Raw genomic sequence first — 237,970 nt, 5'->3', positions numbered from 1 at the left:
TGAATTGATTTCTCTCTCTCCTCTTTCCTCTCGGAAACCGGCTGGTGCATCCGAGCCAAGCGGCTGCAGCCTCGGTACGCAGCTGCCATTCCATCGGGCTCCTTCCCTGCCTGCCCTGCTCCCCCTTTCCCCCCCGCTTTCCTTCCTTTCCTCCAAACCTTCAGGGAAGGATCCGACCCCCCGAGAGTGAATCACCAGCTCTTTGGAGAGAACCACTGAGTCACCAAGCAGCAGCAAATGGAACGGGCTGAGCCCAGCAGCCCTGGTGCCCGGGAAGCACTGGGTATCCCCGCAGCGCATGTCCCCTGTGCCACCGCTGTCCCCAAGGGGACTTGGGCAGAAACAATCGCTCCCAGCAGGAGAAGGGATGGACGACGCTGTTGCTTTGCAGGGTGCCAAGCAGAGACGGTGAAAGCACTCCCCATGAAGGGCGTGGGTCCCTCTGGGGGGCCAAAGGCTTTGGGGGTGTTGAAGCACTTGGGCATGGCCTGGGTGGAGGTTCATCCTGGAGTGGACGGGCTCCCGACTCCAGAGTGAGGCACCCAAAACCGCAGGCAGCACCCAGGGAGGCACTGGCGAGATGCTTTCCCCGGGGCATGAGTCCCGTGGGACCCCAGGGGACACCCGTGGCCACCCCACGCCTGCCACTTGATGCCCCTCGGGGGGGGTGTTGCCTGCAGGGGGGTTAAAATGACAAGGAACCGTGCAGGGCAGATCGGGGGGATCCTTGGGATTGTGACCCTTGGGGACAGGGATCTGTTGGGGCAGGGTTCTTCAGTGACAGGGATCCTCAGTGACCTGAATCCACAGGGATGGGGATCCTTGGGGACAGGGATCCTTGGAGGTGGGGATCATTTTGGGCAGGGATCCTCAGTGATGGGGATTCTCAGGGATGGGGATCCTTAAGAATGGGGATCCTTGAGGACAGGGATCATTTCAGACAGGATCCTTAGGGATGAGGATCCATTGGGACAGAGATCCTTTGGGACAGGGATCCTTGGGGAGTGAGACCCTTGGGGATGGAGACCTTAAGGGTGGGGACCTTGGGGACAGGGATCCTCGGGGAAGGTGATCCTCAGGGACAGGGATCCTGGGGGACGAGAACCCTCGGAGATGGGGATAGTTTGGGAGGCAGACCCTTGGGGACGGGGATCCTGGGGCAGGGGGGTGCTTTGAGACAGAGCCCTCAGGGACAGGGGTCCGTGGGGACGGGGGTCCATGGGGACGGGTACGATGGGGACGGGGATGCCGGGGATGGGGACGATGGGGACGGGGACCCCGGGGACGGGGACGATGGGGACAGGGACCGCGGGCAGCGCGGCCGGAGCGGCTTCGCCCGCCGCGCTCTGCTGTCCCTCGCGGCGGCCCGTCGGGCCGGGTCACGTGGCTCACCTGGCCCAGGTGAGGCGGGGCCGGACGCCGTTCCCTGGCTCGCAGGTAACGCCGGGGCGGGGGGAGCCCGGCCCCAGCCTCAGCCTCAGCTTCAGCCTCAGCCTCGGCCCCGGCCCCGGCCCCGGCCCCGGCCCCGGCCCCGGCCCGCCGGCAGCGCCCGCCGCCGCTCGGCGCTTCCCCCGGCGGGGCCGCCCGTCCCGGGCCTGGGGGCAGCAGCAGGCCGCGACCGGGAGGGAGGGGCGGGCGGGCGGGCGCTGCCCCCCCTACACCGGGGTGCCCCGGGTGCCGTCCCCCCGCCGAGACCGGCTTCTCCCTCTCCGTGCGCCCCGGGCCTCCCCCGAGACAGGCGTCCCCAGGCCGTGCGCCCCGGGGTCCCCGCCGCCCGCTGTCCCCGGGCTGCCGTTGCCCCCCGACTCTGTCCCCTCCCGCTGCTCTGCGGCCTTCCCTGCCCTCGCCCTGGGGGCCGGTGTCGGTAGGAGCTCTCCGGGGGGGCCGGCTTGGCTGCCCGGGGCTGAAAAACCAAGGGGGGAGCACGGTGGGGAGCCTGTGCGGGCAGGGGCAGGGGCAGGCCCTGCCGGGGCGGTCGGTGACTTCGCTGGAAACCGGCTGTTCCCTGCCGCCAGCTTCTCTCCTCCCGAAAATCCCCCCTCTCCAGGGCGTCCGGGGCCCAGGAGGGCAGAGGGGCCCCTGCTCGTGCCCGGGTGGGTCTCCCCGCCTCGCAGCGCTTCGTTTGTCAGGAGAAAGGGGCAAATTCTGCTTACCTGCACCGTGGCGGAGTCATAGAATCAGAATCGTCTAGGTTGGAAAAGACCTTCAAGTCCTGGTTGTCCGCTGGAACGGGGGTGTTTTGGGCCGGGGTACAGGGAAGCGTTTGGAGAGAGGCGGTTCCTTGGCTGGGTTGTTTGTATCCCAGGTAGGTGAGAGAGGACACAGGAGCACGGAGAAGAGGCCGGGTCCATGTTACTCGGGGCCAGGGTCTCTGTCGCTGCCCGGAGTCCGGGACCTTTACGGGGCAGCTTTCAGCTCCTGGCACAGCTGCTTAGAAAACTTAACAGCTGTTGACACTGCCATATATTTAAGAGAAGTTGTATCTATGTGTAAATCTTGTCTCCTGAATTTAGGTCCTATGGCCCCTTTTTAAGATAATGCTTTGACTTCCCTAGCTCCTAACAACAGTGGCAATACAGTTGTTGGCAAACTGACATGACTTCGTTAAGTAGATTAGATCCACAACTTAATTTAGCTTTTTTAAAACTTTCAAAGGAAATCCTGTCCTCTGAACAATGAAGATCTTAGACCCCGGCTAACTCTTAGATGTGCAAGCTGTTTGTGAATCCCTCCTCGCTCTTCTGAAGCAGATGCTGAAGTTCTTTAGAAGGATCTCCTCTATCCACACACGGTGCCTGCGTGAGAACAGAGAAAGCTCCCAACAATCTTGTGAGTATCAGCTCGGCTGTGGATTTAGTCCGAGCTTTTGTTTATGTCTGTGTTAAGCAACCGGCTGCGGGTTTCGCTCCAGTCCGTTGCTTGTGCCAGAGGAGCCGCTGGGTCGAGGAGCTGTGTCTTGTACGTGCTCCCGGGGAACTCTTCCGACGTGTGATCCGGTGGTCGCAGACACGCGAGCCGTGATGGGAAGGGGGTGAGCGCAGTGTGCAGGGCCGCAGGTGTCTCTGACGCCTGATGCAGCTGGGGGTTTGTGCAATGTCAGGCAAGTGGTTTAACCTCTGAGCCTGCGAGTCTTTTTCTGTAGAGCTGAGATAACGCTCTTCCCTATGTCAAAAATGCTCTGAAATTTCAGAATATTATATATTGTTATATAAATGATTGTTATTGTGCAATGCATATGTTAGATCTCTTGATGAGGCCTCAGTTATTAAGAGAAACATCCCAGTTCTGTGCTTAGATCAGCTCAAATGGTTTTGGTTTGTTTTTATATTTTAAACTGCATTACAAAAATGATGAAGCTGAGGAAAAAAAACCTGTTGTTCTGAAGTGAAAGCAATCAAAACTCTCCACTGATGCTGAGTCTAGGGAGCTCTGCCTGCTCAGCACTGAAATTGCAGCATCTGGGGCTTTGACATTTAACATATTGTCCAGGAATGTGCAAAGGGAGCTCCTGGGACATGCACTACTTACGAATTTTTATAAGCTAATGGAGCCAAAATATTCCTGGAAAGCAGTGGTGTGCTGGAACTGCCTCGTTTTCAGTCTGCGCCTGTTTCTTTGTGGGGGCAACATTCCTATTTGTTTCAAAAAAAAAAGGGAAAAAGAGGCAATGCTCTAACAAGGTAGAACAGATTTTATTCATGCTTGAGGTGCCCTATAGAAAGCATATAGTAGGGCAGCAGGGGCAGTCCAAAAACGCTTAAGCTATGGCTGGCCTCTCACTGCTTATTAATTAGCCTAATTAGTGTTTAAAAGGATCTCTTGGGGGTGAAGGCAGTGTTAGCCAAGAAGCTTAGAAACCGTGGACAATTTAGGGGCCCACCATAGTCTGGGATAAAAGCGGCAGCAATAGGAACGGAGAGTGGCAGCCTTGACCTGACTTTCCTGCCGTTGCCCAGTGCCAAGCTTTCTTCATAATAGGGAGATGTAATGTGCCAAACTCTGTCACACTTTAGCTCCACAGACCCAACGCACATAGTACCCTGTAAAAGCAGTTTACTCCTGTAGAGGAGTAAAGGTTTTGTTCCTGCGAGGCATGATTTGAGACCAACTTGTTAACAAGATCTTTTCTTTAATCCAAATGAAGACATCGGTTTTCATAGGAAAGTCTTTAGCATAACATGGCCTTAGCATGAGTAGCAAAAACCATCAGTGTTAGTAATGCCGTCATCGCTAAATCCTCTAAATTTAAATAGCATCGAATAATCTGAAGTCTGAATTGGCAGCTTGCATAATGATTGATTGCTTGTCATCTCCTCCTGGGCACGGTGTGTTTTGAAACGGATAAGGGCTGTCAGGGCCCAGCTTAATCCTAAGGAATGTGAGAGAAAGGGGAAGTTGTTTAAAAGAAGATACTTTCCCTTTGGAGCCTGTCAGCTGGCTCCACCTACGGCTGTGCTGCTCACTTATTGCTCAGGAGCAACGGCTCCGGAGCCTGACTCGCCTTCTGGCTGCGCTGAGGAAACCTCTTCTGAAGGTTACAGGGATTTTGATGGCTTAACAACAGTCCTTTTAAAACATACCTCTTCTGATTCAAGCATCTGCCAGAAGGAAGCAGCAAAGCTAGACTAGTTGGAGAACCCTGAAACGCAGGCTGGATTCCCTCTCTATGCGACAAGTGAGAACAGCGTGAGTCCTAATGCAAAATATTTCTGTAAATAATTGAAATGTTGCATTTGAGAATCACTGAATTTGAATGTTGGGTTATTCTCTGTTGATCAACAGCTCGCTAAGGTAAGACTGGTGATAGATGCTTGACTTGAGACCTTGTTCTCCAGGTGCCTGAGCGGTGAGCCATGCTGGGCCGGAAAACAGGACTCCCCCACGATCTGAACAGCCACCGCCCGCTGAACCAGTCCTACCAGGAGGCTGTGCCCCTGCGGACCAGACCGTCCAAGGAGACAGATGTCAGTTTGGAGGTGTTCAGCGGCTCTATGCCTGAAATCAAACAGAGCTGCACCAGAGCCCAGCAGATGCGGGATAGCAAAGGTCGCAAAGCTGACCTCAAAGACTCTAATGGGAGAGAGGCAGAAACAATTACCTTTATTTCTGGCACAGCAGAGGCTCCCCCGAACCAGAGCTTCTGCTGTTCCTCTCTGTCTCAGGCCTGGAAGACATACAAGGCTGTTTTCTGTTGTATAGTGACCTGTGGGGGCTGCTTTCAGGACTGCAGTGTCTGTATCCCGTATGCGGGGCCCACCGAGACCTCCACTGATGACGGAAAGAATGGAGATTATAATGGGCGACTGCCGAACAGCCCCGCCAACGTCTCTCCCACTGAGAAGAACGGGAACCAGATCAAAAAGTCCAGCATGGGTAGCAGTTTCAGTTACCCAGACGTGAAACTGAAGGGCATTCCTGTCTATCAAAACAGGAGCCCCAGCCACCACCTGGAATCGGATTCATGCTGCAAAGAGCTGCTGCCAGAGAAGCCCTTCAGGAACAGCATAGAAAAGCCACCGCTCCCCAGCAGCCACCGGAGTTCGGAGGAGTATTATTCCTTCCACGAGTCCGACCTGGACATCAGCGAGCTGAATGGCTCCATGTCCAGCAGGCAGATCGATGTCCTGATCTTCAAGAAGCTGACAGAGCTCTTCAGCGTCCACCAGATCGATGAGCTGGCCAAGTGCACGTCAGACACTGTCTTCCTGGAGAAGACCAACAAGATCTCGGACCTCATCAATAGCATAACTCAGGACTACAACCTGGATGAGCAGGATGCTGAATGCAGGCTGGTCCGAGGCATCATACGCATCAGCACCCGGAAAAGCAGAGTCCGGCCCCATATTTCTGTTCCAGCCAGCCAGAGCCACGAGGAGAAGTCCAGCAGAGGCAACGCACCAGACAGCGGTAATGAAACGATGCTGGAGTCCATGGTCGTCAGCCAAGATGGTACGTGCGGGTTCCTTGGTATTACCCCTTCAGCACGAGAGGGTTATTTTATCAAAGCCACAGAGACGTGGCAATGCAGCAGGGTTGAAAGCTGATGTCTGTTTTCAGGCTGGGCTTATTTTCCTGGGATGTGTGAATGGAGGGCCTTGCGTATTACTGGAGACCTCTGCTTCTCACCAGTCACTGTGTTGTGGCTTTCTTGATAGTATCTTTCACTGCCAGTGAAGTTTGCACTGAGCGATGTAAGGGCTTATTCTGCTGCTACTGCAATGATTCTGGCTTTCCTCCGCACCTCTAAGCTAGGCAGAAAGACCGTGAGTCAAACTTAACTGGTATGACCAGACGAGCTGGCTTGTGCTAGAGGATGTCCAGTTACCAAGCTGGCGCTCTCTCCCTCACGTTCTGCCCATGCTCTTTGCTAATGCCACCCCTAGACTACCGTGACAGAGTGCCTCCTTGCAGCTGAGGCTTCCTCTGCACAGGGGGGTGAGGAGCAGCCAGTAAATATCCCAGCCAAGAGGAGGGAAGGGCTGCTGCCACCGCGTAAGTGCCTCACGCCTCTTTCAGGGATGCTCGCCTCCGTGTCTGGAGCAGCCCGAAGTGACTGACCTCCAGAACAGGTTCTAAGAGAGATTGTTGTAGAAAGCCTTGAAAAGCTGAGCATGGGGGGCAAGGAGACATCCAGAAGTAAGGAAGGAAACAGTGGCTGTTGTGCTTCTCAGCTTAGCAGTAAGGCTGCTCTTGCTTCCTGGTATTTAAGGAGTATGAAGCTCAGATTACCAAGACAATGGAATCAGACTCTACCTCCTATGACCTGAGGGTGGTGCCTGCTGAAGGAGAGCCCTGTGCATTCCCTGACAGGGATCTTGACTCCTGAGTCACAGCTGCCCATCCTTTCCTCTCTCAGGCCCTCTCGGTTTTCATTCCAGATTTGACCGTGCAAATATCGGAAGAAACACCAGCAGATGTGATAGCCAGGAATATGAGGCGGCATAGCAGCGCAGGTAATGTACCTGGCCAGGGGTCTTAGCTGCGGCGGCATCACAGGAGTGAGGGGAATGCCCTGAACTTCCCCTATTATGTACGCCTCCAGCTTTCAGCATCTGCGAAGGCTGAGCTGACACCCGCCTCTTAGGTTACCGTGAGGGGTGCAGTTCTCTTGAGCTTCGGGAGCGAAGGGAGCTCAGAAGCCTGTCTGGGTTGGTGGGTCCTTCTGAAAAAGAATGAAACCCAAGTATGGAGCGCTCTCTGGCCATGCACGAACTTGGCCCAAGAGCTTTCAGTCTCTGGGTGTCTTGACAAAGTTTGGGGCTGTATTTGGGGTGTGACCAGCTGAGGTCACAGCTGGGTAATACTGGGAACAAAAGGAACTGGGCAAAAGGGAAGGAGGGGAGAGTGACGGGCTGTCCCCTCGGCTCTGATCCTACGGCATGCGTGCTCCACTCCAAAGAGCAGCCCAGGGCTAAACGGCAAGTTTTCTCCTGCATAATAACAGATCTCCCAGAAGATGGCTACAATACCGGCAGGGTTGTTCCCTGCCTGGGGGCTTTGTGTGGCTTTCTCCTCCCTCATGATACACAAAGCCTTTTGTGGCAGTTGCTTGCCTAACTGCCAGGCAGGGCTGCGACAGTTCACGTTGTCTAATGTCACCATCTCTTCTCTTTCCTCTCCAAGGCTCTCCAACAAGCAGAGATTCCTCTTTCCAAGACACAGAGACGGACTCATCTGGGGCACCTCTGCTCCAGGTGTATTGTTAAGGAAAAGGACTCAAGCAGCAGGCAGGCATTCCAAGGCTTTGCTGCAATCAGATTTCTCCTCTCTCAATATGGAGTGTGCTATGCCACTGGTTTTTTTTCTGCGGTCTACCCTGATCCTTTGTTGAAGCCAAATTTCTCCTGCTGTCTGAATTTCACTGGATTTTTTTTTTTTTTTGGACAATATAGAACACCAAGGAAGTGAACTGTGGAGCTACTGAACTTGGGAGGTGGAATGTGTGCCCAGGGAGGAGAAGATGGACAAGAAAATTTCAGATAATTTGTGCCTCTGATTTCCATACTTGACGTTTAGCTTCAGCAGCCTCCATGGCCCAGCCCTTTCCCTGCTTTGAGGATCTGTTGTACGGTTCTTGCTTTCTGGCATTGCATAAGTTAACGTGGGTAGGGAACAACTGGATGGTGTCTCTGTGTTTGTGCCGATGCTGAGGTGAAGGCCAAGCACCTGCTCTCTGGGGACCCAAATCTCTATTTAAAGTGGCTGGTTGGTCCCAAAAGCATAAAGCCTCTCTCCATGGTGTTTGCGGTAGCCAGATGGGCCTCCTTCCTGCTGCCCCTTGGTGGTGTCCTCTCCTGCTGCCTTGGGAGGAGAAGGTTCAGGTAACGTGGTTCGTTTAATCTTTGGCCTCTTGGCCTGTCTCCCGAGACAGTGCCACCTGCAGAGGGGTGGGATGCCTGGAGAGCTGCCCCACTCGTCCCCGAGCAGACCGTGGGGATCGGCTTTGCAGTCGCTGCCAGTCCGATGTGAACTGCAGGCGTGCGGTGTTGCCAGTTGCACGCGGTGACCTGTGACTTCCATGCCAGTCAGCGCTTTCTCACTCATCTACCAAGCCCTCTGCGTTTCCCCGTCACGCTTGGTGTCAGGCTGGCTGCGGGGCAAGCCTTGCACTCGGGTTATGGCAGGTGAGTGAAATAGTCGGTTCATTTTTCAGTTTTTGTAATTAAGAATTGGGCTGTTTGACTGTTCTGCTAGAAACTCGTTAAAAGTGGCTTGCTTCGAAAGGAAAGCCTCCCCCACGAGCGTCTCCGGAGGGTCTGTGAGGAACTGCTCGGTCCTGCCTTTCCCCTGCGGGTGCTCAGCGCCTTCTCCTTCCCTTTGCCCCTCTCCGGCGCAGGAGATGCGGTATCGCCGCCCTGAGGGCACGGCGCCAGGCGACCTTGAGGGCTGCAGCACTGCGGCGGGAGGAAGCTGTGTATCGCTGCTGTCGCCACTTGATTGTTTATCGTAAAGTAAACACGTGAGGCCAGGGGACTTGTTTGTACGTTCGGGTGCCCTTGGATGTGAATAGAAAACGCTCAGTTGAATTGACCAGCCATAGAATAAACACACCCACTGGTTTTTGGGGAGAGGGAAACCAGAACAGGCCCCGTGCTTTGGTGTGGACCATGTTTTTGTGCCTGAATTGAACTGAAATGTGCCTTTATTTCATAGCCTGTGATGACTCTTCAAAACGTTGGGCGGGGGGAAAGGATTTCATTCCTCACATGAGCAGTCAGGCTTATTTAGCCGCCAAAGCCCTTTGAAACGTACGGTTCAAGTCCCTGTTAGAGCCTGGTTTTGTGAACTGCTCGCGTTTCAGAGCATGCTTTCATCAATCACGGACATTACTGAGACCACACCTTGAGACGCTGACAGAGAGAGATTTTGAAAATAAAGGGGAGAGACTGAGGCTCGGATTTGGCTTCCCCTCCCTGCTTTGTTTTTAAAGCTGTCAGTTTGTGAAAAACCCTGTTTGTGCAAGGAAGAGACTTGAAGCCAGGCCAGCCCAGGACTCCCAGAGGAGCTGCATTTGGTCACCTCCTTCCGAATGCCCCATGCACTGATGGACCCGTTCGGCTTCCTGCTTCCGCGTGGATTTGTACATACGTATTGGGACGAGTTTACTTAAACCTGTGCACTGAGGCGTCGGCATGGGTCACGCTGACACGTAGCTCTGCGGTCTGTGCGCTGGAGCTTCGGAGACGAGGGGCGAGGATGGACTTGCAAAGAGCTGTGATCGCTATTACAGATGCAATAGCATGTTTTTCATGTTTAGTCTGTGTATGAAGATTCAATGTGTGTGGATTAAGCTTGCAAACAAAAACGCCCCAAACCCAAAAAAGCCCCAAAAACTCACTAGGAGGAAGACTGTCGCCTCGGTGGTCCCTGAAGCTGGTGCACCTGTGGTGTCTTACGGGATTCTTTTGCACTCCTTGGCCTTAAACATCTGATTTGGTCTTTTTTTATAAAGCAAAAGATGTGCTCTTTACCTGTGCTGTCTCTCTTACGTTCCTGCTTGCATCAGTCTGGGGAGAGCATCCCTCGGCGGAGGGAGCCTGGGCGGGGGGTGCGCAGGCATTGCTGATCCCTGCTTTCCCAGCAGCATGTGGACAAAGATATTTTCGTCCATTTGGCAGCGCTGGCCGCGCCCGGGGGATCATCGAGGGCTGAGCGCTGGGCTGGCGCGTGGGACGCGGGGAAGCTGGGTGCAAATAAAGGAGCCTCTGGGGAAGCGCCTGTTCGGAGGGAGGGAAACCCCGACCTTCCCTGAGGGGCGATGCCGGAACTGAGCTCTGGAAAAACTGAGCCTGGGGGGGGAATTTCCAGCTCGTTCCCTGTGGTGCAGACAGCTGTTGGCAGAAAATGCAAGAATTGCTCTGGAGCGGCTGCTGTTCCTGGTGGCGGGAGGGAGGCTGGCTCGCTCTGACCCATGACTCGAAGGACCAGTTTCGCACTTTCTAATTTCACTACAAAACCTCCGCCGACGACCTGCAGAGCTCCGTTCCCTGCCACCGACCTTCCTCGCCCTCCCTGGGCGGGGGACCGAGGTAAGAGGCTGGATGGTGTGAAGGATTGGCACTAACCCCTCCTTTTTTTTCCCCTTAAGCTCGGTCTGTTAAGGACCCCTGATTCTTGTCTCGTCTGTGCAGACGGGCAGAAGACTGAACCCAAACCTGAGCCCTTCTGTGTGTGGTCCCAATTTTGTTAAACGAAGACCGAGTTCAGCCTGGCCGGCCACGCTTCGGCAGCAGGCAGTCCACACAGTCGTGAGAGGGACGTGTTTCCTGGGAGGATTTTAAAGCTGTGAACAGGTAAATGCTGCCTTCTCTTGGCTGGGAAGGGTCTCCAGAGGAGATGGTTTTGTGTCTGGAGCCCTCGACCCAGCTGGTTGGGCCCCAGGGAAGTGGAGCAAAGGCTGCCGGCAGCAGCTTGCTGCCAACCCCTGGCGCCCCATGCGGGGACGTGGCCGTGTCACTGCCATCTCTGCTGTCCCCCCCTGCTCCTAAGCTGCCCTGCTGCTTCCCCCTGCAAGTCTGGGCCACATTTTTCTGCCCCCTGCCTACCCTTCCTCTCTAAATTTCTCCAGTACTTTTCCTGGAAGAGGTGAGTCCTCCCTCGGCACTCATTCAAGCGCCTGGAGCGACTGAGGGGCTGTAAGACGCAGTATTGCTGCTTGGGCACGTTGAATCCCCGGGGAAAGACCGTTTCTGGAGGCTTCGGGTCCGATGGCTGCTCAGTGCGGCTCTGCTGGGTGCGCAGCCCGGGAGCTCATCCCCTGCCCCAAAGCGCTGCTTCTGAACTAGCTGGCTGCTCCAGAGCTGCTGCTGCGAGGTCACTGCAATTTCTGGAGAGATTTGAAAACTTTGCATTTAAAACTGCGATGCTGTAGTCGGTCTGTCTTTGCTGTCAGTCCCGTGTTCAGCAACTCTCCTGCTTTTGAGTTTGCTGCGTGGATCGTGGGTTTCCTTGCTCACAATGAATCCACAGGTTTTTTTGTCTGCTGAAGGTCGTGTTTGCTGTCGATCAAGTTGTCTTGGCTGTTGCTGTAGTGGTTTTTGCTCTGAGCATTAGCGTTGAGTGTTCTGCTGAGTGATCTGGCAGAAAGGGTTGGTTGCCCAAGTGGAGATCTTACAAACAGGAGAGCCCTTTACCCAGCCGCACGCATGCAAACATGCTCTTTTCACGCAGGTATTTCCCTTTGGGAACCTGACTCAGCACCTTTCTCTTCCTGAAGACATTGTTTGATTTTATTGGGCTTGGTTTTGCCAGGCGGCTCTCCAGAGACTCGTGCCGCGCGTGGGTCCTCGCCGTGCCGCCCGTGCTGCGCCTCGGCACAGCGAGTCGGTAGGGTCCAGCACAGCCCAGCGCCCGCTGGCGCTTCCCTGGGCCGGGCTAAGGAAGCTCAGTGACTGCCGGGAACAGATGCACGAGGCTTTGAGTGTTGAGGGAATTCATCTTCCCCATCCGTGCCCTGAGCTACGGAGTGATTGGTTTCAGCGTGGCTTAGAAGTCAGAAAGCGGATGGATTGACCCTCATTCCTTACCGCCTGGTCCTTAGCAGCAACAGAGGAGCTGCGGCTTCTCCGCAAGGGAAGCGGTCATGTTAAATGCCCAGTGCCTCCGGTTCCCTCTTTGGGGTTTTGCTGTTTCATTGCTCTTTCCAAAGCAGCCCTGCAGCCTGGACCGCTGCCCACATGGGCTGAGCTGCAATAGGCATTAATAAAAGCGAAGCCAAGAGCTGCTGTTAGTTAAAAAAAAAAAAAAAAAAAGATGGGGAAACTTTTCCCATATGGCCAGCCCTCTGCCGAGCCTGTACGCCCTCCAGGTTTTGCTTTGAAAGGAGGGGAGAAGGGGCCCAGCGGCAAGGGAGCCCCAGGCGGGTGGAGGAGCTCCGGGCTGTGCTGGCAGCCACGGCTCCGGCGGGTGGCAGCACCAAAACGGCTTCTCCGGTGGCTTGGCACAGGCGTGGGAAGGCAAAGGGACCTCCATCGCCTGCCGCCGTCCAGCACGGCCCTCCCCGACCTGCTGGGAGTCAAAGCAAGGATGTGTCCGTTGGGTTTGGGCCCGACGCCCCTCACAGTGCCCAGCACTGCCCTGGGCACAAGGACGAGGCCACGGCCCGTGGTCTCCAGTAACTCAGCCTGGGAGGGGATTTGCGTTCTTTAAGCCACTTCTGCAGCGGGTCAGACCAGAGCCATCCTGCCCTGGCATGATTTATTCCAGGGGAAACTGCCTTTTGGAAGCAAAAGGGTGCTTCTGATTCAGCTCGGCCCAGAGAAAGTCGGTGGCAGCCGGGTGTCTGCAGGGGACAAGGCCGTCAGGAGAAACACCTTCTGTTCCGCTGGCCAGAAGGGTTGAAGTCCAGGGGTAGCGCCGGGATCAACCGCCGTTCACAAACACAGCCCCGGGCATTCACCTGCAGTAGGGTTCAGCGCTGCGGTTACGGCCCGTTCTCCCAGGACTGTTTGCCTTTTCCCTTCACCTGCCTGAAAGGCAAAATGAGGCTCCTTCACCCCAAAAAATCTTCCCCAGCTTCCCCGGAGCTCCTGCCGCTGCCTTTTCTTTGTCTGCCCTCTGCCCACTCGCAGCCACCGCCCAGCCTGCCTCCTGCAGCGCCACCGACCAGGCCCAAGGCCAGCGCCAGCCCGAGCTGGAAAACTCAGGGGTTCACAGTCACGACCACCCCGACGGCCGCCCCGCCTCACGCGAGCCACGACGCTGCAGGGCCGGGGACAGCAACAGCCGCCGAGGCTTTGGTAACAGGCGAGGGAGCTCTGCACTTGGAGCAGGCGGCGCAACGCCAACCCACGGATCGGGTCGGGCTTGGGCTTTCTGGCGTTGGTCACAGAGCTGAGGCGGTAACGGGGAAATAGCAAAGCTCCAGGGGGGGTTTGGGTGGTGCCGGGAGCCACACAGCCCCCATTTGCTGCCCCGGCGCCTGCCGGCGCTTGCTCCCTAGGAGGGGCCGCCTGCGGATCCCGCTGCAGGTGTGGGGCCCAGCCGTCTCCCCACGATCTCCTGCAACTCCAGGGAGCGGCAGCAGCGCTCAGACACGCAGCTGAGGCTGGGGTGAAGCTCGTCACACCTCGAGCAGCTTGGCCCTCCCAGCTCACCTGCACCACGGCCAAGCACATTCAGGCAGGTACGCTTGCCCGGGGGCTAAGTGCCTTTGAAGCCGGCACGCTCTGGCTTTTTTTTTACGGTAACGGGAGACCCTGTGGGCTTATCAGTGCCCAAGCACAGACAGGCAGTCGTGTGCGGTGAACTGTTAAGATGAACAGGCGGGAGGATCTGGTAGTCCAGAGGTGGCTGCCCTGACCTGGGTCCTTGCTTGCCCACAAGGTCACTGCTCAACTGGGTGGGTGCTGGTTTTTGACCCCAAGAGCCTATAAAACTGGGAGACTAAAGGCAAACAATGTCCTACTGCTCAAAAATAAAACCAAGCATGCCAGGTGCCATGCCAGGCTGGACTTTGCCCAAGCAGGTTTTTCAGCCGTTCGTGCCCACTCCCTCTGGCAGGAGGTGGAAACGTTTTGGGGCGGCAGAGGCGAGAACCATGGCAGCAGGGATCTGGGGTAGCCCGTAAAGGACTGACGCTTTTGTGACACTTTTCTCCTCAGCTCGTCACAAAGCAGACCCAGGGCAAGGGTGGCCGCCTCTGTGCAGTCACGCGCTGCTACGTGGAGCGGAGCGGGGACAGCCCCGAGGGTTTCAGCTGGGCATGAAGCTCATCAGCACCCCTGCGCGAGCTGCGCAGCTCCAACTGCCTCCCCTCAGCTGGGGAGCCAAGGTCAGCCCGGGGTGGGGAGCCCGGGGGATTCACAGGCGGCTGCAGAGCACGGCCCCTGCCAGGCAGCCCCCAGCTCCCCCTTCCCAGGCGCTGCCCCCTCCCAGCCTGCGCAGGCAGCCTGGATCCCTTCTGCGCGAGACATCACACGCTCTACCTGGAAATATGCCACTGTTTTTTCTTTATGTTGCACTGCAGTTTTAACAAAGATAGGAACATGCAGAGTAATGCCGGTTGTCGGCGGGGAGCTCAGAAGAGAAGGCAGCGATGCCTGGCAGCAGGCAGCAGGGAGAGAGGCTCTGGGGAAAGGGGCAGGAGATGCTCCCAGCAAGGACTGCACCCCCAAGGGCCCCCCACGACCTCTCCCTTGCCCACAACCAGACACCCCAGCCTTCCCTTGCCGCAGGACAGCCGGTCAGCAGCCGCTCCAGCTGAGATGGGGGCTCTGCCTCGAGCCCTGTGGGGCTCAGCCTGTTCCACTGCTGGCAAGAACAGGAGCAGCAGCAAGGAGGAGCAGAGTCTGTCTCTACTGCAATAGCTGGTTTTTTACACTGGTGTTTTCCCTTCCCAAGGAGGCAGAAGGAGAATTGTTTTACAAAATAAACTGGCCCTTGTTTTCACAGGAGGACAGGAAAGTCGAGGGGAAGGGGTTAAAAACTTGGGAGTACCTGCTGCCAAACTGAAATGGCAGAGTGGATTAGCAGCTCTGAAGAGCCAGGAAATGAAGCTTCGCGATACATTAAGGATACATCCCAAAACCTCGCAAGTCTGGCTCTTGTAGCCCTAACAGCCTTTTTGCTCTAACCCCTCCTTCTCTCCTAACTGCCGTTTGGGAAGTGGCGCAGATGGCTCCGACCAGAGCTGCTGCAGGCCGCGGCTGCGGCCTTGCCTTCTGCTCGACGCAGGACAACTGAGGATGACTTCGTGAAGCTGCCTCCACAGCAAGCTCGGGTGGGGATGCTGGAAGTGGTTACTTGCCCAAGGTAAGGGATATCCGGCCAATACATATCTGCCCCATTCGACAGGCTGACTGAAAGGGGGGGAGAAGGGGAGGGCTCAGTTGAATTTAGCCTTTGAAAAGTCCATTTCTGGATGCTGTTCCATGAACCTGCAAGGAAAACAAAGACAAGAGCTTGGGTATGAGTCAGCAGGAGCCACAGGGCAGCTCTGTTTGGGGGGGCTAAGGCATCCCTACTTCCTGCACTATCACGTTTGCTTCCTCCCCACGCCCTCCACAGCAGGGAGTTTTGCTGAGCTCCTTGGGACACGCTCCCCCTACTACAAACACTTTTTCCTCGGGTCAGTGGTATCAGCGATCCTCCCAGCCATGAAGGTCAGCAAGTCCAGATACAGGGGAGTTATTAATTATCAGGCACACGCCCTTTAACTGTTGCCTCTCGGACAGACACGTAGCAGCTATGACACCGATTGTGGGGCAGAGGGGAGATTACGATTTAAGCGCCAGCGTGTTACCTTAAGCTTTACTGGGGATGTGGGGAATATCTCCAGCGCTGCGACAGTGAAAACTCATGAAGGACGTGACCAGGGAAATCTGGTTTCAGACTAGGTGCAACCTGATTTCGAATGTGCTGCAATCCCAGCAGATAGGACTATTTGGACTCAGGTTGCCACATCAGAAAGTTCTGATCGCTGTGCCTAGGAGCAATCGGGAGCGATCGGTACGCGCAGAAGCTCCCGGCTCCCTCCTCTGCCCTGCAGTTCACCGAGGGACACACCATGTAACCGTGTGGAGGACTCGCGCACAAAGTGCAAGTAAGGGCAGGCCTCTGTCCTCCTCCGTGCTCCCATCCCATGGTTTCCCTGAAACGCCACCACAGCGTTTCCACTTCCCATTTCCACGGAAATACGTGCTGCGAGAATAGTGTCCTTGTTTAGCAGCCAGGAGGGCTTCACTGGCGGAGATTAGGACCCACCTGGCTGTCACCAACCCTACTTTGGTCTGAACAAAGTCTAAACTTATCCGTCCTTTACCAGCCAAGCTGCGCACAAGCCAAACTTCCAGAGCACTGAGCGAGCAACCTTGCCAACGAGGTATCCTGCATGTGGGCTTCCCGGGAGGAGCGGGCTACCTCCCGTCCTACCACCTCAACAGACAGGCGCTAAGGAAGCCTGGTCTCTGCTCTAGAACAGATGCACCCTATGCTGTACTTGACGCGCTGATCAGAGCGAAGCTTCTGCCACTACAGATAAGCCAAGGAAGAGAAGGAGTCAGGCCTTCAACACAAAATCCTCCTTCCAATCCTGAGATAAGATGTGGGTTTGCACTTGCTGAAGAAGCTGCACAACCAGAATTGCCTCCACGCCTTCCCAAATGGCCTTGGGAGCCCCATGAGTAACTTCCCTGCCAAGGTGCGTTTATGCCAAACAGGGCAATAAAGCCATAAAAGTGCTATTGGCTTGGAGACAGCTGTCTGGTGGCAGGTGTGTAAAGAGGGGCAGTTATCGGGGCCACTGAGGAGAGGGAGATTAGAAAACAATCAAGACCATGTTAAAGTTCAGTAGAGACGGTACCTCCAGTTCCAAGCATGCTTTCTGGACTTGAAATCAGCAGATTAAGACAATGCCAGAGCTAGGCTATTCCCAGAACTTCCCGTTATGCTTCCTACCCCCACAGGCTTTTATAGACACTGGTGGTTGGCCAACGATTCAACGACTACATAACTGCAGATGGGAACACAGGCAGGACTGAAGGCCAACCTGTTTTCTGCTCACATATTTGTTTTGGAGAGGAAGAGGGGCTTGGGAAAGAAAATACCCACAAACTAATGAGGTCTACGCACTTTTTCAAAATGTCTTGTTTCTTCTGTTCATCAGACGTGGGGAGGCCCATGGATTTCTGTCGTTGATCGTACATCATTTTCTCCACCATACTGCGAGTTTCGCTGTCCAGGTCTGACAACTAAAAGCAAGGACTTCTGTCAAAATTGGGATAACTTGTCCCAACCCATGCATACACCCTGCTTGCAGAGAACACGGATACATTGAGGTCACGCTATGCTGTGCTGCAGAAACACTTATACAGACACTAATCAACAGACTCAGCTTCATTCATTTGAAGTTTTGGGGGCACTTATGTTACACAATGGCATCATATGTAGCAGTACTCCCAGTATTGGTTTTATACTGGTAAAAAAAAAGACATAGAAGTTGAATGTGAGCCGAGCGTGAGCACATTTATGAGAAGGCTCCATTCAGTAAAACGGGGGGAGTTCTTACCTTTGAGTTCTCTGGATTAATTTTCTTGGTGTTGATTTCCGGGTCTGTGGAGACTAGTTTGTTCCACCATTCCATCTTGTTGATCTGAAGGATGAAGAAGCAACAATATTTTATTTTTCCTGGACTTACTCTAGGAATTTTATGTCTCATCACAGGAAAAAGCTGCTGGAATGAAATTCCATTAAGGAACAACTTCAGAATGACCGGTTTCCTTCCAGCTTTTCCTGAACTGCTGAGCAATCAATTGGATATCCTGGATTAGCATGAAGTTAGGCTGAAGACGGGGAACTTGCACTGCCCCGCTTCCAACAGCATCACTGACATTGTCCCAAGGATAAGCACGGTTCTTCTGTTTCAGCTGACGAAGCCCAGGGCTTTCATAGGTTTTGTCAGACTCTTATTTCACCAGGGAAGAGGCAGACAAGCCTGAATCCTCCCCGATTCATTCTGCTTTACCTTCTCCAGGTGCACGGTGACTGTTTTACCATCTTCAATCAGCCAGGAGCTCTCCTCCACCTTCACTTCATTGAAAAGCTCTCCGTCAATGACAGGCGAATGGCCCTTCAGGCCAACTTTGAGGCGCCGTCTCTGGATATCCACCACCACGTCCTTCCCCTTCAACCTGAAGTTCACCTTGAAAGGGATGGCCAGCTGGACCAGACAAAGATCATATTTGAGGAGCCGAGCAGCGAAGCCTCTCCTTACCCTCTTGTGCTGCTATTCTTTGCCTTGGTTTCACCAGAATAGGACAGAGCACACAATATTTTCCTTGAGGTACCAAGCAAGCGGGAGGTGAAAGGATACAAGAATAAGTTTGGCAACAGGATGGCCAATACCTCAAAGGGACCATAAAAAGGGAAGCAGATTTTAATGCCTTGTTTAAACAAGACCAAGGTTAGGCCAAGTTAACTACAGCTTCTGGGCATTTTATTTAGTGGCCAAGCTCTCTCCCAGCTATGGAAATGCTGCCGTTAAGTACAACTAACCGCTTTCCACAGGCAACTGAGGTACAGGGCAGCGGCTCCACCATTCTTACCAGCACCTGCTCTTATTTCCTATCTCAGACTCCTCAGATCCTGGCAATAAGGCAATACTTACATCCAGTTCTGAAAGAGTCTGTGTCCATCTATAATTTGGAAGGTCAGCTCCATTGCCAGAGTTGGGTCTAAGTTTTCCTTTATCCTTCTCATCTTCCTCTTCGTCATCTGTTTCCTAAGCAACCAATTTAAAGGGTAAAGAAAGAAACTTTTCAAGTTTCCATTTATCTTTTGCTTGTAACAAGAGTTCTTGGGTTTTATATGAATTTCAGGTCAGGTGCACGTATTTGATATTCACATAAATTTAGCCCGAAACGTATAGGTGTTTCTGTTAAAACATAGTTACAAAAAAAGAAAGGAAAGGAAAGGAAAACACCCCCCCCTTGAAATCTTTGGGAATTAAGTGTGTCTTCTCAACGCAGTCCCTCACATTTACAGGAGTTCTCATGGTTGTCCAGAAACCCATTTCTCTGACTAAAATAAAGTCCCTAGATGAGCTTTACCTGTTTGTTAGAATCCAAAGATTCACCTTCATCCTCTGAGGGTTTCACTGGGACACTGTTAATCTGTCCTTGTGCCTCCTTTTTCTGTTTAAAAAGAGAATGAACATGCTCAGACAAGCGTTGTCACTTTGTGTTACTTGCTGATCTGACACTAGGTGGCCTCAGCCTCCGCAGCTGAAACTAAAGAGCGGGATCAGAACTGCACCCAAAGACTGGCGGGGAATTTTCAGCCCTTAAAAGCGTTACAGGAAAGCGGTACTGCCACGGGGAAGACTCCCTTGCTCCTCACGCCTTGATGACTGTAGCAGAGGGTGTTGCTACAAACAGAGAGCTTGCTGAAGGCAGAAAGGCCAAGTGAGTTATGGGAGAATCCACATGAAAATGCAGTGGTTTGGCCTAGCCTGATTTAGATTCGAAGCACACCAGTCTGGTGGTCCAGACACTGCAAAGGAACAAGCCTTGAGCCATTTTAACCACTCACTGCTCCCAGAGCTACATGCAGGCCAATGGAGGAGACGACCTAGGTGGTGCCTGCAGGCCCCAGACACTGCTCTCACCTGGTCGATTTCCAGCTGCAGCCTTTCTGCTTCCTCGTCCGTAAGTTCCTTAATCCTTGGCTCGTTTGCTTCTTGCTTTTCTTTAGCAAGTTTCGCAGCTCGCTCTGCCTTTTCGTGCCGCTCTGCCTCTTGACGAGCCTTCTTCTCCTTCTGCTCCTTCTGAGCTAGTTTGTTGTGATGGTTGAAGGTATCTGTGATCAGCTGAAAGACAGGAGCACATACCAAAGACTTTTAAAAAAAATCACTTCTTCGACCCAAACAAAGCCAAGTCACTGCCTACTGAGGAGCACGACAACATTTGTTAGTCATACAGATGTTGTGACTTTTCCCTTCATTTTCACTCTAGTCTTTTGACTGAAAATCTAGAGTAGGGGAAAACTCCAAATATTTAAATGTATCCCTTCCTAGTTCTTCCAGGCATGAACTAAGTTCTAAGTTCTTCCCATCCAGCAGGACGAGCAGATGCCTAACCCAGCCATTTGACAACCGCTCCGTATGTCTAGGACAGCTGGAAGAATGGAGACACTGGATCCAAGTTTTTTTACCTACTTCTTTCCCACAGCTGGGCTTTCCCCCGGGCACTAGATGGAGATTCAGTGTCATGATTTAGCGGAGAGGTGTTTGAAAAGCTCAGTGTTTTACACTTAGGGGCAAGTTCCTACATAAATCTTTGCTTCAAACCTCACTCCAAATTCTTGCATTGTTGTGACTACGAAAAGCAAAATCTCAAGGTCTCTGATGCAAAGGCCTGCGCTGCTCAGAGGGAAAGCTGAGTACACAGGCAGGATGCCAGAGCAATTGCCCCGTGGTCGATAACACCAGCAGCGCTGTGCAAAGTGGCACGTATGAGAACTGAGGTCTGCTCCAGAAAACAATATAGACAGAATCTGAGAAAAGGAATCCGAGTGGAGGGGGTTTCAGGTACCGGTTTATAAATATCCCAGAAACTTCGGGGGGGACTCAGCACCTTCCCAGAGCAACTCAAAGTGCCCACGCCTTGTAGTTTTGTAACCAGCCACCAAGTATTTCTGCTTTGTTTTAAAGGGGAAAGCAGGATTTATTTACACAACACGAGTCCAGTGTCTCCTAGGATACAGAATTCAAGACGTGCATCTCCCAGCCTCTGCTTCTGGCTGCACAATGATCCACGGTGAGCAAACTATTTACATTGCCCATGCTTGTCAGTGTGCACACTCCGCGCTTCTCTTCACGTACCACCACGCCCCCCTCACCCCACACAAGGGCTTCTCAAATGCCACCCCATAAAAGACGATGACTTTCCCACCCTCTCCTCTGATGCCAAAGGGCGAGCAGGACCAGGGAAGCAGCTTCTTCAGTTCTGGCTGTGGTTACTATGGTGTCAGAGACTCTGTATTGAGCACCTTTTCAGGCGGCCATAAAGCATTTTAACAGATACCACCCAAGAACACGAACACGTTTCTTTTACAGACATGGATTTGCTGTGGAATTGCCAACAACAGCAGCCAGGACCTCCAAAAGCAGCAACCAGTGCTCATCTCCGAAATGCTACTCAGGGTTTCACTCCCTGGCAGCACAGAGCCCCCAGGAATTTGGGGAGATTTGCTCTCTAGTCTAAGAAAAACAGCAGTAGGCTTCGCCTTTCTTACTTTGAAACCATCCTCTTTCCCATCCCTTACCTGCCTTAGTTTTGCCACTTTAGAGACTAGACAGAGTACGTTACACACTGCGTTAGCAATTAACATCTGCCCTAACGCAATCATCGTGGCAGCAGCGCCTGCTTTGCTGGTGGAGTTCCAGCAGTCCAGGAAGGGGAACAGCTGCTATACTGGTAAGTACAAACAAGAAACTTTCAGTTCATGTTTGAATGCTCTAGTTCTTATTTCCCTACAGTGAAACAATTCAGTTCTTCAGCTCTCGAGCTGGGGGAGGAACACCTGCCAGAGAGGAGATGCTCAGGCTGCCAGTGAGGCCGCCCGCCCCCCCAGCCTTGCTCCCCAGCAAATACTCCGCACAGGTACCGCAGCCCTGAGACAAAGGTGCAGCCGCATGTGCAGAGATGTGGACTTTGGGCTTTTTCTGCGATGAACAAACAAGGTAACCCGGGGTTATCAACACCGCGGTGTCCGTCACCGTTAAGTCAGTCTGGCAGATTTGCTTTCCAAACAAGCCTTTGGCCACAGCGTGGCAAAAAAACCTGCCCCATCAGTGCCATTCGAACAAGCAATCATGTGTGCCTCACATCAGATAGGGCCAGCTCGTTATTACCTTGTTTCAGGGATGTGTTTCATCAGCATCACGGGCTGCTAGTCCCCAAGTGCACCGCAATGCTTTGAGCTGTTCAGGCAGGGAAGTCTTAGCATGGCACAGACATGGGTGGCACATAAGTTAGAAGACATAAAAGCTTGAGGATTTTGGTTTTTTACCTTCTCTGCTACTCCGTCTTCTCCACCGGTGAAGAAATCTGTTTTACGCCTCAGGAAACTAAAGAACGTGTTCACAAGCTGGTAGAGGAAACAGGGAGGGGGGTGGAGAGAAAAAAAGAGCAATGAGACCAGATCACTCCAAACCACTTCGTATCTCTTGAGCAGCCTTTATTCTTTGTACTCCCTATCTGTGCCTGTGCCAGGATCATGCTGGAATCAGCCCCATGACCGTTTCCCAGAGAAAATGCCCTGTGTTTTTTGTGGAGATCCAGCTCCTGGATTCCCAGTTTTCAGAAGGGCCATTTGTGTGGTTTACACCAAGAAAGGGCAAGCAGTTTATTCTCAGATCACCTTGGAGGCACGCCCACTCTGATCTCCCAAGCTGTTATCTGAGGCGGGAATTTGGGTGGGTATATATGTATACATGCATGCATACACGTATGTATACAGCTATACACACATCCCATATTTTGCTTCTTTGCATGCCTAAACCCTCCAAGTGTGCAAATTCACCCTCCTCCATATCCTGTTTATTTTTACAAAATAACTACTAGCTGCCAGCCAGATATTGCTGATGAATTAGCAGTTATGAGCTGGCATCCCCAAAACACCCCTATGGAAATCCATGCTCTCAGTGGACTTGGATTGTCTTTATTTCCCAGGAATTCTGTCCCGTCAGGATTCCAACCAGAGGTTTCACTGCAGCACGAGAAGCTGTTATCAGCACCATTTTCCCAAACTGTGTGTGTTGATGTTGCCACACTCTCCAGCCCTCCTGCAGGCCAGCACTGGGACCCTCAGAGCCCCCAGCAGGAGTCAGCATGGTGGGAAGTACGAGGTGTGTCAGCAGAGCCCTGACCACGAGGAGGGGAACCATGTTCATAGAGTCATGGGTGCATTTAGGTTGGAAGAGATCTTTAAGATCATCGAGTCCCGTCCCTGACCCAGGCCGCCCCTCGCCCGTGTCCCCACGCACCGCATCCACCGGCTTTTAAACACCCCCGCGGGGCTCAGCCCCCGCCCTGGGCAGCCCGGGCCGGCGCCTGGCAGCCCTTCGGGTGAAGGAGCTCTTCCCAGCATCCAACCCAACCCTGCCCTGGCGCAGCTGGAGGCCGTTCCCTCTCGTCCCAGCGCTTGTTACTGGGGAGAGGGGACCGACCCCCCCCCGGCTCCAGCCTCCTTTCAGGCAGTCACAGAGAGCGATGAGGGCTCCCCTCAGCCTCCTCTTCTCCAGGCTGAGCCCCCCCAGCCTTGTGCTCCAGCCCCTGCCCCAGCCTCGCTGCCCTGCTCTGGCCACGCTCCAGCCCTTCCATGGCCTTCTTGGGGTGAGGGGCCCAGCGCTGAGCACAGCATTCGAGGGGCGGCCTCACCGGTGCCCAGCACAGGGGGATGATCCCTGCCCTGGTCCTGCTGGCCACACTAGTCCTGATACAAGCCAGGATGCCATTGGCCCTCTTGGCCACCTGGGCACACTGCTGGCTCACATCCAGCTGGCTGTCAACCAACAAATTCGAGTTCCTGTCAGGTCTCAGGGGCCGCTACCAGGTGGTTGGGCTGGGAAAGCGGGACAGAGGGACTCAATCCCCCCGCGGTGCCTCGCTTCGTTGTGCCCCGGCCCAGGCGCTGCCTGCGCCCACCCAAACCCCCGGCGGGGCAGCGGCGTCGGCCGGACCGAGCACAGGGCCCCGCACAGGGCAGGGCCGGCGGTGGCAGGAGCCGGGGTGCAGGGCCGCGGTGCGGGCGCAGGCCGGAGCTCCTCGGCCCCTCGTTAGCGTAGCACTGATTAATTAGCGCGTCCGCCGCGCTCCCCGGGGCTGGCGCAGGCCTGGGCCGCTCTCGCCGCTCCCGGAGCGAGGGGGCAGGACAGGTACCTCCCGTGCACCGCCCGGGGAGGGCCGGGCCCCGGGGAGGGCCGGGCCGCCCCCACCTCCGCTCGCTCCTCCCGAGCCCACCTAGCCCCCACCCCGGGAACACGGAAAAGCTTCCGCCGCCCCATCCCGCGCCTGGGCCCGGCGGCGCTACCTCGCGCACGCCGCCCTGGTGCTGCTGGGCCATGGCGAGGAGCATGCCGTCGAAGCGGTCCTCCTGCTCCGCCGCCTCCTCCGCGCTCAGCCCCATCCTGCCCACCGCCGCGCCGCCCGCCTCAACCCCTCACGCCGGCACCCGGAACCGGAAGCGGCGCTAACGGAAGCACGCGCACGCCTTCTCACCCACCAATCCCAGCGCCCCGTCCTCGTCGCTCTCCTCGAGGATTGGTTGTGTCCTCGTCCAATCCGTCGGGGGGAGGCGGGACGCGAGGCGCGGGGTTCGGTTGCTATAGCGACGGCCTGTCCGCGCCTTTCCAGAAAGCTCGGCGGCGGCCGGTGACCCCGGGGGTCAGAGGTCAAAGGGCAGAGGGCGGCAGCGCGGGCAGCGGGACCAGGGCAGCGATCGTCCCCTGCGCTCGGCACTGGTGAGGCCGCCCCTCGAATGCTGTGCTCAGCGCTGGGCCCCTCACCCCAAGGCGGCCATGGAGGGGCTGGAGCGTGGCCAGAGCAGGGCAGCGAGGCTGGGGCAGGGGCTGGAGCACAAGGCTGGGGGAGCTGGGGGGGCTCAGCCTGGAGAAGAGGAGGCTGAGGGGAGCCCTCATCGCTCTCTGTGACTGCCTGAAAGGAGGCTGGAGCCGGGGGGGGTCGGTCCCCTCTCCCCAGTAACAAGCGCTGGGACGAGAGGGAACGGCCTCCAGCTGCGCCAGGGCAGGGTTGGGTTGGATGCTGGGAAGAGCTCCTTCACCCGAAGGGCTGCCAGGCGCCGGCCCGGGCTGCCCAGGGCAGGGGCTGAGCCCCGCGGGGGTGTTTAAAAGCCGGTGGATGCGGTGTGTGGGGACACGGGCGAGGGGCGGCCCTGGCAGCGCCAGGTCAGTGGCGGGACACCATCACCCTAACAGCCTTTTCCACCCCGAGCGCTTCCACGATTCTAATTCCTGTCTCAATTTCTGCCGGTCAACAGATAAAAATACCTGGTAATTTAAGGTGAAAATCTGAGAATTTGCCCTTCCCCTGCCCTGCGTTTCCTCTGAGAGACACGAACCGATGGGCCCTGCCTAGGACTGAACACTGCAGTCCGTCAGCTCACCAGGTTCCTTGACCGTAACAACACCTTGCTCCTGTCAGCAAGGTTAAGCAAACAGCCGCTGATAAAACGACTTCCAGGTTGCTCTTTCCAAGGCCGTTGAACTCAGGGACCAGCCGAGCGCCCTGTGTGTGTGTGAACCCGCTGGCAGTGGCACCTGCCACACAGCGCTGCCCGATGACAGCACGGGGCCTTGGCGCCATGGTACAGGCTGGGTTAATGGCTTTGTTTATCCTGTTTGGGTAATCGCGATAAGGGCACCCAACCTGCCGTCCCCCTCCCTGTGCCGCCGGTGCTTCATTGAGAAAACGGCTGTTGATGCCGTGTGGAGAACTGGTTTGCCCCAGCCAATCAGGCCAGGGACAGCTGTTTTTTTTTTTAATGAGGACCGCTTAATCACAGAGCGGTCAAGGCTGTGGAGGGGTGTTTCACTGGTGACCCAGCCTTATAAGAGCTGGTTTGAGCAGCCGTGGGCTGGCAGAGCTGAGAGGACGGGGAGAATCCAGCCTGTGACGGCGGGTTTGGGAAGGACTTTAATCTCTCTCCCATCTGCTGCAGCAGGAGCTGATTTTTGCCGAGGATCCGGCTGCCTGGCTCAGCCATGACCAGCAGCAGCGTGGCCGTGGACTGTGAGAGGTGCCAGTGCCACGGCGAGGACAAGCGCACCGCCATCCTCTACACCCTCCTCAGCCAGAACCTCCACCACAGCCGGGGCGGCCGCAGCCCAGCCCACCAGCGCTGCCTCTGCCACCAGCGCCGGACCGTCTGCCTCCGCACACCCCACGTCACCTGCCAGGCGGCCTCCAACGTGCTGGTAAAAACCATCAGCTTCATGAAAAACCTCCCTTCCTTCCACCTGCTGCCGCGAGAGGATCAGCTCCTGCTGCTGGACAGCTGCTGGGTTCCCCTCTTCCTCCTGGGGCTGGTCCAGGAGATGGTGACCTTTGAGGTGATGGAGACCCCAGCCCCCAGCATGCTCAAGAAGATCCTCCTCAATGGCCAAAGCAAACGCCAGGAGCCCGAGCGGACGCAGCCCACGCTGGCTGCCGTGCAGCGGCTGCAGTGCTGCCTGAACACCTTCTGGAGCCTGGACCTGAGCCCCAAGGAGTACGCCTACCTGAAGGGAGCCGTTCTCTTCAATCCCGGTGAGCGCCCAGCGCTGGCGGCTCTGCCTGCCGGCAGGAGAGCACATCCCACACACGTTAGCATCTGAACGTGCGCCTCTTGGCTTGTTCAGAGCGCGGGCAGGCACGGCAGCGGGGAGGGATGGCTTCCTTATCCTTAACGCCGATCGTTACAAAATGCACTGGGAAGCAGGGAGGAGGGATGTCAAACATGGTGGTAAAAGCCAGAGACCCTTGCCTGCCCTGCAGACAATAAAGGACCCCAGGATTTAATTTGTAAATGATGAGTTTGCCCAGTTGACTGCTTTTGCTCCCTCAAAACAGCAGCCCTGAAATCGCTACATCTCAGTAGCGCTGCGTACATCTCGTTAGCGTGGCCTCGGAGATCCTTTCTGAGAGATGGGGAAGGGGAAGGGTGGGAATGGGAGAAACCCGGGGCTGTTTTCCAGCCTCCCTCATCACCGGCTTTTCCTCCTCTCCCTCGGCAGATGTCCCTGGGCTGAGGGCCTCCCTGTACATCGAGAGCCTGCAGCGAGAAGCCCAGAGAGCGCTTCAGGAGGTCCTGCAGCCCCTGCACCCCGAGGACCAGGGCCGTTTTGCCCACATTTTGCTGATCGCCTCCACCTTAAAATCGATCCCTCCTGCCCTCATCACGGATCTCTTCTTCCGACCCATCATCGGCGACGCGGACATCGTCGAGCTCATTGCGGAAATGCTGTACGAAATAACCGGCAGGCAGCTGGCTCCCACGGCACGCATGGCGTGCTGAGTGGCCGCGCTTGGCTGCCGGCCCCGTGGATGCTCCCCATGCCTCACCGGGCGGGAAAGCAAACCGAGGAGGGGGATGGAGCCAGACAGGCGCTCTGGACTCCGCGGGGAGCTGCGCATTTCAGGAGGGCTGAGGCCGGAGGATTCAGCCAGGCTGCAGCAGAGCGCACGGAGAAGCGGCTCCGGCTCAGCAGATGTTTACAGCAGCTCCTGCTCTGCCCGTGCCCGTCTCCGTTTCAGGTAGCGCATGTGTGGGTGACGGGTTTCTTTCCCTGTTGTGTAGCCGGAGCTGCTCAGCCGCCTGCGAACAGACCACAGAGCAGGTCGGGTTAGAGCCCAGTCCCGGTTTTCACTCAATGAATCCTCGGTCCCGTTGAAATCAATGTGCCTTTTGCTGTTAACTCCAAGAGATGAGGTTTGTCCTGAGCTAACAGCCTGGTTCTGCAGTGTTTAGGCACGCTGAGTAACATGTTTTCAGCGGGATCGCTTACCGAGCGCAAACATTACGGAATTAGGTCTGGGTGAAGTCTTGGTCTGTCTATTGTGCTTGAAATCTTAGAAATATTGATGAAGGATCTTCCTTGGGCACCACAAGGGAAAAAGCCAGAGTAGTAAATCTTACAGGAGTGCAGATTCACCCCTCCTTCCTTTTCTTAGATTGTACCTTTTCTCTGTAATGCCATGAAACACAACAGAACTGCTCACGGAGCAATGGGTTACCTAAGAGTGCCTAAACCTGTTGCACATCACCTTGGGCTGTGGGTTTACCTCGTTTGTGCGACAATAAGTGACCCCCAAGCTGCGAATGCTGCAGAGGCAAACAGAGGTGGTTTCATGGCAGAACCAAGCGTCCCTCCCCAGAGTTACAGCCAGGTGCACGCGTAGCACACCTGGAAAGCTTGCTCCTCCTGCCTGCAGCTTCTGCAACAAGTTAAATGTCAGTATTTTATAAGTGAACATTCTTGCGGTTTGTATATAAGATGCAGTAAATTATTTTTTTAATAAAATGTTTTACATTTTGGAACATGGTGGTGACTTTTTAGAGATAGTGTTAAATTTCAGGGGTGTTAGAAAAACCAGCTGCGGGCCCGGCATGGAAGGGACACTTGAACGAAAAGGGGCTTTTGATAAAAAACCGCCTGCCTCACCACGGCAAGGGAGCGTCGCGATGCGGACACAGGTTGATCACCGCCAGCGGGAGCTGTCTGATGAACAGGCCCGCCGCACAAAGACCCTCCGCACGTCCTGCAGACAGAAATCTGCAGAGGCAGCGGAATCGCAGCCCGTCCAGGCGTTGTGCCGCGCCCCGAGGGCTCCCGGCCCAGCAGCGGTGTCAGAGGTGGATGCTCTGACTCACCTGGACGCGCAGGCAGCTGCCAACAGACACAAACGCCGCCCCCTTTGCCGTGCCCGACCCAGCCGAGGTGTTGGGTAAAGCCGCACGAAGCCTCCCTGTGCCCCGTCACCCTCCTACCCACAGAAACACCTCGAATTTTAGCCAGCAGCCCGGTGGGAGGAAGGACTGCTTTGTCAGTCTGTCCCTCCACCTCTCACCGCTGCTGCCGAACGGTGACGGACGCCTTCCAAGGTGATCTCAGCCCTGTGACAGCCATTTTCCACAGGGAGGGAGTGCGTGAGTCACCGGATGATTTCTGCGGACCCACGCCAGCCATGGGCAGCCCTGAGCCACGCGGCCCGGTGAGACGTGCGTGAGTCATGGCACACGGGATGCCGAACAGCCCCGCTGCCAGAGCTACCCCGAACCAGGCATGCAGGCGCTTTGGTGCAGGGGACAGCCCCCAGCGCCTCCATCCTGCCACCGGTCCCGCCAGCCCCGGGGGAGAGGGGATCGCTGTGGGCTCCCCTGTCCAGCATGGCACTCGCCCGTGTCACTGCCCGTGAGGCAGGTCTGGCCCCGCGGGCCACCCCTCCGTCGTGGGACACGCTGGGACTTTACCAAGAGGGAAAGGCCAGGACCCCTCACACGGGGCTGCACAGGGGGGGCCTGGAGACCCCCGGCACCTGGACACCCCCAGGGCCGCTGTCACCAGGACCTGTGACCCCCATCAGGGCCTGGCCACCCCCTGACACCCCTGGGGCCTGTGAACCCCCCCGGGGCCCGTGACCCTCCCTGGGCCTGGCCACCGCCAGGGCCTGTGACCCCCATCAGGGCCTGGCCAGCCTCTGCCACTCTGGGGCCCGTGACCCCACTTGGGGACTGGCCACCACTGGGGCCTGTGACCCCCATCAGGGCCTGGCCACCCCCTGCCACCCCCAGGGCCCGTGAACCCCCGAGGCCTGGCCACCCCCTGACCCCCCCGGGGCCTGTGACCCCCCCCCGGCCCCGCCGCCCGGCCGCAGCGCGCTCCCCTGCCAGCAGGCGGCGCCCTCTTCGGGAGTCGACGTCATCACCGCGCGCTCAGCGGCCGTGACGTTCCGTCCCCGTGAGGCAAGATGGCGGCGCCCTGCTGTAGCGCCGGTAATGGCGGCGTCGCCGCCCGCTACTGCCTGGTGAGCGGCATCCCGGCCGCGCTGCGCTCCGCCCAGCTCCGCGCCTACTTCAGCCAGTTCGTGGAGGCCGGCGGCTTCCTCTGCTTCCACTACCGTCACCGCCCCGAGCGCCCGCCGGCGGGCGGCGGCGAGGAGGCCGCGGCGCCGCGCACTTGCTCCTGTCTGGTGGCCGTGCAGCCCGGCCGCGCCCGCCGCCTCCTCCGCATGTACTCGGGCAAGCGCTGGGTCGGGCCCGGCGGCACCTCGCTGCCCGGCCGCTGCCTCATCCGCAGGGTCCGCCTCAGCCCCGGGACAGGTAGGAGCGGGCAGCCGGGCTGGGCCTCCCCTCCTGGGCCTGCAAGGGTCCCGAGGGCGCGCTGGGCACTGGATCCCGCCTCTGCGGGTCCCAGCAGGCAACCTGCGGGCACCGGGTGGTTAAAACCCCTCAGGGAGTTTCCTCAGTGCCTTAAATCCATTATGAGACAAGAAGAGGCAGTCTGGGGCCTGCTCATCCCGCTCCTGCCCGGGAGGGCCCTGATTTACCCCTCTCTGGTGCAGTCTGTGTTCCCCCGCAAAGCCATTCCTTCTCTCCTCCAGGCACGGAGACATTTCCCTGCAGCGGGGACAAGACGGCCGCAGGCGAATCTGTCGCAGAAGCGGACTTGAAGCGGCTGCCCGAGTTCAACCCCCCTTCCTTCATGCCTTACGGGAACGTGGGCACCCCCCTGAAAGTTTTTCTGGAGCTGATCCGGGCCTGCAGGCTGCCTCCCCGGATTATCAAGAAATTGCAGCTGGATTTTCCAAAGACAGGCTCATCCCGTAGGTATGGGAATGTGCCTTTTGAATACCAGGACACTGAGACAGTGACAGAAGAAAGAGTATACACTGCTGCGGGGGATGAGATCACAGAGGAAGAGGGGCCTGTGGCAAGATCCGAGGTGACTCACCCAGCCAGGACTGAGGAAGATGAGGACGGGCAGGAGAAGGAGGAAGAGGAGTCGCACTTGGATGACGTAAGTGGATTTTTCTAGCACTGTCCAAGGTTAGCTAGCGTAGCTGCGAAGCTGGGAGGGCCGCTGTAACTCTCCCAGAGCTCATTTTTAATCTTTTAATTGTGTTGTATAAATCACTTGTCTAAAAATGGTGTTAAAATATGGTTGTTCGTATCTTGGTGCACTGAGCCCCTTGGCGCATGAACAGTGTGGGCACTACCGCCTCTGAAACTGCTTGTCCAAATGAAGCCGGTTTGACCCCAAAGGGTTTAGTCTAGAGGAGCGAGCACAGGCGGAGGCTGGTGCTGCAGGAGCAGCTCTCTGCCCTGCTGCGTGGCGGATTGGCCCGGCTCTGCTGTTGGCTTGTAAATGAGGTGACCGGAGACTCGGGAGCACGTTCGTGTGCTGGAAACGACACGCGGAGCTGTACAAATGGTTGACCTTGAGTGCTCCTGCGATTGAAGTTAGTCATTCTGAGAAAAATGGCTTTCGTGACAAAGACTCCTAGAAAACTGGGCTGGACAGGCTCTCCAGAGACTATCTCGCTCCCTCCACCTGGCAGGCGCCTGTCTAGCCTGTTCTCACAGACCTCCCTCATTACAGAGGCAGCACAATCCCGAGACAAGCCATTCCCGTTCTTTGCTGTACCAGAATTAACTCAGATGCCAAATCTTTGCTGCAATTTTATCCCATTAGGTTCTCCTAGCAACAGCAGACAGAGAATGCTTTGTTCCCTCCTTTACAAACTTTTTATTCAGTCTTTTCTTCTCCAGACTAAACAGGCTCCTCTAGCCATTTCTCACAGGCTCTGTTTCCTGGATCTCCAGTCGTTCCTTTGGCTGTTCCTTAGTTGGTTGATGCCCTCCTTGGAGGGCTCTGCCCAGAACTGGGCGGGCAGCAGTAAAGCTGTCAGTCTGAGCTGCCTCTGTGCCAACGAGCTGCTTCACTGGAACCGAGGCAATCTCTTTAGGGATCAACTTGAGTGGAATTAATTTGTTGCTAGTGCTGACTTTACGTACAGCACACCTGCTCCTTAAATGGGCATCTTTGCGTTGCAGATTGAGTACGCTGCTGAAAGCATGCCGTGAAGTGGGTGTGATGTGGTATTTTTCACCACTTCTGTTTGCTGACTCTGAAGATGGCATTAGTCAGGGGAATGAGGTCATCGGTGCCGGTCGTGTTAGTGCCTGAAAACGGCAGGCTGAGACGAGCTCTGTCGACAAAGCTGTTTCGTAGCGAAGGCGTTGCGATGGGCCACGAGGGTTAGGGAGACAGGGAGGAGGCTGTGTGCTGTTGGTGTCGCCCACCTTTCACCGGCTCCTTTGCAGGACAATGATACCTGTGAGGAGTGGGAGCGACACGAGGCTCTGCACGAGGACGTGACCAAGCAGGACCGTGTGGAGGAGCGGCTCTTTGAAGAGGAGATTGAGCTGAAGTGGGAGAAAGGCGGCTCTGGCCTTGTCTTCTACACGGATGCTCAGTACTGGCAGGAGAAGAACGGAGGTAACGTTGGTGTTTTGTGTCGCTGAGCCACAAACTAACCACCGCGAGCTGGGGGGCCCAGCCCTGCAGGTAAATCCCATACAAGCATTCCAGATCAGCTGCAGATACGGGCATCTTGCCATCACTTTTTAAACTTTCCCTTGATCACAAAACCTGCAGTGGTTCTGTCCAGTCACCAGAGACCCCAGGGCTCCGGCTGGCAGCCTCTTGTGTAAGCGCTGTGGTTTGCTGAGTCTCTAATACCATTTCCTTCCCATTTTGTTAGCGAAAATAGGGAGCTGGGCCACCAGCGAGTAGCTCTTCTGTGTCAGACTTCCACAGCCATCATCAAAACTGGTGCTTTCCTTCTCTTGGCAGACTTTGATGAGCAGACTGCGGATGACTGGGATGTGGATATGAGCATCTACTATGACAAAGGTATCTGAGCTGAGCCCCCTGCCAGGAAATCAGGGAGGTTGGGAAATTCTGACCCTGCAGAATTTCTGCAGCGGGGAACTCTTTCGCTTTGTCATCCTTTGAAAGTGTCCAAGATGTCAGTGTACTTGAAATGACGTTTTTCTTGTCTGGCAGTGAGAGTTGCCAAAAAGAACAGGTTCTGCCTCCTTGTTGCATGGTGCTCTGGGGGAAATGACAGCAGCGAACAGCTTTCCTGAGCTGGGCTGCTCTGACTCTTGCTTCTTTCTCCCTAGATGGAGGTGATAAGGATGCTCGGGATTCGGTCCAGATGTGGCTGGAACAGCGACTCCGGGACGGCTTGGAGGATGGGTCTGTTTCAGGGCAACAGATTGGCACCTTCGAGAGACACACCAAGGTGAGCTCTGGATCCGTGCTGCGGAGAGGACGGGGCAGGACAGGAAAGGCTGTGGTGGCAATGCTCCGAGAACGCGGGGAGCGGGCAGAGGGTTCTGGGAAGGTGAGGATGGGCTTTGTCCAGCAACTCTGTGATGTTTTTTTCCCCTCTCCCAGGGCTTTGGCAGGAAGGTGCTGGAGCAGCAGGGCTGGACGGAGGGGCTGGGGCTGGGCAGCAGCAACTCTGGAATGGCCGAAGCTCTGGACAACGAGGGTCAGAACCCCAGATGCAAGAGGGGCCTGGGGTAGGTACCCAACCCTGCCCTGCCAGCCTGTGTTCAGAGCCTCTGCCTGGGCTCTCTGGGCTGCCGCAGCAGCTAGCTGGCCGCAAAAGGAGCAGAGCGTGAACCAGAACTGTAAGGCTGTCCCAGGGATCTGCCTTTCTCTGCGCAGCTGATGGCAGGGCCTGCCACAGCGCTCCAGAGCTAAATACGCTGCTCTTCCTGACGGTCCAGTGCTCCTTAGAGGAGCTTGTGGTGTTAGATTAGGACTGGAACCGTTTGCAGGTTCATGCAGCCGACAAACACAGAGGGAGAGCTGTGCTTGAGGATTGAGGGTCACCTCTGCTACAGTATTCTGGTGCGGAAAGCCCGGGTGACCTGAGCTGTGGCTGTGCACCTCACCCCTGCCCTCTCTGAGGGGTTTCTGGAGGCTCCGTGCGGCGCTGTGTTCCGCTGCAAGGGCTGGCTCTTGCTCTAGAGCAACCTCTCTGCCAGGAATAGGACAGGAATCCTTGTTGCCCTCTGTTGATCCGCTTCTCCCCTGCAGCATGTGAAGGAAACGAGCTGGGATGCACAGCGGTGTCTGACTGCCTCAGCAATGTTGGACCGAACGTTTCCTGCTTCCCTCTAGGTACCACGGGGAGAAACTGCCAACTTTCAGCAAGGTGAAAAAGCCCCGGTGGGACGCTCCCATCCTCATCTCGACCATCTATGATGACCCTGACCCAAAGGACAGCGGTGACCAGCTGCTCAGGCGCCAGCCACCCACCGCCATGAAGTACAGGCAGGACATGGCGTTTGTCCGGGCGTCACATGGTGCTCTGGAGAGCTTCAGCGCCCAGTCACGCTGAGCGGGGACTGTCACGGAGCGTCCGTGCTGGTTCTGCTCCTGTCGAGCACAGGCTGGCTCCTGGTCTCGGGTTTGGAGCAGGGTGTTCATATATTTATTTTTGGAAGAAATACAGACTTGTAACAAAAATTGTCTCGGTGGGTTTTTTCCGCTACTTGACCCATTCAAATGAGGGGAAATAGTGCTGGTCCTGTTTGCTCAGGGCGAATGGGGAAGGGTGTTGTGTTTCTGACTGACGGTTTAAAGCCAATGCTACTGCCTGGATCGACCAAGCTTGTGTGCTAGGTCAGCCTAAAAAACCAGAACTCGTAGTTCATGGCTGCCTGAGACCCAGGGAAGGACAAGTACAGACAGGGCCAGCCGTGGCACGGTAACTGTCCTGCAGAAACCTCGCTGCCGGCCCGCAGCTTCGCGTTGCTTGGGCGTGACGATCCCACACTCCTGGGAGAAACTCCTCGGGATGAAAGACTCGTCCTGGCAGCCTCCGGAGGAATTCTGCGGGAGGCGTTTCCCTGTGGTCGGGCGTAGCGGGTGCTTCCTTCCATGACTCCCTGACGTGCTCTGCCCCGTTTTCCTGACGCAGGCACTCTTCTGGGGGGGGGAGAGCCTTCGTCCCAGTGACCCAGTACTGGAGGGTTAAATGTGAATTAGTGAACACTCTGCTGGCAGGCTCCGGCCTGGCCCCGTGCACCTTCCTTAAGGCTATCGCTGTCTCAGGAGGGGATGCAGGGAGAGATTTTCCCTTCTCTTGGAGACAGAGGTGGGGATCGGGTTGTGCCGGAGGGACAAGGGCCGGCGCCGGGATTCGAACCGGCGACCCTCACCCGAGGGTGAGGTCGGGGTCCCGGGTTCGAGTCCCGGCGACGGAGGAGCCGCGCGTCCCTCCGGCCGCCAGGGGGCGCCGTGGCGGCGGCGGCCGTTCCTCGCCCGGAACGCAGCGCTCGGGAGCCGCGGGCGACCCGGACCCAAGGCCGAGTGCACCGGTGGCGGCAGGCGGTGAGCGGCCTAGCGGGCCCGGGGGAGGCTACCGGGGCGGGAGGGGGCGTGGGGGGACCTGGGCAAGGAGGGGATGTGGGGGAGAAGGGGGCGTGGGGGAACGGGGGTCGTAGGGGAGAAGAGGGGGCATGGGGGAAAGGGAAGCATGGGGCGAATGGGGGTGCGGGCAAAGGGGGGATGTGGGGGGAGAGGGTGTCATGGGGGAGCAGGAGGGGAAAAGGGGCATGGGGGGAAGAGGGGATATGGGGAGAAGAGGGGATGCAGGCAGAGGGGGGTGAGAGGGAGAAGAGGGGTTGCAGGCAAAGGGGGGGGATGGAGGAAGAGGGGACGCGGCAGGAAGATGTGGGACGGAGGGAGAGGGGATATGGGGGGAAGGAGCGTGTGGGAGAAGGGAGGGCGTGTGAGAGTGGAAATATGGGGGTTACATGGGGAGGAGAGGGGATGTGAAGGAGAAAAGGGATATGGAGAAAGGGAGAGAGGACATGGGGACATGCTGGGGCGAGGGAGGGAACGTGCGGGGGCTGCCCCATCAGGAAGGACCCAGCTAGGGTAAAACTCACCTCGCACACGGGCAGGAGTGGGGATCTGCGTCCCGCGGGCGCAGCCCTGGGGTCCAGCTGGGGGTTTGCGCCCGTTTTCAGCCACGGCATCACCAGCTGGGGGTAACAGGGTAACGCCCGCCCCGCACGGGGCTCGGCTGCGCAAGGGGTGACGGGAGGCAGCAGGGACACAGTGGCACCTTCCCTTCTCCGCCCGCTCCCTGGGTGTGAATTCCAGCAGATCATGTTCGTATAAACGTAAATAAAATGGTAAACGGGAGCTTTTCCTTTCTCAGTCAACAGAAGGAGAAGGAAATGAGGCAACATGTCTGAGGGCAGCAAGGGGAGCTCGCTGGCCTTCGGCCAGGTGGTAATTGGGCCTCCGGGCTCTGGGAAGACGACCTACTGCCACGGCATGCAGGAGTTCATGGGCAGGATCGGGCGCAAGGTGACGGTGGTGAACCTGGACCCCGCCAATGAGGCGATGCCCTACCAGTGCGCTGTGGACATCGCCGAGCTCATCACCCTGCCCGATGTGATGGAGAGCTTGAAGCTGGGGCCCAACGGGGGGTTGATCTACTGCATGGAGTACCTGGAGGCCAACTTCGACTGGCTGCAGGAGAAGCTGGCTGCGTTCAGGGGTCACTACTACTTGTTCGACTGCCCGGGGCAGGTGGAGCTCTACACCCACCACGACGCCCTGAAGAACGTCTTCGCGCAGTTGGCCAAGTGGAATTTCAGGGTAGGTGTGGGGCTGCGCAGGGAGCCTGGCACCCTGTGTGCTTGTGCAAGGGGCTCAGAAGCTGTACGCTGCATTGTCAGAGCTTTTGACTGTGGCCGTTAATGACTGTTTTCTTTCCTAACCTGTTTGGCCTTTCATGTGAAACGGCTTTATCAGGGAAAAATTGCCCCATTTTGTGCTCGGAGAGACTGGCAAAGGAGTGGCTTGTTCAGGGCATTTAATGCAGTGGGATTATCATGAACAGAAACACGGATTCCTTCCTCACACGCTCTCACTGAGCTCCAGGGTCCTCTCCACAGACCTTGTGTTTTATCTGGGTGGGCGCTGTATTTCGGAGCGGGGAGGTAGGCTTGTGCGCTGGGCGAGCAGGGACCCTTTGCACGGTGAGAAATTCAGGCGTCAGGCCCTCCCTGGCTCTCCTGCAGCCAGGCCGAATCGCTCTGCACATTGTAGTACGTGCTCTGCGCTTTCTTGCACAATGGAAGATGCAAATGAGGAAGCGCAGGTGAGAAGAGTCCCATAACCAAGCTAACTTGCTTACGTTGCATTTGTTTGCGTTTTGGCCAAAGCGTGAATGTGGAAACCCTGTATGGTGTGAGCAAGAAGGGCAAGTTCATTTGCTTGAGAATGTCACTGGGAATCTGCGCTTTAGAGATTATTTTTATTCAAATAAATGTACGTGAAATTGTAGTTACTAAAATAAGATAGTTACACAGCTGTTTTGATGCTCGCTCGAGTGCTTACACCTGCCTGTGAGCTTTAAACTGGCTTTTTTTTGCTGCACGGCTGTGACTCAGCCACGCTTGACTGTAGAGCCCTGACTTTGAGTAACATTGTGTAACAGGCAGTAACTTAACAGAGATCTCGGACCACATTGTTACAGCTGCATGAAACACAGGGAATCAAACTGCTCATTAATTTAATTATTAATTATTCTATCCAACCACATGACAAGGGGTTCTCCCAGCAGAGCGTGGTGTGCTACAGTAACTGCTCCCGAGCGTACGCCATGTGTGAGCATTCCTGTGGGGAAGGTGGAAATCTGGGGGCAGTTGTGTCCTTCAGAGTGAGAGTTAACCCAGCTCCCACCCCCAGAAAACCTGCGGAGTTCAGACAAGCGTGGAAACTTCATCTGCAAAGAAAGAAGCCCTGAGAAAAGGGAGAGCAGTTGCAGGTTTGAGTGTCTTTCAGTACTGCTGGTGGAGCTCAGCACCCCTATAAGCCTCCCCACAGCCCTTTCTGTGCACCAGCGCCCTGGGTCCTGAATCCCCAGGTGCTCCATGGGTGTGAACGTGGCGATATATACTTCTGTATATATATGTGCACTCATATGTGAGGGTGTTTTGTATGCAGGAGCTGAAAGGTAGGTGGTAGCTTTCCCTACGTGGGAGTCTGTGTGGTTACAGTCAGGTCTGAACGGATTGTCCTATAGCTGCTTCTCAGACCGTCCCAAGAGCAAGCGGATGGGCTCATCACCGGGCCTGACCTTGTGCTGTCCCTTTGTGCCTTTGCTCTCCAGCTGGCTGCGGTGCACTTGGTGGATTCTCACTACTGCACAGACCCTGGCAAGTTCATCTCTGTTCTGTGCACCTCGCTCTCCACCATGCTACATGTGGAACTGCCCCACGTCAACGTCCTCTCCAAGATGGACCTGATCGAGCAATACGGCAAGCTGGGTAAGAGCCTTTGCGGGAGAGACACGTGGAACTGGACTGGGAATTGGGTGCAGGTTGGCTGCTCAGGTATGGGGATGTATGGCTGGGAGATGGTGAGGGAACTGCTGTAAATCTCACCGGCTTCTCAGTGGCATGTTCTGGCCAGGGAAGCCCCAATATTTACCGATTGCTTTCAGAGCTTCTTGGTGTTTCCCTGCAGCTTTCAACCTGGACTATTACACAGAGGTTCTGGACCTCTCTTACTTGGTTGACCATTTAGCTTCCGACCCCTTCTTCAGAAATTACCGCCGCCTCAATGAGAAGCTGGTGGAGGTGATCGAGGACTACAGCCTGGTGTCCTTCGTTCCGCTCAACGTCCAGGTGATGCAGCAGGAGAGTAGGGCAGAGAGAACAGGGAGCATTGGATGTGTAGTCAGCACGCTTGGTAGCAGCTAGGTTACGTCTGCTTAGGGCCAAGAGGGCTGAAAAGCTCAACTGTGAAGAGACTTGGGGCTGGAGGAGGACGGTGAAACGCACCCAGACTTGTCAACGATCTGTGGCAGCGAAGGGAAAAGAAAAGGCAATGAGCTTGGGGCTACGTGGGCCTTGTGTCCTGGGGCGGGGAACTGAGACTCCCCCCTTCATTCAGCTCTGCTGTGCCTGCATTTCAAATTGGGGCGAAGTATTACCTAAAACATTGTTAGGGAGCACAAAATAATTAGAAGATGGGGAGGAATACATCTGGGAGGAAGGGCTGAGAAAGTTAATCTTGTAGTTTGCAGAAGTGTCAACAAAGGCAAATGGGCTGAGACAAGAGGTGATGAAAGGGAGCGAGAGGGTGGAGGGTGTCAGCCCGTCATGTGTTCGGGCTCCGCGGGGGTGTCCCTGGTTGTCCTGTGGCCCCTCAGGGAGGCCGGCAGCGTGCTCGGGCCTTGGGCGCTGTGTGGGTGGCCCAGAGCCTCGGAGAAAATCCGCGGTAAAGCCCAGCGCAAGCTCTTGCCCCCGGGGAAGGGCCGTGTTCCCTGTGCGTCATCTCCCTCCTTGCAGGATAAGGAGAGCATGCGGCAGGTGATGCAGGCGGTGGACAAAGCCAACGGCTATTCCTTCGGAGACCAGGAGCACAGGAGCCTGGAAGCTCTGATGTCGGCAGCCGTGGGAGCCGATTTCCACTTTACTTCGTATCCTTCTGCACCGATCCTCTGTTGTGTTGAGTTTTAATTTCTCCCTCCCTGGGGAAGAGAGCCCGGAGGTGGGGCTGGCAGTTTGCAGGCTGGGGTTGTTACTAACATCATCTGATGCTGTTTGGTGATCTGCATGTAGCGAGCAGGGCTCAGCCCAGACCGTAGGAGACAGTTGTCCACACCAAAGCCGCCACGTTTGTTGCTAATTGATACTGTGCATGTGGGAGGAATCTTTTGACAACTTCCCTCTCTCTCACTCTCACTTGGCCTGGTTTATTCCACCTCATCCAAACCATACAATTGATTCTCCTGTACTTGTCGGGCCTGGGATCAGCCAGAGCCAGAAATAACTCAGGTGATGCGTGCTGCTGCCAGTGCTGCTCTCTTCCTGCCAGCCTTCAGGCTAACGTGGGGCTGGTTCCTCACTGAGAACGCTAAGAGCTCCTTGCAAAGGGAGTGTTTGAGCCCAGCCCCTTGTTTTCCTTAATTACTGCGTTATCAGCACGCTTGCAGTGCAGGAGAAGTATGTGCAATCTCAGGACAAAGCCGTGGAGGAAGAAGCGATGGATCTGTAACACACCTGTCTCTTCCACAGCTGCTCTCGGTTTTGACACCTCTCCTTTTCCTACCGGGAGCTTAAGGGATCTCTGCGTCGCAGGGATCTCCGTGGCTCAGACCGAGGGAAAGCCTTTCCAGGCAGTCTGGCTGCTGGACTCTCCAAGGGTTTGACCTCTTGTGCTCCAGCCCTGCTGCACAGAGCAGCGTTTTTGCGGGAAGGCGATGGCTGCGGGCAAGGCAAGCCGGGTCTTTCCTTAGGAACAAGAGAGATTTAGCCAGGTGAAGGCATGGTTAGCAAGGGAGACGCAAGCTAAAGGAGACTGGCCTTGCCAAGGCTCCTCCTCCCCATCATGACCAAGATAGATCCAGAGAAAGAAAAGTCCGTTGGAGCAATGAGACCTGAGACAGAAGTTCTTGGTTTGCTGCATAGGAGGAGTGTGCATGGGCCTTGTACTCGGAGGAGTAATCAGGCTAAGCAGCCTCCGATCTGTCTCAAGGAGGACAGAAAGTTGGTTGTTTTTTTTAAATAATGACGGACTCTTTCTTAATAGAACACTCCTTCGTCTCGCTTTCATCTTGTGAGTTTGCTGAACCTGAATAAATAAACCCAAGAGTGCTACAGAGCCCAAGGCTATGAAGCCTCTGGTGGGAACGTCGCAGCGGCTGGCGTGTTGTGTACTTTGCAGAAAGGCTCGGTGTTTGCGATGTCGTGTTCCCCTATGATCTGCCCGAGAACAGACAAAGCGGTTGCTGGAGGGGGTGAGGAAGAGCGGCTGTGGGACGTGAAAGCAGGTCACTCCTCTGTGCACTGATCCAGGGGCTGAACGCTGGCGGTCGGTGTGCACGCAGCGTGCTGACAGCGACGCGCAAACTGCAAGCTCGGCTTTTGTAGGCTTTTGATTAAGAAAGACCCTGTGTTACTCAGCGGGAGGTTGGAGCACATTGTTTGCATGTAGGGCCTTTCCCAGCAGCTGGTTTGCCTGCCCTCATCTACCTTCCTTTTCCTGGGCTTGCCTTCTCCAGACCCCAAATCCCGGGGCTTCCCCTCCTTCCCGTGTAATAATTCCCTCTCGCCAGCCCGCTGCAGCTCCTGACAGTGACAGCAGCAGCTCCCAGCCTCACGTGCCACCTTCTGCATCCCAGCTGCAGGCAGCGGCTTGGGTCCCTCCGTGCTGTGAATCGGGAAGGCTGGGGCAATGAAAACCAAGGTGTCCGCACCGAGCAGCCTTCCGAGCGCCTGCCAGCAGCTCACCCAGCCGCACGTAGGATGGGAGCGGGCGAGAATCCCAGCTCCCAGCCCGGCGTGCAGACTCAGCATCGCTGCTTGCCCAAGACCTTGCACAAGATAAGACAGCTCCTTTGCACAGGCCAGTTTGGCCCTTAGCAGAGCGATTGCAGACCATCGGCTCGGTGAATCTAAATGTGAGTGGGGTCTCGCTTGGCAGGGACTGCAGTTAGGTGGGGAACTGAAACTGAACTGCATCTCATGGCTTTGTGGCCACGATTTGGAGACAAGGTGGAGCTCAGGGGGAGAAGGAGGGAGAAGACACACGCTTACACACGCACACACACACACGCTTGTGCTTTAACCAGATCAGTTCACAAGGAAAGACTACGCTGACATTTCAAATAGAAAAGTCAAATTCCTGTCTGCTGTCAGTGCCTGAGCTGTTTTCCCGAGAGCCCAGGGACTTCCCTGATATTCCGGGCTGAAACCCGGCATCCACATTTCAGTGGTCTCTGGGGCTGAAGGTCTGGAAGCCAATCTAACCACAACCGGAGCTGAAACTCCATCCTGGCCCTGTGGGCTCTGGGCTTGCCCCGATGGTCTTTGAGCCCCGTAGTTGCTGTAAAGCGATGGAAGACATGATCATGAAAATGCGAATTTTATGGTGGCTCTTTTTCATGACTTTGAGAGATTTGGTGGCTTAAAAGGGCATTGTCAGGTCAAGCTGGAGTTACACAAGAGCTAGCAAAGCTTTTGAGGCTGTTTGGCTTCTATTTTAGTGCCCAGGCAGCATCTGCAGCCCCAGCCCTGCTGCACTGTGCTGGTCCTGGAGAAAATGGAATTCAAAGGGGATTGATAGAAACCTCTCAGCTCAGGGAACCTCTGCTGTGTCCAAGCCAAGAAATGCTGAGGTCTAAAAGAGCTACAGCCTGAAAAGTGCAGCGTTTGTGCACCGAGTGGCTCTTCACAGCCCGGGTTTGGAAGGCAGGGGCTGAATTGGGACCTGCAGCTCGGCAGGGGCAATGCTCTCTGCTCCTGGTCGGGACGAAGCAGAAAACGGCTCTGCAGCGGGCAGGGATGGCCGGGGATCCCCAGTGTGAAATCCAGCCAGCTCCTGCACCCACATGTCCCCAGGTTGGGAGGGGACGGCCTCGCCAAGGCTCCCGGGGCTGAGGGAGGTGACACGCTGGCTCCTGTCGCTCCCGTTGAGCAATCAGCTGGGGCGAAGGGCCAGGATTAGTCACCCCAATTGGGGCACATCCCGGGGGGGGGGGCAGGCTTTCTGCCGAGCTGGTCCTACCTGCCCCGGCCCCTCCAAGCCCAGCGCCGGGCGAGGCTGAGCCCACCCCGACCACGTGTGGGACCTCCTGGGCAAGACAACGCGGCAGGTCACAGTTTTGGGATGGAGGGGTTTAGGCTTCAGTTGCAGCCACTGAGCCAGGGTTTGCTGTGTCCCCTCCATCGCTTCCAGCCCCAACCCCTGCCTTGCGGCCAGACCACCGCGCTGGAGCCCTGGTTGTGCATCCCACCAGCAAAGCGTCACTGCAGTGGCTCGCTGGGGAGGCAGCAGTGCCTCAGAGCTGGGTTACCCCCAGGCAGCTGCAGGTTCCCTCTCCATGTCCCGAAACACAGTGCCTGGATCAGGCCAAGTCAGCCAGCCATCTGCGTGCGAGGGCAGGTACCAGGATGAAATGCTGAGCGTTTTCAGCAGCCCCCAGCCATTGCAAGGTGGGTCAGGGCTCGGCCCATGCTGGGCGTCTCGCCAGGGCTGCAGGACAGACGAGACGGCGGGCAAAAATCCAGAGGATGGGGCCAGCATGACCCCAGGAGCATCTGCCCCAGGAAAGGCTGGGGGGGCTGCCAGCTCCATCATGGGGCTCCTGCGAAGGCTGCAAGTTTCCCCATCGAGGCGTATGAAAAACCTCTCCAAAAACTAAAAAGCCCCCAGATCAAGCACCCAGGGCAATCCTGGCAGCGCCCTGGGGTGCCTGACCGCTGACAGACAGCCAGTGCCGTCTCCCTTGGGTGCCGACACCGGGGAGGTGCTGTTGGCGGCTCAGCCTCAGCCGGCCCCGCCAGGCAGCCAGGAGCCGGCCAGCCCCGGCCCCCGGGCACAAAGCCCTGCGGGGAGGTTGTGAGAGCCAGGGACAAGGGGCAAGCCCAGCTGTGGGTCCTGCAGCCCTCCAGCCCCACTCAGGACCGGCAGAGCCTTTTGCAGGCAGAGTCTTTGACTGGCAGCAGCCCCCACTTGCCCAGAGACCTGTTTCAGTAGCCTTAACCCCCATGGCTGCTAGCCACGGCAGGGGCAGCCCCTGTGCACGGGGCTGTGCTGGGACCCTGCTCCCAGCGCCTGGCTGGGAGGGTGGCTCCAGGGTGGGGGACACTCCCTGGCCCCGGTGTGCCCACGTCCCTTTGCGCTACTGATGTTAAAGATACTAAAACAGGTATATTTGAGAGCTCTGCTGTGTGCCCCTTCCTGTGCGGTGTCAGGGACACTGAGAGCATCCTCCCGCCTGTCCCAGCCAGGGGACAAGGACGGGGATCGGGGTCCCGATGTCTCCCTGGTCCCCTCTGTCTGGGTCCACCACCCTACGGGGGGCCCTGGGGAAGGCCCCGTGCTCCCCGGCAGCACAGCCCTCACAGGAGATGTGATGGGGCCCGGGGGCCTCCCTCCCAGCCCCGAAAAAGCTGCTGGACCGGCTGGGAGGCCGGGGCGCAGTGTCCTCCTACATGGCCCAGCCACGCTGCCGTTTCGGGCGCTGTCGAAATCGGTTAACTCCTGGGTGGCTGGCGGGAGCCCTGTTGTCCTCCCACCACCCATGGGCCCCCAGAAGCAGTAGGGGAGGACAGCTACCAGCACCCCCCAGCTCCCACCTCGCCGACCCCAGTTTAACCAGTCTGGGCTGCTCGTGTCCCCACACCGCCAGGTCAAGGGCCAGCGAGAGCCCTCGGCTCGTTTTTCACGTCAGCCGGCCCTGGTTTGGCTAATTACAGATCTGGGGCTGGTTCCCAGGCTGGGAGCACTCGGGGCCGGGCGGAGGCCAAGCGTCAGGGCCCCTCGCTGGCCTCCCCCTCGGGAACCGGCTGGGCTCCCCAACACCGCCGGAGGCCCCCCAGCTCAGCCAGGACCTGCTGAGCAAATTGCAACCTGCTGGGGCCGCTGACCCAGTCCTCGGCGGGGCCAAGGCGGCACCCACATTTGCTTCTACAAGATGCCATGATGGGGCTGGGGAGGGGACTGGGGGGTGGGCGAGGGGCTGGGGGCTCACAGGGGTTAATCCCCTTGGCTGGGTTCTGCTCCAGGTGCTCTGCTCTGCGTCCCATCCCGGGAGAACAGGTTCTGGTTTGCGCAGATCAACCTCCCACAGCAGCCAGCGCTTTCCCACGGCAGAGCCCTTGCAAACCTCGTTACATCCCAGGGCGGTCCCTGCACAGGGAGCAGCAGGCCCGTGGGCTTTGCAGCGGGTGTCCCACCATGCCTGCACGCAATGAGGGGTCGCTTCCCTCGTCGTGCCTCAGTTTTCCCAAAGCCCAGGAGCTCCTGGCACCTCAGGAGCTGGGTTTTGGCCATGCCGGGGCTCGGGGCTGGCCTGTCCCCCACGTCCCCAGCTGGGGACCCCGCTGAACCAGGGTGGCACGTCCTAAGTCACAGCACGTTTCCTCACGGCATCCTGGCGTTTCCCATCAAGGGCCGGCTCCTGCCCAGCCCCGCTGTGCTTGATCTGATGAGCTCATAGCCCAGGGTGCCATGACTGTATTTTATTGTAATTATTTTTCATGTCGAAACTCGCGCTGGCGGGGAGGGCCGTGCTCGGGGAGCTGCGCCCTGCGCCGTGGCCGGGCGCCAGGGCCAGAAGTGCTGAGCTTTTGCCTGCCCCAGCACGTCCAGACCTCAACAGGGATGTCCCCACCCCGATGACACCCCAGGGCTGTCCCCATGTTGCTGCTGATGTTGCTCTTGTGGACCCCCCCCGCACCTTGGACGCAGAGGGGGGGGACCTGGGCACCTGCACAGGGGCCTTGGTGATGGGTTTTGGGGCACCAAGGGTGTGGGACACCCCGCTGCGGGGTCGGGGACCTCGGTGCACCCCACGGAGCAGCCAGCCCTGCCGGGGGCTGCCGAGCCCCACGGAGGCACAGCTCACCCGCTGAGCCCTTCCACAGGCTGTGGTTTTGCAGCCGCCGAGGGACGGGGCACCCCGAGACCCCATCGCAGGGCTGGGGGGATCGAGGGCAGCCGCAGCGCTGCCGCGGAGCCCGGGGTACCCGGCCCGCTGCCCTGTCCCGTGGGGCGGGAGGCGAAGCAGGCGCTGCCCGGCCACGTGCGCGGGGGAGAGACAAGGCAGACCAGAGGCAGGCGTGCAGGAGACGGTTTATTGGAGACGCACAGAGGCTTTGGTGATACGCGATCCCCCCACCCCGGAATGGGGGGGCTGCCCGGCCCCCCCTTGCCCCATCCCGGCCCCTCACCTCCTCCCGCTGCAGCTCCAGCCCTCTGGAATGGTGGGTTTGGAGCTGGCACACACCAGGCTGGGCTCCCCCACCCAAAATGTTAAATAGTGGGGGGCTGGCAGCCCTCTGGGATGGAGGCACCCCCTCTCCCTCCCTCCCTCCCCAGAGCAGAGGATGGGGGAGAGGGAAGGGGGGGCCATGCCAGAGCCATCCCCGCTCCCAGCATCCAGGCTGAGGGGGCCGTGGGGGAGCTGAGATGCCTCCCCCCCCCCCAAAAAAAAAACAACAAAAAAAAATAAACCACGAAGAGATGCCGAAGGGACTGGAGGAGGGAGCAGATGGGGGCCGGTCCCCGGCTCCGCAGGGGCCGTTCAGTTCTTGGGCTCTTCGCCAGCCTCGCCACCATCTTCTCCGGCGCACTCGGCTGTCCATAGCGTGAGGTTGTCCCTGAGCAGCTGCATGATGAGGGTGCTGTCCTTGTAGGAGTCTTCGCTGAGCGTGTGCAGGTCCCCCATGGCCTCGTCGAAGGTGGTCTTGGCCAGGGAGATGGCCTGCTCGGGGGCATTGGCGATCTCGTAGTGGAAGACGGAGAAGTTGAGGGCCAGCCCCAGGCGGATGGGGTTCGTGGGCTGCATCTCCTTTTTGCTGATGTCCATGGCCTCTTGGTAGGCTTCCTGGGCGTTGTCTATCGTCTTCTTGCGGTCGTCCCCGGTGGCCACCTCGGCCAGGTATCGGAAGTAGTCACCCTTCATCTTCAGGTAGAAGACCTTGCTCTCAGCATCGGTCGCCTTCTTGATGAGATACTTGTCCAGCAAGGCCAGGACATTCTTGCAGACGGTGTTCAGCTCCCTTTCCACCTTCTCCCGATACTCGTTCACCAGCTGGGCTTTGTCGTCCCCTTCTTCAGTTTTGTGCTCGATGCTGGAGATGACCCTCCATGCCGAGCGCTGGCACCCCACCACGTTCTTGTAGGCGACAGAGAGGAGGTTGCGTTCCTCGTTGGACAACTCGTCCCCGTGCTCCACCACTGCCTTCATGAAGTCCGCCATGTCCTCGTAGCGCTCAGCCTGCTCGGCCAGCTTGGCCTTCTGCACTTGGTGGTTTCTTGCCATGGCTGGGACGCGGGCGCAGGGCAGACGCTTGGGCGAGGAGCGGGGCCAGGAGCCGTCGGAGCCTCTGCTGAGCCCTGCCGCCGGGATTCGCTTTTGGCTGAGCGTCGGAGCCTCGAGCGAGAGCGGGAGGAGCCAACGAGGCCAAAGGAGTGTCCTCCTCCTCCTCCTCCTCTGCTTCCTCCCCAACGAGCCCGGCCTTAAAAGGAAAATTGCCGTGAATCATCGCCCGCGGGCGGTGGGTGCCGGGGAAGGGGCGAGGGGGGCGGCCAACGCCCTGCCCTCCCCACGGGTCCCCGGGGAGGGCTCAGCAGTGGGTGCAGCACCTGTGGCTACCCTGGGGGATCTCCCCGCAGCCAACACCACCCTGGGACGGAGGGGGACGCCCGTCCCGCTGCTAAAAGTGCTTGGAAGGGGGACAGCAGGTGCGCTATCGTTTTGGGGGAGTGTGCGGAGACGCAGCAGCGCTCAGCTCTTCCCACCCCCCCCCTCCCCCAGAGAAATGGGCCACGGGGTGTGTCTGGTCGTAAAAATGGTGTCCTCTCCCCCCCCCAAATCATATCACTGTCGTTTTTATACGATGATTAACTTTGCTGGTAATTGTGAGGGCTTGACAGGCAGGTATTTATTCCCACAGGTGGGGAAACCGAGGCAGAGAGGCTCAGCAGCTTGCCCAAGCACCGCAGGAGGGACCGCCCCAAAGCAGGGCACGATCGCGCCATGCCTTTGAGCCGCCGCGTGGTGCGACTGGCCTGACCCCCCGAAACCTCCCGTAGTGGGGAAGCCACTGTCAGTGCGAGCCCGGATCCAGCCGGCGGCGGGGAGATCCATGGCCCCGCAGAACTCAGGGGTCCCCCATTGCTTGCTCCCAGCCCGGGGCTCCATTTCCCCATCCCAGCATCTCGCCAGGGACTTTTTTCATCTCTCAAGCTGTAATTGAAGAGGTTTTGGTTTTTGGTTTTTTTTTTTAATTTTGGGGGGGGGGGGTTGGTGGGTTTTTTTTTACACAAACTTGCTGTCGGTGCTGGGCTGCTGGTGGAAACGTGCCGCCCCGATTAGGATCTGTGCTTCGTGTTGCGCTGCAGTTTCACTCTCAACCTGCTTAAGCTTGTTGCCACATGCCGGGCGCTGGCGGCTCCTCGCCATGCTGGCGAAGCCTTGGCCTCGCAGCCTGCGCCAATCCCCGGCCTTATCTGCTGTGCGGGAGCCGTGCGGGAAGGGCAGGGTGGGGCGGGTGCCCGCGGCACCCGGCCAAGGCAGAAAGGTTTTTTTTTTAAGCAGCATGACTCCCTGCTTTACTCATCCCTGCAAACAGCCCCCGGTGCCACCCTGGCCGGGAGTGCACCGTCCTTGTCCTTGCCTCCCTGCCTCGCTTGGGTCCTACTGGGACGGGGCGATGGAGGATGCTGGGGACAGAGGATGCGAGAAAGACCAGTGGATGCTTTTCCCAACCACGTGCAGCCCAGGAAAACACCCCCAGCCTCCACACCGCTCCCTCCCCACCCTGGCAAGGGGGATTCGGGGCTGCTCACCCCCTCCCTGGCCAAGCCCCGGGCACGTGGTGGGGCTGGGGGACCCCTGCCCACGGAGGGGCTCACACGCGGTGGCAGCATGAGGGCGTCTGGCTCCGCCGTCCCCCCCAGAGCTGCGCCACACGCGGTGCCTCGCCAGCGATTAGAGCTCCTTCCCTGGATGAGTGTGAGCCACCATGCGAGCAGGTTATGCCCCGCCAAGTTGGGAAAAGGCATTTTCCGAAGGAACGGCCACATGGGAGACCACTGCCCGTCTCCCACTAGAGGAGCGGGGGAGGCAGACCTGTAGAGACCCTCTAAGAGCTTCAAGCAAGCGCAAAATCCCCCACAGAGGGGCCGGGGGCCAAACGGGCAGCCCGCTGTACCCAGCCCCTAAAAACCACCTCCTTCCCTTGCAAAAATGCGAGGCAGTGATCCTTGGTGGGAGTTGGGCTGAGCCCGCACCCCTTCGAGCATCAAAGCCGTACATGGTTGGGGTCCGCAGCCCCCAGCCCTGGTGACGCACTCGCCACCAAACCCAGCTTCAAAGCCTCGGGCTGATCCTGCACCAGCCCAGCTGCATTTGGACCATTTAATCCTGTGCCGGCTCTGCTCCGAGAAGGCCCTGGGGGGAGACCCCTGGCAGGACCCCCTCAGTGGGACGAGAAGCTCAGATGGGGTTTGCGATGGCTCGGCCTCGGCTCAGGCGTCTGCCGGCAGGCCCTGCCAAAGGGGCTGAGCTGCTGCCAAAGTTTGGTTGCAACGGGCTGAGAGGAGGCTGCAAAAACATTCTGCTCTACCGGTTTCGTGAAAATCAGTGGGTGGGTGAAGGGAAGAGCCCCAGATCGCTGCGCAGAGGCTGCGGGTGAGCTTGGCTGCAGCATCACCCTGCAGAGCACCCGCGGGTGCCCCGAATGCCGAAGAGCAGCACCAGACAGTGCATCGCCCCGGAGAGGGGGGTACCCAGCTAAGCCCCAGCCCCGGGGGACGCTGCCCAGGCCAGCGCACGTCTCCAGTCCCGTGAGCCGAGCTGGCGATGCTGCAGGCAGGCGTCGGCTGGGCGCTCGGGCAGCTCCGCGATGGCAGGCAGGAGGCAGAGGATGCTCCTGGCCGTCCCCAGCGGCACTGGCAGGATGCTCACAGCCACCCAACCACCCCGTCCTCACCCGTCCAGCCCTGCTGCTCCCCAGGCTGTGGGGACGCTGCCGGCTCCCAGCACTGCAGTGGGGGATGAGTTTCGCCAAGGGGTTCTCCCTGCGCCCCAGCTCCTGCAGGCACTGCCCAGCGCTCCTTCCCCGGCCCCAGCAGCAAGGCTTGTGCCCTCCCCGCTGTCCAGGCGGGTGCAGAGACCCGGAAGGCTGACACTCGCCTCAAGGCCACGGCTAGTGCCACGGCTGAGTTTGGGGAGCCCCTGGCTCCCGGCCGCATGGCCGGCACGGCTGATGGCAGGAGGGTGCCAGCCCTCCATGGCTCCGCTCGGCTCCCCCGCCCCACGCAGCCCCGGCGTGCCCAGGCAGGAGCTGCAGGGAGCAGCTCCCTTCCGCCGGCAGAGCAGCAGCCAGCCGCTGGCATACAGTAAACAGGAGAAACTTTATTTTGTTACAAAAGTAAAAGGCATAAATAGATGGTGAATCCTACTGGGGTCTGTGCTGGGGGGCAGGCCTGGCTGCACAGCGCCGCAGCGCAGCTCCCAGCCCGCCCGCCGGCGGTGGGAGGACTCAGTGCTGGGTGCTGGAGCACCCAGCCTGCGCTGCAGCTGCTGGCGACACCGGCTGCAGAGGCGGCTGGTCAAGGTCCTGTGGGGCTTGAACCCCTTCCCCTAAAACCAGAGCTGCGCTAAGATGAATCAGGGAAGGGGGAGCTGGCCGGGGGGGTTGCAAGGGTAAACTCTGACCACGCGCTAACTCCTGTCCGCAGAGGAGACTCTGACACACGGACACAGCTCAGAGAGGGGCTGGTGGGGTTGGGCGTGTAATGCCACCAGCTCGGCTGTAAACACGCTGGCATGAAGCCTGCTCGTTTTGAAAGCCCGCTGGAATGCTAACCGCTGTCTTCCAGCATCTATGGGAGGGCAGACACCTTCACTGGGGGTAAGGCTGGTGGTTACCGGGAGCCACCGGCAGCCTCGGCTCAGTCGCACGAGTCTGTCCAGCAGCAGGAAACAGCAGGACTCCAGTTATTGCACTCGGATGGGGCAGCTGTATGGCTTTGAGCTTTGAACCCGTCCCGGCTCCCAGAGCGGGCTTGGAAAAGCTTTTCCTTGTGCACGGCCGCTTTCCCCCCTCTCCTGCGGTGGGAGGGAGGAAGGCACCGCCCTGGCGAGCGGAGGCACTCGTGGTGGTCATGGCTGTAGTCCTGGGCGTTGCCCGCGGCGTCTCGGCTCCCCGCAGGGCGCTCCACGAGAGGCGGAGGGCTGCAGGCCGCCAAGGCTCTTGATACTGGATTGACCCAGCGTGAGGGAGAGGAGAGGGGAGGAAGAGAAAGAGAGGGTTAGTGCCAGAAATAGAGGAGCGAGGCGCAGCAGGGAGCAGAGCAGAGGACCCAGGCTTGGGGCAGAAAGGGGAGCCAGGCCAGGATGGAGGAGAGCGCTGGCAGACGCGGGCAGGGAGAAAAGGGCAGCTTGGCCCCGTGGCGGCCGCTGAGGCTCGGGCAGGCGGGAGCCCGTGGGGTGCCGCAGGGAGGGAGCGGGCAGGGGGGCACAGGAGGGAGAAGGGCAGCTCCACAGCCCACAGTGACACAGGGCTTCGTCGCAACGTGCTTTGGAAGGAGCTTACTGTGGCCACGGGCAGGTTGGAGGAGGAACCTGGTGTTACAGAGGAAAACAGGCAGAAGGGGAGGGAGGGATTGCGTGAACCACAGAGCGGGTCAGAGCTGGGATTAGAAATCTGTTCCGGGCTCACCGCTCCTCTCTTCGGGCCGCAGCTTGCTCCAAACGCTAAATCTCTGCATCGGTTGGGGGCTTCCTCCAAGCCCGTCGTGGCAGCTCCACCAAGCACAAACCACCCCGGCGTGCCATCCAGCAAGCCCCAGGCCTCAGCCACACCATTTTCCAAGCACCACCATGCACACGCATGCAGACCAGGCGGCTCCATCTTGTACCAAGCCCCAGCACAAAGCTGGGGGAAAACACCCCTGTCTTCTTGCCACGGCTGCGGGCAACCCCTCTGCCATGCAGCCCTGCACCGAGACGGCAAAACCCTCGCGCCGGTGGGATGCCAGTGGGGTACTGGTGGGACGGACAGGGCACACGGCACACAGATGTCTACACAACTGGAGGGTGATGGGCTCCGTGGACAGAGCTGGTCATGCAGCGGAGACGAGATGGGTCACTCGAGTGGATGACAGGGAAAAGAAAACACTTTCTTACCAGCTAACCCTCAGAAAGCAGGGCTAACGTCCAAGGAGGGGGCAAATCCCGTCAGGCTGTGCAGGAAATGGCAAAGTCCTGGCAGGCATCCTCCTGGGGAAGACACCAGAGATTATGCACCTCCATAGCTGCCGGTATGGCTGGAGAGGGCTGGGTTAGACGCAGGGACCACTGATCCCGGCACAGCCCTAGACCGAGCGAGGTGGGTGGGAAAAGGACGCTCAGGGGGCCGCTCCTGCAGGAAGGGGCCCGGCAAGCGGATGAGACCCTGCCCAGCCTGGAGACGTGGGACAGAAAAATCCCTTTGCTCCGGCAAGAGCCACAGCAGCACCGACTGCTGCCAAGCATCCCTCGTAGCCCCGTCCTGCAGCAGGCTCTAAGAGCTTCCATGCAAGGCCTGGACTTAATAAAGAGTCCAACTGCCACCTGACAGATGTTAAACACTGAGACACCTGCCCTCTTCTGCCTTAAAGGAATAAAATAATAATCCAAGCAATTAACTCTTTAAAAATATAATTTTATTATGTTGAGTAACAAAGGAAACAGGTTTAAATAAAAACAGGAAGGAGTTTGGCCCCTGATAACACCCCCCACTGCTCCTCACTCCCCAGCACCGGACCCTCTCCCCCAGCTCGCTCACCCCGGCCCCACGCCTGCCCCAGACGGTAGCGCCGGGGCTCCTCCGAGGCGGGGAGAGCGGACATCCCTGCAGGAGAGGCGGGGAGGGACGGGCAGGGTGGCTGCTCCGGATGCGACACGGGCAGCGTGCTAAAGCGCCCAGCCCCTGAGGTGCCACGGAGCTGTGGCTGGCAGAGCAGCACCGGGAGCCACCCCGGGCAGCGAGGGCCGTCTGCCAGGCTCCGGCAGAAATTCAGCAGCCTCCGCTGCCGAGCTCTCACCTCGGCTCTTCACGGAGGGGGAAGGTAGAGATGGTGGCCACAGCAAAGCAGCACCGAGATCTCTGTGCAGCCAGCCAGGAACGTAAGGCCAGGGGAACCTCGCGCCTCTGCCATCCCCCAGCGCGCCCCGAAGCTGCGTGCGGGCTGCGCAGTCACTCAGTGTGCGAAGCACAATGCTGGTGGATTCAGCGGGGACAGGCTGCCCCCGCAAGCATGCTGCCTCTGCCCGAGGTTGCAATACATGCGGCTGACCCACGGAAACCTAACCAGGCAGCTTGACACAAAACGCTGCAAGCCTCTGTCCTGGTGCTAACATGCACAACACTACCTGCACCGAATACAAAATGTTCTAGAGAAAAAAAAAGAAAAAAAAATCTACAAATTGTGCAAAAATATCCAGCAGCTTTTAATGACACGATTCAAGTATTGCTAATGAGGTCTCTGACTCTCCCCTGCGCACGCTCCAGTGTCAGCGATGCAGAGCTGGCTGCCCGGCCCTCCCGTGCCTCTGCAGGCAGTGAGCGATGCTCACGGATGAGCCCAGGCAGAGGGGCATCGCTCCTGAGGTGCTGGGGACAGCTCTGCTCTCCTCTGCCAGCCAGGAACCCAAACCAAGAGCACAACCTGGGGTTACCGGAGACCAGCACCCGCTCACTGCTTCCTCTGTGAAACTCCACCTGGGAAGGGCGCGACCCTCAGGAATTCAGGCACTTTTCTGTTGCCTTTTGGTCTCCTACAGACAGGACGCAGCCAGCCTTTCCTGGCAAGCTAAGGTTCCCAAATCTTACAGCTGTAGCCTTGCCAACCAGCATCTCATGACGAGAGCCATGGAACGCTGCGTGTTTCTTCTTCCCCGTCAAAAGGGGGGGGGTCATCCTAACTTGTGTCTTTGCTGCCAAAAGTCGTCCTACTGCCTGGCAGGGCCAAAACACAAAGAGTTCTTCAGCACCCCCTCAGGGACCAGCCAGAAAATAGGATCAACAGCAGCTGGGACACCTAGCTAGCTTCCATGTTTGCTGGGAGCCAGAGTCCTCCCAGCTGAACAGCCCCAACTTACCAAGCCACAGCAGCTTCTGGAAAAGAAAAGCCACTCCGGCAGCAGCCGAGGTGAGAACCCCGCCATTAAGAGACAGAGCAGCCCTTCCACGTCAGCACAGGGGAGCAGGACATGTCCGTGGAGATAACAGGGATACCAGGGAACTCATGCCTCCCCCAGCCCAGAAGACGAGGCGTGACAGCCCAGCTCAGAGTGGGAACCGTCTGCCAGCCCCCACCTCCCACCCTAGGCCCAGCTCACTACTCCCGGCAGGAAACACAGCGACCCCCTGGAGCAGATGCTCCGGGCTCTGAGGTCCGGTGCCTCCCCAGACCTATTTGCTTCCTTTCTGCACAAGTCTGAAGGTCTTGCCATGCTGTTGGGCTCTGTCAGTCAAAAGTCCAGACAGGCCACATCACAGTGACACAAATAAACAATAAATAAATTTAAAAAAAAAAAGGCAACATATGGCTCGACTGAGTCTTTGGCAGCTCTGCATCACAGGGCTGTCCTGCCTGAGGCCAGGGAGATGGTAAGAGGGGAAGGTACTGGCTGGAGCGAGGTGCAGGCACAGCAGGCACTGGGCTACATCACAGCACTGCTAGGGAATGCCTCCTACCATGCTGGTGTCAGTTTTGGCTCCAAGGGAAGGGATGTCGTTCTTAGGACTGGACGGGGTCCCGACATCTGGCTGGATAAATCCTCTTCTGTCTATCAAACTGGAAAACAGACAGGGAAGGGTGCCAGGGGAAAGGAGTTCAGGAAACGAAGACTCTGAAGACAGGAGCTCACAAGCCACAGAGAGGGCTCTCCTCGTGGGAGCCGCTAACCAAAGCACCGTCAGGAGCGCGCTGGATAACAGCTTCCTGCCCATTAGACAAACCACAAACTTATCACACAAGCCACCAAACAGCCTTTAGGCAGGGAAAGCTTTGGGTCACCAGAAACCCAAACGGGAACTGGCGAAAGGTCTTCACAACAGGAAAAGAACATGAATGAGGAAAGAATTGGTGTAAAACACTGTTCTCCCCGCAACCTCCCAGCAAAGAGCTCGGCTCCCTGAATCCGCAGATTTACCATCTCTGAATGGCAGCACCGGCATTTCGGCACGTCTGATTCCAACAAAAAGCTCGGGGGTACTTCAGAGAGCAGGGCCAGACAGAAGTGTAAAACACATTGTGCCTCTGGCTGCACAGCCTCAGACACCCTCAACCCAGTTTGGATTTATGCGAATAAACTTTTCTCAAGGATGCCCACAGGCCCCAGGAGAGGCCGAGAGCTCCCAGCCAGCGCGGGGATCTTCGCTCCTGCAGCGCAGCACACGGGGACGCCGGCCTGATCCTGCCCAATTGCACCCTCTTGTGACAGAGCCGCGATGATCCTGCGCTGCAGGCACCCCTGCTTCAGGCCCGAAGCTTCCTTGCATCTGCAGCAAACTGCCCGCCTCTGCCCTTGTTTTAACACCGGTTCTGGTTAACTCACAGGTTAAGAGCGTTTGGTAGGATGCTACTAAGCATTTCAGGTAATCTAAGTGTTGGTAAAACCCAGGGTCTCCGCACTGCCCGGTGCCGATCTCTGCTGGCTGCCTGCCACGATGCTCGGTCCTCAGAGTACAAGAGGAAAAACACGTGCTAGAAGTACTGCCGCTACTGGTATTTATCGTCTGCTGCCGAGCCCTTTGGTGCCGTTACTCTCCCCTTACTGAATCGCAGGATGGGTCTTATCTGCAAGCTCCATGAAACAATTACAACTCATCAAGCTCAAACACAGGAGAAGCAACAGTTGTATCTCCTACTTATACACGTCTCCAGCCTTTCTCTGCAGAGACTGGGAAACTGTTTCCTCCTCCTCCTCAAAGCAGATGTGTTTGTGCTGACACAGTCTCCCCTGAATCACAATAAATCTGTCCTTTCCAAGGCCCTCTCACAGAGCAGGATGCAATTCCCAGTGCCGTGGAGGTCAAAGGGTCTTACCTGGGATGGAATGGTCCACACAGCACCGCACAGCAGTTTGTGAGGATACTTTTATGGCTGTAGGGATTGGCAAACTCTGAGCCTCTCTTATTTGACCAGGACCCTTTGATCTGAAAGGGAAAGGACACACGCAGATTAGGATAGGGAAGATGTGATGGCAGATAATTACACGATAATGGACTGGGTTCAAATCCTTGCTCAAGAGGTGGAAGGCTTGTCTTACTGCAAACATCCTCCCCCTCCTTGCTTTAACAAGCAGGACAGCCGCAGAAAGGCAGCCAGAGGAGACAGCAATATGCTGCTCCTGCCTCTGCCAAGGTTCGGCCTTGCAGCTCCAAAGCTGTGCCCTCCTCGTGCTGCATGGCAACTTGTCAGTGTCACCGGCTTCAGTGCCAGCCTCCTCCTCCTCCCCTCGTTCTCCACTGGGCTGAAAGCTCATCAGCGCAGGGCCCTAGCCCATGGTCCCTCCTGAGCTGCTCAGGCCGAACAAACAGCAAGGGGATTCCCAGGCCATGCTGCAACAGGAGGAAACAATCTGTCCCCACCCTGAGCAGCTGCCACGGGGACTCTGATTTCGAAACCCCGGTCACATTAAGCGTAGGCAGACACGAGTGGGCAGATGCTATACCTGGCCTCAGGCCCCTGGCTGCAGCGAACCATTTACCATGACATTTCCTCCTTTTGTTTTTACTTCCTCTCCCCAGTTGCAGCATAAGGCTGGCAACGTGGGCAACGCAGCCAGAGAGGCAACGGGCCACGCGCTTCGGACTTGGTGCTCTCAGTACTGGGGTGCGACCTCCATTAGCTTCACTTACGTGGCCTTGCACATCTCTGCCAACACCTCTGAACGTAACAGAAAGGTGGAGAGGAAAGGGGAGGGAAGAAAGTTTAAAAAAAAAAAAAAAAAAAAAAGGGATGCAAACCTGCCTTATGCAGTGCTGGAAGCTTCCAGCAAGGATTACAGGTACTTCTGGCCAGAAGGGTGAATTTTGATTCCAAGGATCAGACAGATCCTGCTTTTCCGTACAATCTGCCCTGTTCAGGGTACTCATTTGGCCCTTGGAGTCTGCACGCACCCCAGACTGAGGTAAATCTCATCAGGAGATGTCTGTACATTATTCGTTTATTAGACATGAGGAACTGATAGAGACAAAGGGACTTGCCCAGGGTCTCAGAGGAAACCTGTGGTTATGCGGGATGCTGAATTAAGATCACCCATGTCCCAGGCTAACACCCAAATAAATCTCTGGGGCCAGCCTTCCTTTTTTAATCTCGGAACTCCTAATATTAAGCTAACTGGAAAAAACACACACGTGACCTTTCTAACATCGCAGCGCACGACCCCCGTAGCCTGACACTGCCAAGCAACACGTGTCGCAGTCCCCTGCTGCTGCGTGCTGCCTTCCCCCCACTCAGCTACCTGCAACTGAGGCCTAAATGCCTTGGGCAGGGGCCGTTTGCTTTGCAGTGGATTATCACAGGCAATGCAGGCAGCATGCCTTACCGAGATACTGCACTGAGGCAGGCAGCCAAGGATCCCCTGAAAGCCTCACCGCTGCTTAGGAAGGACCGGGGCCGGCCCTGCAGAAGGACAAGCGTCCAGGTACTTACATCTTCGTTTGTCGTCAGGTTGGAGGCGACTAAGTAAGTGTGAAAACCTGAGAGGCCTAAAATAGACCAGACTGAGAAAAAACAAATCACCAGCTCCAGCACAGTGAAACAAAAGTCAAGGAAGTCTCAGGGAACAAAATCATCCTGCACGGAGAGGCAGAGGACTGTTTTGGGAGGTATGCACCGTGACCACACACACTGGGCCGCAAAAACATCCCAGCGAGCTTCCCATGCCCCGTGCCATTCTGCAGGCATCCACCAAGGCACAGCCTGTTCCAGCTGCTTCCCTTTCCACATAAACTTGCAAACTGGGAAACAAGTTTGTCACCCACTCTTAGTCCCCGGCAGTGAACTAAATAAGGAATTAAAGGTCTTCCCAATTTGCTGATGTTATCAGTCTACAGATGAAGAGATGCCTGTCTGCCCCAACCAGGTAGGAGGGGACTAAATTAAGCTGTGGGAAGTACACGAAGGTGACCCTACAAAGAGCTCATTGCACTTATGTTACACAATTAGCATCACTGCACCAGTGCTCGACAGTCTGAGCAGCTGATGGCATCAGAAGGATATCTGGCAGGTGTCGTCTTCAGAGTGGCAAGGAATCCATCTCTCTGAGAGCCTGCAAAGCAAAACGGGACAAGGAACAACATCCCATCAGGCAGCCTTGCATCTTCAGCCAACACTTCGCTCCTGAGCACGCAGCCACCCCCCCGTGAGCCATATGGATCTGCCTGGCTGCCTGAGAAACATCTGCAGTCTAACTTTACAGAAATGTCAGTGTAGAGACACAGCTCCAGAAGATCTGGGGCTGACAGGCAAGTCGCCTTCCCCGCTAGGTTAAGAGCAGATGCACCCACCAGCTCAACTGCTCGGGAGGGGATAACCCAGTCACCAGCTCTCAAGGTCTCTCTGCAGCGAGGTGCAGGGTGGATCTGTGGTTCCCTGCAGTCTGAGACCCTGTTTATTCAGGCCACCGGCACCAAAAAGCCTGGTGTAAACCAACCAGACCCTCCCCACACCCCCCCCAACAGCAACAGCGACCCAGTGCTGCCTCAAGTCGTCTGGGGCCAGGAGCACGGCACACATTGCTGCTAGCACCCACGGTACTTACGCAGAGTGAGGTGGGTGACAACGCAAGCGAAGATGAAGGCTGTCAGGAAGGAGAGGGAGAGGATGAAGGCGTAGAAGTAGCGATAGTTGCGCTTCCCCACGCAGTTGCCCACCCAGGGGCAGTGGTGATCAAACCTCTCTGAAACAAAGGGACACAGTGAGGACTCCCGCCACCTCGCACCCCGTAACAGCGAACTCTGCTGAGCCTCCGAGAACCGGGGGCTACACATCGAGCTTCCACCCGCCACCCTCTCTGCCGCAGTACGTTAGCAAGAAGTTTCAAGGAAGCACTGTCGCCTGCTCACATGCCCTTTTTTATCACCAAAGGCCAAACCCTTCCTCTCACCAAACCCTGCATGAATACAAGCCTTGTGACTGGTAACATCTACCATTACTAAAACTGAAAGAGATCAGGCAAAGTACGGCAGTTTTTCCAGTACCTAGCAGCACGGGGTGTGTGCACGCAGCATCGCTGCTCCCCTTCTGCATGTCAGCTTCCCCACCTTCTTTGGGGCAGAAAATAATTTTCAAAGTTATAAAGATACACCTCTAAAACCACAGAAACTGCCTGGGAACCCAGGGTAGGTGCAATATATCTGGAAACGCTCCCAACTGCCTTCTAATGAAAGGGCTGCATTTCAGACTAACCGGACCATGGTAACCATCCTGCAGGGGACATCAGCGCAAACAAAACCCATTGCACACAAAGCAGGCACATGCCCACTCCTCCAGATAGCTCTTCTCCAAACACTGCCCCAGCCACAGCTGCTTCCAGCGAGCCGTCCCAGCATAAGGAGGAGTCACGGCCACCCCTGGCTATCCCCAAACACGCAACGCTTGGCAACTCCCAAACTTCTTCTCAACCAGAGTATTGGGGTCTTGCAACCGCTCGTGCGTTGGTCACTCCTCAGGCTGCCCCAGCAGCCAGCACAAAGCACAGCCTCTGCATCCACGTGGCGCACGACCAGGAGCAGCTGCACGAGGTGTAAACTCTCCGGGCATGTCCCTCAATCACATGCCACCCTGCCGCCAGTTAGAGTTGCTCTGGTGCAGCCGGGAACCTCCCTGCCCTGCAGCTGCCCTACGCCTGCACCTGCCTGCGTGGAGCCGGAGACTTTTCTTCAGGTCTTTGTTCATTCCCGCCTGCCCCACCACAGTCTGATGGCACGGGGAGAGGACACAGAAGAGCTCAGTCAGCATCTGTGGTGGTGTCTCTACCAGCCTGGCAACAGCAAGGCCACAGACAACAAGGAGCCTGCAGCAAACCTTGTGTTTGGTGGGGGCCTTAACCACGTTTCGTGGTACAGTCCTCCCAGAACCAGGGAAAGCAGAGACATGGAGTCTTGGGCGTGCTGCCCTTCGCCCTGAGCCACTGCACTGGCGTTGCTTTCGTTTTAAGCGGGAAGAAGAAAGACCACTCAGTATCTCGCTTTATAGTCCTTTACAAGAAGCAAAAGCAATCTGTCCAGGAACACAAACCACCCCCCAACACACATACGCACACGAGACATCAGCACCCTTCCGCTTTCTGGGCTTACCAACACAGTTGTCGCAGACGCTGCAGTGAGAGGTGCGTGGAGGGCGGAACATTTTGCAGGTGTAGCAGTACTTAAGTTTCACCACATACTTATTTATGACCACTTCCATCGTGCGGGCTGGCGGGCGATAGGTAGAGGTACCCATGCTGTCTGCAAGGGCAAGGAGGGACAGTCAAACCGGTGCAGGCAAAACCCAAGCCCCGCATCACCCCGAGCTGCTCCCTGGCAGGGCAAGGCATTGGCACGTGCTCTCCTGATTTTAAGCAAAAGCTAAGAGGCGGCTCAGCCTACAGGATTTGTTGCAGGGTGGACAGCCAGGAACTCGTCAGCTCCTCACAGCATTATTTATGTCCTCTCCTTGGCCATTCAATGGCAATGCTGCTGGGCTGCCAAGAGGAAGTAATATCTGCCCAACGGTTTGAGAACATAAAGCAATTTATAAATAGTGAGCATAAAAGCAGCAGTGTTAACGTGCCAAGCAACACCAGCTCATCTCTGCCTGTCTAACGGATCACAACACAAGGAGGCAACATCATCTGTTAACACACGTGTGGTTCCTCCTCTGCTGTACGCATCCGAGTGACAGAAATCGGGAGACGGTCACGTTAGGGTAACCTCAGCAGCAGCATTCCCCGCCGCTGCCAGCACACAACTCGCCAACCCGCCGCTGGAGCCAGCAGCTCACGGGGCTCATTTCCATCACGGCGGGGGAGGACAGCGAGCGGGTCTCGGCTGCTCCAGGCAGATTTCATTAAAATTTGACATGTGTATGTTAGTAGCACAAGAGGATTCCTCCTCCTCAAGGTCGAAATCAAGGATTTTTAGGGACAGCGCAAGTCACATCTGTGTGTGCTGGCACTTCATTATTCATTGGGGACTGGCAGCTGGAGACTGTTTCTCTGCTCAGCAAAAGCATGAGCTGGAAAACCTCGGTCACATTTGCAATTTTGGGGCTTATTCCTTTATTTAAGTCACTCTTGAAAGAGCACCTTTCCAACTCTGATGAAGTCTTTGAAAATAGAGATGTACCAGGGAGCATGTTAAGAGGATAACAAGTGGATTATATTAACAGTAACAGCTGGCACATCAGGCAGCATCTGCAGCCAGATTACTGCTTTAGGCACTTATAAATAGAAACATGGATAACCACTCTGAGGATATTTTAAAACCATTTTTTTAGTCGGATGTAGAATTATTGCCTTGCAACTGTCTTCAGTGGGGCAGATTCAAGTTGTCTCACATTCGCTTTGCTAAAGCATTTGTTACTACGGGCCACCTCAACAAGGTCCACAGATCCTGGATGCATGCGCCTTCTTGGCCACCACCAAAACAGCGTGACATAGCAGTTTTTAGACGGGGACAAACATTAGCATTCTGTTAGAAACCATTACAATAAAGAAAACCTTGCGGCACAGCAGACTCAATGGCAAATCATAATCTTAAAAAGCATTTATTCCTAAATTAATTATCCTACGTCCTCACCACCCGTATTTTGCAGAAGAACGTACAGGGTCAGATTCCTCCGAGTTCGGACAACGTTCACATTAACTAACGCACCGTTACGGAGCAGCACAGGCACTCTCGCTCGTCTTCAGGAGCCTGGCAGCGTGATTCTGAAGGGGGATCTCACGCTCCCCCAGCTGCTGGTACACCGTCCCCAACAGCATTCGTGTTTAGCACACCAATGCCGCAAGCTGTCCCTCCCCGAGCTCTGCACAGGGCTGCTGCCTGCTCAGGTGTCATCCCGAGCGCAGGGGCAGGTACAGCCCCGACCCACCGTACAGGGCTTTGCCGGGGAAAGGGATGGGGCTAAACAGAAAGGAAAACCACCTCAGCTTCTCTGCAGGTCCTCTCTCTGAAGCACTGCCTGCTGCGCTAGAGGAGCCTGTCACACCTCTCTCACCGGCACTCGTAAGGCACTGTCAAGCCTCACGATCTGATATTCTGGTCTTTTTCCCTAGAGACTGAGCCTGAAATGTGTGTGGCGCTGGACCAAACACAGAAGAAGGAACAGAAGTCTCACCGATCCGCTTTTCCAGGTCTGCGGCCTCACTGGGGGTGGCTCTGGGCAGGATACCCGGGTCTCTGAAGCTTGTCTGGAGCAGGCAGCTGATGACGAAGAAGAAGAGAATGGCTGCAATGATGGGGATGGCCAAGGTGAGGTGACTGGCAAGGAAGGGGCAGCTGTTAAAAGGAAAGAAAAAAAATGCATTGTTAGCAACCATCGCTACAGAACCGGCTCTCAGCTGTGACACTACACACAGTTATCATGGGGTGGTGGGCCAAAGTGCTGCTGCTTTGCAGAGACCTCTGGAACAGCAAGAGCCAGCCCAGAAAACACCGGAGCAGCACTAGGAAGACAGGGTCTTTGGCACAAAGACGGCAGCACAAGCCCCTGTACGCAATCTCTTTGCCCTTCTGAAGTCCCAGAATTGCATTTCAAAAACCTGTCAGCTGCCCCAAAGCCTTGGTCACCTTCCGTAACAGCAGCATCGAGAACACGTGGAAAAACACCCCAAGCTAAGCAGGAATCAAAATCAGCATGAACGCAAGCCTGTTTCGTCCAACGTGTGAAGCTGAGAGGGAATTTGGCTTCGATTCAACACAGCTTTGCTGTCTCTGGGTGACTCGCGTGCCCTTCATGGCGTGCCAGATGTTTGGATGAGGACACCTTCCAGCACTGACGCTGCTGTGACAAGCCACCAGGCATCTCAGCAGATGATACCCGCTCCTGGGCTCGCTGTGCTACGACCTGGGGCTGTTTTTCCACAGATGGGGACCAGCACGATCGCGCTCCGCATCAGGGCAGCTCCGTTACTCGCAGCACGACAGATGAAGATGGCCGAGGAACACAGCTCTTTGCACGGTGCAGCACCAGAGACCCCTCCCGTCCCTCCCTCCGCAGAGGGATTTGCTATTATAAGCACTGATAAGCACCCAGAGTTGCGCGCAGACAGACAAGCTGCTTGAGCCCTGATGTCTGCGGGCAGCGCTAAGTCTCAGTAACGCTGCGAGGCAGTTTGAGAGGATTAAGCAACTTTTGTTTCAACTCCCAAGCTCAGCTGTCCAGAACAAAGCAGCCACCAAGCAACAAAACCCCTTCAGCCCGAGATCAACGCTGCTGCCAAGCCCCTCGGTCACCTCCCTGACGGAGGGACAGAAAGGTCTCCGAAATGAGAGGTTTGAGCTCGTTGCCACCCCTTTCCTGGGAGAATCTCTGGACCCCGCTTTCCCCCATCAGGCAACAAGAAATCATAAAGAATGTGAACTGTAGACACAGGCAAGATGTATTTGCTATACATCTAGCAAACTGTAACCCATACAAGAGAAGCACACTGCTAAAATAACAACCTGGAAAGCCCCAGGGCACATTTAACCAAGAAAGAGTGACTAGGCAAGAAGGGAGGGCAGGGCAGACGTCCTCTGCTTGGCCCCGTACAAAGCAGTTACTGTGCTGGTGCTGCCCAGTAGTTTCAGATGCAGCAGAGAAAGCTGTCACGGGGGCACAGATGACTCTAAGAAAGGAGTTTTCACGTCGGGATGCCGTTACGGCCTCCCACAGCTGCTTGCCCCTTTCAGCTCATCTCAGAACCTCTAATCCGATCAAATACCTTCATCTCCCCGCCTGCAGCCTTGGGCAGCTTTACTCTGAGACTTGCAGAGATAACGCCGTGATCCAAAGGCAGGCGTGACCCCCCCCCGCTCCGTACAGCGGCAGGAGAAACAAGCTCCCTCCCCTCCAGAAGCGCAGAGGCAGGACAGCAGAAGCCCTCAGAGGTGTCAGTAACCAACGGTGCTCCTTCCCCGGCTTCTCCGGGCAGCACAGGACCTAATGGGGTGCTCAGGGCTCTCCCCTCCCTTGGGGCGCGGGAGCAGGGAGCTTCCCAGGGCCAGCCTTCCTCAAACAAAGGGGACCGGGGGAGGCACAGCTCCCTCCTCCCTGGACACCGCTGCACGAAGGGGACAGCTCCAGTGCAGACCCTCAAGGTGGGACCCCAAAGAATTTCACCATTTATCAAGCACCTTTAGCAGAAACACTGTTCCTGCGGCCGCTGCGGACCAAGCCCTCCAGTCTCGGGGGCTTCCTGGCTGCAATTCCGGACCAGTTCTCTCCTCGGTGGCAGGAGGGGAGACTGGGGCGGGTGTTTAAAGACCAGGGGGGCATACTGCGAGGACGTCAGACCCCCTCCCGGGGCCAGACTGAGCAAACAAGGTCCAGGGCCGCCCCTGCCCACCCCTCGCATCACCGCACCTGGGGGCGGGCAAAGGGGAAGCAGGGGCTGCCCGCAAAGGGGGTGCGGGGGCTGTGGGGTGCCTGGGGGCCGTGGGGAGAAGGGAGGGACACCGGGGCACCCACGGGGGGCAGAGGCGCCCCCCGCCCGCCTCCCTCCCGCCCTGCGCGGGTGGATGCCAGCCAAGCCGCGGCTCCCCGCGGAAGGAGGGGGACAAGGGCCGCTCAGATCCCCCCGCGGGAGCGGCCCGAGGGGCAGCCCCGCACGGCGTCACCCCGGCGGGGCCGGGGGCCTGACCCGAGGGGGGGGGGGGGGCGCCGGGGGGACGGACCCCGGAGCCCCGCAGGCCCCAGGGCGGTGCCCGGAGCCCCCGGCCCGGCAGCGCAGACTCACTCGAAGGCGAAGAAGAGGCCGCTGGTGGCCAGGATGAGGCCGAGGGTGAGGGCGAAGACGCCGCTGTGCCGCGCCAGCATGAGGCGGCCGCCGCAGTAGAAGCGGTTGCGACCCGGGAACACCTCCCACTTCCGCCGGGGCCGGCGGGCCGCTCCGGGCCGCTCCGGGCCGGCGGCTGGCGGAGGCGGCGAGGTGATGGCACCCGGCCCCGGTGCCGCCGCCCCGGGCGGGATCTGCCGGTACTCGCAGTCCTTCATGGCGCCGCAGCGCCCGGCCCGGCCCGGCCCCGCCGCTCGCCCGGCGCCCGCCCCGCCCCGCCCCGCCCCGCCCCGCCGCCTCAGCGCCGCGCCCCCTGCCGGCCGCGCCGGGCGCCGCCCCGCCGCGGGAGCGGCCTGGTCCCGGCAGCCCCGGCCCCGGGGGAGCGGCGGCGAACCCCCCGCTCCGGGAAGCGGGACACGGCTCGGGCACCGACCGCCGCGCTCCCCGCCCCGCGAACGCCGAGTGGCAGCGCTGGGCCCCCCTCCGCGCCCCCAGCCCCGCCCCGCGGCGCCCCCGCCGCCCCGCGCCCGCAGGCCGGCAAGGGCTCTGGAGGAGAGGGAACCGGGGAGGCCCGAGCGAGGCCGCCGGGTCCTCCCTGCCCTCGAGGCGGCTTCCCGGCGGTTCCCCGACGGACGGGGATCTGGCAGACGCGGACCCGCGCCACGACTGACTGCCCGGCGGCAGCACCCCGCGGCGGCAGCACCCCGCGGCAGCGGTACCCCCCGATGGCAGCACCCCCCGATGGTGGTACCCCCCGGCGGCGGTACCCCCGATGGCAGCACCCCCCGATGGCAGCACCCCCCGATGGCGGTACCCCCCCGGTGGCAGCACCCCCCCGATGGCGGTTCCCCCTGATGCCAGGACCCCCCGGTGGCAGCACCCCCCTGATGGCGGTACCCCCCTGATGGCGGTAGCCCCTGATGGCAGCACCCCCCGATGGCAGCACCCCCCGCAGCAGCCCCCGACCCAGGCAGCGCCCAGGGACTTCGGCCGCCAGCAACAGGTGCCGAGGGGCAGGAGGCTGAAGCATCGCAGCGACCAGAACGCGCCCGTCCCAGATGCGGCCACGCGGCGCCGGCGCCACGCACGAGTAGTAACCGAGGAGTAATGGAGGAGTAATGCCTTTGCAACCGGGACAACAGCACCATTATGTGTCCGTCAGGCTTTTTAGAAAAAATGAGTGTCAATCCCAACCAGCGCTTCTGCCCCATGACCCGTCTGTAGCAACGCACACCCTCACTATGTCCAGGGCAAGCAGTTGCAGTGCAGAACCAGTCCCAGCAGCCAGTAGGCCAGGAAGAATCCCAGAACGCATTTGCTGAGGGGCGTAATTAATGTACAGTTCAGCAGCAGCCTCACGACGGGGTTTGCAGAAGCCCCCTTCCCACAGGAACCAGATTTGCCCAGAAGAGACTTCTCGGAGCGAGGTGCAACGGTTTGGTTATCGGTCCCTTCGCTCCGGAGGAAAGGTTCATGTTCGTGAAGCAGGTGAGCGGAGAACCAGTACAGGATGGGAGAGGAGGAGCCAAGGAACCGGGTCAGCACCTGAAGACGACAGGCAGAGCAAAAATCACATAAACTGCAGGGCTCCGACTGTGACCAGCCCGATCCCGAGGCACGGAAGGAGCCATCTACCTGCCTCAAAACAGACTGCTGATAAAGGGGATTTATATACTCAAATACGGCCCCACTTCGTGGTGCTAGCATTTGTTACATTGAAATGAAACACCTCTCAGCTCAACCTGCTTTATTTATCAAGACATTTGTGTAAGCAGTCAAGCGGTCCCCAGGTTTTGGACAAACAGGGTACCCAACTGTCACCATCTCGCTGAAATCCTTGTCACTGTCCCGCTCGGGAGCCGGGCAGGGGCAGCAGCTTCAGGGGAGACCTGAATCTCACTCTTCAGTTACCTTTTCACTGGAACCCCCAACCTTTAGTGCCACTAGCTGTGTCCTGAAAAGACCTTCAGACGCTTTCTAGAGGCTGGCGGCAGGCTCTGGATCCTTTCATTGCCATCCGTTAAGCTCGGGCCAACATGGTAACGACCCGGTATCCCTGTCCTGTGACAGCCCATCAGCAGGGCTTGGCAAGCCCGGCCTTAAGCACGCGTCGGATCCACCCAACACCAGCCGGAGCCTTTGATCCCCGTCCCGGTGTCCTCATCACACTGAGCTCCTGGCAAGCTCTCTTCGGGAACTCTCCAGCAGAGCGGAGGAACTAACTGCCTTTGGAAACTCTCTGTGGAAGCAGCTCCGAAAGAGGAAAGGCAAAGCTTTTGGTTTGCATTGCCCTGTGCTGCCCCGCAGCTGGGACAGCTTCGGGCTGCGACTGTCACTGCCTCAGCCACCACGCTGCATTCCCCTGATGAAATGGCTCCTGTGTGTTGCTACGAACGTCCTACCTGCACGTGCATGCAGAAGAATCCAAACGCCAGCAGGACCGTGGCATGGACCACGTACACAAAGACAGCGGGGCAGCAAAATCCAGCTCTTGGTTTCCCCTCTTCTTCACTCTTTCTTCTCGCTAGACCAAGAGTTAGGCAGTGCCGGGGGTTTGCAGTGACGTAGGTCCAGGCAGCCCACGAGCCCAGAAGAGTGACAGGCAAAGCAAGCAAGAAATTTGGTATCTGCCTGAGCTCAAAATACCTTAGAAGGCCCACATTCCAGTAAGCGTCTTGAATATAGGAATAGACCACAGGGAACCGCTGGGAGCACCAAGGGGGTTTAACCCCGTTCACGGCCGCCAGACGATAGCCCTTGTCCAGAGCCAGCTGCAGCAGCGGCCTGGGAACAGTCTGCTCCCGGCCGGTGCCAGGACTGCAGAACCTCACGTAGGCATAATACTGAAATAAAGCAAAAGGTAGAAAAATCCCGGCACACACCAGAACTGCTGAAGATGCCAGGCTAAGGAGCTGCTTCCACAACGGAGGGCGCCTCCTTACCAATCCTGAACCCACCTGGAGCTGGAGGGCAAAGCATTTACCACGGGAGTAGAGGAAGAAGCCAGCATTAACAAGCCCGTTGGCACGCACCCCAGAAGCAAGGGAGAAGAGCAGTCCACTGAGCCAGCTCTGCCCCTTCTCCAGTTGCCACATGGCACTGAACGCCAGGAAGGCAAACATGCTCTCCGAGTAAGCAGCTGCCATAAATACGTTGGCAGGGCTGACGGAAAAGAGAACGGCAGCAAGGAAAGCCACCCTGCGGCACTGCAGCACGACGCAGCCCAGCTTATACAGGGCAGCGGCTGCCAGGACAGAAAAGAGAGAATTAAGGAGCACAGCTGATAGCAGGAGGCGGCTCCGCAATCGCAGCAGCCGCTGCAAGGGCCAGAGAGCCCCCTCGGCCACGGCGCGCACGCTCAGGGGGTACAGCGGGAAGAAGGCGCAGTTGTGCTCGTACAGGTAACCACGCTCGGCGATGAAGAGGAAGTGCTCTGCATCCCAGTGCGAGAGGCCTCCCAGCAGCCGCTCCACGAGCAGGTCCCACAGGCCAGGCTCCGACAGGCGAGGGGGACAGAAGGCGTCTGCAGCGTGATCTGGGATCAGGAGGTTAAACAGAGCCTGGAAAAAGAAGAGAGGATTGGAGTCCAGCAGACATCCTCTTGTACGCTACCGAAAGCGCCAAGCAGGAGGAGTCCTGGGTTTCAAAGGGGACAAGAGGAGCACAGAAGCCAGGCTGAGGGGCTTCGCAGCAAGGACGCCTATGACTGTGAAAAGGTGCAAACACATCCTTTTGAACTGATAAAGCTCTGGAACGTATCCAGCATGAATCCCCACGGAACTGGACAGGGAAAGCTGCTCAGCCCCATGCCCAGGCACATCTAACTGCGTACGCTCACACCGGGTACCTCTGCAGCACCGGTAAGCCTCCCGGTCTCCTCAGTTTGGCATTATTGTCCCAGCTGATGTACAAGGGAGAGGAGACAGAACTAGGGAAAAACATTTTCCCAGAGCAAACTGATGCAGAAGACAGCAGCCGATTCCCAGGCCCCCTCTCCAGTCTCTAGGTCACTCCATCGCCTCCGCGGCTCAGCGTGCACCAAGGGGTTCGCTTCCCGGGGATGAGCAAGCAGAATGCACGCACCTCTGCCTCCAGGAGCCTGGGGTGCTGACCACGTTTTAGAAGGCGAGAGAAAAACCCAGAGAGCTCATGAGATAGGAGGTACGCAACTTAATGTGTTGTCACGTAATTCCAAATGAAAATGTTTTAAAAAACCAAACCCCCAAAACCCCTCAGATGGTAAGTTTTGTAGCTGAACTACATGTAGGTTGGGATGAGTCCCCTGCAATAAGTTCAGCGTTGGCAGAGAAAAGGCCACGCCGAACAAATCGGGACTAAAAGACAGACAAAGCCGCCGTTTTACCACGAAGCACACATCTGGTCTAACCAGGCCTCTGGCATTTGTAACACGGAGTCCTTCATCTCGGCTGACGGTTCCACTCAGCCCTCCCGGGGGTGACCGGGGCGGCCGCGATCTGCCAGCTGGCCGGCGGCCGCTGCTACAGAGCCTTCTCAGGCTGATTTGCTTTCAGGAGGCCGTGGCTACAGCCAGACTCTGCCGGCTGCCTCGGTAGGCACAGGTAGGATGGAGAGAGCAACCAAGCCCTCCCGTGCTCAGAGAAGGGTGTCTCTGGAAATGAGCCTTGGGAGGAATGCGCGGGAGGAGATTACTGTTCCTCTTCTGTTTGTTATCTTCCTCTCCTGCTGCCAAAGCGGCCTCTTGCAACAGCAGCATGAAAACGCAGTAAGTTACAAGGAAATCGATGTCATTTTACCTAACAGCAACCGGCCTCCCTGGAAGCAGCCGGTCTGCTGCTTCTCCAAAGGAGAAGATGATTTCCCAGCCAAGCAGAACCAGCTCACGGTGCGCAAGGCAGTACCGAAGGGAGAAGCCTTGGGGCAGCAAACAACAGAGGTCGCAGCACCGTCGGCGGGGGCACAGGAGACTTGCCTGCAGCAGAAGGGTCAGGGCTCTGCAGCACACCGCGAACCACGCGACCTCTCGGAGGCGGGGGTCTGGCCCGCTCACCAGCGCCATTCTGAGCAGGAGGGCTGTCTCAGCGGGTCACTGCTGCCAGGGAAATTCTCCCTCCGGTCTTGGAAACCTGAATTGATAAACAGAGAGGACAGAGACAGAAAGGTACTTCTGGCTTCAGCCATGTTTGTAAATTATGCGCCTTTGTTTACGATCAGGCACTTCAAAGGGCTGCAAATCGCCGTGAACGAGAAAGTCACTTATGAAAGAGACCACGGATCTGGGAGATGACGCAGAAGACCTCTTTGATATTGTTCCTATTAAAAAAAATTTCCCTGACTTCTTAACCTTGGCAGGATGCAGAGGAAGAGCGGTTCTAACATACTCTCAGCCCGCTTCTTACCGGGCCAGTGTAAATAGCAGCAGCAGACAGGCTCGCTGGCCTCCTCGGCGGCTGCCTCAGCAGAAACCCCAGCGGCTCAAGCCAGGACTCCGCCAAGCATCTACACACACATTCGAGTTCCAGTCTGCTGAATGGGATTTAAACCTTCTTTTTTTTTTTGAATAGAGACAGAATTAAAACGTGGACACTGAGCACAACGTCCGTGTAAGCAGTTTGCTGACTGGGGCTCGCAGCCAGGCACGCTCTCTCCTCTCTCCTGCTCTCTGCCCTGCGTTTGCGCCCGGGAAGCCGAGGACGGCTTTATTCAGGGCTGCTGTGGCACCGGCCCCAGCAGCTCCGCCGGAGCGAGGCCAAGGCGCCTCCTCAGACACGCAGGCTTCCCCCCACCCCCTCCATCGACCGGAGACAGCTCCTCCAGGCCGCGAGGCTCGCAGCGCTCCACCCTCTCCACCTGTAATCTTCCAAGAATTCGGCAGGGGCCCTGGTCTCCAGAGCGAGGGCATCTGCCCATCGGGCAGAGGGCACAGGCGCGGGTGGCTCTCTTCCACCTCTTCCCTGCAAACCTCACCTGCGAGATTTAAAACGCTTTGTGCAGTCTGACTGCTTTCGGTTCTGTGTATTCGGGACTGACGTTCTGGGACCAGCTATGAAAACTCCTGGCCCAGAGCCGCGACAGGCAGCCAGTATCTGTTGGGCAGCTTTTTAAGATAACGCATTTCTGCCGTTGGTTGCCCAGCCACCAACTGCTTTTCAGTTTGAGAAACAGAAGGCCCGCAGCTCTCGCTAGGTTCCGATGACACCACATCCTGCACCGTCTCCCACCTGCCGTCGTGCTGATCCCGCGCCTCACAACACAGAGATCCCCACGCCGACCACCTCAGGATCTAAAAACACGCTGAGGTTTTCCTATTCCCATTTTACTGACGGAGAAAAAAACCTGGCAGGTTAAAAACCGCACGAGCGAGCAGAAAACAAGTCATCAGCAACGCAAAAACCAAGACCCAAATAGGCTCATTTGTAGTTCCAGTCCCTAACCGCAGGATTCTGCTTCCTCTTTAGCCGCATACAAAAGTCCTGGGTTTGCTCATCTTCTCCTCTTGCCCCAGAGCGTTCACGGCTCCAGACAAAGCAACCGGTGGGAGGCCCATTCTCCTGAATCACGAAGCTGCAATGTTATTTTAAGAGAGGGGATACTTCAGCCCAGCTGTAAATTCTATTAAAGCGCATTCGCAGCTGCAAATCCTATTAAAGCACAGCGGCAGAAATTGTCTCAGCACTTTAAATATTTTTTAAAAAGCCGAGGAACAGCTTCGCGTGAATGCGCCGAGAAGGCTCAAAGCAAACAGCTTTAAAAAGCCCGTTCCTGTCAGGATGCCGCACACCTTGTAACGGAAAGCAGCGACGTCTGCAGAAAGCTGCAGCCCACGGCCGCCGTTCTGCGGAGGGCACGGCGTCCGAGCCGGGGCGTCTCTGCTCCGGCAGCGCTGCAAGAAAGCGCACCTGCACGGAGGGAAAAAGGACACGGAAAGGCAGAAGCGGGTTAAAAATATTTCAGTAGAAAAAGATGCAAAGTCTTAATTAACATTAAAGACGTCTTTCTCTCCGTGTTCTGTGTTCCCCTTTGCTCTCAGGTCGAATTGCGTTTTGCTCGCTCTGGAAACGGTGCTAAAAAAGGACGCGAATGCAAACGCAGCAGAGGCTGGGTAAGGCTCCGCGCGAGCGAACTGCGAATTCAGCAGGGGCTGCGAAGGTGCAGTGGAGACCGGTTGCCACCCGGTGGCGGCAGGCGCTCGCCACAGCGGCCTCTCCCCCGCCCCGGCTCCCGGCTCCCGGCCCCCGGCCCCCGGCCGGGCTGGGGGGTCCCGGGGAAGCGGCTCCCGCCTGCGCCCCCGCCACGGCCTGGGCGCCCGCTCCTTCTGCAGCCCGCTGCGGTTCGGGAGGCGCCCCGGCCCCTCTGAAACCCTGCCCCGAGCAGGACGCCACAGAACGACCCGGCTTCGGCCACCGCGTTCGCCTGGCGCCGCTCTGCGGACCCGGGAGCTCGTGGCCTCGCGGCCGCTTTCAGCCACCGGCTGCAGCCCCGGCAGCGCTTCGCCCGGCCCCGGATGGAAACGGGAACGCTTCCACCCCGCCGCCTTCGGGGACGGCTCTGCGTGCGAGCAGAACCCGCGCCGGACCAAAACCCAACCCGGCGGCGCGGCCGGGGACGGCGGCCGGTGTGGCCGGGGACGGCGGATGGCGCGGCCGGGGACGGCCCCGCCAAGCAGCCGCTGGGGCTGCGGGCCCGAGCGCGCCGCAGCAGGCCTCGCGTACCGCGGCCGCTTCCCCGCGCGTTTCGCCTCCGCCTTTGCCGCCGCAGGCAGCGCCGTGACAAGGGCGGCGCGGCCTCCGCCGGGACGCGGGCACTTGTGCTCCCGCCGCTGGCGTCGGGCGGGCGAAGCCGGCACGCGGCCTCGGGCCGGGCGGGAGCGGGAGGCGGAGCGGCCTCCCCCGGCCTCGGGAGGGGCGGGCCCGGCGGAGGCGGGGGGCGGCCGGAGCGCTGCGCGGGGCCGGGGAGCCCCCCCCCCCCCGCCTGCGAGCCCGCGAGCGGGCGACGACCCGCGGCTGAGCGGGACCGGCCCCGGGCGAGGCCTCGGCCCGGCCGCCCGCGGAGCCGCCTCCCCCCGCGCCCCGGCCCCTCCGCAGGGCCCCGGCCGCGGCCCCCGCCCCTCGCCCTGGCTCCCGCCCGGCGCCGGGGGCCCCGGGGCGCGGGGGGTGGGGTGGGGTGGCGGGGGGGCGTGGCCCCGGGCGGGAGGGGCGTGGTCCTGCCCCGCCCCCCGCGGCGCGCGCGCGGCCCCGCCCCTCCCCCACCTGAGCGCCCGGCGCGTGGCTCCCGCGCCGGCTCCATCCCGACGTCATCGCCGCCCCCTCCCGCTTCCGGCCACTCCTCTTCCGCGGCTGCGCGCGCCCTTGGGCTGCGCGCCGCGTCACGCGGCGGCCGGGGGGGGGTGTGTGTGTGTGTGTGTCGAGCGGCGCCATCTTTGTTAAGGGCGAGGCGGCGGCGGGGGCGCTCATGGGCCCGAAGCGGGCACCCGGGCCCTGCCCCGAGCCCTGCCCTCCCCCGCCTCGCCCCGGGCCCTGCCGCCGCTCGGGCCGCGGAGCGGGGCCCCTCCCCGCCCAGGGAACAGGCCGTTGCCGTCGGCGCCTCACCCCGGGCGGCCCCCGGCCTCCCCCCCGCTCCTGGCGGGGCCCGCGAGGGCCAAACTGAGCGGTTTTGTTTAAAAAAGAAAAAACCGGGTGCGCCCTTGCAGCGCCCGCGGCGGGGGAGGCTCCTTCGCGGCGGCTCCGGCCACGGCGGGCGCGGGCCCGAGCGCTGCCCCGCTCCCAGCGCCCACGGCCCGCGCCCGGCCCGGCCTGGCCCGGGGCCCGCTCCCCAGCCCGGCCACCAGCCCCGGGGGAGCCGGGCCCGGCCGCGGGGCGGGGAGCGCCAGGCCTCGGCTCTGGGGATGGCGCCGGTGCTGGGGGCGCACCACTGCAGCGAGGGCACGGCCTACACGCGCCTCTTGCCAAAGCCCATTAAGCACCATCACGTAACAACAGCCGGTAATAAGTGCGTGTCGTTATATTAATTACTTACTATTACTAGAGGGGGGGCAGGTTTCTCTCAAGATCTCGTCCACGTGATGACGGAGGCATCGGGTTTTGCTTTCGCCCTGACCGAGCTCACCCTTGGCTTAACCACGCCGCCAGCCCGTGGCAGCGCCGCCGGGCCTCGCTCCCGGCCCGGCCCGGCGAGGAGCAGCAAGTCTTTGTGCTTAAAACCGGCGCGCCGCGGCCTCGGCCTGACCGTATCTGCTGTGGGCACGGAAGAGAAATCATCGTTGCCAACTGCGTCTTCGAGGGAGACTCCCCGAGGGCTTTTAATCGGGGCTCCGGCTCGGGAACAACTCGGGTTTTCTCCCTTGCTGGTAAAAACGGGCAATGGCGGAGCGGTCGGGGTCAAAGAGGCCTTCTGAGGAATGCCTGCAGAAATGGAAAGCTTTGGGTACAAATCGGGTCAAAGCATCGAGGATTTGCATTCTGGGCAGCCGAGTCGAGTTTGAGATCAGGTGTGGCTCTCAAAATAGTCCCTAATTACAAACTGTGAACACTGCTTGTTCTCATTTTACTAATTTCTCATCTCTGCTATTTTTCTTTTAACCATTTTAGAAGCGCGAGCGCTGTGCGCGTCTGCGTGCACGCAGGCACTGGGGGAGCAGAATTGCTCCCCTCAGATCAACCGGTTGTATAAATACTGGTAAAACGGGCAGTTAGTACCGCTTGTGGCTGTTCTTCCCCTCCCAAACGTCGCGTTCGCTTATGATTAAATTCACCACAACACGAACGCGGAGGCCGTACAAAAGCTGCTCACGTTACCTTCTTCAGCCTTGCTGCGGCGGTCCCTTCTGTTTAGAAAAAGAAGTAAATTTTTTACATTAATCAGATTAAACAAAGCTCCTGGAATACAGAACTAAATTATCGGAGAAGTTGGTTTTAAGTCAACAACCTTGTCGCGGAACGGCAAAGTCCAGCGGAATTCTTATCTCGCGGCTTGCTTTCCATTCAGTATTTTCTAAAGCCAAGGAAGCCCAGCACCGTTCCTGTCCCTTCAGAAATCCGTTTTAGGGACTCGCCTTTTGCCAGCCAAAGAGCTCCCGCAATCCCTGCTGATACAGAGACTTCTCAGAAAAGAGGGGGATTGATTCCGGCACAATTACTCCCAGAACCGTGAAGTCTGAGGAACACAGCTACGGGAGGGCGCTGGGAACTGCGAGCGCCCTAGGAGAGGACGGGGATAAAACGAGGTTATTTCTCGAACAGCAAAATACATTTGCCTTTTAAAAAGCTCCTCCTTTTTCTTTACCTAGCTCTTCGCTTAACCCGGCTCGGTGCCATTCTAGCTGGCCTGCTTCTGTTACTGGTTGAGGATGAAGCTTCAGGCCAGCTAAAACCCCCGTTTACTAGCCCATGAAAACGGGCAATTTTCCCATGCAGAGCCTGAACCGTGGCCGTTTGCTGAAGGGCAGCGGAGCCCTGCCTGCGGGAAGAGCCCACGCCACGGCTCCAAGAAAACCTGAAAAACGCGCGGGGAAGGAAAAGTTTCCATTTCACAGAGCTGAAAGGGAGCCGCCCCCCTTCCCAGCCACGGCCCTTTTCGCCCCGCCAAGGGCGCGTCGCTGCCGTAGCTTCCCCCCGCGCTGCAAATCCGTTCCTACCCGCGCCCGAGCGGTGCTGAGCCCAACGCCGTCGCTGCAACAAGCCGGGGCGCGGGGCAGCGGGGCTCCGGAGCGAGGCAGGACTTCGTCAACCCCAGCCGCCGCCGCAGCGCCCGGGACCCGAGGCCTCCGAGCGCGCGTAAGGAGGAGCCGGCCTTCACCGCCGCGTCCGCAAGTCCTGACAGCGCTGACGTTACCTCCCCACTCTGCTGATAAAAAAAACCCTTACAAACATCTTACGAAGATTTAATGTACATTTATTCTTAACACGTGGAACATATAGTATAAAGATTTCATACTGAATAAATGATATTCATTAAGCCAAAAAAGGAAAAAAGGGAGGAATTTACATCAAGTTTTTAGCTACATCGTCTGAAATACAAATATGCAGAATTCATCACTGAAAAATCTCAATTGTGTTTCTTCATCAGGAACTTCAACTGAACCTAGAACTTTTTCACACCTCGATTAGAAAGAAAACAAAAACAGGAAAAATAAACTATAAGTTGATTGGCTGCTGAGACAGCAATGACTTTATACACAGAGACCTGTACAGCATCCTCCAGGGAGGGATGTCTGGCAAGAGATTAAATAATTGTGTCTCGCTTTTGCAGGTCATCAACTCGTTAACTCGTCATACTATAAAGGGGCAGGGAGAGGGGGACAAAACTGCAAGGAATCTTAGGGTATGTGCAATGTACAACGTCATATATATATACACACGTGGCAGCGTTCGGGCTGCAGCTAAAGGTTAAAACCAGTTCTAAGAGGTGATCTCAGGGTTATTCATACAATCAAGGAGGAAGAGAGAAAGAGGTCAGGGTGTTGTAGGTTCACACATGATACTTTGGGGGAAAAGCCTTTTTTTTCTCCTCAACATTAACTAAAAACATTTTTAAAAACTACAGCTTGCTGCTGATCCAGCGTTTTTTTTTTTTTTCCATGTGAGACATTATTACAGTATGTTTACAGTTTAAGGTGTACAGTACATGAAGTTCTACACGCTACTGCACAGGCCTCCCTTGGACAAGGTCTGTTCACAACTGGTAACTTCTTGGTTCCTGCAAGATTGTGAATGTACAACGATAAACCACACAGAGTTCAGCAGTCACGTTTGTCCTTCAGAGTTTACCATTAAAAACAGTTATGAAAGTGGTGCCTGTCAATGTGATAACACGGCAAGTCGTTTCCCCAAACTCACTGTAAACGACAGTAACTTTGGTTAAAATAAAAAAAGTCTTCTATGTAGACAGAACTTTGTCTCCTTTAATAAGGGATTCAGGACAAATTTGAAGGGCAGGGGAAGGGGAGAGGGAACGGGGACATCTTTCCCCACGGGAGAAGCAGGACAGCGCAGGGCAGACAGTGGATTCTGAGGTGGTTTTGCATAAATAAAGGGCAACAGTCAGTTTCTAAGTTCTCCACTCACGCACACGCACACAGGGTCTCGGATCCCACAGCTGTCATGACTGGCCAATTAAAAACAGTACATCACAAATAACTTGTGAAACCAAAGAGTTCATCAAAGGCGACACGGAGATGTCCAACAGCCGCGACTCGTATAACGTGAACTCCGAGTGGTTCTCGTCCACCTTGGCCAGGGCGAGCAGCGCCCGAGCAGCTCGGCGCATCATGTCCACGCTCGTCGACTCAAAGGGCGGGTTCTGCATGTGCATCAAGCCGGCCTGGCTCTGCTGGAACTGCGTGGCGGCCAGGCTGTCCTCCAAGAAGCCCAGCAAGTTGCCAATGCTGCCCTTCTGCACAGCAATCGCTCTTGCTGCCAGGCTGTCCCCCTGTGCCAAGTTGGCCAGTAGTACCACAGCCATCTCTCGACACACCGGGTTCTTTCTGTCACTAAGGAACCGCACCATGGTGCTGTACAGCTTCTCCAAGCGACTGAAGGGGGGAGTTGCAAGAATCAAATCCACATTGTTGTCCTGGATGCTGAGTTTGCTGAGTGTTTCCAAAACCAGTCTCTGAGGGGAGAGGACCGCATTGGGCCCCAGTGTCGGAAAGGGATCCTGGGCCTCTGCTGACGGACAGACTGCCCAGTGGAGGAGTCCATCCAGGATGGGCAAACAGATGCTTTCCGGGTAAGGGGAGAGGTCCAGCTGGCCAGAAATGTTGGCCAGCGTGACCAGTGTATTTTCACGCAGCATCTCCAAGCAGTCCCACCACCACTCCACCTTGTTGCAGCTCACCCCTTGGTCCTGCTCCTCCTCTTTCTCGTAGGTCAGGGGCGCCTGTTTGCGTTCTGGGTGCTTGTGGTGCAAGAGAATCAGTTTCCCTAGAATCAGCAGCAGCCCGGGATGTTTAGACATCTCGAAGTCATTGCCCGGCACAAACGATAAACTCCTGATGATGTTAGAGACACAGATGCAGCGCTTCGCCAGAGAGTCCTGCCAGTCGAGGAGGGTGCAGAGGGGCGTCTCGTCTTTACTGTGAGGTTCGTCCTCCAGAATTTTTATATTTCTGTGACTCTGAGCTGGACTAATGCCAAAGGGAAACTTGCTGCTTTCCTTTGCCGTTTCCAAAGCTTTGACCTCTTCCTCCTCCCCTGCCAGGGAGCCCGGACGTGCCGAAAGCATGTCGTCCATGGTGGCAGTTATCCTCTTCTCCGAGGAGCTGTCGGATGGAGGAGTCTCTCCTTCCCTAGTGCTCGGATTGCTCTCGGCTGCTGAACGTTTCCTCAAGACGGAGTTGCAGGAAGCTCGTTTATGAGTCAAAGGTAGCTCCGTCTTGCTCTCAAAGTGGGTCTGAATGTGCTCGGTGGTATCTCCGCCGCCAATCCGCCAGTGCAACAGTCCGCTTTCGAACTCCTGCACTCGCCCCAGCTTGTCTGAATAATCTACCACAAACGGGTCGTTTTTCTGCACGACCTTGACTGGAAGCTTGTCGAATTTACTAACTAGTTTTTCCTCACTGCTCTCTAGAGGTGCTTTGTCCTTGCTCGAAAACGCAGCCTCCTCCTCTTCCTCATCCTCTTCTTCCTCCTCACAGTTCAGGCTCCGTGGTTCATCCTCCTCCTCCCCTTCCTCATGAGAGGAAGCTGAAGACTTGCAGAACCTTTCGGGATCTAATAGTGTTCTTTGCCCTGGGTCTCCCACCTCGTATTCCTTCAGGATCCCAAAGATCTCGATCAGGCAGCGCCGGAAATACTCCACCAAGAGTTCCAGCAAGCCCGGCAGCTACAAGGGAGGAGAAAAACAGGAGGGGGAGGAAGGAAGGGAACAGTGATCAGAAAACAACTTAGGCCAACGTGAGCGACTGGGAAAGCAGGGCGTGAAGGGCTAAGAATTTCAGCAGTGATGTTAATTAATGGGTTCTTTTCATGCTGGCAATAAACTATTTGCAAAAGAGAGCTTTCTGTCCTCCGAGAAAAGGAACAAAAGACGAAACCAGATACTGACTGTCAGCACCCGAGCCGCCCCCCCTCCAGACACACATACCTGCGCACACACACGTGCTCTTGGCTGTATCTCCCCTCTGGGAGATGAAGGGCAGCACTAAGCAAAGCAGCCTTTACAGTATTGCCGAGCGGTTTTTACAACGGCCGCAGAGGCACGTGGCAACTAACAGAGAGGCTGGCCCTCCGGATTGGCATCCCAGCCTCACCGCGCGCTGTCCGGGGGAACGACAGAGCCAGAGGTGAGTGAACGCCATCATCGCCCGAAAATGCAAGCAGCCTCCAGCCTTTCATAGCACTCTTGCTGCGAAGTCCATCACGGCCTCCCCAAGGTTATTCGCTTCCTCTGTTACAGAGGCAATTCATCTCCCCAGAGAGGAGAACGCAGACACTTGCACACCAACACACACACAGATTACACAGGCCAGGGAGGAACCAGCGCACAGATACCCAGACCCCATGCTCTCTTCAGGCCTGGCGTGCTCGGCAGCTACAGGGACGTCTGGGAGCCCGGCCCTACGAGGGCAGAGCTGCTTGTTGCTATCTCGCTGACAGAAAACCCTACAAAATTAGCACTTCAAAGACCTGCATCGGAGAGCATCTGCACCCACCTGGCTGAGGTTGAAGGTCATTATGCTGTTGTCATCATAGAGCAGGATGTTTATGGTATCTAAGGCCCACGTACTTTCAGCTAGCAGCCCAGACTTCAGAGACATCATCACTCTCCAGGCTTCAGGAGTTCCTGTAACATAAACACATGATACTTCAAGCTCCTGGAGTTTAAAAACAAAAAGGAGATACTTGATATGCTTTTTGGACCCACGAAGAGCAGAGCCTGTTTAAGATGATGTACAGACTGTAGGTACCAGCAGTCTCTCCGCCGACAATGCCAAAATGATGTCTGAAAACACAACTAACCTGCAAAAATATGATTCTTTCCAAGCCAGCAGGGCCCTTCCACTCAGCACTGCTGTACCAAAGGGTAACAGCAGCACCCACCCCCTCGACAGGCACAGGCAGAAAAGCAGGAATTCTCTCTTACCGATATCTTTTGCTGTCAGCCGCCTCCTCTGCTTCAACACAGGTTGCGTAGCTTCTACTGATCCCGGAGGGAAGGTGATGTCTCGTCGGATCATGGGAGGCTGTACAGCTGCTGGTGTTATATGCGAGGCAGGGACTGGCGGTCCTGCCTTCTGCATTTTCATCCCCGAGTGCAGGAATGGAGATTTACTAGGAGAAGTGCGATTCTCCAGAGGTCTGGGCAGAGGTGCTGGGCTGGATACCTGAGGAATGTGATTCTGCATGCTAGGGGGGGTCTGGTAGTTAGACTGGGGGGGCCTCGTCATTGGGGGCACGGGGGCAGAGGGACCATAAGGAGGTTGCCGGTTCCCATGGGAAGGCCATGGTCCCTCATGGTTGACCCTCTGGTCTGAATGCAGAATTTCATCTGTTCGAGTCACTCCGTGATAAGCAGGCCCCTGGGGCGCAGAGCCAGTGCTCTGCCGGTTCGGATAGCTGTACCCTATTTCGTTGCGCCCTTGCCACATGGCGCCTTGCTGCGGGCCCTCTGGAGTAGGTTGTATGGGACCACCCATCATCTGAGGAGGCATGTTTTGCTGAGCATTGGAGCCTGGGGGAGCCGAGACCCTGTCTCTGCCAAATTGGAATGGGAACTGGTTCTGTGGCCCTCCGGCAGATCGGCGGTCAGCAGCAGGGTATGTACTCCCATACTGGTTATACAAGTCCTGCTGTGGAGACGGCTGTGCAGTTTGCTGCTGGCTCGGTTGCTGGGTCTGTGCTGGAGGCAGCTGCTGCTGCGTCTGCCCCTGCCCGGCGCTGTATGGTACGTTGTACATCTCCCCTTCGTGTCGCTTGGCAGGCGGGCCGTAGCTGCCATCCATCGGTCGCTTGTAATTCTATAGGGAAAATAAAGGCATCGACAGTAGGAGATGATCCACTTAGAAACAAGCAACCCAGACCTCAGTGGGCAGAGCTACTCAGAGCCGGAGGATATGCCCCACGGCATGGCCTGTAAGAGGGCAAGACTTGTCTCGTTGTTAGCCATATCCAGCATGAAGTTGGATCAGTCTTTCCGTTTCACAAGCCAAGACCAATTCCTTGCGGCTGGCTGGGCAGTTTCCTTGTGGATTCTACAAGGATGCCTTGGGGGCAGAAATCTGCCCACAGAAAGGACTTTCCTGGAGAAAAGACTCGGCTCTACTACACATTCACCACAAACCAAACCGTGCATAGGTACTTGTTTCCTTTCACATCCAGGAATTTTATCAGACCCTATTTCTCTTGTACTTCCCAGAAAACAGAGGCTTCTGCTGAAGCATCACACAAGAAGTGTTAAAAACCGTTGTACTTCCTGCTTCTTCCTTTCCTGTAGATTTCAAAACACATCACTGAAAGGAGCAAGAACTATTCTCCCCTCTACTTCTTTTAAGTGCAAATGGAGAAAACAGTCAGTTGCCAAGAGAGAACTAAAATCCAAGACCTCTCTTGCCTCCAAGGGTCTATGCTCTAGCTGCCATACAGTCTACTCAGAAGCTCCACGGTCATGACTGGCTTCAGATGGAGCTCTAGGGCTTCAAAGATGACAAGTACCGGAGTAACTCAAACTCTTGGCTTGGAGCCCCGTGGCTCTGGTTGCAGAGCCAAACTGCAGAGCAGTTGGAATTATTCTTAGCGCAGCTCAGCGAGTGCCCTCTCTATACTCTCCTAAACCAGAGGACTCAAAATTATCAGGAAAACATTATGGGTCTTGGCACTGATACAAAGAGCAAGTCATATGTAAGGACCATGGAAAGAGAGATACATTCATTCAGACTCTGTCCTGAAACAAACCTGATGTTTTTGAGAACAACGAGCAGGAGGCAGTGGGGCAGTGGAGGAGTGGAGGCAGGTCTGAAGCCTTTGTCTGCAGGCTCAGTAAGGCAAAGACAAAAAAAAACCCTGGGTTGTGCAGAATGATCCACCTGAAAGAGCTCCTCAGAACAATCAAGGACTTCCTCCAAACCAACTCATCTGATCACTTGGACCAAAGAAGTGTTACAGAAACATGACGGGATTCAGGAAGTTCCAGAAGGGCAGAGAAGCCCAACAAAGCTTCCTGATCTCCTGCTGCCTGACCAGAGCGTGCATGTCTGCGAACTACACAGCCTCCGTTCTCAGAACATTGTTTTGCTAACACAACACTGGAAACGCTAATTAAAACTCATTTAAACTATTTGGAAACTGGAAAAAAAGAGCCTCCTGTATAAGGTACTTAATTCTACGCATCCATAAAGCAAACACACAGCCCGAAGAGTTTGCATCCTCCCCTCTTCGCAAATTTCACAGATAAAACTCTTCTGTCTCTCAGTCAAACAAATCAGAAACTTTCTGGTAACTTACCTGCTGTTGCTGTTGATACATGGTAGTTTGCTGGCTAGGGAAGGGGCTGCCCGAGGATGTGCCTTGAGTGGAGAATTGATTGCCATAGGAATCATGTCTGGAGAAGAAACAGATGCATTACTTGTCTGATCAGATGCATGCTTCACTTTCACAGCCTCAGAGCTCTCTACTGGGAAGAGCCGTTTGTGGCAACACCCCGCACAGACCTTTGCTGCTGCTGCTGCTGCTGCTGCGGGTAGCGGCTGGGAGAGTACATCCCCGATTCAGGGGTGGAAGGCATGATGTTTGGCTGCGGAGTTCCGGTCGCTAAGTTGCCCTCGGGTCCCATGCCGGGCTCCGTCCTGCATGGAAGCAAACACAAAAACCCCACACATCCACTTAAATTCACCCTCGCTCCTCAAATGGAAGAAGATGATCAGAAAAGTCACAATAGTGAAGAGAAAGTAATCATTTCACATGAGTCAAGCAAATCAGGATCTCACCGGGTTCAAGTGCTCACCTCACTCTGTCGTAAGGACCTCCGTAGGAATAGTGCTGCCGCTGTCCCATGGCCATGTTACCCATCCCTGGACCTGCAGCACGATTGTAAGGGTCACCCATACCACTGTTGGGGCCCTGCCCTGAGGACATGAAGGGATCGCTTCCTGGAGCTGAAATATTGAAAGAAGGATCAATAAACATGTCTACCTCTGCCTTAGAAAGACACGTCCCATCTTCTGGGGAAGAAGGGCAAGCAGGTGGTCTCCTACAGCACATTCCAGCGTACAGCCAGATACAGGGATTAGTATCCAAGGAGAGAAGGGAGAGGAGCACGCAAGGACTTCCTCACCTTTCCTCATACTGCTGTAAGGATCTTTATTTGGCTCGTAAGACATGCGACCCATCATGTCGGAGGTATTCATGCTGGGCTGGTACCCTGGATTTGGAGTCATGGAGTTCCGCTTCTGGAACGTAGGATCACTACCATCTGCAAAGGCATCCTGAAGGCCCACTGAGTTACTCCTGATTCAAAAAAAACCCACAAACATAGGATTATAGAGGTCCACCATGCTCCTCAGGATACTTTTCCCCACATGTTCCCTCTCAGGTGTTGCTATCTCCTAGAAGGACCACAGTCACGCTCCTCCAACAGAGGCATCAAGAACTGCCCTACTACAATACTGTCCTCAACCCCCGTCCCAAAGGCAATGATTATTCACACACAGACGCAGAGCAAACAACGTTGCTGTGAGCCATTGACAAAGGAGCAAAGCCATGGAGCCCCACCATCTGCGGCCATCTGCGGTAGTGACCCAGAAGCAACCTCACAGTCACACTGCATCCAGCACAGCGGAAGAGGGTGCGATGGTTTCATACCTGATGCCTGGCAAAGGGGGCATCTGACTGTGTGGCGTAGATGCTGGAGTTGGTGGCTTCAGGTCTCCTCCTTCTGCCATGGAGCTGCTGGTGGACTGAGGCGTCTGAGGACCCTGCATTGAGCCTGAACCCGCTGCAAGAACAGAAATGTGGTGTGAGCAGCTTTGCACCCTACAGATGCAACCCAGAAACTCCCAGAACATCAGCCCCAAGAGCAGAGAGCAAAGACTCCTTCAAGAAAGAGGCAGATGAAACATGGCCAAAAAAGTACAAGGAGCTCAACACTGCAAGGACATACCGGGCCGGACTTCCCCAGAAGAACCACATACAGTAATGTAAAGCTGAGAGGACACGTTCGTTTTCATCATGCCTTCATTCTTAGCCGCATTCCCTTTTATACACCGTGCCACCACCGTGGCACTGTGTCGTGGTGCCCAGGCTATCTAGCTTCAAAGGCTGATGCTCCACAGTGCACCGTGCAGCGTGGCACATGGTGCTTCTTGCCAAGCGACAACCACTGACCCATCACCTTCACATGCTCTTTCTACCCAGAAAGAAGGGGGTTTGAGCCCTCTCCTGGAAGTCGCACAATCTTTCTAGCGATGGGACCTCCAGGACGTCAGCTGAAGTCACCAAGTAACGCTGAACAAGGCTCCTCTGTCTGCTCTGCCCTTTGAGAGGGGTTAACTCATGCAGGTTAATTCAAGCACCACTCCCAAGGATTCCTGGAACAGGGAATGCCGGAGATGCCGGATCTTTCACTGAACAACAAAACCCGTCCAGCAAGTTCCCTGGCTCTGTACGGGTTGCTTTACACTACAGTACGCTTTCATCAAAAATCCCAGGCCGTCATGTGTAATCCAGCTGTGCCGTCAGCTCTCGGAGCTCTCCTCTGCCCCTGGATCACTGTGACAGTGTCAGCTCTCAGGTTCATATGCTCCTGGCAGCTGGCAAGAGCTGAACTCTTAATTAATGTTTCCATTAGTTACCATCCCCAGCACCCGATATCCCTCAGCTTCAGCCCTGCTGGTTGATGAGTCATTTCAGCTATTCATTAAAATCCTCCGAGGTCAGGTCCAGGGCATGTTTGTTTACACCCCACCTTCCTGGCACCCTGTCCTCCTCTCCACAACTCCCTCCCAGCCCGGGGAGGTCTCGGGAGAAGGAAGGGCAGAGGCAAGCCCAGCGGGGAGTTTCATTCATGGCCCCCCCCGCCGTTCTCCGTCCCTCGTCAGCAGCGGTTCAGGTCCACTCACTTCCCCCAGGAATTCGCTGCTCGTCTCTGTTTGTAATGCTGGCATCGGCAGGAAGAGGCCTCGAGACATTCCCTGCGTCGCTGCCATTTGGTGTTTGTCCCCACCCCCTGCCGTCCCTCCCACTCACAAATTTACACACAGTTGGAGCCAGGCCAGTTCCTTGCTCTGGGAATTAAAACCCAACGGCAGACTGATTATGCCTCCCCAGGGACACGCTGCAGTTTGCGAGCAGGAACCCAAGCAGGTTTGCAGGAAACCCGCGCCGAGTGCCCACGAGGCAATACCCCGTCCACTCCAGCCAAGGCCTTTCTGTAACCGCTTTTGGGTTTTGAGGGTTATGAACGCACAGTGCATGGAAAAGAGCACCAGCACCACGAGCTCTACCTAGATGATTGTCCTGCAAGGCCTTCAGATGCTCTGCAGCCTCAAAAAGTGGTTAATGGAGAATCGTGCAGTGCTATCCTCATCATTCACAAAGTTAGGCAGAAGTGCATTTGACAGAACAGGCTGAAACGAAGCGTAAACCAACGCCAACAGGTTATAAAGTCTGCAAGGAGAGCAAAGCACGTGTGCCTGCGTGGGATGACGGAGCCCTTCATCCAAATGATGGGACTTCAAAACGCCCCACTGTTGTCCACTCGGTTTCAAACAGGGAAGTTATTCCCCAGTAAGGGTGATTCCCTGGGAGACCGGCCTCTGTGCGTGCAAGTCTGGGGGACGCTGCTTCAGCGGGGCCTCAGCAGCCCCCTGCGACAGTAGTGCCCGCTGGGCCTCCGCTTCTCTACTGCTCTTAAGCCTGGAGCTGAGGCTGAGAAAGCAATTTGTGTTGTCCCCTACGCCCTCAGCTCCTGCCGATCCAGGGGAGCAAGAGAGGAGGAAAAGGAAAGCGAAAGGAGCACGAACATGCTGAGCGATACAGCTTAAAGGATCAGAGCAACCAACCACGCTTCAGCGCTGCCTCTGCGTATTCCTAGTTGCAGGAGTCTGGAGTAAGACAAGTGGAGAGAAGAGTTTAAATCGGAAATACAGCACAGTCCTCTCACAGCAGGAACCAAACCTGAGGACTAAGTCAACAGAGCTGCACGAACATGCAGAGTTTGGGATAGCAGCCCTGCCAATTCCTACTGCTGATGTGCTGAAGCAAGAGATCACCTGTACCATGGCCCAGAAGGCAGACTCACGACCTTCACATACCATCGTATCAGCTAAACAAAACAGAAATTGAGGCACCATCTAATCCATTCTGACAGACACCTAGCGCTACAAGAATTTTTAAGTCGCTTCCTAAAGGTCTCAGCCCTCTCCAAATAAACTCCAAATGCTCTCAACGTCTTTCTTCCACTGCCTAGTATCTCAGGGGGACAAGGAAGAGGTTTTGGAAAGAAAGTGGGGATGGATTTGTGGGCTAGCTTAAGCAGAACTCAGACACCATTTAAACAGAAGTTTAGTCTAACGACACAAAAGTTGCTTTATCTTGCAGAATACACCAAGGTTGAAGCTACGCTGGGACAGGTTTCCTGACCAGCAAACAGACATGATTTAGTTCTGTAAAAAACCAACACTCTAACCGAGAGGACAGATAAATGTAGTTGCCAACAGAATATTCGGACAAGCACACTGTCGATCAAGGGCTTAGCAGGGCTGAAACACAACTGCAGTACAATCAAAAGAGGGTTCATTATTTCACTCCTCAGCAGCTAGACAAAGATGATGCCAGGTTCAGAACCAAAAAGGCATTTTTTGCAAACATTACAGGAACTTCAAAGCAGACAAAGTTTTTATTTCACCTACATGAACAGGCTCCCGACCAGAAAAAGCATCTGAAGGTTTTACTTATAAGAGAAACTGGAAAACTGAAGCTTAAAGGGTTGGCAAGTTCAGCAGCAATTCAAGCAATGAACTCAATGCAAATGAGACAGAAACGATCAGACTTTCCGAAGACTGAAGAGTACAGCACGCACTGCTAGCCTGGACATTTTCTCCTTTTTTGTCCATTCCCCCCCCCCCATTGAACACTATGCTTAAATATTCAGAAACTGGAGCACCCCAGCAAATCTGAAACAACAAGAGAAGTTCATTTTAAAAGGCTTGAATTCTAGAGCATCTAACGTGTAATAGGCTTATGAAGCTCTCTGGGCACAAAGCCCCCGAAAGCCCTGTCTCCTGCTGAAGACAGAAAGCAGTAATTCACGAGGAAGATGAGCGCACACCCACATCAAGCATTTACTCCCAGAAGGTAGCACATGCATAGTCAAAACAAGCACAACTTTCCTAGCAAGTTCCCAAAGCTAAGCAGTAACAAGAAGGGCTGCTGTTAGAATATGCAGACATCACCTCGAAGGGGTAACTCCAGACTTCTCTCCCCACCAGATTCTCATACGGCAGCGATGCACTGCTAAGCACAGAGGTGCGTGTATATACCTATGTATATATTTTTATGTGCTCCCTTTTCTTAAAACTTAGTACAGAGGTGGGACACACAAAAACAACTATCCCAAGAGGCTTGACATATGCCCAGTATCATTCGCTCCCACGTTACAAAAGTATTTAATCTACACAACCAGAGAAATTCGAAACAGACGTGAGGGCTTCGTGAGGTTTGGAATCGGTCTGGCCCACAGCACGTGGAGTTGGGTGTACAGTGCCAGAGATCCTCTGGTTCAAACATTCATTGCACACCTTAAACCAGCGTCTAAACTCACCTGGAGATGGAGGCTGTATCTTAGTCTGAGACTTCTTTGAATCGGCAGCTGCAAAGATATCTGGAGGGGGGTCTTCACCTCGCTCAATCTTGCACTCAAAGGCATAGAGACACTGGATGTACTGCTTCTTCAAAGAACTAGCTGCACTGCTGGACGTGCCCACATTGAGATTTGTGGCTAACTCGCGCCATTTCTTGTTTTTGTTGACCTGCACAACCAAACAAGAGGCTCTGAACTCAAAATCCCAGCTACTTCTCCTCCAAGAAATTGCCTGGGAAGAAATCAATGCTTCCCAGCTAAAACAAAGGGTGCAGTAAGAGCTAAGCAGAGCAGATACAGTTGTGTTCAAGGGCAAAAACGAGTAAACTCTCTTCCTCATCTAGAGAAAACTTTTTGAACAGCGACAGATTGCAAATCAAACTAGCCATGAGGTCAGTTGGCAGCCAGATGCAAAGACAAAGACAGCGTCACCAATCTTTGCACTGGACAAAGCAGGGGAACAAAGCACTTGAACTGAATCTCACCACAGACTGTTCTCAACCGGCCAGCGGGAGAGCAGGCATTTGGCTCACTTAAAGGATGCTGGGTTTTATAAGCATTATTTAAAAAAATAAAAGAAACACAGCTAAATGGGAAGTCATGGCTTAAATCTAGCTACAAATCTAACTTTGAATTGTGTTGCCTACTGACTTGTGACTGCCAGGCAGTGGGCAGCTCTGAATACAAGCACCCAGCCACCACGCTGGCTGCCGGACACTCACCTGAGTCAGTCCTCCAATCTCCTTCACTGAGATGTAGAGCCGGTAAAGGTCCAAGGGTTTCCTGCCTACTGCTGGGAGATTTGTCATGCCCATGGCCTTCTCTTCAGTGAAGGCCAGGTAACGATCTACCCAGATCTTCCTCTCAGGCTCACCACCCAGCTCATAGAGTTTGGTGATCTTCTCATTGGTTGTAGTAGAGGAACTGGACTTCTAGGAGAAGGAAAGAGATATCAGGACTGAGCAGCACAAAAGCAGCTCACATCCGAGATGGTTTCAAAAAAGCAGTCAGATAAGAGTTCAAAGTCCTGCTGTTATATTGAGAACAGCTTTATATTAGACCTGCACTTGTCTCAGATCAACGGCAGGCAAGTATTATTCGACAAAGGTATCACAACACCAGCCGCTACTCAGGGAATTCACAGAATATGTATTTTTAAAAAGTGAAAGGTTTCAGGAATGCTACAGAAACCAAACCAACCTCAAGGAGACTGTGCAGAGAGCTGTCTCTCTGAGACATCCTTTGTGGGTTCGTTTGCTAAATATATGAGAAAACATCTAATCCAACTGCAAATGAGATTCCCCATGACTACTGCACTGCCAGGGTGAATACTGCCCTCCGGTTTGCCTCTTCTCCTACCCAAGTGGTAGAGTAGCGCCAAGTTAAACTGACACTAAACCCTGCAAAGGAATAACAATAAACACGCCTCAAAGAAAAACAAAGATTAGAGGCACCTGTTTGACCAATGTGTGCGAGGGGTTCCCCACAAAGACCATCCCTCTTCCCTTGCCTATTCACTGACAGGGGTGCAGAAATCTCCAGCTACCCAGTTATGACGTAAGCTCCCGTACTGGTTTGCTATCAGTGGCGTATCAGGATCTGGGAAGACTGATATGGAAAGGTATCACAGGAATTTGGAATACAAGATTACAGTTATGAAGTACGAGTATCACACACTAGCTCCTACACATCTGACTCACTGAATTGTCCGAGTGTCTATTTAGAGGTAAAACCTGTGGTCCTGCACCTTGCCTTGCTTCCCCCACGTCTTTCGGTGTAGTACATGAGCATGTTATTTTGTATTTCACCACCTGGATCACATACAGTTGGAGTAAAGGCAGAAATGGTTTTGGCATTCCAAATGCTTCCTTAAAAATGACCTTCCAAAAGTAGAAGTGAGCTTCAAATCTGATGATGTTCTAGATGAACCCCTGCACCCAAGACTGAGCGTATTCATTAGCACGAGATAATCCTCGAACAGCGCAGACAGGACAGAACAACCCTTATTTGTAGCTTCTGGCATCTCCTGGCCCAAGAGCTTTCAACTCCTTGTTTGTCATAAATAGAAAGGCAGATGCCAGAACACATGAGCAGAAGCGAGAGATCTTCTTAATCTTCTTGCAGACTGCTGGTGGTACAGGTATCAAGCTTGCAGAGCATTTATTTTCCTTCAAGTAGCAAAAGAGGACACTACGGGCTCAGAAACTGCTTTTTTGGTGGTTCTTTTGAAACCGGTAGCAGTAATGCAAAGAAAAACACTGCCTGAAGAACTTGTTTGCCTCCCTCTTCTGGCTTTAATACAGGATTAGTAAGAGGTTTGTTTGTGAAACAACTGTAACGCTTTAGGTACCACCTCCCAGCTGGGGGTGATCACTGCCTGCTCCAAGCCTACACCAGAAACACGCTCAGGTTTGTTTACACTTCTTTTGGCAGTTTCACTGTGGCAGGTGATAATTCCTAATGCTAAATTGTTTTGCAAGTGAAATTGATTATTCCTAAAGGACTGGGAAATGCTCCCCTGCATTTCTGAACAGTCTATGAATCCCAGGAGTAAAACCCTCAATTGTTTGAATTTGCCTGAAAAATCCTGAAGAACCGCTCGGAGCCACTGGCAGGGCTCAAGCACAGCCAGGGCTGGGCACACCAAGCATAGTTCATGTTGAATCTCCTTACACCGAGCACTTCAACTACATGGTCTTCACACTTCTGATTCAAGCAACAGTCTAATTAGCTATGCATAGGCCCTGGGGACTTGGATAAAGCTGACCCAAAAGGTGCAACTGGTCAGGTTCCTTCTCCCCAGTTCAGAAAGGCAAGACTAGCCCACAACTGAAATGAGAACATTTAAATAAGGTGTGCCAGGCACCTGTTAGAAATTCTAGATAGAGGCTTGAACTCCTGAGTCATAAACAGGGGAGGACGTGAATTCTGACAAAGCCCCTTTCCTGGCCTCACTGAGGGCTAGTGGGTCTCTGCAGGGGATGGCAGAGTTCGGGCTCCTCAGGAATACTGTTATTAACGTATGTGGGTATTTAGCGGTTTATTGCAAGTATAGCCAGAGCCTACTCTAAAACACACATACGCATGTTTCGAGACGCTTATTTCTTTAATTATGCTCCAAAACATAACGCATCCCAAAAGAGGATATCCCACTCGCTCGCCACACTCTTGAGTTTGAACCATGGTCGCAAGCAGCAGTCAATCACACACTACAAGGACAGCCACGCTAATGAGAAGTCTGCTGAGGGTAAGGAGGATGACTCAAATTAGGTTTCTCTCAGGAACCACACTCGCTACTGGATAGATGCACTGTTCGGTCCAAGTTAACATGCAATGGTTTTATTTCCCTGCATGCTGGAAAGGATGGGAGTCATTAAAAACAAAACCCAAAACATTTTACCTTTGACTTGGATTCTGCTTTTGGCGTCCCATCTGCCTTATTGTTCATTTTAGTTGCAGGTGTTAACTTGACATCCCCAAGACCCATCATTTCAGGGCTTGCTGCCATCCCTAGGAAGTGAAAAGAATCTGTAACACTGATTTTCAATCCCGTACAATGAAATCAATGAAAAGCCTAACAGCCAGCACTGGCTTACCTGCAGAGTTGTTAGCCATATTGCCTCCCATCGGATAGGGCGGGCCCTGGGGGTTGATCATGCCAGCCATACTGTTAATTCCCTGTCCATAAGGAGGCCCAGTGCCCATCATTCCCCCTTGATTCATGTTGGGATAACCAGGAGGCCTAGAGAAAGCAAGGAAGAAACAGACTCTTACTCCAAATACTAAGCATTAACACCTTGTCTTCTAAGGAAGCGGGTTTGCTAAGAGAAACCTTCTACAAAGGAAGCGGAGAAGTGACTTTCTCCAGCTCACTTTTCCAGCAAAAGACCAAAGATCAGGTGCTCTTTTAAAGCTTGGCTAGCCTGCAGCCCAAGTCTCACTCAAAAGAAAAGGGGATGCAAACCATTTGGAAAGAGGTACTTCAGTTCTGAACGTTTTCACCCGTAATCTTGTTCTGCTACATCCCCAGACTGAACTTCGTTTGTGAAGTTGCCTTTACAGGGAAGAACAGATCTGCAAATACTGCAGCCCTGTGCATTTAAGTGAGAATACCTTATTTGTACAGACGAACAGTGTAGTGCTCCAGCCACATTTAACGATTTTTCTTTCTTTCTTTCTTTCCTTTTTGTTACCCATACAAGCTACATTATTTTACATGCATCAGAAAACCTCATGCACAACCGTCACTCAAACTTTCTACTCAAAGGGACAGGCTTTGATGCCTTTATGGGCATTTGGGAACTTGACCTCTTGGCAGTCACAGGGAACATCAGACAGCAGCTTGCAGAAGCAGCCCTCAAGTCAGGGTAAAGAGCACAATGCCCAGTCAGACAACAAATACATCCAGCAGCTTTACTGGGGGAACCCAATTTATAAGCAGGTTCACAGCTCTCACGGCATTCTGGTAGGCCACGTGCACCTACTCTGAAATGTGCAATAAAAAAAAATAAAAAAAAAAAACACCACAGAAAATAGTTGCAAAGTTCAGTGCTGCATTCCAGCTCCCCTTCCCACAGCTGGTCATCAAGGGCCGAAAGGGAAGAAGTTCATTGCACTGGACAAGTAATGCCTTGGTTCAGACAAATGCAGCTGGACGGCTGTCTGCTAGATTTATGGGCTTTACCACACACGCAGCGTCTCTGAAGTCACTCATGTAACAAAAGAGACCGCAAAGCAAAAGCAACTGAAGGGATCTCAGAGTTAAACAGATTTCACCTATGAATATTAAAAATTCCCTAAGCATGTCATTAACGATATATTCCAACACACTGCTTGTCCAGGCTTTATGCCTTTCCTTTTTTAACACTTAAAATTGATGAAGAAGTCTCCAAGAAGGGCAAACCTTCAAGGAAGTGTGTGTTCAGTATCACCCCAAATTTGGGTTATTCCATCCACAGCTCTGAAACCTACATCTGACACAGGAAAGGGGCCAGGGGAGATCGCATTCCTTACCTGTTCTGGATGGAGTTGGCAGCAGCATGCATGGCGGCAGCGGCCGCTTCTTGTGCTTTGCGATTCATGCCACCTGGCGGGGGGCACATCCCCGTCCCCACCTGAGGCGGCATGTTGGCCATGTTAGGTCCGTAAGGTCTGTTCCCCATGGTTGCATGGCTCATCCTCCCGGGAGGAAGCCCGCTGTACGGCGGCACGCCAGTCTGCCCATGCATCTGGCTCCCTGCTCCCATGGGGTTCATGCTTCCTCCCATTCCGGGACTGGGGTAGTTGGCATTGGACATAGCATTGTAGTTTGGCTGCCTGGGATAACCTCCTAAGGAGATAAAAAGAGGGGAAGACAACATCATTCAACTAGTTAGTTTATGAATCACCATAAAAATCTTGTATCAGCAAATATTTAAAGATCACTAACAGAGATGAGGGGGAGTGTTAACACCTCAACAAAAAGTCAAAGTACTTGGATATAAGCCACATAAAATAATGTTTTGACATAGCCAAGTAACAACATCGATTCAAAAGCTGCCTGAAACCCTCCCAAACCTCAACAGAGCAGAGTGAGCTACGTGGTCCAGGACAGGATGTAAAAAACTCACTTAACCCTTTCCAACACTCAATTTTCTTCCTCTCTAAAGAGAGCTGGCCCTTCTTCTCTACTACACGGGATGCACGATCTACGTCTTTTTAAACGAGGAGGAAGGATCCTACATTTAGAAGTACAACTAGCCCTGAAAGCAACACATTTCATCAATCTCAACATGAGGAAAGCACAGTTCCTTCCAGCTCACAAGGAGCGTACTGCTTTGCATTACCCACACATTAAGAGGGGGACAAATAAAAACAGCTTATCAAAGACAAGATGTTACAAGAGAGAGAGGCCTTTTGTATTTGCTGAGCTCAGTTCCCACCTTGAGGTCCGTACTGCCCGCCCTGGGGTCCGTAGCTTCCCATGGAGTTCTGCTGGTATGGCCCCATTCCAGCGTGCATCTGTCCTCCAGAAGACTGCCGGGGAGATAAGGCTGAGCCGGGCTGGGGCGAGCTGTACTGGGGCATCTGAGGATTCCTCTGCATGTAACCTGGTGACCCAGTGAGCGGAGCAGACGATTATTAGTGCACCGTATCCAGAGGTGCCACTGGACACACATGTTCTTAGGTAACAGCAACCTCTGAGACCCACTAACAAAATCCTTTCATCAACAGCCTAGACAGATTTTACAGTGGTTGCTACTAAGGAGCCAGTGTTATCTGCTAAGATAACAGATCCAATTTCCTGTTTTAACCAGGAAAAAACCCAAACCTTAGTGTCACAGGAGTAGACAGTACGACTCTGCAAATCCTAGGGGCTTCTTGTTGTTGTTTTTTGTTTGCTTTCTCAGGGTGACAGCTATGTACCTTCAGCTATGAGAGCTGAAATTTTACATGCCTTTTCCCCCACACTAACTTTATTCTCTTAGGGGTAAAAGGCACACGATATCGTTGCGGGCACCCCTGATTTTGAAGCTTAAGGTTATGGACCTTGGACAAGCAACATTTACAGAAAAGTGTTTCAAAAGCCAGAGAAAACATCTTACAAGCCAAACTACTAGCTTGGATGGAACATTAAGAGGCCAAACGACCAGCAACAGTTGAATTTACTGCAAGGTGCCTAAACACTTGCAGCTTATAAACCTGGGGCAGCTTTTAAATGCTATTGCAAGATAGAATCCATGTCATCGGGCCAGGTAATTTTCAGTTACACATCTAGCTTTACAAACAGATCCATACAATTAAACCTTTTAACTCGTGTCACACACCTCGATCTTGCGCTATGCTTGACTGGTTCATGGAAGGATGCATGATACTGTCCGACTGGCCACTGGGCGGTCGGGGTGGCATCTGATTGCCTACACCACAAAAAGGAGAGTGGTTAATCACAAAAATGGTACACCACAAAAACCAAGATGCAAGAGTGTTAAATACCAGAACTACAAACAACTTCAGGAGAAGGGCATGTTAGCCACAGTGAAGAGAAACAAGAGCAAGATCAGTCACATTAACCCAGCAAAATGACACTGCTGGTTTACCAGCCACCCCGCCCATCTTACTGCATCCTTTACAAGTTACAGACATTTTAAAGCAAACAAATGAGATCACAGGACCTCAGTAACCACACAGTACTGACACTGGCCAATTCCTCCCCACTGGCCATTTCAGTTCGCTCTCCGGCTGCATGAGGCAGTCCCACCAACGGATCAAGACGTGCCCGGCAGCGTTACCTGGTACTGCAGCAGGTGAAAGCGGACCAGAGCGGGACTGCGCAACACTAGCTGGAGATCCAACTGGGGATGGGGAGGGTCCTCGGATGCCTGGCAGGTGAGGAGAGGTATGTGGAGAGAAAGGAGACTGAGCTGGGTTACTCTGCTCTCCTTGACTGCTGGAAATCCCTGATGTGCTTACTCCAGGACTCAGGGCTCCTTCTGTACCCATGGGTAGATCATCTATTGAACCAGACAGGTCCTGCAATACACAGAGAAACAGATCAGGCAAAAATAAGAAGACGTGGGACTGTTCTCTCACATACCACTAAGAAAGAGTGCATTTCTCCCTTAGGCATACCACAAATAGAAGTCAATGAACTCTGTTCATGTTATTGTCAGTAACGAAGGCTGCTGCAGACTGAGGTAACTGCCAGATGTGTCTTACCCTGCCGCCCGTCTCTGAACCCAAGAGTTCCCTAGCTGGTTTGCTGAGTGCTTGCTGATGGTCCAAACAATTGGTTAATTCTCCTACTTGTTTCTTTTAATTCAGTTTAGGGGCAAGAAATTAAAGAATGCATCAACAACACACATAAAACTGCAAATAGAGGAGACAGTCCATGTGATTGTGGCTTGGAAGAGAAACGTGGCTCAGCCTCTGAGAGACAGAAAACTCCTGCCTCACCATAATTAATTCATAAACCTCATATGAGCTGGGAAACTACTCACTTGAGATGGATAAAAACAAACTAAACAGAGATCTAAAAGAAAACCATAAAATACTCTTCAGGGTTCCCTCTTCCCTTTCTTCAAAGATAGCAAGAATTAGCAGTTACAATATCTGCCTGTAAAGTTTAGCTTTTCTTGAAGGCAAGGCTAGAATATACCCTTCCCACTGCATGCATCCATCCCGAAGAAGAAAAGCATGAAAAGCCTAAGAAAGCTGAAACCTCCAATTGCCACAGTAGCGACTGCAAAGCGACAGCACCAAAAATCAGCTGGCAAGTCTGAAAAACGGGGATGCTTCCAAGAAGATGATGTGAAGATCCAACATGCACAACTGTACCAGGTGTTGGACCATAAGGTGCATCAGCTATTCCGGCTTGGCCTGGTGTAAATCAGTAACAGCCCAAGGCAGAGTAAGCGGTGGCGCATTTGAACAGAAAACTGGGAAGTTACAACTATTCCTGTGACTAGATAAAATCTCTGCCGGAGATTCGAAGGATCACAGCGGGTGAAGAAGCGGCAGACCAAAGCTTACCAGGACTTCACCTATCCTTCCTAAGTCTTTCAGAGCAATCAGCCCTGGATCAGACGTGTTCTGGACTGCGCCCTGAAGGCGTTTCAGCTCAACCCCCCCTGCACGGGATTCAGCTGACCAGCATGAACAGAGCCAACCTCATTTAAAACACCATGCAGAAAGGCCGAGCCAACTGATAAATAACTTGGACGCCCTGGTCTCATTTACACCGACTGGATGATGCCTTGTTTAGCAGCAGTTCGGATAACATTTTCCCAGCTCTGCGCAGCGCAGAAGGACCTCGGACACAAGATACCACAAACTTATCAGCCTTCAGAAGCAAGCGAGAGCCCTCCCACCAACACCTGCCTGCCAGGTGATGTGTGAGAAGTCTCTACAGCACGTCCCCATCATCTAAGCTGGAGAACAGTATGTCACAACATCCTAGGAAGTGGAAAACTGGAGTTACGGAAGAATAAAAAACGACCCGCGAGCTATCCAACCACCTCATCACACTTGCGGGACAGACAGTGACATTCAGAAGGACAAAGGGGAGAGCTGGGCATCAGCTGCACCACGTTCAGTTGTCTCCTGCATTTGGTCAATCTTGTCTATTTTAACAGTGGAATTTGATCAAAATGCTTCTAGCAAACACTGGCAATGCTACATTTGAGCTGAAAACGTCCGTCAGTTGGATGACTTAGTGCATAGCGTGCCCTTCCTCCCCTTCCATTACTGCTTCCGTTTGAGAGATCATTTCCTGCACGACAGTCTCAGGGGTCTATTTGCTTACTGCTGAAGTATTAGCTTCCTGGGAAAAAGAGAGCTTTGTTTTATTTCAATGAAAGCTAAAAAACTGCAGAAAAAGCCTAAAAATAGCGTCTAAGAGCTCTCGCAATTTTCACTACCTTCCTATTGTAACATCAAAAGCGTTGCTCATTTACACAGCTGTTTGTTTTTTTTCCCCTGGACAACTTTGACAAAACCCACATTCCTACGGTGGAAACCATCTGAAGTGGGAGTAAAGAGTATTTCCAACATTTTGCATTAAAAAGCATCAGCCAACACAATCAAGAGCAAACCACTCCTCTCCCTGAGACTCACTGCATCTAACTTCAGCCACTGGTATCAGACCCAGATTCCCCTCTAAGTCGACGAAGGGATCAGAATGTCCAGAAGCCAACTCAGTCCAACCTAAAATTGGATGGAAATACTGATATTTCCCTTAAATACATTAAGGTACTTTTAGTCTGAATCACCAAATGCATCCAAACACTGTTTCCATCATCGCTGAAATGAAGGTGGAGGCCAAAGCCCTTTACAGCTTTAAAATCCCCACCGCCATGAGCTTATGCAGGTACAGCATTTCAGAGCAGTTAAACCTTCAGACCAGAGGGGCAGAGCCTAGAGCTACTTAGATGAGAGATTTTTAGGCTCAAAACAAAAAACACATTATAAATGTACACCTGAGACAAAATACTGGCATGAAAGGACAGATACAGAGCGAGCGTGCAAGGTGAAATGTGAAGTTCCCTTCCGTTATCAGCAGTGTGAGTGACGTGCTTCTCCAAGAGGCAAAAGAGAAGGTTTGCCTCCAGGACCTGAGGTCACTGCCTGCTACACGGCACGAGCAACGTTCATACATGAACCGGGCAGACTAAGAGGATAGGACTTGGTAATGCCAGGCACGAAAATATCTGCAAGACATAAAATGAAGCAATGTTAAAAACTGTTTGAAAATTAACTCCTAAGTAACTAGATAACAATCTTTAAAGCTGATGTCTTCGACCTTGCCTATGCATCAAAGCTTAACCTAAGTACTGCAAGTCATTTAAAAACATTCAGTTTTAATTAAGCGGGTTAATACAGGGTTGCTTCAGACATGCTAGCGAGGGCCCCTCTGCATTGCTAGCATACCATCACGGACCTCACGTATAGGACAAGCAGGCCTTCTAGCTCTAAGGCTGTGGATCAGACTCTCAGATCATCAGTTTAAATAAGCTAAAAGTGAATTACATGTCAACCTTTCTTGGATGTTAGGACATGAATTGAAACAGGACCATAAAAATCAAGTAACTCATAAAGTGACTTTCGCCTCTGAAGATCTGCAAGTTTCATGAATCCAACAATAAAGTCATTTCCCAGCCAAGAAACGCTCTGCCAGCACAGCAGCATTTTCCGAGTGCGTTATTCAGCAGGACTACGTTTCTCAGAAGAGCAGCTCCTGCAAGGGGAAGGAGGGAAGCAGGGACTGGAATGCCTAAGTGCAAGCAGCTCATCAGTAAGGAGCTCTTTGCCACCTATCAAGTTATTTTCTCAGGATGCCAACCATCATGGCACAGAGCGGTGGTTTTGGTTTTTTAACTGAACCTAAAGGACAGCCTCCAGCTCTGATATCCCATTTACTCAAGTGCAGCACAAACTAGGGGAAAAGAAATCTCTCAATCGCTCTACAGACTGTGTCAAGGACGGCCGTAGCAGAAAAGCCTTTAAAAAAGGAAAACCTCATTGAAATAATGGAGACGTGCTGCCGTCAGCGGGTTCTGGATCACGCCCAAGAGGAGAGGGCCAGCGACGTTTTATTTGCCTCCCACAGAGCATCAGGAGGAGACCTGGAAAGACACAGCAGCACCAGGAGAAGGGCTCTCCTCTCCCCTCCTCCCGCGAGCGCAGCCAGTCGAGCCGAGACAGGAGGTGAGGCTCGACAGCGGTAACGCTGCCAACTTGAAGGAAACGTCAGGGTCTGGAGAATTTCCTCACGTGTTTCCAATGTGTTTTTTATGCATTTTATTGCTCATCTGCCATGCAGATCAAAAACGCTGGAGGGATTCCAACTATTTCACACAGAATCTCACACTCCAGGCTGGCTGCAGCCCCAAAGCCTGAGTTTCTTCACTTGAAATACTGCCCAGTGTTATTTTGGGATGTGACCTGATAGCGGAAGCCCACGGGGACCCTGAAACGATAACTGTTCCAGCTGCGATTGGTTGCCCAGCCCTCGCCGATGCCAGCATGGGTTTGTCAGCACTGCTGACAAACAAGGACTCAGCAGCTAACACCTTCTTTTCACACCACAACAAAACCATGCCTGAAATCACACAATCTGGTACCCAAAGGAGGGGGCCGGGGAGTTCATCTATCTCAGGGAAAGGGTTGCAAGTCCTGGCATGACCAACACAAGGGAGCCAGTTAGCTGATGCTGGAAATGGCAAGGCTTCTTTTATATGAAAAGAGGAACCGCCATTTCACTATCTGATACAAGTTCATTTGTTAAACAAACACAAAGATGAAACAACAAGAAATACTTTAAGATCAAGGTAACAAAGCCCCAGAGGAGAAGAGGTTCACGGCTCCGCTCTGGCCCACCCCACCGGTCTGGAAGAGCAGGAAGACTGACCAGAAAGCAAAGCCATCTCCGCGCCGGGACCGCAGCCTTCCTCCGCGCCTCCCCTGCCCGTCCCCAGCCCAAGCGCCTATGAAAAGGCTGGGGGAAGAGGGAAGGCGCGCCGTCGGGCTGTAATGATTGTAGGCAGTATCAGATCACTAGATAGCACTCAAGGAAATTATGATCTGGAGACGAGCGTGTGGTGGAGCTTATAAATTCTGTAAGGGCAGTTGTTTCCATAAAGATGCTTACAAGCAAGACCAGAGAACAATGGCTAAATTTATTCCCCAATTCTTTCTGAAAGGGAAAAACCTTTTCATTGCTTCTGACTAATTGAAATACCTACTTTCTATTACAATTTCATTTTCTCTGCAGTTTCTTTTCCACTCATTCAAGAACTATCAACACTTAAAAATCACAAGCTTGTCCTTTCCTTCTCCTTTATTTCCTTACCGAAAATACCTCAATCCTCTCTATCACAAAAATTACACAGCTGACTGGCAAGCTAGGATCTCCCTGCTATTTCGGGGAAATGGATAGACTCATTCCTCCTTCTACAGTACAGACAACGGAATCTTGCATCTTATGCTTCACAAAGCACTCTACCTCATAACACAAAGCAGCCTGGAGACCTCACCGTGCTCCATTTACACCAGACTTACAGATTCATATCACATCCAAGAAGACACCTTGCAAAGCTGACTCGAGATTTCCGCGGATGTGACGGAAGGGGCTGGAGCGGGCTCTGCCGCCTGCCTCCGCCGTCCTACTTACTGCGTGCCTCTTCCATGCTGCTTCCCCAGTACAAACCAGAAGTTGGAGCTGGGGAACACGAGTTAAGCTACAGCAGAAATCCAGTTGATACTTTCCATCTAGAGAGAGTTATAATCTACCGCCTCCAAAGTTTTTTCTTGCTGACAAATCATAGAGTTGGTACGGAGTTTTTCAGTCTCCGAGCTGGTCTGGCTTACCGGAGGCACACTGGAAAGGGCCCACGCTGCTGCAAGCCCTGCATCACCACCAGCTCAATTTCAACTGCCACGCTTTACAATTCTGACAAAGCCCATCAGCACGTACCGCCACAAACGCAAACCCGCTGAGCACTGGCTCTCAGCGCTCGGTAGGCAGCTGCAGGCTCGCTGAACGCCCTGGGTGGGAACGTGAAGACCTACCATCACCATGAGAGGACAGCGAACTATTCCAAAGCCAAAGCAGATTTCCAAGTCCCATCCTATCCCCAAAATATACAAGTTGTTCCAGGGAAGACCACCATTCGCCTCACCCTGCTCTTCTACCATTGGTTATTGCGCAGAAGATAACGAGTTCATCTTTACAGCACCAAAAGCACCTTCTAGATGATCATCAGTTTTGGTGCGTGTATGGGCTGGACAAGAGTCAAAGGGGAGGAGGAGGAAGGATGCGTGCAGCATGTCTCTCCAATAAAACCTCCCGCCACATCTAGAACATTTTTGGAATTTAAAGTGAAGTCAAAGATGCTGTTAACACTGTTCCCATGCGCTCCATACTCTGTCACGCTTCGGGAGGAGTGGTGCAGAAACCAAAAATACGTATTTTTAAGCTGCCAGTTTACCTGTTACTGATTTTGCATTCATACATGTGTGGGAAGCATGCTCATCCACCTTCCCAAGCTACCCAAGATGACTAAAGACTAATCAAATATAACCAAAGCCTAGCAACGCAAGCTGGTGTCCCCTTGACCATACGCAGCTTTCCTCCGCTGCCACACAGCTCTCACCTCTTACTCTCCGAGGCGCTGGTAAGTTTGTTTTTAGCTTGACAGGGAAAGACGACTCTCTCCTGGCATAAGACACAGGGAATGCCCAAAGGAAGATTGCTGCCACGCTACCACGAGCTGCACAGTACGGTCCTGTGTTTTATGAGAGCTTTTTAAATTCATGGCCTTGTCTTTTCTCTTATATCCCCTTTCAAAATGGGACAAGATCAGCCATCAGAAGGAACAAAGGGATTTAATTATGCAATGAAATCCACTGGTTTTGGCCCCTCGGATATGTCTGTGGAAGCTCAACCTCTGATCTGAGCAAGGACCACATGTGAGCAACTAGACAGTTCTCAGGCTCTGCAGCAAGCTCTTTCGGAGAAAAACCCAAGATCCTGGTTACAAAACTAAGCATGCATAAAAGCCGTCGAGTCCTATTATGTGCCACTTACTCATCCAAGCAGTCCTTAGGTAAAGGAAATAAGTGCTAGACTTTTACTACTTCAAGGGAAAAACACCTGCCCACTAAAACAAATACCAGGCAGGGAGCGCTATCAAGGCTTCAGCCTCTGCTAGACGGAGTCCATATTCCCTTCCCTTCCGAGGAGTTTAAGCTCCTCTCAGGCATCAGCGCTGACAATTACAAACCTAAGATGGGGACTAGAACATGCAAGAGAGATTCGCACAGTTTCCTTGCTCAAAAAAGAAGCTGAAAAGCTCATTCTTCCAGGCTGGCTTTAGACAAACTGGTAGAAGCTGCTGGCTGTAGCTGCACTGCAGGAAAAAGAGCATTTGGAAAGGAGGCTGGCAGGAGGAGGGGCTCGGTGTCACACAAGAAATTTTACTCTGATTGCAAAAATAAGCTGCTGTTCTAATCCACCTCAGTAAATCTAGGTGAGTCTGGTCGTTTGGCAGAAAGCAGGGACAAAATAAAGAGGGAGGACGACAGACGGAAGCGCTGCTGGCTTTACTACATTCCTGCAACGGGAGACCTTGCAAAACAGCCAGCGCTGCTACCGCAGCAGCCATTGATTTTTCAGAGGTCGATACTCCACTCCCACAGATCTACTCGGCAGGAGCTTTAATCACATCTACTGCTCCTACCCTCTGCCACCCCTCCTTCTCTCCCCCCTCCAAATAAAATTAAAAAAAAGGAGGGGGGAGGCAAGGGGGCTTTCCTTCCCCTTCAGACACTGAGCAGACTAACAAATCTCATATCCTCGGTCTTTGGAGAGGAGAGATTCAAAAGCTGTAGTTGCAGCACAAAGTATAGGAGGAGTAACACGATTCATCCACAGAACAAGATGTCGCTGAAGGGAAAACCCACCATGGGGAAGGCCAGCATTCCCACTCAGGGAGCGCTGGGTGCTGAGCTCTTCTGCAGGACCCTGGGAAACGCAGCAGCAAAGTCTGCAGAAGAGTTTCCATTTAACCCTTCGAAAGCTGCTCAGCTTCGAAAAAGTACTGCTACGTTTATCTAAACATTGACACAACAAAGTATTCAAAGCATCATTGGTAAATGCTGAAGTTTTGCTTGACAGAGTAGTGTCAGTTTAGCTAACAGAGAAGCTGGCCCGGCCATCCAGCAGCAGCGCTGCCACACGAAAGGATAAAACCTCCAGCTTCAACAGTAACGCTGACCCTAAAACAAGCTGCAGGAAAGAAGCACGGAGGGCCCCGGGCACAACGAGCGGCAGCATCGCGGCAGCATCAGAGGATGCTCGCAGCAACGCTGGTTTTTTGGAGGGTGCTGGGGATGCAGCGGGAGCGAGACCTACAAGTCGATCCCATCGATCGGAAAGGCTGGTGTGACACCAGGCCTTGCGAAGGCAACTGCGAGCGAGAAACTAGTGCAGGTCTCAGATGACAGAGCACAACCTGTTCATTTGAAGAGCTTTTGTTTTTCTTCCAGAGGTTTTTAAGTATTCTACTTCAGCCTGGACAAACCCCAGATCATATAAAACACTAAATCACGTAAGAGGCAGGAAGCTACCCTCTTATTGCCAGCTGTAAGGATATTCCAATTCCCCAGCAGTGCTTCCTCTGGAAGGCGCTTTCCAGTCTCCGATGTGTTCAATTTAGACTCCAAAGCATTTAGTCATCTCAGCATGTGATTATGCCACCATGCCAACCACACGAGTTAGGGTGGGCAAAGAAACGCAGCAACGGCAGGAGTCTGAAATAATTAAAAAATTTAAAAGGCCCCTGCTCAGGCCAATACTTTGGATTTTAAGACAGCTCAGCTTTTAGTATTGTTATCAGCCTCTTTGAAACAATTAAGAGTGACAGAATCAATTTCTAAAAAAGCAGAAGGAAGAAAGATTTTAGGAGAGAACAAGGTTTCTAAGGTATCGGGTATTTGCGAGCCTGATGAATCTGGTGGTCCTCTTGCCAGAAAACGCTGCTGAAGAGAGAGCTGAAAGCTGGCGGCTCCTTCCCAGCGTCGGCTGTACCGGCGGGAGGCAGCGAGGGAGCGACACGAGGGGCTGCGGCTGGGCCCCCCGACACCGCCAGCCGCGGCATCTCTAGAGAAACCACCTCCGGCCAAGGACCCGTCTGCAGCACCGCACCCGCGCCCAGGTACCGCTGACCTGGACGGGACAGAGAGGCTGAAGACACGTTTGGAAAGAATCAAGGAAATTCTCCTCTCGCCCTGGCTCAGAGCAGCAAGCCTGCACGGGAAGAGGTAATATAACCATGGAAACCTGGCCCAGGCCAGACGCTGATGTACGCCCGGTGCTACCCTCGGGGTCAGGGTGCCAGAACAGTCAATTCCTAGAGATATCGCTTCAGGAAATTCAGCTCTTTTTTTTTTTTTTTTTTTTTTTTTTTTTTTTTTAAAATAAAGGTTTCTACTTTCCTGGGTAAGCCCTGATTCAAAATTATAATAGAAAACAATGACACAACTCCTGCTCCAATTACCAGGACCTGCTTGAAATCACGGCGCAAACCTCGTACCCCCACGGGTGCGGGCACAAGCCCACGCGAGCAGCGCGGCCGCTGCAGGAAGGAGCGGAGCAGACAGAGCCTTGGGCCCCTGCCATGCCCCACATTTGAGCACCATCTGAAACAGTCTTCTCCACGGCATTTATGATCGCGCACGTCTCCAAGACAAGTCAATCCAGCGCGCCAAAAGGACAGTAACAGGAAAACGACTCCTGTAAACTGAAAGCTCAGGTGTGGCAGCATTTAAAACGCATGCAGCGCTGTCAGCCAAAGTTAAACACCTTCCTTTACCCCTGCCAGCGCTCCACGCAGCAGACGAAGGTGACACCAACATGGACTCTCCCTCCCCTGCACAGTGCGGGACCGCTGGCAGGGTTAAGTTTGGATGGCAAGGGAAGAGGATGAGGCTAGCGCGTCCGACTGACGAGAGGCTTCCGCGCATTTTAAAGGGTCTCCAACGACACCAAATCAGCAGCAAAAAGGAAGTGAAAAACTGATTTCCCTGCCCTACAACAACGAGCTGCTCGAAAGCATGTCTAAAAGCAGAGGGTCGCCTCGCGAGGCGCGCGTTTCAGCAGTTACGGCGCAAGGAGCGGCTCCGTGTTTTCAGGCTGCGGCGGCGCAGGGGATGCGTGTGACAGAGCACAGACTATTGTTCGGGATCCAAGACCAGAACTGGTCATCCTACAGCAATTTCCTGATTAAACACTGACCCGCCTAGTCACTCTGGCCCGGCCTAGAAGAACAAGAGCCTGTCCTCTCCCGAGCGAGCCGCCAGCCGTCCCTGCCGCCCACCTCCACGCGGAGGTCGCCATCTCTTCTTTCAGTTGGGTCCGTAACCGAAATCGCTCCTAAGAAAACGAAAGGCTGGGGGTTAGGGGAATCTGTGCGAGGCGTGCAGGCAGGAAGCGGAGCTGAGCCGCTCGCGACCAGAATAGAAACAGGAAACGAGCCCGGCATCGAGCATAGCGCAACCGCTGCCAGCGCAGGCTCCGGTGAAGCCGCATCAGCGGCTCCGCGCGGCACCGGCTCGAAAGGGACGTTCATGGGAGGCGGAGGGCTCCGCGCAGCCCGGAGAGGGCCCGGGCGATGCGGCGTGGGGTGGAAGTCTCCTCCCAAGCACCGGGTCGGATTAGCTCGGTTCAAACCCGGAGGAAGGGGTGGGAGGAGAGGAAATTGCCACATGGACAAATAGCTGAGCAACCCCGAGAAGCAGGTCACAGGCGCAAAACATGTCACTGGAGCGGCTGGAAGATCGGGGGAGCTTTGCGAGCGGCACTCCACACTCTCCGCAGCTCTAGAGGTTATTAGCAACATTTAAAAATTACAAAAAAAGGCACAGCCTTCTTAAGAAACCACACAAAAGTGATGGCCACAATCACACACCAAGAAAAGCTCAGGCAGAGGAGCTTCGGTCACGAAAAAACGTTTTCAACTCCCCACATCACCATAACTTGGGATAGAAACCTTCAGATCAGCACAAACTGGAATGCACCGATCTCTCTAGTACCAGTGTTTCAGGTATCGCGCTCCTCGGGGCAAGCCGCCGGCTGCTGCTGCGCTGATCTGCATATCCACTGTGATGCCCAGGCACCACCGCATGCAGCCACCCCGCTTTGAAATGCATACGTCGCTAATCCCTCTCTTAAGGCAAGCAATAAGACAAGCTCAAAAGGCCAAATACAAACCAAACAGAAGCAGGAAGTCCCATATGGGAAAAGAAAAAAGAAAAAGAAAAAAAAAATAAAAAAGAGCCTGAAGTGACCAGCAAATCCAACTGTACAAGGTTCTTTTCCCCTCCCCCAAAAGAAATTGTCAAAATGATGAATTTTGAGCTCAAAGACTTTTTAAGAAAACGTTCCTTTCCTGGGCCGCACCTCCCTCCCCATCCACGGCAGCTCTGAGACAGCTTTTTGCTGCATTTCAGCCTGTTGCGTTGATTATTTCCAGGTCAGGGGACACAGCTGACAGAGCTCAACTTTATTCCACTTCAAGTACCCAGAGAGCACAAGTTGAAATGACCGCTTTGTAAGAATGGAAAATCCAAACGGTGCTTCCCTGACAACCTCCAGTGTCCAAATTCAGAAACTACTGGACTTAAGAAAGGAAGATGTAATCAAACCAGAAACACCCCCAGCTGCTGGGGATATTCACAGAAGGGTTCTTTCTGCACAGGCCAAAACTCTGCAGCCTCATTCCTCTTCCCTCCCCACAAAACCTAATTTTGTTAAATCCATACTGCAAAGACCTAAGACCAGAATGCACGTTCAAAAGCGAAACATGGATCAGGAATTTGCTTTCAGTTGGTTATACTCCTTTCTGCCACTGACAAGACACTTTTCAGATCTAAAGTCAGAGATGAACCACACCACATCAAGATGAAAACAAGTTGCCCAGAGCAGGGATGGGGTTTCTCCCCCAGGCTACGCAGCACACTGACCAAACAAACTACGGACATGCTGGGGTGGGAATTCCGAAACTTCTGTCCGAGCTGCCCCACTTTGCTTCATTACATATTCGCTGCAACAAAAACTCCAACGCAACCTTGCTATTTCAAGACCTCCAAAACCTTGCCAGAATCTGTCCTCCTGGTGTGGCCACAAGTCCCACCCCATGCAGAAGCTTTCCTATCAAAGCACCGCCGAAAACAATACCTGTCACAAAAGTTTTGGTTTCCGCAGATAGGAAAGCTTCACCGAAGAAATCCCAGAAGGTTCAGCAAAAAAGCAAATACAAGCCAGTATATACTGGTATCAAATCAGTTTTGCTTTATAAATGGCATTTGGGGCCAGCCTGGAAGCCCTAACACCACAGATACCAACGTCTGTGGTTGGGAAGGTATAAGCAGCCTGGCGTGGCAACCACCGTCTCGATGCTCCACTCCTCATCCATCTCAAAGACGTCAGGAGCTTGCGCTCAGCTCCTGCAAGGCAGCCCATAAGACAGAGACTGGGGCAAGGTGACAATCTGTTGCATGTTTCATAATAAGATACAAAATTCCTCCCAACAAACCTAAAAGTCCAGAGAACTTTACAGCAGAACTCATTTGCAATCCAAACCCAAACGGATGCCCCATTTGCTTCCCCTGTACTTGCTACCAGCACCTTCCATGTCCAAGCAGAAGGTAATTAATAGCTGGAAATACTTGAGTCCTACAGACTCAGAATCCAAGCCTCAAAAGGTAAAGACACCAAATAAACTGGATGTGACTTGCCAGGAAGAATTCTTTGCTAAGGAGAAGAGACTAGGGAATCTCCTGGGAGAAGCAGATTTATACTAAGGATTACTATTCCTCTATTACACCCAGACACAAAAGACTACACTTCTCCCATACACAACAGCAACCTAAGTTTAGTTTAGCTGCAATCCTGACAGAGCCTCCCTAGGGAAGCAGCAAATTCTTCAGACAAATTCTTCACCGAGCCTGCTACAGGAAAAGAGCACCAGCCCGGACACACGCAGGGATGCATCGGTGAGCTCGAGTTAGCAGCAGCATTCTCCCCGCAGATGCAGCAAGTACAGTCTTCAGAAAGGGAACAACAGACCAGGAAATACTTAAGCTAGAACAGCCTGCAACACAAGCAGAAATGGAAGACCAGACATTTCGCTACTTACAGATGAGCAGACAAAGCATTAGAGAAATCAGTGATTTGACTCTTCTGCTGTTAGAAGTCCGAATACGGGAACATCACCAGGAAAAAGTTTAGTTAGTGAACAAAAATCATTACCAGGAAGGTATCTTGAAGACCCTCACCCAGAACGATCAACATGACATTTCTTAGGCAGGTCCTACCAAGGCCAGTAAGAGCGCAGAGGAGTTGAGCAACTTGACAATGTCACCATCCAGGAGATCCCCGCCTCCTGAAACGGTGCTGGGATCGGCTGAAGAAATATTCCCCCCGTTACTGCTTACAATTCCAACATTAATGTTGGTGTACAATATTAACGCGTAAAGCTCAAAGACTCGTCAAGGCACTGGGTACATAAATTTAACACTTGATAAGAACCTAAAAAGCAGCAACCTCCTCCTCCCGCTGGAGCTGATCTTAATTAAAGATGATGCATGGCACGATTTGCCCCGATTCCAAGAGACCCAGTGAGCTATTCCACAGCGCCCACTGAGGCTTGGAAAAGGGCTCAGAACTCCACAAAAAATTAAAAGCCCACAAACTAACTATGCTTCTGTAAGTCATACATAATGGCAAAACAGGGATCCAGGAATCCTCCCGAGTAGGATAAAACTTTCTAAAACAGACAGACTGAGCAATACGAGGAAGATAAAAAGAAATTGATAGCACCCTTCCACGTAGCTCGGCCGTTTCTAAGCATCCCCAGGCCAAACTCTGTGCAAGAGATCGATCACTGAAACAAAGAGTTGGCTTCCATACACCTCTCTCTAAACCGTTCCACAGCATCGCGTTTCTCAATTTACAGATGGGGTGCTGGTCTTGTCCTACAAGAGCCTCACAAGAAAACAAGGAATTATGAAACACATACAAGAATAAGGGCGAGTTTCTGCAGGGGGTCTCCTTTTTTAAATTTTTTACTACCAAGGGAAGAGAAGGCCCAAAAATACACCGGGGCTGGGTAAGCTAAAGACTGCTTGATTCCTTAAATGCAAATTATTTGGTGATGAAGTCAGGAGAACAGGATGACTATAAAGCCTGTTTAAAACAGAAGCGAGCTTTATAGCTAGCCAATCCTAAAAGCTGGGCCCATTTTTTGAACCCTGGACTTCTCTCCAGCAAACCTCTGAAGTGCCTGATCAGAAACCGGTGGACATTTAAAACTTTTAAACTGGATCAAATTCCCTCGTTTCTAGGTTCCTTCACTCTTACAGCAGAGATGGGTATCTCTGCTTAAACTGCTCGGGAAAAGGGAAAACTTGAAAGGGGCCAAATACATTTAACCACAAGGTATAAAACAAACTCCCACTTGGTGCTGAGAAGGAGCCACTTCTGCTATGCAGAGCAACTAATTCCTATAATCTGAGTCAGAGGGCGCTGATTGGTACGATTCACGAAGGCTCTATCAGCAATGCTACTGAACAGGACTTCCCACCGTTCGGAGCTAGAGCAATTTCTTCAATTACTTCAGTGGCTTCACTTTTCCTACGTTCTTCGCCAGAAGATGGGTCACATGGAAGAACTTGTGGAGAGGCAGAGTGGAAAGAAACATGCTATTTAAAAGGATTTTCCCCCAGGTTTCAGAACAAATTAAATCTTTGTAATCAGGGTCCAAAAGGGGAAAAAAAAAAAAAGGAAAAAGAAAGAAAAAAGGAACAACCCACAACTACTCCCATTAGGTGGTCAGAACTAGAATCACTTTGTATTTTGGGTGACAATTTGTACCCACAGTCCAAAGGAATTATTTCAAGGGGCTCACAACAAAGCCATTCTCGCTGCTGAGAGCAAAAATAACTTGGCTATATACACGGCTCACTCTCCTCTGACCAGTCCAACTGCAGCTTAGAAAACTGACTTAGCCAGTGGCTAAATAAAAAAACAAAAGCTCACTCACTTCCTACCGGTTACAATGACAGTAACCGGCAACATCAGAACCCAGCAGCTCCAAACTTTTCTTCCAAGTCAGAGGCACAGACCAATTTGTGCAAACTAATCCAAACTTGTAACCCTTCTCCATTTTCCTGATGAAGTTTTAACCCAAAGTTCAACTATTCTGGTCCAAAAAGCGCTGGAACGCCAGGCGCTAATCTCATACCCAACTGTTTGCTGTACATACAGCAAGCAGATTTAGAATGCAAAAGAAAATATAATGCTCCCTCTGTCAAGGAAGGAGCTATCTGTGACTGATCTTCCTCGCTCCAGGTACTAATAAACTTGTCTTTTTCACCAACTGTTCAGTCAGATTGGACCAAAGAAGCTTAAATCGGCAGTATAAGGATGCAATGACGGAGAAACGGAACCGCGCCACCAGTCTGCTAACCACCAGCGGGCTGAAGGAACAAGAAAATAAACCAGAGACACTTTCCCCTGAAGGTCAGGGTCTACCCTAACAGCAGTCAGGTACTTCAGACACTGCCAACAGAAAGCTCAAAAACAAAACCAAACCAAACCCTTTTAGCTAGAACGCGCAGGCCAGAGTATTTAGGGTTAAACTTTACTCTGAAATCCATTACTTTTGTAAATTACATTTAATCTCCAGTGGGAAGCCAGAAGCTAATGACTTAGTAAAAAGCACAGGCAGCCTCCATCATTCCCATTTCCATGTGGAATACCACCAGCGCTAATTTATCCTGCCGTGCTTCTGATTGCCCTCGCCCCATTCACTTCTAGATCAGCTCACCACTCACCGGCAGGCTAGAAGGTCTGGACTGAAGATTCAAGTTCATATCTTCTTGCCCTTTACTGGAAGCCATTGAGGGAGCAGATGATGCCTGGGACCCAAATGAGTCTTGAGATAACTCCTGAAACACCAAGAAACACCAAAAAAAACCACAAATGGGAATAAAATCATGGCTCTGCTGGAATCACTCTGGTATATTCTCACATTGTGGAAGAATTAGGTACCCTCGGTGACATCTGCCCAAACCAGGAAATAAGACAGCAAAGAGTTCAAGGCAGCACGCCTACCGCTCCGCAGGAGGACACCCACTGCCCGACTGCTGCAGGGAGCAGCGGGAGCGCAAGTCTGGAGCACGACCGAACAGCAATTCTCCGGCTTTCCCTTATTACAGATCCTGAAGGACAGAGACTGTCCTGGAAGACTTCCCACCTAGCTTCTTCATCTTCTAACATCTTACAATAGCTCCAAGTACTTCATTACACAAACAAGGCAAGTCAATTAAAATCTTCAGTTTTTCGAACGCCACCTTTGGTGCACTGCAATGTTTGCTGAAAGGTCCCAGCTAGCTTTTCACACAACTATTAAAATTCTATTAAGCCTTGCGGAAAATAAATACAATTTATATTAAAAAAAAAAAAAATCTGCTTCATGATTTTATCTTCAATTCCATGCACTCGCTGCTTTATTTCTCCTCCCTAAAGCCAAGTTTTACATTTAAGAGCAAACTCTCCCGTCATCATCTATGTGTCACTCTGCAAACTGTGCTCTGCTATTGTGCTAAACCAAGTAGCTCTGTAGACCACCTGGAGAACTTCTGCAGACCACAGCGTGAAAACCATTCCAGTACAAAATCCTTTAGACTGGTATTGCCAAACAGCAGCATTTACTCGACAGTAGTCTTCAAAACTGCAGTATTAGCTCGGCTTAGCTTGTTACCACCACCACATCTCTCCGAGAGATACAGATCTAGACACAACAGAGAAAGCAGCACATCTATTACGGTAATCATTCCAGCCAGCTTGCTGACGTGTAGCTCAACCGACTTTAACGCAGAAAGAAAAGGATTTGCCCGAGTTTCTTTAAAAACCACTGAGAGAAGGAAACAAAGCAGGAGACAGCCTACCTGAGGAGGGGGGAAGCGTTGCTGGGAGTATGCAGACTGCTGCTGCTGCGGCTGTGACTGAGGGTATGAAGACGACTGCTGAGAAAGAGCCGAGGAAGCTGTCTGCTGAGTTTGTTGCTGCTGCTGGTAGGGCGACTGTGACTGCTGCTGTGAGTAGGGAGGCTGACTCTGTTGATGTTGCTGGGCTGTGGACTGCTGTTGAGGATACGGAGTTGGGGACTGCTGATGGGGCGCCTGGGACTGCTGCTGAGAATACGCAGGCTGCGATGTCTGAAGTTGTGGAGGCTGAGACTGAGGCTGTTGCTGCTGCTGATAAGAAGGCTGAGAGTGAGGGGTCTGGGATGGAGGCTGCTGAGAATATGGAGGCTGCTGCTGTTGGGGATGAGGGCTTTGCTGGTTGTAATACGGAGTCTGGCTTTGCTGCCCATATGCACTGGGGCCTTGTTGTCCGTAAGGAGGAATCTACAGAAGAAGAGGGTAGAGTTATACCAGTTATGAAGGTATTTTACATACACACACAAAGTCAGATTATGCTCAAAAAGAAAAAAATTCAGAGGCCTGCGCAGAGCAGTTAACTAGGAATGTACTGGAAATGCCACTAGCTGGGTAATTCCCAGACAACAGCAGAAGTCACTTGTGTATGACATTACTCTTGGCAGTAACAAGATTTTAATAGGCACCATAACTAAGTTTTTAGGGATCCTGATCTGACCACCCTTCAATGATAGCAATATCGAAAGGAAAGACTGCTTGCTCCGAAAAAAAAAAAGGCAGCCTTTTGAATCCTGCCAACAGTCCAGCAGGAGCCACTTGGATCATGTAGCAAGGCAAAACTGACCTGAAGTCATTTCTTCTGTAAAGAACAGCTGCGTCTTTAACAGAAGACAGCGGAGAGGCTGTCTTACTCCCCTCACTGTTTTTCCCTTGTTTGATTCACTGCTCTGCCGCTGCCTCTCTTGGCAGCGAGGATTCCACAGGTCCTCGTACATCGATCACACCTGCATCCAGGTGTGGTGCAACGCGTAGCCTAAAGAAATGCCATTTAACCTAAGCAACTGATTCCAACCTGGTTGAAGGTGGTCCCTTCAGAAGACACAGTACTTCGCTGCTCTTCTGCCTGCCCCTGCTGCAAACAGAGGCTACAGAAGCTTGGGTGCTCTACCTGCTGTGCATATGAGATGCTGCCCATTGTACTCTGTGTCCTGCTTTGCATTCCCATGGGATATCTCTGGGGAGTTTGTGGCCCATACGGCTGTCCTGGATAGCCATGTCCTTGCTGTGGCCCCGCTTGAGGTCCCTGCTGTTGTGTGTACGGGTTGTTTCCTCCATACGGCTGAGGCCTCATCTTCCCCATCTGATCCATTGGGCTCGAAGGCTGCAAAGCAAGTGGCAACATGTGATGTGCATCCAGTTTCATACAGGAATCGTTCACAACTTCCCAAAAACCCCAGAAGAAAGCTTCAACAGGTTGGCACAGAGAAGCAGAAGCTTGTCTGTCTTTTCTCCAGCGCCAAACCCCCCAGTCACATTCTGAATTACAGCAGGATTCCTGCTGCCCTTTCAAACCTACAGACGTTTCACAAAGAACAAACCCAACGAGGAGTCGTCATTTTATGCTGACATATCTCCTGTGGACGGAGGACAGGAAAGAAGGGGGCAAGGATCATTAAGAAAGATGAATTATCAGTGTAAGTGGCTTTTCCCCATCGTAGGTAGTAGTTTAATGTCCAGCTATTCCACAACAAGGTAAACTTAGGCTGAAAATTTAAATATTCACAAGAAACACCGCTTCTTTCACACATAACAAGGTCTCCCAAAACACTACAGGCTGTTAATTTACACTTACGCATTTCAATTAATCCATATTGATGTAGTAATCCTGGGCAGTGCTACTGACATTCAGAGTTCAAGACTGCAGATCCATTTTTGCATTTTTTTTTTTTACATGTACTTTTTGTCTGCTGCCTTTTGTAGAATCAAGATTTCTAAATCAAATTTCTTTGAATACATGAAAAAAAAAAAATTGTCAGCCTTGAAAGTCAGGTCCCTGAGTTTTACAGCAGACATGACGAGACGAGTGAATAAATGCAAACTTTCCTAGGACTTCCTAATGTGTACTGCCCCTGCCTGGAGCCAAGACACAAGAAGAGTCAATCAAATTTCCTGAAAATACAATAAACCTCAAAACACAGCCTTTCTACCCAGATAGGACTATTCCCACGCTAAAGCAAGGACTGTTTTGGCGTAGTGACCTCTAAATGAATCCCAGGCGCAGTCTTTAACCTCCATCACTCGGACTGAATAAGAATTGTTCGCTGATCTCCTGATGACCTAACTAATACCAATTAGATGTTTTCCACCAGATCACCATGACAATGGACTCTCTATTACACCATTCCTTCCTGCAACTAGCCCTAGGGTGGTATTTGTACAGATCCACCCTCTCTTGCCGAGATCAGGTGCTTGAGGAGTGGCACTACAGGCCTGCACAAGCAAATATCGCACAAAGCCAGCCCCTGCTGGAAACCTGGAAGAAGCCCGGAGACCAGAACAGCATTTCAGTTATGTTTGCAGAACCCACCCTCCTAGGAAAAAAAGTTCGTGCAGCATGCTACACTTCAGAAAATCCTACCCCAACAGCCAGCACAGCTTGAAGTCCCAACACAGACCCTGAAAACATTTGTTTGACCAGCTGTCTGCTACCTCTTGCCTGCCAGGCAAGCCACACAGCACCGAGCCCACGCCAAGCAGAAGCAAGCGGGGCGCAACGGGGAGTTAATGGTACTCTTGTGGGGCAACAGCAGCTGGGCCACGGGAGGGAGTTCGCGGAGATGGCAGGAAAAGCACCCCGGTTTTGGTAAGGGGGCTACCCACTCCACTGAAATCAGGTTCCCCTAGACAAATTTGCACCAATATGGCACAAATCAATTAAGAACCAGGTCCAAGTCCCTTCCTCCACTCCAGCTCAGCCCCGGACACCCCTGCAAATAACGGTGCTTGCCATCCTACGGAAGCTGTTCACAAACGACCGTGTGCATGGCACCGGTATGACTATCGAGGCAGATTTTAGCTGCCCTGCCATGTTCAGTTGTGCTGGACGTTTCCATCCTCGGCCATGAGGCAGGGCCATGAGGAGGAGGAAGCCCAGAGAAGCCCTTGATCCCTGCACTCCCGAATGGCCAAACCCCCCAGACCGTGCCATGCACCCACCATGCGCTGGAAAGGAGCTTCCATTCAGAGGGTCGGGGAAAAAAGAGAAAGAGGTCTTTGATGGCTGTGGTCTGACTCTCAGCTACACTGACTTACCTCCTGAAGGGCAGCACCCATGCTGAGCTTTCATACACCCTAACGGATGCAAATTGTGTTTACATCTTTCAAGCAATTGTCCCTAATGCTTCCTGAGTCTTGCCTTGTGGGTATCACCTCAGATTACTGACATCTTTTCCCTCCCCACATTATCTGCTTTGGTATGTAAAAGCGGTGCCACCAGGAGTGCTTCCAGCCCCTAGCTTTTGACAAGTCAAACCTCTTTCACCACCCCCCGAACACACACCTCCTTCCTTCTCCTACCTGATCAACTGCAACCTTGGGGTTACCGACTAAACATTTCAGCATCTTTTCCGTTTGTTACTTGCTTCCTCCTGGTTGTTACCTCACCTTCGCAGCCCGCTAGCAAGGGCAGCTTCTCAAATACATTCTTGTTCGGGGATTTTTTTATTTTTTTTTTTTTTTTTCTAAATAGGCACACACCACACGCTGCCTCCTCTGCACAGATTTTCTTGTCTGTGGTCACCCACAAAGCTAGCCATATCTTCAGGAAGCAGAGAAACAAGGTGAAGATCCACTTTTCCATGACTCCTACAGGAAGCATGACAACTGTTAAAAAACTTCAAGAAACATTTGGAACTGTTTATGCAGCCATTTAAAAAAAGAGAGAGAGAGAGAAGAGAAAAAACCCAAACCCCAAACATATTTCCAGGATGTGACCAAGCGGTCACCTTGATCGCTCAGCGTGGGAGTGCACGACGTGCTTCCAAACTGCGCTGCTTTGAACCGCCCCTCTTCCGCGAGGCCCTGGCGCGCAGAGGATGCTAAAAACAAACACGAAGAGCATCACTCTAAATTACAGCCTTATAGATAAAATTCTATAAACAGAAGAAATGTAAACGCCAATTAATCTCTAATGAAGGAACTATTTCATACACACACTCCTGACTTGTTGCAAACCAACAGGCTAACTCGTGCTCCCTGGGGCTGCCGTGTGCATCTCAAACGCTGCAACGCGTTGTTTCTTCCTTCAAAATCTCCCATTAAAGACACACCTCTCTTTCACTGGCTTCAACTGCTCTCATCCTAGCAGTGTTGCTCTGGCTTAAAGAGCCTACCATCAGGAAGTCTACTTGAATCTGCTATCTCGGTCCTTTTAGGTAATTTAACTACACGCGCCTCAAGAAAAGAGCGGTCGAAGTTGAAACGCAGTGAAGCGCGGATCGATCCCAGAGCTCGCGCCAGGACGTGGCGGGGAGCGGAGGTGCTGCCCAGCTCCTCCGTGCACCGTGTCACACGGGGCGGGTAAGGCAGGAGGAAGCGACGCCTGCTCGCTCGCAGGAGCCCTTCAGGATAAATAAGGAAATACCAAACTCCGACTGCAAAAGGCTGGAGATTCTTCACTGGACTGATACATGGGAAATCCTTTCAATAGGAAACCACAGGAGTAGATTACTGTGATTACACTTCAAAAGCAAAGGCCCTGCCACAGAGAGACATAATTGAGAGAAAGTGTTGCTCCTTGATCACTGAAGCCCAGACCCCCTGCTTACACCTCCTTGCATTCATAGAAATTACTTCTATTCTCCCTTCAATCTCGGTATCTCTGCTGTTTTATAACACTGTTAAGTACCAAAACTTGGCAAAACACAGTCCTGTCACCAGTCAAACTTCCAAAAGCAAAGCTGTTTGGTACGGTGTGTAAGAAAGCCACTGTAAGCCGGTGCTCCAGAGAAACTGCTGAGCTTTCGAGAAAATTTAAGATATTTCTAGACTAAGAGCTTGTAACAGCGAGTCGAAAGGGAGCTTAAATTGCCGAGTTCAAAAGCTCTCCACATCAGTACGTGTAGTGTAAAGGATGTCAGACCCCTAAAATGGAACGGCACCGTGAGAAACGGCTATTCTTCAAAAACGACGCCAGAGCTTTCCTAAAAAAAAAGCTTCCAAGCAGACGAGAGGATTCCACACGCAATTCTGTTCAGATTTTGTCCGGCAGAAGAGAAATTTGGCCTCTCGAAAGGACAGTTTGGTTAAGCTGGAGGGGACTTGCTTAATTGTCCCAGCAGGAAAACGAGTAAAGGGAAGAGGCAAATCCCACTTCGGAAGCAAGAGCCAAACCCTCTGCAGCTGTATAGAAAAATGCAATTTTGACTTTCCCTGATTACCTTGTTACATATTTGTATTTTATTATGCCAGAGGAAGAAAAGGAAGGAGAGTCGTTCCCTGAACTCTCCAGTTTCAAATCAGCAACATTCAATTATTGGCAAACGTGGGTATTGGCCACAACTCGTTTCCTCAGCCGCCCCAAAAAAATAAAATGGCCAAAAAATAATAAAAAAAGCCCTAAGCTCTCACCTTGGATTTGAGATCTTTTCCTGACCAGATTTGCTGTCCGTTTTTTGCGATAAAAAATAATAAAAAGCATTACTGGCTGTTTAACCGAGAGAAGCCCTAATTGATTCCCACAGTAATTAACCTGCATTTTACCTCGGAGAGTGGTAGTTAAGGAAGTCGGCACTGCTATTTATAACTCATCTCAAATTGAGGGCAGACTGCCTAAAATCTAACACATCCCAGCTGTACTCCTGTTTGAACTGGGGCCAAGGGAATTTTTTAAAGCAATCTTGGCACTGAATGAATGACACCAACAGTATGAGCGCGCGTGTGGTTGTGTTGTGGTGACGTAGCAGTGGAAGGGGAAGGGGGGGCAGCGCGCCGTAATCCCTCTCCCAAGCCCGCTGAGCGCGCAGAGGCTCGGCCCCGGCCGGTGCAGCGCGCCGGAGCCGCCCACCGAGAACCAAACACAGGAAACGTCTTTTCCTGTGGAACGCCTTGAAGTGAGAAGCACATGGCTAATCTGCATAAAAGCAAAGCCACGCCACTCCTGCCAGGAAGGTTAGTGCTCGTAATCTCTGGCCATGGAGCTGGCTGCCTGCGAGGACTTGGACCCGCGCCTGATAACCCAGAAAGAGCCGAGAACAGATGGGCAAGGACCCCGGCAGAAACAGCACCGCGCACGTGACTCGCCACATGGCCCCGCGAGCACAAACTATTGTTTGGCTGCTGAGCGCCGGTACAAAGACGAGCCCGACCGGGCCCTGCGAATTCGGCGAGAGGCGGCAGCTGCTCCCCTGCCATCGTCAGGCTGGCCGGAGGACGGGGACCACCAAACCCCGGAGGCCTGGAAGTCGCCAAGCTGAGGAGATGCCGACCAGCGCCAGCGCTGCTTAACACCGTCCCGCAGGCTCAGAGAACCAACTGCTCACCTCCCCGAGGCTGAATCCGGATGGGATCTTACTGAAGTGAAGAAACTAGGTCTCGGTAGAAGAGCACGCTCGTTCCTCGTGTCTCCAGCCCCTCGTTACCCAAAGGCAAGGGCAAGCAGTCTCTGCAGCCAGTGAAGTTACAAAGCAGATCCTCATGTTGGCTATAAAAATTGTATCAGTGATGGACAAGGCTGGGAAAGGGGAATCATTTCCCTAAGAATTAGTCAGCTGGGATCAGGGTCATATCGGATTTAATTATTGAAACCAGGCAAGAAAATAAAACCACTCATGCTCCCCCCAACCTTCCTGTGCCACTTCTATCAAAATCAACGAGCTGTACGAAGCAGAAAACCAGTGACAGCAGCATCAGCCTAACAGGCTGGTGACACCTACACCGGCTTATGGAAAAGACCTGGGTTCAACACCAGCAGCTTTCCCTGCCCGTTTTCCAGGGCCTTCCACCCCGTTGAGAAACGCCAACCACGCCGAGGCAGGCAGGGGAACCTCCACGAGAGCGACGGCAAATGGAGAATCACTCAGGAAAAATATTTTCTCTTAATCACAAGCCTGCCAAGAGGCTTTATCAACTGAGCATTAAGGTTTCTAAAAAGCAGCACTCATCAAAGCGGAGAGGCTGCACTGACCTTTGCCATCTCTAGTATGTTCCACATCCTCTGGAGCTACCAAGAGCCCAGGCTGCCGGAGACACCAAGGCTGGGTAAGGTCTTGGCGGTCCCAACATCCAACACCATTAACACGCCACATCCACGCTACCTCCAGGGATGAGGGATTTGACCTCCCACCTCTAAGCCCTCCCCCTAAACTAAACCTCTGCCATATTTTCAAGTTCAAAGGGCGCTTATGAGAGTTATGCTGCCTGCAGCATCAAGGCACCGGTGCCTTGATCAAGACAAACCCAATTTTCCACATACTCACCAGTGTTAAGCTAGATTAGGTGCGACGGTGGCTGTCCCTGGTGTGAAGGTACTCACGAACAAGCGTGAAATGCACGGGAGGGACGGCCCCAAGCTGGCACGAAGCCTCGCAGACCCACCAAAACCAGCCAGGCTGCGACGACGCGCACCAACCAAGAGACCGACGCAAGCAGTCGCTCCCTTGCGACATCATCCAACCACGGCAACGCCGTGACGTCACTGAGAAAACAGAACTAAGGGGGAGGGGGGAACACAACGATATCCAGTGGGCAGCACAAGACGCTTCAGCAAACCCTGCTCTCAGCCACAGGTCACTCTGGTGCCTCAAATTTGCACTTCAGACACTTTCACACCCGTCCGTACCTCCTGAACCCCAGGCACAAGTGACTCCGGTTCCTCCGTAGCCAGTCTAGAGACTTCAAGCTGAGAAACGAGCACAAACCAACAACCATCCTCATGCGCGAGCAAACACGGTCAATCTTCCAGTGAGGAACGCTTTCATCTGATCTATTTAAGGTGCAACTGGCTGTGCTGAGGTCAGTAGCCCAGCCTGAACCTGCTGCCTTTTATAGCCTTCTGAAGGGCCAGCGCGCTGGGTCGTACTTCATGGCCTCTTCCTATGGTGGTCTGCTTTTAATGAGAGATGGAAGAGGCTGAGGGGAAATTAAAGTTAAGATAAAAAGAAAAATCCTCCTGTAGTAGATGAAGATACCCCCAAACAACAAAACACCTAGCAGACCCCGCAAGAAACACTACACGGATGTGGATCAAGCGTCTCACCAGGACAGTTTAAACGACAAGCGTGTTTTACTGAGAACGTCATCACAGAAACGTGCGCTTCCTTTTTTTCTTTTCCCCTCCCTTTTTTAAACTTGAGAAATCCACCAGTTCGCTTCAGTCCCTCAGCAGAGGAGGGACAACAGGCCCAGCCTGCGCCGGCACTGCTCAGCACCCGGCAGTTCCCGTCCTCACCCCTCCAGGGCAGTACCCATCCCTTTGGGAAACAAGCACTCCGCAGGAGACCGAAGCCAACGCTTCTGCGCGGTAGCACGGCTCCTGCAAACATCAGGCCAGCAACAGCAAACAAATGCCCCGTGTCTGCCCTACAGCCCCAGCCAGCTCTGCTTGGAGGCTCCCTCCCCGCTCCCCTCCGCCCTCCCACGCCTCGCTGCAGTGATGGAGCGGGCTGGGTTGCTCTGCCTCGCTCCCGTAAGCTTGGGGTACCAAAACCTGGCTTTTGGAATACAGCATGGGCTTCATTTCAGGGTTACAAGCACTCACCCTCCGGAAACTTGCAGGACAGATCGATTTTTATGTAAGCTACAGAAAAATAAAACTCGCCATCTCACCCCCACAAATCCTAGAATCTAACTTAGATTTTAACACATAACCGACAGGCAGGGGACAATTATCATCTCATTACCAATGGCCAATGCAGATTGAATTGTTGGTTGCCAAAGTGTTGAGATAACTGACCTCCGCTCAGTAGTTTCAGTTCTGTAACTAGAGGGAGCCTGGGTTTTCTTCTGACTTTTCCCAGTAGGTCAGAGTTTGACCCAAGACACTTTCTATTCCTCTAACCTTCTGCTAACACACAGACCTCAGAACAAGCTAACGCTACAGACAAAAGGAAAATGGGACATTTTCTAAATTACTTCGGTCACCTGCTTCTAACCAAGAGTTATTTGGAGCTCCCATAAACTTAAAATCAGCCCTGTCAAATGATGCTCCTTTCCTTGATTATGCATTTATTACATCAGTTCCTTTGGGGAGATTTTCTGTAAATCCAGGATACTAAGTTTTACCAGCGGAAAAAAAGATGAATACGTTTTCTCCAAGCAGCTATACCGTGAACCGTATCTTCCTGGCTAAACACAATTCAGTAATTACCCCATTAACATTTCTCAGCAAGAGGCCAGTCCACACATCTCAGAGGACTTTCCTAAGCACCACTCTTACTAATACTCTTCAAATTGATTAAAACTGACCAGAGTTTTGCTTACAGGATGTATCATTATGCAACAGTTTATTCCTGAAAGAAGTCAATCAGCAGAAGGTGATGCGGCGGGGAAGTGAAATGAGAGCCCCACCTCAGACCCGCACTGAGAACAACCCGCAGCAGCACAGCGCTCCTGCCCAAGTACAAGCAGCGTTCTGGGGGTTTTCTCTATTTTTTTAAAAGGTGGAGGGCGGGAGGGTGCCCAGCCTGCCTTTGCTTTAAACAGAGTGCATTTGTTGATCTCATCTTTCCTTCCCAGCCTGACTTTAAGCCCTCCTTAACAAATTCAACAAATCCAGCTTATCGAGGCTCTGGATTTCAGTTCCTTTCTTCAGTCAGTTGTTCTCTCTGACACGTGGCCGTGCTGCTTATCACACCACGTTATTTAGGTATCTCCCAAGACCCTCGATGTAATATTTCAACCGCTGTCACGTCTAAAGATGACACGCAACCGGTTTTCTGCAGTCTTCAGGATCTACGCGAAGGCAGATGCGCGCTCACGTTGACAGGACATTCTTCTGGACTTGTGAAAAGCTGTGGTACAAAAGGACCTCAAGGAAGGTTTACGCTGTAAACGCTGAGGTGGGCTGACCTGGGAGAGTGGGAAACTCCGCTTTGGTTTCATGCAAAGTTAGCACCCGGCTGAGCCTTGCCCGCGGCCGGCTCACACAGCACCCTCGGCCTCCCCAGACGCTCAGCAACGCGATGGCAGATTCCTCACCGACGCCTCTGCTGCCCGCTGGCTCAGTGTCCGTCCCTGTGGGAACGGCACGAGGGATCCCTACCACCTGAAAGTCAGGCAACAGACAACCGGAGGATTCGTTTCCCTCTCCCTCCACCTCTCTTTCGCCAGCACAACACCGATGATGTGACTAAACATCCACGTTGTTTCCAAACACCCTAATGCAACGCCTTCGCAGGGGCTGTGAAGGGCAGGGAAGAGAACAGCCCAAGCCTCGGCCGAGCCCGCCCGCGGCCCGGCTCGCGCTCGCTCTCCGCGGCCGGCCGGACACGCGTCGTCCCTGTCCGACAACCAGCTCAGCCCGGGCGACCTGGCTGGGCAATCGGTTCCTTCTTTACCAGACAGACACCGAAGTGGAAGCAGGAGCTGACAGCTACCTGCATGGTTATTTTAACATGGCAGGAGACTCCAACAAACATTATTTACCAAATCAAATGCAGTCAAAATTAACAAAGGATTACGATTCTTTTGCAACAGCTGGAGATGAGGGAAATTTTCAGACGTTTCACAGGTAGCTGGGAGTCAGATTACGTGGTTTGCTATTCAGACGGGTAGTGTGATCTCTAACATCTCCAATAATTTCAACTTATATTTAAGCATGAAAATATAATTTCCTCCTAGCCAAATAATTAGGTAACCAGCTATCCCCTCGCTCTCAGACTTCGACTGACTTTAGAAGCACACCATTCGGCCAACTCGCCCCAAGATCTCCGAAGTGCCACTGCTGACTCCTCCTCCCAAAATCTAAGCAACACCAAGATGTAAAGAAAGCTGCATCTCGGCTCCGTGGGAGATGATCCCAAGGAATATGTGATAGTTGTAATGAGGTGGTGTTCCTCTTAAGATGGAAAGAAACTTCCTTCCTGAATATTAACTCAGGCTTTAAGTTTAGCCAACCTCCTACGTCTGCTCTAATGAACTGGAGGCAAGTCAACAAAAAGACGGTTAAGTGTCTCGTTACAGCATTTTTGTTCCAGGCCTACTTACACACTAGAAGGAGCAAGCAAGCTCATGTCGTACCACAGAAATGGGACCGGGCCAAGAGCAAGCCGTAAAAAAACAGGAGGAGGAAGGGCTAGGATGGAAGAGCAAAATTATTCTAAGTGTCACCACTACTTGAGCGATCTAATTTCGATCAGTGAGAGAGCAGCTGCTCCAGATCGCTAGCAAGATGCAAAATACTTGCACTAAGCACCACTGAAAACCTGAAAGGGCTCCAGAAGCCCCGCAAATACATTCAGACAACTGTGACCTGTGGCAGACTTCAGTCGGCCAGCTAATTCTCCATAACCCCCGTTTCCTTTCAAGCAAGCCATACTGATCTCATGGACAGATGTCTTTTGCTACTGAACACAGTGGACGTTTTCCAAAACTTTAGGCCTGAAGGCAGACCCAACGCAAGAGGCTCACTAGAGTTTCCTTTCCAGAACAAAGTTAGTTTTATCAATTCATTAAAAGCCCTTTCTGCACAGAAATCCAATGGGTCCTGGTGCACACCGAAGAGTTGGTAAAGCACCTCCAGCATAGCCTCCTAGCTTTCTAAAAACAATTTCTTGCTAGCTCTTCATCCGTAAAATGCAGCATTGCAGGTTTCTACCCACTTGTGTCTGTCTGAAAGCTCAATCTGTATTTGAATATCTCATCACTTTGCAAATTTGTCCCATTTTACGCAGGAATACATGGTGGCTGAACAGACTCAACTGGACAGGCAAATTCCCGTGACCTCTTACCATGCCAGGGAGGTATGGGCATACCCGAGAAGCGTCTCAGGATCAGGTCAGGGCTCTAAAACACCACACATCTCCATGGTCCCAACTCTCCTACCACACACCACACTAAGATGGAGGAGGACAGGGCCACGCTCATCCTAAGAGAGAGGTACAGCTGTCGGAGGCTACCTCATCTCAGCACGCAGAGCTCTGTCTTGTCCAGAGCAGCTGCCTGCTTTAATAAGAGCGGCGTGTCGGGGCCTGTAGTTTCTCCAAGCCACGTTTCAGCATTACGCAGGCTCTCCCTTGCTTCTGCAGAATAACTGAATTTATTCAAAAGCGTGTACAATGCAATGTAAAGGAAGATCGAAATAATCCAAGAAATCTGAGTTTTGGAATGGATCTGTGGAAGAGACAGGCAATCTCAGTTTAAGTTAGGACAAAACTCCACGCTCCATCACCCTCGCCTCCCAGACCTTGAGTTCGACCTCACGGTTCAGCGGTGGACATCACCTCTGCTTTGGGCTGGGGCGATGCGGATCAGCCAGCCGTGGCTGCCCGAAGGCGCACCCCCGCCCAGCCAGGCGCTGGGGCGATGATCCGCCGGCTGCTTCGGGAGTATCCCAGACACGCCGCCGTTCCCGGGGAGCAGCTCACCCGCACAGCGCGTTTTGTACCGCGCTGGCATCAGCCCTGCCGTCACCCCATTAGGAAGCACCTCAGTACCCCTCCAGCCCATCCATCCCTCCTCACCCCGCCGCACTATTTTATACCCAAAAGGAAACAAGGTAACAAAGCTTTGTTTTGCTAATAGGAAAAAGAAAAGTTATTTCCCTTCTCATTACAGCAGCTGACAAATTCGGATGCTATTTTTGTGAATTTTATTGAGCCTTCTCTTATTTTAGCCTCAAAATTCAGCCTTCAAGACTCCACTTCGGTTCCACGGAACCAAAAATATTTAAAATTGAAGTAATGACAAGTTACCATCTGCATTTACCAAGGATGCACTCAGTAACTTTATAGCAAGCAACAACCAATCTCCAGTATTTATACCCAAATGATCTATTTGCATCCAGAAAGCAGCGCTGCTGTCGTGCCTGCGTTGGTAAGAGAGGAGGAGGCTGGGGGAGATGAAACGACTACGTAGGCAAGAAACCCAGAGCTGCAGCCAAGCCAGCTCCCAGACAGCAGCGAAGACACACTACTAGAGCCTTCATCAAGCCAACGCTGTCGTGATTCAGGTTCGTTACGCTTGGCGAACCCAACACGAATCCCAGCCCCACAGTGACACAAGGTCATTGTTATTTAAAAATAATAATAATTTTTAAAAAAAGCCCACCAGCCCTTGGTTACGGTGATTTTTGAGGCCTGGGTCCACCGCCCCGCGCTCGCTTCTGTCCTTGGGCTTTTATTCCATCTACGCCCAGAAAAATCCAGCTTTCTTTTAAAGCAAAATGAACAACGTGGGGAGTTGCTTAGCAAGTTGAAAGGAGTGTGTGCTGGCAGCTGGTGAGAAGATACAAAAATTCATAACTGTGCCAATGCCATGGGGGGAGGAGGAACAGCCAACGCTGCAAAGTCTTCACTGGTTTCAGGAACAGGTATAACAAGAAACTGTAAGACAACTCATACGAGAAAAGGAAGATGAGACATGACTGTACCTTGACAGCAGTGACAACCCTGAACAGTTTATTGCCATTTACAGAGTGATCAGATTTAAAGCTAACCTTAATACACGTTCGCCGTTCAGTACAAGTATCACTGTTGCCTCGACACAGTGCACTTTCAACACGCTCCGCATTCATCATTAAAGCCAGTAAATCTACACGCTGAAGCTCAGCAGCAAATTATACCACGATCTCCTGATACAACACGCTTAATGAGTTATTCGCCTGAGCGTGCGGACAACAGATTTAGCACCTTGCTCCAGAGACGGAGAAGGGAGGCAGGGGTTAAGGGCCAAAACACAGCTGAAAGCCGAGGAGCACTCAATCGCTCTGGGATATTTCATAGAACACTAATCACCTCATCTGATTTTAATTCCTGACACCAAATCAGCATATAGCTTTTCAAAGGAAATCTTGTCCTAGATTGCAAGGTAATCAATCACAATTAACGTGGAAACAAGCTTTTGCAACGCTGTCAGGCCTTGTGAACCGAACAGGAAGGCCAGAGACGGCGCTTTACAAGTATCTTTAAAGCACAGGCAGGTAGGATACTTTACGACAGGTCTGTCGGTCTGTTCTGCACCTCCAAGAGGAGACAGTAGACAGCCAGGCACTCTGCTTCTCCTCCAGAGCATGAGCTGAATCAGAGTGCCTTTTATGCCGTTTCTGTTAGGAACCCTCATCCCGGATTAGCAGCCTCACCACCCCAAAGCCCCTTCCCCACTAACGTGCCCGGTCCCAGGGGAGCCGCGTTCTGCCCACAGGCAGCTAGAAACGACATTTCCAGTGAGGTGGTTTTTCATAAAGCCACAGAAAACTGCTCCGGGTATAACCAACCCCATGTCCAGAGAGAAAGTGTGATCTAGTAGTTACAGCATTAACCCTGATTTTGAGAGATACGGCTTTGAGCACCCACTCTGAAGACTTCCCACGCACCCAGTTGCAGGGTGCGGAGGCAAGGAAAGGCTTCCGAGACGTGGAGAACTGCTCACACTAGCCTCGCTGGTATATCACGATAAACTGAAAGACCGGGAGATACTTTGATACTTAAATGCTTCCTATCAGAATACCGTACAATTATCCACACACAATTTTAAAAAAAAGAAATGTTCAAATCTGTTCTATGCAGCAGCTGCCCTGAATCCTTTCCAGGGGATCCAACGCACTGCAGTTACCACAAGCCCCCCCCCAACAGCAAGCAAATGAGTTTGGAGGGGTTTTTTTTTAATAGAAAAATACACCACCACCACCCCCCCAGCTACCCCAGCTGAAGGGCAGGACTCCAGTGCTCCTCAGACCACCGGCACAACGCCCGCAGCCGCAGCACAACAAAAAGGCAGTTTCTGGGAACATGTGATCACTCAGTGAACCGGCCTTGAATGGGAAGCCTTTTCCTTGATTAGCAATGCCAGCTCCAAAGTCAGAGATATTTAATTTAAAGGAAAGAAAAAAAAATCAAGTTTTAACTAATTCCAGCACTTCCACCATTTCAATCTATCTTCTGCACAGAGGTAAGAACTTTTCGTCAAACCATTTCACAAGAAGTACGTCTGAGGGAAGACCACCTCTAGTCTAGCACTGGTTTAATTATTTACATACAGTTAATGAATACCAGATTCTCCTCCTAAACTTGCACAGGGTGCATAGTCCTACAGTCATTTGGACTTTAAATCCATCATCAGACTGTTATGAAGCACGGAACTCCAAACAAGCCTACAGGAAGGATCCCACACGGAGAAGCACAGAGCGAGCTCCGGGACCCTGGAAGAAGTTCAGGTGGCAAAGCAGGACAGTCCAATCCCGTCAACGCAATCCCCCGCGAGCACAGTCATCTGGAAGCAAAGGGAGACATTTTGCAATTTAACTAGCAAGTTTATCTCCAGGAAATAGGGGATGGGCAGAAATCTACGCGTTTAAAAGCAGGTTACCGTACACTTTTGCCTCTGTTCTCCATACCCAGAGAGACTAGGACAACGACAGATACTCAATTAAGACCATTTGAGTTGGAATATTTTTCCTAATGTCCAGTGCTAAGGGTAGAAAAGCACTGAAACAGACTGAGGCAGCTCCATCGTGGTCTGCCCTGTTCTCAGGTGTCGCTGGTCCTGCCCTGAAGCAGGACAGCAGGCTAGATGACCCTTCGAATTCAGATCCAGACCTCTGTTCGATGAGAAAAATACAGTCACCTACAAAGACAATGCAGGCAATGAACCGACAGCAAGATTTTGCAGGCAGCACAGACTACTCCGTACGTTCAGCTCACCAAAGAGATCAAATTCATTGCTGCAAACCCCAAACCGAATGGCCGTTTTCAGAGCAGGTACCCTCCCTCTTCTGCGCCTCATGCTTCTCGGACCGTATTCACACTGCTGACACGACTGCTCTGGACACTAACGGTGTTAAGAAAGTACAAACCCACTGCTGACAATTTGAGCTGGCCGCGTTACGCACCGGTCTGAGCGTACCCCAGATCTCAGCCCCGGCCGGGGCCGAGCAGGTCTCCCACCGCGGCGGCTGGAGGTGTAGCTGCAGCTGTGGCCGCGGCCTGAGCGCAGGCTTTAAAACATTCCTGTTCTGTTATTCACAGGCAGGGTGCCAGAACGTGCTGACATCAGAAGGGAAATGGTAATTTTCAGGGTTTCTCTTAGTCAAACCTGAATGAAATTTCACAAGTGAGTGGAGGGGGGGGAAAGTACTTGTTTAACCCAGTAATTCTCCCCGAGGGAAATTCCAGAGCCCTCCGAACTTCAAGAATTTCTCTTTGAGAAGAGTCGCAGAATCTCTCAGGACGGAAAGTCACGGCCACCTTAGGCCACGGCCTGACATCAGCGACCACCGAAGCGCCCTCTGCTCCCAGCCACATCCAGGATCTCACCATCACATCCCACCAAAAATGTGAAAGTGCTCCTCGGTCCCCTCTGGGTCACCGCACGGCTGAACGCGCCCACAAAACACAGGGCGAGCCCGCAGCAGGAGCGGGGGTCTGCTCCACGCAGAGGGGACACTGGCTGCGTCAGGGTCCCCCCACCTTCTCCAAAAACTGCTCCCCATGTCTGGCCAGCAGCTGCTTGGGATAGTTTGGACATAATATTAATTATCCAGGGGGAAGAGAAGTTACTCAAGTTGAAAAAAAAAGGGGGAAAAAAAAGAAAAGAAAAAGTTAGTAGCAATTGAATTTGTCCTTGAAAGAGTTTCAATTACTATAGCTAACTTAAGGAAATAATGACATGCTGGTTATTGCATGAAACGCCAATAACTGTAACGGAGCAGCAGCTTTTTCAGAGTTATTTACACAAACTGATTTTTCACGGGAATTTCATAGGAATTAACACACACACACTCTCTCCATCTCCACACTCTCACCCTCCCATGAAGAAATTTCTTTACCCTGAGTATTTACAGAATGAACCAATCCCCTTCTTCATTTGCTCCTACCCACTTGTGTCCCTTTTTTTCTCCCCCGAAAATAAAAAAGAACATGATTAGAAATCAGATTCTAGGTAGAGTTACCATTTTACTCTGAACATATAAAGCAAAAAAATTATTCGCTGAGAAATTCTGAAGCAGCTTTTATTAAGTTTACCTATCATTATGTAGCATCCTTTACATTTCACTACAGAAAGCTCATGCCTACGTTGTGTAAATACTTACTGAGCTGCCACTTAAACTCAGAAATACTCCAGAAAGAACACCGTGGCAAACCTGGAAATGCTCTTCTCGATGTAGTCCAAAAAACCTCAAAAATGCTTAAGTTGCACGACTGAACTGCTGAGCTAGAACACTGCGAGTGCAGGTGCACAGAGGACTAGTAAGGAATGGGAACCCCTCCCTCGTCCATATGTTAATACATATTATCATCTGATTAAGACACTACAGAAACTGGTAAAATATGCACATGAGCTCAGTCCTGAGAGAAGCAGCTCCTCCTGTTCCAGCCCTGCTTCTTCCGTTCGACGAGCCTCCGAGGGCTGGCTTGGGTGCTGCTGCTTGAAGCGCAGAACCTCATTAAAAGGGTCTTAACAATATATTCGGCTAAAACCACGCACTGGGGAGGAAAGATGGTCTCACGCTTCCCGCACAGGATGAGACTCAGAAGACCTATATTCCACTCTCCACCCTGTCCCAGCCCTAGTGCCTCACCTTGGCAAGTTCCCACATCAGCATCTCAGCTGCTTCCGCTGAAAAAGTCACTGCAAGAACTTCAGACCCCACGTTCCTCCTCTACGTACCAGGGCGAAACAAAAGACTGCCTGAAACCTCGTTTCTACACAATTTCAGCCTTAAGAATGACAAGCGTACACTCAATGCAGCAGAGGTGACATTAAATCCATGATTGGAATTTTACTGGAATCGATTTATAAACAGAGCCTGGTCCTCCCCAGCTCACAGAAAGTACACACGGTCTCTCTTCAGGTGACCGACTTCTCTGCTTCTCCAGCCACTAAAAGGAAAACCAAAAAGGCATCAGCTCCTCTCGTGTCATCCGCGAACAGGCGGACGGCAGGGCCCCAGACAGAGCGCGTGCCAGTTTTGGTCCAGCGTGCCAAAGAAAACTGCTTTTTTCCTCCAATCCCACCTGTCATTCACTTCTAGCTGGAGATTTATGGCTTTGGCTAACAGACATCCAGTATAGTTTTACCGCTGCACAGGCGTAACCTCCCGATAAATGAAAGGCTGAAATTCTTGCAACCAGCACATGACAGAAAAACTTCTGCAGGACTTCTCCTCAAAAACATTTTTTTCCCAGGAAAAACGTTCCCTTTATTTTTTCCCCCCAGAACAAAAGGGGAGGTACTATTTTTGCATCCTTGCTGATAGTTTAAGGACCCTTCCAGAAGAAAAAGCAAGTAACCGTAACAGCAACGCTAAATACTGACAAGCTTATCTTTTTCATTCCCCCCCCCAATTACGCTTGCCTGCCTTCGGTTCCTGCTTTGCTACTGCTGCTACTCGAGAGTTTCAAACATTCTTGGCAGGAATTGGGCAATGGCATGCTGATGAGCTTTTCCCCAGAGCAATCCATCACACAGGAGTTGCAATTCAAAAAAGAAATCAAACTGACTAGACAAAGAATTTCAAATACACAGCGTAAAAACTGGAAAGGGCATCTTTCTCCTCTAATATTTTAATTACCGAGATCACAGATTCAGATTCATAGGGTAAAAACTGGATTTCCAAGTTGGTGGTGTTCCTTTGAAAAGAGCAGGAAGAAAAATGGTGGAAAAGTCGCATACGAGGTAACAGAGAAAACGAACAGCTGCGCTATTTAGCCTAATTTTAGATATTAGTTTCTCTCTGAAGGAAAGCTGCTGGATTTTTTAGTACAGTCTTCATGTAAGACCCTTAATAGGGTCTCATGTAATACTCCTGTAACGTAGTATTCACGGACCGGTGTTCTCAAATAAGACTACAGAAAAAACCCAAAGTATTATGAACATGCCAAGCTCACGCAACAGAACGTTTGATTCTCATGCTTCCCCCAGCCCCCGTTTCTGGTATTACTGAAGAACAGGGAAGAGGCTCTGCCCGTTCGTTGAGCAGGCGCTTCAGGAAACAGAAGTTGCAGCAGGTGAAAGGAATTAAACTGGACAGTTAGTTTTAGGAAACCAGTAAGTATTCCAGCCAAAAAAAAAAAAAAAAAAAAAAAAAAGGCTGGAAAGTCAAACATACAACCTTCCCAAAATCACATTTCTGCCTTGCAACCAACACGATTACAAGAGACACTGTATGTAGAAACCCTCCCCTAGCCCAGATAACAAATAAGGACTGACAGAGCAGTTCATTTATACTTCGTACAAGGCAGGTAGGCAAGGCTGGCTAACCCCCTTCCACCACGGGAAAGATGCTACACAACAACCCTCCGGCTGGGCCCCGGCTTCCCAGTAAACTGGTGGCGGTAAGGGCAGGGGACAAAGCTCCAGCTGAGAGCCAGAGCTGAGGTTTACTGCCCCGCATCCTACACGCATCCTGCCTGCAAACACTGGGCACCTCAAAACCGAGCGTCAAGGAGGTGGTATTTCAGAAAACGAGATTTTAAGAGAATCGGGCAAACCCTAGCTTACTTCAGACTAGCGCAGACTATTCAAAAAGGTAAGCCAGCAAAACCTCCCGCGTCCACACCAGAATTAACTAGATCTTAACAACAAAATTAAACTAGCACAATTTTCCTACTTTTTCTAAAACAGCCAAGGCCTAAAATCACTGACTCAGAGGCGAACCCTACCCCTGAAGAAGACGACGTACTGCTCTCCTTTTGGTTGGAAAGATCTAGTGCGTGCTACACCCCGCGAGCCACGCAAGGGCTCCTGACACTAATGCTAAGCAAGGAAAAACCCTGCGGCACAAGCCAACGGGAGCCAGGTCTCAATTTCCAATTCCAAGATATCGCAGCTCATTGGCAGCACAGAGCCATTTGGTGCCAATTTAGTTTAAAAAACATATTTTCAACAACATTTTTCATGCCTCACTTGCTACTAAAGTTGAGATCTAAGTCAACAAAAAATAGCTATTGTATGGCAACAGGCCCAAAAGCATTTTTTTAATAACATACGATTTTTAAACTGCCTTCATTGAACTTACGAGAGAGGCCCAGAGATGCCCATGCACCTACGGGGAGGTTATCCAACGTGCCGACGTTTGATGCGATCCAAAGACATCTCCCGTTACAGGAGACGACGTTTGTTGCGGGGAAAGCGCGTACCACGAGAAACGCCCGTCTGTTAAAGGGAGGCAAGTCCCTTCTCTTAAGCAGTTTCCCTAAGTCCCAAGACACCGGGAAAGCCAGCGTATTATTAAGAACTGCTAGACGCTCTGAGGGGAAGGGGGGTGGAAAAAATACACGACAGAGCTGGGAAAATTGAAAACTAAGATCCCTGGCCTGGTTTCTTACGAGTCATTCCCACAGAAAAAAAACACAGATTTCTCATCCCACACACTGTAAAACAGCCATTCTGATCTCTTGAACCTACTCCACGTTTCCCAGCTATAGAGGCCATCAGAAAAAAAAAAATAAAAAAATAAAAAAAAAGCTAAGTCCTCCATCGCAGTCGCGAGAAACACGGTGCACGCCGGCCTTCGCAGGGGCTCCCGCTCAGCACCGGCCTCCCGGGAGCGGGCAGCGAGCAAAGGTGTCCGTGAGGGCTATGGACCGGGTCCGCCCCGGGCGAGGGACCACGCGCTCGTTTTACGACAGGAAATATCCCACCAAAACAACTTTCACGCCAGAAATTACCGTGCCTTTCTTGATGAGCAATGTGATGAAACTTCGGCATCATTCGTAAAACCTAAAAAGTGTCAAGAATTAAAGGCACTTCTGTCTTCTGCACAGCCCTGCTTCCCCTCCCCAAAACCTCAGGTTTGCTGTCCCAAGGATTCCCGAGCGGAGGAACCCCATGCTCTTCCCACGTCACCTTCTCCAAGCCTGCACCAAGAGATGCTTCTCCTTCTGGTGTCTGGTCAGAGGAAGGACATTCTCCTCGCGCTCTCCCCGAGTTTCTTAGCGGTTAGGTGGCAAGTACCCACTCTGTTCATCACTCTACCAGAGAGTAGAGACCAAGCTTTAAACTTTAAAGAGACCAAGCTTTAAACTCTCCCAATCTAGGGACTTTAACAGCGGGCAGAGCGAAAGGAGGCTGTAATTTAGGAGTGGAGTATTATTATTAATCAACCAACTCTTGTGGGCAGCACAGATGACATGTGGAAGCCTTTTTCATCGTGCTAGGGAACTTTGTTCTTTTCTTTTTCCAGCAGGAAAAAAAAAAAGCAATTGTCAAATTTGAGGCCAATAATCCTTGGCACCAAAAAAAAAAGGGATTCGGGGGGGGGGGGGGTTGGTTTTCGGGATGGGGGGGGTTGTTGGCTTACTTTTTGTATCCGTTATTTGTACTACCCAAAGTTCAGCTATTTCTCAGAACAACTATTCGTTAATAGTTCCAGTTGATGGGACTAGTTATGCAGGTATTATTAATACACTACATATCAGCAGCTCATGGAATCAAGTTAAATTCATTTTCCAAGACGAAATAAGCTTCTTTTACAAACTCATATCACAATACTGACAGAGCACGCTTTCGTCAGATATGTGCTGTAGCAAAATACCCGCTTGAAAAGTCCAATCCGACACCATATTTTGGCACGCACTTTATCTAAATTGAAATTTTTCAGGATACAAAAAGCACCTTCAAGTAAACACCCTCGCATCCGTGACATTTGTCCGGACGTACCGCAGGTACGCACGAACGTATTCCTGAGGAGCTGAAACCTTCGCCGAGGATAATCGAATACTCGCTACCAGTCACCGCTGGACAGTTTGATGACCGCAGCAGAGATAAGATCCACTCTCTTACAGAGCACTATTTCAATCTGACAGAAAAGCCAATTAAGTAATTCAAGACGCTGAAGGAGACGTTGCCTTCGGTAATCAAGGGACAAAAATTAAGCAGTTTTCAGATCGACCCAGGAGAAGCACTGAGCGAGAAGGGGAACTCTGGAGGCTGCACGTCGCGCTAGGCGGCATCAAATGCCTGCGACCCGGGGCCTGAAGTTAGAGCAAAGTACAGAGAATGAAAAGGGAAGTCTGTCAGTCCCGCACAAGGCCGCGACAGGCCACGGAGACGCACGTCTAAACTCAGAGAGCAACCTGGTTCTCATCAGGATTTCCAGATACTAGACACCAGCACCTCTTTTCCCTGTATCTAAAATGTCTGATGCGTACGCTGCGCTGCCTTCTCCTCCGCGTCCGTATTCCCAGCAAACAGGTAATTCTACGCATGCAACAATAAATTTAATTCTCAGGCTCGTTTTCTCCTGTTTGCACTCCTCTGGAAAGCCAAGAGCTGTGACGCTGCTGAGCCTGACCCCGACCCCAAGCAGCACCTGAATGGCCGCAATCGGTCCCTCGTTTATGCGGGGAAGGAGAGGCATCGCTGCTTGCTCCAAGTCAGTCAAGATGTGCCCCAAGACACAGGGCCAGAGGCTCAGGCCTGCCCTACCTTAAAGCTCTATTGAACGTAAATTGATAATTCACCGTTTTTGGTGCTTCGGCCACAAGTTTGGGTTTGATTGTTCTGTTGTTTGGGTTTTTTTTTCCTTCTTAAGCCTGTAACATACCCCAGAAACCCCCACGTTCTCCATCTAATAAAGAATCCAAACAGACCCAGTTTTGAAAAGGGTCAAAATCAGCCAGGAACAAACGCATCCTCAGATCCATCAAAGAAATCATTTATACCAAAGGGAAAGTCACATAACCAAAACAAACAGCAAGCCCATTGTGCGGAGCGGCCCTGCCACTGTTCCGACAACACAGACCCCGTTCCAGGCTGCGTGAAACACCACAAGCAAAATAAACCCAAGGTACAAACGAAACGCCATCGCCTCCTCTTTTGTTCCAGGCACAATGCAACGCGGGCCGGCCGGTGGGGCTCGGCCCCCGGTGCGGGGCTGCTCCCCTCCCGGTGCGGGGCTCCTCGGCCCCCGGTGCGGGGCTGCCCCCGGCCGCCTCAAGGTCACGGCCGGTGCCGGCGGCGGGGGGACGAGGCGGCGGGGAGCGGGGCCGCCGCGGGCCCGGGGCTGGCAGAAAAGGCGAGTGTAAAAGTTTATGAGCTCATCAGGATTGTTGTACCATTACATCAGAGGCAATTATAAATGGCCAAGAGCAGGAGATGGGGAGCCAATCAGATCACAGATAGGATGTCAACCTAAGACCAACTGTCTCCTGGCTTTGACAGAAGGATTTTACCTCCATAATTCAAATCCCAAACCAAAGCGATCTGCACTCGCTGCTCCCATCGCCGAGCTGTTCACCGCCGCTCCCGGCCGCAGGCCCCGGCCGCCCGCCCGCCGGGGAAGATGGCCCCGGGCGGCCCGGCCGAGCCGCGGCCGCCCCGGCGGACCCCAACGCTGCCCGCCGAGGGGTGCGGGCCCCGCGGGGCGGGGGCCGGCGGGGCCGCCGAGGGGAGCGGGGCGGCGGGGCCCGGGGCGGCGGCGCGGATGGCGGCGGCGCTGCCGCCGGGGCCACGCGTTGGCCCGGGCGCGCCCGCCCGCAGCCCCGGCCCCCCGCGCCCGGCCCCGCCGGCCCCTCGCCGCCCTCGGCCGGGGGCGGCCGGCCCGCTCCCCTCCCCCCCCCCCACCGCCGGAGCCCCCGGAGCGGGCCGGGGCGGCGGGGCGGCCGGCCGGGAGCCTCGCACAAAGGCCGGGGAGGGAGGAAGGGAAGGCGGCGAGGCAGCCATTTTAGAGCGAGCGAGCAGGCACAGACAATGGCAGCTCCCCGGCAGCGCCGGCCCGGCGGGGGGAACCCGCGGGAGAGGCGCCGTCCCCCCGCCCCGGGCCCCTCGCCCCCCGCCGCCCCCGGCCCGCTCCCGGCCCGCTCCCGGCCCCCCCGGCGCGCCGCCCGCCCGCCCCACGCGGCCCGGCCGTTACCTGCTGGCTCCTGCCGAGGGACTGCCCGCCGCCGCCGCCGCTGCTCCCGGGGCTCATGGGCGCGTGGTGGCTCCTCGGCGGGGCCCCGCCGGCCGCCGCGGCCCAGCCCTGGCCGCTGCCCCCGCCGTACTGCGAGACCATCTCCGCCGCGGCCGGGCCCTTGGCGGCGGCTCCCCCGTCCTGCGGCCCGCCGCTATAGTCGCCCCCGGGGTACCCCTGGTAGCCGCGGGCGGAGCTGGGGGAGGTGAGGAGCTGGTTGAGGGTGGGGGTGGCCGTGGGCTGCGGGGTGGCGCCCCCTCCTCCTGCGCCGCCGGCGGCCGAGGGCCCCATGACCCCGAAGCGCTGCTGCTGGAAGGCGGCGGCGGCGGCGGCGGGGGACTTGGCGCCGGCGGCCGCCGGAGCGGAGCTCTGGGCGCTGCCCCGGGGGGAGCTCAGGGCGTAGGCCTGGGGGGGAGGCGGGTAGGAGCCGGCGCTGCGCCCGGCCCCGGCCGCATAGTAGGAGTTGTACTGGTGGTTGGGGAAGCCGTGCTCGGCGCCGCCGTGCGAGTTCTGGGGAGGGGGCGGCCCCGCGGGGGCTCCCGCCGGCCCCGGGTAGGACTGCTCCAGGCCCCCGCTCTGCAGCGCTGCCATGCCAGGGCTTTGTTGTCCGCCATGTTGGTGGAAGGCAGCGGCGGCGGCGGCGGCGGCGGCCTGGGCGCCCCGGCCGTAGGGCTGCCCGAAGCCGTAGGCTGGCGGGGGCAAGGCGGCCGGGTGGGAAGGGGGAGGCTGCTGCGGCGGCTGCTGCTGCTGCGGCGCCCCCACCCCGTCGCTGCCGCCGCCGCCACCGGGCGGCTCCGGGAGGTTATTGTTCAGGGTGGCGGCGGCGGGCCTGGGGCCCGGGTTCCCGTTCGAGCTCTTCAGGTCGGACTCGGCCCCTGCGCCCCCTCCGTTGCTCTCGGCCCCGTCCTGCAGCTCCTTCCCCGCGGGGCCCTCGCTCTCCGCCTGCTTCTCGCCGCCGCCGCCGCCGCGCTCCGCCGCCGCCTCACCCCCCGCCTCCTCCGGGGGACAATCCCGCTGCTGCGCCTCCGCTTTCTTCAGCTCGGATGGAGCCGGGGCGCCCAGGCTGCTGGCGGCGGCGGGGGCGACCTGAGCAGCCATGATCCCCCCCCTCCCCACCCAGCCACCCCCCCCCCGGACCGGTCCCCCCCGAGCTGCTCCCTGCCTGGCCGGCCGGCGTGAGGCCTCGCTGCTCTGCTGCTCCCCGCTCAGGCGGCGGCGGGCTCTTCAGGGCAGCGGGGGCTCATTCCCCCCCGGCCTGGTTGGCGAGGCGGGGAGGGCTCCGCTGGGCTGGGCTTCCCGGGGCCTGGCCCCGCTGTACCTCCTCGGTTGCAGCCGGCGGAGAAAGGGGAGGAGGAGGGAGCGGGGGGGAAGGAGGAGGAGGGGGGGACCCGGGACGGGGCTCCCGGTGCGGGAGAGGCGGGAGGGAGGGAGGGGGGACACGGCGGGCGGGCGGGCGCCGTCCCCGGAGCCGGGCCGAGCGGCGGCGGGGCCGGGCTGGGCGAGCCGAGCGGCAGCTCCCGACTCCGGTCCGCCGAGCGGGGCTCACTCCGACACGAGGCTCAGCACTGCCATTTTACCCAGCGCCGCGGCCGCCTGCCAAACCCGGAGCGGAGCGGAGCGCGGCCCGGACGGGAGCCTTCCCCCCCGTCACAAAGGAGGAGCGGGCCGGCCCCGGCCGCTGGCGGCTCGGCGCGGCGGAGGCTGCCGCACGCAAAACCCGCAGCGGATCCGCGGAGCCGAGCGCGGCCGCCGGGCCCCGCCGCGCCGCCCGGGCCGGGCCGGGCCCGGGGACCCGCGGGAGCCGAGGGGCCGGGGCGCGGCGCGGCGCGGCGCGGGGCAGCCGGCGGCGCCGGGGCGGGGGGCAGCGGCCCGGCCCTTACCTCGGCGGGGCGCTTGCCGGGGCAGCGAGGCGGCGTCCTCCGGCGGGGGGTCCTGCGGGCGAGCGGCGGGGGCGCGGGGCCGCCTGCCCGGCCGCCGGCTCCGGGGCTCCGGCGGGGAGGTGGCCCGCGGGTTAACGAAGCGCCTCTTCTTTGTCCCTAGAAATTCCATCTAGAATTGGCCTTTGCAAACTCTTAGCGGCTGTCATTTCCTCGCGGCTGGTTGTGTCCCTCTGGAAAAGGCGTTGGCGGCGCGCCAGAGCTGTAGCTGCACACACGGACATCCAAGAAAGTCCGGTTCCCGCTCTGCCAAAGCGACGGCAGCGGGCACTGAACCAGGAGCTCCCTCGGGGCGGTGGATGGGGAGCACCAAAACCACCTGGACGTGTCTAGACACAACGCATTGAGCAATGGGAGAGGGTGCTCCGCAATCGCACGGGGTAAGGCGGTGCTGAAGCTCCCCAGCTGTCAAGAGGTGAACTGAGAATTAGGCCGTGCTCTTCTGCAACCCTTCCAGACCCCGATTCCCACCTCCTCCATCCCCGCGGCCTTTCCCGGAGCGGGAGGAGGGAGGAGGGAGACGTACCTGGAACTCCGTCCCGGCCACGGCCTCTGCTGCGCCAGCGGGTTCTGGAGTTGCGTGTTTTACTTCAGACGGTACGGGTCTGCAGCAGAGCGTGGAAGATACAAAAAGATGAGTTATTCCGATTATGAAAACCAAGCTCTCAGAAATTAGGACACAGCTGCCCAGTAAAAATGGCGGTGAATGGATCTGGGTCCCAGGGACTGAATCTGGGCAGGTGCCTCCTCGGGAATACGGAAACATTTGGAAAAGTGAAGTTTAAGTAAATACAACTTTAAGGAGAGAGAAAACATCAGAAGACAATGGGTGGAGACTCAAAAGACGCTTCTGAAGTCTGAGGCCGCCATTTTAGAACATCGCCTCGAAACAAAAAAACGGGGCAGAAGTAACCCCGAGTACCAGCTGCAGGGCGAACAAAGCCCAGGGCCCGAGTCTGACCGTCAGCGGGACACACCACGAGAAATCCCGTTCCAACAGCACCGATGACGCGGGGAGGCCCCAGTCCAGAGCAAGAGGGAGGGCAACGCGTAGGACGGAATCACTGCCAGCGCCGCATGCCTGTTACAGAGGAAATGAAGGTTTCGGTGTCTACTGCTGTCAACCCGACCCTCACACTCGTTATAAAACTTACAATATAAAATATTTATCATCTAGAATGCAGGTGGCGGAACAAAGGGGTTTATTCCAAAGCTGGAAAGTGGGAGGGGAGGCGGGACAGGGCAATAAGTAGCAAAATTTTAAATGTATGCTAGAGCAATAAACTGCCCCGCAGGCTCCCGAACAAAGACAGCTTTGCCATTTTAGTCTTTACAGTTGACTGTGCAATGTGGAGCAGATTCCATCTCAGCAAATTGGTCAGTCGGTCTTTCTCCACAGCTGTAAATAAACTACTAGAACCAAAAGGGTAATAAACGATGACATTGTGGTAGTACTCAAAGGCCTTCGTGGAGGTTGGAGCCCCGGGACGGTGCTAGGCTCTCACAAGGGAGGCCCTGTGCCTTTACTGATATCTGCGGGGACCACAGAGCAGCAAAACTGCCGAGAGCCTCTTCTTCAGAAGAGTTTGAAAACTGCGGATCATGCTAGAACGGAGCGTTGCTCTGCGTGCTCTCTTCAGAGGAGCCGCTGTCATTTGATCAAACCCTGGCTTCTGGAAAGACAAAGCCGCAGAGGGGACAACTCCCGCAGCACCTCAGGCTGGGTTCTCACAAGTGAGGCCCAGTGCCTTTACTAACGTCTGCGGTGGGCTGTAGTGCGCCACAGCACCAAAATGCGCCTCTCCAGATGTTTCATTTACACTAGACTTAAAAAAAACCAACAAACTGGAGAGAATTCTGCCATTTAATCCCAGAACCACCCTGAGCAGCCACCTCCCCAGCTCCAAAGCTGCAGTCTGCCTCAGGAAGCAAAGCCCCGCCATCCGACTGAGCACCACCAACAGTTCAAGGGCTGCGGTTCGGGAGCTTGGGTGCAGCTCAGGAGCAGCCAGATAAAGACTCCACGCTCGCAACCCCTCTACCTGTGTCGGGCTTTTGGGATCTCCTTCAAAGAGCGCTATGGCAGACTATGAAACCTGGTGTTGATTGTAATGTGAAAAGCAGACTGGATTCCCCAGCCACCCACACAATAAGGAGACACTCACTTTACCAAATGTTTGTGAAAGCTGAAGCAGATTTTGGAATATGCCTCATCAATGAGGCCCTGGCACTTCACTAAATACCAAGGCATTCGATGAAATTCCCGCTATGGGGTTTGGGAAGCAGACGACAGTACAGTTCTCAACAACATTTCCACCTAAGAGCCGAAAGTCCTCCGCCGGTCCTGCCATCCCGTGGCGTGACTACCCTCTTTCCAGCCCTGCAGAACCGGACGAGACTTTCCATCGCAACGCATCAAGGCTTTCTCGGCCTGCGCGGTGGCTGCCAAGCAGCGGGCAGCGGCCCTCTGCTCCCCGTCTCCGCGGGTGCTGGGCAGGCTTTCCTCCCGGCCCGGCTGGGGAGCCGGCGCGCTCACATGGCGCTGCAGGCCACCGCCACTCGGCTGGCTCCGCCGGAGTGGAAGTCTCCTTCATGAAGGTGGCCGTGCCATTTAACCCAACGCTAAGGCGGTTTAGGAAACCTGGTCTAGATTAGAGTACTAGAAACAGGAGTAATGTCCTTCCCCCCCCCCCCCCAAAAAAAAAGGCTCTGCCAACTGTGCGATGGCAAATATGGACTGAATCGTTGACATGGAAACGGGACTAAAGTCAGCCGCGCTCCTCGCTCACAAACACAAGTTATCATTATCCCCAGCCCTGCAACTCGCTACAAACGTGGACTGGATCAGTACTTCGGGAACTGGGTGGAGTTTCTAGAATAAAGTACCAACTAGCGCAACTAAGGTGGAATGAGACGAGCTGAGGAGCGATTCACGTCGTTGGGTGAGGAAGGATGCTCTTCCATTTTACTGAAAGGCACAGGATGCTGAGACAGGCAGACTGGACCCACGAACAAGAGACCCATCCATTATAATTCATGGGGCACGCTGCAAAATACGGAGTGGAGTCGGGAAAGGTTATCTACTGTACCTCAGCTTATCCGAGAGCAGTTTTGCTAAAGAAAATTACATTTCCTGTAAATGGGTTTACATTTGCCCAGCCCATGCCTTCCAGTATTTTAGCCACTGTCGTATCTAGGTTAAGCGCTCCCATCGCAGCTTCATAACCACTAAGATGATTTGAATTATGTGTTTGCTGCGAGCGGGTATCGTGCCGGGCGTTGTGCGAGACAATGCTTACTTGTCCTCTTAAAAATCTGTCACGATATTGTATCGCCCCCCGCGCTGCCAGAAGGGCGCGGGGCGGGCAGCGGCCGGAGCGCAGTCCCCGCAGCAGGCGGCCGGGCCGGGCCGGGCCGGGCCGCCCGAGGCGGCAGCGCAGCTGGGAGCGGATTTTCCACGGGAATTCGCCGCTTCCCGGGAGCGAGCGGCCGCGGGGGGACGGGCCCGGCCCCGCCGCGGAGCCTGGCGCTGGCACCGGCGGGGCCGCGAAACTTCGGGTGCGAGCGGGAGGGCAGCGGCCTCGCCCGGAGGGGCGGAGGGCGAAGCGGGGCTGGCGGGGAGGCAGGGCCGCGCAGCGCCCCGCGCAACCTGCGCGCCCCGGCGCGGCGGGAGCGGGACGGCGGCGAGGCTTCGGGCACGTGTGCGCGGATCGGGGCCCAGCGAGGGCAGCGGCTCCCGGCCGTCACTGCAAACCAGGCCGGAGCTGGGATTTAATCGTTGCAGAGGGAGCGGGGCGATGCTCGGCGGGGGACAACGCGGGAGGGAAGCGAGAACGAAGTGCGGGGAGCGAGCGAACGGCGCTCGCGTTACGGCCCCCGGCGCCGGTGCGAGCGCTCGGAGAGGGAAGAGTGAATCCCCTTAAAAAAAAAAAAAAAAAAAAAGGTTAAAAAAAAGGCTACAAAACGCGGAGCGGAGTTTCTAAACACCCCTGCACTGGATCAGGAGCCAGCCCTCCAGTTTCCTACGGACTCCCACCGGAGTTGGGACCTGGCGGGTGGGCTGCCGGAGCAGCGGCGGTACGCTGCAAAGGCCCCTCGCAAGAGTTAAAAAAAAAGGGTTTTAAAGCTGCGAAAAGAGAAAAACCCTCAACTCTGGGCCTGGCTCTTCCCGGTGAAGCGAAACTCTAACTCCGTTCCGAGCGGCCGGGAAGCGGCGGGGTGCGGGGCGCCGGCGGGGTGCGGGGCGCTGCCCGCCGCCGCTCTTCTCGGCGGAGCGCAAGGAGAGATCTCCCCTCCCGCGCCGTTCTGCCCTCCTAAAGTGGATTTTGAGAGAAGTTGGGACTCAGGCGTCAGGGCCGCGGCGGGGGGGCGAGGCGGGCGCCGCGGACGGCGGCTTCCCCCCGGCTCCGGCCCGGCCATGTTCCGCGGCGGGGAGGGCGAGCGGCGCCGGGCCGCAGCGCCGCCGAGGAAGTTTCTCACGGCAACTGCGGGCTGGATCGGGAACGGAGCCTTTTGTTCCCGGCAAGTTGAGCAGGAGAGGGAGAGGGCTGGAGTCTGCTGGAGAGAAAAAGCAGCGGAGGAATAAAATGGAGGGAAGTAGGCAGGGAGGAGAGCGAGAGCGTGCTGGGCCGAGCCGAGCCGAAGCGGCGAGCTGGGGCGCGCTCTGCGGCACTTCTGCGGCCAGCTGGCGTGGCAGGCCGGGGCTGAAGCCCCTGGCCCCGCGCGGGGGCATGGTGCGAGCCCCACGGGCAGGCCAGGCTGCGCGGGAAGTGGGATTTTCCGAGGGGGTCACAGCCTTCGTGCTCCTCTTGCCAAGATTTCACCTCCTCGCCCGAAGAAGGGTGCCTCCTAGGGACATCGGGAAACAGGCCTGAGAGATGAGGCGTGCTCTAAGTCTGTTTAAACTGAATAATTAAAGGCCGGGGACACCATCCCCTCGAAATGACGGGGAGGTCTGAAGACCAGATGCAGCTCTGGGCCCTCCCCTCCGTTCCCCTTCTCCCCAGCGAGCGTCGAAACCCTCTGCGCTACGGCCCTCGTCCCTGAGTGGGGCGAAGACAACTAAAACCGGCCCCCCTCCCCCAGATTCAGTGCTTACGCACACATCCAGTATATTCTGCAGTCGCATAACCAACTCGTTTCGCCTCCCGGTACACGCTCGTTCTTCACACCAAACGCCACACGTGCTCTTTGCACGTACGCTCGGAACGCCAGGCGCTATGGACTTGCCTGAATTAACCCTCATATCGCTGACGAACATCGGCCGCTTAAACAGTCACCCGCGAAAGGTGGAGCAGGACTTTAATCCCCTGGTTATTTGTACGCTTGGCGGTGGATTCAAAAGCGGGAGCCTGCCGAGGACGAGAGCGAGCTTTTGGCACAAGTCTGGGTTGGAGCGCGGTGTCCTGCGAACACGGCTCGATTCAAGCCGCTCGGCAGCGCCGGCAGAGGCAGGGAGAAGCGCCTCGGCCCTGCGCAAGGGAGCGCGGCGTGGCTCTGACAGCGGCTCGACGAGCCACCACGTGGGAAATCCCAGTTCGGGATTTAAACGTGCTTTCCCACTCCGGCCATGAGGGACTGAGAGCCTTAGAGGGGAGGGAAAAAAAAATAAATAAAAAAACCCCTTTCGCGGTGCTCAGAAGCGACCTCTGTGGCTGCTCGGGGAGCGGAGCGCGGCCCTGCCCGGAGCGCGGGGCTGCTGCGGCGCCGTCCCGGGCCACCGAGAGGCATAAAACTGGCCAAGGGGGGGTGGGGTGGGGGGGTGGGCACCCCCAGGGCAGCGGACGGGCTGCCACCCGTCGTTCCGCGCTCTGTAAGGAGCCGCCGCGCCCCGGCCACCGGCCCCGGCCCCGCAGCGTGCGGGGTTCCGGGCCCCGTGCGCCCTCCCCGGGCTGGGGACACCGAGCGCCGAGCTCCGGAGAGATCCCGGACCGCCGGGGGCTGCCAGGAGGCCGGAGCCCCCCGGAGCGGCCCGGGACGGGGGGGGTCACCGACCTGCCCGGCGGCTTCGCCCTGCCCGGGGCCCGGGCGGGATGGCTCGGGGGCATCGCCGGTCCCGGCCCGGTGGCCACAACGGCATCCTCCTGACTGCCGGAGCGTCTCCTGAAATCACCTCGCCACCGGGGACCGAGCCAAGGCCTGTGGAAGTTTAACGGGGAAATGTCATAAGGCATCACGCTGGCATTTCAGTCCACCGCCGGTTTTCCTGGTGGCATTAACTTTTACGTATCTGTGAGTAATTAACAGCGTGGCTGTCAAAAGAAGATTTAAAGACACCCCCCTTCTTCCTCTCCTTTTCCGAAACGGTGCAAAGCCGGGTTACCCCCGAGGGGACACCCGGCAGGACGGGGGGGGGGGGGGGAGCCGGAAAGTACCAGCCCCGGGGCTTGTCCGCCTGTGCGGGAAAGCATCCTAAGCCCTGCACCTTAGTGAACACCTCCATTAAAATAAATATTATTTTGCTATGGTTATTGTTGGTTGCTCACTCCCCCCCCAACTTTGTTTTACCAAAGCAGGGAAACACATACAGAAACCTTGCCTGCAGTAGATGCCTTTTTTTTTTTTTTTTTTAAACGGAGCCCAGATGCTGGTCAGGATTAAGGTTACACCAAACACATTCTACATTGCCATTTTCCAAACAGAATGAAGCAGAGGGAAAAGATGGAAGAGGATACGGCAGGAACGGAGCACCGCCGCAAACTGCAAGCCCTGCGCTAACGCAGCAGAGGAGCGAGCTCGGATGCCAGGAGAGACAGAAAGAAACCAGGCGTATCGACTCTGCGTGTTGCATTCCTCACAGTTAAAATAAGTATTTTTAATTAAACAGCTGTCAGAATTTGTGCTTTAAACCACCTATTTAAAGTGGGAAACGAAAATTCAGCTGCAACCGTTCACCGTAGTCTCCTTAGGGCTCAGCCCTAGAAGATGCAAAAGCCACTGGCCTCAGGCCATCAGAGTACTTAAGTACATGCGTAATTTTAAACATCAGCAGCCCCGGTGATTTTAAGCATATACTCCCTGGAAGTTAACCATGTCCTCAGCACTTTGCAGGAGCCGCCCATGACACCCTACCAGCTCCGGGCTCAAGAAAATGAGTATCTGTACCTCTGAGGAAACAAAGGAAATCTTCCTTTGAAAAGGGCCAAAGATTTTTTGATTTCTAAAAGACATCAGTTCATCAGGACGGGGAACTCGGATCACACTGAAATAAAATCTCTAGGGGAAGTGAGCTGAATCCGTGGTTATTTGTAAAATACCACCCTTTGGCAAATTCATTCTAGTGTGTTTTAGGCGAGATTCTACCATAGCTTAGTTTACTCAGCACTGTGACTCGATCATATAATGCGCTTTGAAAATCTCTTGCAAAAATTGCTTTTAAGAGATTTTGTTGGTATTATATAGGCACACACACAATACAGAGAAAGAACACACAAACTATTAAATATTCATGCTATGGGGAGAACGCTTCCTAACGTCCCTTCATTGCAGCCGTACAAAGGCAGGCGCAAATAACTGAAAGAAAATTTAATAAACCAAAACAATTGCAATATTCCACACAAACAAGGTGTTGACCAGCTTTGCAACATTTGAGCGTGAAAGGGGTGGACAGAAATTCTACTTATCCACCTTTCAACAGCCATCCACAAACGTGTATTTCAAAATCTTAGTTCTGTAATCTAACCCACATGGGGAGCTTCAGGACTTCGCACGCGCGCAGGAGTCTGCGCGCAGGGATGTGACTGATTCCTGCTTTTAAGGCCTCCATCCCGTAGCCTTGCTCGAACGTACGTGGCCCGAAGGCAAGACTCCCAAGTTCACAAGATGTGCTTCAGGGACATTTACTTGCATTAGAAACAAAAACTGAAGCACATTCAGATCGGCTTCACTGGAACTTTTGGAATTCGGTACTGGCACTGTGAAACGAGGGCACTTTTAGCTAACAGTTGTCCATGACTTTAAAGAGGCCCACAACCAAACCTGAGCAATATTCCTTCTTACAAGGGCGGGCATTATCCCACCCGCTTTCAGTAAAACAAAGGCATTGGTCGGAACCCTTCACTTTCTCTGTAAAACAGAATCCTGAGCTCCAGACATACTGAAGAATCATAAAAAAGACATAATTTTCAAATATTTATAAAAATATTGAGTACATCTGGCAAAACCCCCAAACAACAACAACAAAAAAACCCAGAACCCAAACATTCAAGGCTGGTTGCTTACATTCCTACCCTTACAATTAGGTACCTGAGCGACATGTGCTCAGGAAGATTGGTATTCATGCTATGTATTGGTAAGGAGTGTAACTACATACATTATGAACCAAAGTATTTAAAAGTATGATTTTTTTCCTGCCTTCAGGAATGGTAGTTCATGACCTAGGTTTTCCAGTGGCACGGGTTCATCTGTCACTGAGAGCGCCCTGTGCAATCCTGACCCTCCAGATCCACTGCCTTCCTACTGCTTTATTTTGTCTATTCTCAGGCTGTATTTTCTCACCAGTTGTCTTACACATCTGTGTAGAGTAGGCAGCACACTTTACTTTCTGTTTAAGCACGGGAATGGCAGCAGTAAACAACGCTGAAGCAGCAAGGAACAAAACTTCTGGATGTCGGGGAGCGGTGCTGCCAGGGGAGCGGTGCTGCCAGGGGCTGCAGTGCTCTGCTGGCAGTTACCAACAGCTACACAGGATAACGGAGCTCCGGATTCACCTGTCCGTCGGTAAGAAGCTTCTCGTTATTAATTTTTTTAAAGGACCTTGCAATACTTCAAAATTCATGACTTTTTCCTGTATCAACAGCCATGACATAGCATCTTCCTTTAAAAATACAAAAAACCCCCAAAAAACCCCACCGACAAACAAAAACCAAATCAAACATGAAGCATTACGGTTGAGTTGTGATGCAAATGAGTGAATTTTTTCCTACCACCTCTAGGGGTACAAAAATAATCTAGAATTGACATCCTGCTATGAGGAGGGAAAAAAACCAAACCAAACCAAAACCAAATGAAAATCAAGCCAAAGGCTTGGAAAGTGATGCCCAGACAACTAGAGGCTAATTAGCCTGACCTCACTCAGATGTACAACTCAAGTTATTTTTCCCATGGAAGGGGAAAAGATGCGGAGAAAAAGAAACGGACAAAATGCAACGTAGGTTTAACAAAGGCAATCAGGCCAGACAAATCTGATGTCTGTCTTTGATAAGAAAGCAGATTTTTCTTGGTAAAGGAAAACGCAGTTGATCTCACCCACCTAAAATTCAGTAAAGCATCTGATCCGGTGCCACATGCAAAATACGAGCTAAACTGGAAAATACGAAGATTAGTGCAAGAAAAATTTTGTGGGTAAAAAATGGCCAAAAAACCCATGCGGAATTGTGTTGAAATGGGAACTTTTGGGCTAGGGCGTGAGTGCTTTAGGAGCTCCTCCAGCACTGGTCTCAGAACTGGTGCTATTTATTGCTTTTAAGTTACATTAGCACAAAGAACTGAGAGAAGAGCGTCACTATAGCTAGTTATTGAGACGATTAAAAAGCGTCCGTACAGAAGACCGGAATATCCTGAATGAAGAACCGATGAGGTTCTGGAAGAGCGCAGGAATCCTGAGGAACGGACTGGTGGAATGCAGTAAAAAGATTAATGCAAAGCACAAGGCTGTTCACGCAGGGACTAACAGCCAAAATCTTTGTAAACTGGGAATTCAGCACAGTTAATAGAGAAGGATGAAGACGCAGAAGCATAATTTAGTCACAGAAATGACTAAACATCATAAAAATGAAGATGACAAATGTGATCTGAAGTCCAGGTAAGGCACATCCAGATGGTATGGCAACAGCTCTCTTGCAGAACTTTGGGTACAGTTTATATTCAAGAATGATATGTGAAAACTAGAACAGATTCATAGAAAAGGCTTCCTAAGATGGTTATAAGAGCAAAGAATCTATCCCAAGAACAGACTAAAGTTTTATTTCAGCTAACTCCAACAAAAGAAAGGCTGAGATAGGATAGGGTTAGTTTGTATACATAGATTATGGCTTGATCACAGGTATTTAAACTCAAGCGTTACGTTGGCACCAAATATATGTAGAGGCCTGAGTAAATTTAGGATGAAACTGAGAAGAGGATGTCTTATTATTAGAAAAATTAGATTTTAAAAAATCCTTCTAGTGGGGCTACGAGGTTCAAAGGGACTAACAGTTTTTATGCTGGAGCCTGACGTCCTTATGGGCGCAATGAGCTACGACTGCCTGCAAAAGCCTGGCTTAAGGCAGCCGAGGGAGCCTCCGCAAGCCCAGCGTCAGGGAAGCCCAACCAGAGGGGGGTAACCACCACCAGCAGCCCCCTTCGAAAGCTCACCTGCAGCCCGGGGGATGACTAACGAAGAAGATACTGACGATCATTTACTGGGGCAAGTTGGAAACTTGTTTACTGTCACCGTGGAACATACAGCTACCGTGGAGAACTTTGATAGCTTTGCCATTAATTTCCCCACTTTGCATCAGTGAAATGAGAGGAAAATCTCTGTGCGATATTGTGAAGATATATTTATGGTGGCTAAATAGTATTCAGATACTATACTGAAAAGCGTCACGAAAATCCATTACAATTAGCAATTCTGTATTTATGCAGCACTTGAATTATATGCAATAAATAAAATATGTAAGCAAACGTCAAATAACGAGGATAAAAGAAAAAGCTGAAAAAATCATTCCTTGAATGAGACAAGTTTGAGAAGGCGGGTTGTATGGTTTGATTTATAATTAGGGACTGCATCACGGTGCAAGGAACTGGATTAAGATGGGCAAAAGTGTAAGAACCACGCACAGGAAAACTGAACACACTGCTCAGTTCCCTGTTAAAGTCGTCCGGGTCACAAGAGCGTAAACAAGCATGAAATACAGAGAGCGAACAGTACGTAGGCTGACCCGGCCCTGGAGTACGCAGAAGCTCAGCAAATTCGGTGTCAGACAGCGCCCGGAGAACGAAGCAGCGACCCTTGCGGCAGGGCAGGCCACGCACGCCGGCCCCTCAGCAGTGCAACGGCCCTCTGGTTCCGCAGAGGCTGGGGGAAGAAGGAGCCTTTCTAAGGGCAAAGCTCTCCAAAAAGCCAGAGCGTTGCAGCTCCCCAAAAGGCCATAAAAGGCTCACACCACACTTCTAGTTTTTGCTAAGGGCTTTTTGTTTCCATCATAACCGACATCACCAGGAATATGTATCCCCTATTTCTTTCCATCTAAGGTCTCTTAATCTCTCCAGACAAAACATACCTGCTTTAGCAATACTTCTCTTTAGCAAACAAACCATGGCTGCCCTTCCTGGGATCTTCTATGCTTAACTGTTTGACCACTGGAGATGTTTTTCGTGATTTTGAACCCGCGGAGTTCCACGATGTCAAAGACTCCTTCCTGGTACCTGCCGCCTCTTCCCGTTTCTACAAACGCTTACAGGCAAGGGCATGGAGCCGAAAAGCATCTTCGGGTTGGGGGGGGGTGTGTGTGTCCTTCTTTTTTCTTTTCGTTTTCTCAGTGTTCTGACCAGATAACTGCATGAAGGACCAAGAGGACACCTCACATCCATAAATCGTATCTTCGTGCCATCAATGTTTTGGACAAAACCAGAATCCTGTAACTTTTCTGGTGTTGATTTCTCCTTCCTTCAAATGCCTTTCAGATTTAACTTTGGTTCATCTCAACTCTAGCAACTACGTCTATTATTTTTTAAGAGAGACATTAACAAATTATTCTGCTTATCTTGTTAATAGCAGGAGAGTGAAAAAGTTTAATAAGAAAACTACAATCCAAGACTCATGTACTATGTCCTTTCCCATTTGCAAGCAAACATTCCTACTCCAGCTCATATTAGAACTTGTATGAAATGAACCCTTTCTGAGTAATAAGACAACAAAACATATTATAATTTCCATCCAGTATTGAAAACTACCATTATCTCACAATTCCTCTTCCATTGGCAGGCTGACCCACTCGGAGTTCACAAGAACAGTGCATCTGAAAAGCCTCCGCAGATCTTTTTCTTCCCCTCGTTTTCAGGCATGACATTTTCAAGAGAATTTTGCAGCCAGGGATCAAGACATGAGCATGCACAAGGAGGGAGTCACTGCCTGGGCAGCAGTACTGCACGAAAGAAGCCAGTGGTTATAATGGATCACAAACTGAATTTGAGTCAAGGCAATAAAGATAATACATCACAGAAATATTTAATAAGGCTGCTTTATGTAGGACACCCATGACAATTACCTTGCTCAACTCAGTGTTGGTGAAATCTCAGCTGGAATATTGTATCCATTTTCAGGGACCACATAAAAAAATAAAACCAGATATAAGCCAACTGGAAAGAGCACAAAGAGAGAAACAAGAATGCTGGGAGGCTGAGGAAATCTAACCCCCAAGAACAAATAGAAATACTGGATTTGCTTAACAAAAAAAATTAAAAAAAAAAAAAAGAAAAAGGAGAGCGCTTCTGTGAGAACTGAGAGGGAACAAAATACCAGTGGTCCATTTTGTTACAATAAAGGTCAGCAATTAAATGTTCGTGTCCACTGAAAGCAGAACAGGTAATAGACTTAATTCACAGTAAGATTTGGGAGAGTAACAAAAGTGACGTTTGTTTAAACCATGAAAACTCTGTTATGGGAAGGTGTAGAATGCCCCGCATTCCAGCTGTTTTAAGGACAGGATACACAAACATCTGTGTGGGATACACATAAGCATCTCTCCTCCTGTCTCAGAGTCAGGATGGGACCAAAGGACCTCCTGATGTCTCTTGCTATGACAGCTATATTTATTATTATAGCAAACCCAGGAAGAAAAATACTGGTGAGAAAGGAATATTTCAATTAGAAAAGCCGACTTTTAGATGAAGAACACACCATTCTGGGCCACTGCCTCAGGCTGCCGTTTCAGGAGGTTCCCTGGAGGCCTTTCTTGCAACTTCCAGCTCCAGAAGAGACAAGGGAGTGTTACAAGTGCGTCACTTACGCAAATGCACGTGCACTCCGAGTTTAAAGTTTACAAGGCATTTCAGATTAAATGTTGCTTGTTTTACCAATTTTATTTTGCTAAGTCAGACTACTTTGATATGCTTTTGTTGGAGATCTTCACTCAGCTACACCTCAGCCCACAGTAGCATGGCATCATCTACAGTAATCGTTAATAAAGTCAAACGCTGTTTCTTTGATGAACTTGCTCCATTCATAAAATCATAGTGCAGACTTTTTCCTCATTAAATGGCTATTTTGCAGAGGCTTTTTCACTGGACATCCATAACACTGGAAGCGTCTTCCCATTCCTTGCTTCTACCCACCTTTCAGTATCTTTCCTTGCCTCTTACAGATGTCGTACAGATCAGGGCAAGGCCAAGTTTCTAACGAGTCTGGCCTGAAGAAGTTTCGTAATACCATTCTACATTCATTTCCCATCCATTCAATGGTAAATCACCTACGCTGATGAGCAAGGCCGTGTACAACCATTAAGAAGTTGTTCTCTGTGTACATAAATTCTTTCTCCTGGCTCGACAGACCATGTTTATTCCTTGAACCCCCACAACCCTTATTTGATTCACGGACTGTACCTGGGAAAAGCTCTCGGTAATTTCTGATACGTTGCCAAGCTTTATGACACAGAAGATCAGCACCTTCTCCAGATATATACATAAAAAACCCATGACAATATCCCTGACACAAAACTGGCTAGTTTTCAGTTGGAAGCGATCAGAAACGATGCTCTTCCGCAGATGGCAACGGGCTTCTGCGTGGTAAGGGAAGTCTTTGTTTTGTATTCTGCCTCTGCAGCCGAGATCTGCACAGGTTTCTAGGAATGCAATATTGTCATCCTGATGTTTGGCTGCCGCTACCGGCCATCCCAGTTCAGCACCAGTACCCCGTGCTATCAGCCACTGCTAGCTGACTACACCCAGAAACAGTACACCATGGAGTAAACTGCTCCAGATAAATCCTGTACAGAAGTAGCAGGCTGATTACATCTTACTGTTTCTCTTTGTGCATTTCTTCTGTTATCAAGGTAGCAAAAGCGCTATGAAGCTGCAGAACTAAATCCTTCCACCTGTGCAGCCTCCCAGGAACACGCATTGTAATAGATTTCCCAGTTTCTTACTCATGCAACCTTGCGGCACTTGGAAAAAGAAGTGGCATAAGCAAAAGTCAATGGATGCCAAGAGAAAAGGAATAGTCATTTGTCAGGTTGACCCCCAGAATTCCCAAATTTGTGAGAACTCCCTGTCAGCACGCTGTGAAAGAAAAGCATACAGCTGAGTAGCAGAACACCACGCCAAGGGATAACTGCCCAGAATATTTTCAGAGGTAAATTAATACAAGAAAGAACCGTGCACCCGATGAACAGAGAAAATACCTTAAATCAGCATAACAAAGCGGGGTGAGCGTACTTGTGCTCAATATAGTTAAATAGCTGTAATTAGATCAAACAAGCTAGATTGATGTATCATCCCTTTGTAGACACGGCCTCAGAAGGTAGGTCAGGAGCTAAGTTCAGCGAAGCAGTTTTAGTACTGCAGCTTTTATCTAACAAGGCACAGCCACACACTCAAAAGCAAATACTACTTAGTGGAATTGCTGAATTCCAAAGAAGACAAATTTAGAGAGAAGACGGCATTCTTTACCTTTCGTCAGTAATAAAACTCTCCCAGTCGATCCAGTAATATACCTTTTGAATGAACAACGTACAAAATTTTGGTTACAAACTCATCTGTGTCGAGGCATTTGAAGGCCTTTATTGAGTTGATCCCTCATCAGTTAAGGTGTCTACACAGAAAGGGTGAATTCTAATTTGCTTTGTTCTTTCAGAACCTTTTAATTAAATTTTAAGAAAATAATGTAGAACAACGTTGCACGAAATATGGTTACTAAATTTCAGAGATAAGCAAAACATAAGGTAGCAGATGGTATGAAGAGGATATATGTGAAGAAATGTAAATAGTAGGGAACCTCAAAATCAAAAACGTCAGGCAGAACTGAAAGCGTGTGCAAGGCCCCTGGGACAGCAGAGGAGATGAAGCAGCAACTGAGCTGGAAGATATCAGACTTTCCTTACTCAGAAATGACAAGGCACCAACAGGAAGCTCTGATCTATGAGAAGGAAAGACCCCTCATAACTCGGGGAGATGAGATTGTTTTGAAGGGTCCTTAAAGTAAATATGGAAGGAGCGGAGGAAACAAGGACAGAGTTTGCAGGTGCCAGCAAAGATATTCATCACTCTCTGACTCAGAAAGAACCCCCTCAACCCCCAACTATTTCAGAGTTGTAACCAATAAGTAATGAAGACATTATAAATGACCTAATAGTAGAAAATAACCTTGTATTGAATAAAGACAAGATAAATTGTTTAAATTGGGCAGAAAACCAAACAAAGAACAGCTTGGTAACTGATCAGAAGAGCTGTAATCATCAGAAAGAGCCGCGGCGTTACGATGGGGTTAGGAAGAGACGTAGCCTGCGCATTAGCATCACTTGGTGCAGAACCTGCACTCCACGTCACGTGAGTTACTGTGGCCGCACAGGTTGCTGTCTGGTTGCCCTGTCTTCCATGATATAGCCTGTTAATTAGCGAGAAGGTTACGACATACCTGCATATCATAGCAGAGTCCGGGTGAAGACCAAGAAGGTCTTTCTAACCTTTTGATAAACAGGTTATCAATAACAGACCAACCCTGTTAAATGGGAGCCACCAAATACTACTTTAATGTACTGAAGGGAGGCATGCTTGGGAAGCGGGGCTTAGCTGACGACTGCAATTCAGTTGAAGGAATAGTTGGAAAATGGTAACCATTCTAAACATTTCTATTTCAAATAGTTGTTAGAAATTGAGGAAGCAACTCCTTTTTCCCCTTTTTCCTACAGGATTTGTTCTAGCCAGTGACAGGCCTGCGAAATACATCACCAATTTATGAAGTTGTTAGAATTAATCCCAATGAATATTCTACCAAATATGGCAGGCGAGGGGAAGGAGCAATTAGTGACCTGGTGTTACAAAAGCACCGAGCACCTACATTCAGAAGCTGAAGAGCATTTTCTTTCTTTGTTTGCGCCAAAAATATTGCCATCTTAAAGATGTCTTTACACGCCTCCATCTCCAACGGAAAAGCCAGAAACTGCCATAAGATGAGAGGGATACTGAAATATAGATAGGCAAGGGTGCAGAGTTTGGTGGACAAGTCTCGGGAATTGCAAAGAGGAACGGCTGGGTCGCAGATTTTCTTAACATGTCTGCTTACTCATCACCAAAGGTTAAACTCGGTCAATAAAACCTGGGAAGCTGAAGAGCTGCTGCTTTCTGAAGTGGCCCTTCCACGCAGCTGCAGAGAATACCATGTCGGTGCGGGAAGTAGCATACCTTGTCCTGTGAACTGAGGGAGCACGCTGAAAGACACCAAACTGCCCAACAACCTGTCTGCAGCTAGTGAAAAATACCATTGCATTCCAAGCATCAGAAAAAGCGTAACAGAGAGAAAATGGCAGCACCGCGTGCAAACGACAGCACCAAAGTAGTACGGGACGACCATCTAAACAGACTGCGTGATTACCGAGCCTGTTGAAGTCACCCTCGTGGCGCTCCCTCCATCGTGAAGATGCGTTTGGTGACAGGTGGCTCCCTCGGTCTCATGCCAAGCCCATCTCCACAGCAGAACACCACAAAGTTCAGTGAGTCTAAACCACAACTATCCTAGTTTTGTATCTTTTTCTGCCCCAAGTTCAGTTTGTCTAGGTGACTGATGAGGTGAACTCTGGCTGTGCAAGGCTCCTCTCCTTCTGAATGGAGGGACAATTCAGATAAGAAACAAATCTCTTCCGAGTTAATAGAGGAAACTGGACTTAATCGCATTTACCAAGGTATTTATTATACACACAGGCCAGATGAAGCTTAGCACATTTAATACATATAAAACTGCAGATAGCTGCTAGGAAGAGCAGAAAACAAACAAAACAGATTCACAAGTTTTTTCATAATTTAAATCAAGCCACTAAAGTAACAGAAAAACAAGAGTTGCTGGCAATAGCAACAGATACCTATCAATTCCAGCTTGCTGCTTATAGCAACACACACGAATCGAAAAGCAGTTGGCTCTACGTCCCCTCAGACACCCTCAGGCCGAGGGCCTGCTAAATCGTAATCCATGGGAACACGTAGCCCCCAACAGGCACGGCATTACTTGTGGGGCTGTTGATTTCATAAATTGCCTTGAGGTTCTTTGTCATGAAAGACATTGTATATGACTACAGAAAAAAGACAACTGCAGCTTACGGGCCTGCCCCTGCGAAAGACGCATGCTCTTTGATGACTCAGCAGTTCATGGGGGATGATCAGCACTTTGTAGATGGGAGCCCAACGCTAAGAGATAATTTGCAAGAAATAAACCTCTACGGTATAACTTCAGCTTACCGGTTTGGAAAAGACCACGCGCAGAATTCTTAAAACACAATGAAATCACAGAATTAAAATTTTTAAGCGTAAAAACCATTATTAAGTCATCCAAGTCCATTTACAATTATTGATGGTAAATCCATCTACTCCAGATGAGAAGAGGTCACTCTCTTCTTTTTCCAGGGCAAGTCTATGAATAATTTGAATGATTAAAGCTCAAAGCAGGTGTGAAAATGAAAAAGACCAGGAAAGCAGAGGGGAAAGAAACCATGCTCACATGAAGATACTTAGCTTTCATTCTGGAATCAAGAAAGGCCCCCTCCGTTCCTCCCAGTCCATACAGCCACAAAATACAGATGAGCGTACGTTTTTTCCAAAAGAGTTGTCACTTTTAAAGGCACACTGAAATCTTATTTCTACTTTTTAGGTCTTCCTTCTTCCATCGGAGATGACCTAAATTTTGAGCTGAAGCATTCACAGGATCCTTGCTTGGAATATAAAACAACAGCAAAAACATCAGGCGGCAGAAGAGGCAAAATAATGGGGGGGAAAATTACAGTGAAGACCTCCCTGAATAACAGGAGGTCACAAACACCGCAGAAATAGATGCTGAAGCAGTACTATCCACAGACAGCGGACACAAAGCGATTGCATTTACAGAAACCTAGCAGAAGACAGGTGGGCAGGATGCGAATCTAAGCAAACAGCCACAGTTCTGGGAATACCCAACAGTTCTCAAAACTTCCTCTCAAATTCAGCGCTGTATTCTTTGTGCAAAAAATGTCAGAGACACCAAAATCCAAGAGTCTCCTGTTACAAAAAAATAAAACTTGAAAGCTTACTAGGAAGGTATTCAAATGGAATTAAACAGCTACAGAAAGGGGTAGAGGCTATATTTTATATGCTAAAGAGAAAAATGTATGGAAAGCACATATACAACCAGGTAATCAGTAGTATAGACTACTGAACATTCATGCAGCTCATTATTAAAAAAAACCCAAAGCACGTACTTGCAGATACATTTATTTTGTTTTATTTTATTATCTTAAACAGTCAACAGAAACTAAGATTATAATCTGTGCCTTTTTAAAATTCCATTCAACAGATGTTCATAAACAGACTTGAGCCAAATTTCAGATCCCCAAAAGGATATTCAGCCAGAGAACTTTTACAAATGGATGATAAAGTCCCGCTTTTCCCCTTGTAATGATTGCTTTTCTGAGACATCAAATCCTCTCTTAGCCTCATTACAAGTTCCCACCAGCATAAAATGTATTTTTCATTTCCATTTCCTATGGTATTGTTTTCCAAAAATGGCACTGACGTTCCCAGCACAAGACAACTCTACTTCACTCCTTTTTTATGTCATCTCCTCGATACGGCATGTAGTGATTGTCTCAGTGACAAGGCTCTGTTCTTTTAAAGAGATGAAAAAAAATCCAACTGGTACTAATAAATATTTACTTAATGTAAGGAGAAAGGAGTTCAGCAATTAAGTATGAAAATTACAGAAAAAAATAGGTCTTTGGAAAGGCAAAGCTGGGAGAAGTTCAGTCCTTTTTATGAGAATGACTGCTCAATAGCTCCTTTTGGGACACAGCGAGATGACTTCTTTAAAAGTATGGTCTAGAAATACCCCCAAATCACAGAAATTATAAGTCACTTGAGGATTTAAGATGCAATACAAAATTAAGAAATATCAGGACACATAATGAAAATGGTGTAATGAAAACAGCGTTGCGCTTACTTGTCTGTGTTAAAAAGGGCGGGGGGGGCTGAGTGAAAGGTTTTATTTTTACTTAATTACTCTCAGTGTTCACCGGGGACTCCTTCCAAAGTGTATTTTATATTTGGACCTACATGCAAGCAGGATTCAGCCTTGATCTTATTCCTTATGACAATACATTTCTTAAATTACAAGTCCCACAACTAGAATGTTGACACCACGGCTACCATTCCTCCAGCACCTGAGAGTCTCTTATGTGTGATCAATCTATTAATCCGGGAAGCAGTTAGCATTGGAAAAAGAAGAGATTGTTTAAAATAAAAAAACCCAACAACCCAGAAAATACTACTTTGCAGGCTTGTAGCATCTTTCATCCAAGGATTTCAACATACTCTGAAATATGAAGTCTCAAAACACTTAAAAAAAAAAAAAAACAAACACCAACCAAAACCACCCAACTTCAGGGTATTTTGAAAATGATAATACATTAATTGAGTGAGCATCCACCTGTGATGCAATTACAAGAGTCTCCTACTGCAGCATTTCACACATATTCAATCCACCTTCTGGTTACAGCTTACAAGTTTGTGGTATGTAGCAGGAACAGCAGAGCTGGTTAAAGATTTTCTCTTGCTTCACATACTCTGCAAGCTTCTCATTAACTCATACATGACTTTCATCAGTGCTGAAGCACACACTTCTTTCAGCATGCATCAGGACTGGTCTGGAAAACCCCCCTCACTCAATAAAATATTATCATAACCATGAATCAGTAAAGAAAAAGGCAAGCTTTTTCTAAAGTGACTGCTGATTTTCCTACATAAAGGGTTAAACCGACCTTCACTGATCCAGAAGAGGTAATAAAATAGAACTTTAAGGACAAAAATGGAGCACTTCAAGAGATTATTATGAGGAGCTACATTCAAGATGATAGAAGGCAAAACCTCATTCTTAAAGCACAGATGCTTCTAAATCAAGAGACCACACGTTTTAAAAAGCACACTACCAACCCCTTATAATGAATAAGCAAACCGAGGGGAATCAGTTTTTTTTCTCGCAGGGCTGTGGAGCTCAGAGGGAAGGGGGCATTCAGCCGATGTGCTAGCAGAGCCAGATGCACGCTTTGCACTTACGCAGGGCTGTGGAGCTGGTGTTGGTTGGTAGGGGGGGAGAAAGCAGAGTAAGCCTGAGAAAAACCCATCAGAGCTGCTGTCCTCCCCTTTCAGCGTTAATGGGAGGGATACAAGTCTATGGGAGCTGCAGTGGGGGATGGGGCTGGCAGAGGGGGTGGGGAGAAGCAGAGCAAGGCCTTACAATCATCAGCAGCTCTTGTTCTCCTCTCCTTTCAGCGTTAACGGGAGGATGTGAAGCTCATGTAGCTGGGAGCGGGATGGGGGAAGCAGAGCAGGATCATAGTTTAGCTTTTGTCCTCTCTCCACAGGGTTAATAGGAGGACATGAAGCCTGTGTAACCGGGATAGGGGGAGGGGATGGGGGGTTAGGGCCTTAGACCACGGCTCCTTGCCCTGCTCTCCCTGCAGGGTTAACGGCAGGAGGAGAAGCTCCCGACTCGGGGCAGCGTTAGGGTCGGTGGGGTCCTGTGCGAAGTCAAACGTCCCGGGGGAGGGGGACCTGGGGCAAACTTCCCTGAACGTGGCGGTGCGTTCCGGCGACGGAGGCCTGCTGATCCAGAAAAAAATAAGCCACCAAGTTGCCCGTGGGGCGGTGGTGGCCATCGGTGGGGTGGGGTGAGCCCAGCTCCTTATCTGTAGGGCGCAGGAAGACCGGCTGGTGGCGAGGGCCGGGGGAGGGCCCCGGTGCGCCGACAGGAACGCGGGCCCCCGGGGTGCGGGGAACCGAGCGCGGGTGGCGGGGCGGGGGGAAGGGGCAGCCCCGGGGCCCGTGTGGAAACTGCTCCGAGGGCGCTCACCTGCCAGGAGAACGCCGCGTCGTGTGAGGCGGGGGCGCTGAGGCACGTCCCCAGACCCTCGCCCCTCAACCTGGGGAAAGTTTCCCCGAACTTTGCCGCCGGCCCCGCGGGGGAGCCCCGAGGCGGCGGGGGCCGTGCGGGGGAGGGGGCGCTGTTCCCGGCTCCGCGCCGCGTTTTCCCGCTCACCCCCTCCCTCGCGCAGAGCTCCCCGTGCCTCCTCACTCCTCCGCGCCTCCGGACCCCTCCGCCGGAGCCGGCGCTCGGTTTTTTTCACCTCCCCTCCCCCCCACCCCCGCTTCCTCCTGCTTTATCCCGGCCAAGGCGGCGAGGCAGGGCGGGGGATGGTGGCGCTTCTCTCCCCGTTTCTGTAACGGTGCCCCGCTAAGGGAGAGCGGGACGGAGCCTGTTGCCGGCTGAGGGCGGAGAGGCGGTTGGGACTACTTGGCGTTCCTGCCACGGTCTCGGCGGAAGGAGCTCGCTGTGCGAGAGGCTGCGCGGTGCTGCGGCTCTTCTCAGCGCTTCCTGGAAACTCCCGCTTAGGAGCGGGGGGGGAGCGGGAGGGAAGGAGTCCCAGGCCGGGGGGCGGCACAGCCCCCCCCCCCCCCCCGCCCGCCGCCGCCCCGGGGCCGCGCACACGCAGCCCGGACAGCGCCCGAGCCCGCTGACAGCCGGGCCCCCGCCCCCTCTTCCTGTGCAGATGGAGCACGGAGAAGTGAGGGGCGAACTGCCCCGTAACGGCCGTGCAGGCTGGGGGGGGGGGGGGGCAGCCCTTTCCCCCTTCGCAGCCCGGGCAGCGCCCCTCGGGACCCCCGAAGGAGAGGGATGGGGAGCGGGAGGACGTGACGGGGTGGCCGGGGGACGGGGGGACCCTCATCGCGGCCTTGGCAGGGAGAGGGCACGGGGGGCAGCGGCGAGCTGCCAAAACGGCCGCCTTCCCCCCGTGTGTCGTTGGGCCGGGGGAGGCGGCCCCCCTCCGCCGGCGGCTGCCGGCCCCCCGGTGCCCGCCGCGGGAGCGGGCTGGTGGCAGCGGCGGAGGGGCCGCGGGAGAGCGGCTGGGCGCCGGGGGGAGGGGAGGCCGAGTTTGCAAATGGAAACACTGGTACATGAGCATTTAGCACAATCGGGGCTGGAAAGCTCCAACTGCAAAGGGCTGAGAACAAAAAAAAAAAAAAGGAAAACAGTAAAAACCCTCCCTTTGCTGCCCTCTGCCTGCCGCTGCGCTCGGCAAGGCGTGCGGCGCGGCGGGAGGGCGCTGGGCTCTGCCCGCCGCTGGACGGGGCCGGCCGAGCCCCCGGGCCGCGGCAGCGCCGTCCGCCTCCTGCGCGGAGCTTCGGGTGGCAGAGAGGAAAGGGCGAGTCTCGGCTTGGGTGGAGAAACCGAGGAAATGGGGCAGCTCCCACCCCGGTGTTGCGCTTCTTGCTCCGGGTGCAGTAGGTGAGCCCCCCCCGGGTGGGGAGGCGCTCCGCTCCCCCCGCTGCCGGAGAGCGGCTTGCTGAGGCGCTGAAACTCGCTCCCATCAGACCCAGCTAAAGGATACCTGCAGCTGAGAGGGCTTTGGGGTCTACGCTTTAGTACTCGCATTGTTTAACGAGATGAGTAAAAATGCATAGTGTCTGCAAGCCACAAAAAAAATAAAGTGGAAAAACAGGAGGGGAAAGCAAGTCTGCTGATAAATGCCCGTGATACAGAGACAAGGACGCCCAGCATCCGCAAATACCGCGTGGTGCATTAGATACGGCCTTTAGTGATGCTGCCCAGCAGACACGGACCTCACTTCCCCTGCCTTCCCCAGCTTGCTGCCTTTTACAAGCTCGTCTCTCTCCGGCTCTGCCGGTTCCCAGAGTTTACCACCCTTTAAACGTGTTTTTGATCCTCTCTGGCGTTGCAATGCAACTCTTTGACACAAAAAAAAACCCTTCCTCTGCTGAATCCCTGAGTTTCGGGGATGCTGGCACTACTCAGGAAAAGCAGGCAACATGTAATGAAATTATATGGAAGAGAAGGATCCGTTATAGCACGTAGATACCCGTAAATCCTGTAAGCCACCGAGCACTTCCATAGAAATTTCCTGATTCTGGATGCCCAGCACTTTTCCTACGCTTCCATTTCCTCAACGCCGTTCCTAAACCCATACGCGGCTTCATTTACACACCGAGAAGCCAGACGTAAATTGAGGGTGAAGGCTGTCCTCGGCCTCCTGCTCTCCGTGAAGCTGCTGCCTGGTTCCCCCGTTTCGGCGGTCACGGGCGCAGTTCAGGGTACGCTGGGGAGAGGGAGCAAAGAGGGAAGCGGCTATCGGCGCTGCGCCCCAGCACCCGTCAAGTAAAGATGAGCTCGGCTCTGGTTTAGGCCTCGGCTCCCTTTTCCTATCTGACTTTTAGTTAGTCGCTCTCTTTGTTGCACTTTTATTATTTTGTGCTTTGTGCTCCAATCGGTACAGACCGTCTTGTAAATACATGTATTTATTCTGTCGGTCTTGCGCTGCTTCCCTTCTACCATCAAAATATTAAACCACAAAAACTCACTGATTACTCATCAGCGGATCTGCGAATTTACACACAGACAGCTTGCTTTGGAGCAAGTCAGCAAATTAAAAACAACTTCAAAAAACTTTGGCTGAGAATCGATTGTTTCCAGATCCTTTTTTTTTCCCTCAATAAAAAAGGCAGGTCCTGGGGAAAGCTAATAAACAGCCGCTATTGAAAAGCCGATAGCGCACCGCATTCTGATGCTAGTTGGGTTGGAGTAATTGCAATCCTGTGTTTAGATAGCGGGAGACAGGAAAATGTCACTTTGTCTGCACGTCCCATAAGAATAAATCATCCTGGGCACTTCAAGGGGATAAAGTGTCTGCCAACAACGAGCCGATTCAATAGTCTGGACTGCAAAGCTCTGCGTTGCCTGGTAGGTAGCTGAAGTGATCATGGGGAGATTATCAAAAGCCTAAAAAAACCCCAGCGCATCAAAATGAAGAACTCAAATTCTCCTTGTCCAACTGCAGGACACTGAAGTGTCGGAGCGGGAAAGGAAAGCCCCCGCTCCCTCATTGCGTGAGCGCTTAACCGAGCGTCGTGGTTTCACCCAGCCGGCGGCTCAGCCCCACCGGCCGCTCGCGTGCTCCCGCGGCGGGAGCGGGGGGGAATCGGAAACGTGGGAAACCTGGCAGTTCCACGGGGAAAGCAGAAGCTGCGCACGCCAGCAAAGCAAAGCAGGGAATTCCCTCACTGCTTCCCGTGGGCAGGCGGGCGCTCGGCGTCCCCAGGGCAGCAGGGCTCCGTCGCACCTAACGCTGAGCTGGGAACACAAACGCCATCGCTCCGAACGTCCCCCCTTCCTCCTCCTTCCCCCAGCTTTACGTGCCGAGCACGGTGCCGTACGGTGTGGGATGTTCCTTGGGCAGCCGGGGCGGCTCTCCCGGCCGTGTCCCCCCAGCACCCTGGGCCCCCAGCCCGCGCGCGGGTCGGGGGAGAGGCAGAAAAGGCCTCGGCTCAGCAGGAACCAAACCATCCCTGTGTTACCAGCGCTGTTTCCAGCACAAATCCAAACCATAGCCGCACACTAGCTCCTGTGAAGAAAATGAACTCTGTCCCAGCCAAAACCAGCGCATTCTCCACCGCTTATTCCATACCACTCACGTCAGGCTCAGGCCCCACACTACCCAGCACCTCCTCCTTAACCACCGTGATAGAACACAGCTCTCATTCCCTCAGTCCATGGACCGCCCTTGTAAAATGTCCACAGATGTCCACAGATGTCCAGAAATGTCCTCCGAGTTCGTGGGTCCGTGACTTCGGGCTCCGCCCGTGACGCTGCTCACGGGGGCAGGAGAGGTGCTGTGCTGCGTGGGGTCACGGGGCACCCCAGCCAGCGCGGGTCGGGCCGCTGCCGCGCCTGCACTGCTGCTTGGGTTTCGTTCCTAAATGTCCTGTCCTTTTGGCGTGCTCTAGTCTGAGTAAGTTATTGTTTGTCCTCTTGTTTTTATGGAAACCACTCCAGTATTGACCACTTCCATATTAACCACTTGAGCGTTTTCGGTGATTGCCGAGAGCTGCGTGAGTGGCAGGCGTGCCTCCCGCAGCCGCAGCCCGACGCAGGCGTCCTCAGCACGACTCCGAGAGATGTAAAGATACACCTTGGAAAGTTTCGGGTTCTGTGATTAAGCATAAATCGATTATTCTGGCCAAAGTTTGTTCAGTTAATGATGTTAATTACCTGGCTGGCAGAGAGTTTAGAATTTGAAACCGTTTCGTAACTGATAGGTAAAGATTTTGCAGTTGGAAGTGATTTAACAGTATTGTTGATCGTGGATCCGATACAAATCCCTCTCCTGCTGTTTTGTTAGCTCCCCTGCGCCAGGTAGAAGGGCAGCCCCGCTCGGTTAGGGGAAAAAAAGATAATCTGGTTGAGAATTGTGCTTTATTTTAAATAATTACCCAATCCGGGGTAGTATTTACACCTGTATTTTTAATGTTCCAGCTGACAATGGGTTTTATTTTTCAAGTTACTCAGGTGAGCAGAGATCACTCTGACTCCGGGCTAGCAGAACCTCGTAAAAGAGGTGTTAGTTTTATACAGCTGCCGTTCTAGCGCTAAGCGCGTGTTACACGGGGAAAGCGGTGGTTATCATACCGGAGCGCTCGATCCTCGGTGCTCCCACACGGTACGTCTGAAGCCATGTTACTGAAGCGCACGGCAACAGGCTCCGCTCTTCATCTTTCAAACCTCCTGCTAGGCCTGTGGCAAGGAGGAGGGAAGTTTACAGGAGCTTCCCGAATGGGAAAGGAAAAAAAAGTCAGTTAAATGATGTATTTGTGAATCAGCAGCTGAAGAAACATTGTCACGTGAAGGGAATCCCACTATGAATGAAAGAAACACTTCCACGCCTGCAGTGACAGCCTGTGTGACACGGCAGTCCGGTCACAGCTCCTAACCCGCGCAAACCCACGCCGTGTCCGTGCTCCCCGCGCAGGCACCAGAAACACGGGGGGCAGAGAGAGGAGGCACCCTTTGCTCGAAGGAGCCGAGGGCGCCTGGGTTCGCCGTCCCCACCTTCTCACCGGAGACGACGCTGCAGGTCACCGGAGCTACGGCCACGAGGAGGAGGAGAGGTGGGGATTACCGAGCCAAAGCACACGCATTAGAGAAGCCAGGCGAGTACTTTTGGAGGAGGAAATTTCAAGCACGCTTTTGAACCCGGCACACGGCCTGCTTGGGATCTGGCAAGGCTGTGTTAGTCCTAAGGCCAGAGAAGTAAAATGCAGGGGGAAGACACAGGTGTCTCCTCTCTGTGGCTGCTGAGGACAGGCAGGGAGAAGATGGCACAAGACAGCACTAAAATTGCCAAGACAGCATGCTCATTTTTCAGAAAACACCCATTAGTGGAATTGTTTTCTTTGCTCAAATTTGACAAATTGGTTCAAGCCCACGCACATCCTGCAGGATACGTTACACTCCAGTATCTAGCCGCTCTTGTTTCCCAGACAGCTCTGTCTCCCTCCTAGCGATCATCTATCGAAGGCACCTCACTGCAAGCTGTAGTCCCTCAAGAGAAAATAATTCAAAATATTTATACCCCGTTTTTAATGAATGGAAGATGCTCTTATGTATAAGCTGAAGACACAACAGACATCAACAGAAGTGGCTAAACTTGTTTTACATTTTCTGGTTATGTTGAGTTGCCCTCTTACAAATCTTTTTGCTGTTGTTCTGGCCTCAGCAGATTTAGAATGATCTTTCAGAGACCACTGACTATACCATCCAGTAGCTGGACAGAGAAGGAAGCCGTGGATGGAGTTAAGAAGAGAGGCAAAAGCAGCCTGTGCCCCAAACCCGAAATTTTGACAATGCAGGTGGGTCGGTTGTGTGAACGAGATGCAGAGAGCTACAGGGACGTTGTGCTGCAGTCCTACAGCGCTCATTCTTGCCCATTTAAGGCTGTATCTGATGATGCCTTTCTGTATTTTCTGAGCATGGAATTATCTCGCACAGTCCGTGCGGGCTATGGAGTAAACCCAGCTGGGAGCCGTGCGCTGAGGAGGGAGGAAAGGTCTGCACGTGGGTGGCTTTGCCTGCGTTGGGGATTGCAACAGTCGGCGAGTGCAGCGCGGAGGAAAGTCTTACCTGGGAGGAAACGGAGATAAAACCCACGGCTTTGTGCTGCGAGCAGTTATTGCCTCCCTGTAGACTCAGAGGACGCAGAACACCTGCTCAGGCCTCGTCCCAAACAGGTTACGGGCGAGGAAAGAAAAGTTTCAGGCTTCTCAGAGTTGAGGAGTTAAAGAAATCGAAGTGTCCTTGCTGTAAATGCAAGGTAAATTATTCATTCTCCCTCCCTCCCTCCCCCTTCCCTCCCTCTAGTTCAGTTTTTCCTTTCATGCTTTAATCGTTTTGACACCAAGCTGTACAAAAGTAATTTAAAATTAACGTGACTGACACCCAGTAGACAGCGGGACGTAGTGCAGGGCTCCACCTTCTGCTCGGGACTGCGGCGAGGGGCTCTGGATTGGCTGCAGGTCCTGAGGCAGCTGATAGGGACCAAGGAAAAACACGGCAAACAATTAATTTGCTAATTTAGTTTTCTGTTTAATTTAAAACCAGAAAATTGTCAGGCACTCATCAGCCCACCAGCAAGGCTGAGTGGGCTTAGGGCAGTGCTGCGCTCCTGACAGCAAAGAGGGGACACGTTTGAGTAGACAGCAAAGCAATTTCTTCTGCCGGTACCAGTGGCATTTAATAGGCTTGATAGGGTGTTTAGCGCTGAAGTCCTGCAGCACTGGGGTTTGTGTCACCTGTCCCCAGTCCGGCGCGTTCGGTGCCTGTGCCGACAGCCTCGTTCACCGGGAAGAGGTAACGTGCACACGTGTGTGGCAAAACAGCTGTGAAAAGCGGCCACCTTAGGCGCAGAACGCGCCGCAGCCCGTCGTTAACCTGCTGCCTCCAAACAACGTCTCGTTCAACCGGAATTCTTACAGGGATGACTCCTGCGCACGACAGACGGTGGCGAGGCGTAACAAGGCTGTATCAGGACTAGTGTCCTTTGATGGAGAAAGAAATGCTCTAATTTGATTTCCTCCCTTCAGCTGTGAAGGAGAGTATGTAATTTCAGATCGGCGTGGAGGGGGACCTTTACGCTCAGTTTTGGGCCTATTTTTGATTTAGTAAATTGAATTGTATCTATTTATTTCACGCATCCAATTCAGGATTTCACTAGCGGCTCATCGGAGCAGAAAAGTGCACATTTCCTGGGACTGAGAAACCGTCACAGCCCTACATTTCATCTCATACATTTGCAAGGATTTGCCATTGTGTGTGCGAGTGGGTGTGCGAGAAGTTGTGAACACATTAAATCAATTAGTTCGTTACCAGCAAAGGGAGCGTGGGTCAGGGCTGGGTTCAGCGGGGAGTCAGCAGGCTAAAAACGGGACTGTCTCCCAAGGAAGCGTCGCAGCACCGCGCTCTGAAGACAGACCGTTGCAGCATCAGCGCAATTTGCTTCCCAAGTCCAAATGAACCGAGAGATGGGATCTCATTTGCAAATCTGAGACCTCGCTTGGTCTCCCTAATTCACAGCTTTCCTCTTCCCCTTCTAAACGACGCTCTCTGTAAGCCAAAGTCACTAGATGGTACTGTTGCTGTTTAATATTGATGCCTCTCTGGGCCAGCGATTTGGGAAACGCGCATTTCTGCCGAGAGCTGAGGAAAGGCCGTGTAATTTGTCAGGGAGACGCAAGCGAGGAGAAGTAGGTCAGGTCTGGTTCCTGGGATTCAGTTGTCGGAGGGGGAGCGGAGGGACGGCAAAGATTTCATCTGAGCTGGTTTGCTTCCAGGGCTGCTGCCCGAAGGGGGGACAGGGTCAGGCCCTCGTGTAAACCCTGTGAAACCCAGGTCTCGGTCAGCCGCGCTCGTGGTTAAGTGCTGCTGGGGTGGCTCGGGCCGAAGAGGAAGGGCGAGAGCCCTCTGCAGCTGCGGTCGGTGGAAGCTGTGTTGCTTACTGACCTCGGTGCACGTGGAGTCAGCCTCCTGGCAGGAGGGAACGCCGGCGCGGGCAGCAAATCTCGACCTCTACAGCACACTAAAAGCCAACCCAAGGTTGCACGAATTCCTTAACCGCTCAGAAATACCCCCGAGCTTTCAAATGACATCATTGCCTGGGTCCCATCCCGTTAGGAGGTCACCAACCTCCCCATCGCGGATGGTAACAAACAGGTTATTGTGCTCCGCAAACAAGCGCCAGCCCTCCCAGCCGCGGGAGAGACTCCTTCCCCGGCCAGGCAGCCTGCGGAGAGCTGCCTGGAGAGCTGCCGAGCGAGCGAGCGAGCGAGCGAGCGAGCGAGCGAGCTGCCTGCCTGCCTGCCTGCCTGCCTGCCTGCCTGCCTGCCTGCCTGCCTTCACTTGGGTTTCTATTAGAGGGAAAGTCAGGCCAATTAAATCAGGCAGCATTGAATCTCTAATTGACATAAATGAGACAGACAGACAGCTGGGAAGACTGGGGGGGAGAAAGGGGAGCAGGTGCCCTGGATGAGAAAGAGATGGAAATCCAACCTAATGGTACTGCGGCTTTTCCTATTCTGTAGGTTTGTATTAGCTAGCAACGTTTTGAAAAGTGCCTGAGCTCCTGCCGGAGATAAATTAGTGACATAAATACAAGTTACAACTATTGTGCAGTTGATTAGGATGTTCCAAAAACCTCCAAACAAACCCAAAGCAAAAAAAAAAACTCAAAAAGAGTTTTTTATCTGTGTAGATAAAAAAAAAAAAAAAATCTGTTTTTTTCCCCCATGCAGTTTGAACATAAGGCCTCACAGATGAACAATTACAAAATAATTTTAAATCATATTTGCTTAATTTTCCACATCAGAGCAGTGCATGACTAGGTATTTCCCCCTCTCTTTTTAACCAGGGAGCGCTCTTTTTCCTTGAACAGACCCTTCAAATATAAATTTATACAGAAATAAGTTATTTAAATTGCTGCGTTTCAGAAGAACGAGGCACGAAGGGGAGTAACTTACCGCAGCCCCGGCGCCGCGGCTGGAACCAGAATGACCTCGCCCAGCGCGCTGCCTCGCGAACGCAGACCCCGGGCCGCCCGCTCGAAGCGCCCTTCTGGTGCCGCAGGGTGAGCGGGGACCGGTGGGGCACAAAAGCGCGGGTGGAAAAGCGGCGCCGAGTGGATGCAGGTACCGGGGGCGGGGGGCAAAGTCAGGATCGCTGTGCTGCTCAATCCCCCAGCAGAGCAAACAGCAGCAACGCTTGCAAACCAGAGCGAGAACAACCTCTATCTTGGTATTAAAACAATGAAGATTTGCACACTGGCGTGCAAGAACACCAGAAATGTTTTTCACTTACATTTCCAGCAACTTTTGAAGTCTCTTCCTGAATATTTCAACACATTTTCCTTCACCATTTTCCCAGCTGGGATCATTTTTGCCGGTACAGACAATTCTTCTTGGTATCCATGGGAATTGCCTCCATAATTAGACGTGCACCCAGTGCACAGATCAGAGCGTTCAAACCCAGCAGCTGGAACTAGGAGGCGGGTCTGATTAAATCTGCTCTGCCACGAGGAGAAAAGCCAGCTTTAATGAAACATCAGAGGAGCTCCCTACCCTTTCTTTAAACAGAGCAGGAAAAGGGACTCTCGTTTTACTTCGTGAGCCGCTGCTCATCGGGGGCTCGCGACTCGCCCAGCAGCGAGCGTAGCAGCAAGCGACCTGGGGCCTTGACGCTGGGGCCTGTCTCATTAAAAAGGGTCTAATCGCCAGCAGCGGCAGTTATGAAAGGAGGCTCACAGAATTACAGGGAAGACTGGAAATGCTGAAGACCTCGGTTTTCTCCGGGGTAGCGTAGGATAACCTCTCCTCGAGCCGGCGAGCGCGGGGGCAGCTCACGCGCGTCTCGTAGAGGACCAGCTCCTCGCTGGGTTCCCTGCCCTGCCCAGAAGCGACGGCTTGCGCGCATCCACGCGCAGCCAGCCAACAACTCTGTTTTTCATGGAAAGCAAATGATTTCTGTTGCTGCACACCCAGCCTGCATTTAAAATCTGCTGGGCAGAAAAGGGAGCTGGTGAAAGAGGCAGATAGTGAGACAGAAATTATTAATCCCATACAAGCTTTTTTACCTTTAGTTGCCACTTCCACTCGGTGCCCCAAACCCCACGACTCCCGCGGCTTCCCCGCAGGCTGGGCCACCGCGGAAGGCAGGCTGTGGGCGTGCGATGGCCCAGCAGACACATCGCGCTGCAGACCCACGTTTCTCTGCCTTTTTTAAAAAATAGATCTGGGGGTTGCTGTGGAGAAGACGTTAAAATTACAAGTAGTTTGGTGGGTGGGGAAAAAGGCGACTTTTAACAAATAATTCCCTACTGCTTACGGCAGCAGAGGACACGGTGGGGACCAGGGATCAAACACGGCTCTAGTCTAGACATAGCCGCAATCCCCGCCTGCCGTAGGAGCTGAGAATTCAGCATATCGTTTCCCTAATACGATTAAACGCAGCTCCCTGTCCTGGGGTACGGACAAATCCTCCCATCTCCAGGCATTCAAACCCACGTTACCGTTGCCACTGCTGAAGAAGTCATTCGCTTCGCACGTGCGGCAGCAGAGACAGGCGATGCCCACAGATCCCAGCTAACGGAGGTTTCCTTAACTGAAGTTTGGATTCAGCCCTTCTTGTAATTCTGTAATTTGAAAATCATTTTCACAAACCTTGCGAGATGCAGATGAATGAGAAATTCCTGGCTTGGAGTCAAATGCTGCAGTAATTAAATGTTTATAAAACACTTTAAGCATGCGAAGTGCTATTATCACAGACAAGAAACCAACAGACAGTGGCAGATTGGAGCTGGATTTTGAGGCACACCAGCGCACACAGCTCGCTTCTCCTGCTACACCTCTCTCTCAGAGTTGCTAACAGAGGATTATGGAGACCATTACCAGGTTCCTTTTATTATAACCAGAATAAGTCAAACCAGAATTGCTTTCTTTCATATGAACATGTGTGATTCAAAAGTTTTTCCCTCTGTAATAAATACCCAAGTAGAGGGCCAGCTTGCTGCTCATCTGGTGAGGAAAGTACCCCTAGGGAAACGAGCAATTGCTGCTACTTCTGATCTCTCGCATAAAACCGAAGAGGTTCCACCTGTTACAGGTTTCTAACACCATCTGCTGTTTAAAAATAAGACCGCATTTGAGCTAAGCAGCACGCGAGAGCTTGTACTTGTTCGATAAACCAGAAGTGACGCCAGCTCATCGAGGGGGTCTCTGTAACTGGCACATTGCACTTTTGCCCTTTCAAACCCTGAACTTATTTCGACTTGATCTTCGTTACGAAGGGTCCGATTCCTTTGCTGGAAGACCCAGAAAGCCAATGAGCAGCAGCTGAGAGCCACAGAACTGAGATCTCCATCCACAGTCACGGACCCATCCGTCTTTTCAGCACTGGAGCAGATTTTGAAGCAGCATCATTCCACTCCCGAGCTCGGCCCAGAGAACCCGCTTAAAAACTTTCTCTTAGGAGAGAGCCATAGACCCCACAGGGTATGAGGAACTCAAAGAAAACCGTTCTTCCCATTAAAAATAAAAATATTTACCTTTTGCTGTCTCACACTGCTGCCTGTACGACAGAATAAATACTCCAACCAAGGATTCTTCTGCTGCTTCCGTACTGGATGTGATGCAAACTTTTGTCCCAGGAAAAACAACAGAGCCCTGGAGCTCATTACACACGTAAATCGAAGGACTCGCCATCAATGCCCTTAGTTTTTGTTGCACGTGTTAAAAAGCAGGGAGGAATTCTTACCACCACCACTTTTTCTCAAAAAAGGAGTTTTCTCCACGCGGGTCCCTGCGGAGCCCAGCCACTCACCCCGAGAGAATGCAGCGGTTTTACCGCCGGAGCTTTCAACAGAAAAGCACCCAAAATCTTCATGTCTAATCCCACGGAGAGGATGCAGCTCCGCGAGCTTCTCTAGCCGCATCCTGCCAGCCCGTTTACAGTATCGCCCTCCATATTTAACATTTAAACCCCCCTCCACACTCATCATTTAAAGAGTCAGGGGCTCCTTTTGTAAGCGATCGGCTTCTTACCCCAGCACTTTACACGCGCTTCTCGACAAAAGAGACCTTTTACATGTCAATTTATTTTCAGACAGGCATATCTGAAAGGGAGTTTCTCTCCAGAGTGGAATTAGTACTAATGGCAGGTGTTCCCGTGTAACACAAAAGGAGGAAGGCAGCAAGTTAGCTCAGCTTAAGTAGTAAGACAGCTTGATGTTTTAATAACCAGAGGCAAGAAAACGGAGTGGCAGCGGACCTCCAGCTTTCATAGCATGAATGAAGGTTTTATTCAGAGCCCCCATGTACTTGCAAAAGAAGACCTTGAAATATTTTAAATGTTCTCTTTGCGTTAAAAGAGGGATTACATTGTTGAATATTACATGAAAGCGCAGCATCCGCCCCACACGCACTTGCGGTCACCGAGTATTTCCGAAGCCTCCGCGTTCTTGGGAAGGTGGCAGCGGCTGCCACGAGGAGGTGGGGGCACCCGGGAGGCCGCCGGCTGCACAATTCGCTGGCCACAAATGGCAAAAGACGCAGGAAAAAGAATTACGTGAGCTAACTTGAAGACGGGGGCTTGACGAAGGTATTTGCATTAGGTGGATGGCAAGTTAAAAAGCAGATTGCTGAGGGAAGTTTCACTAAGAAAAAAAGAGATGATTGCTGAGAAAGTTACTGGCCTTCAGTTTTAAAGACAGCCGAAATAATCATGATGGGAGTGTTTATCAGGCCAAAATACATTCATTTATGCTCCGGTTGATCTGACAGAGGTCAGTACCACATCATTAAGAGGAAGGCACGGCTGCGTTACGCAGTGGGAAGAAGGGAACCAGCCTCTCAGCTGGGTCAGCCTCTTCTACGACAGAAAATGTCACCGATTTACACCCCAAAACAGGGAAGTTTAACCTTTCTTATATAGAGGCTGCATTATATAGAGACCTGCTCAATATTATTTTCAGGCTCCTGGTGTATGGATTAACATGCGATTTCCACACAGGTGAATTCCAGGTAGACTCAGCTATTGGGGGCTGCAGTCTGGGATTTCTGTCCCTTGAGCTTTCGGGTAGATGTACAGGACAAAATCTTAAAGGTCAAGTCAGCTACGAAACACCTGAAATAACACAAGCAGTTTTCCTTGTCAAGATTTCCTTATGCACGAACGTTAAATAAATTTTTGTCCCTTTTCAATTCAAGACAAAGGTAAGCTGTATATCCTCTTTGTCCCAAGTTAAAGCCGAATGACCTCAAACCCTCGTGAGAGCAGAGCATTTGGTCTTCTCCAAAACACCTACTGGCTCCCCCAACAGGCACGAGAGACCCAGCCTGACCCCGGCCCAACGCTCACCTGGAATAACCCAGTTCCCGTTAAGAGGACAGTGGTTGGTCCCAGCTGTATTTTGGCACAGGTTTAATACTGGCCAAAACCAGAAAGGGAACGAGGGGGCCCACCCAACCCGTTAAAAACACCTACCGCTCTCAGACACAGAAAGATCAACAAGTGCATTTTTATTGAGCACTGGAATTAAAAAAGTAACAGCACTTGGTTGATTTGGAACTAAAAATCAAGACTTATTTTTACTTACGGAAGGATCGCTCAAAACAACTTGGTTAAAAGCAACCCAGAAAACAAGGTGTAGCCCTTCTTGTTCACTCTGTTCTCCAAAGTGGCGTAGGTGCAAGAGCTACAGCTGCACCAAGCACAAAGTTCCTCTGACTGAGGACCCCAGCGAGGCGGAGGGGTTTGATGCTCCGGGTACTGGGGTTTGACGCTCCGGGTATCGTCTGACGGCCAGGCAGGGTCTGCAGCAACCGGGGGCTGCTCCCCCTGTGCCCACAGAGCTCTGCACCCGCTTGTCCTACGCATCCTTGAGTTGTCACCAGTTGGCCTCACACCAGCACCATTACAGGGAGGATTAAGCAAAGGCTGTAATGTTTTTCCTGACCGATATTTGAAAACATTTACAATTTCATACAAACAAGCCAGCTACCATCCAAGCAGGGCGAACGCTGGGTTTCAGACCCATCCTGACGGTCCGTACCGTTGGGAGGCTCCCAGGGAGCGGTGATCACCACCAACGCGTCCAACCCCATCCACCGTCTCACACTGCACCCTTTCCAATGTAGGAAATATTCCAAAAAGCTGTCCAAGTGTCTGCTTCAATCCCAGCAGTGCCCGAAGGGACTGACCCCAAGCTCCAGAAAGAAGCTGTTTATTATATTTGGTTCAGTTACCTAAAATTTGCACGCCTTTTCACCGGCAGGAAAGTTACTGCACGGTTGTAGGAAGTGTAAGGCGGGTTCGTCGGCACCAGTGCAAACATCGGGCCAGAGGAGAAAGCAAGTATTTTTAAGGAAGGCATTTTGTGTGATGGAGTGTCCCCGTCCCCAGCTACCAGCAAAACCTTAAATCCAGTTCTGCTGGGGGTCGGTGGCAAAACCAGTGAGAAGGTCCAGCGTGCACTGGCACTGGCCGCCTCCTCTCAGCGCACGGGACACGAGGGCAGTGCTTGGAATAAATATAGCAAAGAATTGTGACTATTTCAGCTTCTCACTGGCTGCTCTGGGGAGTAAAATAGGACCTGCCTGGATGAGGGTAGAGGAGGAGAGAGCTGTACAGCTCAGAGGAAATTTTTTTATGGAATTCTCCATTTTAGAGTCAACTGGGACTAAGCAAAAGGGAAAAGCAAAAAAGAAAGTTTCCCCTCTCATTGTACTATCAGCCAAAAGCAGCAGAAATTCACACGAGAACCTTTGCTGGCTTCAGTCGCATCCTTGAGCACGCAAGCGTTTGCAGTCCCCGTAGCTCTCCCGCTCCTCCCGAGAAACGGCCACCACCGAACCAGGGAGCTCCAGCAAGTCCCTGCAAGTCAGAACGGGTGGGGAATTTATTTCTAGCACAGTTTGCCTCCGAGCATTCGTTTCTGTTAGCGCTAAAATGTCCCGAGAATAAGACGTTCCCCTCTGCAGCCTGCCCACTCTCCTGTTGTTACTGCCATACCCACAACTGGTTCTAAGTACGTCCCGCTGCAAAGTGAGTATTGCACCCGAGAGAAGGTGGCACAACGTGCAGCCCCGCTGCAGTGCTGCTGCTTTGCCCGTCACTGGGCAGATGAAAAAGCTTTGCAGATCTCCCAAAAGGCAGGCAAGAATCATTGTCCCCGTACGACGTGGGGAAACGACCGGGGTCGCTTACTCTGTGACTTCTATAAAAGTCAGTCAGTAAAAAAACATCAACTGAATGACACATTTATTATACAATTCAGAAAGAAACCCTGAGTTACCAGCTGTAGAACAAAGTTAAGTTAAAAAAAGGATGGTTTGTTTCATAGGTTCCTGCTGAAGGAAAGGAAACCCAAAAATGTTAAAAGCAGCAGCCAGAGCCAGCCCAAAGCCTCAGCTTTGCTGAGAAGGTTCCTTCGGACTCTCCACCTGCGCGGGTGACGAACGCCCGGGGAGCGACGGGGAGGACACGGGGATGGGAGGGCAGAGGGAAGGGACGAGCCGAACCTAGCAGGTATTCTGGGCAGCCGAGCATCCGCGGGGGCGGTTTGGAAAACCCGTGGTTTACTTTGTTCAGAGAACCGTCTGGGCTGGGGGCGGGCAGGAGAGAGGAAGAAACGGAGTCTGAAAAATCGACCTTGTACTCTGCACACACGCACAAAGAGTGAAGAGGAGGGAAGTCCTTTCCAAGCGCCAGTGCTGCTGGCTAGGAGGCGGCAGGGCTGACTTCGGGAAGGGCATCCAAAGGTTCAAGGGAGGAAAAACCCCAAAACCTAAACCCCGAACGTTACACGGTCTTTCAGCTGCAACGGCGTTGGAGAGGATTGATTCTAAGAAATGACGTAGCTACAACAAATATCTGGCCCTACGCAGGAAGGGGTGAATCAGCTGCTTTTTGTGCCACTTGACATCAGTTGTACATTCTAGTTCTCATATACACAGATGGATGTCTTGAAAAATTGACAATTTACACTTCAAAGAAGTTTTACAGTGAAGTTTTCTCAGCAAAGATCAGGCCACACAAGGAGGAGCCAGTCTCTCAGAAACAGAAAGGCACTTGGCCTTTTGAGAAGTCCTCAAGGGAGCTCCCGTGCAGGCGCTGACCGCCCAGTCTCCTGCCCCCGCCTTCAGTGGGCGCGCAAAGCCTGGTGCGACCGCGCCGCGCGGCTGCGGACCGCCCCGGCCTCACAGCGTGGTGGAAGGAAGTTTCTTCACCCGCCTCTGTGCCAGAATGGAGGATTCGATGGGCTTCAGCTGGGGGCTTGGCTTGGAGCTGTTCAGTGCAGAGTACGTGGCAGCCATCGCCCCCTTGGAGAGAAGGCACGAGAAGTCATTTAAATGCAGAACAGGTATTTCAGGCTCCCGGCTTTACAAGTGAGGGACCAGAGTAGCCAGACCCACAAAGAAAGCCTGAAGCATTTCTTTTTTTCTTTTTTTTTTTTTTAAATCTCCCTCCCGTACTGACACGCAGGCTTTCCTGCCGAAAAACCAGCTTGCCTTGTGTTGCCTCCCCCGGCCCACAGCTCCCCAACCATCCATCCTGCTTGCCCACACCACCATCACCCTGCCTGGACCGCTGCTTTCCAAAGAGCCCACGGTGCCCGAGGAACCAGCTGAAGGCCCAGCCCCGGCTTTGTACCTTCACAAGCTGAAGGTCCTGGCGGTTCAGCTGGCTCTGGGGTAAGCTGTCCTTCTGGGTTATCCACGGGTGCTGCAGGACCTGCTTGGCTGTTAGGCGCTGGTGAGGATCTACGTGAAGCATCTTTGATACCAAATCCTAAGGGCATCATTTGGAAAGTTAGACTTCAGAAGATTTCATACTTTAAATGCAAAAATACTACCTGTCCACCCCCAAATTAGGATTTAAAGTCAGAGGCCAAGTTTAAAGTCCCCAGACATCAATCTCCTTTTGTGTAAAATATATGAAAACCAAAAGGTAGGCCTGGGAGGTATAACACAGCAGCAAACCCCGCATGGGCCAAGCACGAGGTTGGTGTTGCACGCAAACATTCACAGCCAGAGCTAAACCCAAGCGGGGAGAGGCACGCTGCTGAGCTGCTATGGGCTCAAATACGCTGCCGCTCTGCTCCGCTCTCTTCTGCCCTCCCTCCCCAGCCTGCTTTAACCTTGCCTCGTGGCCACTGGCCGTGCTTGGCCTCGACCCTTTCATGCAACGCAGATGAACAGCAAACCGCACCTTGGCCATGTCAGAAATAGTGTCCCAGTTGCCTCCGCTGACGGAGAACTTGCCCCTGCCTATCCGGGTCAGGATCTCTTCTGGAGTGTCACTGGGACCATTTGCAAACGGAGTGCAGCTGGGGAGAGAAGAGGGAGCCGTTGATTTACTGCCCTGTAACCCAGCCGGGGAGCACCTCCAGGTAGCAGCGACCGACGAGGAGAGGTGCAGAGGCCCAGCGGCCGCCGCGGAGCGTGGCTGAGCGCAAGGCGGTCACAGCCCCAGCTGCTGCCTTCCCGAGAGACAGCGGCGCTTACCCTGCGAGCATCGTGTACAGGAGAACTCCCAGGCTCCAGATGTCGCAGCCCTCGTCGTAGCCTTGGCGCTTTAGTACCTGAGCAGAACAAGCAAAGGGAAAAAAACCCGTGTTCGGTTCTCATTGTTGAGCTCACTTCAGCTTGTGAAGAGCGCCTTGACCCCGTGTGCAGTCTGTAGGCAAAGCTCCTAGAGCCCTACCAAACAGCAACCTCTCGGACTAAAGATGAGGATCCAAATCAGATTTTTGTTTCGTGGAACAGAGGAACCCCCCAGGCACATCGAAACGACAAGCGAGAAAGAAGCCGTGTTCCAGTGCGGTGACACCGCACTGCGCGCCTGCTCTTTTTCTTTCTTCCGCACCGAGATAAGCGAGTGGAAAGTCATCCCCCCTCCTTTCGCAGGTCAGCTAATCAGGAAGGGAAGCCGCCTAGGAAATGACTGGGGCTTTAAAGCCTCAGTTCCCCAAGCAGACCCCCTCATAAGGACAGCACAAGTTGGAGGACTGCACCTGAGATCCCCTATTTGTTCGTTACTACAAGTGGTATTTCTGTAATTACCTCTTGCGGGACGGGCTATGCCGGAGCAGGCTGGCGGTAGGAACGGGGCAGACCTACCTGTGCCAAGCACAGGCTGGGGAGGGACGCGAGAGCTACCGAGGGCCTCCGGTCAGTAAGGTGCTTACCTCGGGTGCCACGAAGTTTGCCGTATAACAGGGAGTCATGAGAAGGCCGTTCTCAGCCCTGAGCTGCTTGGCAAAGCCAAAGTCACAAATGCGAATGCTTTCGGGGTTTCCTGACTCATCCACGTAGAGAATATTGCTGGGTTTCAAGTCCCTGTGAACCACCTGCGGAGCAAAGAAAGAGCCGTTCTCATACCCCTGGAAGACAAAGGTCTGAAGCTGCATCAGGACACTCAACCCCTGCTCTGGCCCCGCGGCTGGCTTGCCAAGACAGCACCACCAGCAAGAAATGATGGTCCTGACAGGCACAGTTACTCCCCGGAGGAGAGGGAGCCTAGCGCAATGCCCGACAGCTTCCCAGGAAACCAGACGTAACCATACTCACCCCTTGGGAATGCAGATACTCCACTGTTTTACAGATCGTGTGCAGGACCGAACTGGCTTCCCTCTCCGAGAAAAATTTCTGTCTGAGGATTTTATCCAGCAGCTCCCCTCCCCTCATCAGCTCAGTCACCAGATACACGTACTTCCCATCGTCGTACACCTACCGAAGCAAACAGGGAGGGGTAACCAAAAAGGGCTTCCAGAGCTTCCCCTTGGTACTTCTGCCACCAAGAAGCAGACAGAAGTCAGCAATGCGGGTGGCTCTGGGGATGCTCCCCCAGCCCAGAGCGACGCGTGGAGCCGGGCCCCCGGGCTGCATCGGGCCCCCCCGGACCAGTCGGCACCTCCTAAACCACAACACAGGAGAAGCCGTTCAGGTGACACTCACATCTTTCAAGGTGATGATGTTTGGGTGCTGCCCGTATCGCAGGAGGATTTCTATTTCCTCAGAAGGGTCTCGCTTGCTCTTGTCAATAACCTGCAAGAGCACGGAGCAGCGTTGGCCACAGCGGGGTGGGAGGCGGGCCAGGAGAAAGCAAACAAGCTGGGTGTTTGCAGCCCTGCAGTGATCCTGCACCGGAGCCGTTCCCTGTCCCTGCCCTCTTTAGCAATAAGCTCTAGAAGGCCCTGAGTTGCTTCATCAGTTCTGCATCCCCAAGCCCCAGTCTTATGCCTGGCTTTTTCGTTCAGGGCTGACACAGCCACAGCAAACTTTGCAAAGAAAGGTGAGATACGGTCCCCCCCGACAGAGAACGCTGCTGCCCCGCTACTCCTAGATAAGAAAGCTCGTGCAGTTACACGCCCAGCAGCACAGAAATTGTCCACTTAGGCCCTACGCAAGCAGGGAAAGCGATTTCATTCCTGGATGCTATTTTGGTCCTCACGGGGATAAACAGAAATCTGATGGGGGAGTTCGGTTCAGATGGTAAATGTCAGACCTTGACTGCGTATTCCATGTTGGTTGCTTTATGAACGCAGCGTTTACACACTGAGTAGGAGCCGACGCCGATCGCCTCCTTCACCACGTAGCCGTCGCTGAACTGGACATTCTTGCCGTGCAGCTGCTGCGAGAGGAGAGCGGAGAGGTGATGAGCTGGGAGGGTTCAGGGCAGGGCCCGTGCCACCGCAGGAGTTCACTGCGACAGAGCGAGCTGGCAGACTGCTGCCTGCTGCACCCCACAGCTGCTCCTCCCGGCGGGGGAGAGGGAGGAGAAGGGAGCGGGGCAGATGTAGGTCAGTGGGCTGACGCTGCCTGCATCTAGCAGGGTGCATGTCGGTGGCACCTTTCCACCCCCGGGCATTTACGCAGCCCTCCCGCTAGCACGGGTCCACCTGGGAGAGGAAAGCAGACTCGCAGGGCCCTGAGGACCTTTGCCCGTGGCAGTCAATAGAAAGGGAAGAACAACAGGATGCAAGGGTTCAGAACGACGCTGCCTCAGGCTTCCCGTTAGCTCTGCTCCAGGTGGCACAGGGGTCCTGCAGACCCGCTCTGCAGGAGTATTTCTGCAGCTTCAAACAGGTGTTCCTCCGTCCCCACTTCTTACCTGTACAACCGAATGCAGAGGTGACTGGGCAGGTTTCACCTTGCCATCCTCCATCAATCCGGTCGCCACAAAACTGAAGCCTCGGAAGAGCTGATGGGCCCCTGCACTAGGGGGGATGCCTGGGGAATCTGCAGCAGGAATTGAGAGGCAGCCTGAAGAGGGCTAGCCCTGCGGGAGCAGAAGCCTTCCCCCCGCTCCCCAGGAGCTCTGGCTCCTCTCTAGTTTATTTGAGAAAAGAGCCACACCATGCAGCGCTGATCTTACCCCGTACCACCCCACGTATCTACGGCTGGGCCACCTCCTCGCTGCCGCAACCATCTGGAGCTGGCAGCGCTGGCAGGAGGCAAACCTGGCCCTGCTGGCACCGGCAAACCAGTATGAAGCCGTACAGTATCGCCTCACACAGGAAACTTTGGCTTTGCCCGAATTCATACAAACCTTTTGGTGTACGCGATGTAAATTCTGTGTCAAAATAGAAGGTGTCATCTGGCTGGCCGACGGCAGGCTTGAAGGGCGGTTTGATTTCCCTGCGGTACAGCTTCTGCAAAACAAGACAGCTCAGAAGTGCTCCGACAGGTCAACGCTCACGTACCCGCTCAGAAGGGTGCGAAGCCTTGCTAGGAATGAGAGGCCGAGAAGAGATTTTGTGAAACTAGAAACAGCTCTGTGGCTTAGCATTTAACTACAGCTCAGCAGTCCTCCCTCGGCTTCTTGGCCAAGGGGGTGCTTTTGAGTCAGCTTGTGGGGAAACACTACAAGTTCTACCATATATTAAATCAAGAAAAAAAAGTGTTCTGTAGGTACGTGGCCCCGCTGCAAGAGCAGTACCGACAAAGCATTTGCCTCGCCAGGCTCTCCCACCTCCCCCTCAGTCCCCCCGGGGCTTTGCCGACAGCCCTCTCTCCCGGGACAGCCGGAGGCGATGCCCTGGGAGGACGTTCGTATCCCCGCGCTCCCACCGGCAGCCTTTTTAAATTGCTTCTTGAAGCAAAAATTTGATATAAGCTTTACTAGCATTGCTGGAGGTTCAGTCTAGCAGCTTGCTGGGTGCCTCGAAAGCACTGAAAGACCGATCTTCAAAATCCCTTACCAAGTCAGGGAAGAAACAAAATGACGTGGTAAAGTAGGGAGTTGGCCAGAAGCAATTGGGAAATGCCGGTGCAGTTATCGCCCTGCTCCTCTGTACAAAACAAGGTATTTCCTTGCCAGAAATGCCTCCCCGAGTCCTTCCCACTTGGTGGAAGACAATCCGTGTCATGCCAAACCCCAATTAAAACCTGCACCTCACTGTTGAGAGATGAGTAAATTCAAACCACGGTGAGATCATAGGCAACTCAGGTATGAAAGAGTTATCCACACGACAAACAGAATTTTAGTTTCGGGAAGGATTATTGGAACAGATGGAGCAGGGACTGGTAGCTCTCCCATAGCTGGTTAGTCTGCAAGCATCACGACCGCGCTGCTACTGCAGCCAGCAGAACTGCATTACTGGTGCTGAGCGATGGAGAAGTTTGCTCTTGTATTTCCAAAACTCACATTCCAGTCAATGGTAGAGTAGAAAGGATGGCGCTTGATCTCTTCTGCCCCATCTGGTCCAGAACCTGAAAGAGGCACCCGTGGAGTGCGTTGCGTTAAACCACCGACGAAGCGAAGGCTACCACGTATGCAACGCAGCCCGGTATTACGGGGAACCTGGCTGTAATTAATCGAGCCCATTAACCGAGCGCAAGTGTGAACATGCTGCTGACCCACGAGGGCGTGAGAGGCCCCGATACAGCATCGGGTGTATTCAGAAGCCAAAAAAATGCCTTACCTAACCTGTTGGCTGGATTCCTTTTGAAAAGGGCTCGCAGGAGGCTCTGTGCCTCGGCGCTGAGGAACTGCGGCATGCCCAGCTTTGCTCTGGAGGGGAAGTTACGCAATCGGCTGCAGGTCTGAAGACGTCAACCCGCAAGCCGACTGCAGCACCTCCACCCCCGAAGTACAATCATCTGTTTGGCATTTACGCTGCACCCTTCAGACTAACTGTTGATACAAAACCGCTTGCCAAATAATGCCATTAAGTTGCGAGAACCCCCAAATTGCACCACGCTCAGTGAAAGAGCAGAAGCTCGCCTCCCGTACCTACACGAAAGAGAAACCCCTCTTACTTGAGGATGAGGGTCATCGTCTCCTTGCGATCCTTCCCCTGGAAGGGCAGCGAGCCGGTGAGCATTTCAAACTGGGAGGGAGGGAGAAGAAGGGGAGGTCACAGGTCTGAGCACGCCTGCGGGTCGCACAGATCCCAGTGCACCTTCACCTGGGAGCTCGCCAAAGCGAGCGAAAAGCTTGCGAGTGATCAAAAGCCTAGCTCTGAAGAAGATCGCAGACATCGTATTTTCTCAGAAGGAGCTGGGTTCACAAGGTTTGCAGCGGGGACACGTCCGAACCAGCGCCCGCTCCTGCAGGAGCCCTCAGATTCAGCAACCGCCAGACGGTGGCACCAGATCTGCATGGACACCGACACCCCAGCGCTGGGGCCGACACCGACACCCCACGCACCCCACGCCGCACACCCCACGCTGCACACCCCGGGCACCCCACGCCGCACACCCCGCGCTCGCTGGGACAGCAGCTCTGCCTCCCCCGAGAAACACACGTCCGGGGCTGGACGCCGGGACAGCTCCTTCCAGGGAGCCCGGAGAACATCCCCAGGTCAGCGCGCCTGCGAGACGTGCAGCATCACGTACGGGAGTTTCAGAGCCGCGGCTGGAGCAGCCGCTAAGCCCGGTCCCAAACACACCGGCGGGGTACGTACCATTAACACCCCGTACGACCACCAGTCAGCACTGTGGGAGTGGCCCTGCCGATTCACAACTTCTGGCGCCATATACTCCACCGTCCCACAGAAGGAATAGGCTTTCTTCTCGTGGTCTATAGCCTCCTTACTCAAGCCAAAATCTACGTAAGAGAAAAACTGTCAGCATGCGCCCACGTGCTCTGAGCAATCGCACGGAGCCGAGAGGCCTAAGAGGAGCTCCGTATTTCAAGAACCAACTTTGCTGGAGCACAAGGCTTTTGTGGAGTCCCTCACCTGTGAGTTTGATGTGCCCTTCTTCATCCAAGAGGATGCTACAGCATGAACGAAAAAACCAAGTTGTTACTGTCTGCAACAAGGGCCGGTGAGAACAAGCACCCACGGCAGAGGCTGGTCTGAGGTGCTCCCCGAATCCAGAGCAGAAAGTTATCTGTCCCTTCCCCCAGCGCTTTAAGCTCCATCACCAAGACACGAGCGGGACAAAGAGCGGCTCCCTTCGCTCTACGCCCTCAACTTCACATCGAGCGAACGACCCGCACAGGTTACACCACCTCTGGTCCCCCCACACCCCAGTAAGAATAACCAAGTCGCACAGCTGGTATGCGCCTCTGTGGAGGCCCAGCCTGGTGCCTTTTTCCTCCGAAGGCTCTCAATTGCTTAAAGCTGGAGCCCGGAGCCTGCCAAGGATTACTGCTCAGACACGCGGCGCACACATGCTGCCTCCGCAGCGCTCCTGGCCCCAGCTGCGGAGCCGAGGAGCAAGAGCCTGCTCGATCGGCACCGCCGCCTTCCATCTGCCCGGCCGATGGGCATCACCCAGCTCTGCCTCTGCAGATGGAGGCTGCGCCGTTTGCCGACCGCAGGCTGGGACCAAAGGATTCGGTTCCCTGCCTCGGCTGTGCCGCACGTACTTCTCTGGTTTGAGATCCCTGTATATGATTCCCAGGCTGTGCAAATGGTCGAGCCCCAGAGCCAGCTCTGCCAGGTAGAACTTCACGTCCTCCTCGGTGAACATGACCTGCGGGAAGGGAGAGGATCGGACAGGCGCCGGGGTTACAACGCGGCAGCGGGACCACCTCTGCTGCACCCACGCAAGAGCTTTTGCATCCATGTTGCTCCCTTCTGCCCTTTTGTACTGAATTTTCCCAGGCTTCGCCTGCCATCCTGAAGTATCAATTAAGCAGCAACGCCAGAAAAAACAAACAAGGTTGCTAAGCAGCAGGCAGGTTTTTAAAAAACTCTTCACTTACGTTACCCAGGTTATGTTCCCAGTTGTCTTCACCTGGCACAACTCCTCGTTACCCCTCCCATTCCCTGCCCTCGCCCTGTCCCAGCGCAGCGACACAGCCAGCCAGCGCTGCAGCAGAACATGGTTCTCGCCTGCTTTTGTTCTTAGCGCGATGCTCAGCAGAAGCCGCTGCAGAGCCGAGACCTGCCTCCTGTGCTGCTGCTTTTCTGCCAGAGGACAGGGCTCCTGAGACACCCTCTCCCGTTGCCAGCTCTGGGCTAGCAGCAGGTTGGAAGCTGGTTTCACCCCTCTCACAGACTTTGCAAGGGTCAATCGCTTCTCCCGGCAATTAAGCCCAGATGGACTGAGAGCCTCAGCAACCCACCGAGATGCCAGCGCATACCCACCTCTTTGGAAAGCCGAGTGAAAAGGTCACCTCCTCGGAGGAAATCCAAGATGAGATACAGCTTCCCCTCCGTCTGGAATGCTGAAACACAAGCCGGAGCAGGAATCAGTCCGCTCCACTGAGGGAAGGCTCCGTGGTGTTACATTAATCACTTAAATCCCGATGGCTCCGCTCGTGCAGATGCCCTGCATGGTTACTAGCTTAAACACAGGGAGGGCTAATTATTTGGGGTAAATGAGATAGCCCGTCCGTGGTGGTGAAATGGGAGCTCACCAGCAGCACTCTGGCACTGCAGAAAACGCTCATTTTATGGGGGGCTGGCTCCCTTTCAGCCAGTGATGTTTCCCCGAGAGAGGCACTGGTCACTTCACGGGGAAGGAAGCTGTCCTCGCTGTCCTCAGAGTCAGCGTTAATCCTGCCAAATTCTGGCTTGACGAGTTAACTCTGCCTTCTCAGTTTCTCCTGATTTAATGTTTTAATCCCAAGGATTTGATGTTTAAACCTCTTCTCCCGGTCTACGCTCTCTTCCCCATTCAATAGCTAGAGCGGGCACGGGACCAAAGACCTTTCCAGGACAGGATTTGTGTTGGGGGGATTGCGAAGGCTCCAGAGCAGCACAGCCATTGAGGGATACAGACTGATCCAGGCCTCTTCTCCATTTCAGGTACCTCCAGAAGCCCGTTAGGGACCACGGGAGGCTCTCAGCATCCTCCAGGCAGCCTGCTGCTGGATGCCTCGTGCTCATCTACCTGCTCGTGGCGGGAGCGCCTGTCGTAGCATCCTTCTTTATGGTGCTTAAAAGCAGTCAGTGTCTGTTCGAGCCTGCAGCCCCTCTCCCAGTGTCCCAACTAGCTCCACACTCACCGTAGTGGAGTTTCACCACAAAGGGGTGGTTTACATCGGCCAAGATGTCCCTCTCTATCTTTGTCCTCACTCGATCACGCACTGTGGGAAGAGAGGGGAACAGCTCAGACACAGAAAAAGGCAGACGGTGCCCTGGTGTCAGCCTTGTCCCAGCCTTAAGCCCTTCGGTACCAGGCAGCTCAGCCAGATCTGTTCCCACCTCCGTCACTGCAACAGGGGTCTTTTATAGACGGAGAGAAAAGGAGGCTGTTTGGTTGAGAGGGAGATGGTTCTTTTTCACCCCGTCACCCTGGGGCCAGCAGTGACGGCTGGGACACTTCCCCAGAGCTCTTTAAGACATGGAGGATAAAAGCATCACAGCAAGAGCCTCCTACCTTTCAAGGTCGCCTTCTTGAGCACTTTCATGGCATAGAGGTGGTTGCTATCTGGCGGCGTTATTTTTCTCACCAAGAAGACCTGAGGGGGAAGAACACCACATTCGCCAGGCACTAAACATTAGCAGTAGGAGCTGGATGCCTCCCGAAGCGGCAAAGCTCACAGTAGCCCTGAGAAGCAGCTGGCCACAGGACTGCGGATGTACCTCGAGCTCTCCATGTGAAACCTCGTGGGGTTTTCAGGAAAGTGCTGTGTGTAGGCTCCGCTCATCCCCCGTCTCCAGCCATTACAGCACTCGTGCTTTTGCACTGCACTTTCCTCCTCTCCAGCCTTCCAGCCCTTGCTCGCTCCCATCGTTCCCCTGGGGCTGGGGCTGATGCTTGAAGCACAACGTACCACAAAGCCTGCGGGTGACTTGCTGGTTCGGCAGCCGGAGCAGCCCCTGATTGTTCAGGTCCTGCATCCTCCCTGGTTTTGGGCAGCTTCAAAAAGACACTGCCTTTCTTTTGCATAGAGCCACGGCTGCATTGGCCCAGGCAGCAGCCCACAGTTCCGTACAAGCCCCTGCTGACGGCGCTGGGAACTGACTGACGTGAAGTTGATTTAACGTGCGAGCAGATGGCCTCTAAGAGACCTGGATTATTTACACATTGAAATAGATGATAAGAGTTACAGGCTACTTCCTTCCCCCTTCGCAGAGGGAAACTGGACCGTGAACAGGGGCCAAAACCAGACGCACACAGCATCACTTCTGAGAAGAGAGGAACACGTCCGAGTCCTCCGAGTCCCCAGGTCCACTGAGAGCCTGGCAGGCAGCTAGAGAGCCGCAGGCGGCCCCTGTGTCCTGCACGGCGCCTGCATTTGCAAGCAGGCTGCTACTCCTTTCTCCTGATCATCTGAAAAAAGAATTACAGGGGAGCTTTGGACACCCAGGCTGGCCCTTACTGAGAAGGCATCACTACAGCTCCTTTCACGTTAGAAGCAACCATTTGCTAAGTGGGCTCATCAGTCAGATTCTTGCGATTTGGTGGGAATCGGGAAAGCGGTTTCGTTGGGGATAGTCCCTTTTGTCATCAAAATCATTTATCTGGCATGACACGTCGGACGAAGCGAACCCACCTTGCCGAAGGAGCCCTGTCCCAGCACCTTCAGGAGCTCAAACTGCGAAGGATCGGCTTTCTCGGAGCCTTCTTTCACGTGGTGCGTGATGTTGATTTCTTTCACAACACCTTCGCCCTGAAAAAGAGGGGACACGGTTGACTGGGAATACACTCCCGAAGGAGGGGAAGCAAGCCTTATCAGATTAAGGAGCAAGGACTGTAGGTACAGACTCGCAGGAACCACATCTGAGAGAACCATAAAGGTTGGTGCTTGTCACAGGTATCTCCTGGCTTCAACATCTGGAATAAGTAAGTGATCAGCAGGCTTGCACCGGGCAGCCGTGCTAAACATCCAGCGCTCTCCCCAAAGGCTCCGCTCCTCGCACCGCAGGCGTTGCACGCCTTTGAACTGCATTTCAGAAGAGTGCTTGAAAAGCACCTTCCTTTTTAAGGCACTGGTGGCAAAAACAGGAGTGTTTATGCCACTAAGAATCCCACAACACAAAAATACGGCTCTGTTGTCAAAACACGGCCAGGGCTGGCAAAAATCAGACATGTTGGAGCCCATCTGCTCAGCAATCTGAGCAACTCTGCAACATAAGTCTTAGTGCATCTTCAGCACATACAGATGATGCTTTAGCAGACTCAAGCCTTCAAGAAGATTGAGGGGAAGCCAAGGTCTCTGGCACATGTTTTGTTTAAAACACATTCTTTTATTTAAAAAAAAAGAAAAAAAGAGATTTTATCAGCAGTATCTAGAATACACTCACCAACGAAGCACACAAGAACAGCCACGGACCCTGAGGTGATGCCGAGACACCTCCTTGCCCCAGCAAACCTCATCCATGCCTCTGGTGCAGCTGGTCCGTACCTCTGGCCCAGAGTTCGGCTCAACAGAAACACCTTGTGCTGCTTTCTATTTGCAGCCCGAATATAAAGAGACTTTTTATACTACTAGCCTTCCAGCTGTGCCTTTCCCTCTGCTTCTCCTGACCGTGCCTAGCCAGTACATCTGTACCCGGGTTTCCTCTGAGCTCTGTTCCAGCCCCTCTCCGGGCTGACCTCGGGGAGCGCCCGCAGCGCAGGCTGGGCTCAGCTTCCCACTTCTACGGACATGAGCCTTACTCAGGCCAGAAATCCCTTGGAGCTGTACGTCTTGTAAGCAAGTCCAGGCTTCTCAGCACTTCAGTCCCTCGTTATCCAGTCTCAGACACGGTCTGGTTGCTATTTGGACCTGAAGGCCAGCAATTATGTTCCAAAGGGCATTACACTCGGTTGCTCTCTGACCCTAGGGCAGATGTGGCCATCAGCGGCTGCCACAAAGCTGGAACTACTATTTAGTTTTTCCCCTTGCAGCGCTGGGGGAAAAAAAAGTGATGCTTTGTTTTCTAAAACTATTCAGATACTTGGTCTGGAACCCACCTAATCGAAGCAGCTTTTAAAAACAACAGGAACCAGGTTTCGGGCTCTGCCTCTCCTCTGCACCCCAGCCCACCCCCCACCCTCCCAGCACCTTCTCGGGGAGGGTGGCCTTGCCAAGCGACCGCGGATGTGGTTGCCTACCTGCACCGAGCACCCTTCCCTTCCCGCTCTCACGCTTGGCTTTTCTCTAGATTAGGAAGTGGCTTTGTTTCCATGCTGGTAGCTTTGCTCTCTCAAGATCCTGCATTATTCAGCCACCAAGACCCAGCAGAGAAGCCCACGCTCCCAGCGGTGCCGCACGTACAGCCCGAGCAGGGGGAGAGGGCCGGGGGCAGCAGCTCCCCCCGCGTTACCCTGCCTTTTGCTGGTCTCGGTGATCACAGACAAGAAAGATCTTACAACCCCTGTAACAACAAGTTTTCGTGTTCCGTATGATCTCCCAGCTTAAATCGGCCACCTTACACTTCTGGCGTCATTTGGAGGCTCAGTCCACGGCAGAGAGCTGTCGGTTAGGAACGGCTTCCCACTGCCAGCCGAGAGCCTGAGCGGGAGTCAGCCGAGAGGTTTCCTCCCGCTAGTCCTTCCACGGCCTTCGGCTCTCCAGGGAGAGACCCCACCGCAGGGAGAGACCCGGGGACGGCACCAGTGGAAGCTGTAGGCTCTTTCCCTCCCCCTCATCTTCATGAAACCACTAGAAACCAGGTCTACAGAGCATCAGCGCTTGTACAGCCGTGCATATTTCACCCTGTAGCATCACACACCTATGCGGGGAGGGACATTTAAAACGAGCTCCTGTATCCACCTCCGAGGCACCTGGACCCGTCCTCCCACCACGGCTCTTCAGGAGCTGCGGAGCAAGGTATTTTCACAGCTGTGGGAATTCTTCGCCTTGGCCAGTAGCAAGACCCAGTGTGTTTAACTGCAAGGGGTTTACGGCAGCCCAAGCTGGATCTCAAGGCAGGCAGAGATTTGCATACGCAGCCTGGCAGCCAGACCACATCTGCAAACACATGTACACGCCAACTAGACCAAAAGTGGCATCAGCGGAGACACTGTTGGTAGCTTCCTGAGAAAAGCTTTGGGATGCCATTTGGCATCTCGCTGGCAGAGGGGAGGTTTCCTCCCATGGACTCATCCAGTAACCGGCAATTCAACAGTTAGGACCCTGGAGACCAGCTCCTGCAGCCTGCTTAGCAGCACACCAGAACAAGTCTCCAGCACAAAAGCACCTGCGTGCCACCGAGCTGCAGCACAAGCAGCCTTTGCTTGCACCGAGATAAGTTCCTTCCAATAGCACCATTAAGCAAACTGTCCCAGAAAAGCAAGAAAAGAAAAGCAAAGCAAATCAGACGGCTCCAAATATCCATAGGAAGCATCAGCCCACCTGGATGAGCAACCAGCGACACCAAGTGAAGCAAGCGAGCTAGCGGCAGTACTGACCGGGCTGGAGAGCTGGCCGGGGGCAGGCAGCTGCAGGCTGCAGGGCTTGGCTCGATGTTTCCTCTGCAGCCAGAGCGTGAGGAAGGCGCAGATGCGAGGAAGTTTAGGGTCCCTCTCCATTCTCCCATCCCGATCAACATCGCACAGCCCCAGTAACCGCCGCCCCCGCGAGCTCCCGGGGAAGCACGGCCGGCTCCCGGGGACCAGGGAGGCTCCCGCGGCGCTGCATGGACGCCCCACGCTTGAGGTTGCCGGATGGAGGAGATACAGGTGGTTAAAGCCTGGCTGGCAGATGCGCAGTGGAGACGAGCGACTCGGTCACACGGAGGCAAGTTCACGCTCCCACTCCCCAGCAACAGCGCTTGTGGTTGGGGCTTTTTTTTTTTTGGTTTTGCTTTTAAAAAAAAAAAAATCTCACAGCTCCTTGTTCACATTTGGGTTCCCTGGTTCAGACAAGACGCTGACAGAAAGCATACACGGTCTAGTTAAAGTGACCTCCATCCAGTGCTGCATGAATCTCATGCCAGGCTGTGAGCTCTGGGGGTATTTCCACAACGGGGGAATATTCTGAGACGCCACTTACTCTTTAAAAAGGAAGAGAAAAGCTCATGAAACCCCACGCAGAAGTCTGGTACCACCTCAGAAAGCTGCACATCTCTCTGCTCTCACACTGGCACAGGGATGATGGGTCACCCATGATGGGATGCAGGGTGCATCGATCCCGTGGGCAAGTCCTCTGGCATCACTAGGATTTGCATCTAGTCCTTTGGCTGCTTTGTGCTGCACAAGAGCCCTTGCCACGGATGCTGGAGTTGCCCAAGAGCCACCCTGGGAAGTTCCATGCGAGGTATTTTTAAGGGCATTTCTGATGCAGACAGCTTCTGAGCCCGCTGCCGCTCGGCTTCATTGGCAGGACAGAGAAGAGGTATTCAGATCGCTTGTTTTGCCTCCTTCCCCCTCCAAGCCTGTTCCCCTTTGACCTCTCCCTTGGGTCAGGACAGACAGATGTTTTCTGCAGCAAGACCCCAGAAAGTGCGGGTAAGAAACCCCTCGAGTAAAAAGACACCCACGCACCTTTGCAATTAGAAATAACCCTGTGTCAGCCCTGATTTCTGAATTGCTCCAGAGAGCGCAGAGTATGAAAAGAGGATCTTGGTTTGGACCCAGAGAGACTACTTATGACTGTCTTGCCTCCTCTGCCCCCATAACGTGCTCTTGGAGAACCAATAACGAAAGAAACAAATTACTTAATACCAGCAAGGCAGCTGGTCCCAGCTCCACAGAGGGATCCTCAGGAGCCGATGAGGTCCAAAGCAAGGGAGCTGGGAGGAGGTGCCAGAGAGCAGCGTGAAACGGCACCGTGCCGCTGCTGAGCACAAGTCTCCAGGGCTGGGTTCATGCTGGCACCTCCTTCACTCTGCCACGGTCCCAGTGAAGCAGAAACCGTGTCCACAATGACAAACGGTGCCGAAAGATGAGCGTCACCGCTTCCAAGGGAGCTTTACATTGCTCAGTGAAGCCGTGCAGGTGCTGCAGCCAGCCAGCTCTCTGCATGTGGGCCCGGCAAGATCTGATAAACCCCGTCCCGACCAAGACAATTTTGCGTGTTGTGTTATCAGGCACTTGGCGCGGGGAGAGGAGCCTCCGAAAAGCAATCAAAAAACCCCGCTGTACGTCCATGCAACTAAAACACTGGAGCACCCGCCCCAGCAAGCTGACAAGATCAGAAAGCCACAGGAGACACAAATGACAGCACGGAAAGGGGTTTGGTGTGGGGAGGAAGGAGGAGGAGGAGGATGAAGTCAAGTCCAGGATGTCACGTGAGCAAGTGAGTAATAGCTGTTTTCTGTATTAGCAGTCCCACCTAGCCGAGATGGGCTGGCAGGGGCGTGCTGCAAGAACAGGTCTGGTTTTCAGAGAGGTCCTTGCAAGCACCGCTTACGCCCTCGCACACGTGGGACGACCCGTCATGGGACAAAGTGCAGATTAAACGCGTGAGTCTCCTCGCGGTGCACATCCGCAGCAGGCTCTCTTACCTTGTCTGCCGCGTCCACGAGGTCTTTCTCTATCCAAGTGATGTCTGATTTTGCCTGCGGGACAATAAATGAGTGTCAGCACAGAGGGGCTGTGATACTCCGCTAAAGTTTTCCCAACGAACTTGTTTAGCGCGGCCCGGCGAGCTGTTTGCAGTCACTGGCGGTGTCCCACCAGCCATCGCTCCTCGGGATGCGGTTCTGAGCTGCGCTGGTGGCTGCAGAGCAGCCGGAGCCAGCTGCTGTCAAAGGCTTCGATAAACTCTGAGGGGCGGTGGAGAAGGACACGGTGGCGGCACTCGGTCACACGTGTGCCCCAAGAATCGGAGCACCACTGCCAAGGAGAAAGAATTCATTTCTGGCAGGTTGATTAACCTCTAGGTCAGCTTTTACTCTCAGCTACACCTGGACAAACTCCAGGAGCGTCTGTCCGGGGTCTGCAGGGAAGTTTGACACCCCCGTGGCCAAGAGCGGGCTTCTCTCCAGGGGCACGCTCAGCCTTTCCAGAGCAACCAGGAGGAACATATTCAAATACCCAAACTCACCACATCCCCGAGGGCAGGGCCGGGCCAGCCCAGCTGCTCCCACAGGTCCCTGAGCAGCATTAGAAATGTCAGTTTATGCTGCCTCCGGGGCCAGATGCAATTCTGTGGCCCTTCATGGGGAGAGATGCAGAAGCATTTCAAGGGAGCTCAGAAAAGAGCTGCTTCTCAGCTGGGATGCGGTTCCTTCTCCCCAAAAAACTCAACTTAAGGGAAGAAGTAAGTTTTTGCAAGGTCAGTAAGTTTTTGCAAAGTCAATAAGTTTTTGCAAGGTCAGTCCCCAAGCCTGCTGTATTTTAATGAACATACATAGATTTGCTATCACATCTAGGTACTTTTTCACCTGGTTTTGAGATAATGAGCTAGGTTTGAAAAGAAAAATCACCCCCCAAAAAATCAAGTCAGATTTGAAACATTTCCTCCGAGAGGTTCAAGCCTTTGGCTGCAGATGAGACAAAACTCGTGACTGCGGACGGAAGGGATCTAAGACTCGGGCTGTGACTTCTCTTGTGTCTTTCCGAGCCGTCTGTCAGCACGACGGAGCCCGCGGCGCTGGCAGGGCTCTTCGGCGCCGGCAGCGTCAACCGGGTGGGCGCAGCGCGAGGCAGAGCGACCTGAAAGTAGGACAGGAGCTACGGAGCGGCGAGAGAGGGAAAAGTGAGCCTTGGGGAAGGGAGGAGCTGCCTGAAAACAGTGAGATTAGAGTTAAGAATTAACTGATTTTCAGCTCCGGAAGGACTGAATCAGATCGGAGGGGGCCCTCGCAGTCGCCTCTTCCCCTTCCTCCCCTCCATCGCGCTGCCCTGGCTGCGGGAGCGGCCAAGATCCCTTTCGGTCTGGGAGAAGGTGGCTGTCCCGCTGCGGGAAGCGGATGCCCGGGGCAGCCGGCTGACACATCTACCAAAGCCACAACTAAACCCCTTCCCGAGCACCCAAAAGCGATCACAAAAACCTCAGCGGCTCCCCCCCGGGGATCACACCCACCCACAGGGAAACCAGCTCCCTCACGGCTCCTTCGCTGCTCCGACCAGCGAGCAGGCACCAAACCCCGCTGCGGATGGGGACGGACCGATTCCTCTCCCACAAGCACGGATCTCTCTGCAGGTCCACCCTACCAGCGCGAGACACCGCTCCTGCGAGCTACCAGCCATCTTCTGACACCCACCGCCTCGGGGGAGGCCATTTTACAGATTCCTGCACCACGGGGAAATGATATTTGCTGCTCCCGGAAAACAAAAGGACACCGCTGGCCACCGGCCAGGTCTGAGCCCAGGAGGTCGCTCAAGGCAGAGGAGGAGACAACTTCTTCTGAACTTCCCAATGCCGCCTTCGAACTGCCCAGACGGCTTAGTCACCCTAGATCAGGGGCTGGGGACAGACATACGGGTGGGTTTTTTTTCCCAACGCCAAGTTCAAAATACAAGTCCTCCTTCCTACTTTCCCCTTTTTTGAGGAAGGATTTTACAAGCCAGAAGCCAAGAGACAGGTTTGTTTTTGCTCGCGTTTTGTCACTTTGCTGGTTGAGACAGTCACATCTAAATGCAAGGGAAAAAAAAACCTGCAAGAGCTAGAAACAGATTACGCTTTTGGCATTTCGCTTCCTATTCATCAACAACTAACCAGAAGCTGTTTTAATTTCTGTTGCTTCAACACATGTTCTGGTCCCAAAACACTCCCAAATTCTGGCAGCACCTAGGAAAGACACTTCTTAGAAAGCAGTTTTACCACCAGAAATGCCTTTTCCAAAAGAGAAGTCGTTAATTAAGACTGGGTGAGGTCTGGCTCTCTAAGGTCAGCGATTCACCAGCTTCTCATGTCCTGCAGAAGAGACAGAGCACAGTACTGTATGCAGAGCAGATATTTTATCAGCTAGACACTTGCCTCCTGGATCCTTGGCTTGCTGCGAAAGAGGAGCCTCAGCATCTCCAAACCTTTAGGCTGCTATTCTCCCATACTTTGCAAGCTGGCTTCCGAACTTAGAGCACTCCGCAGCGCCCAGACCAGCACGAGAACCCCGAGTGTAGTAGTTACGTCACTGGGATGTATTTTGGGAGTTTTCGCTGAAAGGAAACTGTGGTTTCGTATGGGGAAATTGCATTGTGTGGCGATGGCTGCACAATACCAGCAGCCAAATGAAAACGCTGGATGGCTTTACGGGTGCTTAGGCATGGCTCTTTCCATCAGCAAATCTCAGCAGGCTTTTCAAGAGGATCAGCGTGGTCCCGGTGTCACAGACAGGAGAACAGGCGCAGAAAGAGCAATTTCAGCCACCGCACAAAGCAGCAAAAAGCAACTGAGAGTCTGTGCAGCTTTCTTCCCCAAAGTTAAGCTGGCCCTGCTCTGCGCAGCACAAACGCTGAGGCTGGCCCAAACCTCCTCCCTGTAGGCTCAGCTGGATCGCAGGTCTCCAGGGCAGGAGCCAGGAGGAGGCAGCTTCTGCACCCTTCCCTGGTTTGCCCCTGCCCCGTGTCAGAGTCGCGCTTGGTCGGCTGCTGTGTCGGGTCTTTGGGACCTGCTGCGAGGCCCCGCGTGAGGTTTGCGCACTGACATCTTATGGGAGGGTTGCACAATCCTGCCCGCTTGCTCGGGGTCAGCTCCTGCCCCGTGAGGCTGCTCTGCACCCTGCTCTTACACGGCCAGGGATGCCTTAACACAGCCAGAGGGGGAAGGAGGTGGGAATCGGCCAAGTCAGGCAGCACAGACACGGGGACTGGAGCGGGGAGGGATGAAGGGCTTCAGCCCTACAGCTCTGAATCAATTCTCTCCCAATTTCTATGTTTGCAAGGAAAGGAGTGAGCCGCGTGCTTGCTCCCAGTTCCCGTCAAGAGGCCATCTGCATTTCATCTATGCAAAGCAGATGCCCTAGATGGTTTCAAAAGTTACCCAGCTCTTTCACCAGTGTCACTGCAAGGTCCTTTGCTGTTCTGCAGAATCCCTTTAGCTGTCCCCGCTCTGTACCTTAAAAAGTCACAGTTCCTGCTGAACTTCTTTCCAGATCCATGCAACTTTTGCAACTGCTAAGCTTAGTGCTGCCCTGGACTGCGGCGTTCAGCCTGCTGCCAGGCTGCAGGTGTGTCTCCACGGAGCATCCCGATAGCTCTTTCCCACTCCTACAGCCTGCTTCCCGGGGGATCGCTCCCTCCTCAGTGGCAGGAGGCACAAGGGATCTCACAATAATTCTGCAGCAGAGAAACACAGAAGCTGGAGCTTACATTTGGGCAGCTGCGGCTCCTGCAAGGAATTAAAGCAGCTGCAGAAGGCAGGCATGCTTCAGCGTGAGATGGGACGATGCAGTACCCTGGTTCGTGGTCTGGCCTCTCTTCTGATCAGTTTTCTGACCTGTGTGTTAATGTGGGCACAAAGAATTGCATCCTCGCCCTGTCCTGCCTTGCCAGGGACCTGGCTCAGCCTGCCTGCCCCTTTCCTCCCCTAGAAACAGCACTTTGAATTCCTGAGGCTTTTCACAAGGAAGAGTCCCATCCTGCAGCCCTCTGCTAAACCGAGAGACCATAACCCAGCCCTGGTCAGAAGCTGAAGCCATCGGCTCTTCGCTTCAGATGCAGTCGGCAGCCACGGAGGGAAAGGCTGCTGCAGGAGTGCAAACCTCTGCTGCTTTGCTGTCTGTGCTCCCAAGAGAAGGGACCAGAACCAAACAAGCAGGTAATGATCCCAACATAAGGCGATCAATCTAAAGCAAGAAGCACAAACCAAAGGAAACTGCGGTGCAGGCAGCTGCATGCGAATAGGCAGGTTGTGGGTCTAAGGGCAGGGGACACGTGGGCTGAGCTGAGGCAAGGCCCTCCTCCATCACAGTTCCAAGGGACCTTAGACGTCCCGGGCGAGTTTGATGATTTTAGGGCAGAATTAAGTTGCTTCTAGGCCTTATTCCATATTTTTGTAAAGCAAAAAGTTGGATCCTGGGAGAAGCGGGATGATGCTGTCCGAGCAGCAGCGGGCCAGCCGCTGGCACTGCAGTGCCAAGACCCGGCTGGAAACTCTGCGTGAACCTGCTGTCGCTGGCACGTCCGTCCTAGGAAAGACGATCCCCAGACCCAGGGGTGCCAGATACAAATGGTTCCCAGAGCACAGGTTAAAGCTGCTGTCATCCAATTCTGTGCCAGCAGACAAGACCGTAGGGCTAAGCTCCAGCAAGTCCCAACATCAGCTCCATAAAACAGGACACTCGCTAGCTCTAGAGATTTAAATCAGAATAGCCAGGGACTGCCTTTGCCTCCTGCCAGGATCCAGTTACATCCCAGTGAGCACTGGGAACAGCATGGGGGGGGGGGGGAAGGATCAGGGTTTCATAAACAGGAAGGCGATGGTGTGAAGAACTGCTGCCCGAAGAGAGCCAGCTGCTGTCACGCCAGCACGCCTCGGAAGCGGGACCGGCGCCCCGCGCTAGGCCAAGGGGTGGCTCGGCAGAGCTCTCGGCTGCTGGCCAGGAGCCACTGGATGAAGAAGATGCCCACTGCGTGCAGCTGCCGGGGCTGCAGCTCGCGCGGACCCCCCAGCACAGACTGCTCCTGGGTGCCAGCCTCAGGAGGGAGAGCTGCACTGGCCTGAACTTTTGCATTAAGTTATTTTATGCAATGACCTCCCTGCAGAGCAGCAATTCCTGCTCTGGAGGGAGCTTGAAATAAATGGGAAGCCAAAGATGGTGCAGCTTTGCAGAGGAAGCAAGTGTGCTTTTTGCTGTTGTAAAGAGCAGAGAGGCAAAGGCTGCTCTGTCTGGAACTTTTTTCAAAGTGGTGGTTCTCAAAAAGGGGAACAAACAAAGCAAAGAAACCTCCCCAGCCACTGCCTCCCCTCCTGCAAGGGCCTTATTTGGGCAAGGCTGACGGTTGGTCTCATTTGCAACCAACGAATTGGCCAGGACCACATACTTTTGCCTGCACTTCTCGGGCGGATCGCCCTCAGTGCCCCGGGAGCCCCCAGACTCGGCCCCAGCCTGAGAAATCCTGGGGGACGCTCGTCCACGAGCAGCACGGCTCTGCCCTGAGCAGACGCCCTCGCCAAGCGAAGGGCTTCCGCTCGCGGTGCCTGCGTCTGAAGGGACCACCGGCCGGCACGGAGGAGGGGCTGGACCCGTTTAGAGATGGGACGGAGCGAAGGGAGCTGTGCCTCGAGGCAGAGCCATTTTGACACGAGAGGAAGCGCTGCCCACAGCGACGAGATGGTCGTATCAGCAGCTGCAGATTTTAACTCGCTTTGTTGCCATCCACTGACTTCCAGGAAAGCAAGGCGGGCGATGCTCACTACCCCCACAGGAAACCTGCCCTCCGAGCGACGCCTCTCGAGAAGCCTGCCACTGCTCGGGACCTCTCGGGAGCCGAGAAACGTCAGCTTGTACCTGTGCGAGGTGCGGGTCCCGCAGGCGGCAGGGTCACCGCGCCGGCCCCTGCCGCTCCTGAGGCTCGGCTGGGAGGGCAGAGCGAGAGCTCGGGCCGGGTAAGCCGGTGCTGCGGCTCCGGGTTCGTCGGGAAAGGAGACGTTCCCTGGCCGGCCACTTGCTACAGCTTAGAAGAGAAGTTGAAAAGAGAAGTCCAGCCAAGCAGAACATTTTGTGAAATCGTACTGATTTCATTCAATTGCCGAAGTTAAACAAAACACCTGGGAGAGTTCATGAGTGTCACTCTATCTAATTAAGCGGGCATTGCAGTATCAAGGTTATATTCAAAGATTACACACCAAAGCCATCTCTCTCGTGCTTACACACACCACACATGCAATTAAAGAAAAAAATAATAATTTGAAACCTCGAGCAGATTTAAAAACCTCTCTGCCCCAGAGGAGACTCTGTCCTGTCCTCCCGCACACGTTCCGACGCGCTCGGTCCCAGCCCACGCTCCCCGGGCCGCGCCGGCTCCTCGGCCCCACAGCTGCCCTCCCTTCCAGGTAGGAAACCCTGTGGGCTCCCGTTTTCCCACTCCAGCACCATCCCGACCATCACCGATCCAGCACCGCGGCAGGGCTGCCCGCGCAAAGCAAAGGTCTGACCACCGTTTCATCGCATTTTATAAGACAGGGTTACTTTTGCTTAGCATGTGCATGCCCGCATCTGCACAAGGTCGGGGAGAAAAGACACGAGACCGCTCACTTGAGCTCCTCAGCCACTTCCAACCACACTCGGAGCAGGAAAAGCTGCAGAAGAATTCAGTCCTGGGGGTTTTCTAAAAGCAGGCGGCAGATGGAGGGAAGAGGTGAGCCCGTGCCCCGATGAGACATCAGAGAATCAGCAACAGCTTTTGCAGGAGGAGCATAAATGCTTGGGGTCACGGACGGAGCGTAAAAGACGAGGGAGATTCTTAGAGCAACCCAAGAGGATCTGCAGGGCACGAGACAGCCTCGTCAGTCCTTTGAACTGAGCTCACGCTGAACAAGGGCCGTTGCTGTTTTGACAGACAAAAGCCTCAGGAGGCAGCCAGAGCCCGGGGGGTGGCTTTGAAGATGGAAGTCTTGGACAAAGTCACTTCTACAAACACACTAAGGAGCACCGGAGACTTCGGCAACTGGAACTTCCCGATAAGTGGATAAGGACGGGGGCGGATTCCTGGCAGGAGCTTTCCTGCTAGAGGTCTGCAAGAAGGAATTACCGAGAGGGAACAGCGCTGCGCTGGAGAAGAGGCACGTTTCGCCCTACGCCACCTCCGAGGACTGCTTTATTGGTCTTTGAAAAACAAACCAAACCAAAAACAGGGGAGGGAGAAGAGAAGAAACCCAGGACGCACAGTCAGACCTCCGCACAGCGAGGCTGCCGGTAACGCTGGCGTCTGGAAATCCTGTGCATTGCTACCTTCGTGCACAAACTCCTACGGGACCAAGGCAGCTGGGAGAACTGAACAGGCAACTCCGTCGTGGCACGGGTAACGCCAGGAACCTCCCTCCGTATGGCTTGAACAAAAGCCTTAGACTCCGAGCATCCTAGAAGCACCCTGCTGTCTTCCTTGGAGCGGTTCCTCTCCACGCAGAGAGGCAGCCAAATGCTCAGTGCAAAATTAATTTGGTGACCCTTGGGAAGGGCTTTGCTGCCACTCCCAGCAGCGATCTTGGCTCCCCACAATGGGGGTTACAAGAAAATCCCTAAAAAGGGAAAACTCAGACCAAGACAGTGCAGTTTTACCCTGTTTGGTGCTTAGACAGAGAAGTTCCACCCTTTTTCATGGGCCCCTTCTCTCACCAGCAAGTTTACTTCTCTTGTACACAAGAAAGCAACCCACATCACCTTCCACGGAGGTGGACGGAGCTGCCACAGGGAGGAAACACTGCGAAATCCTGGAGGCCACGAACAGACACCGATGCGCTCTGGCAACAAGGAGAAGAGCCGCAGTAACAGAGCACAGGACTTCCCGGCAGAGCGTGGTGGGACAGCGGTGACAGGTACCGGTGTCTGCAGCCACGGGCCGGGCCGTGTCACCCCAAAGAGCCCGGGGACCCGCCAGGCTGGCTGCCCGGCCACCGCTCCCCCCCAGCACGCTCCAGCAGGTGGCACTCGGAGCATCTTTGACGTCTGTTCTGCAACAGGAGGGCAAGGGCAGCAAGGACCCATTTCATAAACATCCATTTCGTAGACACCTCTGGGGGAAGATTCAGCAGCCCTAGGACAGGGGGGATCTAGGAATGGATAAAGGGATGAGATGTTTTCTCATGCAGAGCCGGCGGTTCGAGAAGGGAGGAGGCAGAAGGTGGCCTCACGCAACAGAGCTCCCGTGGCAAGGCAGGCCCTTCTGCTTCACGACATCCATTTCCATCTGTTGCTACCCAACTCGTTGGACCGGGAGCACCAAAACAGCTGCTTTACGCCAGAGAGCTCGGGTCCCTCGTGGGATGGGGAGAGCAGGGAGGCTCAGGCACAGGCATCCCCCCGCACTCCCCGTTCTCCCTGCTCCTGGCTCTCTCCAGGGGCATTCTGGCACCAGATCTGGCAAGTTTCTTAAAAAAAAATGGAAAAAAAAAAAAATCTCTCCACCCTTTCCAGGCACTACAAGCCACAGCTGGCCAGCATCAGCTGACAATGAGCAGTTCAGGCTCAAGATACAAGCTCAGGCAAAACATCTTCCCAAACCCCACCGAGACTTCCCGATAGCTCTCCTGTGCCTCCGCAGCCTGCCGTGGAGCTGCGAGAGAAGCACTCGCAGGACCTTGCACCCAGTGAAATGAGATGCCAGAGAGGAAAACACCTTTAACTGCCAGGAGATAAGGAACTACTTAATTATGCAGCTTCTACAGAACAAATTTGTCTCCATTTAGAAGGTCCAAAGGATACTGCCTCCCCTTCCGGCAGCCCCGCACATGTTTCCCAGCAAGGAGGAGAGGTCCGCTCTCAGCAGATTCAGATCAGCTCGTGCTTTGATGATGGTAAAACCCGGAGACCCCGTCCCAGGCTTTTCTAAATGAAGAACATTACTCTTAGGAAGCAGCATTAAAGCACTATCCTCCACCTAGGCACGATGCAGTTTTGCTACTTCCAGTACAGAAGATGAAAACTCTTTCTGAATTATAAAATACAACGCTGGTTTCACAACGAGAACCAAGACTTGTTCGCTGCCCCTGGAGTTATCGTGGGATGTGGAAACTATTCTTGAATGCAGGAATTCCATACTCCTCCCACAACACACGTGCTGCTGGCAGTTTTCTTGTTGCAAGACACACGAAAAGTGGTCTCAGGACTCAGTAAAGCCTTTGCTCAGTACCTACCAGGTTTTGGTACATGGAATAACCCAGCGCTCTCCTACCCTCCGGGAAGGATAAACGTGCGAGATACGTTGGGAGACAAGTGACCGTCACATTGTCACGGTGGTTCTGAACTTTATCAGTGTTAAAAAACCCCATGTCCAAAACACACCCTGAGCTCTGCGTTACCAACACCGTAGCACGAGCGCATGGGATGAGCGCCTGCCGTAGCAAAGCACAATTTTTTCATTTAACGCTTGTAAAAAATACAGATGCAGCCAGCGGCCACCCCCTCCAGGGCTCAGCCGTGACACAGGCACGCGCCTGCCCTGCGTGCCAGGGACGGGACCGCAACGTGAAGATCTCTATCCATCCCCTTCCCATCATCGCAGTGCAGGAATTACAGTCACCCTGACCACTGGGAATAACGTGTTTTGTCCTGTTCCCCCAAGATACGAAAAATGCTATTTTAAGGAGCTTTTTTCCCCCACTCTGTCCATGCGGAGACCCTGGGGCTCCTCTCCCAGTGCTGCTGCACTAAGAGTGGCCCCCAAAGACGACCGCTGACCCCAGTCCCGGTGCTCCCTGGCTGGCCCGACGGCCGCGCAGGGCCATCGCCTCCCCCGCGCTGTAAGCAGACACTGCACATTCCCCATCCGTAACCAGGCCAGCCTGAGCCGTCCGGTTAAATACACCTCTCTGACAGCGAGGAAATCAATACCGCCACGTCTCAGAGTGCTTACGGGAGCACAAAAAGATTGTGTTCACAGTCCATTCAGTATTCCCAGAGCCGTGCCAGAAGCTCTGCCGAGACCAAGGTTTCAAGTGCAAACAAGGGATAAACGCCTTCATTTTCCATATCCAAGGGGTGACATTTCCCGGCTGCGCACTCCAGGACTGGCAAGGGAAGGACCTGGATTTCACGCTGCAGCTGGGAAACCCTTTCTGCCTCAGAGCGCTGTGGCAATGAGATCAGCCAGAGTCTCTGGGAGGCAATGCCCATGTCTCCCTCGCCACGGAGGCAGCCCGGGGCACGCAGCGAGCGGCTCTTCCTAAGGGCGAAGCAGAAGGGCTCCGGGCAAGGCAGGAGCCCTTGGGGACAGCTGGGACTATCCTCCCCGGGCGGTCCCCAGCCTCCCCCAGCCCCGTGGCGGCCCCTGGCAGGCAGCACAGCGCAACGGGGGGAAGAAGTTATTGCAGCTTCACCTGGAGCTATGGAAGGAATTTACAGCTTGTGTCAAAACTAGGCTTCAGCTTCCAAATAAAGCTGAGACTTGTAAAGCTGCAGGAGCTTCAGAGAGACTGCTTGCGTGTGCAGGGACTGTCCCGGATCGGCATCCGAGCCAGCTGTGGGGCCAGCGACCCCCCAGCAAACCCAGCCAAGGGGACTCAAAGCTCCCAGTTGCCGGGGTGCCGTACCCCAGAGACCCGAGCCCACTCTGACCCCTTCAAAAAATCAAATGTGAATAAGTCCTTCAGTATGAGCTCTTCGGAGTCCTCTTCGGTGCCAGCCCTCTGCTGCTGTCCCTGGCGCAGAGGGAGCTGCCGCCACCCCATCTCCATCTGCCCTTCCCTCGAGCAGGAGAGCAGCCGTGGCTCCTCCGTCCCTCGGGGGAAGCACCTGTAACTGACGGGGAGATGGACAACACAGGTTTCCTCCAGGTCCAGCACACAGCAAAAGATTTTTTTTTCCCCCCAATAAGAGGCTTTCTGGAGACAGAGCTTGAGGCTGTCTCTATGAACCCACGAGGGGGATGGAAATGGAAGAGAAGGAAGCGGAGCAGTTCTGATGGGTCGGCACGCCGTGCGTGAGGGCTGCCTGAGCGCGGCTCGCCAGCTCTGCAGACTCCGCTGCATTCCTCGTGTGCAAGTCCTGTAAACTGACCCTCTTCAATTATTCATTAGAGTCTGCAGCTCATCAGAGACTCTGCTCCTCAAACAGGCATTTATTTCGGTTTTGGTTTTTTTGTTTTTTTTTAAGAGCTGAGAAGCTTGCTGTTAACCATAGCCCAGCCTTGCCAAGGACGAAGAGCAAACGCGCTGGCAGGAACAAGCCAGGCAGCTGTCAGGCATTACGTTAAAAACAAACCCACTTGATTACTTCAACTGACAAGACGGAGCAGCCAGTTTAAACTAAGAGCTTTACCACTGACAGGCTGAAAAAGCCAGCTGTTAAGAGAGCGGCGATAGCTGCAGCCCCGTCCCTGCGGTGCAGAGGGGAAGGCAGATTTCCAGGCAGCACCATGCCGCGCTCGAGATGCTCTGCTCCCACCAGGTCCCTGGGTGCTGCGCAGCCCTGGGGACCAGAGCAGCCGGAGCGCTGCTGGCTGAGCGGCTGGACGCCACAGAAGAGGGGCAGCGGGCAGAGAAGCGGGTCTCTTCCCATGTTCAACAGCTTTCCAGTTCTTGGGGAAAACAGCAGCAGCTGTGTAAACACGCCAGGCCCGTTCCAAAGCTGAGCATTTCACTTGTTTGTTTTAAAACCCTTCATGTTAAGAGGCCGCGATCGGAGCGGTGTCCAGGAGCGAGGAGGATCACACCACTGGACGCGTCGGCTGTCAGCACGGCTTGCGCTCAGCCTGGAGCTGGAGCTCACGTGCAACGTTGGCAGCACGCAGCCTCCGCAACCAGAGCCCTCCATCGCCTGGGCGCCGGGTGGGCACGCAGGACTCGCCCTTTGGTGGCCAGCATGTCTCAGATGACTCTTTCTTCCCCCCCCCGGGCTGTGAACAGAAGGTGCTTCAAGTTCCTCCTCCGTCCCCCCGCTCAGCGATGCGGCTCCAGAGAAGCCAGGACGACTGCCAGTGGGTGTTCTGCCGGTCAGCGAAGCCTGCGGCAAGGCCCCCAGCGCAAAGGCTGGGTGAAGCAGCGAGATGCACTGTTGGAAAGCAGAGCCACGAGCAAGCGCTAATGCAGTTTGCCACGATGGAGCCGCACAGAGCCTTCCTCTCTACATCCCGCTGAGGAGCGTGAAAAATTCCCAGTTCGTGTCCGGAGGTCAGAGCAGGATTCCTCACCGGCAGTGACGTCCAGCCTGCAGGAAAGCTGCCACAGCTACATCCAGTTTGCAGGCGGGAGTCGAGAGCTGGGCTCGAGTACCTCAGCAGGTACGTAAGGAGTTTAGCAAAAATAAGAACCAGCCTTATTTCTAACAGCAGAGCACTGCTACTGAGCCGCGCAGAGGACTGGCACAGAGCAGCCTCACGCCTCAGCTATCGCAGGTAGATGGCCACAACCCTCCTTCCTCCAACTCATCCCAAAGAATTACAATTCAGAGCTGCGACCGCAACTGCACTTTGTCATCGCTAAAGCGTTACAACAGGGCATTTCACCCGGAACGACACAAACTGATGTTAATGCTGGCGATGCAGGTGTGCACCTCTGGCCAGAAGTGTCCATGTCGAGGGTTCCTTGCCTTGGGCCTCCCTTGCTGAAGATGCTGCTGCAGATCTTTCTGCAAGCTTTACTTGGTCAGGACACGAGGATAAATCAGCAGGAGCTACACAGATCTGGGAAAGAGCCCTGTTTTCCCCTTTGCTGCATCCCACGATGGTTTGCTGCCTAACAGCAAGCCCCAGCCTAAGGTGGGGCACCTCGTGCCTGGCGCGCACTGCAGAGCAAGCCCTCGCTCTGGTCTCAAAGGTCTCTTTTATGGTGCGAAGCAGAGCTGGAAGAGGTTACTCATCCACTTCCCCAGTTTTCATTGCGCACTGTGATTATCACCCAAGAACGAGCTGCTCAGCGCGCCCAGCCTGCGCCAGCGTTACCTCCAGAGAGAGTGGGCACGCTCAGCACTGCAAATCCACTCCTCTGCTCTTCGTTATGAAGTGATTTCACTAATTGGGTGCTGTACTTTCATGCATAATTCCTCACGCTTGGCACCTTCAGGGAGCACAAGCTCACCTCTCAGCCAAGCTGGCTGCAGAGCAGGCTGTAAAACCCCAATTATGAGAGGTTCCATTTTTCCACTGAATTCAAGCCCTCTGTTGCCGTTCCCCAGCTGAACCAATCTCCAGCCTACCTGGCAATTAAAACCTAAGGAACACAGGAGAGAACGAGGCTCAGTACCTAGAGACCAACGCACAGCGCTGCCGATCAGCGCCGGGGCAGAGCAGCTTTTGAGCGCAAGGCAGCAGACCGCCCGTTCTGCTCCTGCCCGGCGCGGGGACGCAGCTGAGGTGAACCCAAGGCTGTCGCAGGAAGAAAGCGAGCCCCGCGCCCTGAAACGCGGAGGACATGAGGATAGCAGTCCTGCTCCGTAAGCAGCAGTCCCGCTCCGCTACCACCAATACGAATGGGAAAGAGCAGCTCTTCTGTTCAGCGTCCTGCAGACATTGCACTCAAACCCTGCACCAGCCGTGCTGCTATCCTAAAGCCAACATCAAATTTAAACAGGGTCAAACACCACCAAAGAGGAGAGGAAGACAAAAAAGCCATCCCAGTACCTATCTTTGCCAAAGGCTCCCGTTCGATACAGCGCTGGATTAGCAATTCGGTTGGAGGGGTGCAGCCAGGGTTGCCTGGCAGATTGCAAACTCTTACAGTGGGGACCCACTGGGAACATCCAGATAAGAAAGGACTGGGGCATGAGCAACCTAGGATTGTGCTCGCACAAGGAGAGGGTTTGGCTTGGAATTCCTTAGGGCCGCAGAGCTGGAATGCTGTTGGGATGGCCCTGACTGCAGACCCAGGCTCCCTTCCCTGTGACCATGCAAAGGGAGGCAGACGCTCCAGACGGCTCTCGGCCCAAGCTGTAGGATCTTGCAGGCATTTCCAAGATACTCAGATAAACACACTGAGGCGCGATGCTTGCAGGGACACGCGTACCACAGTTGTTCTTGAAAGGTGGGAATCCGCACAAGGAATAAAAGCCACAAGAAGCTGTGAAATGCACCAGCTGTCCTCAGGAGGAGGCTGAGCTGGAGCTACAAAGGCAGCTAGAAAGCACCAGATCACAGCCAGCCTGGCCCAAACCATCCCCTCGCTACCTCCGCAGTGACCGTCACGTTTCACGCCCGGAGGCCCCAATGTGCAACAACGGCAGGTGAGACGATGGCGGAGGCGTTGGGCTGCACCGGTCTCGCGCTACCAGCTGCGAAGTTCCGAACTCTTTTGAAGAACTCTTGGATTTGCTCCTTTGCAAAGCGTCTTTGGTTATGGCCCAGGCAAATACCGATTGTACTCCTGGCAGCATCCTACTTACGGGGACAGGGGGAGGGATGGCACTTCTGCGTGGGTGTTGAGTAATCGCCACTGTCGCTGCTTCAGGCTATTTTTAGAAGGGATCACAGAATTAGCTGCAAAAGGATAGCAAGTACAAACCTAGAATAAAAGTGCCTCTTCCCCTCGCAGCTCTCCACACGCAGCTAGAACAGAAGGGCACGGGAGGGATCCTGAGCAACCTTCAACTTGAGAACAGCCAACCTCAGATGTTCACTGCCGCTTCCTTCTCCTTCCTTAGTCCTTGGTGTAGGGAGAGCCAGTGCCAGAATCGCTGCTGACGTCTACCCCCAAACGAACAGAAAAATATGTAGATATTCGGTGCGCTGCCTGCTTCCCATCTGCAGCATCGCAGCTGGGTGAGAGGGCCAGAGCTCGCCCTGAAGCGGAAGGTATGTGTTTATAGGAGGCAGTTCATTTGGCTGTGCTGGTAGCAAACGTACCTTGTACAAACTTGGAAAACACGACCGAGGTTATTTCAGGAGCACGGAGCAGGGCTTCACGTGTTCAAAAGTTACCGAAAATGGGCTTGTCAGACAGCGCTCGCAGGCATTTCGGCCACGCTGCCTCGGAAAAGTGGAAAGCAGGACACCTGCACGTAGCACCGGGCCCGTGCGGTTTCCCCGCTGTGGGATGTGGGACAACCTGCCTGCCGCTCTGCTCAGCTCCCCAGCTGCGATGGGGACTTCACGTCCGCGTCCCCCAGAGGGACAGACGGACACAGAGAACCCCAAGTGCTTTTTGGCCTCTAGCACATGATCTTTCTGTGGGGCTGCGTCTACAGATGGAATCGGCCAGGGTTTGTCCCAGTGATGTCCTTCAAAAAGTCTTCACTTATGTTTAAAGCAACATCCTTCGGCGGCTTTTACGGGAGGGCAGTTTAGCCAAGTGTTTGAAGATGAAAGAGGCAAAGTCTCAAGTCTTAGAAGCCCAGCTGGAATCCAACCAGAAGAGACAGATTATTTTTTCTCCCCATGCCAGAGATGCAGGCACAGTGAAGAACACAAACCCCCTATTCTCAGGGGAGGGAAGCGCGCAGTCTCGTTGACCCGAGTTCATCTGACCCACGCCAGATTTCTTGCAGGCCACTGGAAAAGTGCCGGTCCAGCAACTGGGACAGAAACGCAGAACAGGTCGTTGAGATGCAATGGCAATGCCAGAACTCCAGCATAAGTTCCTGGAGAATAACTGGCTGAAAAGCAGACAATTGTTTTTTAGGTTTAAATTTCTTTTACTAAAAATACGACAGTAATGAGCAGGGCAAACAATACAATAAGCCCCCGTGGCCTTTAACACGGACGGTGATTCAGAGAGAGAAACTGCTCCAGGGTGCTCCCCGAGGGCAAGGCACAGGACAAACTCCCGACGCCCCGTTCAGCAAGGTCTCCCAAGCCAAACATATGAGTGTCATTCTTCACAGTTATAGCACATACGTATCAGAAAAGGAAATCCTGAAAGGCTTCTGATTTCAAGGCACTGATATGGCTCTTCTACCCTGCACAGTGTCTTGCAGGACAGAGAAGTATGGGCACAACTGGGAAATACCCATGCTAACAACATCGGTCCTCAGTCTCGTACTGGGAGAGGGCTCACATCAGGGAAATCAAGTTCTTCAACATCACGCTGCTCATGTGTGGAGCAGGAAGAGCTTTAGGGGTTGGAAGAAGGTCTAGCAGACCAAGACCCTCGCCCAAAACACGGAGACAGCAGCTCAGTTCCCTCTGCCATTCCCTGCTGATGTGAGCGGGGACGCAGAGGGCAACGCGACAGAAGTGGAGCTTCTCCCAGCCCCACCACGGCAAGAGAATAAACAGATACCAGGCGCTCAGCAAGGGCCGCTGTGCCAAAACCATCAAATACTCTTGTATTTCTCATCCCATCTGGCAAGATCACAACAGAGAGAAGGGTGTAAACACGGCACTGAAACAGCCCAGGGATTCTCGCTTCTCCCCCTCTGCTATGGCCTCCAGTCCATCTCCTGCGTGCTGGGCAGAGGTGGCCCTTTGGGAAACCTGCCAGATATGCTTGGATGACCAAAGGGACAGGAAGAAAATCTTTTCCCCTATTCCAGTCCCTTACACTCCCACATGCACTCATCCAGATTACAAAGCAGCAGCTTACAGGATTTAAAAATAGCCATCCCCAACCCATTCCCCCCGTCAGCTCACCCCCACAGGCAGCTCAGAGGGATGACTTGAAGACATAACCCCAGAGCATTTTTACCTTGGATGGAGGATTCCCACCTTCTTCTGGAGCAGCCTGCCCATTCTGCAAAGGAAGAGAACCTGCCATTAGCACGCGCCAGGCATGGGACCGCTCCTTACACCCCCTTACAAAGGCTGCTGGCTTTGAGAGCCTTTCACGCGGGACAGACAGGGGAGGATGCCACTTTTGGACATCGTACAGGTGGCTGAACGCTCCCCGTGCGCCGAGGGGACACCATCTGCTAAGGAAAAAAAACTTTAAAAAAAAAGGCTCTTGTCCCAAGAGTCTCTCCACACTTCCCTCAAATAAAATCAGGGCTGCTTCCATACCGACCATCGCTCGTGGGGCGAACGGCAGCCCCGCGCTGCTCAGGCGCGCATCCCTGGGGCGGTGGCTCCAGGAGCGGCACCCCCGGCACCGCGTGCTGCAGAGACGCAGCCCCGCAGCTGCACCATCCCGCCCCGCCGCGGCTGCCCCCTCCGCTGCGTCCCTGGGGCTCCTGCAAGAAGCAGGCAGGGGAGATCAGGCGAAGACGGGAAAGCAGTGCTAGGGTGCAGTTAACAGCGGTTTTGCCATGACATTGGCTTTAATATGAACATTTATCAGCTATTTATTACCCTATCGCAGCCGATACCGCGGCAGGAAATCCGCGCCACCTGCTTGGCTCCAGGCCACCCCTGGCCTGCGAGTCCAGCTCCCGCTGCTGGAGCCCGGTACAAAGTCCCAGCAGGCGACCCGGGCGCCGGGAGCAGCAGCAGCCGGTCACGCCGCACGCTGAACCGGAGGCGCATCGGGCTCAGCACAGCACAGGGCCTGGAGAAGCCAGCAGGAGCAAAAGTGGGTGGGATTTAATCAGACGTAGATACTCAGAGCAGGATAGGCACGTACAAAAGGTTTTCTGCAGACTGTGGAGAAAAACAAGGGCGAGAAGATTTTGCTTTGACATCTATTTGCACTACAGTCTCAGGCTCCAAAAATTCATGGGAGTCCTCTTTCTTTGAAAGAACAAGGCGAGTTTATTCCCTTCTCTTTAGATGTTACAGTCCAAGAGAAGAGGTGCAATGCACCTGTATTTCAGCCTCAGATTTTTAGTTGAATGCCTGGGTTTTAGTGTCTTTCAGGAATCAACAGAAACAAAGCTAGCTCCTTCCCTGGAGAAGCAAGGGGCCATCAACCTGGTATTTGTCTTAGGACTACACTACCCCCTTCTCCTCCTTGGGCCAAATTTAACGTCCTTCCTTTTCATACAAAGCGAAACTTGCAGTTGTTGGTCTGGAGAGAGCTTTGGGGCCGCGGAGGAAACCTCCCTCTAACGCTGCCCTCGCCTTCGGCAACGTTCAGCGACTGCTTCCAGGCTCACCCTCCTCTGCTTCCCACGGGAGGTCACCACTGCCGCTCTTAAACTGCTCGGCCACCTGCTGCAGCTGGCTCGCAATAAGAGGTGCAACGCTAAAGAGCTGCATTTAAGCACAAGTTTAGTTCTCAGATACTTCAAATCCACAGACAACAGTCCAGAGTCTCCGTGTATCGTCACATTTAGGGCTCCCCACTCCCACCGCAGCCAGCCTGCGCTGCCGGCAGCACCTCGCAGAACGGCTTGGTCCTACCACGCCGCGGAGCGCCGGCACGTCGGCCGGGGAGAGGCCCTGCAATACTGACATTTATATGGATCCACTCCGAGCCCCACAAGTCACCTTAGTGCCGACTTAAACTGGGCTTAAGTTCCCAAGTGTTTTCAGCCAATGACTGAAAAAAGCAATAGCACTGCCACGCAAGGCAAGTGCTTCCAGAGGAACGTTGCCCTGATGTTTACACGGAGCTCTCGGTGCCATTAGCACAAAGAATAGCAAAGAAGTGAAGTAAGATTTTGTGTTTATGTATAGCCTCCCCAACGAGGGGGGAGACGCTGCTCAAGATAACCAGACTTGGGAAGACGCTCGTGTTTACTGGCTCAGCTGCCACTGATCAACAATTCATAACCCGCTGCTAATCAAAACCGGGGCTGTCGATGTCTAAAACAGCTTCAGAAGTAGAATTTCTGTGTTGGACAGAGGGAAGCAGTGCCTGGCTCATGGTCTGGAGAACAGATCTACAAGGCACGTGTTAGAAGAGGGGCGAGTTGATGGATGGGACGAGCTCTCCTATTCCCTGGGAAGACTAGCACACGGCAAGTGAACACGGGGTCTGTCCAAGCCTTCAGCCGCACGGGTAAGCTAGGAGACAGCGGGTGCTACCTCCAGACCTGCCAGACCTTTCGAGTGCTGGGTTTCATCAGCTCCCTACCCCGAGGAACGCTTGTCCTACACACTGGATTGACCGAAATCCTTCCTACCTGGAAGGGACCAGCGTCCACCCCAGGGAGGTCTCCTGGGCATGTAGGCCCATGGTCTTAGAGGGACGAAGCTCCCGATAAAACAGGCACTTTCTCAAGCTGACATAAGGCAGATGTGTAAGGAGAGAACTGCAGTATTTAGAGCCAAATGTTTTCCTTCTACCCCAGAGCAAAACCAGTCCTTATTCCCTCATATGGAATTCAAGAGCCGTTTGTAAGCATCCAAGATGGAAACACACTCACAGCTACAGACTCGTCACCTCCCAAGATAAAATACGGCCATTCACCGCATCGTAGTACAGCTGAAAGAGCTTGTGGGCTTCTTGGTTTGACATTTGTCTCTTTAAAATGCTTTATTCCTGCACTCCCCCGCATACCACGCACAGCGCCTCAGCAAGCGCGCGCGCGTGTGCCTCCGTGCCGGGCGCCCCGTACAGCACGCCCTGCTCGGGGCTGGAAAGGGGGCTCCTGAATGTCCTACTCCAACAGCAGCCCCGAAGATCTCCCCGCAGGCAGCAACCAGGCAACACCTGCCGCAGGAGGGAGGCACAGCTCCTTCCCTTGGGTGCCCAGGGAAGCAAGGAGCTGATGCGGATGGCGGTGGAGCAGGGCTTGGGCTACCAAGAAGGCAGCAGCATGAGCCTCGCCAGGGGCCAGCAGCCTGTCCCTGCAGCTCTCCAGGCAGCGCTGCTCTGGGGCAAGCAGAAGTGGGGATTACGGAGCTAATCTGATGGGCACGTGGAGCAGCAGCCTGGCAGCGAGGGCACCTCCGGGAGAGCAACAGCTAAAGCTGCCCGAGAGGGGCCGCAGAAGCCCTTCTGCACACATTCTGCTCTAAGAAGTTTTCTTAAGAGCACGCAGGAAAGTATACTGGAAAACGAGCGCATTCGGTTACGCAACTGCCAGCCCGGCTGAACTTGGGAGATATTTATCTTAGGACATCTTGCATTTTAAATCCCTTTAATTCCACGTAATCTGCGGCACAGGGAGCAATTTACAGAACAGGACAGCGCTGCTCTGATCCGCAATCAGGACGAGCCTCAGCCCTGCCAGGGCCGTGCAAGACCGTGCCCGCTCCCACTGCCATCAAGGGCTGCGCTCTGCAGTTAGCACCGTCAGCACAAGTCACCCCGGATTATCGACAGCTCTGCTTAGAAAAGCAGCCTGCTGCTATTTCTGGGCCTCTAGGTTTTGCCTAGTCGCTTTTGAGCTGCCCATACACAACCCAACGAGGGTACCAGTACCCAAAGACGCTCCTTCGCCCAACTTTGACGAACCATGAAGGATTCAAGCGGGGAGGAATGGGGGAAGAAAGCCTCCACCCCAGAGCTTCTGCTAGTTTGACACAAGAACAAGGCATTTTATTATTATTAAGTGGGACGTATGGATCTTGCCTATCGCAGTTCAGAGAAAGGAAATGATTCTGCAAAAATAAAGATCTCCAAGAGAACTCACGTAGCCCAAACAGACCGAGGAGTCTATGCGCGAGGCGTATCAGAGACGAAAGCTGCTCGGCTTCCTCCCCTATCTTTTGATCATTGTTTTATGCATTGTTCAGCTAAGAGGCTTGAAAAAGCTAGTTATTCATGAATGGCTCCTGCTCCATAAGGGATGGTACACATATCCCAGCAAAAATAATTAGCTTGAAGTGGTTGGGTTTGGCGTAATCCCACGTCAGCTGTGTCGCTGTATGTTTGTGTAACAAGACCAGAGTTCAAAGGAAAGCATAGCCCCGATGACAGTATCCATCGCTATGGTGATGAAGTCATTCGCCTCCACTCTCTATCGCCTGTACGCTGCCCCAGCCAGATTTTTCTACTACATAAGCAATATTCTGAATAATATAAGCGGCGGGGGGGGGGAAGCGAAAAAGTCTTATGAAGCTAGCTCAGTCCCCGGGACAGAGGGCCTCGTCTCCTGCAGCGGATCAGTTCAAGCTCCCACTGCCACCCACTTCCACGCGTTTCCCCGGCACGGCTCCAGGCTGAGCACTGGCGGGTGCCAGCCGGGACCCGGCCCCAGCAGCAGCCGGCCAACGCTCCTGGAACGCAGTGGAAAAACCCCGAATCCCTTAACAATCGGACCGATGCCTCCACCAGCGCGGTGACAGCACCTCTGCTCCGTGACTCAGAAAGCAAAGGTTGGAGGAAGCCGGTTTCTAACCTGGATGGCAGCGATCCCAGGGCAATTTACGTAACTGGCGTTCCAGAAAAGTCTCCTCGGTTTCTCAGTGGTGCCACCTTGCCCGGGAGCGGTGAAAACTTTCTCCTTGGGCCCCTGACCTTGGCGAATTTAGCCTCTCAAGGTGCAAAACTCCCCTGAGCCCCAGTCCCTCCCCGCTGTTCGCAGAGACGCTGCTGGATGTCGGGGAACGCCCCGACGCCTGGCCCAGGCGATGGCAGCCAGGTTCAGAGGCGAAGAACACCCGTATTATTGTCCTCGCTGGAGTCAAGTGCACGTACCTGCTCACCTGAAAACAGAGGGAGCTAACTGGCTAACGTCCCACTTGGGATCACCTGTAAAGACTGATCAGAAATACCACCTGCGAGCGGCTCCGGACCCTGCCCGAGGGCTCTGGCCAAGGTGAGCCGGGGGAAGGGGACAGCCCAGAGCCCGGGGCAGGCCCTCCACTTTCAGCTTCCAGTTAACACACCCCTTACTAACGCAATGGGGCAAACAGTCCTTGCTGCTGCCGCGGTCTTCATGGCCGACTCGGGCTGACAAACACGCCGGACCACCGGCCGTTCCCGCTCAGAAGAGAGCCCGTGGTGCTGACGCGGCGCCTGCCTGGCACCTGGGAGACCCGGGATTAAGCAGCAAACGAATCTCGCCCACGGCATTCACCGCCCTGGGCACCGGCATTCGTTTCTTCCTGTTACAACTCCAGTTGCGTTTTCTGGCTGCTCAGGCTATCCTCCTACTTAGGAAGGGAAACCACAAATCAAAAGCCCTGTCTTCCAGCAACAGCCTACACCCCGGCTCTGGGCGCGCGACGTGGTTTCGGGAATCGCGATCAAGCCACCGCAGGGCTTCCCTCCTCTCCCACCTTCGAGCACAAACTCATCCTCGTGACTCAAGTGATGCTTCGGAGCGGACGCTCGTCGCCCACCGCAGCGCCGTGCCAGCTGTTTGGCAGCCGCGGCGCCGGCAGACCCTCGCCCGCGCCGGGGGCTCCAGGAGAAGCCCTGCCATACCTGGCGGATGAAAATTAGGCAGCCTCCCCTCCGATCGCCAGCTGACCTCCCTGCTGTCATCGCAGTGGTGGTGAAACTCTGCTTCCCTTCAAAGCAGAGATCTCCCAAGAGGCAATTTTAGACAGGAATAAGCAAATCTGACCGATTAACCACCGCAACATCCCTGGGCGCAACAGAAGAGCGTGACAGCATCGAATCCAGCCAAAACGATGGAAAAGCACCCAGGTCTGAGTAAACACCTGGGACAAAATCCCCAGCACCCCTCGGTGTCTCCAGCAGAGCTGCTAGCTCCAATTTGGACGAGACGATGTTTAAGTAAAGCGTGCCAGAGCACAGTGCCTCAGCTGGCTGCTCTGCGCGGGTGAGAACTGCTACGGGCTGTCCCTTTATTCCGAAATGGCTGTGATGCAAGGCTGCAGATGTGGACAGATGCTGTGCACCGTCCTGCACATCTGGCTCGGAGACCTTAATCAGAAGGAAAAGAGCAAAGCAGGAGGGGAGAGCAGGCACCCAGCAAAGCGGCACAGGACTGTGGCCGGAGTTTGAAGCACAGGCCTGCGAGAGCGGCTGGGGCTGGGGCTGGGGCGGCGCAGAGCGGGGGAGCCTGGAGGAGAAAGACCCAAACCCCGGGACATTTCTCGCCCGGGCCCCGGCGGGGACCGCTGCCCTCTGCGGGAGGGGACGCAGGAGCACGCTGCTCCCCAACGCCCGGCGCCCGCACCGGCAGCAGCGGAGCCGGGGCCCCGGCGCCCCCCGCCGCGCACGCCCCAGCCCCGGGGCGGCCCCGGGCGGCGCTCGGCTCCGGCCGCCCGCGAACCGCGCGCCGGGGGCACCGCAGCCCCCGCGGCCGGGGGGGGTCCCGCCGGGCGGGGGCGGCCGGGCCGGGCGCTCCTTTGTTCGGCGGAGACCCCCGGGGGGGCGGCGCGGAGCCCCCCCCCCACCCCCCGCCGCCGGGAAGGGCCGGCGCCCCGCTCACCTCCGCGTCCAGATGCACCAGCTCCATGTCGGGCCAGGGCTCGGCCAGCTGGGCGAGCGGCATGCTGCCGGCGGCGGCCCCGCGGGGCTCGGCGGCGCGGCTGGGCTGGCAGCGGCGCCCGGCGCTGGGCACCGGCTCCCCGGGCCGGCGGGGAGCGGCGGGGCGGGGCCGGGGCGGGGCCAGGGGAGGCTCCGCCCCCCGAGCTGCGGGGCGGGCGGGGCCCGGGCCCCGGGGAGCCGCTGCGGGGGCGGCGCCTTGCGGGAGCGCCCGTGGTGCGGGGGGGGGGGCGGGGCGTGAAGGCGATGGAGCCCCGCCGCTGCCAGGGCCGCCCCTCGCCCGTGTCCCCACGCACCGCATCCACCGGCTTTTAAACACCCCCGCGGGGCTCAGCCCCCGCCCTGGGCAGCCCGGGCCGGCGCCTGGCAGCCCTTCGGGTGAAGGAGCTCTTCCCAGCATCCAACCCAACCCTGCCCTGGCGCAGCTGGAGGCCGTTCCCTCTCGTCCCAGCGCTTGTTACTGGGGAGAGGGGACCGACCCCCCCGGCTCCAGCCTCCTTTCAGGCAGTTGCAGAGAGCGATGAGGGCTCCCCTCAGCCTCCTCTTCTCCAGGCTGAGCCCCCCCAGCCTTGTGCTCCAGCCCCTGCCCCAGCCTCGCTGCCCTGCTCTGGCCACGCTCCGGCACCAGCTGGAGGCAGCCAGCGAGCCGATACCCCAAGGTGCGGCGGGTTGATTAAGGGACAAAGATGATGAGATGTGCGTGGGTGCCACACGCAGCTCCGGGGGGTGGCGAGGGTGACGGGGGCGATCCGTTCCCTGCCAGCCGCACCCTTGCCTACGCGTTTTGCCCTGATAGTTTTTGGATGCAAACATCTTAAAACTGCTGGCAAGGTACTGCTCGCTCCTCGCAAGGCCGGAGGGGCGGTCACGGCGCGCTCCCGTCTCGCAAGGGAATCCTCAAGGCACCGAGAAGCACCCGAACACCAAACATCTACTGAAAACTGCCCGGCACCAAGCGTCCGCCTCTTCTGTGCCTTGGGAGATTGTTTCCCTCCGGGAGCGTCGGGCTGTTTCGCCGCGCGTGCGCTGCGACAGGGCATGGCCAGAAGAAGAGGCGCTGAGCAGAAACTCGGCGACACCGTTCAGGCTGCTGCTAAAGCAGGAAACTGCGCTGGGAAATCCGGATTCCCGGCCTGCGCTGTGCAGCGAGTCAGTGCTCCGCGCCGCCCGCCTGCCCTGCAAAGCCCGGGTGCAAACGTACCCACCTTTCTGCGGCCTTCGGGACTCGGAGGAAAGGTGCCTTAGGCACAAGTGCTCATCATTCACGGCTGTTCTCACCTGCGAGGCTTCTCAACTAGGAAAAAGTTTTCTTCTGCTCACTTTCTACCAAACCCCAAAGCACCATGTTTTCATGTGTCATTATAAAATTATTTGTTAGAAAAAAAACCCAAACCAATCTTTTTAAAAGGTTGCATTGCTAAGGGTTGACTTCATCGAGGTGTGGCTGGAAACAGTTGACGAGCCTAAGGGAAGGCGCACACAGCTGGGGTTTTGCCTTCCGAGGGCAGCTGTCCCGGGGCCGGGCCGCGCAGCCCCCAGCCCTTACCTGCTCAGGGAGGGCAGCGGGCGCCGAAAGCGCTGAATTCGGACAGAGCCCAGCGCTTCGAAAAGTTCCAGTTCACCTTCACAGCACTCGCAGCCAATCTGTAAGTCATCATCAGGACCCGCTTGTGATTCAGGCCAGAGCTGACATCTTTTTTGCACGTGGGGGAATCGAGTGCAGAAAATGCCCGCAGCGACAGCAAGCGTTGGAGCCAAGCCTGGGAACTGCCGCCGCCGAGTCCTGTGCTCGGAGCCCCCCGTGCCGTAGCTGTTGGAGCCCCAGACGAAGGCATTAAATAACACAAATCCACCCGGCTGGTGCTAACTGAGGTCCCGTTAGAGCCCATTAAACTCGTGTCACTTACTGCGGGAGCGAGCTGAAGCGGGTCTTGTGGCGAGTCATTCATTCAGCTCCAAAGCTGTCCATAATTTCCCCTTATTGCCTGGGACGCGGCGTGCCGTCTGGTTACATCCATCCTCCACCTGCTGCAACCTGCTTCGAATGGCATCGATAACAGGATGATGCCAATACCGGCATCCCATTCACCTTCTTCATCCGTTTGCAAAGCGCGTCTCCCCTTCCTTCTACGTGGCGCGCGAGGCGGACGGGGCTGGGGCGGGAGCGCGGAGCGGGCGAGGGCAGGCGGCTGCTCTCCGCATCCTTCTGGAAGGAGAACAAAACGAGACGCTGCTCCGCGACTGCCGTGCTTCCACGCCGGCCCCACGAAGCCAACCTTGGGCATCGCATCCTGGTGCGCCTGGAGCTTCCCACCTGGGCGGCGATCCCACGGGGAGTGTTGAAGGCAGGATGCCGGGCAGAAAGGCCGTTTCCCGTCGGGTGACCCGCCGCAAGCCTCCCAGCCCCCAGGGAGGGTTACGCCTGGAAGCCAGGCAGGATCAGGCGCTGAGCAGCTGCCGGGAGCAGCTGGGGGGACGCAGGGCATTAACTCCTGGGAAATTTCTGACTCCAAGGTCGTGGCTGTGATTATAAACAGTAAAAAAAAAAACGTTAAAAATAAAATAAATTCCTTCTGACGTGTTGAAAAGCGGCAGTTACAGGGCGGTACAGTAACCAGCAGAAGAGCAAGCCTTCGTTTTCACGGTCTCAGGGCGAGGTTAACGGGCAGCAGCCGGAGGAAGCGTCTGAACGGCAGAGCGAGGCCTGCTGCAACTCGGTGAGAGGGGGACGGGAGCCGCGGCTGCTGCCACCCCTGGGAGGGCTGGCGGCGGGCAAAGTCCTTCACGTTTCACAGCAGAAAGACGGGCGGGCTGACCGTGAACTTGACAAAAGACGGAAATTATGCAGCTTTAGGGAGCAATGACTTCTTTACGTTGGAAGAAAAAGACGGCTCTAAACCCATGGGTACCACTGCACCTAAATAAAACTACCAAATTATCCTGCCCGCTTCTTTTAATAAACCAGCGAATTAAAGATACTGGGGAGACGACAAATGACGCGTGCATGATTACTCCCTGCATCTCTGCAGCTACTTTTACTAAAGGCCGGGAGAGGATGTTGCTGAGGTAGCTCTCCGGTACCCTCAGAATTCTACTGATGCCCCCAGAAAGCCCGGGTAACACCTCAGCAATCCCTCATGCTGGGGAAACAAGCTAAGGTCTCCAGTCCCAGCTGCAGGGCCCAAAGGGAAGCTGTCTCTCTTCTGGTAGAAGCTATCGTCCGCTGTCAGACCGCCTTCCCTCGGTTCCCGCAGCAGACAAGGCTGAATCGTAGCTGATGGTCAGGACGTGAAACGCGGCACGCGGTCGCCGGTAAGCGCGGGGCAGGATGCTCAGGTAGGAGAAGCGAGGCAGCGCTCCCCCCAGGGTTTATTTCCTCGTTGAAGAACGGCGATAAAAAGCAGCCCCTATCCTGAAGGCAGGGTACAGAAAGCGTTCTTTGGAGTCGAACAGCAGAGCCTGCTGCTTGGGTGGCTCTCGGGGCTAAACACAGGGATTAAAACGTATATGCGGGCGTTTTCCTGGGCCAGCCGCAGGCTGGGGAGAGGCGCTGCCACGGCGAAGGCAGGCTCCGGGCCAGCTGGGTGGCTCTTTTGTCAGTGTTGCCCTTGCTGAAAATTCAAAATGCTGCGGTTTTAGTTTGGCTTTAAAAACATCAAATCCTCCTCAAATACAATTGTGGATTTTTTTGCCTCTGCCGCTGGCTGGCTTTTGGTGTGTAACGCTGTCCTTGTCAGGGAGGCTGACGACGTTTGTCAAGCCAGTTCTCCCCAAAGAAGCCCTTCCGAAGTGGAGGTGTCGGGACTGGTCCTCATCCGCGTTACCAGGCCCAGTTTCTCCCCATTATTCCAAAAGCTGCCCAAGTGCTCCTCCACCTCACCACGCACTAACCCAGCGCTCCACGGCTCCTGTGTCCCTTCTTTTCACCGAAGCCCGGGAGCATCTCTCGATAACCGCCTGCTTCACGCTGCGCCGCTTTTACACATATAAGGAAATGCGAAAAGCTTGGAGGCACAAGAGCTCGCGAGGCTGAGTCCCACATCCCCGCTACAACTTACAGACCTGCGTAATCTGCTTTGTGTTTGCGCTGAGCGTGGTTTCATCGGAGCTCGCAGCAGCTCTCTTTGTATTCTGAAGCCTGAGCAATCAGTTCTGCGCTCCCCGTTACCCCGGCTGCACCGGAGGGGAAACCGAGTCGTGCTTCCAGCAGGCTGCGGGGTGGAACGGGAACTCCGCGCCCGTCTTCCAGCCCCCGGGTCCCAATTCACAATCTCGTTTCCTTGCCTCTTCTGCTTTGTTTTCCCACCATGAAGGAAGAGATGACAGATCACCTTGTTTTGATTCCCGGGACACATTTTTCCTTCGCGTGGTACAAACATCACGTTGAAGATACAAAGCAGGGGCCCTGCAAATGAGAAACTTTGGCTGCGTTTAACAGCAGAATTGCGTTTTGCTTTTCTGACAGATTTCTTTCCGTTCCTTAGCGCCGTGCGCGATTGCAGCTGCCTCAAATGCCAGCGTTTCCCAAGGCAGGTCCGGGCGGCCGCTGGAATGCAGAATGCACCGCAGCAGGCTGTGGGATGAGCAGCTTCTTGGGGAGCACGGCCCAGGCAGCTCTCGCTCCCCTGCGAGGGCTTTGTGCAGACCGAAGGCTGCTTCATGGAACGAACGCCTTTAGCCTCTGCTGACGCTTCCTGCGGAGGTGAGCATCGCGCTGCCTTGCTCAGCTCACTTGCGTTTCTGAAGGTGTCCGGTGTACCTGAAACTCTTTTCTTTTGCACTATATATTGTGTTTTGCCTGCTGGTTCTGCAAACTGCCAGCCTGCTAAGCCCACCCTGCTTCTGCGTGGTACTGCTGTAAACCAGGGCCTCCGCGAGCAGATCCCCTGAGGCATCTCCCAGGAGCCCCTGGCTGAAGCGCAGGTGGCTCAAGGCAGGGAAGGGTTTTGCTAGCAGAAGCGATTGAGCTGGTGGCTCCAGGAAACGTGCGTAATTTGTGAGCCTTGCACCAATCTCTCAGGAACGCCGAGCTGCAGCCAAGAGGTGACTCGAGGAGAGGGACCAGCGGGAGCTGGGACGCGCCCTGGGAAGGCGATGGGGAGGCGATGGGGGGGTGATGGGGAGGCGATGGGGAGGCGATGGGGAGGTGATGGGGGGTGATGGGGGGTGATGGAGGGGTGATGGGGGGCGATGGGGGGGCGATGGGGGCGATGGGGGGGCGATGGGGGGGCGATGGGGAGGGAGCCAGGCCACAGCTGCCGGTTGTCATGGACACAGTCGCTGCCAGCCTGCCCGGATCCGCTACCTTCCCTTTCCCGGATGCGAACAACCAGCGGCGCTCCGCTCCCATTCCTACGCAGTCCACAACCGTTGACATCCAACAAAAGCAGAAAATAACCCGTTCCACACCTAGACACCTCTTCTGAACATCATCTGAGGGGAGAGCGGGAGGCGACTTGCTTGTTCGGTACTCGAGCTACGCGGGGCTGATCACGCTCTGCCCAGTTGCCTCTGGTGCTGCCCCAGCCGCCGGCTGCGTCCCAGGGCCGCAGAGGAGCTCTTTCCAGGCCCGTCCAGCCGTGGCTCTCCCTCGGCCGGCTTCGCGGCGAGCTGCGACGGGCTGGGACCGCGCCGGCTGCGCCCGCTCACCGCTGCCTTGGCACGCGCCCCGGCCAGAGCCGCCGGCTCCGGCCGCTCCAGCTCCCAGCTTCAAAGGCAAAACGAGAGGTCAAGTGTGGCTCCAGCTACCCCAGAAAAAGGCTTTTACAAAACCCCATATAAAATACAAGCAATAGCTTTCTTTTTTGTTTAACGTTTAATTTTTCAGGCAGGCTTGCCCCTGAGGTGGTAAGTTATTTAGAGCAGGTTATCCGGCAGATTTTGCTTTTGAATAGCATACGGATATGTTTGTAGTTTATTTCAGCGTAGCGCTCTGCGAGGGAGTGCTGACATGAAAGAGGAGACTATTAGAAACCGTAAACAGAAGCGAAACCGCCAGGCCTGTTTTCACCGTCCCCTAGCCAGGGAGAAAGCCGAGTAAACACCAGTGCTAAGCACCGTCAGTTTTGATGGTGCTTTCAGGTTTAAGAGCTGGTAAACAAGGGATGGGGCTTTTAAGTGGGTACAAATCGATGCCCTCAGTGTTGTGCTACTTGCAGAGCACACGAGTCCCAGTTTCTCCAGACAGGGTAGGGGAAAACAAAAGCACATTGCAACAGAAACCCGGCTCCAGCGAGGGGGAAATGTCATTCCAGCGCTTGCGCGCTCAAGCCTGCGCCGCGCGGCTGAACAAGTCTCGTCCTGCTCGATGGAGGGCACGGGCAAATCCCCGTCCCGCATTGCCCCAGCGCGCAGGTCGGGACGCCATCGTTCAACGTGGAAAAAAAAAAAGGAACCATTTCAAAATTGGAAGTGAATTTCGGAAATCCTGATGAGACGCCTAAAGAGCCCAGTAAAGTATTGTCCTTAGGGGAAAAAACGAACTTTCTTTCTGATTTGTTCAAGACTGACATACTCGCGACCGGCAGCGTTTTACTTCTCGGTCCTCTTTCAAAACAGAGCCCGTTGTACACACGCAGCCTTGGAAAGCCACATCTCAAAAATAACCAGAGAAATAAGCTTCCAAAATATGAGAAATGATCCTGACTGGGAATATTTTGGCCTAATGACCACGCGTATTACCTAGGAAGACGTAATACAAGCAAGGTTTTCTAGAGAGGTGGGGGAAAGAGGTACCTCATCATTCTGGCAGAGAGAAGCAGGTCTCCAGCTTTTCTCCCAGTAACACTTCTGTATTTTAAAAAGCGCTTAAGGCGGCGCGGCAGCACAGGCGGGACTCGGCGGCCCGCACACAGCTGCACGGTGCCCCTCGGCCCTTGGTGGGGAGCGGACAACAGGCACAGCGGGTTCAGGGAGGGCAGAAACCCGATTACCTGGCAAAAGAAAATCCGTCCGTCCCTCATCAGCATCACAAAAAAAAGAGATTCTGGACTTAGTGAAGCTCTCGGATATTTTGCGGTGTTGCGCGTCTCAGCACACCGTAAAATGGTGCAGAAATACAAGGCCGGTACTTTGCTGCTTGGCTGTTTCAGAATATTCCCTCTTTGCTCCCCTGGGGACGGGATCAATATCTGACAGCAGAAGAGGATCTGCTAACGGTGGGGGAACTTTTTGTTTCTACTTTTTAAATTGCTCTTTTCCTCCTCTCACCTTCATGATAAGGGCAGGGAGCTTGGAGGCTGCTCTTCAGGCATTCCTCCTTCCCAAAGAGGCACGTGGGGTTTGTACTAGAAAGGTCCGGGCCGTCCAGCTGGGTCTTTGCTGGCTCGGTGCACGTCTCGGTGGGTTTGCCTGGAGCGCCTACACCTCTGCTGCCGAGGGAGGAACCACCGGATCCTTCACTAGAAAAATCCTCTTTCAGAATTATTCGCCAGTGACCATACGGGCTTCCCAAAGTCAGCCCAAAGCGTTTTCTGTTAGCAGGCTAAAAATCCGCCTGCCTGATTCTTGTGTGCTGCTCTCATTTCATTGCCATACTCCAGAATTGCTCAGAAAAGATCATTTCTAAGATCGAAAGCAAGCAGCTCACTTCTATCTTTCTTCCGCTACGCTTGGTGGGCACCCCTGCGATCGAGCGCCTCTTTGTTAGGCTGCGGCTGCGCCTTTCCTCTGTCGCGGTGAAGCGGGCAGGGTTGTGTTGCTCCGACGGTGAAGTTTCACTGCTGGGGGCTAAACATCTATAGAGAAATGTTTCCCAACGTTCATATTGAAGAATTCCTAGAATAAGCACATAAAAAGATCGCAGGAACCAAGGACCGCTCAGTGCAGAGGAAACCCCCGGCGCGCAGGGACGCGTCCTCGCCAGCGGCGGGCGGCGGGGTCTCCTCTGCTTCGCTGGCGCGAGCGTCTCCAGCCGCTGAGGAACAGCCGTCGACAAACTAAAAACTTGGCCGGCGGGTCCTTCGTCACCCAGTGGGTAGATAAAGCCTCGGTGCAGGCTGCGTTGTACCCACAAAGGTTTTGGCAGAGGCAGGGAGCGTTTTAAAAGGTTCCAGCTCTGGAACACAGTTTAAGTTTTGCCACTGGCTTCAGTGACAGCAAAAACGAGACTGGCGGGTAGGTAACGACTCCTTTCACCTCTTCCTGCGGGAAAGCAGACATTTGCTCCCAGGTTTCGGAGAGTCCTGGCCGGACCTGCTGCCTTCCTTCTCGATGGGGAGTCTGCACGGAATCGTTTGCCCCTAACCCAAGAAGCCGCGAACGTAACGGTGGAGATAAATGTCCTGTGGCAGCAGCCCAGCACAAGATTGGGTGGAAACAGGGTCGCTGCGTTGGAAATGGGTAATAAATAACATCTGGTGTAACGTTATTTAGTTCAAAAGTCTCCTCTCAAACATAAGGACTCTGGGGTACGCTACAGTCCTTGAAATCGTGCAGGAAACGTGGTGCTATTAGCTGCTAACGCTCGGTAACGCCGTACGCTTGTGGAAAGGTAATATTGATCAACAGAGACGGGAAACAGCTTTTTGGCAGCTGTTTGCCAGCTCCTTGGGAATTAACACGGGAGCCAACTGCTCGAGGGACAAACGTCCCTCCTGCAACCCCGCCAGCTCACCCCCGGCACGAGCTCGCCTGCCGCCAGAAGCGCTTGGGAAGAGGAGGGCACAGGCAGAAGTGGATGGGTTTAAATACCCTCACTGTGGCCTTAGAAATTAATGCTTCAGTAAAGAGAAGGGGTCCTGTCAGAAAGCAAACCAGTCTGGGTAAAGAGCAGGGTAAAGCAGCCTGCCCGGAGCATCGCTTAGCTACCCCTTACGGTCCTGCAGGTCCCAGCACCAGTCACGGGGAAAATCGAGTTATTTCCCTCCCAGTGTGAGACGGGGACTGCGTCTGAAACGCAAGAAATCTGCAGAACCCGAGCGTGGGTGAGGTGGCGATGCTGGAAGAATCCCTCTTGCGAGGAAAGCCCGGTATTGCACAGAAAGCAACCGTGCATGGGAACTGCTGCTGGGTGCAAAGGGGCCGCAGCCCTGTCGTCGCCTGCCTCTGGCCGTGACACGAGCCGCCTGCTCGGACGCCGCTCCTCGTACCGGGCGGGACCCCGCCTTTGATTTCGAAAACCAAATCACTGCACTGCTCCGGTGCGCAAAGGCAGCGGCTGCACAAACCCAGTGCCGAGCACTGCACGTGAGAAGGACCTTGGGGTGACATTGGGGCGGTTTATCTGAAACAATCGGCTGACTCGTGTGCAAGCCAGGCACTGTAGAGAGTGTTACCTGGCTGGGGCCAGTACACGCCAGTCCAACCAGTATGCTCGCTCTGGCGGCTGCGGGGCTGCCAGCCCGACTGCCTCTGTGCGCGACAGGAGGAAGGAAAGGGTCTGTCAGCGTCACCTGTTATTTTCCTCCCCGAACACAAACCGTAAGCTCAGCTTAAGGCTGGTTCATCCTTGCTTTGCTGATAGAAACCGTTCATTTACTGAGTTAATCGACAAGCCAGACTCCCGGAGCATTCCCACGCCGACGGGTAAGAACCTTGGTCCGCTCGTTCTGCTAAGCACTGAATAATCACTGTAGGTTCGTTATCTAGAACTAGTGGGGCATGGTGACAGGGCCTGTTTCATGCAGACATGTGAATAAAATCTACCTCCTGTTTTTCAGCACAGTGCACACTCAGATGTCCCTGCAACATTCGGTTTCAATGTTTGCTACATCTTCATGCCACAGCATTTACACTTGTCAGTGACTGGAAACCTCTGCCCATAATTCTGGGTGGCGTTTTGCCCACTTCATCCAGTAAATGCATAAATCCCCACCCTAATAAATGGATAAATCCCCACCCTAATAAATGGATAAATCTCCGCCCCGAGCAGGTACTGAGAGCTGAAGACAAGGGAGGGGTTTGGCTTACCAGGAGCTCGCCTTTCCCTTTTGCATCAGCTTCAAGGAAGCATCACGAGGTGCCCAGCGCTCCGCACGCATCCCCGCCAGCTCTGGGCAGCAGCCGCGTCCCTTCCGACGTGACGCACTGCTGCTTGGTCCGGGCGAACACGGAAAGCACGCGTTAGAAGGAGATGACCCAACGACCAAGATATTTCGTAACGTAAAAGGTGAAGGAAAACCAGCTCTCTGCAAATGACGGCATTGCTTCAGCCCCGTACGCGTTACAGGTGGCACCCGTGAGACTTAAATGCAATGCTGGTAGAAGTTGCTGGCTAGCAAACCGAGCGCAGAGCTTTACAGCGTCAGAAAAATCACGCGAGTCAGACGTCCAAGGAGCACTGTGAATGAGCACAAATATTACAGTGTGATTTCCTAGACTGTATTTAGCTCCTAGAGGAAAAGCACACACACTCAAAATACTGGCATACCGAAGCAAAAGGAGATGTGACAAACAGCGCAGGAAGCTTTTCAAGAAAGTATTATTTCTTTGAACGATACGGTTTATTCTGTGATCTCAGGTTGAAGATTCAGCAAGTCTGATGTAAGTACTTTGCACCAACGTGCCGAAAAGCGAGCAGGCTTAGAGATACCTATTTAAATCTGGGTTTAAGATAAAGTATCCCTTCCCCAGTGGAGGAGAGATGAGACGGATAGCGGCAGCTCCAGTTTAGGCTTAAGCTTTCAGGCCGTGCCACAGCAGCTGCGGTAACTGCCCGAGGAAGAAAAGGACTGGGCCAGCGACTCTGCAAATAGAATTCGGGAAGCCGAAGCCCAAAGGCTCGCTACACCGCGGATGGGATCCTGCGCGACATCAGCTGTGCCCGTAAGCTGGCAAGGAATTGCGCGCTCTGTCTGGATTTCGAGGAAAACCGTAACAAAAGCGGGAAAGCGCTCGCGTAGGTGACGGCACGGACACGTCGGGGAGGCTCCGCGGGGGCTCGCGCTGCCCGGGCGATTGCCGTTTGTCTCACGCTGACCCTCGAAGGCGGCAGAAGAGCAGGGGACGGAGGCTGCCGGAGCAGCGCTCCTCCCGCTCTCTGAAAGCAGGTAGCACAGGTTGGATTGTGCTAAACCAGGACAAGGCAGGCTGCGGCCCCGGGTCTGCAGACAGGCAGCCGGCGCTGCCTTGGGAGGCTGCCCGCCACCCGTTGCCTTCCCCGCCGCGATTCCGTGGCTCCGGTACCACCGTGCGGCGAAGGCAGGGAAGAGGCCAAACCCCGCCGGCGCCCCTCAGGCCCAGCTTACTGTTGGCAATGGGGAGGTATTCTTTGCAAAAGAAATTAATTCAGATCCACGGCATTTTCCTTCCTCGATTTCGGCAGGGCTTGCCAGCGCGGGAGCCGATTTGATCGTGGTACGGCAGGGAAACCTGGGCACCTCGAACCAGTCCAGCAAAACCTCTTCACCAAACACCCCCAGCACGGTAACAATCTCTGCCATTATCTCCAGTAAGAAGGAAATGACGAGAAAAAGTAATTTAATTGCCTCAGTTTACAACCAGTGCTCAGGCTGGACTAGGAACCCCTGTCTATGTACGTTCCGCTCTTACACTGAGGTAACGCTTATTTCCATCAACAATCAGCGCAGAGGTACCACTTTATTAGAATAAAGGCACACAAGATCTCCTGTCTGGGCAATGCTAAAATAGTAACCGAGCGTAACTAGGTTAATAGTAACCTAACAGTAACTCCTCTCTCGCCTCCCGACTGCCGCGTACGCTCACCTCTGCGCAGCAGCAGCAACCAGCAACCCCGAGAGCAGGGAAGAGCCGTCGCCTGGAGGGAAACTTGTTAAAAATCCAAAAGTAAACTCGGCGGGATAATTGGGTAAGATAAAATGAAATCCACTATCAAATCTGTTTAGAAGGGGAAACCTGGAAAGCTGGGGGTTTACGTATCTGGTAGCGAACGCAAACTCTTCCTGCGGACGCTCCGGAGGGAACCTCGCGCGCCCCAGCCACCCGCAGCCGCCGCAGGACCGTTCCTTCCACCTTCTCGCAGCACTTTCTCCAGCCCGGTTTCACGCACCCGAGACGACAAAATGTTCTTGTTTGGAGACTTTAATGCATTTGAATAGATTGCGTGTTTAGGAAGTTTTCCCTGATGTTTTCTATTGCTGTTGCTTCTGTCACACCATAGATTTTCTGGCACCTTAAAAATTCCCTTTGCAAGGAGATGGTTAAAAATCCGAAAGATTGTCAAAATAGTTTAAAAAATCCCACCCAGTCTTTCACATCAGAAGTCTTCCCAACATCAACTTACTAAAGCCCTGTATTAGTCGGTACGCCCTCCTCGTTAGCCTCGATCAGACTTTTCCCAGAAGCAGCTCCCCCGTACCGTCTCCTTCCCATCCCTCGCCATCGAGGACGGGCTCGCACTGTAAATTGTGAGTTTAACTGTAGCTCCATTTCATCTCTGCGAACTGCAGGATAAGGACCCATTCCTCAGAAATTATAGTCAGCAATATTAGTCCCTGGGTATGGCATTACCATATCTGGGATGATTTAGGGACAACGAAATCCCCGTGCCATCAAGCTGGGTGATTCTTCCGACGCAAATGATCCCGCAACTCAAGATTCGCTGCGTGCGCTCACTGAAGCTCGGTCCCTTTTCCTTCCTCGTTCCTTTCCATACCCACCCCTGGCGGGGCTCGGCTGCCGGGAGGAGCAAGCTGCCGCTTTTTCCAAATATAACCGAGCTCTGCGAACGCAAGATGAAAACTGCTGCGGGAGGAAATTATCCTGAAACTCAAGCCCGTTAATCCAAGGGCACTGCATGAGGAGGAGCAGGAGTTTGTCGTTCCTGGGGAGTCCTCCCTCCACGATCCGGTTCCCTTGCTCTTAGGGGTTTTTTTAGCCCAATCCACTCTCACTTGAAAGTAAAATCCCGGTTAGGGTGAGGCGGTGCTGTAGGATTATGGTTAAGCGACCCACGGCCTGCAACGAGCTCACGTTAACTTCTGCCCGGCTCTAAGCGTCACTTAGCACGCTGCTTTGGGGAGTCCAGAGGCTTTGCCCCGTCACTGCTCGGCAATCCAAACGTTCTTAAGGCCCCAGCAAACACCTGAAGCATTGGGAAAAGAAGAATCATCCCCAGGCTCTGCTGGAAGCCTGCCAAAGGCTTCAGTGCCATTAAGAACTCGGCCGTTCTTTGCAATCTTACCTATTAAGAGGCAAATAAATGATAACGGCAGCTTGGGTCTATTTCCCAGACAATTTGCGCTGAAATTAATAAACTGAGAAACAATTTAGTGGCATAGCCACGGATTTTACATGCGTTTAAACCACACTGGTACACAACTGCTCCTTCAAGGCCTGGTGAGGGACACGGAACTCATTTGCCTTTCGACTGCCAGCGGTGGCTCCGGACCCTGGACGCGGCTCTTCTCCTTCGCATCCGAGTGGCTGCAACTCCGACGCCCCTGGCGTATTGCATCAGCTCTGGGTTCACTGCACGTCCCTCGTGCAAGGCAAGTTTGTCTGTAAGAGGACAGATAAAATGACGGTGGGAAAGGCATCAGACAGCAGAACGAGAAAAACTATCATGCAAATTGACAGCGAATGTTGAGAACGGGGGTAACTAGCAGAAAGGCAAAAAGCTTTTGTGTCTTATTTTAAGTACCGGACACATCCAGCGTAGCCAGTGCTGCCCAAGAGCCTGACACAGCTTTCGAGACACACAGCAACCGCTGAAGCGAAGCGATGGAGCCGTCCGGACGTTACCAGGACCCTTCCGAAATGGCGTTGCTGGTCCTCCAGACACCAACGTTTGAGAAGTATTGAAGGGCAGCGGACGGGACACGGAGGATGATGCCTTCCACAGCAGAGACGAATTCCTGGCCGGGATACGGAGCAAAGCCAGCGCCGCCCAGCTCTGGCAGCGCCACTCATCTCTGCGCCTAGGACTGGGATTTTCACCTCGGGTTAGTGCAACCCATGGCCTCTCCTAACCAGCAGCTGCAAGCGGGAACCGTTGTTGTGCCTTCCCAGGAGTTGTTTTAACGCTCAGATCTTCAGCTTGATTTAAAACAGGACGCTCTCTGTCTTTTGAGTTGGAAAATGCTGCGCGTTACTGCACAGCACCGGCGCCCCTCAACAGGAGATCGCTGGGCAGTTCTTCGCGTTGGCCGCGTTTGCATCAGACGCTGGCGGTCTCCGGTTTCTGTAAGCGCAAACGAATGGGACAAAGCCCGTGCTAACGCCAAGGCCGCCCGACAGGCCAGCTTTCTGAATGCACGGCGCCCGGCAGCACAAGGCGTGTTCCCAGCAGATACACAGAGACAATTTTCCATGTAAAACGATTACAATTTAACAGAAAAACTTACTTTTAGCTGAAGGCGTTCTGGCAGCTGGAGCAGCAGATTTGTGGCTATTCTAACCACCAGGCATGCATGCATTGCGGCACAGGGTTGCCCGCTCCTTAGCTTTTAATTTACAGAACTAATTAGTTGGATTTACTGTCTCTAGCATCCCTCACCCTCTATTTGCTTAAGGAGAAATGGATGAGCCCTGCGTGTCACGACAAGCCCAGGAGGGCAATAACTCTGGCACAAGGGCACGTCCAGCGGGAACACCGGAGACGCAGCAAGAGGCTCGAACCTCGCAGCAGCCAACACCTGCGTCGCTTCGCGCAGAGGAGACCTGCAGCACCCTCGCGTAGCCAAGACGCAGATCATCCAAGGGGTTTGAACCTTCCCTAGCAACTCCCGCGCGTCGGGAGGAGAGGGGACGTTCCCCTCAGCAAGCGGATTTCAGACCCGGATAAAGGGAAATACAGGAGTTTTGCAGCAAAAACGGAAGCACCAATACTTTCCAAAGCGTATTACGGCGTCGGCACGAAGCAACGCCTGGCAAAGACATTAGGGCAGTCGATTCGGCGCATCCGAAACGTACGGAGGCTTGGGAGCTCGCTGTAAGCAGCGCGGCTGAGTAACGACAGAGAAACGTGGCAGTTACCACATAAAATCATAATTTTCCTGCTCGGCTGGAGAAAACGTCCTGTACGGTAACGCACAGCACAGCGACACTCAGCTCAGACTTCCAGGTATTGAAGAGATTAAGTAATAGTTAAGCAGCAAGATCTTCAACAAAAAGACACCCTGCGATGACACTTTATTAGCAGCACTTCGTTTTACGACTAGGGACGAAGAGACCTTCCAACCACAGACGTTCGCAGCGAACAGCAGCGCGTTCAGCTGGCGACCCGGCCGGCGGCAACCCCTGCGAACCCCGATGCCTTTGGAACTGTGCGTAGCGTAAGGCTCGACAAAAGCAAGGTAGGCTATTTTGAAATTTCTCGTTTTAAAACATTTAATTAAAATATTATTTCCGTGTAACGGTAATGACATCACTATCCCTGGGTGAAACCCCAATTTCACCGTCCAGAGAGCGCCTACGGCGCTGCCCAGGCCGGGCCCAAGGCTCAGCCCGTTCCACGGCCTCGCGGCTCATCTCCCTCCGGCACCCGAAAACCCGGAGCGGCTGGGAAGCGCGGGGCCCGCACCCGCCCCCTCGCTCGGGGCTCGCGCTGCTCCCGCTCCCTGCAACGAGCTCTCTTCTGCAGCCAGGGCAGAGCAAACCAGAGCGGCGCCCCGGGACCCCAGCAGCCCGTTGGTGTAAACCCTTGCTTTCCCCGGGCGCGGGGAACGGCCGGGACAGCGAACTGCCTCTGCTCCCTGCTCCCCGCGCTGGGGAGCAGCGGCTGCATGCGACGGCTCGGTTGCTCAACGCCTGTCGCTGCTTTTGTTGGCCGTTTCTAAGCCGCTGCTCCCGGGTGGGGTACAGGCACCACAGAACGTTATTTTTCTTAGGTTTGCTGGGGCAAACAGGAGACGTACCGGCTCTGATAAGGCAGGAGGGAAAGGCAGTTCACGTTGCACGCTTGTACCCAGCTGCTTTCTGCGCCTCCGGCCGTCCCACACCGCCTCGAGCGCTCCGGTCACAAACCTGGATGTGACGCTGCCCTGCTCCTTGTCCTTGGGTTCCCTCTGAAAACGGTGCGGGGCCCACAGCTGCCCGAGCCGAAGGGAGAGCAGGCACCGGGGTCCCGGGGGCCGAGCAGGGGTGGAAAAACATTCCGCTGGCGAGAGCTGCCGCAGGAGACGCTCCCAGGTCGGGGCCGTCGGTCCGGCTCTGCTCTGTGGTGGAAGTAGCGACTACGAAAACGGTGCGTTTTGACCCAAGAAATCCCGGTTCCCGCTCCATCACTGCCGCAGCAAAGGCTGCCTTTGATTAGCAGAACCAACAATATTCAAGCTCCAGTGCAGAACCTGACACACAACCAGTTTTACGGAGCTAGTTCTGGTTTCACTACCAAGAAAAGCTTACCAAAATTTATTTTTCTCCGCAGCGACGGCAAGATTGCTGTATTCTTCCCCTTTTTGTACAGTACTACTTTTTAGACAATAACGAAGACAATTTATCGCAGTAGATTCACTTCCATGCTCCATTTTGGGCCTCCCAGTAAGCCCAGTTTCAAAACATCCTGCAGCGACCCAGCTTTCGGGTAAGGAAATCTCGCTTTTTGCTGGTGAATTAAGTCTCAATTAATTATCTCAGTGAAGATGCTTAAAACGGATTCCTGGCCACCGGCAAAACGCTGCCTGAAGACAAACACAAACACACGCACAGCAAGCGCCCTCCTGGCACTAACCACAGCAGAGACGGAACAAAGGCAAGAGGAATTAGAAAGGCGTTAAGAACAGTCCAAGCCAAACCGTATCCAGCTTTATTAAAGGTACTTTTCATAAACAATCATGGCAATTTAGGCAGGACATGGGCTACAATCGGCAACATTTTACAACAACTGTCAAACTCCCCTCCCTTCATGGACTACCAAAACGCAAAAGTTGCTATAAAACCGAAGAATCTTCATTTCATAGTCGTAGAGGGAAACGTTTAGAGTGAGGGTGGACGCTTTCACATTTAGCATGTTGTTTAACAACTCTTCACAAACCTACCCTGACTTTTAGAGGGAAGAAATTAAAACGCGGGTTTCTTAATCTGAAGATCCACAATATAAAAGAGGAATTACAGCTCCTTTTAGAGGCGTTATACCCCAAACGCGACCCCAGACGTCAGGATCACCCGGCAGCGCGGTCAGAGCGAGCGGCAAGTCCCAAAACGCCGTTTTTGCCGCAGTTCGGAGTAGTTCGGAGCGACAGGCTCCAGGCAAGCAACGAGGACGCGCAAGGAAACACAGAGGGCATGACACACTGCGGTTTTGAAGTCGGCAACGGGCATCTTGGGAGCTTCGATGTTCACTCGGATGCACTCCACAGAACGTGGGAGACGGACAGCATGAAGGAAGCCCTTCCTCCGCTACTCGGGAAGAGCCCTTCTTCCAAAAACTGGGGGACCGGGAAAACTTTTCTTATTAAAATTTAGGTTCCGAGAAATAGACTAAGTGACATTTGTCCCCACTGCCCCCCCTCAAAACACAACAACGAAGCGGTCTGTGTGCTAACAACATAGCTTAAAAAAAAAGTAAAACAAAATTCTGCATTGTTATAAAACTTGATAAAAAATAGTATTTCAAACTGTACAGTCACCAGAAGTACACAGTTATCAAAAATTCACACATTTTACTTGGCTTCACCAGCACCTTCGGCTTTCTGTGCCTAGAAGAAAAAGGGGAACCAGTCAATATACACCACGCGCTGGCACCAAACAACTGATAACGCGTTTTTCTGAGCAGCCACTCTCGCAACAGAAAAGAAAAAAAAACACCACCGTATCTGGGCTGCACCACCCCGCCTTCTAACACAACGAAGTCGCACACCTGAAGCACGGTAACAGACAACCTGAAGTTGCTTTATTACGTGTTTTCAGAACCAGGCAGAACAGTAACTTTCCTGTGGCAACTTCAGCTGGCAAACAGACAGCTTTAACTCTTTTAGCGCCCGAGCGACGCCCCCCAACCCCTGTAGATGCGCTGGTAGCGTCATCAGCAACGGGCCTAAATAATCGAGCAATAATTCCTCTTCGTTAGTGCAAGCCTAGACCTGCCTGTGTTCGATAGGGGAAAAAAATAATTTGCTGACATGACGCAAGCTGCCAGCGCCGCTGTTGTACCTGGTCTGTTTTGGCATCTCCGTTTTCTGCAGGGTTGTTTCCCTCCTTGCCAGCATCAGCTTTCCCCTTCTTTCCCTTGGGCAACTTCTCGCTCTTCTGTAAATGCAAGATGACGCGCGCCATTGCAATTACCAACATCCAGCCACTGAGCCACAAGAATCCAAAACCAGCGTGGTAAAAACCAACACTGGATGTTGGCCCGAAAAGAACGGAACACACAAACATCCGCGTGTTTAAGAGACCGACAGCAACTGCGAAGAGTCTCCACTTCGGTGCTTCCCATGCGAGTTTTGTAAAGTTCAAAGTTTTCAGCGTAACTTACAGGAGTGACGATGCAGCTCGATTTCACCACTGCACGCGCTGTTACTCAGAGCTTCGCGAGTTATTACCGGACAACCCGTTTACCTCTCAGCAATAGCACTGACACAACTGCTTACCTTTGGAGCTGCCTTTTTAGGTTTAGGCTCTGGCTTCGGAGGGGCCGGCTTCTGTAAGTGAGAAAAAACGTTTGTGTTATTCAAAGTACTTTAAGAGAAACATACTAGTTTTTGAAAACATTCAACCCCAATATTTTAGTTCTAGGAAAGCAAATCAAAACATTTGAAACTGAAGCACTTACTTGATTTGTCAATTATCCCACCACTCCCACAACGCCGCACACTGGGGCAGCGCGTTAAGCCAGTAACTTTCGTTCGCCTGAACGACGCGGCTCTCCAGAATACCTACAGTTCTCGCACAGACACGGTAGGTAACGCGCAAGCTTAAAAGTATGAAGTGTTGGGACATCTCTGCTCAACAAGAGAATACTCACAGCAGATAACCTCGCCGATCTCCGTTGTGGCTATTTAAAAAGAAAAATGATTGAATTTAACGTGATGCAATATGAACTCTCATAAGCGAGTCTCATTTCAAAGCAGTAAAATCCCAGAACTAATGTTTAAGTTTTTAGGTCACTTTTTCCCCCCGTTCTCAAGAAACGAGAGGCTATCCCGTCGGAAATCACTACGAACAGCTGAGAGCAGTCAAGTTTCATGGTTAAAGGACAGGTAATACTTGGAAAAGTCAGAATCGATTAAGACCAGCCCCCCCCAGTTCTTTATTTTGATGAAAGTTAAACCTCATTCTCCAACATCAGCACTTTATGATCCAACTTTCTCAGAACATCGAGCTTCTCACCTCATCCTTAACTTTGGCCTTATCGCCCTTGGTATCTCCTTCGGCCTAGGAGGTGAAGCAGAAGTCGCGCCAAGTTGAGGGGCGGCGCGCTCAGCCCCCGCGCCCGCACCAGCCGTTATTTCCACCCGCCACCGCCAAGGGAGCGCTTCCCGCGGGGAGCCCGGCCTCCACCGCGCCCCGGGGCTCCCCCCACCTGCCCGGGCCGCCCGCCGACAGCGCTCCGGAGGCCGCCGCGGTGCGGGGAGGGGCCGGGGCGGCAGCCGCTCCGCCGCGGGTCCGCCCCGCACCGACACCCCCCCCCGCCCCGGGGGACGGCGCTGCCCCTTCAGGGAGGCCCCGCTCCCGCCCCCGCGGGGCGGCGGTTTTGGCGGCAAAGCAGCGCGGCCGCTTCCCGCCCTTTCCCGCCCCACCGGCGCTCCCCTCCCCCCCCCGCCCCGACCTCCCGCCAAAACCAACCGGATCGGACCGGCGCCGCTCGGCGCGCGCCCCTCCCCTCCCTCCCCTCCCCCCCGCGGCCGTTAGCCCCCACGCGCGCGGCCGGTAACGGTCTCCGCGCCGCCCCGCCCCCACCCCCGCGCCCGTTGGGGCCTCGCGCGCCACCTCGCAACCGTTACCGCCCCGAAAGGGGGGGGGGGGGGGGGGAGCGCGTAGTCCCGCCCCCCCTCCACGGGCGCGGGCGGCGGGGGGGGCCGCGGGAAGGTAGGCCCCTGCGGCGGAGGGGCGCGGCGGGGCGGCCCGCTCCCCCGGCCCGCCGCCGCCACGTACCTTTCTCTTCGGCATGGCTCCGTGCGGGCGCGTTGTGTGTGTGTGTGTGTGTGTGTGTGTGTGTGTGCGCGCGCGAGGAGAGCGGCGCTCGGCTGGGCGGCGTGAGGGGGCGGAGGGAGAAGGCGGAGGAAGGGGGGGGGGGTGGGGGAGCCGGGCGCGCTCGGTCCGGGGCGGCGGCGAGAAGCGGGGGAAGGGGGTGAGGGGAAGGGGGGACGGAGGGCGCGGAGCGGCGGCGCGGGCGGCGGGCGGCGCGGCGGGGCGGCCTCCCGGCTGGCTGGGCTGGCTCCCGACCCCACTAATTTGAATCGGGTGTTTATAAAGTTTTATATAGAGCCGGACGCGGCCCAACCGGTTCCAGCCGGATCCCCACCGCCCCGCCTGCCCATTGGCCCGCCGGGGTCACGTGGGGTGGGGCCAGGCGGGGAGGGAGGGGATGGGGGGGGGGGGCACGGAGGAGGTGGCGCGCGCGCAGCTGGGCCTCGCGCCCCCCTCCCTCCCCGCCCGCCGCCTTCCCGCGCGCCTGCCCGCAGAGCTCCGCGGGCGGGAAAAACCCGGGGGGGGGGGGGGGCAGGCGGAAAAAAGGGGGAAAAGGAGAAAAGCAGCAGCGCGGAGGGCGGCGGGGCCTGCCCGGCTGCGGGACACGGCGCCCCGGGGAGGGGGGAGCGCCCGCCGCGGGGCAGCGCGCAGGTGAGCGGAGCTGTTCCTTCAGCACCAGGCGCGGGGGGCGGCGGAGCACCCCCCGGGAGAGCTGCGGCCCGAGAGGAGGCAGGGCTGAAGGAAGACAAAAAATACATCAAAATGCAAGAAAACGACACCCAAACGGTTCACACAGGTTGCACTAAGCAGCTGGTAAAGTTGGGCTCCTTCCCGCGGGGGCCGTTTCTCACACCTGGGCGCAGGCTCAGCGCGCCTGCTGCAGCCCCGTTACACGCTGTACGCTTCGTCGTGCCTCAGACTTCCCACCTTTTCACTCAGCCTCATCCAGAAAACCCACCCCAAGCAGCACGCTTCCCCCCTTCCTTCCCAGGTAACGCCTCGGGCTTTTTCAGACCTCGAACGCCAGAAAAGCGCCTTTTTCCAGTCATGCTGATTCTTCACATCTGCACCATCAAAACATTCATGAGGGAAGTTTAGAGCCTGTAGCTCCATTTCCACAACTGCCACAAGGATCCGCAGGAAAGAGGCGCTCCCAAAAGTCGGAGTTTGCCTGTATAACTCATGCCCAGCCCCTAACGAAGCAAGGCTCACAGGGAAAACTGGTATCTTACTAGAATAACTGATGCCAGTGGAGTAAACAAGCTGTCAGGTAACACAAGCCTTTTTCCACTGCTTGAAGAGCTTTTTCTCCTACCCTACTACAGCAACAGCTTTTTTATAAATGGGATTGAAACTTTCCCTTCAAGCCTTTTGTAAACCAAATCCTTCAATTACCACACCTGCAACAGCACTGCTGCTTTGTGGAAAGCCACCCCTGTAGCTTTGGTCACCTGTATCATCATAACTAACTGAAAACCTTTTCTTTTTCTTTTTTTAAGGCAAAAATACATTCTCGGGTAGAAGACAGTCTCCCCATCAGCCTGGCAAAGCAGACTGGAGAGTGCTCCATCTCATGGAGAGTAAACTATTTCCACAGACAGCTTCCTGAAATGTGAAGACAGAGAAAATAAAATACAGCAAAAGAAGTTTAAAATCGCCAGCTCCCACCACCACAGCATGCTTTTATCCAAGCTACGTTTGCTACTTACATGGGAGGAGGTGGGTGCCCGGAGCTTCACGTGGCCAAGCCTGGGGCTGTCAGCAAATCGCTCCCACTAGACTGCAAAAAGAACACAGCCTTCAAATCGCTTCCAGTCTAACAGGAATCAGATGAGGAGTCTGACACAGGTTAAACAATATTACATTAGACCTGGATGCCAACTTCATCACACCTTAGAATAAGCAGCTCTGCGTACTTTCAAATGTTCGGCTTATTTTTTAAATAAGTTTGGTACAAGTAAGCTTTATTCACGATTTGACAATGGAGTTATCCTCTTCACAATCACATTCAAAGTGCTGAGTTTGCAGCACTTACAAGTCTTCTAAATCTGCATTTTCTAGTTTTCACCTGGAGGTAAAAAGGAACACTTTAAAAACAGCAACAGCTGGCACTGCTGCACCTGTATGTGCATCCGAAACAAAAATCAAGACATTTTCTGTTATTTTGACCATGGGGACGGAAACCAGGAGAAATTAGAGACGGAAACAATCTTGGAAATTAGCTAGTCCATCTCCCTGCCGATGGAAAACTGAGAACAAACACCACTCCACAGCTGCTCCGGCCACTCCCATTAAAGTCAGCTGAACAGCCCTTCTAAACCATTTTGGCTGGGGTCAGCAGTTGGTTTTGGCTACTGTATTCCTGAACCAAACCCACCCTCATTCCCGGGAAGCAGGATGTGAAGTCATAGCTCCAGAGAGGTCTCAGAGGCCTTTGGCATGCTGTATCCATCACCTGGTTTTAGCTAACAACCTTTCCTTTTTAAGCCATGAAGTTAATTCCCAACCGATCCTTTTTCCTTGCCTGCTCGGAGCCTCTTTCCTACACACAGTCAGACTGTTTCAACATCAGCGTTTGGGTTTTCCCCAGACAGGCTGCTCAGGAGGGATCACAGGACCTGGTGAAGCTCTGGAGTATCTTTTTTTCTTTACAGCAAGGCTGACAACACCTCGCTTTAGCTCTTTGGAAGCCAAGAGCAGACACGTCAAAACCAGCAGAGCAAGGGGGGGAAAAGACAAGATGCTGTCAGGAAGGAGGCAGTGGGGAATATCTCTGCCACCGCTTGGCACAGGGCTCCCTTCTACACCAGGAACAATCCTCTCCCTACGGAAAGCAAGGCTCCCGTTATGGGACAGCAGAGGAAATCTCAACAGAAGATTCACTACTGCGAAGCCATGGAAAGAATTCAAGTCCAGGCTGACTTAGCAGGACTGAATTGGTTTACCTCGGCCAATTCATGAGGAGTCAAACAGAACCGGAGGCTCGTTTTAGTTAACTTCTCACCAAATCAGTCAGGCCTGTAAACTACCAAGCAGCGGAGGTATGGCGGGGTGCGTGTGTTCTCCAACACCAGGGGCAGGGAGATGCGAGAGGACGGCATTACCTTTCTCGGCAGCCTTCACAGAGCTAGAAAGGTTCAGTTCTCTGTCCCTGCCCTCGGACAGGGCCAGCGGGGGCACAGAGTCCTAGAGCAGCCCTGCATCCCCCCTGCAGAACCACACCGAGCGAACTCCTCCGGGCAGCAGCTGTTCCCTCTAACACAGTTAAAAACTGTCTTCCCAAGAAGAACCCAGCCCCTCTGTCACGCAGACACCATACACAATCTTTCAAAGAAGTCCACTCTCTTGTGCTCTAGTGCCTGTAGGAAGCCCTGGATTCTCTCTTCCCGCATGGCAGTGCATTTCTGCAACAGTGTCCGTCGGCGCCGCGAGTCTCCGTGGGACGCAAACCCCTCCTGCTGCAGCTTCTTTGTCACGTAAGCCTGATCCCTTTCCATCTGTTGTCGCCTCCTTTCCTCCATGTAGGAGTCTCTGGCCTTCTAGAGTGAAAAGCAGCAGAGCGTTAGCACTTTGCCAGGCCTTTCAGCTCATCGCTGGTACAGATGCAAGGCAGCACAGGTTATGGAAGAAACAGACTCTGCTTGGCCATTCATCTGCAGGTTAAATGAAGGGTGGCTCTGTGTGCGCCCCCTCTGCTTTGAGGCAGCCTGCTTGATTGGTTATAAAAAACACAGGGATATCCTTCTGGGCCTTCTCCCCAAGACACAACTCCGCTCACAGCGTTAACTCCTAGTTAAAATAGATAAAGGTCGCGGCAGATTGTGGAAAAGCCCTCAGATATCGGAATCTGAGAGGAACAGTGTACAAGAGGACTTCCAAACCGCAGAGGCGCACACAAGCTGTCCTTGCCAGTGTCATCACAGAAGCTTTGATCCTATTCACGTGGCAGCCGAAAGGTTTTAGGGGATTCAGAACAATGATTGATGGGGCAATTCTTTGAGCTGATGATCAGGTATTGAGCTAAACAGCTTCAGTAAAAAAGCGCGAGTGGGCTCAGCATTCCCAAATGCCTGTGATCTAATAACGTACCGGCTCGAGACACAGCAGGGTGGGCAGGAGAAAGGTAAAGGCAGTAGCTACCCTTGCCTACCCTTCATGCATTTGAATCACTTTTGGATTTCTTCTTATTGCACATATCCTAGCCTGCAGCCTCCAATAGCAAAAACACATCCGCAGGCAGGAATATTAAGCTTTCATTTTTAAAAAGAGTAAAACTGGTCACTGTGACATAACCTGACACGCACACACTTAGGGAGCGCTGGCCTTTCAAATGAGAAAGAAGAAATAATTATTCTAACAAGAGCCTGACTCTCTCTTCACCACACTTTCCCTGTGCCCGAGTCAGCAGTCTGCGCTCTGGCACTGTAAATGAGCTGCTGTTGTGCTAGGAATGAGAGTAGAAATACCCCTAGCTACGGAAAGCCCCCTGATCGATAGCACTCCACTGCTGTAGCTCCGCTTATCTGAAATGCGAAGATCATCAGCCTGTTCAGCCCCCCCACAAGTTTCCTCTTCACGCAGAAGGGGAGCTGCCATTAGTTGTATTAATGGATTGCTGGTAGGAAAAAGGGCAGACACAGGAATAAAAGAGGTTAAGGACGTGGAGAATTTGGATGCTCCCAGACTGACTGGGCCTGATTAAATTCACCCATAACCATGACTGTCTATAATCTCTCTGACAACTCTCAGAGGTGAGCAAGGTCCCTGAAGGCAGAAAAGGGCAATATAATGCCCGTCTTTAAAAACAGAGGACACAAATAGTTAAGGAACGGACGCACTTAGCAGCCAGCTATGGTGGAGGTAAGAGCCACCACACTGAGTTCCTCCTCCTGCCAGTTACTGCTGCCTCTGTGCTACAAGCTGCTGCCCCCCAGATTTCCCCATCAAGAGCTCCAGCTCCCAGACTTGTTTTGCTTAAAAACAGCCAGATTACTAAGTCACTACTAAGTTGGCCAGATTTATCTGAACCAGGTCAGGGAGAGCTCACAACAACAAATCTAAGAGGAGAGGAACAATGACAACA

The 237,970-nt window shown here is 53.8% G+C and overlaps 11 protein-coding genes across 46 annotated transcripts in view; 4 read left to right on the top strand and 7 right to left on the bottom strand.

The window, feature by feature from the left end:
* The first annotated feature begins 1,376 nt into the window (after positions 1 to 1,376).
* Positions 1,377 to 9,970, top strand: KDF1 (keratinocyte differentiation factor 1). 4 transcript variants are annotated; one of them, XR_015705564.1, is made up of 6 exons: positions 1,650 to 2,305; positions 2,656 to 2,829; positions 4,836 to 5,949; positions 6,879 to 6,953; positions 7,624 to 8,624; positions 9,431 to 9,970. XR_015705564.1 is itself a non-coding variant. In XM_087761316.1 (5 exons), exons 3-5 carry the CDS (start codon positions 4,854 to 4,856, stop codon positions 7,704 to 7,706), a joined length of 1,254 nt encoding a protein of 417 aa, XP_087617442.1. In that variant the 5' UTR covers positions 1,377 to 1,437; positions 2,656 to 2,829; positions 4,836 to 4,853; the 3' UTR covers positions 7,707 to 9,970. The 4 variants fall into 4 exon arrangements, 3 of the variants coding, with proteins under 3 accessions (XP_087617442.1, XP_087617443.1, XP_087617441.1); XM_087761316.1 differs by lacking the exon at positions 1,650 to 2,305 and adding an exon at positions 1,377 to 1,437 and having other exon boundaries at positions 7,624 to 9,970; XM_087761317.1 differs by having other exon boundaries at positions 1,650 to 2,191; positions 7,624 to 9,970.
* Positions 9,971 to 14,433: 4,463 nt separating this feature from the next.
* Positions 14,434 to 24,175, bottom strand: NUDC (nuclear distribution C, dynein complex regulator). Its single transcript, XM_009470767.2, has 9 exons — positions 24,031 to 24,175; positions 22,009 to 22,086; positions 19,604 to 19,804; positions 19,047 to 19,130; positions 18,605 to 18,718; positions 17,963 to 18,157; positions 17,507 to 17,590; positions 17,071 to 17,189; positions 14,434 to 15,377 (listed from the first exon to the last, which is right to left on the bottom strand). The coding sequence occupies exons 1-9, from the start codon at positions 24,124 to 24,126 to the stop codon at positions 15,326 to 15,328; spliced, it is 1,023 nt and encodes a 340-aa protein (XP_009469042.1). The 5' UTR covers positions 24,127 to 24,175; the 3' UTR covers positions 14,434 to 15,325.
* A 99-nt stretch (positions 24,176 to 24,274) lies between these two features.
* Positions 24,275 to 27,991, top strand: NR0B2 (nuclear receptor subfamily 0 group B member 2). 3 transcript variants are annotated; one of them, XM_087761322.1, is made up of 4 exons: positions 24,275 to 24,460; positions 24,997 to 25,323; positions 25,678 to 26,264; positions 26,732 to 27,991. In XM_087761322.1, exons 3-4 carry the CDS (start codon positions 25,721 to 25,723, stop codon positions 27,010 to 27,012), a joined length of 825 nt encoding a protein of 274 aa, XP_087617448.1. In that variant the 5' UTR covers positions 24,275 to 24,460; positions 24,997 to 25,323; positions 25,678 to 25,720; the 3' UTR covers positions 27,013 to 27,991. The 3 variants fall into 3 exon arrangements, with proteins under 3 accessions (XP_087617448.1, XP_009469185.1, XP_087617447.1); XM_009470910.2 differs by lacking the exon at positions 24,997 to 25,323 and having other exon boundaries at positions 25,681 to 26,264; XM_087761321.1 differs by lacking the exon at positions 24,997 to 25,323.
* Positions 27,992 to 29,415: 1,424 nt separating this feature from the next.
* Positions 29,416 to 33,940, top strand: GPATCH3 (G-patch domain containing 3). The gene is made up of 7 exons (XM_009470766.2): positions 29,416 to 29,817; positions 30,099 to 30,514; positions 31,822 to 31,996; positions 32,354 to 32,413; positions 32,686 to 32,807; positions 32,963 to 33,090; positions 33,698 to 33,940. The coding sequence occupies exons 1-7, from the start codon at positions 29,466 to 29,468 to the stop codon at positions 33,915 to 33,917; spliced, it is 1,473 nt and encodes a 490-aa protein (XP_009469041.2). The 5' UTR covers positions 29,416 to 29,465; the 3' UTR covers positions 33,918 to 33,940.
* Positions 33,941 to 34,808: 868 nt separating this feature from the next.
* On the top strand, positions 34,809 to 40,243 carry GPN2 (GPN-loop GTPase 2). Of its 3 annotated transcripts, none has more exons than XM_087761318.1 (6): positions 34,809 to 34,912; positions 35,748 to 36,193; positions 37,713 to 37,869; positions 38,069 to 38,229; positions 38,896 to 39,026; positions 39,532 to 40,243. In XM_087761318.1, exons 2-6 carry the CDS (start codon positions 35,777 to 35,779, stop codon positions 39,602 to 39,604), a joined length of 939 nt encoding a protein of 312 aa, XP_087617444.1. In that variant the 5' UTR covers positions 34,809 to 34,912; positions 35,748 to 35,776; the 3' UTR covers positions 39,605 to 40,243. The 3 variants fall into 3 exon arrangements, with proteins under 3 accessions (XP_087617444.1, XP_087617445.1, XP_087617446.1); XM_087761319.1 differs by lacking the exon at positions 34,809 to 34,912 and adding an exon at positions 35,371 to 35,582; XM_087761320.1 differs by lacking the exon at positions 34,809 to 34,912 and adding an exon at positions 35,445 to 35,461.
* A 5,048-nt stretch (positions 40,244 to 45,291) lies between these two features.
* On the bottom strand, positions 45,292 to 46,379 carry SFN (stratifin). Its single transcript, XM_009470768.2, has one exon. The coding sequence runs from the start codon at positions 46,377 to 46,379 to the stop codon at positions 45,639 to 45,641; it is 741 nt and encodes a 246-aa protein (XP_009469043.1). The 3' UTR covers positions 45,292 to 45,638.
* ZDHHC18 (zDHHC palmitoyltransferase 18) lies at positions 46,330 to 64,347 on the bottom strand. Of its 11 annotated transcripts, XR_015705561.1 has the most exons (10): positions 64,047 to 64,347; positions 61,445 to 61,605; positions 59,422 to 59,571; positions 57,885 to 58,022; positions 57,344 to 57,392; positions 56,774 to 56,876; positions 55,163 to 55,272; positions 53,809 to 53,908; positions 51,255 to 51,347; positions 50,186 to 50,325 (listed from the first exon to the last, which is right to left on the bottom strand). XR_015705561.1 is itself a non-coding variant. In XM_087761308.1 (9 exons), the coding sequence occupies exons 1-9, from the start codon at positions 64,301 to 64,303 to the stop codon at positions 46,330 to 46,332; spliced, it is 1,314 nt and encodes a 437-aa protein (XP_087617434.1). In that variant the 5' UTR covers positions 64,304 to 64,347. The 11 variants fall into 11 exon arrangements, 7 of the variants coding, with proteins under 7 accessions (XP_087617434.1, XP_087617433.1, XP_087617436.1 ...); XM_087761308.1 differs by lacking the exons at positions 50,186 to 50,325; positions 51,255 to 51,347 and adding an exon at positions 46,330 to 46,575; XM_087761307.1 differs by lacking the exon at positions 51,255 to 51,347 and having other exon boundaries at positions 49,459 to 50,325.
* Positions 64,348 to 65,201: 854 nt separating this feature from the next.
* PIGV (phosphatidylinositol glycan anchor biosynthesis class V) lies at positions 65,202 to 74,801 on the bottom strand. Of its 4 annotated transcripts, XM_087761306.1 has the most exons (6): positions 73,989 to 74,801; positions 73,859 to 73,887; positions 73,080 to 73,465; positions 69,037 to 69,190; positions 66,488 to 67,645; positions 65,202 to 65,630 (listed from the first exon to the last, which is right to left on the bottom strand). In XM_087761306.1, exons 4-6 carry the CDS (start codon positions 69,121 to 69,123, stop codon positions 65,325 to 65,327), a joined length of 1,551 nt encoding a protein of 516 aa, XP_087617432.1. In that variant the 5' UTR covers positions 69,124 to 69,190; positions 73,080 to 73,465; positions 73,859 to 73,887; positions 73,989 to 74,801; the 3' UTR covers positions 65,202 to 65,324. The 4 variants fall into 4 exon arrangements, with proteins under 4 accessions (XP_087617432.1, XP_087617431.1, XP_087617429.1 ...); XM_087761305.1 differs by lacking the exons at positions 73,080 to 73,465; positions 73,859 to 73,887; positions 73,989 to 74,801 and adding an exon at positions 72,314 to 72,402; XM_087761303.1 differs by lacking the exons at positions 73,080 to 73,465; positions 73,859 to 73,887; positions 73,989 to 74,801 and adding an exon at positions 72,314 to 72,388 and having other exon boundaries at positions 69,037 to 70,963.
* Positions 74,802 to 74,937: 136 nt separating this feature from the next.
* ARID1A (AT-rich interaction domain 1A) lies at positions 74,938 to 136,117 on the bottom strand. Of its 4 annotated transcripts, none has more exons than XM_087761299.1 (20): positions 134,842 to 136,117; positions 112,003 to 112,215; positions 110,841 to 111,302; positions 109,725 to 109,838; positions 94,124 to 94,364; positions 93,662 to 93,751; positions 92,777 to 92,944; positions 91,869 to 92,184; positions 90,452 to 90,597; positions 90,256 to 90,365; positions 87,578 to 87,787; positions 86,817 to 87,024; positions 82,859 to 82,991; positions 82,332 to 82,504; positions 82,002 to 82,152; positions 81,709 to 81,843; positions 81,503 to 81,599; positions 79,146 to 80,019; positions 78,715 to 78,845; positions 74,938 to 77,885 (listed from the first exon to the last, which is right to left on the bottom strand). In XM_087761299.1, exons 1-20 carry the CDS (start codon positions 135,976 to 135,978, stop codon positions 76,161 to 76,163), a joined length of 6,834 nt encoding a protein of 2,277 aa, XP_087617425.1. In that variant the 5' UTR covers positions 135,979 to 136,117; the 3' UTR covers positions 74,938 to 76,160. The 4 variants fall into 4 exon arrangements, with proteins under 4 accessions (XP_087617425.1, XP_087617426.1, XP_087617428.1 ...); XM_087761300.1 differs by having other exon boundaries at positions 87,578 to 87,784; XM_087761302.1 differs by lacking the exon at positions 134,842 to 136,117 and adding an exon at positions 114,411 to 114,432.
* Positions 136,118 to 173,164: 37,047 nt separating this feature from the next.
* RPS6KA1 (ribosomal protein S6 kinase A1) lies at positions 173,165 to 212,978 on the bottom strand. 5 transcript variants are annotated; one of them, XM_087760779.1, is made up of 23 exons: positions 212,843 to 212,978; positions 206,359 to 206,403; positions 189,704 to 189,757; positions 184,825 to 184,941; positions 183,705 to 183,786; positions 183,331 to 183,411; positions 182,468 to 182,547; positions 181,744 to 181,850; positions 181,109 to 181,146; positions 180,833 to 180,975; positions 180,186 to 180,256; positions 179,849 to 179,937; positions 179,572 to 179,636; positions 178,474 to 178,576; positions 178,036 to 178,163; positions 177,430 to 177,555; positions 176,880 to 176,969; positions 176,493 to 176,651; positions 176,111 to 176,272; positions 175,428 to 175,504; positions 175,132 to 175,249; positions 174,574 to 174,711; positions 173,165 to 174,242 (listed from the first exon to the last, which is right to left on the bottom strand). In XM_087760779.1, the coding sequence occupies exons 1-23, from the start codon at positions 212,903 to 212,905 to the stop codon at positions 174,120 to 174,122; spliced, it is 2,259 nt and encodes a 752-aa protein (XP_087616905.1). In that variant the 5' UTR covers positions 212,906 to 212,978; the 3' UTR covers positions 173,165 to 174,119. The 5 variants fall into 5 exon arrangements, with proteins under 5 accessions (XP_087616905.1, XP_087616907.1, XP_087616908.1 ...); XM_087760781.1 differs by lacking the exon at positions 206,359 to 206,403 and having other exon boundaries at positions 212,843 to 212,972; XM_087760782.1 differs by lacking the exons at positions 206,359 to 206,403; positions 212,843 to 212,978 and adding an exon at positions 192,124 to 192,490.
* Positions 212,979 to 229,531: 16,553 nt separating this feature from the next.
* Positions 229,532 to 237,970, bottom strand: part of DHDDS (dehydrodolichyl diphosphate synthase subunit) — a 16,997-nt gene continuing 8,558 nt past the window's right edge. For 2 of the 9 annotated variants that reach the window (XM_087760819.1, XM_087760818.1), the window contains 6 exons: positions 232,852 to 236,426; positions 232,087 to 232,131; positions 231,722 to 231,751; positions 231,348 to 231,398; positions 230,911 to 231,006; positions 229,532 to 230,456 (listed from right to left, as the gene is read on the bottom strand). In XM_087760819.1, coding sequence (XP_087616945.1) covers positions 236,190 to 236,426 — 237 coding nt within the window. In that variant the 3' untranslated portion in view covers positions 229,532 to 230,456; positions 230,911 to 231,006; positions 231,348 to 231,398; ... (1 more) ...; positions 232,087 to 232,131; positions 232,852 to 236,189. Of the gene's footprint in view, positions 230,457 to 230,910; positions 231,007 to 231,347; positions 231,399 to 231,529; positions 231,752 to 232,086; positions 232,132 to 232,851; positions 236,427 to 237,970 lie in introns of all 9 variants that reach the window. The other 7 variants (XM_087760821.1, XM_087760826.1, XM_087760828.1 and 4 more) reach the window with 7 other exon arrangements.

The sequence above is a fragment of the Nipponia nippon genome, unplaced genomic scaffold, assembly GCF_047370975.1.
Source record: "Nipponia nippon isolate SJK-2023a ecotype South Korea unplaced genomic scaffold, ASM4737097v1 scaffold_23, whole genome shotgun sequence".
Lineage (NCBI taxonomy): Eukaryota > Metazoa > Chordata > Aves > Pelecaniformes > Threskiornithidae > Nipponia > Nipponia nippon.
The sequence above is the reverse complement of the archived record's forward strand: the minus strand, read 5'-3'. Positions and strand labels throughout refer to the sequence as shown.

What these genes read in the sequence shown, in the direction of transcription:
- NUDC (XM_009470767.2), bottom strand. Translation starts at nt 24,126, where the DNA reads ATGGGGCTGAGCGCGGAGGAGGCGGCGGAGCAGGAGGACCGCTTCGAC. An exon ending in TGCAGCTGGAAATCGACCAG is followed by an intron (nt 19,131 to 19,603) that starts GTGAGAGCAGTG and finishes CTTTTTAAACAG; the next exon opens with AAAAAGGAGGCACAAGGACA. An exon ending in CTTTGGATTCTAACAAACAG is followed by an intron (nt 18,719 to 19,046) that starts GTAAAGCTCATC and finishes TTGGTTGCTTAG; the next exon opens with GAAACAGATGACGAAGAGGA.
- NR0B2 (XM_009470910.2), top strand. Translation starts at nt 25,721, where the DNA reads ATGACCAGCAGCAGCGTGGCCGTGGACTGTGAGAGGTGCCAGTGCCAC. An exon ending in AGCCGTTCTCTTCAATCCCG is followed by an intron (nt 26,265 to 26,731) that starts GTGAGCGCCCAG and finishes CTCCCTCGGCAG; the next exon opens with ATGTCCCTGGGCTGAGGGCC.
- GPATCH3 (XM_009470766.2), top strand. Translation starts at nt 29,466, where the DNA reads ATGGCGGCGCCCTGCTGTAGCGCCGGTAATGGCGGCGTCGCCGCCCGC. An exon ending in AGGAGTCGCACTTGGATGAC is followed by an intron (nt 30,515 to 31,821) that starts GTAAGTGGATTT and finishes GCTCCTTTGCAG; the next exon opens with GACAATGATACCTGTGAGGA. An exon ending in AGATGCAAGAGGGGCCTGGG is followed by an intron (nt 33,091 to 33,697) that starts GTAGGTACCCAA and finishes GCTTCCCTCTAG; the next exon opens with GTACCACGGGGAGAAACTGC.
- ZDHHC18 (XM_087761307.1), bottom strand. Translation starts at nt 64,303, where the DNA reads ATGAAGGACTGCGAGTACCGGCAGATCCCGCCCGGGGCGGCGGCACCG. An exon ending in GGCCTCTTCTTCGCCTTCGA is followed by an intron (nt 61,606 to 64,046) that starts GTGAGTCTGCGC and finishes TCCTTTTAACAG; the next exon opens with CTGCCCCTTCCTTGCCAGTC. An exon ending in ACCTGACGACAAACGAAGAT is followed by an intron (nt 55,273 to 56,773) that starts GTAAGTACCTGG and finishes TTTCCCTTTCAG; the next exon opens with ATCAAAGGGTCCTGGTCAAA.
- SFN (XM_009470768.2), bottom strand. Translation starts at nt 46,379, where the DNA reads ATGGCAAGAAACCACCAAGTGCAGAAGGCCAAGCTGGCCGAGCAGGCT.
- KDF1 (XM_087761316.1), top strand. Translation starts at nt 4,854, where the DNA reads ATGCTGGGCCGGAAAACAGGACTCCCCCACGATCTGAACAGCCACCGC. An exon ending in CATGGTCGTCAGCCAAGATG is followed by an intron (nt 5,950 to 6,878) that starts GTACGTGCGGGT and finishes TTTTCATTCCAG; the next exon opens with ATTTGACCGTGCAAATATCG. An exon ending in GAGGCGGCATAGCAGCGCAG is followed by an intron (nt 6,954 to 7,623) that starts GTAATGTACCTG and finishes TTCCTCTCCAAG; the next exon opens with GCTCTCCAACAAGCAGAGAT.
- PIGV (XM_087761306.1), bottom strand. Translation starts at nt 69,123, where the DNA reads ATGGCGCTGGTGAGCGGGCCAGACCCCCGCCTCCGAGAGGTCGCGTGG. An exon ending in CCCTGACCCTTCTGCTGCAG is followed by an intron (nt 67,646 to 69,036) that starts GCAAGTCTCCTG and finishes TTCTTTTTCCAG; the next exon opens with GCTCTGTTTAACCTCCTGAT. An exon ending in TCTTCTGCATGCACGTGCAG is followed by an intron (nt 65,631 to 66,487) that starts GTAGGACGTTCG and finishes TGTCGTCTTCAG; the next exon opens with GTGCTGACCCGGTTCCTTGG.
- RPS6KA1 (XM_087760779.1), bottom strand. Translation starts at nt 212,905, where the DNA reads ATGCCGCTCGCCCAGCTGGCCGAGCCCTGGCCCGACATGGAGCTGGTG. An exon ending in GAATCCAGCCAACAGGTTAG is followed by an intron (nt 179,637 to 179,848) that starts GTAAGGCATTTT and finishes TGCCTCTTTCAG; the next exon opens with GTTCTGGACCAGATGGGGCA. An exon ending in TACATCGCGTACACCAAAAG is followed by an intron (nt 178,164 to 178,473) that starts GTTTGTATGAAT and finishes TTCCTGCTGCAG; the next exon opens with ATTCCCCAGGCATCCCCCCT.
- GPN2 (XM_087761318.1), top strand. Translation starts at nt 35,777, where the DNA reads ATGTCTGAGGGCAGCAAGGGGAGCTCGCTGGCCTTCGGCCAGGTGGTA. An exon ending in CGAGCAATACGGCAAGCTGG is followed by an intron (nt 37,870 to 38,068) that starts GTAAGAGCCTTT and finishes GTTTCCCTGCAG; the next exon opens with CTTTCAACCTGGACTATTAC. An exon ending in TCGTTCCGCTCAACGTCCAG is followed by an intron (nt 38,230 to 38,895) that starts GTGATGCAGCAG and finishes CCCTCCTTGCAG; the next exon opens with GATAAGGAGAGCATGCGGCA.
- ARID1A (XM_087761299.1), bottom strand. Translation starts at nt 135,978, where the DNA reads ATGGCTGCTCAGGTCGCCCCCGCCGCCGCCAGCAGCCTGGGCGCCCCG. An exon ending in TTACAGCAGTATGAGGAAAG is followed by an intron (nt 82,153 to 82,331) that starts GTGAGGAAGTCC and finishes TCAATATTTCAG; the next exon opens with CTCCAGGAAGCGATCCCTTC. An exon ending in TGACCTTCAACCTCAGCCAG is followed by an intron (nt 77,886 to 78,714) that starts GTGGGTGCAGAT and finishes CCTCCCTTGTAG; the next exon opens with CTGCCGGGCTTGCTGGAACT.